Below are 288,358 nucleotides of genomic sequence, written 5' to 3'. Positions count from 1 at the left end.
GCCTGTAGTCCCAGCTACTCCGGAGGCTGAGGCAGGAGAATGGCGTAAACCCGGGAGGCGGAGCTTGCAGTGAGCTGAGATCCGGCCACTGCACTCCAGCCTGGGCGACAGAGCCAGACTCCGTCTCAAAAAAAAAAAAAAAAAAAAAAAAAAAAAAAAAAAAAAAAGAACTATACTAGTTATTTATGAATATTATTTCAAATTCTTACAATAATTCTTTTTTAGTTTTTAAGACAAGGTCTCACTTGGTTACCCAGGCTGGAGTGCTGTGGCACGATCACAGCTCACCGCAGCCTCGACCTCCCGGGCTCAAGTGATCTGCGTAGAAGGGATCATAGGTGTGTGCCACCATGCCTGGCTAATCTTTCTTTTTGTTTAGATACGGGGTCCAACTCTGTTGCCCAGGCTGGTTTTGAAATCCTGGGCTCAAGTAATCCTTCAGCCTCTACCTCCCAAAGTGCTGGAATTATAGGTATGAGACATAATAATTCTCTAAGTTGTATATTATTATCCCTATTTTGTAGATGAGGAAACTGAGGTTCAGAGGCCACAGAACACTTTGGAGTACCCAAAGCAGAGCAGGTCAGCAGGAAGACCTTTGGTTATTTATTATTATTATTTTGTTGTTGTTGTTATTGTTTTTGAGACAGAGTCTTGCTCTGTCACCCAGGCTGGAGTGTAGTGGCATGATCTTGGCTCACTGCAACCTCTGCCTCCTGGGTTAAAGTGATTCTCAGTCCTCAGTCTCCCCAGTAGCTGGGATTACAAGTGCCTGCTACCACACCCAGCTAATTTTTGTAATTTTAGTAGAGATGGGGTTTTATCATGTTGGCCAGGCTGGTTTCGAACTCTTGACCTCAAGTGATCTGCCCACTTCAGCCTCCCAAAGTGTTGGGATTACAAGTGTGAGCCATCGTGCCTGGCGCTAGTCCTTTGCTTATTAATTGAGCATGAAGCACCAATTTTAGGTGGAAAACTGTATTTTGCATTGGGGATGTTTGCCATTTATGGGGTGTTGCCAATCTCTTATGTTGGTCATTGGGAAGGGACTGCCTTCCCATGGAAGGCAGCTAATACTGTGTAGTGAAAAACTGCTTGATTAGTAGTTAGGGTGTCCTACATCTGTTAGGCTCAGCTTTTGTCCCCTCATGTGAAGGACCTTGGAAGAAGCCCTCACTCACTGTACAGTATGGCCGGGCGCGGTGGCTCACGCCTGTAATCCCAGCACTTTGGGAGGCCGAGGCGGGCGGATCACAAAGGTCAGGAGATCGAGATCATGGTGAAACCCCGTCTCTACTAAAAATAGAAAAAATTAGCCGGGCGCAGTGGCGGGCGCCTGTAGTCCCAGCTACTCGGGAGGCTGAGGCAGGAGAATGGCGTGAACCCGGGAGGCGGAGCTTGCAGTGAGCCGAGATTGCGCCACTGCACTCCAGCCTGGGCGACAGAGCGAGACTCCGTCTCAAAACAAAACAAAACAAAACAAAACAAAACAAAAAAAAAAAAAAAAAAGAAAGGATTAGGGCAAGGCTCCCCCTGGAACTGCCAGGTTGTGCCTTAGTTTCATTACTTGTAAAACAGGGATAATGGTACCTACCTTGATATATTAGTTTCCCTTGGCTGCTGAAACAAATTACCACAAACTTGCTAACTTAAACCAAAAATTTATGCTCTCAGAGTTCTGGAGGCCAGAAACCCAAAATCAGTTTCACTGGGCCCAAACCAGCATGTATTATTACACGGCTGCCCCATAGGCTGGGCGTGAATCTGTCCTTGTCTCTGTTTATTTCAGGGGTACATGTGCAGGATGTGAAGGTTTGTTACATAGGTAAACGTATGCCATGGTGGTTTGCTGCACAGATCATCCGATCACCTAAGTATTAAGCCCAGCATCTATTAGCTATTCTTGATGCTCCCCACTCCTCCACCCACTCACTCTCAGAGTGTGCTTGTCTCTTTGTTTCTGGTGGCTGCTGGCATCCTTGGGTTGTGGCTGCCACTGTGGCTACATCGTCTCTCTCTACCTCCGTTTTATGTTTTTATGAGGATACTGTGATTCCATTCAGGGTCCGTCTTCAGAATCCAGGATAATAATCTTCATCTCAAAATCCTTAATCTGCAAAGGCGCTGTTTCTATATAAAGTTACATTTAGAGGTTGCAGGGATTAGGGTCTGATACTACTGGGGGCCGTTATTCAGCCTACTACACTCAGGGTTGTTTTAAGGAGGAAGGCTGAGCACAGACCACTGATAGCAGAGAGCATTGAGCAAATAGACTAAAATGAGGTCTCTTACAATGACTCCCTTATAGGGCTGCCGTAAAGTTCAAAAGAAGCACAGGTATATCACTTATATGAGTATAGGAGAGATTAAAGAATGAAGTAAAAACTGAGGTCTGTTAACAGCCCCTCTCCCGCCGCCAGGAGTTGCACACCTTTCTCTGCAGGAAGCCTTGAACCGTCTCCTCTTGCCTTCCCACCACCTCCAGGCAAGATTTCCCACGCGGAGGCCCCGCCCCCTCCCTGACGCGCCCCTCTCTCCCCCCTGCCCTTAGCGCGCTGGAAGCATCCGGGACTTCAGGGACAGTACATTACAATGCCTGACAAATCCTGGCCAGTTCTATCAAATTATATGTCTCTTACAGGTTTTTAAGCTATCAGTCCCATGAAGATACATTTAGTCAGCGAGATAATGGCAAGATGAGTGTTTTTAGGTTAAAATAAGAGCTGGAACTGTTGGCAGCAGAATGGCGATATTCAAGACAGCTCGCACAAGAAGAGGCGGGTCCTACGCGCCTCGCTAGGGAAGCCCGGGTCAGCTCGCCGCGCAGGCGCAGTGAGTTCGACTCGCCATGCCGACTGTCAGCGTGAAGCGTGATCTGCTCTTCCAAGCCCTGGGCCGCACCTACAGTGAGTGCCGGCCCTATACATTGGGCCCTACGCCTCTTCTTGGAGGCTGGGCCTCCCTCCCAAAGGGCATTGTGGTGACATTCATGCCTTCCTGAAGGTTTTGGCCCCGGAAGGCCGGGGTTTATACTGGAGGGCCGATGATGGTGGCGGTCCGACTGGGCTGTGGTAGCCTCGGAACCGGCATCGCAGCGGTGCCACTGCTCGTGCCCGGCTCGCCGTGGCATTCATTCAGTGATCTGCCATCGAGTGCCTACAGCGTGCCTGGCACCGACATCCAAGCCAGGGGATAGTACAGGAAGGAAACCCGGGGTTGTACCCCGAGCGTAGCCAGTTCATTGCAATAAGAGCGCTGTGGGGACTCAGTTTATAAGGGGGTAGGAGGAGAGAGTTGTGCAGCGGGATGCAGAAAGGCATTCCATCTGTCTTCGTCTTATTAATGTTTCCTGAGCGCCTCTTATGTATCAGGCACTGTTCGAAGAGCTTAGGACTAGGGCTGTGCACATGACACGTCAGGTCCACGTTCTGTCTGATGGAGGCAGACAATTAACCAGCACATTAATAAAATGATTTCGGATACTGTTAAATGCCATCAAGGAAAGAAAAGGTGTTGTGCCAAGAACAACTTTAGATAGGGTGGTAACATTTGATCTGAGACCTGGATAAGGAGTATTCAGTGGGCGTAGACTTCATTCTACATTTCATCTTTTATTCAGTTCTAAAAACACAACCATTGAAAAAAGGAGGGAGATATTAAATGCAGTTATCAGTTACCTCACAGCTGTAGCAGTCGCCCACCTTTTTTTTTTTTTTTTTTTTTTTTTTTTTTGAGAAGGAGTTTCGATCTGTCGCCCAGGCTGGAGTGCAGTGGCACTATCTCGGCTGACTGCAACCTCCGCCACCCGGTTCAAGCAATTCTCTGCCTCAGCTTCCCGAGTAGCTGGGATTACAGGCGTCCGCCATCACGCCCGCTAATTTTTTTTTGTATTTTTAGAGAGACCGGGTTTCACCATCTTGGCCAGGCTAGTCTTGAACTCCTGACCTCGTGATCCGCCAGCCGCGGATTCCGAAAATGCTGAGATTACAGGCTTGAGCCACCGCGCGCGGCCCCCACCCCATAATTTTTAGCTTGTATAAAGACTGTACCAACTGGTTTGTGAGAGCTGTTTTTTTGTTTTTAGGGCTCAGTGTGATAACAAAGGCCTAACTGGTTTAATGACAGCCACCGCTTCCCAGAATAAGATATTACTGTTACTGTGAAAATAAAACTGGCTTTTAAAAATATTTCCTAACCGTGTACTTTTAGATAGTACCTATTCTCAATGTGATATTCTTCGTAAGTTCTGCCATAAGTCCCTGAAAGTAAAGGAAATACAAGGGTATTGTATTACTCTTACCCTTTGTACTTGTCTCTAATCGCCTAATCACTTTATTTTATAATGAGCTTATTTATATTTCTTACCTGACCTTCTAAACTATATTCTCACTAATGGGATGTGGTACAGGTTGCTAATTCCTGATCCAAAATGCTTGAGACCAGAAGCGTCTTGGATTTTGGATTTTGGGATATTTGCATGTACATAATGAGATATTTTGGGGGTGGGACCCAAGTCTAAACATGAAATTGATTTGTATTTCATATACACCTTATATGCATAGCCTGAAGTTAATTTTATGGAATACTTTAAATAACTTTTTTTGCATGAAACAAGGTTTTGGCTATGTTTTTGACAAGTCACATGGAGTCAGGTGTGGAATTTTCCACTTGTGGCATCCTGTCTACACTTTAAGGTTTTGGGTTTTGGAGCATGTCAGATTTCAGATTTTTGAATTAGGAATGCTCTATCTGTATACCTGAATTGCCCAAGATGGTAGGTGGCAAATATTTGTTCAAAACCTCTATAATCAGTTCCCATCCCAGTCTCCGTTTCTAGGGAGGTAAGAAATAATCCAGATTTTTTAAAATGGTGAGATTTATAACCTATTTACTGTCATCTGATGTTTCAACATACTCTGTCCCCTTCCCTTTTTTTTTTTTTATATTGTCAGTGATCAATTAAGATTGATTTTTTTTCACAAATACGTGTTTGTTAGGTACTGAATCTTTTAAGGACCAGGTACATGGCTGATGCTTGTAATCACGGCACTTTGGGAGGACGAGGTGGGCAGATTGCTTGAGCTCAGGAGTTGGAGACCAGACTGGGCAACACGGCAAAACCCTGTCTCTACAAAAAGTAGCTGGGTATGGTGGTATATACCTGTAGTCCCAGCTACTCGGGGAGGCTGTGGCCGGAGGATCACTTGAATCAAGTAGTGAGTGATCAAGCCACTGCATTCTAGCCCTGGCCACAAAGTGAGACCCTGTCTCAGAAAAAAAAAAAAAAAATTCGGTCAGAAGGATTGATGTTATTTTTTGAGATGTGCTTTCGAGAGGTCAGAAATGATACTCCTCATTAGTTTACCTTTATTGTGTTCTTTCTTGAAACTGGGTTGAGGTCACAACTGGAAAAGCATGTTCAGCAAAGCATGTGGTTTCCAAGTAGTATGGATACATCTTGTTTCTTACCTTTTTTTTTCCCCAGTCTTCCTCTTTTTTTCTTATTTTCAGATAATGTCTCATTTACACTTTTAGAATCTACATTCTCTCTCTTTAGTCCCTCCAAGTGTTGCTTTCTATTTGTAATTCCATTGTTTCTACCAGTCCCCACCTTCCTTTTTACCTCCTCTTTGCTTAGCAAGGATATTTCTCTTTCAAGCTGTTTGCCATTTTGGTTATTTTGCTCGTCTGACTCCTTTGGAGCAGTTTTGTCTCCTTAGTCTACCTTTTTACCTTTCTGTACAGATGGTTTCCTCTTGCCACTCCTTTTCTTGTTAACTGATTTATTATCATTGCTCTTCAATTATAGTCCTGTTCTGGCGTGGTGTAATAGCTGGCAGTAGTGACAGAGCCTTCTGTGTGTATCATATACACCCCTAAGGTATGGTTACTTGATGTGTCATTTTGTTAGAGGAAATTACTAATCACGATTTTATTGTTGATTTTTCTTTGTATCGAAACTCATGAAATACAGGGTTTTTTATGTAGGGTTTTATTATTCCTGAAAGGAATAAAACATAGGATAATTAGGATTCAGCATATTTTAATAGTTCTGTACCATTTAGTTATCTATTACTACGTACTAAATTATCCCAAAGTTTAGCATCTTAAAGCAGCTCTCATTTGTTACATAGTTTCTGAGGGTCAGGAATTGGGTACTGACTTAGCTGGGTGGTTTTTGCTCTGGATCTGTTACCAGATTACAGTCAAGGTATTTGCCAGATCCGTAGTCATGTCAAGGCCTGAGTCTGGAGAAACTGCTTTCAGGTTCATTCAAGTGGTTGTTGGCAAACCTCAGTTCCTTGCTGACTTTTGGCCAGAGGCTTTAGTTCCTCCCACCTTATCCTCTCCGTAGGACTACTTAGAACATGTTAGCTTGTTTGCCCCAGATGGAGAGGTCCGAGAGAGTGCTCAGGATAGACGCCTGTTTTCAATAACAACTCAGAAGTGATATACTAGCCCTTCTCATATTCTCTTGGTCACAGACCAATCCTAACACAACGTGGAAGGGTGTGAATACCAGGAGGCCGGTATTATTGGATGCCATCTTGGAGGCTGACTACCACCGTTCCCCCTCTAACCTCCACTGATTCAGGTTCCTCCCATATGAAAATATACTCACCCCCTCCCAAAGCCCTCAGAAGTGCCATCCCATTACAGCAGCAGCTCAGAATCTAGAATCTCATCATCTAAATCAGGACCATATGTGGATGTGGCGGCTTGGGTGTAGTTCCTTCAGTGTAGCTTCTTTAGTACACTCTTGGCCTGAGAGACTCGAGAGACCAGTTATCTGCCCCACATACACCTAACACACAATGGCGGGATGGGCATAGGATAACTCCTGTAGCCCTTCTTCTTCAAAGGGGCGGAAATGGGAGACACAAAGGAGTCACTGGTCCATGGCAATTCTGAAATTAAGTGGCAAATGTTGGATGTTCTTGATTAGGTCTGAAGGCCTGGGATAATTCTCCATGGCTGTCTGCCCTGCCCTCTAGGCTCTTGGTTTCCACCCCTCTGAGTGATCCCTAGAAAGCATGTGCTTCACAGCTGGTTGGTTTTCTCAGTCTACTTACTGCTAATAGAATTTTGAGAGTTCAAAGACTTCATTTTATTCTATTTCTATCCCTTTCAATTCTAGCTGGCAATGCTTCTGCATATGTATTTCTTCTAAAAACTTTGAGGGTCTTTGGTGCATGTTACTGGCTTCCATTTTATTAGTCAAAAGCCACACCACCTACACATCTCTGAAATATATTGAGTTTCAGCTGATAACAGTACTCTTAATTAAGCCCTATTATGTGATTAATTGGATTTATGAGGTACATTCTTTATACTTTTTTATAGCACCCTTTGTTGGAATGATTAGCGCCTTTGATCTTTCTGGGTCTTAAGATTTTACGGTCATACCCTTGATTTTATCTTTGGACCATATTTTCCTGGCAGTGCCTTGGATTTTGGTCTTTCCTCAATTTTAGCGTTGTTTCACATCTGGAGAAGATGAGAATTTTTAAAATCCCCAACATCCTGGCTTATTTTTGTTTAACAGCCTTTCTTTTAGCTTATCTCTTTTTTTCACATAAGCACAAGAAAAACCCAGGTGGCACTTTGCACACTGGTTGGAAATCTTCTTAGTTACATCACCCCATTGACTTTTTACAGTCCACATAACTGCAGGGAATGGTGTCGCTAAGCCTTCTGCCTCTGCTTAACCAGGATTCCTTTTCTTCCACTTTCTGATAACAGTACCTCACTTTCCTCCATATCCTCACTTGTATCCTTACCAGAGACTATGAGGCTTCTTTCTTTAGGTTTTCATTTACACTCCTCAAAACCCACCGCTTGGTTCCAAAGCCATTCTCATGCTTTTCATTTTTGTTACGGCAGTACCCCATTTCCAGGGACTAAAGTCTGTATTAGTAATCTATTGCTATATAACAAATTAATCCAAAGTATTAGTAGTCTGTTGCTGTGTAGCAAATTACCGCAGTACTTAGGAGTGTAAAACAAGCCTTTATTATTTTACGAAATTTCTGAGAGACAGGAATCAGGGAGTAGCTTAGGTAGGTGGTTTGGCTTTGGGTCTCACCATGTTGCAATCTAGCTATCAGCTGGGTTTGCTGTCATTTCAAGGCTTGACTGGGCTGGAGAATCTGCTTCCAAACTCACTCATGTGATTGCTCCAGACCTCAGTTCACACAAGAGCATGAATACAAGGAGGCTGGGATCATGGAACGGGCTGTCTTGGAGGCCGGGTACCTGTTACTACCTGCCCTAGTTAATGATAGCCCCACCCACTTTTTCCTCCAAACCAGAGATCCAGGAGTCATCCTAGACTCCTTCTACACACTCCCTATTCCTACCTCCCATCATTTGGCCATTGAGCCTTTTACATTCCACGTCCTTAATGTTTTTCATATTAATCCCTTCTTCCTCATTCTTGCTGGTGCTGCTTTAAATGAAGCCTTCACTATATCGCATCTGTACTATTGCAGTAGACTCCCTGCTCCAATCCATCCTCTTACTCTGCGAGCAGTCTTTAGAATGCAGATAATCATGATTTTGCCCAGCTGAAGAATCCCTTCAGTATAATTCTCCATTGCCTGTCTGTAAGAAAGAGGGCAAATCGTTAGTTGACCTCTTTCTCCTTGTTCTATCATATCTTCTCCTGGTATGAACTTTATGTTTCATCCACTGTTGAACTACTTAAGAGTTTCCAAATTTGCCATGCTATTTCACTCCCCATGATCTCTGCCTGATGAACTCATCCTTTCTGTGAAAGTTTAGCTGACCATAAGTGGAACTGATTACTTCTTTTGTGCCAGCCCTGTACCTTGTACTTAACATAGTCATATTTATTTACACATCTGGCTTCTTTACCAGATGAAGTAGTAGTTAAGGCAGGAATTGTGTTTTATTTATCTTTGTAACCCTGGTACCTAGTACAGTGCCTGGTATAAGGTGGGTACTCAGTACATAGATGTTAAATTGAAATTTAGTGTCTGAATCAGGAATCTTAAGACCAGTTTTCACTAGAATGCGCTGCTGATGATGTTTTGTGTTCAATTTTTGGTAATATGAGAACCCTGAAAAGCTAAACAGTAGGATATAATATTAAAATAAGGAAGAGAACTTATTTTATTTATTGCTCATAAACTATTAATTATTGTAGACTCACTATGTCTCAGGGTACTATGCCAGGTCCATTTTATGCATTATCATTTAAATCTTTCCAATAGTACCATGCCATAATGGCTGTGAAATACCATCTTATAGATGACGCAGCTGTAATGTTGACACGAGATACCAAGAAAGTTTACATAAGGTGCCAAGCTCTCAGATCTAATAAGTGGTATAGAATTCAAACTGATTGACTTGTCTTCAAAGCCGAAAGTGTCAGGCCGCCTCAGACCAGTTTACATGATAGGACTTACGTGACATTCTGTTGTGTGAGATCTGTGATTTGGAGCCTGCTTTATATCTGATCTCTACTTAACAGGGTTTTTTTTTTTTTTTTTCTATGTATATGCAAACTTCCCAGTGCAGGTAACCTAAACTACAGTTGATATTAGCATAGGTTAATCAAGCCTTTAATTGTTTTTTCTTTTTTTATCTTAAACTTTTTTGGCCCAGCCTTTTTTTTTTTTTTAATTTTTTGGTACAGAGTTTCGCTCTTGTCGCCCAGGCTGGAGTGCAATGGCATGATCTTGGCTCGCTGCAACCTCTGCCTCCCAGGTTCAAGCGATTCTCCTGCCTCAGCCTCCCAAGTAGCTGGGATTACAGGCATGTGCCACCATGCCTGACTAATTTTGTATTTTTAGTAGAGACAGGGTTTCACCATGTTGGCCAGGCTGGTTTCAAACTCCTGACCTCAGGTGATTCACCCACATCAGCCTCCCAAAGTGCTGGGATTATAGGTGTGAGCCACCGCAACTGGCCTGTTTGTTTTTAAATGATGAACATGATGCCTGATATTTAGTAGTATGGTTGGTGTAAAGCAATTAATAATAAGAAAATGCAATTTGTATGTAGTTTTCACTTATGCCGAACGAAGTAAAATTAACCATCTCCTTTTTTATTTTCCTAGCTGACGAAGAATTTGACGAACTATGTTTTGAATTTGGTCTGGAACTTGATGAAATTGTATGTATTGGATATTGTCTATTTTTCAAAGATTGTGTGCATAAGCTTATTTTTCAGGGGTGTGCTATATTTAATCTTTGTTACTGATAGACTAAGATGATAACATTTGGGGGCCGTGATTTCTGTGTTCAGAGGGCTAAGCTCCAGTTCTGTCTGTTGCTTTGACTAAAATCTCAAAAGGGGTTCATGCCTTATTCCATCTACAATCACCTTGTTATCAGACTCATGCTGTGGAAATTGAGAATGTGTTAGATAACCCAAGTATGAAAGTAAGCTCCCTTCTTTGACAAATTAATCACAGAAAGGGACCAAGAAGCAGTAGAAATGTTGCTTCAGCCAGAGTTGCCCTGCCTCCTTCTCCTCTAGCGCCTCCTCCTTCACCTCCTCTGCCCCCATTGCCTTCCTCCGTGCCTCTTCAACCAGCACTAATGCATTACTATACACTGATCTTGTAAAATGAGCTCATAGTTTTTAGGGTCTTGCTTATAAAAATGAGGAAGCATTTTCTTTGACTTTTGATTGTATAATGATTAAAATATTTTTAAAAATTAAGTCTGGGCTACACATTTTAATATTGTTAACAGTGATTATCTATTAAGGACATACTTTAATTTAAAAAATACTTTTCTGGTAGTTAGTGTTATTTTTTTCCTAAGCCTTCTATCTTCACCTATTCAGTGTTTTCATAACACTACCTTAGGTGTAAAGTTAAAAAATCTTCAGGCTAAAAAATTGTACATTGTCTTACCTTATTTTTCCTGCTGCCTTACTAATGTTACAGAAAGATCATCTTTATACTAATCAATATTTGTATACTTGAGAAATTGGCTGAGATTTCTGTAGTTTATAAGTTACTATTAGTAATTTTATTACACCTCAGAATTATGTGTGAAGTTATGTGATATCTAGGAGTGTTGGACTGGATGTTAGATCATTTGAGTTCTAGTTCTAACATTTACTAGCTGTGTAACTGTGGATAATTACTTTGCCTGTCTGGACCCTACAGTCCAGACGAGTCTCTCTGGGCCTCCTTTTCACTTGTGAAATAAGAGGTTTGGATTATATGATCTTTATGGTTTTCTTTTTTGACTCTGAAATTTATGTGGTTTTTAATTTCTGTAAGATTTTTGTCATGTAGCACTGACAAATCCAGTCTTTACATATGGTCATTTTATGAGTTGAGATGCTGAAACTGAAAGAAGATGTAAGCTTCTGTGTCTTTTTTTTTTTTGCAAAGGAGTTAGATCTTTTTTTACAGCAGTTCCTCCTTACCCACAGTTTTAGTTACCTGCAGCAAACTGTGGTTTGAAAATAGGTGAGTATAGTACAATAAGAAATTCTGAGACAGAGACTGCATTCACATAACTCTTATTATAGTATATTATTTTAATTGTTCTATTTTATTATTAGTTGTTAATCTCTTACTGTGCCTAATTTATAAATTAAACTTTCTCATAGGTATATATGTATAGGAAGAAACATGGTATATGTAACGTTTAGTCCTCTCCAAGGTTTCAGGCATCCACTGGGGAGCTTGTAACATATCCCCTGTGGATAAGGGGGTGCTGCTGAAAAATGAATGCAGATGCCTTCATTTTTCTGGTTATTGTATTATCTTCTCTGTATAGAGGTCCCTTCTGAGATCTGCCATGTCCTGGGAGGTGACGCAGCTTTCTTCACTATTTAAACAGTAATTTTATTAACCCCTTTGATTGAACGTTGTTTAAACTCGAATTCTTCCTCTCCTCTTTTTGCCTCTTCCCCTTCTTTTCTTTTCCCCCTTTTTGCTCCTTCCTCCTCCTCTTCATTCTCTTATTTTTCATTTTCCCTAATTTTAAAAATTTGCCTTCTAAGTTCGAGATGCCCAAGGTAGATGTTTTTTGTAGCCCAGCACCACCTTACACAGCCCCAGCATTGCATAGACTCCTGTGGTTCCTTGGGTGGGACTTTGGCACATAATACTCAGTGGCCAGAAGTGAATTCCTCTGTATACTGTGCAAATGTGGATATAATTCTTAATTTGGTCAAAAATTTGAACTACTTATATTGTGCCAGTGGGAGGGCATCATGTAAAACAAAAATCATTACATATTTTTATAGAAATCCATCAGTTATTTTAGCAGGTTGTTGGTGGAAATAGTAGGAATTCGGGTTAAGTGGAGTTTCCAAATAATTAAAAGGTAACATTAACAATTGGAATATAACTTTTAATCATTTCGAGTGAAAATTTCTTAAATCTATTTACAGTTCCCTGCTGTAGTAAACATAAGGAATAGAGTATAACTTCTCTGCAGTGGTTATGTTTAAGACAGTCTGTTGCTCTGCTGTAGTGTGGTGGTTGAAATATTCTAAACTCTTTACCACTGCATTCACCGTGATTCTAGTGGTGTTTCTTCCGTCATCTCCCTCTTGGTTGCCTTAATTCTGCCTCACTATCCCTTTACTGTCACTAGTTTGCTTCCCATTGCACCTATTATCCCTTTTAATTTTCACCAGCGTCCGATGGTCTCTGAGTGTTTTTTGTTTTTACACTGTCCCTCTCATTGCCATGTGGACTTGGGTGCCCAGAGGATTTCAGTTTTAGAGTCATCCTATAAGAAGGTGTGTTTCTTTTATTTAGTGAATCATCTTTCTTTTACCCCTTTGACACTTTTGTTGTTACTTTATGTACTTGGTGGTGTTTTCATTTTCTTTAGCTTGAGATGGGAAAACTTTTTCTGTAAAGGGCCAGATAGTAAATATTTTAGGCTTTGTAGGCTCTATAGTCTCTGTTTCAACTCAGCTATTGCAGTGTGTAAGTTGCAGTAGGTAATAGGTAAACGAATGGGTCTGTCTGTGTTCCAGTAAATCTTTATCAAGTATCAGGTATGATTTGGCCAGCGGGCCATTGCTTGTGGACCTTTGTTTAGATGGATTTGTGCTGTTCTGGGGAGATTGAGGATGCCAGATACCCGAACTCAGTTAAAGTTGAAGTATTTTTCTGTCTGCTACGATTATAACACTTAATATTGTCATGTTGTTTTTGTCATGGATATAAAAATCCCGTGTTCTTGTAGAAAATATGTATAATGTAGTTACTGCCTTATAGGGCTGACAACTTTTACTTTTTAAAGAGAATTTAAATTATTTAATTTTATCATTACTTTTTGGCTTGTTTTAGACATCTGAGAAGGAAATAATAAGTAAAGAACAAGGTAATGTAAAGGCAGCAGGAGCCTCTGATGTTGTTCTTTACAAAATTGACGTCCCTGCCAATAGATATGATCTCCTGTGTCTGGAAGGATTGGTTCGAGGACTTCAGGTCTTCAAAGAAAGGTAAGGAAATATGTTCCTTAAAGACTTTGCTAAGTTGGATTTTCTTTCTTTCCTTGTCATTGTCAGCAGCCATGTTTAAATTTCTAGGGAAAAGCTTGTACAGGCACGCAGCTTTAACTCTCAGCAGAGGGTCGATTTGAGGATTAGATTCATGTAGATTGTAGCCATTTGAAAATTTCCATGAAAATTTGAGTCATAGCCATTCATTTTTGGGAGCATATTTTAAAACTGGTGGTTAATGCTTTTATGGCATCTTAAAAAATTCTTTAGCAGGTGTGTGTGATTTCCCTCCATCATCTAATTGGAATGAGTAGTTTGCTAGATATGTCAAAGGTTGAGAGGAAATGGAGAGCTGGCAATACCCTTACATTATGAGTTCTAAAGAACCTCAGGAGTGAAGCCTCCTAACTGGAAAACCAAAGACCTTATGACGGCTCCGTGATCTTGAGCAAGTTAGTTGGCCGCTCTAGTTTCAATTTCCTAATCTATAATGAAGAAGATTTATAAGGCCCCTTCCAACTTTTCATTTAATAAAGATAGAGGGGCTGGACATGGTGGCTCGTGCCCGTAATCCCAGCACTTCAGGAGGCCGAGGCTGGTGGATCACTTGAGGTCAGGAGTTCAAGACCAGCCTGGCCAACATGGTGAAACCCTGTCTCTACAAAAAATAAAAAAATTAGCTGGGTATAGTGGCGTGCACCTGTAATCCCAGCTACTCAGGAGGCTGAGGCAAGAGAATTGCTTGAACCCAGGAGGTGGAGGTTGCAGTGAGTTGAGATTTGCGCCACTACACTCCAGCTTGGGCAGCAGAGGGAGACTCCATTTCAAAAAAAAAGAAGATAGAGGGTAAAGAATATATAAAGTGAAAAAAATAACAGCTATTAAAAATTAATTGTTTTTGATTACTGCTACGTTATCTGGTCATCTGCAAAAGAATAAGAGTTCTAACTGACGGGCTGGATTCTGAAATTGTGAGGATTTAGGTGAGTGATGGGTATTGGTGAAATGATGATAATTAGGCATTAGGTTAAGGATGTTTAAAATTTTGGAGTTGACCCGGTTGGTTTCCTGCAGGACAATCAGATGCTTTTATTTTAGGATCAAGGATAACTCCTAAGAGTTCATTTTCCAACCCTACCCAATGAGAATCTGTATTTTTACCAGTCACCTTGTGGTTTTTATGATCAGACAGAATTAGGAAAGCAACTTAAAATGTTTTCTACTTAAAGTGAGTCCATGGACAAGTAGCATCTGAATCACCTGAGAACTTACTAGAAATGCAGTCTTAGTTGCCACCCAACACCTATTAATCAGAATCTGTGGTTTAACAAACTTCCCAGTTAATTGTAAGCACATTGAAATTTGAGAAGCACTGCCTTAAAACAGTAGTTCCCAACTTCTCCCTATGATAAGAGTTCCCTAGAGATGCCTTCAAATTGCACCATTTACCAAATCTTTGTCTTGACTTATTTTATCATCTGGTAATAGTAGGTCCAGATGGAACCAGGGAATCTGTATTTTCCATAAGCTCTGTTTTTTCCTGGAAGCTCAGAATCTCATGGTTAGAATAACTATCATAACTTAAAGGTTATCTAATCCAGTCCCTAAGCTGATGTTGAAATGCTCCTTAAACAATTGCTCAGTTAACGGTTTGTAGCTTCTGCTGGGGTGCTAGCGATAGGAAATACATTACTGTGAAGCATCTTATGTAATTTTTGGACAACTTTAAATGTTAAAAAGTTTGTTAGTTTTTATTTTTTTAATTTTATTTTTAGTGTTCAGCCAAAATTTGACTTGCTATAACTCAACCCATTGCCCTAATTCATTTTGTATACTTCCCATATACAGCATAGAATGTAATTATTTTATATAATTAATGTCTTGATTAATTATGAGTAAATTCATTTAAATATTATTTTAGGATAAAGGCTCCAGTGTATAAACGGGTAATGCCTGATGGAAAAATCCAGAAATTGATTATCACAGAAGAGGTAATAAGGATAAATTCTTATTTTTCCTTAAAATATTTTCTTTTGTATATGTCTGTATAAGGTGGGGAGGAAAAAGAAACAAGACTTACTCTTTTTTGAGACAGGGTCTGGCTCCGTTGCCCAGGCAGGAGTGCAGTGGTGCAGTCTTGGCTCACTGCAACCTCTGCTTCCCAGGCTCAAGTGATCCTCCCACCTCAGCCTCCTGAGTAGTTGGGAGTACAGGCACACGCCACCACACCTGGCTAATTTTTTGTATTTTTTAAAAATGGGGTTTCACCATGTTGCCCAGGCTGGTCTCAAATTCCTGAGCTCAAAGGATCCTTCCTCTGCAGCCCCCTAAAGTGCTGGGATTACAGGTGTGAGCCTCTGTGCCTGGCCCAAAGCTTACCCTTCTAAAAAATGTGATTTTCTTTGATCATTTACTAAAATGAGTATATACTTAGTCACTAGCTCTTAAAAAATTTTTTTTAACCTGGGAATGAAAAAGAACAAGCCTTTGCTTTCCATAAATAGTTTTGGATAATAATATCCAATGCATGTTTAAAACACATTTGAGATATAATTGTTTAAATTGTGGAATGTTAATGAAATTTTAAAAGATTTTAAACTTTTCGGAGGGGTTGTTTTGGTAAAAATATGAATTATGAGCAAATTTTTTCTCGATTATTTAATACATTTTCAGAAATCTTAACTGAAATATAAATTCTGTGAAGGTAGTGACTTTGTCTGTAGTTTACCACTTTATTACTTGTTGACTGAATAAATTAATACATACTTGTTTGAATGAAAATGTATGCCAGTGGCAAGAGTGCAGCTGCCTTCCTATTACAAGATATTACAAAGAAAAACCTTACTGTTTGCTATCTCTAATGATATTATGAATTTCAGACAGCTAAGATACGTCCTTTTGCGGTAGCAGCAGTTCTCCGTAATATAAAGTTTACTAAAGATCGATACGATAGCTTCATTGAACTTCAGGAAAAATTACATCAGAATATTTGCAGGTTTGTGGTTGCATTTTCTTTCTTCCTTGTCTTCCCTTTTCCCTCTGCCTCCCTATGTCCTTTCCATCCTGATCTCTCACCCTCTTCTCTCTTGCCACTTCTGCTCCCTTTCTCTCTATCTCTCCTTCCTTTCTTCCTCTGCAGATTTTTCACAAAGCATTTCTAAATTAATAGTATGTGACAGATTATGAGGATTTAACTTGGCTTTACCAAATACCTGTTACTGCTTGTAAATGGCATATGCATGAAGAAACAGGAGGTATATTTTGAATATTGTATAGAGAAGAATTATCTAGTCCTAGAGACTTCCCTGCTTTTTGTTGTTGTTTTGGTTCAGATCAGCAGTGGATTATACTACTAAGTATAAACCATGGTAATGAAGTATGATATATCATTTTTAAAATGGAAATAACATTTGTGAGAATAATTATAAATTGACAGTACTTGAGTTTAAGTGACTAAATTTTACTTATTCAGTCTTTACATTACTATGCATAATTTCCTGCACAGCTCCCTTTAGGGCAATGATCTTCAAACCTATATAATTTCTGAACTCCTAAAGGTCAGTGAAGGTAACAATGGTAATCCTTGAACTCATTTAAGTATTTCAGAATCCTAATGGAAACTATACACTTACTGATGATGACAAACCTCAGACTTCAGCTAACATATTAAGCTTATTTGTGTTGGTTCTGAAATAGATCAACATAAGTTAACTGCATGTCAATACAAAGGTATGATTAATAGTTATATATGTCTCAAATAAAAATAGAAAAAGAATTTTTACTTTTTAATTTTTTTGTGTGTGAGATCTGCTGCAATTATTTGCTAATAATTGTAGTTTAGTAAACTATAGAGCCTAGGAGGGGTTTATGTGTATGGGATGGGCTAGGGACGGGATAGAGGGAGAACCATAGACATTTTCTGCTATGATGAAAAACATCTTTGTGCATGTGGTAGAAGCAACACTTTTTTTCAGATTCCAAATAACGTTTATTCCCAGTCCTTTCATATAAAAGAGTTTATATATCAGCTTGCTAATACGTCATTATTAAGCAAAACAATAATTTCAAAATTAAGAACAAAATACAAGATTTCTGACAAGTATAGGTGTAACTTAAGTGGATGAGCTAGATTATCTGCTCTGGCTCTATTATCTTTTTTATTTTAAGAAGCTATTTTAATCTAAACAGACATTTTCTTAATTTAACTTTAAGCTCTGTTTTATTTGGTATTTCTGGAAATCATGAGCTTTTTCTAAGGGGAAGAATTGAACATATCCTAATACTTTGGTGTGCCAGAGTTCTTTTCTGTCAGTAAATCCTAATTAACCTCTTTAATGAGCTTTGGAAGTTTATGTATTTCAAGGAATATATTGATATTGTCTAAGTTATTAAATTTATTGACAAAGTTGTTCATAATGTTTCCTTATTATCCTTTTAATATCTGTAGTATCTTTAGTGATGTCACCTCTTTCATTTCTCTGTCTTCTCTCTTTTTTTTCCTTTGATCAGTGTGGCTAGAGGTTTATCAGTTTTATTGATCTTTTTCTTTGTTTGTTTGTTTTGAGACAGGGTTTTGCTCTGTTGTCCAGGCTGGAGTCCAGTGGCATGATCATCTCATTGTAACCTCCAAACTCCTGTGCTCAAGTGATCCTCCTGCCTCAGCCTCCTAGGTAGCTGGAACTACAAGCATGAGCCACCACACCTGGCTAATTTTAAAATTTTTTGTAGAGATAGGGGTCTTGCTTTGTTGTCCAGGCTGGCCTTATAGGCTTTAAGTGATCCTCCTGTCTCTGCCTCCCAAAGTCCTGGGGTTACAGGCATGAACCACTCATTTTACTGATCTTTCAAAGAATGAACTTTTGGTTTCATTGATTCTTCTTTTATTTTTTCCTCTATTTTTATTGATTAAGCTTCTTTCTTAGGCTAATTAGTCCCTACTGCTGAGGCAAGACCCTTTTGCCTACTGTATCCTTTGCTACATGAGCAGTGAAGTTTTAGTCTGTGTGAACATGGAGCACTGTTTCCTCTAATTCCCTTGAGTAATTCTTTCCTGGCCTTGGGTAGTTTTCTCAGCTGTATGTTCTGATCAATACTGAGCTCACCAGTACTTGAGTGGGACCCTCTGCATATCTTCAGAGTTCTCTCTGTGTGTAGCTCTCTGCTTTTCTCTGGGACTCTGCCCACCTTGGCCTCCCCAAACTCTCAGCTATGTCTCTTGCTCTCAGAGTCTCCTGGGCTCCACTGGGCCCTCTTTCCTGCCCTGTAGTCAGGGCTCATCTCACTTGTTTACAGTGTCTCAGGATTGCTGCCCTTCATCGCCTGCTGTTAGGTGCCATAAAAACTATTGCTCCGTACATTTTGCTCCTCGGTTGTTTCAGGCAAGAGTAAATCTAGTGTGTTACTCTGTCTTGGCTTGAAGTACCTAGTGAGTCTTATACTTCAGTTATTTTACTTTTCATCTCTGCAATCTACTGCCTTTAAAAAAAAATAGTTCCTTCTTTTCTGCAGATATTTCCTCATCTATTTATTATGTGTATGTTCTTCCATAATTCTTTTTTTTTTTTTTTTTTTGAGATGGAGTCTCCCTGTGTCTCCCGGACTGCAGTGCAGTGGCCGGATCTCGGCTCACTGCAAGTTCCGCCTCCCGGGTTCACGCCATTCTCCTGCCTCAGCCTCCCGGTAGCTGGGACTACAGGCGCCCGCCACCTCGCCCGGCTAATTTTTTGTATTTTTAGTAGAGACGGGGTTTCCCCTTGTTAGCCAGGATGGTCTCGATCTCCTGACCTCGTGATCCGCCCGTCTCGGCCTCCCAAAGTGCTGGGATTACAGGCGTGGTTCTTCCATAATTCTTGAACATTTTTTAGTAGCGGCTTTAAAATCTGTGTGGCAGTATCAGAATCTGGGGCATCTTAGTGTTGCTTTCTATAGACTGGTTTTGTCTGGAGTAAGAGTCATGTGTTCCATATTTCTTCTCATGTCCATCGCCTTTTGATGCATATAGAATATCATATTAGAGAAGAGTGTTGACTTTGCTGTGTTTCTCTGAAGAGTGGTTTTTGTTCTTTCAGGCAAAGACTTGAACACTTAGCTAGATTCAGACTCGGCAGTGGTTCAGTTTTCTGCTCAGTTCTTTCAGCTTTCAGTTGCTGCTCTTTTATAGCAGGACTTTGAAATTTTTACCATTATGTTAGATACAATCTTGATTTCTGAATATTTTTGGCTTTTTCATCTCTTACTATATTTGGAGTGTTAATCTTTTTCCTGTACATATGTTGTAAACCTTTTTTGTGTTTTTTGACTTTTGATTTCTTTTGGATATGTAAGGTTTTTAATTTGGGTATAGTTATCAGTCTTTCTGTATGACTTTTAGATTTTATGACCTACTTAAGAAGCAGTGTCCTATAGTTTTAAGCATATTCTTCTATATTTTCTTATCTTTTTGTTTTGTTTTGTTTTTGAGACAGGGTCTCACCCTGTTGCCCAGGCTGGACTACAGTGGTGCAATCACAGCTCACTATAGCCTTGACCTCCCTGACTCAAGTGATTCTCCTACCTCAGCCTCCCAAGTGGCTGAGACCACAAGTGTGTGGCACCATAGCCAGCTAATTTTTATATTTTTTGTGGAGTTGGGGTCTCACCATGTTGCCCAGGCTGGTCTTGAACTCTTGGGCTCAAGCAGTCTTCCTGCCTTGGCCTCCTAAAGTGTTGAGATTTCAGGCATAAGCCACCCCACCTGGCCTCTATATTTCCTTGGAATAATTTTTATGGTGTCTTTTTTATGTGTGCCTGTATGTTTATCTTTTGCTTTTCAAAATGCTTAGGTCTTTGATTCATCTGGAATTATGTTTTTTTTGTTGCTGATTTGAAGTTGAAATTTTGGTGATGTTTTGAGGTGCTGTTTTAGGATTAAGGGACCAATATTAACATCTAAGAAAATAGACTTTCTTACCTGTGCATTTGTCAATTATTAATTTACCTACATTTATTGAACCATGTATATTTCATCCTGTGATAGTTCTAGGTTTATTATCTTCTGTAAGCATATGAGTAATTGAGTAAAGTAACACTCCCTTATTGCCTGTTAACATTTCTTTTCAACCCTGTTCATTAAAGTTCTGGTTCACCAGTCCTGCAGTCCTGGAAGTTGACCAAAATTTAATATTAAGCATTTTAAACTAATTTTAGTGCACATACATTTTAAACTAAAGTATGTTAAGAACACAAATTCTGACCAAGTTCCTCTTTTCAAATTGACTGTTAGAAAGCCAAACTTGTGACCTTTCCTGCTAAGACTTAGGCCTTTAGATTCTAATTCAGAATTAACATTTCCTGGCTCGGTTTTACATCCCTACTTCTATTTCTTTCTCTCCTATTTTGTAGCTTGCTGTAGTTTCCTAAAATTACCTTCAATCCTTTGTGGATAAACTGTAGAACAAGTCCTGAATACCTTTGGAACTTTCCTTATACATTAAAGTAAACTTGAACTGTGATTCAGAGCTCTTAAAATTAAATTTTTTCCACAACTAAAGTAATGCAGCTATGTGATAAAATTTAGGAAAACATAGAAAAGCCAAAAACTCCACAATTTGGTAGTTCATTCTAATTTATTAAAATATGTTTACTTGAATATATCAAGAAGAAATAGTTTAAAAGAGGTAAAGGAAATGCTAACTTTGAAGATATCTTAGAAACAGCATTTGGGAAAACATAATGGCAAGGAATTTTCTTCAGCTCCTGAAATCATGTGTTTCGTGTAGTTTTGTGATTTCTCAGTACTCTTAATGGTTGTGAGAATTTGTTCATTATATGCCACTAATGATGCCATGTAGTAGCAATATGCTGTTTCAGGGGAGTATCTGAAATAATTTAAAAAAATATGTAGTCTATGTTTATGTGCTTTAGAATATTCACATCTGTCTCATTCTCCTTTCCTTTCCTCCCTCCTTCTCCCTCACCCTCTCCACAATTAGGAAAAGAGCATTGGTTGCTATTGGCACCCATGATTTGGACACTTTGTCAGGCCCATTTACTTATACTGCAAAGCGTCCTTCAGATATTAAATTCAAGCCTCTAAATAAGACCAAGGAGTATACAGCCTGTGAACTGATGAACATATACAAGGTAAATATTCTTTTTGATTATGCAGCAGCTTTGCAAAAATCATGAAATTCCATCAAAGTCAAGCCTTGCAACTAGGGAAATGTAATGAATACTTTTAAAAAATTGCAGTGTCTGGGCTCCAACCTAGAGATAGTGATTCATCTGATCTAGAGTGGGACCTGAACATAGTTTTGTTTTATTTATTGTTACATTTTTAACCTCTGATATGATTTCAGTGTACTGCTAGGATTGAGAACCACTGAAGTAGACCGTACCACATTGTAATCTGCAGTTGAAACTCACGCAAGTGTAAAGAACAGTAAGACTTAGCTAGTGTTTTTTGTGGGAAATACAGTTACAAGCTGTCTATCTCCCATTATTTAGAAGTCCAGCAGTGAAAATGAATTCAGTAGTCACTTTGGATTGTATTTAACAAGTAGAAAAAATAGTTGTCATTTAGAAAAAGCAGTGTCATCCTTGCCCTGATTTGCAAGTGACTTCTTCTGATTTATCTAAATAGTTTTGTCATGGTTTATGTTTCCTTTGAAATGATTCAGGCATACTAGTGCAAATCTGTTTTCATTCTTGAGAAATGACTCAATTATGTGCATTGAATATTGGAATATTAATTTATATTAGAAAATCTTATAAATTTAGAATTTTCTTTAATTTGGGTCTGTTTTAATGTTTTTCTGACTTTTCCCCTCCTTTATTTTTTATTTTATTTTATTTTATTTTTTTTTGAGACAGAGTCTCGCTCTTGTTGCCCAGGGTGGAGTGCAATGGCGCAATCTCAGCTCACCGCAACCTCCACCTCCTGGGTTCAGGTGATTCTCCTGCCTCAGCCTTCCGAGTAGCTGGGATTACAGACATGTGCCACCATGCCCAGCTAATTTTGTATTTTTAGCAGAGATGGAGTTTCTCCATGTTGGTCAGGCTGGTCTCGAACTCCTGACCTCAGGTGATCCACCCGCCTCAGCCTCCCAAAGTGCTGGGATTACAGGCATGAGCCACCATGCCTGGCATTCCCTTTTTTAATATTAGGTCAGTATGTAAACTATAGTGATAGAAATAAAAAAAACAACAACTAATTTTATTTGACTTAATTTGTTTTCAGACTGATAATCACCTTAAACATTATTTACATATCATTGAAAACAAACCCCTGTATCCAGTTATCTATGATAGCAATGGTGTCGTCCTTTCAATGCCTCCCATCATCAATGGTGAGTTATTTTATAAGCATCACAGATCTTTGCTGTTTCTTTTTAATCTTCAACATTTCTCTAGAATTCTCAATAGACTTGGCTAAATCAAATTCAAATAACTCATAATCTGAGTATCTCAGGTCTTTTGTAGATTCTAATCATTCTTTTCATTCATTTATTCAACAACTTTTTACTGGTGATTCTTATGTAATTTATAATATGTTCATGCACTTATAAATATTTTCTGATGCTAGGCTTTGGGTTCTGTTATATTTCTCCCAAGGTTATTGATGTTTTGGTTTTAGCAGGTAATTCACTTGGTTAAACTCAAAGTCAAACTCTGTCATGTCTGTAGTTTTTTTTCTTTTGTGTGGTTTTTTTTAAATTTCGAGACAGGCTCTTGCTCTGTCACTCAGGCTGGAGTGCAGTGGTGCAGTCATGGCTCAGTGCAACCTTAAACTCCTGGGCTGAAGCGATTCTCCCACCTTGGCCTCCCAAAGCCCTGGGATTATAGATGTGAGCTGCCATGCCTGGCCTTGCCTAGTTATATAGTTAAATGAAAACTTTTAATTTAAATTTTGCCCTCTTAATTCCCTTCTGAAGGCTATTTTTATGAGACAGTTTGAATGTATTTACAAAATTTAATGATGTCTGAGACATTGATGTTTGCCTTTCTGGGGGTAAGAAGGAGGCTTAGCTGATTTGCTATGAGAAGAAGAAGCTTCTTCTCGAGATCTTGGACCCTAGCAGTTACAGCAGTTAAGAACATGGGCCCCAGAGTTAACCAGATCTAGACCCAAATCCTAGCCTTGCTGCTCGTGATCATGGTCAAATAATTTAATCTCTCTAAACTTAGTTTCTTGCCAGCAATTACATCATGGGGTTGTGGTAAAGATTAGAGGAGACAACCTGTGTTAAGTGTTTGACATAGCACCTGACACATTGTATGCATTCAGTAAAGGCCTGTTAATTTTTTTATTTTTACTCTTCAACTTGCAGTGGGAGCTTTAAATAAAAATTGTTTTTCCCTTTGCTCTTAAGGTGTTAGTTTTTTTTTTCTTGTTGTTTTTTGTTTTTTTGAGACAGAGATTTGCTCTTGTTGCCCAGGCTGGAGTGCCATTGCACCATGTCGTGCCATTGCACCATCTCAGCTCACCGCTACCTCTGCCTCCTGGGTTCAAGTGATTCTCCTGCCTCAGCCTCCCAAGTAGCTGGGATTACAGGCATGTGCCACCATGCCTGGCTAATTTTGTATTTTTAGTAGAGAAGGGGTTTCTCTGTGTTGGTCAGGCTGGTCTCGAACTCCTAACCTCAGGTGATCTGCCCAACTCAGCCTCCCAAAGTGCTGGGATTACAGGTATGAGCCACCGTCCCTGGCCAAGGTGTTAGTTTTTAATATGTTTTACATTTAAAATGTAGTTTCTGTTTTGTTGAGCTTAATAGTGCACTTCTATTTCTAAAACTAGTTATTCTGTTGTTATTGTTTTGTGTTCATTGCAGGGGATCATTCCAGAATAACAGTAAATACTAGAAATATTTTTATTGAATGCACTGGAACTGACTTTACTAAGGTAAATAAAACTTTTACTCAATTTTTGTATGATCAGATGGGATAGATTTTATTTCCGGATCAAGACTCAATGGCTAAAATTTAAAATATGTGCATTTTGTAGGTGGGAACATATTTTAGAAATTTAGACAATTAAAAAGATAGAGATATTCTACACTTTGGTTATGGTGCTTTCATTAATTTGACAGATGTTTAGTGAACACCGAATATCTTTCCAGTGCCAGGAATTTAATAATGAGTTACATGTTTCTTCACATGAAAGAACTCCTGCTGGGAGAGTTAGTCATGTACATAACTATAAAACACAACATGGAATGAGTACTGTAGGGAGATCCATATAAATTGTTTATCTAGTTGACTTAATTTGTATGTGGAGTAATTTGGTACCTTTGTGTACTTAGTAAAAGCCAAAAAAAAAAAAAAAAAAGAAAAGAAAAATGAACTGGGTTGAAGAAGCTTTATTTAGTAAATTGATAAATGGTTTATGCACACAGAATTATCTAGACTATAATTCTTCACCCACTTTTAGTCAGTTCATCTATTGGATTGGATTGCTATGAAAGCTTTTCTATGACGTATGACTTCTTTACATATGTTAAATGAGGTGGCAGTTAAAGAATTTAAGAAAGGTAACCTCAAATGGCAGGAGAAGGCTGGAGTATAGAAATAGGGCAAATAAATGGTATTCATGTACGTCTTATAGGATTAGAGACCATTGTAAGGTATTTCATTTATAACTTTTATGTACTCCTTGCCTTCAGAAATACTGTCAGGGTAATACTGCTTTAATATTAATTTTTAAAAAAAATTTAATTCATGCATTTACAGACCTTGAATGTCTTTGCTGAAGCCTGTATATATAGGAGTGAAATATATATATAAGAGTAAAGCATATATTCCAGTAAAGTCACTGTATTTTTTTTCTAAGAATTTTTTTTGAAATAGATAAATATTTAACAAATCTATATGGTCTTTACTACATGCCAATGTATTTAATCTTCATAAGAACCAGACAAGATAGGAACTTTCATTATCTCCTTAACAGGTTAGAAAAGTGGCTTGCCCAATGTCATACTGCTAGTAAGTGCTAGCCAGGATTCAAGCAGTCTGGCTTCAGAGACTTAGGAGATTGTTAAGATTTATTCCAGTAATTAGCCATTTGTCTCTGTTGAAGCCCAGTGAACCTGAGGTTGGGGGTAGTGGGGGAACGAAACGATTTGTCTCAGTCATGGATTATAACTGTCAGAGAACTGCATAAATGCAGAACACCTGAAGATAAGGCGAGGCCTACTCTTGCTTTTATTCAACTTCCTTTCTTAAAATGTATATGTAAAGGTCTGTTAGATGTTTGGGGACACAATTATATTAAATATTTATTCATTTCCATCTGAGTGAAGAGAATGTATTTATAGATTACTATAATACTTGCTTTTCTTTTCTTTGCAGGCAAAAATAGTTCTTGATATTATTGTCACCATGTTCAGTGAATACTGTGAGAATCAATTTACGTAAGTTCATCCAGCACCTTTATTGATGGCCCATTGTTCTGAAGGCAAGGCTTTGCGCTAAATATAAAGATAGGCCAGGTGCGGTGGCTCACACCTGTGATCCCAGCACTTTGGGAGGCTGAGGCGGGAGGACTGCTTGAGCCCCAGAGTAGAAGACCAGCCTGGGCAACATAGGAAGACGCCATATCTACAAAAAATTAAAAAATTGCTTGAGTTTGGTGGCTTGCTCCTGTGGTTCCAGCTATTGGGGAGACTGAGACAGCAGGATTGCTTGATTCTGGGAGGTCAAGGCTGCTGTGAGCTATGTTTGTGCCACTGCACTCGAGACTGGATCATAGAACGAGACACTGTCTTAAAAAAAAAATGAATGAATAAACAAATAAATATAAAGATTAAAAATGTGGTTCCCGTAACTAGAACATATAATCTGTTCAGGGAGATAAGACATATGCATAAATATTGGATAAAATCATAAGCGTTAAGTACTTTAAAAAGTTTCGGTGATATTCTGGCTGTTTGTAAGGGCAAGTTACTGCCAGCTGATACAATCTGAGAAGGCTTCATGGAGGCAATGAAATTTAAGCTGTGTTTGGGGATCACTGGATTTGAGAATATATAGTTGGAAGAACAGCAAAAGAACAGCTAGAGGTAGAGAGGCATATGTAAGAGCAAAGCATGTATCCCATATCGGTAAGATTACTGTATTTTTTCCAAAGCATATTTTTAGTTTAAAAAGCTATTTAACAAATCTATATGATCCTTAGTACTAGCATCGTAGTTTATTCTAGAATATTAATATAATTGAAAACATATAACTGTAGAAAGCGTGATTGAAATTATATGGGCAGTATCAGGTTTTTTTTCAATTGATTTTCATTTCAGTGATTCTGTCAGTTTTATTGTGTAACACACTGCCCTGGTAAAGCCTAGAATGTGTGTGTCAATATTGGCAAGGAGTCCCCATAGGATGCATGCTTTGCGGTACTGGGAAATAAACCCTTCAAGGAAGTGGTGCCTGAAAAGGACATTGGAGCCCTAGGAGATGAAACGGTAGAGTAATATTGTATATAGCAAGATCAATCCAAACAGTGTTGGAATGCAATAGATGGAATATGTTGAGGCTGTAGTTGTAGCCCAAATGAAAGATTTGATAACCATACACATGTCTATAATTTATGGCACATTTTTTTCTTAAGTATTTTATTTCTGACTTTTGTTTTCAGGGTCGAAGCTGCTGAGGTGGTTTTTCCTAATGGAAAATCATATACCTTTCCAGTAAGTGCTTAAGAAATGACTTCATGATTATGACAACAATACTAATAATAATGGCTATAGACCACTGATGTTCTGTCTGTCTATCCGTCACCTACCTACCCACCCGTGTGCCAGCTGCTATACTGTGTGCATTACATGGATTTAGTCCTCACAATCATCCTGTGAGGATAGGTGCTATTATTATGCTTTTTCCAGATGGAGTCCCTGAGACCTTGAGATGTTAAATACCTTGCTTATCATTTTTAAGTGGTAGAGCTAGAATCTAAATTCAGACAGTTTGACTGCAGCCGTCAACACACAACATTATACAACAACATTGTGTGGTCATAATTCCTCTGATTTATTCTCCTATTAACTAATTAACTGAGTAGTTTTTTTAAAAAATGTTTTTTTAATTGGCACATAATAATTGTACATATTTATGGGGTACAGTGTGATGTTTCAATACATGTATATAATATGTAATGATCAAATCATGGTAGTTGGTATATCCGTCATGTCAGACATTTACTGTTTTGTTGTGTTGGGAACATTCATAGTCTGCTCCTCTATATTTGAAAATATACAATAAATTTTTGTTAATTATATTATAGCATCCTACAGTGCTGTAGAACAATAGAACTTATTAAATAAGTAATTTATAGTCTCACTCCTTTTAAGATTACTCAACCCTCCGAACGTAGTCTGTTCACACTTGAATTAACAGTTGCTGAAGGCCATCACTGTAACTAATAAATAATTTCAAATGTATTATTAAGACTAATTTAGTAGTAAGCACACAGTTATTGTCAAGACATAAGATCTTGGTAAAAAATCTAAACCAGTATTATTCCTGGGGGGTTTTGTCCCCCTCACCCAAGTGACTTGACATAAAGATAACTGTTCTAAAACATAACAGTATCACAGTCACTTTGTGGTTCTCATACAGTGAGAGCATTCTTTGATGAGCTTTTTCTTCCCCTTTGAATCTTTCACTATTCCCTTGTCATTTATGAAGTAAATCACAGCCTGAAGTGGTTTCTGCTATTTAAATAGCTTTTACAGTAGATGAAATCTGCTAAGATCAAAACCTCCCCATTCCAGAAGACATTAACATTTAACATCATATTTTATTCTGAGCATTAATTATACTTCAAAATACACATATAACTGTATGAAGCATAACTGAAATCATATAGGCAATATTTTTAAAAGTTGATTCGGATTTAAGTATCTATTATAAGTTAGCTTTTGTTATTTAACAAACTACCCCCAAGACTTAGTGGCCTAAAACAACAACCATTTATTTATCTCATGATTCTCTTGGTCACTACAGTGGTTTTCCTGGTCTGAGCAAGTTTGGCTAATCTCTGCAGGGCTTACCCATATGTAGTCAGTTGACTGGTTGGCTAGCAACTGGATGATCTGGGATGGCCTCACTCATGTCTGCTTCTTGGCAGTGGGGTCAACAACTCCCGTGTCCCTCATCATACAGCAGGCTAGCTTGGGCTTTTTTACTTGGGGTTGCAGGGTTCCTAGCAGCAAGAGAGCATGCCCAGTGCCCAGGTGTTTTTCAAATATTATTCTGTTGGCCAAAGCCAGTCATGTGGCTAGATTTGATAGGTGGAGAAATAGATGCCATCTCCTGATTGGAAAATTGGCAGTATCACATTGCAAGGCCATGGATACAGAGAGGGGGGAAATTTGTGGCCATTTTTACAGTTTACGACAGTAGCAATTGGGATTAGCTGGAGATAGGTTTTTAGATGGTTTTAAAATTATGTCAGAGAGTTTCTTTTTCTTCTTCTTTTTTTTTTTTTGAGGAGTCTCGCTCTGTTGCCCAGGCTGGAGTGCAGTGGTGTGATCTCGGCTCACTGCAAGCTCCGCCTCCCAGGGTCATGCCATTCTCCTGCCTCAGCCTCCTGAGTAGCTGGGACTACAGGTGCCCGTCACCACACCCAGCTAATGTTTTTTTTGTATTTTTAGTTGAGACGAGGTTTCACCGTGTTAGTCAGGATGGTCTCGATCTCCTGACCTTGTGATCCGCCTGCCTCGGACTCCCAAAGTGCTGGGATTACAGATGTGAGCCACCACGCCCGACCTCTTTTTAATATGAAGATTTGTCAAGTGTTAATAAAAGTGATTGTATATTTTTGGGAAGAAAATGAGAAATATATTTTAATATTTGGTTCACTCTTCTCATATGGATAATCCCTTAAAGTCATATATTTGTAATATAGAGATCTTTCATAAATTTGAAATGATGGGCTTTCTGAAAAGGAGTACTACATGAGTGTTTTCGCATTTGTTCATTTATTTCCTCCTAAACTTAAATTAGAACAGCTTTTCTTAGGGAAGGATCCTCTGGGGGCAACTGATTCTCTCTCACATGAAATAGCATCTTAAACTCTTTGAAAGTTTTTTTTCTTGTGTTTTGTAATTTCATAGAAAAGTATAAAGTGTTTTTTTTTTTTTTTAAATTTTTTTTTTTTTTTTGAGACGGAGTCTCACTCTGTTGCCCAGGCTGGAGTGCAGTGGCGCGATCTCGGCTCACTGCAAGCTCTGCCCCCCAGGTTCACGCCATTCTCCTGCCTCAGCCTCCTGAGTAGCTGGGACTACAGGCGCCCGCCACCGCGCCCAGCTAATTTTTTGTATTTTTAGTAGAGACGGGGTTTCACTGTGTTAGCCAGGATAGTCTCGATCTCCTGATCTTGTGATCCGCCCGCCGCGGCCTCCCAAAGTGCTGAGATTACAGGTGTGAGCCACCGCGCCCGGCGAAAAGTATAAAGTTTAAAAGTAAGAGAACTAGAGGAGATAAGTTGTCAGTAGTCAGACAGACTAATGGTGTGTGCTTTGGAATTGGGTTGTCTTAATTTGTTTATTAATTCATTAATTTGTTCATTAGTTACTTTTTTTTTTTGTTTGAGATGGAATCTCGCTCTGTTACCCAGGCTGGGTTGCAGTGGCGCCGTCTCAGCTCACTGCAGCCTCCACCTCCTGGGTTCAAGCGATTCTCCTGCCTCAGCCTCCCGAGTAGCTGGGATTACAGGCTCGTGCACCACGCCGGCTAGTTTTTGTATTTTTATTAGAGATGGGGTTTTACTATGTTGGCCAGGCTGGTCTCGAACTCCTGACCTCAGGTGATCCACCTGCCTTGACCTCCCAAAGTGCTGAGATTACAGGCATGAGCCACCATGCCCAGCCATTTGTTACTACTTATATGCATGCATTCACTCATCAAATATATATACCAAATGCTTATTATCTGATAATCATTTTCTAAGCACTGGGCATATAGCAGCACTTGGACTTGGCAGTTTACTATTATGACCTGGAACTAGTTATTCACCTAAAATTCAAATTCCTTACCTGTCAAATGAGAATACTAATAGCATTTGTTGTGAGGATTAAGTAAGATTATCTTAAAAGTGTATCTTGTATTGTTCATCTCATAATAACTATTTAGTTCATAGTAACTATTGAGAAAAGTGACTTACTACTTTGTAATCTTCACCTTGTGCCTCCCAAACCCTGCAGTGCATTCTCATCACCTGGGGATTTTGAAAACGTGCAGATTGGGCTTCAGTAGCTCTGGTGCCACTGCCACTAGCTATCAAGACCTGCAGTCAGCCTTTCTCATGAGCACTTAGGTGTTGCTGGTGCTCTGAGGTGCTCTTAGGTCTACTCTGAGGACTGCAGTTTGTGTAGCAAGGTTCTGGACCATTGCCCTTACTTGAATCAAAACAGGTCTTTAAATTTATGACCTTTTTGCTAGTGACATGTTATACTTTTGAGAGTAATTGAGTGATAAGAAATATTCATAAGGACATTTCCAAAGGTGTTGAAAAGCCTGGGTTTTTATGTGTGTGTGTTCTCACGTCACTAATATGGTGGAGTTACATGCTGTCTGAAGAAGACTGAGTACCAAATTCATTAGATGCTCCTACCCCTATTGTCTTCTGGAGCAGATTGGTAGCCATAACATCATTGCATTTCCCCACCTGGAAATTGTAAGAAAAGAATATCTTCATCATGCTCTTAGACTTAGTATGATGAACATTGTGACATTGGAATTATTCTTTCTTGCTCATATCCATCTGCTTGCATAGGACAAGACTGAAAATCTTTAGCAGGGTTCATAAACATCTTTGGAATGATGTAGCACAGCAGTGTTTTACCGTGGGGAATGGGGACTGACTATCTGAAAGGGAAAAATGTTTGGCATTTTATATTATTTCCAGGCAGTGCAAACTGTCTAGCAAGTAGGATGTTCACGTATGAATCTAATGTAACAAATTTATACCTCATAATACTGTTTTTGAAACATCAAGTTTATTCTCAATCTGTGGCTCTAATGACAATTTCTTGGGAACGTAATTGAACTGCAATAATGACTAATTTAATGGAAAAGAGTCTAAAGCTGTATCTGATGGGAAATGATTTACTTTTTAAACTCTTTCTCTTTAAGGAATTAGCTTACCGAAAGGAGATGGTGAGAGCTGACCTCATTAACAAAAAAGTTGGAATCAGGTATGCTCTGAAAACTTCACTTAATTCAAGAACAAAGTACACATATGACTAATTTTTTTTTGCGATCCTTCAGAGTCGGTTATGGAATGATAAAACATCAGTTAACATGTCTGGTTTCTGATAGAACTCAAAAAGAAAGATTACTATTTCAGCTAGCAGCGTATTTTGAAACACAATGCAAACATTAAAAAATAATCCAATGAAGTTTATGGTTTGTTCATTCCTTTTTCAGAGAAACTCCAGAAAATCTTGCCAAACTTCTGACAAGGATGTATTTAAAATCAGAAGTCATAGGTGACGGGAATCAGATTGAGATTGAAATCCCTCCAACCAGAGCTGACATTATCCATGCATGTGATATTGTAGAAGATGCAGCTATTGCTTATGGATATAACAACATTCAGATGACTCTCCCGAAAACTTACACCATAGCTAATCAAGTAAGATTGCACCCTTAAATAAACACTCCTTATTGTTAGAAACTGATTATTGAAAGCCAGGAAGGCTTCAAGAAAACAGAACGTAGGAATCAAGCAGTATTTGGACATGCTCTGCAGTGAGAGGCATTTGCTATGGAGAGGATACAAAACAGATGCCCAAATGATTAGAGTAAGTTGAAAACCTGTGATGACTAGTTCTTTGAAGAAAGACAGGTTTCGAGTTTGGAGCCCTTGTTGAATCTCTCAGAGGTTCATTTTCTCAACTTGGGCCTGAAGGCAGAAGCTGTGTGTGGGAGAGATGGAAGTGGGGGTGGTTTGTACATCTGTGTAAAAGCAGAGGGGTAGCAGAACGGTGGGGAGGGAGGAGGTAATATTGGTAGGGAAATGGTGGCATTAGCAGTACATAAGGGTGAAAAGGTATTTAATCTTTTAAACATTTTTATGTAAAAAATTATTTAATGACATGTTCTGTATAAATCTCCCTTTTAAAAAACAAGAAATATTGAGGTGAAATCAAATGGATACTTTTTTTTTCAGTTTCCTCTTAATAAGCTCACTGAACTTCTCAGATATGACATGGCAGCTGCTGGCTTCACTGAAGTGCTTACCTTTGCCCTGGTATGTCTTACATGCTTTTTCTGCCCAGCTTATTGTTTACTTAGACTCTCTGAATTATTTATTCTATGATTCTTTATAAGAATTTATAAAATCTAGACTGTTAGAACTTCCAGATTCTGAAAGAAAACCTTTGTTACTTGAGATTATACAATTCCTGGAAAAGTAATATTGAAGCTTTTCTTTTTACAGCCACAAAAGAAAATGAAGGCCTAGAAAAAAATACCTTAAATGACAGATGACAAAGTATTTTATAGTTTGATGTGAGTGTTGAGAGTTCACAATGTATTTCATAACCAAATTGATTAAGTTAGAATATTTGGTCTTAATTTGGTTATGGCTGTGCCCACTAGATGCCGCCCTGGGTAAAGGCTTGTGGACTGTTCCACATTAAATTAATTTCTTTGTCTTTGAACATGTTCACAAACATTTGCTTTGAGTTGAAAAGCTGACATAAAAGGCCTAAATCAGGAAATGACTTTTATTACAAAATCAGAAGGAAATCTCCCTCCCCCACCAGATTGACCATATGAAAGAATAAAATGTGCATGCAATTTGTAGTTCCATTTTTCCCTCTTGCTGAGCATTTCTGCGGTGCCTACAATATAGTTCTTCAGCATTCAAGTATGTTTAATCTATGAGGGGAAAGGAAGCTACTTCTTTTTCTCCTCTGCAACTCAGCCCTAGCCCTGAAATTCTCAATCTTTTATGGTATTTAAGGGACCCTACTTCTAGTTTGCTTAATACTTTGATTTTTCTGATTCAGCAGTCATTCATTCAACATTTGTTGAGCATTTATTATATGTCAGGCACTGCACCAAAGAGGAAGCCTGAGGCTGAGAGAGGATAAGTACGTAGCACATTTTACACGGACAGCAGGAGAACTGCTATGTTCCTGGCCACTATACTTGCATGATCTCATTTTATCATGAGCAGAGTCCTGACCTTTGGCCTCCTAGAAAGTGCTTTTCCATGGTCTCATACCATGTACGCTAGGTCTGCAATGCCATGTCATTCATCTGTGTACATATATATACACATATTTGTAGTTGTGAGCATCCACGATTTCATGTAAAATGAAATACCAAAAATAACATTGAGAAATATATTTTTATTTTTTAAAACATATGAGTGTCATAGGAATACATCTTATTTTAAAGGACTCATACTTTAACCATGTAGAGTAAACCATAACAGTTCTCTTCCTCACTTCGAATCCTCTTTTCCTTCCCAGAAACAACTGCTGTTAAAACTTGGATATGCATTTTTCCCTGCCCGTTTATATTAGTGGTGCAGTTTAATTTTGTAACCTTGGAGCCTCATGTGTCTTTAGAGGAGCACAGAGGCTGAGTCTTGACTAGTGGCTTCTCTGCAGGGAATGTTTACCCTGTGCCAAGGGCTTTGTGTACATGATTCCATTTCTTCTCAGTATACTCCTGTGAAGTAGGCGTTCCTGTCTTTCACAGCAGTTAATTTAAGTAACTTGTCCTACGCCGTGGCTGTGTATCAGGGATTCCCGCCCATGCCTGTCTGCATCCAAGGCCTGTGACTGAACTGTCACACCAGGGATGTTAGAAACAGTCTGTTCAGCTGTCCAAAGTCACTTTAATATATTCATTGTTTATCACTGAGGGGAAGAGAAAGGGGTGAGCTCCTAGAGAGTTTCAGATTTGTACTAAATTTTCCTATAGGAATTTTAACATTAAAGATGTTTATGAAGATGTTTATAGGCAAGCCTAAGCATCACTGAGCAAAGATGGTCTATGTTGTTAAATCCAGTTTTGCACAAGAGTAACAGCCATTTTTTTTTCCTGAAACCTAGTCCCTGACTTTCCAAGTGTAAATAATTCACATTTCATCATAATGATTTTTGCTGTATCTGCATAGTAGTTATAATATATTCTTTTAAATTGGCTCACTTTTAAGTTGACTTATGTAGTTCAGCCTTGTTATAGCAATAATATCTATAAAAATTATGAGGTTCATTTACTTGTTGTATTTTTCTACCACATTAAAAAAATAAACACATAAATATTAACATTAAAAAAGTTCCTGGCAGGCATGTAATCCCGTGCACTTTGGGAGGCCTAGTCGGGCGGATCACTTGAGGCTACGAGTTCGAGACCAGCCTGGCCAACTTGGCAAAACCCCGTCTCTACTAAAAGTACAAAAATTAGTCAGGCGTGGTCGTGCACACCTGTAATCCCGGCTACTCGGGAGATAGGCAGGAGAATCGCTTGAATCTGCCTGGGAGATGGAGGTTGCAGCGAACCGAGATTGCACCACTGAACTCCAGTGTGGGCGACAGAGTGAGACTGTCTCAAACAAAAAAAAAGTTTCTTACTGTGTACTAACTACTGCCACTTCAGGGTAGCTTAATTTAAATTGCCTCTTGTCACTATCCCTTATTATCCATTGCCGTGATAAAATACAAGGTCACTCAGATACACAGCTGCATTGCCATGTGTCTGTGGAGTGTTTTTTTCTTTTACACAGAGAGAACTAGTTTCATTTGAGAGTAGATTGCTTCATGTCAATTGCATTTCCTAATTAATCAATCAAATTATACCTAAATGTTGGTATAAAACTTCTTTATGCTGTGGGGAAAACGCTTATCCCCAGTGTGCCTGCCACCATTCTCCACCTCAGCAGCCATAGCAGATCAGGGAGCTGTTTTCTGCTATGCCTGGATGTGGCTTCAGGATCTTTCTCGAGAAAGCATGGCAAGAATCACTAGAACTGACATTGACATGAAATGAATTCTTCTTACCATTTCAGTTGGTGTGTGCCATTTTGTTTTAATAAGTGAAATGCATGCCAACTAGCCTTTGAAAACTAGTTGTAGAACAGTATAATGAACAATATTGCCTAACATTGGAAAATAGTACAATAATCTGATGGTATGTCAGTTTTTGTGTTACGTTTTAAATGCTCTTTCAAAAAGCTAGCATTAATATACATGATAATAATTTATCCTTGGTAATGATTTGTCAGTTATCATCATTGTTGATATTTTTTGAGCGCTTACTCTGTGCCAGGCACCATACTTGCATTATCTCATTATATCATTTATTATTAGACTTGATGTATCTAATCGTCAGTGAGTTTTTAATTTCATAACTTCTGCCTACAATGCTGGTTTCTGAGGGTGGCAAGCATCTTTCTCTTTGATCACTGGGTACTCAGCAGTTTATTTGTTGTAAGAGTTTCAGGCATGTGCACAGAAGTTAAGTGATACAATAAAAGAGCACTGGGCAGAGTTCCAGTCACTTGAATTCTGTTCTCAGTCCTACTGTTCTGCCACAAGTCAGTGTGGATTTAGCAAGGGTTACAATGGTAGTCAAAATGGAAAGTCATGAAATACCAAGGAGGGAGAGAAAGTTTCTGACTAGAGTCATTAGGAATATTATTACGGAAGAGAGGTCATTTAAGTCTGCCTTAGGGAATAGCAGCAAGTGGGGCTGGGATGGCATTTCAGGTAAGGTAGGGAAACATAAGGTTTAGGGAATGGCTAGGGCATCATGGGAGATTAGATTGGAAAGATAAATGGGAAACTAGTTTAGGAAGGGCCTGAGTACAGTTTATACCATCTCCACGTGAAAAATTTACTTTAGCTCTGTATGATGCCTAGGACTCATTGTGAAAGAAGTATTAATGTTAAATTCCATCTACTGCGGGCCTGAGATTGATGTGTATTTATTCTTAGCTTATTCTTTTTTATTTGTTTATTATTTTTTTTATTACATTTACTCCAGCTGACACCAGGCCTATTCTTAACTTGCTGATATATGTAGAGAATATACATTGTTCTTAGAAGTTGACTTACAGCATTACTTTTTATTTTAAACTTAAGTAATTGCTTTTCCATATTATTCTGTTTTGTATGTACTTCACAGTGCTCCCAAGAAGATATAGCTGATAAACTCGGTCTGGATATCTCTGCAACAAAGGCGGTCCACATAAGTAATCCTAAAACAGCTGAATTTCAGGTAAGAATTTTAAGTAGGTGAGAATTCAGGTAAAAACCGAGAGGTAGTACATGAATTAGGAAAAATCTCTTCAGTTATTATACCTGAGATGGTGAAATCTTAGAGCTTTTTTATAGTATCTTCTTGGGTAAGTTTATAGTTGGTTATTACGTGCTATGCTGCCAAAAATTCTTAACACTTTGAAAAATAATATTTTCTTGATTAGCTTCATACTGGGTTCTTACTTGCTTTGTATTATCTGGCCCAGTCTCTCTTGTCTGAACTTTCCATTTCATAATTAATTTTTTAACACTATTTTCTGATTTCATCCTTTTTTTTTTTTTTAATTTTTATTTTTTGAGACAGAGTCTTGCTCTGTTTCTCAGGCTGGAATACAGTGGCATGATCTCGGCTCACTGCAACCTCTGCCTCCCAGGTTAAAGCGATTCTCCTGCCTCAACCTCCCAAGTAGTTGGGATTATAGGTGTGCGCCACGATGCTTGGCTAATTTTTGTATTTTTAGTAGAGAGGGGGTTTCACCATGTTGGTGAGGCTGGTCCTGAACTCCTGACCTCAGGTGATCCACAAAGTGACCTTGGCCTCCCAAAGTGCTGGGATTACAGGCATGAGCCCCTGCACCTAGCCAGATTTCATCTCTTTTCCGTTCATTTGTAATAAAAGAACAAAACCTGTTCCCAGTTCCTCCGTATGTCATTCACTTTGAAATTGCCCATTATATCAGTTCTTGACTGTGCTGCTTATTTCTTTTATTGTAATTGTCTAAGTTTATTGGCAGTTTCATTTAGAGTTTAGGAATATTTAAATAAGAATGATACTACCTTAATATTAAGTATTAAGTGATTTGTGTTATAGATTAGGATATTAACTATAAAGGGAGGGCATTTAAAAATTATAGCATCTTTGCTTATTAATAACTTTAAATAGTTCTATCTCTTTTATACTAATAAGCTCTTGTTCTGTTTCTCTTGCATGTACAAATCTGTGTGTTTTTTAACCCAGATTTTAGAGAAAATCATGTCTTCTTCTAGAATCAAGGGGAATCTTAGAACTGGAAGGCTATATTTTAAAGAAGGTTAATGCTGTTATAAATAATATCTGAATTCTGATTTGAAATCGTTTCTTTGGATTTTGGTTTTTACTTATACAAAAATAAGGGGTGGGTTAGTTCTAAAAACAATTCTAAAAGTTCTGAAAGTGTTTAAATCTAAATTTAAAAATTCTAAATTGTATCTATAGAACCACCTACTAATGTTGTAGATTACAGCTAGACTAATTAAAGAGCTAATTAGTAATATATATCAAGTATATGAATTCTTTATATCTAGGGTCAGAACTTTGAAGAATCCTTATACTAATTTTGGAAGGATTATAATAATGAATTGTTATATTTTGTTTTCTGAGGTCTAGTTTCCTATTGCTTTTAAAATTTGCCCATAGTGTTCTTTTTAATAAGAGGTATTCAAATTCATTTGCATAGAATGATTTTTCAGTAAATATTAATGGATTTTTGTTTATTCCAAATGTACCTTTTTCTCCCAGTTTTACTTAGATTACTTTTTAAAAAAACTTTATTTTATTTTTATTTGTTTTTTTGAGATAGAGCTTCACTGTCTTGCCCAGGCTGAAGTGCTGTGGCCTGGTCTTGGCTCACTGCAGCCTCTGCCTCCTGGGTTCAAGCGATTCTTGTGCCCCAGCCTCCCGAGTAGCTGGGATTATAGGCGTGTGCTACCATACCTTGCTAATTTTTGTACTTTAATAGAGATGGGGTTTTACCATGTTGGCCAGGCTGGTCTCGAACTCCCAGCCTCAAGCGATCTACTCCCCATGGCCTCCCAGAGTGCTGGGATGACATGTGTGAGCCACCTCGCTTGGCCTTTTTTTCAACTTTTATTTTAGATTCAGTTAGTATATGTGTAAGTCTGTTACAAAGGTATATTACATGATGTTGAGGTTTGGAGTGTGATTGAACCCGTCACCCAGTAGTGAGCATAGTACCCAAAAGGTAGTTTTTCAGCTCTTGCCCCCCACCTCCCTCTTTGCCTTATATTCCCCTACTGAAGCTTGATAGATTTCTTAAGATGTGGTAACTGTTATGTTCTTCAGGATTTACATCCTGCCTTATCTATTTTATATAAGTGGAAGGAAAATCATCAGAAATGCATTAAATGTCACTATAAATAGCTGTGGCTTAGCACACTTAGGAATCAATCTTTCTGCGTAAAGTACCTTAAAGATGAAAGAGAGTGCCTGTCTTTTGACCTAACAGATTCTATATTTTACCTTGCTTTACCAATAGGTGAGTCCTACTACTACTAATTTGGCTAAGAGGTTTATATTTATTTATGATTAGGTTAAATGTAAAATTCTTCATGGGCCTATAACTCAGTTTCTTGTCTAAATCCATTCTTTCTCCTGCATAATTCTTAACTTTGGGCTCTTTTCTGATAGTAAATATGTTAGAGAATGGACAAGATAAAAATGCAACTTGGCTAAAATATGTAAAATTTTATTATAGTGACAATAAACAAACTTACAGAATATTACCGCACCCCTTCCAAATTAACAGTAATATTCCTTAATCACCTCACATATCCAGTCATTGTTTCAGTTTTCCCAATTGTCAATTTTTTTTTTTTTTTTTTTGAGATAGAGTCTCACTCTGTTGCCAGGCTGGAGTGCAGTGGCGCAATCTTGACTTGCTGCAACCTCCGCCTCCTGGGTTCAAACGATTCTCCTGCCTCAGCTTCCCGAGTAGCTGGGACTACAGGCATGGGCCACCACCCCCAGCTAATTTTTGTGTTTTTAGTAGAGACAGGGTTTCACCATGTTGGACAGGATGGTCTCGATCTCCTGACCTCGTGATCCGCCCATCTCAGCTTCCTATCAATTTTTTTTTTAACAGTTTGAGTTGGTATTCAAATGTGGTTCATACATTGACATTGATTTATATGCTTTTCATGTCTCTGTTAATCTACAAGTTGTGCCTCTCATCCTTCCATCTTTCTTTTCCTTTCAGTTTGTTTATTGAAGAAACTGAGTCATTTGTCCTACAGAATTATTACATTTAGGATTTTGCTGAATATGTTCTAATGGCTCCCTAAGTTTCCAGTAAATTGGTAGTTGGATATAGAAGCTTGATCAGATTCAGGTGTAATTTTTTGTATTTCTGTAGGTTTTTAAATATGCAAATAAGGCATATCTATAAAATACACTGTGAAATTAAGAAAAGTTTTCTATATCGGTAGTTTGTTTATTGTATTTCAATAAGTTAAATTTCCTTTTAACTTTTAATATTGTAGTTTCGTTTCTGTGAATGGTTTGGGCACTTGCCCTCCAATGGGGAAAACGAACAATATTTAAGAAGCACCACGTTGAAGGCGAATAGCAGCTTGTTGGTATAGTGAGTGTGATGGGAAAGACGTTCTCTTTTTCCTTCAAAACACAGTCTAGCAATTCCATTTAGGGTCTTATGGTTACTTGTGCAGGATCTAAGAAGGTCTATGTTTTAGCTTGGGTGTTCAGGGCAAACCTCTGTAGGAGAGAACATTTGAGCAGACCCTTGAAGGAAGGAAGGAAGCCACATGTGAACCTAAAGGAAGAATGTATGAGCAGAGTAAGCGTGGAGGCCTCAGGATGGAAATCTATCTACTTGCTGACCAGTGTGGCCTCCAGTATGGCTGGAGTGCAGTAAGCCTGTGGGAGCAGCAGGACTTGAGGGTAGAGAGGGAGGCAGGGCACATCACACGGCCCCAGGTAGGCCATGAATTTTATTCAAAATTTAATGGAAACTTCTTGGAGATTTTTGACCAGGGGAGTTGCATGATCTGATTTCTGTCTTAAAGGACCGCTCTGTATGGAGAATAGGCCACAAGGTGGCAGGAGTGGAAGCACAGAAGAACGTTATGCAATCGTCTAGGGAAAAGATAATAGTGCTTGGTGTATGACTGCAGAGCCCAGACTCTCACAATAATGTTATACCACTGCTTATAAAACCCTTCTGGTAACATGTGTTGGAAGCTAATATATTCCGTATAGCTCACAGGGAGAAATTTATTTTGCAGACAAAGCAGGAAAGTTTTGCTTTTTTCAGATGTACCAGGGTATGCATTTCTTAGGAACAGTAGGAATGAAATGACTGTACATACTTTCACATTTGCTTTAGTTAATGAAGAGTTGAGAACTGTAGTTACAGCCTATCCATAGCAGCTGTATATATTTTTAGCACCTACGTATTTGTGTTCTGTTTTCCTCACTGTGGTGGTGTTTTAATTGCATTTACATTTTTCCTGGTCCTAATTTTGAGTAATTCATATTTAATCTATTTATGGTTGTATTTATTTATTTGTTTAGAGACAGGGTCTCTGTTGCCTAGGCTGGAGTGCAGTGGTATGATTATAGTTTATTGTAACCTTGAACTCCTGGGCTCAGGCAATTCTCCACCTCAGCCTCCTGAGTAGCTGAAACTGAAGGCATGTATCCATACCCAGCTAATTGTTAAATTTGTGGAGGTGGTGTTTTGCTATGTTGCCCATGCTGGTCTCAAACTGCTAGCCTCAAGTGTTCCTCCTACCTTGGCCTCCCAAAGCTTTAGGATTACAGGCATGAGCCACGGTGCCTGACCTATATTTAATCTACTTAAACATTTGTATTTCTTTTAGTCTATTTCAATTACTTTGTGAAATGAGGGAGGATATGAAAACTTGCATACATGCATTTGAAATCTTGAAAGCAAACTTTAGTTTTTGAGATGATAATCAATTAGCTGGGTGCAGTGATATGTACCTGTAGTTCCAGCTACTTGGGAGGCTGAGGCAGGAGGCATTTGCCTCCTGCTATAGCGGTTTGAGGCATTTGAGGCTGCAGTGAGCTATGATTGTGCCCACTGCACTCCACCCTGTGTGAAAGAGTGAGACTGTGTCTCTAAAAAAAGGAAAAATGAAATCATGAATGATAATGAATAAAATAATCATGCCTTAGATATGAGCAAACATATTTAGGTTATATTTGTTTCTCATTTATTTTTTAATCACAACTATGATTTTTTATTTTGTAAATTTGGAAGCCGGAATGTTTTCAGTTCTTTTCAGTTCAATTGCAGTGTCCTGGAGTTGAAAATTGAAAGTGACTTCGATATTTTAGGGCAATGCATTTTCCAGAAGTGTCTTCCTATGAAGCCATAGTCTTTCTGCCATAGTCTTTGTCTTTCACCAAGTTTGTTTGTTTGGGTCGTATTTGGTCAGTGCAATTTCATGTCTTTTCCTGTAGGTGGCACGCACTACCCTTCTTCCTGGCCTCCTGAAGACCATAGCAGCAAATCGTAAGATGCCCCTTCCTCTGAAACTGTTTGAAATCTCCGACATTGTAATAAAAGATTCTAATACAGGTAAGAATAAGTCACCTTTGATTTGATTTGTGTATTTAAAGCATTTTTTTCATTATGAAAACCTTAACTATACATAAAAGCAGAAAAAGTAGTATAATTAGCCCCTATGTGCCCAGCCCCCATCTTCAACAGTTACCAACACATGGACAGGCTTCTTTCGTCTATACCACTATCAACTTCCCATATTATTTTAATATGAATCATAGACATTGTATCATTTCATCAGCAAACACTTTAGTAGTATTTTGTGTTTTTTTTGGAGACAGTTTCACTCTGTCACCCAGGCTGGAGTGCAATGGCCTGATATTGGCTCACTGCAACCTCTGCCTCCTGGGTTCAAGTGATTCTTGTTCCTCAGCCTCCTGAGTAGCTGGGATTAAAGGTGTGTGCCACCACACCTAGCTAATTTTTGTGTTTTTAGTAGAGCTGGTGTTTCACCATGTTAGCCAGGCTGGTCTCAAACTTCTGACCTCAGGTGATCTATCTGCCTTGGCCTCCCAAAGTGCTGGGATTACAGGCGTGAGCCACCGGCACCCAACTACTTTAATATGTATTTCTAAAAGATAAGCACTACCACTTTAGTTTTGTTTTATAAATTTAATTTTTATGATTAATTTATTTGAATCAGAATTTAAGGTCCAGCTATTTGGTTGCTATCTCTCTCATTTCTTTTAATGGAAAGCATTTTTCAACAAAGAATTTAATAATTAAGAAGATTTCTATTAAAACCTCAACTTGACAAGCACTGTGGAACATTTTCTTATATGACATGATTTGTGTGCATATTGTCTTAACATACTTGATATCATGTCATTCTACTTTAGCAGTGACTGTCCACTGTTACCATTGTACCAGTGACCGCGAATGTGTTTGACCAGTTTTTGTTCCTTTTGAGTAAGCCTTGGACTTGTTAGTACAGTGGGTTGCTTGGTCCACACTTGGAATGTGGTGGTTGTTTAATGAGTATATATTTAGTAAGCACCTCCACTTGATTGCCAAGGAATTCAGTCTCTGATACAAATCTGACTGTTCGAAGCTGTATGTGCATTGGTCCCTTGGTGAGCAGTACCTGAAGTGACTCAATTGCTGTGTTTCCTTGGTTTCCGGATTTAACAGATCAATTCCTAGCAGTGTTTATGCAGCGATGCTTACTCTAGACTCTACAGAATTCAGAGTGTGTTCTTTTGAATCAGTTGACAAAAGCAGAGACCTTATTCTCAATTTCTCCTGAAGAGGATAAACCTATTATTCTTAACTTTACAAAGTAGTCACAACTATTGACTGTAAATTGACCTATCTTAGGAATTATAGAAGTATGACCAGAGCTAGTACTGTCCATGGCAAACTCTCCAGCCAAGGCTGGATTCCATCTGTTCCCCAATATTGTCCCATTTAATGGATTGGAAAATTAAGACAGAAAGTGGTAATTTGCCCAGGGCTGCATAAAATATTGAACTTGGAGCTGGAGCCATAGTATAGGTCTCCGTCACACATCCTTAGAGAATGAAAGTTCATGTTTAATATCACTATGTAGCATTTTCTTTAGGTGATAAATTTACTATAGTAAAAATCAGAAAACATTTTTAGTGCCAGCTACAAATAGTTTTGAGTGTTCTTGTACCTTAAATCCTCCAGTGGTAGAGATAACTGAGAATTTGATATAATTCCATTGTCAAATTTTTCTGTTAGCCTTGAGTTGTTTCCATTCATCTTATTTATTTGCATTTTACATTGTTTTGATCGTTGATGATCTGTTCGTGTTTAGAAATATATGGTTACATGTATAAATCAGGATTAGGTTAATTACATGGGTTTCCTCAAAAGTGTTGTAATACTGTTTCAGCAGTAGGCCTCTTCCCTGATCGGTAGGGCTCCCTGAGGGCTGTGCACGGTTCTGTGGGGCTGGGCATGCTCACAACCGGGCGGAGGGTGCGAGTGAGGAAACTGGGGTTGTTGCAGGGATGAGGCACTTGACAGTATTTTAGTCCTGGGTAGTGGTGCCTTTGCTATTTTTGTTTTAATTTGTGTTTGTTGGAAAGGCCCAGGTATACACTGTACCCTGCTTCTCTTTCTGGCCCCAAGGCCTATGCTTAGGATGACTTCCTATTGAGAGAACTGTTCTTAGGTGCTAGTGCTATAGGCCATCTTCTAACAGATCACCTAGGTGGCCAGGCGTGTTGGCTCATGCCTCTAATCCCAGTGCTTTGGGAGGCCAAGGTGGGAGGATCTTTTGAGCCCAGAAGGTTGAGGCTACAGTAAGCTATGTTTACACCAACTGTACTCCAGCCTGGGCAACAGAGTAAGACCCTGTCTCCCCCGCCTTGCCCCCCGCTCAAAAAAAATGAAAGAAAGAAAGAAGAAATGACTTAGAAAATCATCCCAGAAACTCAATTCATATAACTTTTAGATTTGCGTTTCTGTGATACTTTGTTTCGTTGGGAAGGATAGTTCCTATTTCTATAGGAAACCTCTTTTATATCTGTCTTTTGTTATAATTACTCTGCTCTATTTTCTCCATTGATTCATTTCTGATATTATTTTTGCCTGTTGTCTTGTACCATTCTGCTTTATTCTTTTTTTAAAAAAAGTTTTCCATCATCAATGGTATTTGAGAAATGAAGGGAGGTAAATGTGCTTGGTAAGTCTACCATCTTGAAAACATAGGTTTGCTTTAGTTTATTTGGAGTATGTTTTCTGTTTAGGTAGGCCTGGAATTTATTTCATAACAAAATGAGCTTTTCTGATGGAGTATTCTACATATGTACATGTGGATTCCCTACTTGTCATCTGGTGTACATAGAGGACAACAGGGGAGGCAGCAAAGCACCGTGGTTCCATAGAGAGACTGTGCAGCCAGAGTGCTTGGCTTTGAGTCATGGTTCTGCCTTTACCAGCTGCTTAACTTTGGGCAATTTGTTTGTTCTCTCTGTGGCTCAGCTTCCTCATCTGTACAGTGGGAATAATGATAGCACTTATTTCATTGATATGTTATAAGGATTAAATGAAATTACAGTTTGAAAAGTTCTAGCCACGTAATAAGCACTGTTGGTGTTTGCTCTTGTTGTTAAGATGTTTACAATTCCTAAGCTCAGATAACGTAGCATCCTGGTTTATGGGAATTTTTTACTGGAATGACTTGAAAGCCTTAGCTGTCCATTAAAGGGCTAATGTCACCTTGCTGAGGCACTCAGGGCCAATTCTTATCCTCACTTTTGACTTAATTGGTTCTGTTATGCCTTTTTTTTTTTCTTTAGAATAAGAAAACTGAAACAGACGAACCTGGGAATTTATTTATGGAAATAGGAACGTTGTTTTTTGAGTAATTGGTCACCTACTTTTTTTGAGTGAATTAACGTGTTTTTACTGTTTCTCAAACCAGTAACCATTTTTCTCTATTGGATTCACATTAGCAATTTCCTTCTAAAAAATGAAACTTTTTTGAAGACAAAAGTCTAAACCATAGTTTTCCAGTTAATGTGAAAATTCCTCAGATTTTCATTGGTGGGAGCAGTACCCAAACTACTGGTTCAAAAGAGTGGTGATAGAGTGGCAAGAATGAGCAAGGCAGTTTCATTCAGCACAGCACATTGGTAGAAAAGATTTGTAAGTTATTTTTCGTTGCTAGAGACTGCTTTAGAATATCAGAGAAAGAGTTGCCAGTCTTAAGGGAGATAAACCTGTGAGCAGATTCTTACAGATAATGCCCAGAGAGAATGTACCAGTTGCCCTTTGGTAGCTCAGAAGGGAGCAACAGTTGCCATTAATTTGTTTTCTAATACTAAGGAAAAACCCAACATTCCCAACCTTGTATCAGTTTGGGGTGGGCAAGCATGTTTTCCAAAACAAAAATAGAATCCATATTGGATTTCGATATGCCTCCCACACATTTTGTGTGACTAGTATTCCTGTAAGAGTAGATGAAAGACTGCTAGCCCAATTTTCGTGCTTGACCTTGTTGGACAGTTTCTTATTCTAATGTAGACTTTTTTGACTGACCATCTGTGTTGTGTGAGGCCGTCAGGCTGCCAGTTTAGAGACTGTGTCAGGCATACTTTTCGAGCATTAAGACTTCCACTCTAAATCAGACACATTCAGGTTCTTTGAGGCTGAGCCAACCACTGCATTTATTGAGACTCTAGATATGAAGTTGCTGCAACATTTTAAAAAATTAGTCATGACTCAAGGGACTCAGCCGATTTATGCCTTTTGTTGGGCAGAATGGTGTATGGCTTTGGAGTGAGAAGTTGAATGCAGACTGCTGTGGGGTGAATGTTTCAGTTGATAACAAGGAAGTCAGCAGACGCAGCACTGAAGCTGCCATATCAGGCTGCTGTGTGAGCTATTGATTGGTGATTGGTTTCAGTCCTTAACATTTTTATTTTTTCTGTTAAATGTCAGGAACAACTGAACTATAAACAAAATAGTTAAAAAAAAAAAAAAAGACTTCTCAGGAGCAAAGGACCTAATTGTGAATTTCTAATCTTTACACCCAGAAAAACAACTGTATTTTGCAAAATCCAATATTTAGGCTTTTTCTTAAACACAGATTGACTTCTGCATTGTAGTTTATTGCTTTATGGTCACTGAAGCTGCCAGTATATATACATAGAATCTCCCTGAAATGGCAAGAGAAAACATATCACTGGTTTGAGTGAGTTTAAGTGTAAAAGGAACAAGAGCCAAAGAAAGATTGGTTTGGCTCTCTAATGTAAGAGGGTGATTTAGATTTAGCAGGATACAATCATGCAATTGTCAATTTCACATATATCTGTGGAGAACCCTGAAAATCAAATTGCCATGCATTTTGGTTATAACTACTACATTTACAAAATGTTGGATTTTAATAAATATAGTAGATGGAATAGGATAGGTTAAAGCCTCTTGACCACCCATAGGGGCCAGTTAGTGTCACTTTCTTTTTTTTTTATTTTTTTATTTTTTATTTTTTATTTTTTAAAAAAATTTATTTATTATTATTATACTTTAAGTTGTAGGGTACATGTGCATAACGTGCAGGTTTGTTACATATGTATACTTGTGCCATGTTGGTGTACTGCACCCATCAACTTGTCATTTACATCAGGTATAACTCCCAATGCAATCCCTCCCCCCTGCCCCCTCCCCATGATAGGCCCCGGTGTGTGATGTTCCCCTTCCCGAGTCCAAGTAATCTCATTGTTCAGTTCCCACCTATGAGTGAGAACATGCGGTGTTTGGTTTTCTGTTCTTGTGATAGTTTGCTAAGAATGATGGTTTCCAGCTGCATCCATGTCCCTACAAAGGACACAAACTCATCCTTTTTTATGGCTGCATAGTATTCCATGGTGTATATGTGCCACATTTTCTTAATCCAATCTGTCACTGATGGATTCCAAGTCTTTGCTATTGTGAATAGTGCTGCGATAAACATACGTGTGCATGTGTCTTTATAGCAGCATAATTTATAATCCTTTGGGTATATACCCAGTAATGGGATGGCTGGGTCATATGGTACATCTAGTTCTAGGTCCTTGAGGAATCGCCATACTGTTTTCCATAATGGTTGAACTAGTTTACAATCCCACCAACAGTGTAAAAGTGTTCCTATTTCTCCACATCCTCTCCAGCACCTGTTGTTTCCTGACTTTTGAATGATCGCCATTCTAACTGGTGTGAGATGGTATCTCATTGTGGTTTTGATTTGCATTTCTCTGATGGCCAGTGATGATGAGCATTTTTTCATGTGTCTGTTGGCTGTATGAATGTCTTCTTTTGAGAAATGTCTGTTCATATCCTTTGCCCACTTTTTGATGGGGTTGTTTGTTTTTTTCTTGTAAATTTGTTTGAGTTCTTTGTAGATTCTGGATATTAGCCCTTTGTCAGATGAGTAGATTGCAAAAATTTCTCCCATTCTGTAGGTTGCCTGTTCACTCTGATGGTAGTTTCTTTTGCTGTGCAGAAGCTCTTTAGTTTGATGAGATCCCATTTGTCAATTTTGGCTTTTGCTGCTGTTGCTTTTGGTGTTTGCAGATGACATGATTGTTTATTTAGAAAACCCCATTGTCTCAGCCCAAAATCTCCTTAAGCTGATAAGCAACTTCAGCAAAGTCTCAGGATACGAAATTAATGTGCAAAAATCACAAGCATTCTTATACACCAGTAACAGACAAACAGAGCCAAATCAGGAATGAACTTCCATTCACAATTGCTTCAAAGAGAATAAAATACCTAGGAATCCAACTTACAAGGGATGTAAAGGACCTCTTCAAGGAGAACTACAAACCACTGCTCAGTGAAATAAAAGAGGACACAAACAAATGGAAGAACATACCATGCTCATGGATAGGAAGAATCAATATCGTGAAAATGGCCATACTGCCCAAGGTAATTTATAGATTCAGTGCCATTCCCATCAAGCTACCAATGAGCTTCTTCACAGAATTGGAAAAAACTGCTTTAAAGTTCATATGGAACCAAAAAAGAGCCCGCATCTCCAAGACAATCCTAAGTCAAAAGAACAAAGCTGGAGGCATCACGCTACCTGACTTCAAACTATACTACAAGGCTACAGTAACCAAAACAGCATGGTACTGGTACCAAAACAGAGATATAGACCAATGGAACAGAACAGAGTCCTCAGAAATAATACCACACATCTACAGCCATCTGATCTTTGACAAACCTGAGAGAAACAAGAAATGGGGAAAGGATTCCCTATTTAATAAATGGTGCTGGGATAATTGGCTAGCCATAAGTAGAAAGCTGAAACTGGATCTTTTCCTTACTCCTTATATGAAAATTAATTCAAGATGGATTAGAGACTTAAATGTTAGACCTAATACCATAAAAATCCTAGAGGAAAACCTAGGTAGTACCATTCAGGACATAGGCATGGGCAAAGACTTCATATCTAAAACACCAATAGTGTCACTTTCTTAATGAAGTGTGCTAAGCCTTCACTTTTTGCTCAGAGCATTCTTAACTTTCTCTAAAGCATTGCTGTAGTCCTGGTGCAAGCTACATTTCCTCTACCCCTCAAATCACTGACAAAATAGCTTTTAAAATTTCACATTGTCCCTGAAACTTTTCTAAATGAGAGAATCATCTACTACTTCTTACCCTGCTTAGTTTGGATGTAGAAATCCAGAATTTTTTTTAAAACTTTAGTCACAATGTATGTTTAAGAGTCCTGTTTTTTTCTCCTCCCTTGACCACCATGGCCATCACAGAACAAACCTAATTCACTGTTTTTTTATGATTTGGTTTGTTCTTTCAATTTGCTGTTGGTTTGTGCCATATATGTATGTTGGTGTTTGTGTATCTGTCTTATAAGTTACGAAAATATAGCGGTCAGATTTTTAAAGGTTTTTGTGTAAATCTGTGCTTAAAAATAACTCAATAAAAGCATTTTCATTGTGGGCTTGTGAAATACTTCAGTTCTGAGAAATTATCCAGTGATTCTGGAGCCCTCAAATAATGGAGGATTATCTAGCATCCACATGTGGAATGTGGTTTTCCGAAGAGAGCTTATGTCATCATTCTGGATTAATTTAATTTCACCATTTTATATTTTTCGCATGTAGAGTTTCCAATTAATAATTCAAAAAATATGGATGTAAGGAGCATTGACATTAACAATTTTTGAAGTAACATCATTTGCATACGTGATGGCATCTTAACTGTGTAAATAACATCATTTTTAATATAGAAAGTTATTTTAATAGATTTGGTTCCACATAGTTAAGATCTGCTAACATGAGTATAATGTGCCCTGTCATGCATTGAATATTGTATTTTTTTTTTAGTAGGTAAAAAATCCATTCCAGGTTTACATTAACTAAATAAAAGCCAACCCACAAGGATATAACTTTTTCCTTCATGCGTTGAGAAGGTCATAGATTTTTCCTCACATTTGTTTCTTGGCTTTTCAGCACTATTTCAAAAAGGAAAGTCTGTACTTTGGTGCCATAATATAGGAGAGCATTTTAAGGAAAATTGTTCTTAAGCTTTATTATGTTTTTTTAAAAATTGAGAATATATTTGTGATGTTTTTAAGACCTTTCATGAATGTATATTTTTAATTTAAGAGCAATTCTAATCTTTTCTTTTTTTTTTTTTTTAAATATTCAACTTCTCCTTAATCCTGCTCTTAGAATTAGTTGCCGACCCTTTTCTGTGCTTATGTCAGCATATGTTATGCTTTTATTTACAGCCATAGATCATGCATAAATACTTTTTAGTGTTTATACAAATGGGATATACTTTACCTGTCTTGTTCTGCACCTCATTTCTCCTTTGAGCACATTCTATTGACTTCATTTCTTTTTAATGGCTGGATAATCTTCCATCATATCAATGTACTATAATTTATTTACTTAGATTGTTATGAATACTTAGATTTTTAGCAAACTTTTGCTAAACTATGTTACAAGAAATGTCCTTGTACCTTTATACAAATAGGAATTTTTAGAACTAGAATTGATCATTCCATAGGTGTAAACATCTAAATGTTTGATAATTTGTTAAATTCTCTTCATAAAGGGATTTTTTACAAACTTAGCATCCTACCAAGAATGTATAAAGGTGCCTGTTTACCCACATTCAATATGACTTTTGGAGGCATTATGTCTTCATAAGATTCTTTTGTATTAGTGAATCATTTAGGCCTGCGTTGAAATTCTTCAGGCACTGTATAAAATTTGCAATATAAATTATAGTCTTGTGGGTTCCAATGTGAAATAAATTTGTTGGATGGAATAGACTTAAAAATCAAGTTGCTTTGTTTTATTTTCTTAACTTGGCCAGAGTATGAACCTCAAGCTCCATATCAGCCTCTGATTATTCTAGAAGCTGTTTTGGTCTCCCAGTAGGCTTTCTGCTAGTATCTTTCTATGGGCTTTTAGGTGAATGTGAGAATAGGAGTGGCAAGTTTCTGTGGAAGACTCTGCTCTTTTCCAGTCTGTGCCATCTATAACATAACCAAACACCTTAGTTTTTAATCATTGGTACTTTGGTGGAAGAGGATCTATACCGAACAGGAGCCTATTTGAGTTATATGTAATAGTCATTTACTAGGGGACATCATGTACCATTCCTTTTTCTTTTCTATTAAAAAATCATTTGGCGTGTTCTTTCATCTTATAGAATTGTAGCTAGCTGCCCCTCCTTTGCGCAGCTTAGATCAGTCCTCTCCAGGCAGTACTTTGAAGTCTGTGAAATACATAGATAATTTAGGCTGACATACTTGCCAGGCCCATTGAAAAAGTAGAATTGTTTGATGGCATGACACAAGCGGTCTGTTAACTGAGTTATAAAGAACTGAGGCATTTCCAACAAACCCTAGCCTTGGCATGGCTTTTAAATAGTTCTTATTTTGTGGTGTGCAGTCAGTGGACTTTCTGTGATGTAGTATAGTCTCTTAGTGCAACATACTAGGAAATGGGAATGTTACTATACCCAGCAATTTCAAGGAGGAATGGGTGGAAATGAGTTTGTGGTTATTTTCTCCTTTGATTCAGTTCAGCTACAGTAGAGGGAGTATCTTAGCAAGATATGAGGAAGTAAGTCCAGAGAGAGCAATAACCCTTAGGAAATGTAAAAAGCCAGCCAATCCATGTGGAGTTGGGAGGGGGCGCCTAAATAATGTGGTTAATCTAATTATTACGGTGGGCTTAATACAAAGCCCTAGAAGTCAGGCCTTTCTTAAAAATATTGCAAAATTAAATCTAAAAATATATAGTTCGCTATTATATGTGTGTGCTGTAAACATCCTGAAACCGTTCTTGAATGAAATACAGTATAATTTTTTTTAAGTTCTCTCTTGTTTTTGTTTTTGTTTTTGTTTTGAGGCGGGGTCTCACTTTGTCACCCAGGCATGATCATAGCTCACTGCAGTCTTGAACTCCTGTGCTCAAGGGATCCTCCACTTCAGCCTCCCAAGGAGCTGGGACTACAGGCACATGACACCACCACTGTGCCTGGCTAATCTTTAAATTTTTTTTTTTTGTTTTTTTTTTTTTAAGAGATGGAGTCTTACTTTGTTGCCCAGGCTGGTCTGAAACTCCTGGTCTCAAGTGATCCTTCTGCCTCGGCCTTCTAAAGTGCTGGGATTACAGACCTGAGCCACTGTGCCTGGCCTAAATTCTATAGTTTTTTAATTGTGATTTTATTATTCTCATCACAAGTTTACTTAATTTGTTTTTTAAAATTCTAAAGTTTTAATCCAGATGTTGCTGCTCATATCAGAAATATAAAAGTTTTACATAATTTGGAGATCAGGAAAAAATTACTTGGAATTTGGCAAAGATTATCAAAATAAAGCTTCCAGTTTATGTTGCTAAGCTGTCTCTTAATGGTGGTGTTACCGTTGGGCTATTCTCTCACAGCAAAAATGGAGTTACAGAGTTGTTTCAATACGTGCCTGTGTGTTAAAGTGAAAGCATGTGACATCCACACCAATAAATGGGTACCACATGGCAAAAATACCCAGAAGCAAGTCAGTAGTATGAAAGGGATAATTTAGTTCTGTTTCAGTTCATTTTTTCCCTTCAGAGGGGGAGAGAGAGAGAGAGAAAGAAAGAAAGAAAGGGAGAGACAGAGAGAGAGAAAGTTTGTATTCCTACAGTGGAATCAGGCTTTTCATTTTAGTTTATACATGTGGTTGGTTTAGTGAGGTTTTGTGCCTGTCTGATTTTAATGTTGACTTACAGCTTTTGGATACCAAATTTCTTTATCTTTAAAAATGGAAATGATGGAGGTGACAGTGGTATGCTACTCGCTTACCTCAGCTGGCATAGATATGGCCCACTGTCTGCTCCTGGCCTGTCCTAGCTCCTCTTTAATAGCTATTTGTGTGTGCTTATCTTCTTTTCTAGGCTTTAGGGATCTACTCAGAAAATAATTATTGAGGTCTGGCGTGGTGGCCCATGTCCATAATCTTAGCACTTTGGGAGGCTGAGGCAGGCAAATTGCCTGAGCCCAGGAGTTCGAGACCAGCCTGGGCAACATGGTAAAACCCTGTCTCTACTACTACTACTACTAATAAAAAAAATCAGTGGGCATGGTGATATGTGCTCGTACTTCCAGCTGTTTAGGAGGCTGAGTTGGGAGGATCGCCTGAGCCTGGGAAGTCAAGGCTGCAATGAGCCAAGATCATGCTGCTGCACTCCAGCCTGGGCTACTGGAGTGAGAGCCTGTCTCAAAAAAACAAAGCATTACTGAGGGTTTAGGTTGTAGATGCCTTGTACTGGCTTTGACCTTCATCATCAAAGAATATCTAGAATAGAGCGCCTTGAATATAGTGTGTATTAGGAAATGTTAAATGGCAAGGGCAGTTATTTCTTTGTATCTGTTCAATCTGAAGTTCAACTCAGAATATACTTTCCATAAGTAACAATACTGTTCATGGCTAGAAACTTCACTGACCCTTAAAAATTATTTATTTCCATTGCTTAAATGGAAGTCTTAAGTATTTTTAAAACTTTTGAAAATTAAAACATCTGTTTATCGTATAAAAAAAATTTCAGCAATGCATATCCATGACCATATTAAGTGGATATATAGCCATATATAAGTTTGCTGTTATATTGTTTGTTTTCATTTAAATCTTTTTGGGTAAACCCTATAGTGTAAAGAGCATGGGTTTTAGAGTCAGTCAATTCTGGTCAAATCCTGGTTTTGTAACTTATTAGCAATATAATTAATTGTATTAGCTCCAGCCAATTAGTTTGACTTTGGGCAAGTTACTTAATCGTTCTGAGCTTTGTTTCTCCATCTGTTTTATAGGAATAATAATATTTATCTTGCATGGTTGTCTTGAGAATTAAATAAGGTTATAGATAAATTGACAGATAGGTAATACCTAGCATGTGCCAGATAATCAATACCACAGATTAACAGTTAATGTTAGTTTTCCTTTTACTCCATTTATGTGCTTACTCTTATATTATTTTAATATTAGAGTACAGTGTCTTAAACTGTTCATGTTTTAATTGGATATCTAGAAGATAAAAGGCATTCTGTATTTTATGTCAACCATTGCTAGTAGCTTTTACCTATGGGAGTAAATCCGTGGAAGTAGTTTTGCTCAATATATGCTAACATGAAGCAGCTTTCTATTTTCAGTTTATTCCCTCAGATATTAGTTTGGTCTTTCTCTTTTTAATATGAAAAGCAGAATGAGGCCAGCATTCATTTATGTTAGAGCAGTGGTCTCCAGAATTTATTGAAGGGCCACAGTGTTACCAAGTTAAATGATGACTGCTGACTTTCAGTTTTCCTCTCTATACTAGGTACTTCTTTTTAAAAATGAGTTTTATTACAGGTTTAGATGATTATAACTATCACTACAAGGTCAAAAAGTTCCATCACCCTAGAAACCCCTTATTTTAGTCACATTGTTTTCCCCATACCTAACCCCAGACAACTTTCTGTTCTCTGTTCCCGTAGTTTAGCCTTTTCCAGAATGTCATATAAATGGACTCACACTGTCTGTAGCCTTTTGAGAGCCTTGTTTCTTTCAGCATAATGCCTTTGAGAGTCATCTAAGTTGTCAAGTCTATCTACAGTTTGTTCCTTTTTATTGCTGAGTAGTATTGTATAGATGTACCAATTTGTTTATCCATCAGTGTTCATTTGGACTGCTGGAATTCTTTTTTAAAATACTGACTTTAGCTGGGCACAGTGGCTCACACCTATAATTCCAGCACTTTGGGAGGCTAAGGCGGGAGGATCACTTGAGCCCAGAGTTTGACACCAACCTGGGCAACAGAGTGAGACTTTGTCTCTGCGAAAAATTTAAAAATTAGCTGAGTGTGGTGGCACGTGCCTATGGTCCCAGCTCCCCTGGAGGCTAAGGTGGGAGGATTGCTTGAGCCCAGGAAGTTGAGGCTGCGGTGCACTTCCATATTATTTGTGATTGTACCAGGATGAGCAACAGAACGAGACCCTATCTCAAAAAATAAAGTGAAACAAAATGAAATATTGAGTTTGTAAGTTTGTTTTAATTTTCAAAGTAGAGTTATATATACTAATCATGGAAAAATTGGGAAATAAATAAAAGTTGGAAAAAATTACCCTTACCCAAACATAACCTCTGTTAACATTTAGGTATATTTCTTTTCAGCCTTTTTCTCTGTTCATGGGGTTTTTTGGCTTGTGGCTATATTTATGTAGTTGTGATTCTGTTTTTCATCTTTTTAAAATTATTATTTTTGTAGAGGTGGGGTATTGCTGTGTTGCCCAGGTTGGTCTCAAACTCTTGCCCTGGCCTTCCAAAGTGCTGGGATTACAGGCATGAGCTGTTTTGCCTGGCCCTATTCTTCATATACTTTAAAAAATTATTATTATTGTTGTGGTAAAAAAAAAACCTATGAGAGCTACCCTCTTAGTAAACTTTTAGAGGTGCACAGTTGCAGGAGTGTTAACTATATGCACATTGTGCATATAGTGGGTCTCTAGAACTTTTCATCTTGCATGGCTAAACTTTTATACTCATTCAATGTCAATTCCCCATTCCCTTTCCCTCCAACCCCTGGCAGCTACCGTTCTACTTTCTGTTTCTCCGAGTTTCATGACTTAGATACTTCGTATTAGTGGAATCATGCAGTATTTGTCCTACTGTGAGTGGCTTATTTAATTTAGCATAATGTCCTCAAGATTCACCCATGTTGTGGCATAGCTTCATAAACTTTAGCGTTCTGCTTTCTTTTAATGCTTCGTGAAGAATGTATTCAATGTAAGTAGTTTTTAAGAGATTATGAAGCACACAGTAGTGTAACCATCAGCTGCATTAAGAATGGCACGTTGCCAGTATCCTAAGCTTCTTATATGACCCCTTCCCATCACAGATTCTTCTTTTTTAACCTAGGGTAATTGTTAGCCTAACTTTGGTCATAGTCATTCCCTTACTTGCTTCATAGTTTTCCAACCTATGTTTGTTCTTTAAACAATGTAATTTAGTTTTGCCTCTTTTTGAAACTTGTGGTCTCTTTTAAATTTTCATTTACTATTATAAGTATTTGCTGTTGCTATGTCATGATAAACCATCGTAAAGATGCTTTCTAATAGCCACTTAGTATCCTGATGAGTGATCGACTGTACTTTATGTAGCCATCCCTAATTTAGGTTGTTTATAATTTTACTATTGGAAATAATGTCGTAGTAAATGTCTTTCTACCTAAAGCCTTTTTGTATGTAGGACTATTTCCTTTGAGTAGTATTAATATTATGATTAAGAAAATATGAAGCTTTAGGGTTCTGATATATTGCTCAATTGTTTGCAAAGAATTTTACCAATTTATACCTCAGTGAAGTATTTTTTTTTTTTTTTTTTTTTTGAGACGGAGTCTCGCTCTGTCGCCCAGGCTGGAGTGCAGTGGCCGGATCTCAGCTCACTGCAAGCTCCGCCTCCCGGGTTCACGCCATTCTCCGACCTCAGCCTCCCGAGTAGCTGGGACTACAGGCGCCCGCCACCTCGCCCAGCTAGTTTTTTGTATTTCTTAATAGAGACGGGGTTTCACCGTGTTAGCCAGGATAGTCTCGATCTCCTGACCTCATGATCCGCCCGTCTCGGCCTCCCAAAGTGCTGGGATTACAGGCTTGAGCCACCGCGCCCGGCCAACTCAGTGAAGTCTTATTTTCCCTAGTCAGCATTGAGGGTTTTCACTCTTTCCCCCAAATAAAACACCTTAGGGAATTTGATAAGCTGAAAAAAGACTATTTTATCTTATTTTGCATTTCTGAGGTTAAATCCTTCTCTGAATGTGTAATATTTGGTTTTCTTTTTTGTCGACTTTTTCTCAGTTTGTATTGGGGTAAATCAGTTTCTGAAGCAATGGTTAATACAGCCTTGTGACCAGTTCCTTTATCTTCCCAGATGTAGGCGCAAAAAACTACCGGCATCTCTGCGCTGTTTATTACAACAAGAATCCTGGGTTTGAGATCATTCATGGGCTGCTGGACAGAATTATGCAGTTGCTCGATGTGCCTCCTGGTGAAGACAAGGGAGGATATGTGATCAAAGCATCGGAAGGTAAGACAGATGAGCCAAATCCAGAGTTAGTGACAGTGTCAGGAGGAGGCTACACCTTGTTTTTGATGAAGTTGGTAATTTTGATTTGGGATTTTAGAAAGAAAGGGAGATAGAGTTTTATTTCAATCAGAAAATATCCCCTTTCCCTCCAGCATTTTAAGAAAACACTTTTCAGAACTCTCATAAGTGCTGCACAGTATACTTTTGTTCCAACTGAGCTATGGCAACCCCTAGTTACTGGTACCTTTAAGCCATCAGCACCATGGTGAACCCAGAAGTTTTAACTGGAAGCTGGTAAGGCCTAAAGTGATGGTTTGCACTCAAAAGCTGCCTGTCTGGTGGCTTTAAGGCAAAAGAAACAAAAAACAAAAAACAAAAAGACCCCTCAGAAGTTATTCTGAAAGACTTCACACATGTTAATCAAGTTATAAAGTTGGTGGAGCAAGGGTGGGAATCCTGTTTAAAATCCCAAGCACTGTACAATCTTTGTTGGGGAGTTTAAGTTAGGCTAACTAAGTGGTATATATGTGCTCCTAATATTCTATTCATAGTTTCTCATTATCCAAGGAATTCTGAAATTTTTGCTTTTCATATTTCTGCAGCTTCAATCTAAATTAATTTTGTTACATGAAAGGTCCAGAAACAACTTGAGAGAAATATTTTACCACTTAATCCTACTGTTTACCTCACTGTGCTTTGTAACTCTATTTGGCATCTTAAATTTCTAACAGAGCATTTATTTTTAAAGTGTTATTTAACAGTTATTTGTAGTGAAATTTGGTGGGGTAATATTTTTGGTTTTTTCTTATATTTATTTTATTAGTCCTCAGGGATTGTTTTTGTTGGTGGGTATTTAATTTTTGTTTTGTTTTCATTTTGAGACTCCTTTGAAAATAACCCTGAAATCTATGGGGATTTTTAGGCTGAAGAAGTGTGTGGTTTTTTGTTTTTTTTTTTTTTAATAAATGAGAGATTAAATAAGCAGGAAGTTATTTTTTACCCACTTTCCATGAGAAATAATAAAATGCAGACATGTGTTATGCTTCTGGAGTTCTAGATGTTAGAACTGGATCTTGGAGTTCATCCAGCCCATGAGCCCAGTTTTATGAGTGAGGGAACTGGGGTTAGGCAAGTTAAGGAAGCTGGAGCCGGGTCATGTATGTTGACCCCACGGCTTCTGCCTCCCAGTATCCTTGCCAGTGTTGTCTGCCTTCGTAGTGCCTGTATGTACTTATTTACCAGTTTACCATCCTAGAATTTTGCTTTAAGACCAGGTCATCCAGGGTTATGGCAACCTGTAAGCTGATGTGAAGCATTTCTTTTCCTTCCATGCACGATCTTCTCAGAAATCTTACTTCTTAAACAGTTTAGCTAGACAAAAATTTGATGCAGATTGTGTCCTGAATGTGAGGTCCAATTTCTTTCATACTTGAAAGGTTGCAAAGAGCTGAAGTGGTAAATGGAAGCATAGGTTGTTGTGAATGTGATGCTTTGTGTAACCTTTAGATGGATAATATTTCTATAAACTGGTATCTTAATATTATGATTTCTCCTGCTTCGGTCAGTTCCTTAGATATTTATTTATCAGAAGAGTGTGAGTTCCCAGTTATAAGGCAGACTTCAAGAAAGACAGCGCTAAGTAGGACACAGGTGCCGCTGTCAGACAACCTGCCAGGGAAAAGAACGCCACATACCGACCCGCGAACCGAGATGTTAAAGATGTTAACATGATTGTCTTGACATTTCTGAAGAGGAAGAAAGTGCAGCTTCTTCAGGGCATCCGGAAAAACAATAGGGAGTTTCTGCAAATGAGATGGGCCTTTGGAAGAATAGGTGGAGACAGCAAAGCAAACTCATGATGGGAAACACAGGCTGTGTGTTTGGAAACACAGCAGACAGTGTAGTGTGGTTTGGCTATAGGGTGAAGAAGGAGCTTGAAACTATATTTGGAGTCTTGAATGCTAGGGAAAGACTGCAGCTAGTTAGGAGAAAAGTATTAAAGCTTCTTTTTTTAAAGCAGGTAAGTGATACTAGATCTGTACTTTAGAGGGATTAATTTAGCAGCAGTATGTAGGTTGGGTGGGATGGAGAGCAGAGGTGAAGAGAATGGTGGGAAGGGATTTTAGCACGTTGTAAAGGAGTGAGAATGAGGACTTGGCCTGAATGGTGCTCATAGCTATACCAAGGAAAAGACTGATTTATGAAACCTTAGGAATATAGAAGCCACAGTATTCATCATTTGGAAAATTTTGTGATATGTGCCACTTGGAACCTTTTGTGATACGGCTAATTTGTGTTCTTCTTTTTAAAAGTCAGGTTTTTCTAATTCTAAACTTATGATATTATAATTTGAATTCCATATAATTTAGCACCCATACAGAATATAATACTTAGTATCTAGTTTCCTAACATGTAGATGTCTGCTGTTTTTGTTTAGAATTTTTTTTTTTTTAATTAGGAAATACACATTCATAAACTGTCACTACTTCTGATGTGGTTGTAGATCTTTATGTTCAATTTTGTTAGGCCAGGTTGTTATTTTGGTTTTTGATTTAGCATGAATATTTACAGACTCAGTCTTGTGGTTCCTTTTGAATCTACATTGGCTTTCATAGTAGAACACTGTAATCTTCTGAAGTTTTTCCATGTTTGAAATGTCCAAGATTATGAACGTGAAAAGCTTTATACACATGGGCAGCCTGAATCAGTATGTATTTCAGTATATCTAGTGGGCTTTCTTTGGGAAAGGCAGATTTACTTTCACCCCCTATCACCATCATTGGCCACATTAGTCTCTTGGAGTCCTGGGCATGCACCTAGCTCTGGGTGCTTTTTTCTCAGGGTGCTTTCTGCAAGAACTATCAAGCCAGAGAGAATTGCTGTCATTACAAATAATAGTTCCTCATTTCTCATAGGGATTTCTATTCTGATTATCTAATGGCAAATATGATTATCCTTTTTTGTTTATGGTTGAAGACACCAAGGTCTAAAGAAGTGGCTTGTCAAAATAAGTCAGTAACAAAGTTGGTATTAGTTTTTCATCTAATATATATGTGTGTGTGTGTATCTATTTTATATATATGTATATATATTTATATATATTTTAAATATATAAATATAATTTAAATAGATATTTTATATATGTATATTTAAATATATATTATATATGTATATATTTATATATATTTAAATTATATATAAATATATAAAATATAATTTAAATATATATTGCATATGTATATATTTATATATATTTAAATTATATATAAATATATAAAATATAATTTAAATATATATTTTATATATACACACATACAGATATATTAGATGAAAAACTAATACCAACTTTGTTACTGACTTATTTTGACAAGCCACTTCTTTAGACCTTGGTTTCTTCAACCATAAACAAAAAAGGATAATCATATATATATTTTATATATACACACACACACATGCATACATACATACCACAACTAAGGAACAAAATTGTTTTTCAGACTCCTAAGCAAATCAGTAAACACAGGAATTTTGTTACTGGGGCATGTTTAGCTGCATCATTTCCTCCAATTTATTGTTATTTTACATACAGCTTTTTCAACTAAGAAAATGTCTTCAGAGTATTAAAAAGTAGAGTTAGAAGCAGATTAAGAACTACCGTTTCCTGCCATTCTTGATTACTGAGTTGTCTTATATTACTCTGGCATATGGTTTACTTTTTAATAATTAAAAATCCCTAGTGGCATTGCAGTTATAATTGAGCTAAGTCTGTTCTCCAGAGTCCTGCATATGTCAGTTACATCGGCACTTATACCTATTTCTTCCTGTCCTTCTAATGTATGCTACTAAGCTTTCTTTTGTGCTGCTTTGTTTGGTGGTAGGGATGAATGGAATAGAACTTGATTCACCTTTGAGAAACTTGGCCCTGTGCATTGTAAGAAATCTGGAAATTCATCTGATTGATCTTTGCATCGATCTAAGGAGTTTTGTTGACACTGGAGTGTAACCTTGCGTGTTATGCAGGGGCAGTCTTCTGCAGCATGTGGAGTATCTGCAGGAGCACGCAGAAAGCCCGTAGTTGTAGCCAGAGTGAAAAGCCATGGTCCCCTGGTCTTACATATTTCTTATTTCCTGAGCATCATTGCAGTTAACACCATAAAGTGAGATAGAATGTCAAGTTGATGACAGAATAAGGTCAATGTTGAGTGGGAAAAAAAGAAGAACCTTTAACTTTTTAGCAGACTGCACAGCATTTTAAGAGTTTCAAAAGGGTTCAACTCCAAATGTTTCAGTGGCTTTGGGTCAGATTATTATGGCACATACATATGCTGTTTCTTTCTTTCAGGCTTCTTCCCCTTCGTTTTTTTGTGGTTTGTTGCAAACTTAATTATGTATGTTAAGATGCATTTATCCTTTTCAAAAACCACTTCTGGGCAAGGAAAATTCTCAACATTTTTGTGTTTAGAAAAGTTATGTGGTTGCTGGGCAAATCAGTGGCAAAAATTATTTCTTGTAGAATGTATGGGCTTTGTGTGTGATTGGCTGCATTGTCTTGAGCCTGTGGTTTTTTTTCCCCCCTTTAGCTTGTTACCTATTTCAGTTTTGATTATTTACAGTTCTACAGAAAATCTGAATTTAACTTGTGACAAGATCCCTGTTGGAGAGACAGAAGGTTTAGAACTTTAGTTTTGACAATTCTAGTTTTCATGCTGCTCAGAATACATTTTGTGAAATGAAAAATAACCTTGTAAATAATATGCACATTTAATCCTGTACCATATGTATACACAGTAGGTAGTACCTTCTGCTACAGTAATGCCTAACGATCGTTGGCTTGACCTGGAGTTCATGACCTTTTTCCCCTTTCAGGACACCTGTGAAAGATTTCAGATGCTAAAAAATATGGGTGAAATTGTGATGTTTCCCTGGTCGTCACACTGGTTTTTAGTGTAACATGAGCTTGGAAATATATGAGAAAAATATCTATTGAATAACTTGTTGAAGTGAAAGTGTTCAATTTATGGTTTGATTTATACAAAATGTTCTGGACGTTTTGTATATAAAGGGAGATCGTTCTAGCATGCCCACATTTAGTTACCATCAAAAAAGAAATTGTGAAGACAACAGGTTGAAAAAAATTGGAAGTTTTTAAGCTTCTGACCTTTGGTTAGTCTATATGGAAACTGTTTTTATTTCTCTGGATGTCTGCTTTTTTGTGTTTGAGGCAAGCTTACAAATACTACCATTTCCCTTAGCTTCTTTGAAGGAATTAAAAGACAAGGCAGTATTAAATAAATAAGCAGTGATTCCCACACAGTTGTAATAGTGGTATAACACAGGCACTGTTTTTATAAGAGCTTCAGCAATCATCACATGAGTCACTTTAGCCCTGTCTTGTTTTTACTGCTCTTGCTTCACTCTCTTGTATGCATAAGGCAAAGTTCTCTCCACTCATGTTCATGTAACTCTTTTTGAGGGCTAGGTGTTTTGATGCTTTCCTGATACTTTAGTACTTGTAGCAAATTGGAATAAAGTCCCAAGATGAATGGCTTGGTCAGCTTGGTATACCGTCTGGTAGATATTGTAGTAACAGTGTTTCTTAACCTTTTTAAAATTAATCTCTCCCCTAAGGGCCTTTTTTAGATATTTTCTTTTTCCTTAATTGCTCCTTCATGAAATTTTAATATCACAGGTACACTATATATATACTGTATATATGTATTATTAGGTAATGTATGTATAGCTGTGCTGTATACATAAAAATAAGCGTAAAGCTTACTTTTAAAAATTTCAATATAGGGTTATCAATAACTAATCAAAATTTTTAAGTTAAATTTAAAAATGATTAACATTTCACTTTATATCTGCTGGGTAACTTTTAATGTTATTTATTTACTTACATAAACTGTAGTGTATCAAATTATATTTGCCAATGAGCAATTTATACACATGTATGGTCATAGTAATAAAAAATTATAAAAATCATTCAAAACTTATTTTAGCAAAAGTAAAACAGTTGCTGTTTTTTGAGACAGGGTCTTGCTTTGTTGCCCAGGCTAGAGTGTAGTGGCATGATCACGGCTCACTGTGATCCTCCTGCTTCAGCTTCCCAAGTAGCTGGGACTACAGGGCATGCCACCACGCTCAGCTAATTTTTTTTTTTTGTAGAGGCGGGGTTTTGCCATGTCACCTAGGCTGGTCTCGAGCTCCCGGGATCAAACAATACACATGCCTTGGCCTCCCAAAGTGTTGAGATTGTAGGTGGGAGCCACCACGCCCAGCTAAAATAATTTTTAATGAATTTAACTTTTAACTTTTCCTTAATATAAGAAAATGACTTTTTTCTAGTTGATAGTCAGATATTGTTAGCATTTTTTTTCTTTTGAGTACTTTTTGTTGTTGTCGTTGAGACAGGGTCTCACTCTGTCACCTAGACTGGAGTGCAGTGGCGCCATCACCACTTGACCTCCCAGGCTCAAGTGATCCTCTCACCTCAGCCATCAGTGTAGCCGGACTACAGGCACATGCCACCATGCCTGGTTAATTTGTTTGTTTGTTTGTGTGTTTTCTTTAGAGACAGTTTCTCTATGTTGCTTAGGCTGGTCTTGAACTCCTGGCGGCCTCAAGTGATCTTCCTGCCTTGGCCTCCCAAAGTGTTGGGGTTATAGGCATGAGCCACCACGCCCACTCTTTTGGGTACTTACCCTAACTAATGATGTGTTAAATAACCTTTTGAATTAAATAGTAAAATGCAAACTATTTTTGTTTAAGTCTCAGAGCCTAAGCTACACACAAAAGCTCTAAAGATCAGCCACAAGGCAGTCAAATGGCATCCCATTCAGTGTGACTTGGAGATCTAGCAATGGACAGATTCTTCCAATCACAGCCATCTGTTGCCATAGTTTTATAGCAGTGTTCTTGCACACATTTACTGTATCTTCCGTATCAATGTTGCTTGTGTGATACCCAAGAAAACCCAATGAGAGGAATTAAATACTGAGGAGTAAGATTTTTGTCAAGTAGGGCTCAACTTTGGAGCAACACAAACCATTTTAATATGGAAGGTTTTTTTCATACCGCCCCCCCCCCACCCCGCCCCAACCTTTTCCTTTAAGAACCAGTTTTCACCCCTGTGGAAAATGCATGCTATGACATAATGAATACTTTGGGATTACAGTAGTCTCCTCTTATCTGCAGGGTATACATTCCAAGACCCCCGATTGATGCTTGAAGCTGCAAGTAGTATTGAACACTGTATATATGATGTGTTTTTAGTCTGATAACCAAGACAGCTACTGAGTGACTAACGGGCAGGTAGTGTATACAGTGTGGACACGCCGGACGAAAGGAAGATTAATGTCCTGGGGAGGTCAGAGAGGGACAGCTCTACTCAGTTTTTCATCACACTAATCAGAACAGTGCACAAGTGAAAACTTAGGAATGGTTTATTTCCAGAATTTCCCACTTAATATTTTCAGACCTCAGTTAGCCATGGAAGGTGAAGCTGCATATAAATGGAAATTACTGCATTTACATCTGGCTGTATATACTGGGCAAAAAAAGAGGAAGATATTTTTATTTACCTCATGGTCCTCTCTTCTGCATCCGTACTAGATCTTGGCCTCCGCTATTCTGTAGTAAACGATGTTGTGGCCCAAATACAAAGAATTATAAAAGAAGTTCATTTTTAGCTTGTGATCTTTCAAGGGCCCGGGTCCTGAAAGTTCAAAGGATTTTTAGAATGATTCTGATTATTCCGTGTTTATCTTATACATATGAGACAGTTTTACTTTCCTCAGGTATCAGCAGTTTTATACATTGGCCAAAATGGGGCAGCACTTGTTTTTGGCACGTCTGTGTGCTGCAGCATGTTGGTTAAGAGTCACTGTCCTGGGAATTCCTAGAGCATGATGTATTCTGATAAGCTATCAACCCTCTAAGTGGCCAGGCCAACTTTACTCCAGAAGGATTAAGAGAATGGATGGATGGGTGGCTGGAAAGAAGGAAAACACATTGAATAAATCCCTAGGTAGGGATGGTAAATGTGGAGTGGTCTCCTGAGCACATGACCACAAAAAATAAAGGCCTTTTCCCCTGGAGCACTTACTGTGGCTTTGACAAGAGAGAGAAATAGAACTTCCATCTTGTTTAAACCATTGCCATTTGGGAGTTTCTTTCTTAAAGTTGAAACTAATCCTCACTTACAAATTATATTTTAATTGCTACTTGATGGAACCCCTTGGCAGTGTTAAGATGCCATCCAGCTCTAAACTGAATCAAGTTTCAAGCTAACTGCTAGGTTATTTTAAAATTAGTTCTTAGTGAAATTGTTCATTCTCATTCATTCCTTGCCCCCACTATACCCTTTTACTTTTGAACACATTTAGATGGCTCACTCTTGTATCTACATGTGAAGTGTTTTCCTGGACACACTTTATCTTATTGCCTTTAAGGCTATTATTGGTAACCACTGGCATTTATTTCCAGTTTGCATTTGCATTTAGAGCTAATGAAAATTATCTTAATTTTCCACGTCTCCAGAAATGTCAAAACCTGCATGTACCTCGTTGCTCCGCACTGAATAAACCACTTAGAAAAAAATTGTATGTATGCTTCCAAGTAAGATTTGAACAGAGGGTAACCTGTCTTAAAAAAAGTTGGAAGACCTACCCTTATGAGAAAATGAGGAAGTTTATGTTGCTATAACAAAGATTGATTAGGCATTTTTATTATTCTTCTCTTTCTACCTTACTTTCACTTGCTTTTCTTTTGTGTGCTGTGATTATGAGTACTAAGATTGTAGCAATACCAACTAATCATATCCCATAGAGGTGGTACATTGTGAGTGTGAAAAGTGATTGATATCTGTCTAGCTATTGATAAATCAACTAAATTTCAGGCTTTGGGTGTTCTGTAGTTCCGATTGCACAGGAACACTAGGTACTTGAAGGTTTTTGACATTTCTGGATACTGGAAAATTAAGAGTAATTATTTTTCATTAACACTGACTTAAAAAGGAATGTCTGCCAGAACATTGATGGGTTCAGCTCATATTTCTTTCTTTTTCTTCTTTCCTTCCTTCCTTCCTTCCTTCCTTCCTTCCTTCCTTCCTTCCTTCCTTCCTTCCTTCCTTCCTTCCTTCCTTCCTTCCTTTCTTTCTCTCTCTCTCTCTCTCTCCCTCCCCCTTCCCTTCCCTTCCCTTCCCTTCCCTTCCCTTCCCTTCCCTTCCCTTCCTCCTTTCCTCCTTTCCTCCTTTCCTCCTTTCCTCCTTTCCTCCTTTCTCTCCTTTCCTCCTTTCTCCTTTCCTTTCTTCTCTTTCTTTCTTTCTTTCTCTTTCTCTCTCTCTGTCTTTCTCTCTCTGTCTTTCTCTCTCTCTTTCTCTCTCTCTCTCTCTCTCTCTCTCTCTCCTCTTTCTCTCTCTCTCTCTCTCTCTCTTTCTCTCTCTCTCTCTCTCTCTCTCTCTCTTTCTCTCTTTCTCTCTCTTTCTCTCTTTCTCTCTCTCTCTCTCTCTCTCTCTTTCTCTCTTTCTCTCTCTCTTTCTCTCTTTCTCTCTTTCTCTCTCTCTCTCTCTCTCTCTCTCTCTCTTTCTCTCTCTTTCTCTCTTTCTCTCTTTCTCTCTTTCTTTCTTTCTTTCCTTTTCTTTTCTTTCTTTCTTCTTTCTTGATCTCACTCTGTTACCAAGGCTGGAGCACCCTGGCTTGATGATCATAGCTCGCTGTAGCCTCAAACTCCTGGGCAAAGGTGATCCTCTCACCTCAGCCTCCCCAGGTAGCCAGGACTATAGGCACACACTACCCACATGCAGCTAATTCTTTTATTTTTTAAGTAGATATGTCCAATATCCAAGCAAATGAGTTTATTGAGTTTATCTGTGTTCCAAAAGTCCTGTCTCCATTGATGTATTCACATTTAGTTATTTCCTTTTCTATCAAGGTGTAGGACTAGGGCAATAATTTTTTTTAAAACTTTTTTATTATAAACATTTTAAAACATACATGAAAATAAAGAGACTAACATAGTGAGTCCCGATGTCCCCGTTGTCTGCTTTCAACAATGATCAATGCAGAGTCAATTTTGTTTCATTGGTACCCTCACCCACTTTCCACACTACTAAATTATTTTGAAGCAAATCTAAGACATTACATCATTCCCAGTTGTAAATACAGCAAGATGCATCTCTATAATACAGGAACTCCTTTTTTATTTTATTTTATTTTTTATTTATTTTTATTTTTATTTTTTTATTATTATACTTTAAGTTCTAGGGTACATGTGCATAATGTACAGGTTTGTTACATATGTATACTTGTGCCATGTTGGTGTGCTGCACCCATCAACTCGTCAGCACCCATCAACTTGTCATTTACATCAGGTATAACTCCCAATGCTATCCCTCCCCGCTCCCGCCTCCCCATGATAGGCCCCGGTGTGTGATGTTCCCCTTCCCGAGTCCAAGTGATCTCATTGTTCAGTTCCCACCTATGAGTGAGAACATGCGGTGTTTGGTTTTCTGTCCTTGCGATAGCTTGCTGAGAATGATGGTTTCCAGCTGCATCCATGTCCCTACAAAGGACACAAACTCATCCTTTTTTATGGCTGCATAGTATTCCATGGTGTATATGTGCCACATTTTCTTAATCCAGTCTGTCACTGATGGATATTTGGGTTGATTCCAAGTCTTTGCTATTGTGAATAGTGCCGCAATAAACATACGTGTGCATGTGTCTTTATAGCAGCATGATTTATAATCCTTTGGGTATATATACCCAGTAATGGGATGGCTGGGTCATATGGTACTTCTAGTTCTAGATCTTTGAGGAATCGCCATACTGTTTTCCATAATGGTTGAACTAGTTTACAATCCCACCAGCAGTGTAAAAGTGTTCCTATTTCTCCACGTCCTCTCCAGCACCTGTTGTTTCCTGACTTTTTAGTGATCGCCATTCTAACTGGTGTGAGATGGTATCTCATTGTGGTTTTGATTTGCATTTCTCTGATGGACAGTGATGATGAGCATTTTTTCATGTGTCTGTTGGCTGCATAAATGTTTTCTTTTGAGAAGTGTCTGTTCATGTCCTTTGCCCACTTTTTGATGGGGTTGTTTGATTTTTTCTTGTAAATTTGTTTAAGTTCTTTGTAGATTCTGGATATTAGCCCTTTGTCAGAGGAGTAGATTGCAAAAATTTTCTCCCATTCTGTAGGTTGCCTGTTCACTCTGATGGTAGTTTCTTTTGCTGTGCAGAAACTCTTTAGTTTAATTAGATCCCATTTGTCTATTTTGGCTTTTGTTGCCATTACTTTTGGTGTTTTAGTCATGAAGTCCTTGCCCATGCCTTTGTCCTGAATGGTATTTCCTAGGTTTTCTTCTAGGGTTTTTATGGTTTTAGGTCTAACATTTAAGTCTTTAATCCATCCTGAATTACTTTTTGTACAAGGTGTAAGGAAGGGATCCAGTTTCAGCTTTCTATATATGGCTAGCCAGTTTTCCCAGCACCATTTATTAAATAGGGAATCCTTTCCCTATTTCTTGTTTTTGTCAGGTTTGTCAAAGATCAGATGGCTGTAGATGTGTGGTATTATTTCTGAGGGCTCTGTTCTGTTCCACTGGTTTATATCTCTGTTTTGGTACCAGTACCAAGCTGTTTTGGTTACTGCAGCCTTGTAGTGTAGTTTGAAGTCAGGTATCATGATGCCTCCAGTTTTGTTCTTTTTGCTTAGGATTGTCTTGGCAATGCGGGCTCTTTTTTGGTTCCATATGAACTATAAAGTAGTTTTTTCCAGTTCTTTGAAGAAAGTCATTGGTAGCTTGATGGGGATGGCATTGAATCTATAAATTACCTTGGACAGTATGGCCATTTTCACGATGTTGATTCTTCCGATCCATGAGCATGGAATGTTCTTCCATTTGTTTGTATCCTCTTTTATTTTGTTGAGCAGTGGTTTGTAGTTCTCCTTGAAGAGGTTCTTCACCTCTTGTAAGTTGGATTCCTAGGTATTTTATTCTCTTTGAAGCAAATGTGAATGGGAGTTCACTCATGATTTGGTTGTCTGTTTGTCTGTTATTGGTGTATAGGAATGCTTGTGATTTTGGCACATTGATTTTGTATCCTGAGACTTTGCTGAAGTTGCTTATCAGCTTAAGAAGATTTTGGGCTGAGACGATGGGGTTTTCTAAATATACAGTCATGTTATCTGCAAACAGGGGCAATTTGACTTCCTCTTTTCCTAATTAAATACCCTTTATTTCTTTCTCCTGCCTGATTGCCCTGGCCAGAACTTTCAACACTATGTTGAATAGGAGTGGTGAGAGAGGGCATCCCTGTCTTGTGCCGGTTTTCAGAGGGAATGCTTCCAGTTTTTGCCCATTCGGTATGATATTGGGTGTGGGTTTTTCATAAATAGCCCTTACTATTTTGAGATACGTTCCATCAATATCTAGTTTATTGAGAGTTTTTAGCATGAAGGGCTGTTGAATTTTGTCAAAGGCCTTTTCTGCATCTATTGAGATAATCATGTGGTTTTGTCTTTGCTTCTGTTTATATGATGGATTACGTTTATTGATTTGCGTATGTTGAACCAGCCTTGCATCCCAGGGATGAAGCCGACTTGATCAGTGGTAGATAAGCTTTTTGATGTGCTGCTGGATTCGGTTTGCCAGTATTTTATTGAGGATTTTTGCATTGATGTTCATCAGGGATATTGGTCTAAAATTGTCTTTTTTTGTTGTGTCTCTGCCAGGCTTTGGTATCAGGATGATGCTGGCCTCATAAAATGAGTGAGGGAGGATTCCCTCTTTTTCTATTGATTGGAATGGTTTCAGAAGGAATGGTACCAGCTCCTCTTTGTGTCTCTGGTAGAATTCGGCTGTGAATTCGTCTGGTCCTGGACTTTTTTTGGTTGGTAGGCTGTTAATTATTGCCTCAATTTCAGAGCCTGTATTGGTCTATTCAGGGATTCAACTTCTTCCTGGTTTAGTCTTGGGAGGGTGTATGTGTCCAGGAATTTATCCATTTCTTCTGGATAGAAGTGTTTATAGTAGAGGTGTTTATAGTATTCTCTGATGGTAATTTGTATTTCTGTGGGATTGGTGGTGATATCTCCTTTATCATTTTTTATTGCATCTATTTGATTCTTCTCTCTTTTTTTCTTTATTAGTCTTGCTAGCAGTTTATCAATTTTGTTGATCTTTTAAAAAAAACCAGCCCCTGGATTCATTGGTTTTTTTATTGAAAGGTTTTTTTGTGTCTCTATCTCCTTCAGTTCTGCTGTGATCTTAGTTATTTCTTGACTTCTTCTAGCTTTTGAGTTTGTTTGCTTCTCTAGTTGCTTTGTTTGCTTCTCTTCTTGCTTCTCTAGTTCTTTTAATTGTGATGTTAGGGTGTCGATTTTGGATCTTTCCTGCTTTCTCTTGTGGGCATTTAGTGCTATAAATTTCCCTCTACACACTGCTTTAAATGTGTCCCAGAGATTCTGGTATGTTGTGTCTTTATTCTCATTGGTTTCAAAGAACATCTTTATTTCTGCCTTCATTTCGTTATTTACCCAGTAGTCATTCAGGAGCAGGTTGTTCAGTTTCCATGTAGTTGTGTGGTTTTGAGTGAGTTTCTTAATCCTGAGTTCTAGTTTGATCACACTGTGATCTGAGAGACAGTTTGTTGTGATTTCTGTTCTTTTGTATTTGCTAAGGAGTGCTTTACTTCCAACTGTGTGGTCAATTTTGGAATAAGTGCGATGTGGTGCTGAGAAGAATGTATATTCTGTTGATTTGGGGTGTAGAGTTCTGTAGATGTCTATTAGGTCTGCTTGTTGCAGAGCTGAGTTCAAGTCCTGGATATCCTTGTTAACTTTCTGCCTCTTTGATCTGTCTAACGTTGACAGTGGGGTGTTAAAGTCTCCCATTATTATTGTGTGGGAGTCTAAGTCTCATTGTAGGTCTCTAAGGACTTGCTTTATGAATCTGGGTGCTTCTGTATTGGGTGCATATATATTTAGAATAGTTAGCCCTTCTTGTTGAATTGATCCCTTTACCATTGTGTAATGGCCTTCTTTGTCTCTTTTGATCTTTGTTGGCTTAAAGTCTGTTTTAACAGAGACTAGGATTGCAACCCCTGCTTTTTTTCTCCCCTTTCCATTTGCTTGGTAGATCTTCCTCCATTCCTTTATTTTGAGCCTAGGTGTGTCTCTGCTCGTGAGATGGGTCTCCTGAATACAGCACACTGATGGGTCTTGACTCTTTATCCAGTTTGCCAGTCTGTGTCTTTTAATTGGGACATTTAGCCCATTTATACTAAGGTTAATATTGTTATGTGTGACTTTGATCCTGTCATTGTGATGTTAGCTGGTTATTTTGCTCGTTAGTTGATGCATTTGCGTCCTAGCATCGATGGTCTTTACAGTTCGGCATGTTTTTGCAGTGGCTAGTACCGGTTGTTCCTTTCTATGTTTAGTGCTTCCTTCAGAAGCTCTTGTAGGGCAGGCCTGGTGGTGACAAAATCTCTCAGCATTTCCTTATCTGTAAAGGATTTTATTTCTCCTTCACTTATGAAGCTTAGTTTGGCTGGATATGAAATTCTGGGTTGAAAATTCTTTTCTTTAAGAATCTTGAATATTTTCCCCCATTCTATTCTGGCTTGTAGAGTTTCTGCCAAGAGATCAACTGTTAGTCTGATGGGCTTCCCTTTGTGGGTAACCCGACCTTTCTCTCTGGCTGCCCTTAACATTTTTTCCTTCATTTCAACTACGGTGAATCTGACAATTATGTGTCTTGGAGTTGCTCTTCTTGAGGAGTATCTTTGTGGCGTTCTCTGTATTTCCTGAATTTGAATGTCAGCCTGCCTTGCTAGATTGGGGAAGTTCTCCTGGATAATATCCTGCAGAGTGTTTTCCAGCTTGGTTCCATTCTCCCTGTCACTTTCAGGTACACCAATCAGACGTAGATTTGGTCTTTTCACATAGTCCCATATTTCTTGGAGGCTTTGTTTGTTTCTTTTTGCTCTTTTTTCTGTAAACTTCTCACTTCATTTCATTCATTTGATCTTCAGTCACTGATACCCTTTCTTCCACTTAATTGAATTGGCTACTGAAGCTTGTGCATGCGTCACGTAGTTCTCATGCCATGGTTTTCATCTCCATCAGGTCATTTAAGGTCTTCTCTATACTGTTTATTCTTGTTAGCCATTTGTCTAATCTTTTTTCAAGATTTTTAGCTTCTTTGCAATGTGTTCATTCTCCTTTAGCTCAGAGAAGTTTGTTATTCCCGATCTTCTGAAGCCTACTTCTGTCAACTTGTCAAAGTCATTCTCCATCCAGCTTCGTTCGATTGCTGGCGAGGAGCTGCATTCCTTTAGAGGAGAAGAGTCACTCTGATTTTTAGAATTTTCAGCTTTTCTGCTCGGGTTTCTCCCCATCTTTGTGGTTTTATCTACTTTTGGTCTTTGATGATGGTGACCTACAGATGGGGTTTTGGTGTGGATGTCCTTTTTGTTGATGTTGATGCTATTCCTTTCTGTTTGTTAGTTTTCATTCTAACAGTCAGGACCCTCAGCTGCAGGTCTGTTGGAGTTTGCTGGAGGTCCACTCCAGACCATGGTTGTCTGGGTATCACCAGTGGAGGCGGCAGAACAGCAAATGTTGCTGCCTGATCCTTCCTCTGGAAGCTTTGTCTCAGAGGGGCACCCTGAGACTGAGGTTTCAGTCGACCCCTACTGGGAGCTGTCTCTTGGGTTAGGTTACTCGGGGGTCTCCTGGGTTAGGTTACTTGGGGGTCAGGGACCCACTTCAGGAGGTGGGTTCTCCATTCTCAGATCTCAAACTCTGTGCTGGGAGAACCACTGCTCTCTTCAAAGCTGTCAAACAGGGATGTTTAAGTCTGCAGAAGTTTCTGCTGCCTTTTGTTCAGCTATGCCCTGTCCCCAGAGGTGGAGACTACAGAGGCAGGCAGGCCTTGTTGAGCTGCAGTGGGCTGCACCCAGTTCAAGCTTCCTGTCCACTTTGTTTACCTACTCAAGCCTCAGCAATGGCGGATGCCCCTCCCCCAGCCTCGCTGCACCATTGCAGTTTGATCTCAGACTGCCGTGCTAGCAGTGAACAAGGCTCTGTGGGCGTGGGACACTCTGAGCCAGGTGCGGGATATAATCTCCTGGTGTGCTGTTTGCTGAGACTATTGGAAAAGGACAGTATTATGGTGGGAGTGTCCTGATTTTCGAGGTACCATCTGTCACGGCTTCCCTTGGCCAGGAAAGGGAATTCCCCGACCCCTTGTGCTTCCCGGGTGAGGCAGTGCCCCGCCCTGCTTCAGCTCACACTCCATGTGCTTCATGCCACTGTCCAACAAGTCCCGGTAAGATCAACCTGGTACCTCAGTTGGAAATGCAGAAATCACTCATCTTCTGCATTGCACCACTGGGAGTTGTAGACTGGAGCTGTTTCTATTCGGCCGTCTTGGACCCCAAATTCAGGGCAATAATTTTTTAAACATTTTTGGGGGGAATTGGATGGAAACTCCCTTTAAGCATCTTCTATAACTGAAGTCCCCATTTTGTTAATTTTTTATTTTGAAATAGTAAAAATTTATTTTAAAAATGCAAGTGGTATGCAAAAATTTTTTTTTCTGAACTGTTTGAGAGCTAATTTGATATTGCATTACCCCTAAATAGTTTGGTGTGTATTTCCTATAAACAAGGACATCATTCTCTATAACCATAATAATCGTCATCAAAATCAGATGAACATTGATGTTTATGTTAAACACCATTTAATCCTTAGGCCCTATGCAAGTTTTATCAGTTGTGCTTTATAGCTGTATTAGTCCGTTCTCATGCTGCTATGAAGAAATATCCAAGACTGAGTAATTTATAAAGAAAAGAGGTTTAATTGACTCAGTTCTGCATGGCTGGGGAGGCCTCAGGAAACCAGGAAACTTACAGTCATGGTGGAAGGCACTTCTTCACAGGGCAGCAGGAGAATGAGTAAAGGGGGTGAGAGTGAGTAAAGAGGGGAAAGCCTCTTATAAAACCATCAGATCTTGTGAGAACTCCCTTACCATCACAAGGACAGCATGGGGATAACCACCTCCATGTTTCAATTGCCTCCCAGAGGGATTATGGGAACTACAGACCCTCCCATGGGGATTATGGGAACTACATTTCAAGATGAGATTTGGGTAGGGACACAGCCAAACCATATCAATAGCAAAGAGTCACTTGTTGTCTTCAGCCATCATGTCTCATTAGTCTCCTTCTGGAGACTTCTAGAATAGTCTTTTCTTGACTTTCATGACCTTGACACTTGAAGATTACAGGCCAGTTATTTTGTAGCATGTTCGTCAATTTTGGTTTGTCTGATGTTTCTTCACTTGTTAAATTCCCGTTAGGCATCTTTGGAGGAATGGTAGAGTAGTAATGCTAACTTCCCAGTGCATGCTATGAAGTGGCATACAATTTTCATTTATCCCATAACTGATAATGTTCACTGTAATCACTTAATTAAGGTTGTAGCTACCAGTCGTCTTTACTGTAAAATTATTCTTTTCTCCATTATAATTAATATCTTGTGGGGAAGAGCTTTGAAATTATGTAAATATACTGTTTCTAATCAGTTTTTCTATATACTTTAGTTATGTCAGTATGGACTCATTGTTGCTGATTTTATTCAGTGTATTTAAATCCATTACAGTCATTTATTTTGATGATTAAATTGTCCCCAATTTGACCAGCAGGAGTCCCTTGAGGCTGGCTTCAGTTTGCTTTTAACATGTTCCTATTATTCTTGAGCACTTCGTTGCTTTTGGCACAAGATATTCTAGGTCTATCTTGAACTTTCTCTTACCTCATTTCTCGAACCTGGTTTCTTTTAGTGGAAAATGGTATCTTGAAGCCAAGATCTAGGGTGTAAGGTGTGATTATTGTTATGGCAGGGGAAGGTTGCTATTGCAAGGCTTTCTCAGAGTACTGAGCCTGGGATTGTGGCGTGATGCGTGCCTGTGCGCACACACTTGCACACACATCTGCATCTATGCATCTATGTTTGTTTATGTACATATATATGTATGTACACAAACATAGATACACATGTCTATATATGATTGTAAGTCTACAGTACGTCCAATTCCAACCTAACTCTTTAGGGTTTATTCCCAGTTTTCTTCTGGTCCATATTTGTACCTCTCTTTTCCAACACTGAGACAACTAGCTCCCATTATTCTTAGTTTATTTACTTACTTGATCCATGTTCCTGCCTATAACTGAACTCTCTTGTTCCTCATCTTCTCCTCTGCATGTTTGCACCCCTCATCACTGAGCCTCTGACTCCTCCCACAGGACTGTCCCCACTCACTTGTGGATGCCCTCCCTCCCCCTTGGGCTCTGACACCCCATGCTAGATTTCTCTCCTGATCTGGGACACACAGTTTTTTACCTTCTCACCACCAGGTAGGGATTTCTGCCTCTTCAGCTCCTTTAGGGCTGAATTGTTCTGGAAGAGAAGGGGATAAAGACTTTTTGAGTCTTACAAAGCCTTTATTGATAGGGATGTTCTTGTTAAAATGAAGGGGAGAAAATGGTTGTATATGGTGGGGCTCTTTTGGAAGGGACTGGTAATGTAGGAAATATATTTGTGGGCTCACCTAATGTAGTTTCTTCCTCAGATCTAGCATATTTCTCTGTGATCTTCCTGCTGAGGGTCTTACAAGGCCAAGTAAAATGTCACAAGACCCCCTGGCCCTTCCTGTCTTGTAGGGTTTTTTGTGTCATAGTTGTACTGTCCTCTACTTCTCCCCTTCCAAGAACCAGAACCCTCATTTTCCCCCTTCTGAGTCACTATATTTCATCACTCACCTTCCAGAAGATAAAGGTTGCTAGTCACTCTCTTAATCCCTAAATACTTTTAGTTTGTGAATTGCATTCTCCAAAAAAAGGTTTCCTCTTGGAATTATTTTCCTAGGTTGATTTGAGGCATTTTTTTTTTTCCTACCAGTGGAATTTTTTTTTAAAGGCAGTAGTTGTATTATGCAGGAGAAAGTTTTTTATTGGTGGTGTACAAGATGAGATCAATATCATCTTCTATTTGTGGTTTGTTGCTAGTACCACTACCAGAAGTGCATTGTTTAACATTTTGCTATATAAGGAGCTACACAATGATTCATTTTCTTTTTACCTATGTAGTACATATATGTATTTTTTTGAGATGGAGTCTCATTATATTGCCCAGGCTAGTTTTGAACACCTGGTCTCAAGCCACAATCCTGCTTCAGCCTCCCAAAGCACTAGGATTGCAGTTGTGCAACACTATGCCTCACCTTTAGTACTACTTTTAGAAAAGGGAAATAATCCAAGAAAGACTCTATGCTTATAGAAGCCTTATTTATACTAATGAATAATAGGAAACAACTCCAGGATGAAATACTTGCAGAATAAGTTGACAAACTATGATATATAAATATAATGGAATGTGATTAAAATGTCTTTAGACACGTGAATATAAACTCAGTTGAAAAAGCAGTTCCCAAGATGGAATAGACATTAATTCATTATATATAATATATATAATATTCATTATATATATTTATTGTGTATAATATTCATGTATATAATATTTAGTTATGTGTAATGAATATGTTGTTTGTAAAACCCTAGGATGCATGCTAATCGACTGTGACAGAGTCCGTATAACACTGAGTGTTGCGGCAAGTCCTTCTGTCACTTTAATCCATGTGATTAAAGACTTAATTCCCTCACACCAGTTTTTTCATCTGTAAAATTGCAATGATGATATCTGTCCCATCGACATCCTAGAGTTGTCAGGGAAGGCAGTTGTAAGAATTTGTGAAAACATTTTGGAATGTGTAAATCTCTTCAGAGTAAACTTGAAGTAGATCTTAGGTCTATCTGTCTTCAGAAAAGCAACACTGGATGAGCTGCAGACTGGGTTTCAGGAAAAAACCTGAATTCTGATCTCAATTCTGCTGTTACCTGTTTTCTTAATCTGTCTAGTATCTATTTTTTTCATATGTTAAGTGAAGGAAATGGACAGGATTGCTTCCAAGGTCATTTCCAGTTTTAAGATTCTGCAGGAGTTTAAATTCAGAAGTAACCTCTGCCACAGGTTCTAACATTTCAGGTCTTTGCCTTTGTAGATGGTGTCCCTGTGGTACTTCTCTGCTGAAATAATTCCAGCTTTGTTTCAAGAATCTGAAATTTATTCATACAAGTATCTGTGTTATATGGGATTTTAAAAATAAATAGTTCTATTTTCCATGGAAGGCTCTAGGTTTTGTCAGTATTGTTCTGTATTAATATTACAGAGCCTACTTGGGTATGTCCTAAGGTGAGAGATGATGAACTGTCAGTCTTTCTTGTTTTCTCTTAAGTTTTGTTTGCTTATTTAATTTTAAACCACAAGTTTTCTAACATGAAATGGACAGCTTGACCAAAAGCTTAAAAACATTCTGCTCTAGGCCTTATGTGCCTGTGGGCCACACACAGAGGAGCCGATTCCACGGCCCTTCTTCACCTTTTGCTTGCTCTCCAGCCTCTACTATTGCTTGCCTAGGGCGAGCCTCCTAATCTCCTTGTGCTTCACTTTTTCCCATCTGTAACTTGTCTGTCCCACAAAGGGCTTGGCCAGGGCTGTACTGGGAATGAGTGATGAATAGAAAGTGGGCTGCCATGTTTTTGCAATTTCATTGTTCCTTCATTTTTCTTTTCTTGATTTTGAGAATCAAAATCACGCCCAGCTAATTTTTTTTTTTTTTTTTTTGTGAGACAGAGTCTCGCTCTGTCGCCCAGGCTGGAGTGCAGTGGTGCAATCTCGGCTCACTGCAAGCTCCACCTCCTGGGTTCACGCCATTCTCCTGCCTCAGCCTCCCGAGTAGCTGGGACTACAGGTGCCCACTATCACGCCCGGCTAATTTTTTTTGTATTTTTTAGTAGAGACAGGGTTTCACCCTGTTAGCCAGGATGGTCTCGATCTCCTGACCTCATGATTCGCCTGCCTCGGCCTCCCAAAGTGCTGGGATTACAGGCGTGAGCCACCACGCCCAGCCCCAGCTAATTTTTTTTTGTATTTTTAGTAGAGATGGGGTTTCAGCAGTGACAACACATCTACATGGTGTTGGCCAGGATGATCTCATCTCCTGACTTCGTGATCTTCCTGCCTCGGTCTCCCAAAGTGCTGGGATTACAGGTGTGAGCCACCGTGCCCAGCCTCGTTTTTCTTTTACATGCCCTATTTGTCACCTGAAATCTTATTCTGAAATTAAAACAGCTATCAAAATTACATGTTTAAAGTTATGTTTGCACTAAGTTAGCTAAAGTTCTCAATTGAATAAGTTAACTAATTGTGAAATTTGGATACAATTTCATACAGTCGACATTTCCATTCTTTCCTTAATTAGTCCTACCACAGTCTCTTTTTAATTATTTCACTGTACTTGTGGAGGAAGTAATAAGTTATTCCTTTTAGTTTGAGAAATAGTCCCCTTAAAGATTTTTTTGTCAGGTGAAAGACTGGATAAAGAACCATTTGTTGGGCCAAGAAAGCAGTGTTTTCTTTTATTTTTGAAGTTGTTATTCTAAATATATTCTATACATTTTGAAGAAATGTGAAAATTGTGGGGGAAAATGATATGGGTGTGAGACAAATATAGGATGATGGCATTATTTAAGAACAGAAGTTTTCAAAACAGACTGACAGTGAGGATACTTTTTAACCTAGAAGTAAAAGCCCTTTGGTTTTACACAGTTTGAGACGGATTTAAAGTTGGAATTAGCTGGGTCATCTTGAAGCTCTTCCCACATTCCTGACCTCCTTTAGGTTTTAAAATATGAGTGTGCATGTGTGCGTGAGAGACACATAGCTAAGATTAGACTTTAAAATAGATCTCAGCGTTTCCCGAGCATTTCTATGTAATCATTTCGTATTTGCCCTGCTAATTAACTAAACGTTTCATAAGAAATGTTAAAAAGTAAAAACCACAGAAATAAATGGTAAATGATAAATTCCTCTACACAAATTAAGACGGGGAAATTTTGGAGTTACGATTCCAAATATTTAGTCACAAGGAGATTGTGGTAATTGTTAAAATTAAAAGATAGTTATTTGTTGAAGACATTTCTCCATCACTTAGAGGACTAGGTAGTGTGGGTTTTGCTGATTTCTTTTGAAGCATAAGGCCCTACGGGATCCTGTCTGGATTTGTAATATTATGCCCTGCCCTGTGTTGATGGAATGTTGCTGTGTCATGGGCTCCCTGAGTTCCATGCTGTGGGGTTAAGTAGGTACCAGTTCCCTCACATCCAGTTGCCTTCACTTTAAGAGTTAATGGTGTCTGCAGGTGTGTTGGGATTAGCACTGTAAAGTTGTGTAAGGGGTTTTTCTTTCTTTTGATCTTCAGAAAGGGATGAAAGATGGCCATTAAACTCAAGGGATTAGGTCCCTTCTCTTTACAGACTTTAGCTACCATAAATATTTCACTTCAAATGCAAGGTGAAGAATTGTATACATCAGGGGAAAATGGGTGTTTTATGTTACCAGTTGGAAATTATTCAGTCTCCACCTACAAATTAAATTGTCTTTGCAGAGACATTTTCTCCCAACTGAGTGTCCTAGGATCTGAAAAAATGTTTTTGTGTTTATATCTCGATAGTGATTTTTTTCCTCCTCATATACCTAAACCTTTTTCTTTCCTTTTATAAGCTGATGTCTTACCTACATTGTACTGTTTTCTCCCTTGAGTTCTCTTCCCTTGTGTAAATCCATTGGTGCCTTCAAAATACTACTGGTTCAAAAACTTTGACAACAGCCACCCTCGGGAATGACACCATGCTCACGTGGGATGAGTGTGTGTTTTGTTTTATAGTCTCTACATGCTGTCTCTTCCTTTAAGTCAACATTGTTTAGAAAAGGAAGGTGATGTCGGTGGGCTGGCGGCAGAGTCCTACAATTCCTGTTACTGCATTCTCAGAAAACTAGTGGGAAACCAGGCGGAATTTCCTCCTCTGTAGGAAATTACGGTTCCAGTCTCATTCCACACTTTGCCACGTCACCCACCCTGTCAATTTCACCCCAGAATGGAACACTGGAGATGTTTGTTTCCCTTTTCTGGGAGGAGAAGGGCTTGGGTAGATACCAACCCCCAAATCAGCCTGTGAAATGATTAGTCCTCCCTTCACTCCATAGTACATAATTAGTCACTTAGAACATATTTACAGTATATTCAGTTGGCCCAGTGGCTTACAATATCTGTATAATTGTGTATTTTTTTATTTCATCCCTGAAGTTGGAGACTTATATGTAGTTAAAACTCATGATGATAGTTTCTGTTGTTTGCCATGACATATGTGACATATGGACATTCCTTTTCCAGTGTTCCCTGCCCCCCCTTTATATTTTGTTCTTATCTCTTTATTGCAGAAATTTTGGGTGGTTAAGTACCAGATTGCAAGCAGTACAATATGTGGGTTCGAGCCTCACATCATGTATTAGTACTGTAAAAAAAGGGAAAAATAAAATTGTATGAGTAGATGACTTTTTACAGATGGGACAAATAAAATACCAAATGAATGAGTTGAATATAGCCAGTGGCAGGGGGATTAAGATCAGGAATTAAGACTCTAATTAAGAAGGTGCTTGATAACGCCTTCTAATGTTTTTAGATTAGGGGGTCTACTCAGTTACCACCTTAAGCTTCTACTTCCGATGCTCCCTAAAATTATAGGAATGACTCTATGTGTAAAGCTTATCCAAACTTTGGGTCTATAATACTACTCTTAAAAAAAAAAAAATGAGGCAAAAAGAAACTGTGAAAAGTGTTTAGCAATGAGCAAGAGAGGGAGCTTACAAACTCTTTGATGGTCAATTAGCCAGAAAATGTGCTAAAGACTGGGTGCTGTGCTGGATTACAGGCCCAGGAATTACCCCCAAGGTCCTCAGAGTGGTCCTGCCGTTTGAGCACAGAGACAATTACAGACCTCTAGGAGATGCTACAAAGGCTTTAATTAAGGGACTTACTAACACCCCACTAAGTTTTGGAAATTTAATTCTTATTTGTGCTTACCTGATGTTTCTTTTGTCCAGACTTTCACATGTATTTCAACAGAGAACACTATTTGCCCCACATCTGTTTTATGTTGGAAGCCGTTCACTGTGACAGATAGCAGCAAAGCTGAGAGTTTAACCAGTATAAGGAAGTAGGTAGAAAAGCGGGCTTGGGAGGCTTTTTGCTGGGAGCATGTTGGGCTCACATTGAAAATTGTAGTACTACGCATCTCGAAACATCAGTAAGAGAAAACTAATGGACTTTATAGAATTTGAATTTTAGAATTCACATTTCACAAAGCAATGTGATTTTCTTTGAATTGGCAACTTCATATTTCTAGACACAGCATGCTGCTCTTTCTCTAAAAATATGTTTTTGTTTGTTGATGCTATAAGGTTACCACCCAGGTCTGATTTTTCACCAGCCTAGACTCATGTTTTGTTCCATTTAGATGTGACTGTTTTTATTTCTGGAAATACTCTGTTTTAAGGTGCATTAGTCCTAGCTAGAGTGCTATGATCACATTAATCTACCGGAGTTATTGTGAACTACCCCCTTTCTGCCAGCAGTGGAGATGCTCTCATCTTTGAACTCTAGGGCCTAATTGTTGCCCAAGTCGGCCATATCTCCCTTGTTTTCTTAGTGACGTAGTTATTCTCTCTTCTGTCCTTTGAAGCAATTCACTTCTGCCTGCAAAGTTTGGTTTGAACCTTAAAGGTTTTCAAAAGCACTAAGAAATGCTTGTGTTTTAGTAACATTATATTTTCCTTCAGTATTTCTAGTTTACATGTAATATCTCGTCAAGTGGCACATTTTTTAGATTCTCTCTGTTGTACCAATAGACTACTTGAAGGACCTTTTGTATGCATACCTCTTAATTTGTGTATGAGGAGGACAGAACCTCAACCTTGCTGAAAAGAGGAGTCGATAAGAAAATCACACGTGTTTAACCTGTGATAACAATTTTAACTTGCCATTTTATCATTTTTCACAAGGTCAGATATAAAGCGTGCAGTTTTCAGCAAAGTCGAGTTTATACCGAAATCTTATCACTGGGCTTCATTTTTACATGAGGGTTGGTAGGGAAGGATAATTTGTGTTGGATGCTAGGACAGCAGGCTTCATTTTTACGTGTGAGTTGGTAGGGGAGGATGATTAGTATTGGACAAGAGGGCAGCAGGCTCCTGTATGTGCTATCAGCTCCATTGGACCACTGTGAAGGCCTTCTGACTCCAGAGTGGTTTGAGATGCTGCAGTGGCCTGGATGGGTCTATGGGCCCAGGTGAGAGCTTTTGATGTTTATGTTATGTAGAATACTCATATACTTGGATATGTTTTAAATAAAGCATAATGTGAATTTTAGTTCTTTTTTGCTTTTCTTTGGAAAGAGGGAAAATTATATTTAGTGACAGAAATATTTTTGTCTGATCAAGTACCTAACTGGTTAATGAGCTAAAGCAAAGTTTGATCCAAACTTCTGGAGAGAGGTAGAGCTGGCAGCTGAAGAAGAATATAACTGAATTTTGCTAATAAAGTGCTGATTCAAGAAGTCGTTTTATGAAGTAAAAAATTCTAAGCTCTTATCTCTTAGGCTTTATTTTGCTAACATTGCTAGAACTAGCACATCTGGCTTAGATTCTAAAATAGTTTGGTTTTATGCTTCAGTAAAAATGAAACCAGTCAAATTGGAATTGAAGATAGATGAAAGAATTGATTTTGGTACAATGAGGATTCTTAAACACAGTAAAGTTACCAGGGAAGATCTTGAACATTGCCTTTCTGAGTGTCCCTTAAAAATAGGCTGGTGTTAAACATCAGCATCACACAATATACCCAGGTAACAAACCTGAACACGTACCCCTTGAATCTATTAATAAGATAAAAGTTGAAAAAAACCACAGCAAGCTGGTGTCTTTTTTCAGTTAGTGTGGTTGTATTCAAGTCTAGCTCTGTAAAGGGGTGCTGGGGTGCTGGGATAAATGGTCCCCAGCAGTCCTTCCAGTTCTGCAGTTCTTGATTATATTGCTTACCATTAACACCTTATGTAATCTTCACTTACATGTCATTTGAAGATTTTTCTTTTCTTTTGGGGAGTCGAGGGGTGGAGAGTTTTGTCTTTTAAGTTAGATATTTATTTTGATAGAATTAAAATGTACCATCTTTATCAGATTTAGTAATATTCATATGAAACTGAGACTCTATGTTATTAGTTGGGTTTGGTTTCTGCATTGTTTTATTTGGTTTCCCTCCCTATCCCTCACCCCAAGTGTGGATTAGTGCATAGAGCCAGATAGTTAAATGCAGTCACTGAAATTCTTGCTTTAAAAGACAGTGAGGCAGAATTGTTTAGTTTGGAGAGATGTGAAAAAGAGGCCACCTTAATATTTCACCTCTGTTGCTTTGGGTTTACTTAAGTTGACAGTTTAGAATGTTTTCCAGCTCTTTCCCCAGAAATATAAACAAAATCCTTCTCTGCTGGTCAAGAAATATATGTAATTGCCTTTGTCTCTATGGTACTAACTTGATGGTAGCGGGTTCCCCTCCCCTCCAACCTCATTCTGTATCTCTTAAGCATGCTGAGCTTGGAACCATTAGTAGAGACTCAGCAGTTTACTCTTTCATCAATAATGCACTCACTCTGAAGTGGCAGGCTGGACGCTGTGGCCCAGCTCTGCATGGGTATTTATAGTGTGTGCCAGTAAATGTTTCTGTTGAATTGGTCAGGAGCTGCAGGCCTGATCTGTTTTCAAGTTGGTGGTGAGAGCAATGAGTCGGCATATTTGTAAACCTCTGGAGAGTACAGAGCATTGATAGATTCCTGTGGCACTGGTAATTTCATGAATATGGAGTGGGCCTGTATGTTCATTTTTAGCTCTGTAAACCTCAAGAATTGTTACTGTCTTGGTAAGCTGTATCAGTGCATTGGCACTGAGGAAGGGAGAACTTTCTGCCTATCTTGAAGTAAACGAGGCATCAACCCAGACTTGTGTTGGGCTGACCTTTGCTGTGGTTTTAGAGTAGATGCTCCAAAACTGCCTAGAAAGCTGTTTTCAGACAGGAATATGGGTTGCCTTTGGTAGCATGGCCTGTCGTCAGAGGTGTGGTTCCCCCGGTAGCCGGCCTGTGATACTGTGGCTCCGGTTTCTTTATGTAATAAGGTGAGAAAGAGTGACTTTGTACAGAGCAAATGAATTCAGTGTCGATGTCTTATTCAGTGAGCGTTGCTATGGAAAAACCTGTTTGAAAACAGGTTCTTCCCATGCAAGTTCATCAGTTTTATGTTTCATTTTTTGCCTTTTGTCCTTTTTAGGACTGGTTCCAAGTGCAGGCAGAGGTCCCCTAGGACTTCTGACTGTGGGCCTTCAGCAGCCTCCATGATTTTATCATTCCTACTCGGGCCCCTGTTACCAAAATTACAGGGCCCTTATTTTCATATTTGCCCCTGATTTTTTCCTTGCAAGAGTTTCTTGATAGCAAATCCTTCTTTTAAATACTAGAAAGTATGAGGAAGCGTTCTCTTTTCATAGCCAGTGGTTTAAAGAATAGTTATTTTTAAAGTAGACTAGTGGGCTTTTAGTGTTAAATGTCTGTTGACATTTTGCCAGAAGAAACATTGATTTTTCTTTCACTTTGTCTTTTTCAGGGCCTGCTTTCTTCCCCGGGCGATGTGCAGAGATCTTTGCCAGGGGTCAAAGTGTTGGGAAACTTGGGGTCCTTCATCCTGACGTTATCACCAAGTTTGAGCTGACGATGCCCTGCTCCTCGCTAGAAATCAATATTGGACCCTTTTTGTGAAGACTGGTCTCTGTGGTGTGATTCTCTTCCCAAGTATCCTTTTCTCCTCCCCTAGTGTCCTTTAGTCTTCCTCCACAGGGAACGTCTATTTGGGCTTTAATGTTTAATAAAGTAGAAAGCACTGTCTGGCTGTGTGGGTAGAGACCACCCTTTCCCTGCATTAGACCAGCTTGTGCCATATACGAATGTGTCTGTGTGTGAAGCTGCATTGTTGGGTAAAAGCCTTGTGGAGTGCCAGAGAAATGCACTGGCAGAGTGCAGGATCTGTTCTGAAAGGCAGATGTGCTCCTTAGACATCAGTGCATCACATTGGAGCGGATTACGCCTGCATAGCAAGATCCCATTTCTTTCTTTATTGATAAAACAAGATAATTGATGAGAGTTCATGTTGCGTGACTTTGAGATAACTGAGGGGTTTAGCTTTGATTTTCTACATTTGACATGTATTCATCATTGAGAAACACTAAAATAACAATATTTTTAGAAAACGTTGAAGAATCAATTATGGTCCAACAATTATAGCTTCTGAGATCAGTTTAAAGTGAAAGAAGATTCTGTAATACAAGGATTCAAAATTTGTGAGGGTGCACAGGTATTTTTTACTGTATCTGTGATACTCTAAGATGGAGTACATGCAACGAAGATCTGTTCTGCTGTAAGAGTTAAAATGGACAAGTATTGATATCAAGGCAGTATGAACATTAAGAAACAATGAGAAGCTTATTTTTGCCATAGGCCATACGTGTTACTGTAATCAGTCAGTTATAAAATCATGGTTTTAAATACTTAATTGAGCTACTAGTTTCTCTCTTATAGGGAGATATTAGGCCTCTCTTTTTCTGAAGCTAAGCTTCAGCCAATCCTCCTTATTTTATATCCCAATTTCCTTTCTTACTTCAATCTAGAATTCTCCAGTAGGTACTATGTCTGAAAAAGAGCTGGGTCTAATGTTTGAGAGAAGTTCCCAGGTACTATTGAAGTAATAAGAAATATGATAAAATATAATACTTTACAGTCCCAGTAGAAATAGCTAACAAAGATTGGGTGCGCTGTGGCTCATGCCTGTAATCCTAGCACTTTGGGAGACTGAGGTGGGCAGATCACTTGAGGCCAATAGTTCGAGATCAGCCTGACCAACATGACAAAACGCCATTTCTACTAAAAATACAAAAATTAGCCAGGCATGGTGGTGTGGGCCTGCAGTCCCAGCTACTTGGGAGGCTGAGTCAGGAAAATCTCTTGAACCGGGAGGTAGATGTTACAGTGAGCCGAGATTGTGCCACTGCCCTCTAGCCTGGGTGACAGAGTGAGATTCTGTCTAAAAAAAAAAAAAAAGATGTAGCTAACAAAGATAGTGAAATAAGAATTATGTTTATGGATCTTTTGCTGAATCTACTAGGAGAAAACCCCACCATATTACAACCTTGAATTGGGGCAGTAGTGTCTAACTTGCAAGATTTGTGAATACACAGACTTCCATCTGACCCTTCATAGCTCTGTTGTGAGCAGATCCTTACAACATTTTCAAAATGAAATATGCCCTCTAAAAATAATGCGTGCCAAAAGGACTTGTATCCAGCATGCATAAGGATTTCTTAAAACTTAATAATAAAAATAAAACAACCGTTTTCTAAAAACGTGCAAGAGTTGAACAAACATTTCCCCAAAGAAGATATATGAATGGCCAATGAGCACTTGAAAAGATCCTCAACGTCATTAGTCATCAGGGAAATGCAAATAAAATCCACAATGATAAACTGCATACCCATTAAAATGGCTAAAATTTAAGACTCATAAATCAAATATTGCTGAGCCTGGAGCAAGTGGAACTTTTCACGCACTGCTGGTGAGTCACAATGTAAAATGTTACATTGTGACTTTAGAAAATAGCTTGGCAGTCTCTTGAAACATACACCTACCATCTAGCCATTCTATTCCTAGGTTTACCCATATGGCCAAAGATTTTTATGCAAGTGTTCACAGTGTTACTTACAGTAGTTACAAATTGCAGTATATCCATACTATGGAATACTTCTCAGCAATAAGAAGGAATGAACTACTGATCCTCAAAACAACATGAATGAATTTCAAAACAGTACACTAAGTGAAAGCAAGAGACACAAAAGACTGCTTAATTCTATTTACATAAGAGTCTAAAAAAGTCAAAAGCAGGTTTGTTGGCAGGAGCTCAGGAAAGAGAACTGACTGCAGTGGGTTAAGAGGAAACTTGTTGGGTGATGGAAATTTTATCTTAATTGAGGTGGTACATGTACTTCAGGTGTAGGTTATACCTTCGTAAAGCTGGGAGAAAAAGAATGTAATGTAACATGTAGTATTTTACTAATTTTAACTACGTAACACCAGTTGATAAATGCCTAGAGAAATAGCCTGAACTGTAGAATTGGCAGTTCTGTTCAAGATGGCTCACTGGTCCACAACTATTAATGATATATTCTCTCTTAGTTGCAGGTTCGCTCTAGTTAAAATCATGGCTTAGGGATCATCATATGATAGCCATGGTTGAAGTAGGTGGAACCATTTGTTCTGTCAGCAGCTACCCACCTGGATATTTTTAGGGGTGGCCAAAATTACTTGTAATGAAAAACCCACTAATACCTAATTGTATATAATTGTATATCCCAGCATGAAAGGGGAAAGATCAACTCCATGCATCATGTAGACGTTTCTGCCCTTGGAAGCAGGAAATGGTAGGAAGAAAAACAGCGTCGGCCTCATTGGAAGAAGTGAACCTTCAGCTCATGAGTCGAGGCTCTGCAGCCAGATCTTCTTATGCTTGTCCCTGGTGAAGCATTTGAACTGGAGCCAGGGCAGTCTGTGAGTACTGCCAGAAGCCTTTATTACAGAAGATGCACACCTTCTTAGTAAAAACTGGGAGCTGTAGTATTAAAGTGAAAATTAAATGGAATTGATTTTTGTTCTAGCTTAGAGAAAACTTAAATTCTACTACTACAGCCTGACAGTCCTGCAGTGCTCTTCTGGTTTTTGTTTGTTTGTTTTTTCAGATGGAGTCTTGCTTTGTCACCCAGGCTGGAATGCAGTGGGGCGATGTTGGCTCACTGTAGCCTCCACCTCCTGGTGGAGGTGTTCTCCTGCCTCACCTTCCCGAGTAGCTGGGACTGCAGGCGTGCACCACCATGCCTGGATGATGTTTGTGTTTTTAGTAGAGACAGGGTTTCACCATGTTGACTAGGCTGGTCTCGAACTTCTGACTTTAGGCGATCTGCCCACCGGTGCCTCCCAAAGTGCTGGGATTACAGGCGCCTGGCCTGCTCTTCTGTTTTTATTTTTGAATTGCTTTTTTTTCACCTTTTAATTTTTTTGGTTTAATAATGGTATGAGAGTAGGAATTCTCCCTGATGTGTAGGGTGAAAACAGTTGAGTTTCAGAGAGATCAGTAACTTACTTAGAAGTCACATAGCCAATAAATGAGTTTGAGACACTATATAAAGAGTGACTTGGAGTCTACAGCCCACTCACTGATTTGCATTATTTATTTATGCAAAAGTAAATAATGGGACTTTCTACACTTAATATAAAAACAATGGAAAACAAAAAGTTAAAACTTGTTAAGTCCAGTACTTTAAAAAACCTGTTCAAACTGTGGTCTTCCCGAGCTAATCTACCTTTCTTCCTTCTGATTCCCTAAAGTAACTAATCACTGTTAACAATTTAGCCTGTATTGTTTCCTTAGTTTGGACATTTTCCTTGATTTGTACAGTCAGCCACACACACCTGCTCCCATTTTTTGGGGGTTCATGCTCTACATACTGGTTTGCAACAAGTTTTGTTTTTTGTTTTATATATCTCTCATGACATTTCACTTAATATGTCCCATTTTTTCAGGTCAGTGCCTATAGACCTATCTCATTCTTTTAAATGAGGTAATATTCTATTGTACAGATGTCCATAATAGTTCAATTATTCCCCTGTTGGTAGACATTCAGTCGTTTCCAACTGTTTGAAATTATAAACACTGCTTCAACGAACCCCCCATCCTGCAAAATAGCACGGCTTAGGGCCCCAAGGAAAACCAGTCCTAATAGGTGCAAGACTGTATAAATATTTACTTTTGACAGACACATTCAGAGATGCATAGAGTTCATTAGATATTTCTTTGATGTGACGTTTGTACTTGAACAATATATTATTCCAGTACCTTACATCTTAGATGTAGGAGTCGCTAGGTCAAAGGATGTGTTTTGAATGTAAAACATGTTGAATGACTATTCTCACATTTTAAACAGGAGTAATCTACTACAAACTAGCCAGCCTAACCACTGCCCTTGCTCTCAGCAATGATGGGCTTATCAGCTTGGTGAGAGAGAACATTGCTCACAATCTTGCTTCTCAATCTTAATCTGTTTGTGCTTGATGTTTTGTGTAACATCACTAACCCTAATACTTGAGTATTGACTTTGGCCCTTCTGTCCCTTTTATCCAAAAGCAGAAAGACAGCCTTCAACGGACACCATTGCCTTAAGCAGAATATGCTATCCAACTTCTGGCTTGTAATGTTATTAGGGCCTTGAATAACTTTTATATTATTATGGACTGAATGTATCCCCACAAATTCATGTTGACCCTCTGACCTCCAGTGTGATGGTCTTTGGAGATGAGGCCTTTGGCAGGTGATTAGAGCTAGATGAGGTCATGAGAGGGGGGCCCTCATGACCAGCTCAGTGACCTGATAAGAAACATCAGAGAGCTTGCCCTGTTTCTCTGCCTACCTGGCACACACATACAGGAGAGGTGACGTGACCACACAGCAACATGGTGGCCACTAGCAAGCTTAAAGAGGGATCAGAATGAAACCTATTTTGCTGGCACCTTGATCTTGGACTTCCAGCCTCCAGAACTGTGAGAAATAAAATTCTTTTATTGAAACCACCCAACCTGTAGTCTTTTGTTGTGACAGTCCCAGCAAACTAAAACACATTATTGAAAACTTGCATTCAAAAAGTAGAGAGTGGCATGCATGATAAAATTCAAGTCAGCAGTACACCTCTGGGACAGTCTGCAACAGTTCCCTAATCTGCCTGTATCCATGAGTGCAGATAGGAGTGAAGCCTCCTGGGCTTCCAGTCTGCAGCGTCTCTGTTACATGGAAACCTGATGGGTGCCACTGTGAGTGGGGCCAATTATGCACAGTGCACACTAAACACAGATCATTTTAGCCTTCCTAGTTAGCCACTAATAAAAAGACACTGAAGTATCCTGAAGATGAAAGAGAGATTTCCACCATGCCTCAATACAAACCCCAGTCCGGGCCTCCGCGTGACAGGTGTCGTGCCTAGTGTTTTGCACAGGTCATCTCAGAGCCCTGACCAGAGCCCGTGTAGGGAACACGACCTGCTGGGATAAAAGAAGGGCTGCCAAACGACTGTGCTTGACAAATGGGCCAGGCAGCAAGAAGGGCAACGCAGACGCAAAGTGGTTTGAGTCTCCATGATGTCTACTTCATGTTCAGGTATTCTCTGCTTTGACTTTCTAGTAGGCAGAAAGGATGACTATGAATATTGTAGCTAGACTGTGAGTTGAATAAATATCTCCAACAAAGTGTCTAATTGAATTATGTTTGACCAAACCCTGTAGGTTTTTTTTCTTCCGATGTGACTAATGGAGTGTGCTGAGGATATACTCAAGGTCCACACTCAAGCTTTTCATTCTTCATCTGTAAGGTTTGGCCTTCCTTGTTTCTGTTGAAGAAAGGCAGGAAAGAGGCATGAATCTCCATGAGAAAACATTTGAAGACTGGGTATGGTGGCTCATGCCTGTAATCCCAGCACTTTGGGAGACTGAGGTAGGCGGATCTCTAAAGCCCAGGAGTTAGTGAAAAGCCTGGGCAACATAGCAAAACTCCATCTCTACCCACCCCCCTCCAAAAAAATATATATATATAACAAAAATTAGCTAGGCATGGTGGTGTGCGCCTGTAGCTGCCATGTGAGCCAGGATTGCACCACACAGCACTCCAGCCTGGGTGACACAGTGAGACCCTGTTTCAAAAAAAAAGAAAAGAAAACATTTGAGGAAGGATCCATCACGTGAAGAGTGCTGGTGAGGCTGAGAGAGAGCTGCTGCATACACCGCTGGAATCAGAGACTTGGAGACATGAAGTAAATCTGGCCTTCTAGGCGGAAAGGTGAAGATGTGGAGAAAATGTGCCTGGTTGATATCAAACCTGATAGCAAAAGAAATGTTCTGCTTTCCACATGTCACAGCTTTTTGTCAGGAATAAAATACACCTGTCCCTACAATAACCAACTGCTTAGGGCTGGCAAGAAACCAGTCGTGACACATAGAATAAACAGTCACATTTGTTGCTGGAAAGGTACTGAGAAAAAGCCGCACTGGAGATAGGTGGGATTAACTAGAGATTTTTTGGCGTGAGTCTTGGGCAGAACATTTAAACAAAGGAGCACTTGGGTGACACTGGGGCAGATGACACAAGATAGCCAGACAGAGGTGCCCCTTAAGCAAATCACGTAGGTGAGATGACTTGTGCAAAACACTAGGCACAAGGCCTGTCACGCGGAGGCCCAGACTGGAGTTTGTATTGAGGCATCGTGGAAATCTCTCTTTGATCTTCAGGATACTTCAGCGTCTTTTTATTGGTGGCCAGTTAGGAAGGCTAAAGTGATCTGTGTTTAGTGAGCACTGTGCATAATTGGCTTCACTTACGGTGGCACCCATCAGGTTTCCACGTGACAGAGACACTGCAGACTGGAAGCCCAAGAGGCTTCACTCCTATCTGCACTCATGGATACAGGTAGATTACAAGACTCTTGCAGGCATGGGCATTAAGGCAGCACCCAATTGTCACCCTGACTCACCCCCAATGATCTGAGGCCATCTTTGTGTATATTAAAGAGGAACTGACATTTGAACACCTGCATTGGGCAGAATCTGGCTTGCCATAGAGAGAGAGTGTGTTGAGGGTGTGCGTTAAAGAAGCATTACAGAGGAACTCCTAGCTACATCCTTACTTTTCTTGTTTGTTTTTGCATGCCTTATAAACAGGTGTGGAAAAAGAATTACTATTTTTGGTTTTGTATGGCTCCCTGTCTCACGTGGCTACAGTTTTAAGACTTTAACATTCTCTTCATGGCCCACATTTAACTGTGATTCTTCTTAATGTGCACTCTGTAAATATCCAAGTCTGTACTACAGGTGTGTCTCATTTTAAGAAAAAAAATGGATGCATGGTGTGCACAGAGTCACCTATTAAAGTCTTATGTTCACAGAAATGAAGAATCAAAATTTTAACTTGAATTTTAATGGCAAACCCATACGTGCAGTTAAAATTCAAGTTAAAAAAATCAAAACACAAGCAGCTTTGAGGAAAACATCTCTTGTCTCAAATGAGATAGGTGTATATTGCTGTTCCACTTGGCTCTTGGGTAGCCTCTTAGAGGATGAGGGCTTCGTTCACAATTCATTAAATAAAGATTTGGAGCATTTTGAAGTTCCCTGAAGAGCCAGGATCATGGTAAAATATTTTTAAAATGAAGTTTCACATGACGAGTTCAGGGAACTGAGCAAAGAGAAGACTGAGGAAGGGAGTGGGCATGAAGGACACAGAAGGAGGTCCCAGCTGTTGGTCATGTCCACCAAGAGAGGAACAAGAAGGATGAGAATGACGCTGTGCATGCAGAGATGGCAGAGGGGGAAGGTGCTCAGGCTGACTGGTGAGTACAGTTAACCCTTGAACAAGATGGGTTTGAACTGTACACGTTCAGTGGCATACGGATTTTCTCCTGCCTCTGCCACCCCCGACACAGAACAACCCTTCCTCTCCCCTCTCTTCCTCTTTCTTCTCCTCCTCAGCCGCCTCAACATGAAGATGATGAGGATGAAGACTTTCGTGATGATCCTCTTCCACTTAATGAAGGGTAAATGTATTTTCCTTATGATTTTCTTAACATTTTCTTTCCTCTAGTTTACTTTACTGTAAGAATACAATATGTAATGCTTATAACATATGAGATATGTGGTAATCTGCTTGTGCCATCAGAAAGGCTTCCCATTTACGGCAGACTATTAGTCGTTAAGTTTTGGGGGAGTCGTAAGTTATATGCATTTTTACTACATAGGAGGTTGGCACACCTGAGCTCCGAGTTGTTCACGGGACAACTGTATTTCAATGAGGAGTGATGAAAGGAGTCTGTGAAGTTACCTCTGGACGTCACCCCCTCTGGGATGGGCTTCTCACACTTCTCATTCATGTGGTTTGATTTCGCAGTGTCACAGCCCTGTGCTCATCCTTTATAACACCACCACCACTGTTAGTCTTACAATCACCAACATGGTTTGGTTTTTTCTTGTAAGAGCCGGAGGTGTTTGGGAAGTGCCTCAGACAAGCTGTTGTGTAGCCATGGAGTACCATCTCCTACCTACTTCCTGTCACATTCCCTGTGCAAACCCCATCTGTTCTCTAAACCTCACTCATGCAGTCTCCCCCTCCTCCCAGTTCCCATGTCATCATTTTCTCTTCCCTACAGCCTTAACCATTTGGCTCTTGAATTGTAATTCTTTGCCGCTGTGTCTTCTCTGTCCTGCGAAAACCGCACAGGATAGGATGGAGCGTTACATCTCCTACGTCCTGCTCGAAGTACAAGTAGAGTCCTAGGTCCGCCCTTGCAAATAAGGGGCAGTGTCAACTGTAAGAACCATCGCAAATAGCAAATTTGGGATGCTTAAAGGCAGAGCAGATCATTGCAGTGATAGGCTGTGAATTTGAATTATGGTTGTGTTTATTTGGTTCAGCTGATAGAGAACTCATCTCTAAAAACCTTTCACTTACCTTAACTAGCAAAACTTAAAACAATTTACCTTTCAAAACATAGTGACATTTAACTCCATATAAGGTAAAGGAGGTTCTTTAGTATCATGGAGTAGAGGAGGGGCTTTAAGGATGCCAACATGCCACTTCTTTCCTGTTACCACACCTGTGGGCCCTCCGTGGCTCGCCAACATTTGCACATGATTGGATTATGACAAAAACAGAGAATTATGTAGCCTGCCTCTTATTTTTGTCCCCTTTTCAACTCAGGTCCAATGAACTCAGAGAAAAAGGTCTACGTTAAGAAAAAAATCCAAGGAAACAGAACACTGGCTTTTAAAGCATTTAATAAGTCAAAATCAAATAAAAGTGATTTTAAAAAGAATAAATTTACATACGGTACATAAGCAAGACAGCTGAAGGTTTCTAAAATAAAAATCTGGCGCATATGGCCCGAAAACACCACGTGCTTTGATTACACTCAGGAAGCATGAGTTGCCTATTTGGGTGAGAAAATCCCATGTTACAGTGAGATCACTGGGCATGTTTTAGAGTAATTCCAGCCACTGCCATGTAAGTGTTTTTAATTCAGGGGTGCCTTCTACGTTTTCATCTTCTGAATATATTGTGACGGTGCAGGTTTGAGCAAAACTGGCATGAAATGAGAGCTGTTTTAGATGAAGATTGCAAGATGGATGGCTTGGCCCACAGTGGCAGTGGGTTGGGGTGGAATGTGGACAATTAGGATAAAGGCATGTCATTCTGTCTGACTCCTGGAGGGGCAGATAATCCTGGGGGCTTTGGTGTCACAGTTCCCAAAAGCAAGTTTGGCCAGACCGTAGGCTTACATTGTGATGAGCTTGCCTTTTAAATTAATCTTCAAGACGCCAGATCAAGAGAGGGACCGTGGACTTAGACTGAAGCCAGACCAGTAGGGGGCGCTCCTTCCCCAGAGAGAAACTCCAAATGTCTTGAAAGGCGCTGAACCATACCCTTTGAAGGGGCATGCAATGGTGCGAGAGAGAGAGAGAGAGAGAGAGAGAGAGAGAGAGAGAGAGAGAGAGAGAGAGAGAGAGGATTTAACAGAGCAAAGTGCTGTGAGAGAGAGAGAGAGAGAGAGAGAGAGAGAGAGAGAGAGAGAGGATTTAACAGAGCAAAGTGCTGTGAGAGAAATGAATGGAAGAGGGCTAGCAAGGCAAGAGTGTGAATCAGGTAATGCCTTTTTTTTCCCCGATCAATTTTTTTCTGATTCTACACCACAGAGCAGGAGTGCTCAAAAACTGAGGTTGGCATCACCAACATATACTTTTCATTCTCCAGTTGCAGTAATCAGATACTTAAAAAGTGACCAACCTATGACAAATCGTTGACTCATTCTTTAATGTGCTGTGGCTGATATAGTCAGCCTCAACCCAAATTAGGTAAGGACAGCCTTAAATATATCAGTATAGCTGATCGGCCTTCCTATTGTTGGGACTTAAAAATAGAGACAGCAGTAAAAATTATGTATATGATATGTATATCATATATATGAGATGCCAGCACCCACTGCTGTGACAATGATCACAATCCCTCTTTTTAAGAGATACACGTGGGAAAAGCTGATCCTTTTGTCAGTTGACTTCAGACAAGTCAACCCACAATTATTTTGTGTAGATATCCGGTGTTGTGAACTCTGGCTGGGCAGCCGTGCGGATGGAAATACAGAAAAGTGCCTCATCCAGCTGACAGCCACTGCTCTGCAGGGGCAGATGCAGGCTGGGAGTACCTGCAAGCTAAGGCCCTTCCCCTGAGTTGTGCTGCAAATACTGGGCAGAATTGGATGTAAAAGCAGTCAAATGGCAGGTCATCTTGATCTTTGCCTTCTAACTATAATAAATGTGAGAAGAATTTTAAGGAAAAACAGGATGTTTTGCTAAAAATTATTAAGAAATTGGAACGCTAAGTTACATACTAAAATTGGATGTAAAAGCAGTCAAATGGCAGGTCATCTTGATCTTTGCCTTCTAACTATAATAAATGTGAGAAGAATTTTAAGGAAAAACAGGATGTTTTGCTAAAAATTATTAAGAAATTGGAACGCTAAGTTACATACTAAATATCGTCACAACCATAAAGCTGTAGAACATATTTGAAATAAAGAAAAATGTGATTTTTCAGTTTGAACACGTTAAGAGCCTCTGTAACTTTTAAGGATGCTAATTTTTTCCGAGTATGCACATGGTGATGATATGTTGGGTTGGTAAAGCACTGGCTTCAGTCCTACAGGCACTACACCTCAATGGATACTTTGTTAACGATAGTTACACTAACTTTAAAAACAGTTCTTGATACCCGTTCCTTATTCTCAGGAACTGAAGAGGAGGGAACTCTAGTGTTTGCATAATCATCGCCTTCCCATGTTAAGAGGACTCACCCTAGTAGACTTAATGGGCTTTGTATTTGGTTGGCTTTTTTTCCCTAGAGACACTAAAGTTGTTCTTGCATTCATTACCCTTAAAATTGCCAAGAGATAAGAGGTGGGAAGACAAAAAGGGAGCCTGATTCTATTCAGTAGATGAGAAAATAGATTTACAGAAGATAACAGTGAAATTGGAGGAGTAATGTCAGGGAGGCCTTGTCAGGACCAGGCAATGTCAAGGAAGCCTATCCCTTCTTTGTTGCGTTCATCTGTTCTTTTACGGATCCACTTTCCTAGGCAGATGCCAGTGCCTTCCAGGTTTGTACGAAAGCAAAACACTGCTCACTGCTGACAATGGGCAGAGGGCCTGTCCCAAACCACTAGGAAGCAGGAAAGGGTGAGAATCTCAGTGAATCCCAGATGTATCCACCTGTGCTGAAGGCTAACCCCCAACCTGTTTGGTGAGGTGCGAGCAGCCAGTTTTGTTTCGTGGGTCAGAAGAGTGTGTTAATGGTACCTGGAATCCTGCAAAATCCATGGAAACAAGGAAGAGCAGATCCCTATTTCAGCATGAACACCAGGCCTCATAAGGAAAGCAGGCTTTTCCCCATGACCTCACAGCTCTGCCTCCGCCTTTCATGTCTCACAGTGAGCTTTCTTTCACAGTGGTCTTACCACCCAACCAGTATGTCTAATTTGATCATAACAAGGAGGAGGCTGGGCACAGTGGCTCATGCCTATAATCCCAGCACTTTGGGAGGCTGAGGTGGGCGGATCACTTAAGCCCAGGAGTTTGAGACATGCCTGGGCAACACAGCGAAATCGTGTCTCTACAAAAATTAGCTGGGCATGGTGGTCCATGCTTATAGTCCCAGCTACTCAGGAGGCTGAAGCAGGAGGATTGCTTGAGCCCGGGAGGCAGATTTTGCAGTGAGCTGAGATTGTGCCACTATACTACAGCCTGGAAAACAGCAAGATCCTGTCTCAAACAAAACAAAACAAAAAAACACCAAATAAACGATAAGGAAGTCACCCTGTCCGAGAAATGCACTTTTATATGGTGCCACCCCTTCTCCTGGACCAAGGTTCCTATTTTGGAAATAAGACACCGTGCTAGGCGAGGTTGCAATGGAAAAGAAAGGCTCTATCTCCAGCCTCCCAGATCACCCCATCTCTGTTGGCTCTCCTGAACCCAGTGGGGCTCCTAGCTATTCCTAAGCCAGGCTACAATTCCTGCCAGCCCATGACTAGGTCCAAAGTCCATGCAACAGAAAGAGGAGCAGGGGCTGGGGTGGGGGTGTGCCTTTAAAGATCTCGATTATGGATTTTAGCCTGGGTTCAGCTGTAGCATAACCGTTACAGACTGATGACCGCTATGAGAGTTTTTCCTTTCACATAGCAGCATCATTTATCTGGTAGTAGCAAGACAGCCGTATGACTTTTTTTTGTTTGTTTGTTAAAGAAAAATAAGTTGTCAAGATTTGCCTACCAATAACTTTCCTATGTCTTGGCTCTCATGTCCAGTGGGCTAGTTTCCAACTGTTTGAGACTCAGGGTAATCCCAGAAACCTGTGCAGCATTGGCACAAAGGTTGTAGCGCAGATGCCAACAGATGTGTAGGTAACAAACTTGTAAGGCACTTCAATCTCCAGTCTCCGCCTGGCCTCCTTGTTCCTGGTGACCACCTTGAACCATGAGTATAGCACTTGCAGCGAGAGGTTTTGTACAAGCTGACGAACCAAGAGGATCAACACAATTCCCACTGCAAATTTGGTCAGACCCAAAACGAACATGTCGGTGGTGAGCGGTGGGATGTTCTGAATGACAGGGAGAGGTTCAGCTGGCTGGGATACAAGCTGGAAGGAATGGTTGATCCAGAATCCTATGGTCACTCCAGCCCCAGCAGCCAGAATGGTGGTGGTGTCCGCCCGGGTTGGGCTGTAGTAATCAGAAACAGGGTAATTGTAACACAGGAAGAACGGCACAACTATGACACACACGGGGAAGAGGGGGCTGGCTGAGTCCAGGCGGTCAATGAAGGTCCAGGCAGGGTAGGTGAGGACGATGAGGAGTGCGGTGATCAGGACGCCACCCAGCACATCCTTTGGGAAGGAGAGAAAAGAACAGTGTGAACCATTGAGTGTTTCCTTGTATACAGGTATAATTTGAGTCAAATATGGTTAGTTTGATATTTAAAACACAATTTTTGCATTGTTTTATTTTACAGTACATGTTCAAAGAAAGTGTAAAGTTGTAAAAATTTGAAGTGAAAATGGGAAAAAATGCTCCCAGCAACCATACTACTCATGTTACGTATCTTCTTTCACCTTTTTTACCATTTGGAATAAATTCTGTATTTGTTTTCTTAATGAATAACTGTAATCTCATTGTCCTTCAAACTTATATAAATCTAGTATTGTAACACTTCTATCACAAATACTGTCACCATCTTCACGGAGGTGTCACCATCCCTTCCTGGCAGGTGGGGGTTGGGCTGCAGGCTGGCTGAAGGGGGAGGCTGGCGTCTGGGGGAGCCAAATGTACACAGCAAGCACATCATTGTTATGTAGAGGACATGTTCCTTTGGGGTGGTTTGAGGAGACATTTGGATGTGGTAGCACCAAAATTCTTCTGCATCAGCCTTGGCACTACTACCCCGCCTTCAGAGACAGGATTTCAAACAGTGTGCATACAATTTCGTTGAGCAGTTGTACCATGCTTTATTTAATTAATCCCATTCTCTAGAACACTAGCTTGCTTTCTTCCATTGCCTCCTCCCTTCCTTTCCTGCTTAAAATATCTTTAACTCCTTGATGTCCCACATGTCCCTCTTTCCTTAGTCTTCTCTTTGCACAATATAATTAATTGATTTTTAGTTTCAATACCTAGAGTTAAGCACTTTCCCTAAGTTTGCATGTTTCCATATATTCTTTTTTTCCTATATGTATAATAGAATTCTAAGGCTTGGTCTTGCTTTTTCTAATAACTTCATTATTTATTTCTCTTGTTTAGTGTCTGATACAATGACATCTGATTCGGATAAACAATGGGTGAGAATTAGATCTTAGAAATAATCACTAAGGCAACAGCAAGTTTCACAGATTAGTGGGTATCCATCCATCTATCCTTCATACAGTGGCCATGTATGAGTGCCTACTGTTTGCCAAGCACAGTGCTAGAGGATCCAGGTGAACCAAACACACACCATCCCCACCTGTCCTGGACCTCATGGTCTGGTAAAGAGACAGGGAGTTACCATTATTTCAGAGGGAAAGAGGTTGACTAGGGATCTTGATGGTCCCTGGGGGCTGGAGAGGAGAGAGTGAACACAGGCAGGAGCCACTTCACACAGGGCCCTAAAGTCCAACCCGTGCCATGAGTACTACATCCTGGGAGCAGCCTGAGGCCCTGAAGTAGCTCTCACTGGGTAGCAACATGACTGGGTTTTCACTTTAAAAAGATTGTCTGACCTCAGTGGGGAGGGTGGACAGGGTCAGGGAGGAGTCAGGGTAGATGTGGGAGAACTAAGGGTGGATGGGGAAGGAGTGAGGGTGAAGGGGGAGGAGTGAGGGTGGATGGGGAAGGAGTGAGGGGGGGAGGAGTGAGGGTGGATGGGGAAGGAGTGAGGGGGGAGGAGTGAGGGTGGATAGGGGAGGAGTAAGGGTGGATGGGGGAGGAGAGAGTGGATGGGGAGGAGTGAGGGTGGATGGGGAAGGAGTGAGGGTGGATGGGGAGGAGTGAGGGTGGATGGGGGAGGAGTGAGGGTGGATGGGGAGGAGTGAGGGTGGATGGGGGAGGAGTGAGGGTGGATGGGGAGGAGTGAGGGTGGATGGGGGAGGAGTGAGGGTGGATGGGGGAGGAGTGAGGGTGGATGGGGAGGAGTGAGGGTGGATGGGCGAGGAGTGAGGGTGATAGACGAGTGAGGGAGGGATGAGTGAGGGTGGATGAGGGAGGAGTGAGGGTGGATGAGGGATGAGTGAGGGTGGATGGGGAGGAGTGAGGGTGGATGGGCGAAGAGTGAGGGTGGATGGGGGAGGAGTGAGGGTGGATGGGGAGGAGTGAGGGTGGATGGGGAGGAGTGAGGGTGGATGGGCGAGGAGTGAGGGTGATAGACGAGTGAGGGAGGGAGGAGTGAGGGTGGATGAGGGAGGAGTGAGGGTGGATGAGGGAGGAGTGAGGGTGGATGGGGAGGAGTGAGGGTGGATGGGCGAGGAGTGAGGGTGGATGAGGGAGGGAGTGAGGGTGGATGGGGAGGAGTGAGGGTGGATGGGTGAGGAGTGAGGGTGATAGACGAGGAGTGAGGGAGGGAGGAGTGAGGGTGGATGGGGGAGGAGTGAGGGTGGATGGGGAGGAGTGAGGGTGGATGGGGAGGAGTGAGGGTGGATGGGAGGAGTGAGGGTGGATGAGGGAGGAGTGAGGGTGGATGGGGAGGAGTGAGGGTGGATGAGGGAGGAGTGAGGGTGGATGGGTGAGAAGTGAGGGTGGATGGGGAGGAGTGAGGGTGGATGGGGAGGAGTGAGGCTGGATGGGCAAGGAGTGAGGGTGATAGATGGGGAGTGAGGGAGGGAGGAGTGAGGGTGGATGAGGGAGGAGTGAGGGTGGATGGGGGAGGAGTGAGGGTGGATGGTGAGGAGTGAGGGTGGATGGGGAGGAGTGAGGGTGGATGGGTGAGGAGTGAGGGTGGATGGGTGAGGAGTGAGGGTGATAGACGAGGAGTGAGGGAGGGAGGAGTGAGGGTGGATGGGTGAGGAGTGAGGGTGATAGACGAGGAGTGAGGGAGGGAGGAGTGAGGGTGGATGAGGGAGGAGTGAGGGTGGATGGGTGAGAAGTGAGGGTGGATGGGGAGGAGTGAGGGTGGATAGGGGAGGAGTGAGGCTGGATGGGCGAGGAGTGAGGGTGATAGATGGGGAGTGAGGGAGGGAGGAGTGAGGGTGGATGGGTGAGGAGTGAGGGTGGATGGGGAGGAGTGAGGGTGGATGGGGAGGAGTGAGGGTGGATGGGGGAGGAGTGAGGCTGGATGGGCAAGGAGTGAGGGTGATAGACGGGGACGAGGGAGGGAGGAGTGAGGGTGGATGGGGAGGAGTGAGGGTGGATGGAGGAGGAGTGAGGGTGGTAGGCGAGGAGTAAGGGAGGGAGGAGTGAGGGTGGTCAGGGGAGAAGTGAGGGTCTGGGGGAAGTGAGAGTGGATGGGGGAGAGTGATAGTGGATGGGAAGGAGTGAGGGTGGACGAGAGAGACTGACTGCCTCAGAGGAAGAGTTGAGTGTCCTCACCGCCTGCACCTGGCTCCAGGGCTTCACCAGTGCGCACTTCAGTTCCCCTCCACTATCGCCTCAGGCTTCACCATCTCTGCAGCCTCCCTCCCTGTGGTGTCTTTTCTTGGGTGTATGAATATGCACTGATATTGCCTTAATTTGGGGGAAAACAAATCCTTCATTTAGGCTTCCTGGTTACCAAAATTGAGCCAAACTCTTTGAGTTTTCTACACATGTTGCCTCCAGTCTCTCAACTTGATGTGCAGCTGCTTCTAAGCTCCTGCACTCAGATGATACGCCACTCTCAAAGGCCACTCACTGGACATTCATTGGCTGTTTCTTCAGCATCTAAGTCTTCCAACAGCCCCGGAATCCATGAGGTTCCGGGAAATTATGGAGTCGAAGCACATGACATAGGTAGGCCAATCAACGCACTGAATTCCTTTCATAATGAATAGTGCAGGGGTAATCTTGTGACCTTGCTACAACAATCAGGATGAACTGTAGGCCTGTTATTTGGAATTCTTGGAGACAGATGCTCTGTTTCTCTCTTGACGTTGTGCTCTGGGATTTAAACCCTTTACTTATCAGACCTTTAAAATTCAGCTTTTATTAATGTTACCCTAAAATAGCCCGAATCTTCTGTGACCTCTAAGAAGTTCTTTCTCGATTTCTTCCTTTACCTCTTCCTCTTTCCACATCCTAAACATGGGCATTTGTACAGATTCTGTCTTCAAGCCTTGCATGTTTCTCTCGAGTTCACATAGCTCCCTGGCTTCGTCTCTCCATTCCCTATCAGTGTGCCTCTCAAATCCACATCTTTGAGCCTCTCTCTCAAAATTGAGGCCCACAATTTTTAATTGAATGCTAAACATTTCCATCTGGATGTCCTGTCATCTCCCTTAAACCAAGTTTTCTAAAATAAAAATCAACAACCACCAAAAAGAAAAATGGATAAAAGAAATGAGCAGATAACAGAAAAGGAAATATAAATGTCTCTTAAATGTACGAAAATATCCCTAAGCTTACTCATAATAAAGTATGAAAATTATACTAGGGGAGAAACTAAAACTTATGTTCCCACAAATAATGGTACGTGCATGCTTATAGCAGTTTTTTTAATAATCAGCCCAAACTGGAAACAACTCCAATGCCCTGAATGGGTGAACGGGTAAATCAACTGTGATACTTCTCAGCAGTAAAAAGCAACACACTACTGATGTGTGCAACAGCTTGGATGAAACCTCCAGGAAATTATGCCGAACCGAAGAAGTCAAGCTCCAAGGGATACATACTGTGTGGTTCTATTTAGATAACATTCTCGAAAAGATAAAAACCATAGTGATGGAGAATTGATCAGCAGTTGCCTAGGGGTTTCGGGGTGGGGGGAGGTTGTGACTCCAAAGGGATGGGAGGAGGGAGGTTTGAGGATGATGCAGCTGTTCCTTATTTTAGTGGGGGTCACTCAGATCAATACATGTATTAACATTCATGGAACTTTATGCCAAACATAAAGTCAATTCTACTGTTAATTTTTAAATTAAAATTTCAAAATAGATTTCAGACACGTAAACAAAAACTAAAAAGCTAGTGGGCTCTTTTGTTGCCACTGAATGCCCACCGCTGTCTGCAAAGCAGGCTCTGGACCCCTGGCGAGGTTCCCAGTATAGCTGCTCCCTCCTCCACCTTCCCACACAAACCATGCAGAGAATGGACTCCTCGCCTGTCCCTGCTGACAGAGATGCAGAGGTTTAACATTCTGTTAATGAAACTGTAGGGGTGAACTGAGAGGGACTCTTTTTCATTAATCATATGAATGCAAAATGGTATAACATTTATGGGGAGGAGCCTGTCAATAGCTTTAAAAATTACACATTCATTTATCCTCCAGCCCAACAATCTCATTCTGGGACTTGACCTTAGAGATATAACTGCTCACGTTTCAAAGGAGATACTTACAAGGTATCTGTTGTAGTATTGTTTGTAATAGAAACACACTGGAAATAACCCAAGTTCCATCTATAGAGGACTAAATTTTACTATGATACAGCCACGCACTGGAATACTACGCCGCTGCAAAAAGAACGAGGAAGCTCTGACAAGAAATTTTAAAAAGCAAGGTGCAGAACAGTGCATACAGTATATTACCATTTCCGTTTTTAAATGCTGGGCAGGTACAGAGATACCCTTTCACCTAAATACACAGAGGTGCTACTTGGATGACTGGGGACAGTCAGGAGGAGACTTTTCACAGGATGCCCTGTGTACCTTTTGAATTTTGTATCCTGTGAATACAGTACCTCTTTTTAAAAAGTAAGATAAAATTCAGTCTCTCCTCTTCCAAACAGTATCTGCCTTTCAACTTCACATGAGTGGGATCTCAGGACCCTCACTGTGTCCTCCACACAGGATAGTGTGATAAAATCTCACTCCCGAAGCTCTGAGGGCATTTTGTTTGTGTGGTTTTAAAGGCATTAAAGGGAAGGAGGAGAGCCAGGTGAATGAGCTTCACACTGCAAACAGGTCTCTCCTCTCTTGTGGGGGACAGAAGATTCTCCCACTCAGATCGTCTCCCAGGCAGCTCCACTGGACTCAAATCTGTACCCTAATGAAGCCTGGAAGATAAAAAGTCATTTTACCTAAATTTATAACGCACAGAGCTAAATAATGCCGCTTTGAGACTTCCCTGGCAGAGGGACCTCCAAAGGGACGAATCCTTTCTTCCTCATACCCCTAGGCCACACTGCCCTGATGGTCATTTCAATGGCAAATGTTCTCAGAGTTTAGTGTGCATTGGAATCTCCTAGGAAGATGGTTAAAATGCAGATTCAGGGTACTGCCCTCTGACTGTGATCAGAAGTGTGGCCCAGGAGTCTACATTTTAACACCACAAGGTAATTCTGATGTCATGAGTCTAAACAGAAAACCTGGAAATACTAGCATAGAGGTTTACAAAGTCTTCCATGACATGGGTTTCATTAATCCTGTCATTCCAGGTTTTCTCCCACTTTCCCATTTGAACTTTCTGCCCCACTCACATAGGTCTATTTGCTTTTCCCAAATATGCCTAATACAATTTTAGGGTCAAAATTTTGCATTTGTTTTATGTACAGCACACTTTAACCACCTCCATCAAGGTCTTATTGGTGCTTCTAAGGCTAAATTTAAAAGCTACTTCCTTTCCAAAATATCTTCATGTATTAACACAGTTGGAACCAACCTTTCTCTTGCTTTCTCCCTGAACCAAATGTGAAGGCACTTGCTGAATGTAACTACAAAAGCCCTTCCTTGCATTGCCTTTTGCTGTTGCTGTGTGTTGCCTGCCTTTCCACTAAGTTGATTATAGGGTCTGATCAGCAAGGTCGGGGTCTTTGCGTTATTCCACAAAGCTCCTAGCCTAGTGCCTAACACATAGCAGACATTGAGTTACAGGAATTGGGACACTGGAATGCCTTTCTCTTTGTCTTTTTTAAATGTTTTATTTCCATAGGTTATTGGGGAACAGGTGGTGGTTGGTTACATGAGTAAGTTCTTTTTTTGTTTGTTTGAGACGGAGTTTCGCTCTTGTTGCCCAGGCTAGAGTGCAATGGTGTGATCTCAGCTCACCACAACCTCCGCCTCCCAGGTTCAAGTGATTCTCCTGCCTCAGCCTCCTGAGTAGCTGGGAGTACAGGAATGCACCACCATGCCCGGCTAATTTTGTATTTTTAGTAGAGACAGGGTTTCTCCATGTTGGTCAGGCTGGTCTCAAACTCCTGACCTCAGGTGATCCGCCCACCTCGGCCTCCCAAACGGCCAGGATTACAGATGTGAGCCACCACGCCCAGCTTGAGTAATTCTTTAGTGATGATTTGTGAGATTTTGGTGCACCTATCACCCGAGCAGTATACATTGCACCCAATTTGTAGTCTTTTATCTCTCACCCTCTTCTCATCCTTTCCCCAAGTCCCCAGAGTCCTTTGTGTCATTCAAAACCATAATGCAATACCACCTTATTCCTGCAAAAATGGCCATAATCAAAAAATTAAAAAATAATAGATGTTGGCTTGGATGCGATGAACAGGAAACACTTCTACACTGCTGGTGGGAATGTAAACTAGTACAACCACTATGGAAAACAGTGTGGAGATTCCTTAAAGAAGTAAAAGTAGAACTACCATTCGATCCCACTACTAGGTATCTACCCAGAGGAAAAGAAGTCATTATACGAAAAAGATATTTGCATACTCATATCTATAGCAGCACAATTCGCAATTGCAAAAATGTGGAACCAACCCAAATGCCCATCAGTCAACTAATGGATAAAGAAACTGTGGGATATATACAATGAAATACTACTCAGCCATAAAAACAAATGAATTAATGGCACTCACAGCACCCTGGATGACATTGGAGACTAGTATTCTACGTGAAGTAACTCAGGAATGGAAAACCAAACATTTTATGTTCTCACTCAAAAGTGGGAGGTAAACCATGAGGATCCAAAGGCATAAGAATGGAATGCCTTTCCCTTATCCCAATTATCTATAATACTTAGTACCCATTGTTTCAATATATAAATAAAAATCTGTCTTCCTTTCCTCTGTCTTCCTTTGTAATTGCTGATTTATAACCAAATTCTCAGACATCTGGTTGGAATATTTTTTATAAATGAATTCTGTTCATCTTCAATGCATCAGGAGACTAGACTATTATGGTTCATAGCCCCAGCATTTGAGGCAAAAGTAATTTTAGTCAATATGGCTGTTGGTGAGATTTTCAGCCATACAGGTGACATTGTAATAAAGACACATAGGTATTTTTGTAAGGAAAATGCTTGGACTCTAGCTAATGAGCTTTCTAATATCAGTCTCTAAATTTCTTATAATAAAAATTATTCCCAACAGTTTCTAAAAATAAAGACAATAAATACTTGAAAATTTGAAAACAACCTTTTATATTAGTTTTTTTTTAAGCTACTAAATTCAGAGAAACTATGAAAGCTCACAAAATATCTGTCTTTGAACTGAATCTGTTGTTTTTATTTTTTTGCATATTCAAAGTTAGGAGGTGACTTCTTTGGAGCCACACAGTGCTTGGCACAATATGTGAGGCCAGAGGGAAAACAGTTCATGGTTCTACAGGACAGCAAAGGCAAGCTATAGGGCAGATGACCATGTAACAGAGGGCAAAAAATGGGGATAATTGTCCTGAACAGGTAGATTTGAGAGATGGGGAGAAGAGGAAAGAGTGCAGATGGTTGATAGGGAACATATGAAATACATGGAAGACAGGTAAAGAGAATGGTGCAAAAGGCATGATAAGGGAAAGATACAAGAGCAAAAATGGTGAGAATAAATATTCTTTACTTTGCAAAGAACAAATGTAAATCTCCTTCCCATAGAGAAATATAACTAGACTACAAAGTATACAAAATGTACAGCATATTCAAACACCGAGACCCAGCGATTCCACTCCTAGGAACTGATTCTAAGAAAATAACCAGAGACGATAATAAGGCTGCTCATGAAGTTTACATACAGGGATGATTCTTGTTGGGTTATTTCAGCTCATGCCATTTAAATCCAAAAAGTAACACATGCTGCATTACAGAAACATCAGAAACAAGCAAAAATGCATAAAGTATGGAACATGCATCATAAAAAGAAAGAATCTAGAACGATAAATCAAGCATATTATGCTGCTTACACCAAAAATGAGATAAAAACCATGTTGTGCTGTTTTCTTATTTAATAATATAGCAGGAACATTTTCCATTTGAAAAGACAAATTTCTGCAACCTCATTTTCTATAGTTTCAAAGTAACCATAAGTGAGGTGTTTTAAACAGAATACAAGCTTTACAGAAAGGATGATCCTAATTTTATATAAGTATATACTTGTAAGCATGGATAAAATGTCAGAAGGAAATAAAAATGTTAAGAGTCATTTCTTCTCTGTGTTGTGACATTACAGATGACTATTATCTTCTCTACACTCCAGGATCTTCCAGATTTTCTAGTCAATACTTGTTACTTTTATTATAATACAATGAAATCAAGGAGAAAAAAATCAGAATGTGAAAATCAGAATGTTTCAAAACAGACTAAAGTAGAAATGATTGTTTATAATTTTCATATCATGCCAAAAAAATGAAATACCCCTAAGGATCTATATAATAATCAACATACCATTCCTCTGTGATCCATGTAACTTTTAAAATAAAGGCATACAGGCCAAGCATGGTGGCTCACGCCTGTAATTCCAGCATTTTGGAAGGCCAAGGCGGGCGGATCACAAGGTCAGGAGTTAGGGACCAGTCTGACCAATATGGTGAAACCCGGTCTCCATTAAAAAATACAAAAAGTTAGCCGGACGTGGTGGTGTGTGCCTTTAGTCCCAGATACTCAGGAAGCTGAGGCAGGGGAATCGCTTCAACTTGGGAGGCAGAGGTTACAATAAGCTGAGATTGCGCCACTGTACTCCAGACTGGGCGACACAGTGAGACCCCGTCTCAAAAAACAAAAACAAAAACAAAAACATACAAGATGTGTTTCCAGCCTTACCCTATGGATCGCATTGTCTGAAATACAGTCAACCTTTAATTCAGTTTACCATCCAAGGTTTATATGTATAAGCCTTTTAAATTATTTGGAAAAAAAAGAATCGTTACACAAAACTAACATTTTCCAACATTCAAATGCAAAAAGTTCTAAATCCCTTTGATTTTTTAACCTATTCTCATTTTCTGTTATAAAACTTGATATTTAGGTAAAAGCTTGAGCTTTATTATATCTCATTACAGGAAACGATAATAGAGGCAGACAAGCTCCAGTGTGTAGAAAAGAATGCTAATAGAGCTACCCCAAGCATCAGAACAAATTTTAAAAGTAAATGCTTATATAAACCCATAAAATAGAGTGTTTTCATTCTTATCCAAACCGAAACACTCCTTTTTTTGGTAGACATCTCTGGGTATCTCAACAGCAGACCCTAAACATGAAAACTCCCAGCATTTACTAATTCTGACCCTACATCACATTCCCATATGCAGTTTACTGCGACAAATTCCCATTCTATCTCCAAACATCTTCCCTGAAGAATGCTATTGAACAGGCCAACACAACACAAGGTTAGCTAGTGAGAAAGAAGGGGAGAGAACAAACCCATTCAGTCAATTGTTAGGAAAGAATGCATTCAGATCTTGAAACTATTTATGCCGAGAACTCTATGATTCTGGCATCTTCCCCTCTGCCAGGTCCCCTGCTGAGAATGTGAAGGGCCTTCTCTGCCCTTGGCTGCCTTCACAGAGCGAGCTGAAGCCGGGAGCAGAGTAAAAGCCAAGACCCACTTCTTTGCAGATGCTGCGAATGCTTTGAATGCAAGCAGACACTGACATTAAAACAAACGGAAACAAACCAAACTTTTAGTCATAGGTCGGTCAATGTTTCCTAGTTAACAGAATATTTATTCTTTTCTATGCTAGCTCCAAATGAATTCAATTTCTGAGAATAATGCAGATGAGATTCAATAGCAGCCAAATCACAAGGAGGAGGCAACATTATTCATGAATATGAATATAAATGATTACAGAGGGAAACCTACATGTAATTAGCATATGTATGGAGAGAAAAGTGAATGCATAAGTTCAAAAATATTAATTTCCTATTGAAAGCACATCAATGTCCGTAGGGATCAGTCAAAAGCAGGAAGCTGATTTACCTGCCACATGGTATGAGCAAAAGCAGTAGAATCGCCTGATATGAATGGGTCTTTGAGTGGGCACTCTGTCACTGAAAGCATGTCCTTTCCATGCCATGATGGTCCTCTGAGCCGCCTTAGGTATCCTAGCATTATTACAAGTCTCGAACTAAAAATCACTAGGTATGGAAAGAGAAGGCTTTGAAAAAGACTGAAAACTGACTGAGGCTCAGGATTAACTACATGAGGTAGAAAGAAGTATGTCAATTTGCACCTTCTGTAATTTTAGAATACATGTCCACTTGGAAAGTGAATATATTTAAACCTTCAGTTGAAATATGAAGTTTAACAGAAGATGGTTTTCTATAAGTGTGTTAAGAAAAATTATACAAAACATGGACAGAAGGTAAAACCTGATTTCTATGTCATATGGGGGCAAAGGCCACTCCAGGATTATAAAAGGGAAAGTACTTTGTTCAACTTATTGTTTACTATTGATTAATGACCTCAGACTTAGCGAAATGACAGTTCAGCTGGTAGATTTTTGTCTGGCTGAAATGCAAATAATTTCAGTTTGGTGGAAATGAAACCTACAAAGGTTACAGTTCGTTGCCCTGTAGGACAGTAACCCTGTAGGACATATAACTAGTTTTGTATATAACCCAGAAATCTCTGTGTAATATTTCTTTATTAGATTGTCTATACATATTTACTAGTTCCTTCATTAAATCTTACTGGTACTTTCATTAATTAATGAATTTAATAAAATCTTTGACACATATTCATTTCATTTTTGGAAGGGAGTTATTATTTTACCATTTAAAAATTATACCTTAGCAAGTACATAATTATTTCAATGTTTATTTATATGACTAAATATTTATAAAGAAAATTATGTTAGATGATTGAATATGGATATTGTATGTAAAAACAATCATAATTTACTTTTGCTTTCCTCTGTACGTTCTCTTTAAATGGTACTGGTTTGCTAAAAGGTAAGTAAGGCAGGTATTCTGTTTCTCGATGTGATAATATAATAGTATAACAGTATAATTTGTATACTTTGTATAATATCAGTGTTAACTGGAAATGTATTTGAGTATACTATATATTTCTAAACTTTATTTCATATCAAGCATGATTTAGGATATAATCACTTGCTTGTCTTGACTTCACAGAATCTAACACGTCCAAACAGAGGTCTTCATGAAACAGACGAAATTTCCCCACCTATAATTCACATGAATATGAACCATTCTACTTATAATGAATCACAGGATTTGGCAGGTCAATAGGATTGTGACATTAGATCAAGCCCCTAGGCAGGTTATAACATCATATTTGACAACTGCTAAGCAGCTTGCGAGAATGACAAGCCTAGGGAAGGGCAATCTGCTAGAAGACACAAAGGCATTGTCAAACATTCAAGCGATGTTGCTCAAATCTGGGTGGGCAGAGGGGCCCCTGAGCAGTAAGAGAACAGAAAAGAGTTATGTTGGATGCAATATAATTGTTAAGCAGGCCCATGCAGGTGGAAATTTAATTGACATTGTCACCATATTTGCTGGGATGTGTATCAAGAATGTTTCAGTGCTTTTCAAACTATATATTGCATTCAGATCTCCCGGGAAGTTTGTTAAAATGCAGGTCTAATTCAGTAGGTCTGGGAGGGGCCTGAGAGTCTGCATTTCTGACAAACTCCCAGGTGACACTGAGGTTGCTGGTCAGAGGATTCACCTCATTAAATCACAAAGGTCAATGTGAACTCTTCATGCTAAAGGGGGCACATCAGAGCTTCTGGCATGCTCTTTTTTTTTTTCTTTTTTTTTGCAACATGTGTAAAAGAATAAAAACATCTGAATTATATTAGAGCTCTTACAGTCTTTGAAAGTCCTAGAGTGATATTCCGATATACATAAGCGCAAATAGGCACAAGAGAAAAATCTGGAAATTCTTTGTAGACCTGGAGACATGGGTGCTCTCATACAGAGGAAAGTAAATCTATCCCAGCCCTTTGTCACTGACCTTGGGACATGTTGCTTGAGCTGTTGAGTCCTGGTCCTGTGCAAAAGCAAAGCTCCCTGGGGAAATACTTTATATCCCTTCCACATACTAGGAACTAGAGATTACTGGAGATTTTTTAAATGTTAGTTGTTTTTTGCAGATTGTTCCAGTGAAGTCAAATATGGCCATGTTCTCTTTTTGATGAGGCTGGACAATCTCACTTACAGAGATTGTGACATCCTTGTTATTAAGTATGTTTCAAGTGAGCAGAAGGTTACACCGTTTAATTTTATTACAATGGGGAAGTGCCATCCAAGATGTAATGAAGTACAAGGTTGTGGTGCTTGGGTGACCCTTTGCTTTCAGAAATGTGGTGAGTACTCAGTATTATGGTGTGGAAATCCAACTATGCCATAGGCTTATGCACATGAATTAATCTTATGCAGGTGTCAGGGCTTTAAGAAATCAAATAAAGCATAGCACTTACTGGAAACCCTGTATGCATTTAAACATATGATACATGACATGTTTATTTCCTTTCCCAAGTGGGCATGTTTTAAGGAACATTCCCACAGACATACGTAAACACAGACCTCAGCAGTGTTTTGAGATTAAAATGATGTTCCAGACCTTTAGCTAATTTTCAGAGCATAACTGCAAGCCAGCTACTTTGTTCTTCAACATCCGCTGTATCCAATCAGTGTTCATCAATTCACCAACAGGACAGATTTTGGTAACAGACCAGTTCTTAGGCAGTTTTATGGCTGTGATGGATAAACAATCCACTTGCCCTTTTGTGATGGGCTGGAATCTGCTATTTCTCTTGACAGGCTACTTGGCCGGGCTCAGTTCTAAACGCTTTTAAGGTGGAATTTCTCATTTGGAAACCGCCACCACAGAGAAAGGAAGGATAGATATTAATTCTTTTGAGAACACAGTTCCCTTTTTCAATTGTATTTGGGAGGTAGGGTTGTAATGATTAAGAGAAATCTTGCAAATCAATGGTTTGAGAGTTTTAAAATTGATATTTTTTTTTTTTTTTTTTTTTTTTTTTGAGGCGGAGTTTCGCTCTGTCGCCCAGGCTGGAGTGCAGTGGCCGGATCTCAGCTCACTGCAAGCTCCGCCTCCCGGGTTCACGCCATTCTCCTGCCTCAGCCTCCCGAGTAGCTGGGACTACAGGCGCCCGCCACCTCGCCCGGCTAGATTTTTGTATTTTTTAGTAGAGACGGGGTTTCACCGGGTTAGCCAGGATGGTCTTGATCTCCTGACCTCGTGATCCGCCCGTCTCGGCCTCCCAAAGTGCTGGGATTACAGGCTTGAGCCACCGCGCCCGGCCTAAAATTGATTCTTAAACAACAACAGACAAAAGACATAAGCGCTTTGAAGGCCAGGTGTGTTAGCTCACACCTGTAATCCCAGCACTTTGGGAGGCCGAGGCGGGCAGATCACTTCAGGCCAGGAGTTCGAGACCAGCATGGCCAACATGGTGAAACCCCTTCTCTATGAAAAATACAAAAATTAGCCGGGTGTGGTGGCACATGTCTGTAATCCCAACTACTTGGGAGGCTGAGGCAGGAGAACCACTTGAACCTGGGAGAAGGAGGTTGCAGTGAGCCAAGATTGTGCCACTGCACTCCAGCCTGGGCAACAGAATGAGACCCTGTTTCAAAAAAAAAAAAAAGGAAAAAGAACATGAAAAACATAAGCTCTTTGAAACCCATGTACTTGTTTGTCAAAGTTCACATTAAGCATTGTTCTATTTTAAAAAAAGAAAGAAAAGACAAAGAGCAAAGAAAGAAATCATAATAAATGCAAGTACCAGTGGAAAAAGTAGAGCTATTTTTCATCACAATAAAGTCTTAAAATCTTTCCTCTCTTCCAGGAAATCCTCATGTAAATAATAATAGAGCTTAAATAATTACTTGTTCAGTCATTCAATTGCTATTATGTGCTTTTATTTTTCATTAGCTATTACTTACTAAGAAATATACTTAGGAGGAGAATAAGAATACTCTCTGTCCATTAAATAAAAATAGCTTTATTATTTTATAATAACAAGTTAGACCCTCTATTAAAAATGCATTTCAGAGCCCCGTGTCCATAACTAATGCTCATACATGCTCACAATTTTACAACAGTGGCACCCTACTGTACAAGCTGTTCTGTAACTTGTAATAATATGTCACAGGCACCTTTCCAAAATAACAGAGCTATATTATAGTCGACCCTCCATATCCATGGGTTCTGCATCTGGATTCAACCAATCTTGGATCAAAAATATTTGAAAGAAAAAATGGATGGTGGTATCTGCACAGAAACATGTACAGACTATTTTCTTGTCATGATTTCCTAAACGATAAAGCATAACAACTATTTACACTGAATTTACATATTAGAAACTGTAAATAATCTAGAGTTGATTTAAAATGTATAGGAGGATAGGCATTGATTATATGCAAATACTATGACATTTTACATAAGGGAACTGAACATCTGTGGATTTTCATAACCATGGAGAGTTCTGGAACCAGTCTCCCACCTATACCAAGGGAAAACTATATTTTAAGGCCTTTATAATATTCCACTCTTTGGACATACCATGCTTTATTTAACGAGATCAGATTGATAGATATTAAATATATTTTCATTGCTTGCAATTAAATGCATTCATGAACATGTTAGTAATTCAAAGCATGTGTTCTGAAGTCAGCCTGCTTAACTTAAAATCTCAGTTCAGCCTTTTAACAGTTACATGACCTTGGTCAGTATACTTAACTTCTCTATGTCTCATCTGTAAAAATGGGATAATAATAGTGCCTCCTTAGTTTTCTGCTGACTACCCTATGAGGTAGTTAATATATGTAAAGCACTTAGAATGGCACTTAGCAGATCAAATGCTTAGAGATACATCTAATATATGATCTGCAAGACCTCTATACAGAAAATGACAGCATTAATAAGATAAATTACAGACCTAAATAGAGGCATGTACCGTGCCCACGTATTGGAATAGTCAATATTAAAAGATACCAGCTCTCTCACATTAATCTATAGATTTAACTTAATCCCAATACAAAGTCCAGCATTGGAGAAAATGAAAAGCTGATTCCAAAATTTATATGAGAATACAAGAATACTGAAGATAATTTTGAAGAACAAAGTTGGGAGACTGTCACTACCTGATATCAAGACTTATAACAAAACTTCAGTAAATAATGACAGTGGCACTGGCATGAGGATAGACAAACAGACTGATGGGAAGAGTACTGAGTACAGTCCATGATCTTGTCTTCAGTGGTTTCAGTTACCCATGATTAACTGTAGTCCAAAAATAGGTGAATACAGTACAGTAAGATATTTTGAGAGAGAGACCACATTCGCATAACTTTTATTACAGCATGTCGTTATAATTGTTCTATGTTATTATTGGTGGTTGCTGTTAATCTCTTACTGGCCCTAATTTATAAATTAAGCTTTATCACAGGTGCACATGTATAGGAATTAACATAGTATTTATAGGGTTTGGTACTACCTGCAGTTTCAGACATCCTTTGAGGGTCTTGGAATGCATACAATGAGGATAACAGGGAATGACAGTATGTATAGAGTACAGTCACTTGACTTTTGACAAAGCCGATGTTTCTGTAAAAGGATAACGGGTAACCCTTTCAATAAATGGTGCTGAGTAAATTGGGTATTCATGTAGAACTAAAAAGAATCACAGATCAATTCAATGTAGATTATAGATACAAATAAGAAAAATAATAAAACCCACAAATATAATAACAGAGTATCTTTATGACCTTTTAGTAGTCAAAAAATATCTTACACAGGACACAAAAGTTGTAACCATAAGGTAAATACCGATGAACTGGACTACATTAAAATGAAGAACTTCTGTTCACCACAAGATGCCAATAGGGTGAAAAAGCAAGCTACGGAGTAGGAAAAGCTCCAGCCTAGGCGACATAGCGAGACCTCATCTCTGAGTAATAACAAAAATTAGCCAGGCATGGTGGCAAATGCCTGTGGTCCCAGCTACTCAGGACCCTGAGGTGGGAGGATTGCTTGAACCTGGGAGGTCAAGGCTGCAGTGAGCCTGCATGACAGAGTGAGATCTTGTCTCAAAAGAAAAAGAAAAAGAAGTTTGGAATACATGTATCTGACCAACAACTCACCAATAAATCAGTAAGTGAAAGATAAGCAATCCAATTAAAGAAAAGGGAAAAGACAAATCATCACCCCACAAAGAAGGGTGCCTAAATGGCCAATGAAACAAACAAAATGAAGCTAAATGTCATTACTGGGAGAAATTGAAACCACATGAGATACAAAGATGCACTCACCAGAATGGGGAAAATAAGAGGATATTCGCAAGTGCAAATAAGGATGTGGAGAACTGGAAATCTTAGACACTACTGGTGAGAATGCCAGTTGTTCTAATTCTTTGGAAAACACAATGGAACATACTAACGCTGAACATATGCATGCGTCAGGACCCAGTAATTTTACTTCTACATTCATACTCCAGAGGAAAATGTACATATTTCTTCTAAAAGGCATATAAAAGAAAGTTTGGGGTAGCGTCATTTATAGTAGCCTCAAAATGGAAACAATCCAAATATGCATCAATATCGGAAGGGATGAAGTGTGGTACGGTTATGAATTAGATGCTACACAACAACAAAAGTTAATGAATGAGAGCTACATACAGCCACATGGCGAATTTCACAAATAGAACAGGGAATAAAAGAAACCTGATACAGAAGAAAGCATACTGTATGATTACATTTATATGAAGTCCAACTAATCTATGGTGTCAGAGATTTGGGGAGCAGGTACCTTTGGGGAGATGCACAGTAGAGGGTATGAGAGAACTTGTTAGGTACCAATAATGCTGTATTTCCTAACATGGGTGGTGGTTACTTAGGTGTGTGTTTACTTTATTGGAAATTAACTGAGCTGCACATTTACAATTTATTTACTTTTCTCTATGCACACCACAGGTTAACAAAAATTCATAAAGTTTTAAATTGTTTTTCTTGCCCAGGCACAGTGGCTCACTCCTGTAATCCCAGCACTTTGGGAGGCTGAGGCGGGCAGATCACTTGAGGTCAGGAGTTCAAGACCAGCCTGGCCACCAGTCTCTACTAAAAATACAAAAATTAGCTGGGCGTGATGGTGCATGCCTGTAATCCTAGCTACTCGGGAGGCTGAGGCATGAGAATCACTTGCACCCAGGAGGCAGAGGTTGCAGTGAGCTGAGATAGCGCCATTGCACTCCAGCTTGGGTGACAGAGTGAGACTCCATCTCAAAAATAAATAAATAAATAAATACATACAATATTTTCCTTATTTTGAACCAAAAAAGTGGGGACTGCACATCTCTTGTCCTATACAAATAAGGCTCTAAAAGTCTATTCTTAATCTCTAGGCACTACTTACATACCTATATCCAGATAAAGACCTAGGTACCAGGCCTCTATGAAATTCTAAATTCCATTAGGAACTGTAGAACTTTCTTTTCCTTCCCTGGTTATATCATCCTTCCATTTATTAAATGAAGTGTGCAAAGCATAAAGCAGCATGTCTTGAGATACTCTTGCCAGCTGTCTTCCCTCTGTCCTAAGAACTGGTGCCTCAAACAGCCCCAAAGCCTCATGCCGGTGACACACCACTTCATGGTCGTTTCTTACACAGCTCTGCACTTGCCACAGTTAACTCAGAGTTTTGGAAACACAAAAGTGGACATCCATGCTTGGATGGTATTTGCTCTTCCAAGACACTCTATTACATTTTTTACAAGTCAAAGTTTATAAGCTGGCCAGATGTGGTGACTCACGCCTGTAATCCCAGCACTTTGGGAGGCTGAGGCGGGCGGATCACAAGATCAGGAGTTCGAGACCAGCCTGGCCAACATAGTGAAACCCCGTCTCTACTAGAAATACAAATAATTAGCTGGGCGTGATGGTGGGCACTGTAGTCCCAGCTACTTGGGAGGCTGAGGCAGGAGGATCGCTTGAACCCAGGAGGCGGAGGTTACAGTGAGCCGAGATCATGCCACTGCGCTCCAGCCTGGATGACAGAGCAAGACTCTGTCTCAAAAAAAAAAAAAAAAAAAAAAAAAAGGTTTATAAGCTAAACAAAATTATGTTGAAAAAATAATAAATGTATGATCTGGCCTGGGCTCCCAAGTTAAATTCAGACAAATGGATGAATCTTGTCAAATCTGACTCAATAAAGTACAGAAAAATAAGGGAGAAAAAATAGATTTATCGACAGATGACAGATAATAACCACTGCAATCCACTCGACATTTACTGTGCACCACTGCCAGGTGTTCTGCTGGGAACTGTGTGCTGGGGGAGAATGTATACAAAGGTGAATAAAAGAAGATTCTTATCTTCAAAGGACTCGCAACCTACTGTGATGAACAGACATGAATATAACCAGCCATATGCTTATACAACAGCTTGCTCTGATTGTTAATAAACTGATATTTATGCAATATAGGTTCAGCATCCCAAATTTGAAAATTCAAAATTTGAAATGCCCAAAATCCAACACGTTTTGAATACTGACATGACATCACATGAAAAAATTCTATACCTGACTTCATGTGATGAGTTGCACATGTGATTAAAAATATTGCATAAAATTACCTTTAGGTTATATGTATAAGGTGTATATGAAACATAAATGAATTTCATATTTAGACTTGGGTTCCATCCCCCAGATATCTCAGTTGGTACATGCCAATATTCAAAAATCTGAAAAAACCCCAAATCGAAAACACTCCTAGTTTCAAGCATTTCAGATAAGGGATACTCAACCTATATGACCTAAGAGATTTTGGAATGAAAATCTCTTAAATGTCATTTTATCTGCTGAACTAGAAACATTTGTGTTTAACATTAAAATAACCAAACATCAGGAAATTCACATTCTTGTCTTTTCTGTTGGTAAACTGTAATTTTTTCCTAGGAAGCCCACTCCTAGGAAATTATCCTAAGCATGGTTTCCCATAGTAAGCTGAGAAGAAACTAGATGACACCGGAAAAAGGGGTCCCAAAGCGAAATGGATGTGATCAACTGGCACCCTGTTAGGTATCCATTCCTACCTCCTAGCTGAACTGAAGATGTTGGAAAGATAAAAATGGCTCTCTTGGAAATTAGGTTCTACCAGTTTGATGCCTTCTTGCAGAATCTAGAAGGTAGTACAGAGGTGGAAGCCATCTTCCTCCTGCTGTTTCTGTGATCTGGCAAAGCCTCAGAAACGTGAGCTCCAACAGCAGGACTAAGGATTCCAGTGTCTAGTCACTGCTCTCCGTTTTCTAGAGGCAACCAAGGCAGCTACAGCGGCTGAGTTCAGCCTAGTTTCTGGCCATCTGGTTGGTGAGCGCTGAGAAGTGGGAGGCAGAAGACGGAGATCTGGTAGTGGTGCCGGACACTGAGCATAGCAATGATCTTTGTGCTCCCCAAGCTCCTCCAACGCTTTGTAAGCACCACATTCCCTGTATAAAATTCCATTTTGCTTAAAATACCTAGAATAGATTCTATTTTCTCCTCTAATAAACAGCATTTAACAATGCTAAACCAGTTTCTTTGATGTGAACGTATTTAGGAACTTTTATAATTATTTTGGAGCTTCAAGATTTAATGGCTGCCCTGATGGGTTTTGCACTCACATGGGGCCAGCCTGTGGCCCCTTTCTTTTGGTCAATTTCTCCCTTTTTGAATGGAAGTATTTACCCAATCCCATTGTTTCTTGGAAGTAACTAACTTGTTTTTTACTTTACAGGCTCCTAGATGGAAGGGACTTGCCTTATCTTAGATGGGACTTGGGACTCTGAACTTGTGAGTTAATGCTGGAATAAGTTAAGACTTTGGGGGACTGTTGGGAAGTCATGATTATATTTTGAAATGTGAGAGGGACATGAGATTTGGGAGTGACCAAGGGCAGAATGATATGATTTGGATCTGTGTTTCTGCCCAAATCTCATGTTAAATTGTAATCCCCAGTACTGGAGGTGGGACCTGGTAGGAGGTAACTGGATCATGGGGGTGGATCCTTCATGAATGGTTTAGCACCATCCCCTTGGTGCTGTTCTAGTGGTAGGAGTTCTCACGAGATCTGATCATTTAAAAGTGTGTGACCCCTCCCCACTCTCTTCCTTAGTCCTGCTCTGGCCATGTAAGACGTGCCTGCTTTCCCCTCCTCTCCCACCATGACTGTAAGTTTCCTGAGGCCTCCCTGGAAGCAGAAGCCACTATGCTTCCTGTACAACCTGCAGAACTGTGAGGCAATTAAGCCTCTTTTCTTTATGAATTAAAACAAGGAAACTTTATATACAATTGCATTGAGGAGGGGCAGAGGACTTGGCATAAACTGCTTAAGGAATCCCTTTTTTCCTCATCAGAGAATCTCCCGGGACTGCTGCTTTATGGAACACTGTATAAAATGCAACAGAGAGGATCACCTTGGTTTTTTTCACTCAATGATATAACAGATTTCTATGTAGCACAAATTTTAAATTAGAGTCTCTTTAGAGTTTTTTTTAAATTTCTCTACAAGAGATCTCTCTCTCTTCCTCTCCCTTTCTCTCATATGTAGGAGTGCAATTTAATTTTTAAATTTACATACACTAAAAGTTACTCTTTTTGGTTTACAATTCAATGAGTTTCAACAAATGCTCAGAGTCAGGTCAAAACTACAGCAATCAGTTGCATAATACCCCCCAAAACTCCTTCATGTAGGAGGAAGGACCAAGCCCTCCTACCACCCCAATTCCTGGCAACCCCTGGTCTCCCCATCACTATGGCTTTGCCTTTCCCAGAGGTCACAGAAAGTAAATAGTATTTAGCCATTTGAGTTGGCTTCTTCATTTAGAATAATTCATAGGGGAACCATCAACATGTTGCATGCAACAGTTCAGTCTTTATGACTGCTGAGTAGTAGCTATTGAATGGATGTACCATAGTTTGTTTATCCTTTTACCAGTAGAAGGACATCAGGTTGTTTCTAGGTTTTAGAGAATAGGAATAAAGCTGCTACATCAACAAAAATTACATAATATTAGATAGCTGAATATCATTCCATATCTTGATATACCATTCATTTAATTGGATAAATCCTTACTGTTGTACGTTAGATCGTTTGCAATGTTGTACTATTTTAAATAACACTGTAACTTCATTTAAGTGTCTGTATGTATTTGTTCCATTATTCTTTAGGACAAGTTCTTAGAAAAAGTCCTGGGTCAAGAGGTATGCATGACACATTTTACTACTTTTGATACATATTGCATTTAAATGTCCCTTAATGACAATCTCCCTTTACTCACAGGCCCTCATCAACCTTGACTGTTATTCTTTTTTTTAAAAACCAATCTCACAGGCAAAAATTTAAAAATGGTATCTCACTTTTATTTGTATTTATTTTTTTCCTTCATATCTCTATACATACATATGGAATTGTTTCCTTATATTTATTGGGCATTTTTATTTCTTCTTTTAGGAATTATCTGTTCTTATCCATTGTTATGCTGGACTTTTGTTTACTGATTCACTGTATTAATCCTTTGTCTATCACCTGTTACGTTTATGGTTTTCAAGATGACTTTCAATTTTTTTATAGGCAGAGATTTCTTTAAAAATTATGTAGTCAACTCTTCTACTCTTTTCTTTTGTGGATTACACATTTAATATCATGCTTAGAAAGGGCTTTTTCTATTTTACATTTATATACATAGTCACTCATATTTCCTAATTTTTCCAAATCGTTTTGGAAACAGCATGAAGAAGACAGGAGGCTTCCTGGCTGAGGCACACAGTTCCCTGACACATTGGATTTGTTTCTGCCTTCATGGCTTTGAGCTGCTGTGCTGTCATTAAATACTTAAGATTCTTCTTTTCTAAGGAGTTCATTTGCCTTTTGAAGAAGGTGAATTCTTTATTGAACTAGGTTGACATTTTATCTTATAACTTGATTTAGAAATAAGGCTTTATTCTCAGGTTTCAGTGGTTAGCTAAGGAATTATAGTAAATCATTTCATTTCTCTTTCTGTTTATTCCACTATTGGGACAGACTAACAATAACTTAGAGGCTTACAAATAAAAATAAAGTGCAAGCACATGCCAATATTTTCCTAAACGTCGTAACAATGATCTTGCTGGCAGAAATTTGCATTTATATTTTCCCAAGGGGCCAAAGAAACAATTTTTTGTTCTATTTTATTTTTTATTTTTATTTTCTTTGGAGACAGAGTCTCTCTCTATTCCCTAGGCAGGAGTGCAGTGGCGCGATCTCGGCTCACTGCAACCTCTGCCTCCTGGGTTCAAGCAATTCTCATGCCTCATCCTCCGAGTAGCTGGGACTACAGGCACCTGCTACCATGCCTGGCTAATTTTTGCATTTTTAGTAGAGACAGGGTTTTACCATGTTGGTCAGGCTGGTCTCAAACTCCTGACCTCAGGTGATTTTGGGAGGTCTTGGCCTCCCAAAGTGTTGGGATTACAGGCGTGAGCCACTGTGCCTGGCTGAAACAATTTTTTAAAACAATGATGTAAACATCCTTCCTTGGCCTTTCAGCTAAAATAGAGTATATTACCTATTCTTATCATTTAATTACAAAGTGATGCAAATAAATGGGAAGTTCAGATTCGTTTTACAAAAGGTGACTTCACAAATTTTGAAGACAGTGCTTTTTGCATTAAGAGAGGCATACAATTACAAGGTATGGAAAAACTTCACCCTTCAATGAAAGTACCTGTAACACACTATATAATCCCAAAGGCAAGTACCTAATAAAAGAAAGAAGCAAATGGAGCCTGGCTCCTATGGAAGATTTCATCAACCCCTTAGTCTTAAGTAGAAACTGGAATACAACGTGCAGTAGTGTTGGCTCTCAAATCCGTGCTGCCCCTAAATGTGGCCACTTTTTATTTATTTGGGAAAAGTGGATGAATTCTCAGTACCACTCAGACTTTAAGCCTTTATCGAGCTCCCAGCTGAGCATGCTAGGATTTAAATGGCACTTCTGGCTCCTCTGAGATAAACCAGCCACTTCCCAATGGAACATCCCTGAAGCCAGAGTCCTAGCCCATTCAGCTGCCTGGCCATTAGCTACAGGGAGGTCCCCACTTCCCCTCCCAGTCAGGCTAATTGTCGGTTAATTGTAGGCTCCTCCAGGTCTGACCACACACCATGCTGAAGCAGCCTCTGAGGTGCCAGGCTGCAGAGTGTCAGGGGCCAACTGGTTTCTCCACTGCGGCAGAAAGGATGCGAGTGGCTTCTGGTCTGAGGCAGATGGACCCAGTGTCTGCTCCAGCCCTTTCGACTGTGGCTCTCTGCCATGCAGGGGCCTCTGACACCTCCACATTACTCTGGTGCCTGACCAACTTCTATCTTTGTCCATCTCCTGTGTTCAGCACTCAGGGGTCATCCAGCTCCCATCCTAGACTTCTAGCCCTTCCAGCAGCTAATAGCTGATTCATCCCATACTTGTAAAAGAGATGAAAACGGTACCCCCACTTTCGTTTCTGGTTTTTTTTTTTTTTTTTTTTTTGAGACAGAGTCTCACTCTGACTCCCAAAATGCTGGGCCACTGTGCCCAAAGGCTTGAGCCACTGCGTCCCACTGTAGGTTGTTGAACAGTGTTGGGAAAGAAGATTTAAAAAAGTAATTAGCGAACTGGGCTCGGTGGCTCACCCCTATAATCCCAGCACTTTGGGAGTCGAAGGCGGGCGGATCACGAGGTTAGGAGTTCAAGACCAGCCTGACCAACATGGTGAAACCCCGTCTCTACTAAAAATACAAAAATTAGCCAGGCATGGTGGCCGGTGCCTGTAATTCCAGCTACTAGGGAGGCTGAGGCAGGAGAATCGCTTGAGCCCAGGAGGCAGAGGTTGCAGTGAGCTGAGATCGCACCACTGCACTCCAGCCTGGGTGACAGGGTGAGACTCTGTCTAAAAAAAAAAAAAAAAGTAATTTGCGGTCTGAGTCTCCGCCCCCAAGACCCGCGGCCGCAAGCTCCGGAGTGCGGCTTCCCCAGCCGGCGGACTGCGCGATGGGCTGCGGGAACTCCCGGGCAGAGGCCCTGCAGGAGCAGCCAAAGATGTAACAGAAGAATCCATAACAGAAGATGACAAGAGGAGAAACTATGGAGGAGTATATGTTGGCCTGCCATCTGAAGCTGTCAATATGGTGTCCAGTCAAACAAAGATGGTTCGGAAAAATTAGAAGAAAATAACACCATGACTCAAGAATCAAGAGCATGCTCATTAATTTGGAAGGAATTGGCTCCGTGGGACATTGTAGTGTGCACAGACATTTCCAAGGAAATTCTAAACAGTCACCCTTTCCTCTTGCATTTCCCCAAATCTTAAGCATATACATAAAACCCTGGGTACATATTGTTGTGGTAATAGAAGGGAATTGGTTAAACAGTACACTTTATGGAACTTTCTGTGGCCCCCTACGAAAGACAAGTTAACAAACTGTCATGGAGGCTGCTGTTGCCTAGCCAGGGCGGCATTTTGACATTTCCACCGTGGCCATTCAACACATTTCATGGAGGGCATGTCTTTTCACTGATGCTTTTTGATAGTTTTTATATAACAAAATCCTTATTCTATTTATAACTTAAGATGATAAGGCACTATAAATGAATGACCTAAAATAATATATTTGTCTGTTATCTTTCGCTATTTCTACTTCACTTTAATTTTTAGCTGTAAAATTGGTAAATGGATTCTTACAACTCTCTCTGTTTTTTACTGTTTGGTTTTCAAATTTCATTTAAGTGTCAGAATTTCCTTTTTAGGAACAATGTATATTTCATTGCAATATTTAAAAATAAACTCAAATTTGCATGCCATATGCACACTCACACAAAAAAAGTAATTTGCCTACGTTTGTTGTTAGTAATACATACAAAAGCTCTTGCTGGAAATTGTGCTAAGGCCTAATTTTGATTCAACTAATACAGACACATAAAATGCCTTCAATTTCCCTTTACATCATCCCAACAATGGGTATCTGAACTTCTCCTTTGGTGGTTAAATAATAATGATTTATTTTGTCTTTTAAAAAAATTAAAACAAAGAGGGAGTGAATGTTTTACCATGAGTATTTATTACTTTTGAAACTAGAAATAATTCTCTATTTTTACAAAAGGGTAAACATACTTCTCTCCAGGGTAAAGAGAAAACAATGGGCATAATAGCATAGTGACTGATGCTCAGAAACATAACTAAATTATCATTTTATCTCAGTAACTCATCCAACAGGGTGTAACAGAAAGTAAGGCTTGGTAGGGTGTAATTTGTATTGCAATCGGCTTTTTTCCCCATGTTAAGTAAGGCAGTTTGAAGTAAGTTTTTTTAAACAACATGAAAAAATACAACAAAAATGCTCTAGTCCAAGGCAAGAACACAGTTTTATATGGTCTGCAGATAATTTAGTATTTGAGAAGCCTTTTCAACATTCTCTGACTCCAATGAAAACTAAAGCAAAACTTGGGAGGAAAAAAATAAATGAATAAGCAAATAAAACAGTATCTGTATAATTATCCACAGATCAAACAATTCAGGGACAATAAAATAGAGCAACATTTCAGCTAGGTCAGGTGCAAAATAATGGAACAACTATTCACTGTTTATTCATATTTCACACATTCACTAACAACAAAATTCTGGCTAGTTTTACTGTTAATATATTTGGGATGATTGCTTTATTAGTCAAAGGACTTAAAATCCATTTTGTGTAAGCTGAATAGTTAGGGCATCATAGATATAGGATAATCAGCCTTCTTGGTTTGCTCTAGCCCTCCTTCCTCCACAAACACACTATTAGGTCCACATTTTGAGCCTTTGAAAGAGTAGAAAAAATGCCATGCTATAGATGCAGAGAGGATATCATGGGACTTTGTCTGCCCTGCTTCTGATGCCAGGAGGCACTTTATTTTAGAGAACTGAGCCTCCTGTATGCCAATCCCGACCCTAACCTTTGCTGCCAATCAGAGCCACTGCTCGCACAGGTTGGCTCCAGACCTGGCTGATTCCATCACAGTTCTCAGCACTCCTGAGATAGCATTTGATGCAGCCACAGACTTGTTATCCAGGTGCGGCCAATGCGAGATCTTCCCTAAAACTCTCCTCCCTGAAGGCCTTTAAGGAGTGAAAAGAAAAGAAAAAACAACAACAACAACAACAACAACAACAACAAAAATGAAGCCCAGAACTCCAATCTCAGGGAAGATGGCAGCCCCAGAGTATGAATCCACCATGCAGAGATGAGCTTGGGGAAGAGTGGTGAGGGAAGCTTCTGATGAAGGTCAAGGCCTGGGGACCCACTCTCCCAATGCCAGCTGCATCTCCTGACCTCCTTACACTATGGTTATAAACATCAATACATTTCCCTGTAAGCTTAAACTAGTTTGAGTTGGTGTCTGTTATTTTCATTCAAGGATTCCTGACTAATGCATCTGGTAACCAGTTGATTTGGGGCATACTCAATTGTGGTGAACTTACTGGGCTCTTTCCAGTCTCTATTCTCAGGACACTGCCTTCACATCCTACAGGGGTGGTTCCCAGGTTGCACTTCTGCTCTGTGACCTGTCCCCCTGCCAAGGCTCACTGGTCCAAGGGTAGTGCTGGGTGCAACCGAAGTCTCACCTCCATATGTTAGAGTTTTCATCTGAGGGAAGAGTTGTTGGGAGCTGGGATAAATGAATGGTGGCACTCCAAAAGGAAGGTGATGGCACTCCTCAGAGCCACTCTGCTTCTGGTCCCTCCTGAGGCTTGCTTTTTTGACAGCTTCCTGAGCTCCATGAGCTACCCCAGTCCTTCCAAGACATTCTATCTTCCCTCCTTTCCCTCTTTCTCTCTCTCTTTTCCTTCAGCTGGATGCAATTGGTTTATTCTTCAAACCAAGAGAACATGAAATTATACACCAAAAAAACTGTTCTTGTAAATTATCACTTCATGTAGAATGCCTTTCACCATGGGAAAATGTAAGACCTCAGTAAAAACTGGCTTCAGCATTAAGGAACCGTGTTTTACCTTGAGTGGTGAGCCCAGAGGTAGGGTGGCCCCAGGGGTGGTACAGTCACTCCGTGATGTCATTGGGGCCCTCATGTTTTATTTCCATGCTTTGGCATGGACAGTAATGATTTCCCTCAAAGGCCAATTCCCCAAACATTCCCAAATGGCTGCTGCTCACAAATGGGGTGGTGTCATTACTCACGTCCAGCAAGAGATAGAGAAACCTCTCCTCCATGCATGGAATAGCATAATCAGATTTGGAAATAATTTCCTAGCAGTGGTGTAAGAACAGCTGTGAGGCATATTTAAGAGCCAGAACGGATTCAGCTTGGTGACTACCTGACTGATGGAGGTGTGGGAAGGGAGGAGCTAGGGTGTTGCCCATGTTTCTTGTTTGGGCATCTTGGTAGACAGGGACGCCCTCCCTGGGGTGGGGCCAGATCTGGTTTGGTGAGGATGATGACACAGCTGTGCAGGTTTAATGCCTCCCCATGCTTCACTTGGGCCTGCCCAGGAGACTAGCTGGAGCCTGTCATCAAAGCCTTGACAGGGGCACCAAACCACATCTGACAAGAAGTGACTTCTTAAGAGGTGGGATAAGCAAATTATTTCTCTCCCTGAATTGTTCTCCTGCTTATGCAGAGAGAGCCATTTCTTTCTTTTCTTTTCTTTTCTTTTTCTTTTTCCTTCTTTTTTTTTTTTTTTTTTTTTTTTTTTTTTGAGACAGAGTTTCACTCTTGTTGCCCAGGCTGGAGTGCAATGGCGTGATCTCACCTCACTGCAAACCCCACCTCCCAGGTTCAAGCAATTCTCCTGCCTCAGCCTCCCAAGTAGCTGGGATTATAGGCATGTGCCACCATGTCTGGCTAATTTTTTGTAGTTTTAGTAGAGATGGGGTTTCTCCATGTTGGTCAGGCTGGTCTCGAACTCCCGACCTCAGGTGATCCACCTGCCTTGGCCTCCCGAAGTGCTGAGATTACAGGCATGGGCCACCGCGCCCAGCCTAGACAGAGCCATTTCTATGAAGTAGGCAGCCACCTGAATGATGTACTTAAATGCCCTAAGCATCAAAGCTGTGTGCGATCAGAGTGGTTCATATGGACGCGGGGTGCCTAAAGATTATCTCTCTATACCTTCCAACCCAGTTTTGTTCAGGGGCATGCCCGTATCTAGCATGAAAGACAGATCATTAGTCCAATCAATGACTCTCAACCCCGGTGGCACATTAAAATCAACCAGGGAGTTTAAAAAAACACCAAAGCCCAGGACCCACCTCCATATATCTATTAATATGTCTACACGCACACATAACATAAAATTCACCACCTTAACCATTTTAAAGTATCCAGTGGTATTAACAGGATTTATGTTGTTGTGTAACCATCATCATCATCCAATTTCAAAATGCCTTTCATCTTACTAAACTGAAACTCTATATACAATAAATAATAACTCCCCATTCCTCCCTGTCTCCCCAACAGCCGCTGGCAACCACCATTCTACTTTTGGTCTCTATGAATTAGATTACTCTAGGTACCTGATGTAAGTGGAATCATATAAGATTTCCTTTTCCGACTGGCTTATCTCACTTAATATAATGTCTTCGAGGCTCATCCATGTTGTAGCAGGTGTCAGAATCCCCCTCCCTTTTAAGACTGAATAATACTCCGTCATATGTGGACAGGCACACCTCATTTTACTGTGCTTCCCTTGACTGCACTTTGCAGATACTGTGTTTTTTAGAAATTGAAGTTTTGTGGTACTACCGTATCCAGCAAGTCTACCAGTGCCACTTTTCCAACAACCTGAGCTCATTTTGCGTCTCTGTGTTCTCTCGCTTTCCTCTGGCCTCCCTATGCTCTGAGACACAACAATATGAAATTAGGCCAATTAATAACCCTAATAACCTCTCAGTGTTCAAATGGAAGAAGAGTCACATGTCTCTCACTTTATTTATTTATTATTTATTTTAGAGACTGGATCTCATTCTGTCACCCAGGCTGGAGTGCAGTCGTACAAGCAGAGCTCACTACAGCCTCCAACTCCTGGGCTCAAGCAAACCTCTCTCCTCAGATTCTCAAAGCACTGGGATTCCAGGTGAGCCACTGCACCTGGCTGTCATCTCTTACTTTAAATCAAAAGCTAGAAATGATTAAGCTTAGTGAGGAAGGCATTTCAAAAACTGAGATAGGCCAAAAGCTAAGCCTCTTGTGCCAAACAGCCATATTGAGAATGGAATGGAAAAGTTCTTGAAGGCAATTAACAGTGCTACTCCAATGAATACATGAATGATAAGAAAATTAAACAGCCTTATTATAGAGAAAGTTTGAGTGGCCTGGTTAGAAGATCAAACCAGTCACAACATTCCCTTAAGCCAAAGTCTAATCCAGAGAAAAACCTTAACTCTCTTTAGCTCTATGATGACCAAGAGGTGAGGAAGCTGCAGAAAAGAAGTTTGACACTAGCAGAATTTGGTTCATGAGGTTTGAGGAAAGAAGCCGTGTTCAAAACGTAAATGTGCAAGGTGAAGAAGCAAGTTCTGATAGAGAAGCTATAGCTAGTTATCCAGAAGACCTAGCTAAGGTCATTGATGAAGGTGGCTATGTTAAACAACAGCTTTTCCATGTAGATAAAACAGCATCACATTGGAAGAAGATGCCATCTAGGACTTGCACAGCTAGACAGAAGTCAATGTCTGGCTTCAACACTTCAAAGGACGGGCTAATGCTCTTGTTAGGGGTTAATGCAGCTGGTGACTTTAAGGTGAAACGAATGGCCATTTACCATTCTGAAAATTCTAGGGCCCTTAAGAATTATGCTAAATCTACTCTGCCTGTGCTCTAGAAATGAAATAACAAAGTCTGGGTGACAGCACATCTGTTCGCAGCACAATTTAGTGAATATTTTAAGCCCATTGCTTTGACCTACTGCTCAGAGCAAAAGATTCCTTTCAAAATATTATTGCTAATGGACAATACACCTTGTCACCCAAGATGGCGACGTACAAGATGTACAAGATTCATGTTGTTTTCATGCCTGCTAAACACAACATCCACTCCACAGCCCAGGGATCAAGGAGTCATTGCTACTTTCAATTCTTACTTTTTAAGAAACACATTTTGTAAGGCTGTAGCTACTATAGATTGTGATTCCTCTGATAGATCTGGACAAAGTAAATTGAAAACCTTCTGGAAAGGATTCACCATTCTAGATGCCATTAAGAACATTTGTGATTCATGTTCATGGGAGGAGGTCAAGCTATCAACATTAACAGGAGTTTGGGAGATATTGATTCCAACACTTATGGATAACGTTGAGGGGGTTATGACTTCAGCAGAGGAAGTAACTGCAGATATGATTAAAATAGCAAGAGGCCGGGCACACTGGCTCATGCCTGTAAAAACAGCACTCTGGGAGACCAGGGTGGATGGATCAGTTTATGTCAGGAGTTCAAGACCCGCCTGGCCAACATGGTGAAACCCTGCTTCTACTAAAAATACAAAAATTAGCTGGGTATGGCAGTGCATGCCTGTAGTCCCAGCTACTTGGGAGGCTGAGGCAAGACAATGGCTTGAATCTGGGAGGTGGAAGTTGCAGTGAGTAGAGATTATGTCATTGCACTCCAGCCTGGGTGACAGAGTGAGACTCTGTCTCAAAAAAATAAAAAAATAAAAAAAATAAAATAAAATAGCAAGAGAACTAGAATTAGAAGTGGAGCCTTAAGATGTGACTGAATTGCTGCAATCTCATGATAAAACTTGAATGGATGAAGAGTTGCTTTTTATGGAAAAACAAAGAAAGTAATCTTTTCAGATGGACTCTACTTCAGGTGAAGATGCTGTGAACATTGTTAAAATGACAAGAAAGGACAGAATATTACATAAACGTAGTGGATACAGCAATTGCAGGGTTTGAGAGGATTGACTCTAATTTTGAAAGTTCTACTCCGGTTAAAAGGCTATCAAATATCATCACATGGTTTGGCGTATGTAAAGGGGAGAAAAATAAACAAAAAACAGCATTGGCGTTCTACAGAGAAATCTTTCCTAAAAGGAAGAGTCCACTGATGCGACAAACTTCATTGTTGTCTGTTTTAAGAAACAGGGCACGGTGGCTGACACCTGTAATCCCAGCACTTTGGGAGGCTGAGGTGGTATGATTGCTTGAGCCCAGGAATTTGAGACAAGCCTGGGCAATATAGTGAGACACCGTATCTACTAAAAATACAAAAATTAGCTAGATGTGGTGGCGCATGCCTGTAGTCCCAGCTACTCAGGAGGCTGAGGTATGAGAATTGCTTGAATCTGGAAGGCAGACATTGCAGTGAGCCAAGATCTCACCACTGCACTCCAGCCTGGGTGACAGACTGAGATGTTTCAAAAACAAAAACAAAAACAAAAACAAAACAAAACTTGCTACAGCCACTCCACCCTTGAGTAATCACCACCCTAATCAGTTAGCAGCCATCAACACCGAGCCAGACCCTCCACCAGCAAAAACATTATGACTCACAGAAGGCCCAGATAATTGTTAGCATTTTTAGCAAGAAATTATTTCTAAATTAAGATATTATGTGTACACTGCTTTTTTTAGACATAATGCAATTGCACACTTACAGACAACAGAATAGTGTAAACATTTTTATATGCACTGAGAGACAAAAAAAATTGTGTGACTTGCTTGTGATATTCACTTGATTGTGATGGTTTGGAACTGAACCCGCAATGACTCTGAGTTAGGCCTGGATGTCACACTATGCTTATCCATTCTGTCAGCGAACACTTGGGCTCATCTTTAGGCTATTATGAATAAGGCTTCTCTGAACATGGGGGTGCAAATATCTTCAGAGAGATTTTTTAAGAAGCTTCCTGTGGGGTTTGAATATGTAGCTAGGGTTGACAGCCATTATAAAAGACATTCCCTAGAGATTGTGAGGGGCCCAGGGAAGGGGCAGGCTACCATAGTTGGCTCAACCCGCTATTCCATCCTAACTATATCATCATGTCAGGTAATCAGCAGTGTAGACATCTGTCTCCTTGAGTAGACTTGGACACCTGAGGGGCGGGGTAGGTTTCTTTACCACAAGAGCTCCCAGATCTAGTTCCAAGCCCAGGGGCCTGTAGGAGCTGATTAAGTTGCTGCTGAATAAAGACTACTAATCCATAATTCTACCTTATCCTACTACTAAAACCAACTGTTCCCTTCTACTAGAAATTACTCATCATTGCACCTTAGGCCATTCTCTGGTCCTGTAGCCTGACTGGTACCTGGGCCTGAGCCTGAGTCAGGGTCTAAGATCTTTATGAAATAAAATTATGAGCATGAAAGAAGCCCTGGGTCCTCACAGAACAGATGGGGTTGGGGACAATGGTTGCTGCGGCTTCTTGCTCCAGCTTCTTCTGGGACAAATGCTCCCAAAAGGAGGGTGGTACCCATTCCTTGCATCTGGATGAGAGGCCTAATCTATCTTCACCTAAATATCTGCTTACTGTCCCTACAATTTACTTTAAAAAGAAAAGGCTGTAGCTGTGTTTCTATTGAGGTGGATTTTGTGGCTCCACATGCTCGTGCTTACTTTCATTTTAACTTTAACCCAAATTCTCAAGATCATTCTTTTTAAAATTTTACTTTAAGTCCTGAGATACATGTACAGAATGTACAGGTTTGTTACGCAGGTATACGTGTGCCATGGTGGTTTGCTGCACCTACTGACCATCCTCTAAGTTCCCTCCCTTCACCCCCCACCTCCCAACAGGCCCTGGTATGTGTTGTTCCCCTCCCTGTGTCCATGTGTTCTCATTGTTCAACTCCTATTTATGAGTGAGAATGGGCGGTGTTAGGTTTTCTGTTCCTGTGTTAGTTTGCTGAGGATGATGGCTTCCAGCTTCATCCAAGTCTCTGCAAAGGACATGATCTCATTCCTTTTCATGACTGCATAGTATTCCATGATGTATATGTACCACATTTTCTTTATCCAGTCTATCAATACCAAGATCATTTTTTATTAAAGCCTACAGAAATCAAACAGTAGCCCCAGATAAAAAGAGATGCCAGAGAACCCAAGAGTTCTTCATTCCATATTGATGTCCATGAACATATTTGGAGAGAACCTCTTTGTAACACGAAGCAGCAGTGTAGCAAATTAAGAATGCCCTCCTCCCTTCCTTCCCTCCATCTTAGAAGCCACCAGTGTGGTGTGATGTGGGATGGGGACAGCAAGGATGTGTCTTGGAAGGTAAAATTACAGGACTGGCCCTTCATTGCTCCTTTCTTATTTCCAAGATCTGAGGTCCACCTTCACCCAGACAGCACCCAGGTCAGGGCTAGGCTGAGGTGAAGCTGGTGAGGCATAGCATGCAAATACAAGGTCAGATCTTGTCTTCACTTAAAATTTGACTATTTAGCTCATCATGGGGTTTTGTGGCATGAATTTTGATTTTTTAAAAAACTGCATTCAAATTATTTATCTTGATTCCTGAGATTTTTAGCACGCCTTAAACTTGGAGACTTGCCTGCCTCTTCTGAGGCCTGGCCTTGAGTCGGTTACTATCAGCACCTTCTTTTGCATTTTAAGAGGAAAGCATAATGTTGCTCTCTGATAGATCCTTGGGAAGCCGTAAACCCCCTTCTCTGAGTTACTTCGGCCTCTGTTCCTTTTGACAAACGATCTCCCCAATCTGTTCACTTTGTGGCTTCTGCCCTTCTGCCCCCTCCCTTCCATGTTTCCCATAAAAAACCCACACCAGGGACCAGGGAGAGAAGCAAGAAGGCCCGTGTGGGGCGTGGGCCTTTCCCTCCCAGGTTTTTTGCTAACTTAACTTTAGAGCTTCAGAATTGAGATAAACACATAATGAGCAAGCGCCCATTTCTTTTTAAAGAAATCTTTCTTGTACCCATTACGATGATAAATAGCGCCCCTGTGGTCAACCGTGGCCAGCCTTACGCTCTGGAACTTCAAGGCAGTCGTAGGAAATTGAATTCTCAAGGACTTTTACTGTGCCAATCATGGCGGCCCTGGACAATATTTCTAATATGGTAAAAGGGTGGATGGACTTTTAGATGCAGATGGGACTCTGTGTTCCCACCACTGCCTCCAGCCTAAAACAGCATGGAAGGATCAAAGCCATGATTCCGGGCTCCTCTGACCTGATGGGACCCTTACCTTGCAAGGGCACTGGAGACCCCTGATTTCAGGCCCCTCTCTGTGAAGACCTAAGTGGGGAACTGCGACTACTCACTTGTGCCTGTGAGCCTGGGGGCTTTTCCTGTACTGCTTGCTGCATCCTCAGTAAACCGATGTGAATATAAATGACCCGAGTCTCCAACGCTGTTCTAGCCCATTTTCAAAACCTTGAGGGTTCAGCGTGGCTCAGCCTCATTGATATTACCTTCATGTTTCATTACTATTATCGTACATGCACCCGAACATAATAATTACTTAATGCATTGGCACGATGAGAAATATAATTACATATGCAAATAATTTTATAAATAAGTAGTATGAGAAACATATTGACACAGTGAGCACAATACCATTCAAACAATCGCCACAAGACCTGACCACAAAGTCTTACCAGGACCGTATGCATCCCAGTGTAGAGCCTGCTGAGACACACCAAGGTAGAAAACACCACGGCCATCACCAGTCCCAACACAAATGGATACTGTGGGGTAAGGAGAAAAAAACAAGGGAATTAGATCACACTCAGACATATGATTTCATGTCATAGGTGGGAATAGGGTTCATTAATGCAAGAATTGCTAGTCCGAATCTTGCATTCCCCAGACCAGCAATCTGATTATCTAAAAACATTTTCTAAACAGGGAGACAAAAGAAAGAGAAGGGGAAGATACCGAGGTATACAGTTCCGGGAGGAAGTTTCCAACATATAAGCATGCACGTGAGATGTAGTAGGACTTGGCTTTCAGACTCATGACCACAACTACAGTGCTGGCAGTTTTAGTGAAATGAATAACTTTGATTTCTACCTATTCTTAAATCAGAGCGACAAGAAACAAACAATTTGACCAAGAAGCAAGGTAGATAGATAGCCAGGGCTATAATCTGAAAATCCCAACAAGCGACTTCTCCTCCTCTGTGGAAGACGCAGGGGCAATGGGCCCAAAGTAAGAATCAGCATATTTGCGTCCAGATGTCAAAAGCACTTGTGCAGATTCTACTGACTCTCAACATTTGCTGCTGAGTAATACTAGCAGCTGGAGGAATCTGGCTAATGCTGAATCATATAAGGAACACACAGATAGTTTGCTTATAAACTAGACATAGGCATGTAATCCACCTGCTTCAAGCACTAGTGTCTGTGGTATTCCGTAGTAAGAAGATCAAAGACAATAGAGCACTGTCTGTATTAGGCAAAGCACTTTATCCCATCTCCCTTAGTCTTCACATAACCCTATGAAGTAGGCTCTGTTATTAGCCCCATTTTACAAATGAGGGAGCCCTTAACCATGATAATAAATGACATCGTTAATAAACTTTATCACAAAGGCACTTTCCCCTCAATGCTCCCATTTGACTCTCACAACAGGAGCTTGGGGTTCAGAGAAGTGAAATGATCTGCCTGAAGTCACACAGCCAGTAAGTGAGAGTCAGAACTGAAGGCCATGCCTTCTGAGTCCAACCCTAGTGTGTTCTTTCCCATGTAACACGTGAGTACCATAACACCTGGTTGTCATGTCTGTTCTTGAGTTTTATCATTAACTAAGTCTCTGATTTTAATTTAAAAGTGTTAAGAATTAATGAGTTAATATCTTTGGAAATTAGGGTGTGGGAAGTAGCCTCAACACACATTTAAAAAATTTTATTTCAATAGTTTTTGGGTTACTCAACACACATAAACCAATATATATGTAAATAAATATATATAAATAAACCAATACATATAAAATATATAAATAAACCAATATTTAGAGCTGTTTATGAGCAAACAACTCAGCTAGCTAAATACATTCACCATTAAAAATCAAATAGGAAAGAAATTCACAACATGACTCCGACCTTATGAAAACTGCTACATCATGTAAGTTGACAAGAATTTTTTAAGGAAGACTGGGCAGCTCTGCAATGGATGTGTCTGTGGTGATGGTGGCGGTTTTGCTGCTGTGAGCCTCCACCTGCTGCTTTTCTCTTAAGTGACATTAGCATGTTCATAGACTTCTCTGGGCACCAAGAGCAACCCAATGGGAGCTGGTGCTTGGCCCACTATGTCCTTCTAGGGCAGCTGACATTGGGTACAACATGGCTCAGCAGCCTGCACTAAGTTAATTCAGACAGTGCCGAGGGCTCAGACGTTGTTTGACCTTGGCATGACATTTAAGTAACTTATGACAAAAGCTGATATCTAGTCAAATATATTCCTTGTAACTGTCCCTTTCTTATGTAAGAGAGGTGTAAACCCAGATGACCAGGTAGAAGGCTACAGCAGTAGAGCTGGGACCCCACAATAGTCCTGGTCTTTCCAGCTACATGAAGCTTGACTTCCTGCTTCTGCATAACCTGGAGTGTGGAACATCCCTGGTCTTCTGGGGTAAAGGGACAGGGCAAAACAATACTGCCATTTATCTATAAGACTGCTAGATTTAACGGAATCTAAAATTTCCAGTGGGGCTGGGTGCAGTGGCTCATGCCTGTAATCCCAGTGCTTTGGGAAGCCCAGGCAGGCAGATTGCTTGAGGCCAGGAGTTCAAGACCAGCCTGGGAAACACAGCGAGACCCCTTCACTATAAAAAATTTTAAAAAATTAGCTGGGTGTAGTGGTGCATAGCTGTGGTCTCAGCTACTTGAGAAGCTGAGATGGGAGGATTGCTTGAGCCCAGAAGGTCAACACTGCAGTGAGCGCTGATGGTACCACTGTACTCCAGCCCTAGCAACAAAGACCCTGTGTCAAAAACAAACAAATAAACAAACAAACAAACAAACAAAACTTCCAAAGGGTAAAAGATAACACTTATAAAACTAAACAGAGGATTAGAGCCATAGGTCTCAAATAGGAAAAATAACTTCATTGCTGTAATAGTATAACCTTTTAAGTCTTACTATAATTGGCATTTAAGCAGATATTAAGTAAAATTCTTCTATTTTCAGCATTTATTAATCCTCTGCCATTTAGAACATTCTAGAAAACTTTGAGCCATCGTTTCTAGTGGCTGAGCCTTAACCAGGGCAGAGACATCCTTAGAGGCTAATTTGAGTCACAGACTCTTTGCTGCCCCAGGCCCCAGGGAGTCTGGCAGAGGGATTTGGTGGAATCATCTCAGCCCTGGAGAATCATTTACTAGGACATAAACTCCTCTTGCAAACAGAGGATGAGAACACTAATTCAAGCACTGTCTCGTCAGGCAGCCCAGGGCGATAATACATGCTGGTCTCCGGGGATGGTCCATATTATGCTAGTTGTCCTGGTGTCATTATTAACGGTGCTGATGTTCACACTCAGGCATAACCTGATTTAGATGCTAAATTATACGGTCACTTTATTTATGATGCAATTGTCATCTGCTTAATAGGTTTCAGTTTCTCTTAATCTTTATTTCATAAACCTTAAGGTCCCTCAAAGCAGCTTTAAGAGAAAATTCAGAAGTGCAGCCTCTATTTGCTGCCACAGTAGATGGGTAGGAAGAAGAACGAGGCCACCTTACCTGGTATCTGTCCATAGTAGAGATAAGGAGGGTGAAGGCGATGGCGGTGGCCGCCATGGCGTGGGTGGACGGCATTCCATATTCAGCAATCAGTCTCTTTTCCAGTTTCACAACTGGAGGGGAGGAGGGACGGGGCCACTTCAAGATATCCTTGGCCACTTGGCCAATATACATCACCAACTGTAAAATCAAAAGACCGAGGTAAGTCTAATCAAATAAGGAAAATGAATGCATTTCCAAGTGTCATGTATATATTTTGGGGTTCTCAGGTTGTTGGTTGACGGCTCCTTTCTCTCTGACCAGCTACTTGTTGGCAAAGTCTTGTAGGATATTTCAATTGGTAAAAAGAGAACAGGCTTTCTGGACTTCATAGGACCACTGAGCAACTAAGATATGACATTAATGCATATATTATTTATTTTAACCATATATTTAACAAACACTTATGTAGCTTACATAAGTGCTGGGCACCATTCTAGGAGCTTTGCCGATTTTTACTCAATCCAGTGACACCTGGAGAATGCAGACCAATTTTACAGATGAGTACACCATTGCGCACTCATCCACAGGCACACAGTCAGCAAGTGGCAAAACTGGGATTAGAATCTAGAAAGTCTGACTTCAAAGTCTGTGCTCAAACTATCATATGATGCTACCTCCAAAACAGGATGGTCCTGCGCTAAAGATAACCTAATACTCAAACTAGGAAGTACTTGTTTTCAAATTTTAACACAAAAGCGACTTTTCTTACTGGAACAGCTAGTAAGATACTTTTTGAATGCCGCTGTTGTATGTAGGCAACATACTGGATTTACTGTAACTTCTTTAATAACCAGGAGCATCATTCAAATAAATGGCATTGGTATTTTCAGTCTTTAAATAAAGACTGAGGTTGGGTGCGTGGCTAATGCCTGTAATCCCAACACTTTGGGAGGCTAAGGCGGGAGGACGGCTTGAGCCCAGGAGTTCAAGGTAAGCCTGGGCAAGATGGTGAGACCTTGTCTCTACAAAAAATTTAAAAATTTGTCAGGTGTGCATGGAATACTATGCAGCCATAAAAAAGGATGAGTTCATGTCCTTTGTAGGGACATGGATGAAGCTGGAAACCATCATTCTCAGCAGACTATCACAAGGTCAAAAAACCAAACACTGCATGTTCTCACTCATAGGTGGGAACTGAACAATGAGAACACTTGGACACAGGGTGGGGAACATCACACACTGGGGCCTATTGTGGGGAGGGGGAAAGGGAGAGGGATCGCATTAGGAGATATACCTAATGTAAACGACGAGTTGATGGGTGCAGCACACCAACATGGCACATGTATACATATGTAACAAACCTGCATGTTGTGCGCATGTACCCTAGAACTTAAAGTATAATAATAAAAAAAAATGTTAAACAAAAAATTGTCAGGTGTGATGGTGTATGTCTGTGGAATCAGCTACTCGAGAGGCTGAGGTGGGAGGATTGCTTGAGACCAGGAAGTCGAGGCTGCAGTTCCAGATTGGGGCCACTGCACTGCAGCCTGGGCAACAGAGCAAGACCCTGTCTCAAAAAAAAGGGCTCGATATGGAGGGTTTTTTTGTTGTTGCTTTTTTGTTTTGTTTTTATGGAGTCTCACTCTGTTGCCCAGGCTGGAATATACACTGTACCTGGCACACTGCAACCTCCGCCTCTTGGGTTCAAGCGATTCTCTTGCCTCAGACTCCTGACTAGCTGGGATTACAGATGTCTGCCACCATGCCCGGCTAATTTTTGTATTTTTGTAGAGACAGGGTTTCACCATGTTGGTCAAGCTGGTCTTGAACTCCTGACCTCAGGTGATCTGCCTGCCTCAGCCTCCCAAAGTGCTGGGATTACAGACATGAGCTGCCATGCCTGGCCTAATATGGAGATTTTTAAAATGATTTTTTCATGAGGTCATTAATGAAGAAATATTCTCCCTCCTTTTTTTAAAGCAGAAGATAGAAATGAGAATTTGATGTACATGAACAGTTCTCAAAAGAAGACATGCAAGTGTTCATATCTACTGAAAAAAGACACGGAAAAATGCTCAGCATCACTAATCGTCAGAGAAATACAAGTCAAAAACCACAATGAGATACCACCTCACACCAGTCAGAATCGCTATTATTAAAAAGTCAAAAAACAAAAGATGCTGGTGAGGCTGTGGGGAAAGGAAATGCTTACACACTGCTGGTGGGAATGTAAATTAGTTCAGTCACTGTGGAAAGTAGTTTGGAGATTTCTCAAAGAACTTAAATCAGAGCTACTGTTCGACTCAGTAATCCCATTACTGAGTACATACCCAAAGGAAAATAGATCATCATACCAAAAAGACACATATGCTCATCTGTTCATTGCAGCAGTATTCACGACAGCAAAGACATAGAATCCACCTAGGTGCCTATCAATAGTGGACTGGATAAAGAAAATGTGGTACATGTACACTATGGAATACTACACAGCCATAAAAAAGAACAAAATCATGTCCTTGCAACAACATGGATGGAGCTGGAAGTCAAAATACTAAGCAAATTATTTCAGGAACAGAAAACCAAATACCACATGTTCTCACTTATAACTATGAGCTAAATATTGAGTGCACAACGACATAAACATGGGAACAACAGACACTGTGGACCACTAGAGGGGGAGGGAGTAGGTTGAAAAACTATTGTTTATTATGCTCACTCCCTGGGTGCACTATACGCCTGTGACAAACCTGCACATGTATTCCCCATTTCTAAAATAAAAGTTGATTTAAAAAAAAAAAGAATTGGATGTCCATACCCTTTAAAAGTGAATAGGATTATTAACCACAGACTTGTTTATTTTGTCAAGGAGTGAATAGGATTATTAACAACAGACTAATTTACCTTGTCAAAGAAATTTACAGGACAACTTCATAATCTAATATGTAAGAGCAACGTATTTACTTAAGTACCTGCCTTTGCAACTTAAAGCATTGTCTGAGAACTGGCTGTACCAGTCCCACCCAGGAGCTGCTTTAACATGCATCATCTCAGGACCCTCCTTAGAATCTCTCTTTTCACAAGATTGCCAGGTGATTGGTGTGCACAGGGGAATTTAAGAAGCACTGCGCTATACAGTCCTTTTGTACAAATCACTTTGTTGTGGGCTTTAATCATAAAACGTATCTTACCAGGACTGTGTTGATCTTACCAGGGTTTTATTTAGCTCGTGATGGATGGCATTACCTTGCTTGGAACAAATCCCACTATGAAGAGCTATTTCAAAATAATGTTGATTAGTCAACTGGATTCCTGTAGGAGTTCCCACATTCTAGTGCTTTCTTTTAACTCCTTGAGTTGCCGGTTAATTTCATGCGTAATTCCAGCAAACCCAGTCACCAACCCCCCTGCCCCCCAACAGAAGGTCTTGCATATGTGTTTGTGCTTCACTGCCACTTTGCTCTGGGCTAGAAACCAAGAACCACTCCCTGTGCACAGCAGGCCAAATCCACAGGCTATAAAGCCTCAGCAACAATTACTCTGAATTCCATAGCTGCAATTTCCAATCGGACTTTGAAACTTAACTTCTTTACCATCCACTTAACCACCAGGAACCACTCTTCCTGGAAATCAGCTCACTCTTTTTATGTTTCTGCCTCCCTCCTGTGAACCTGTAAAAACCACATCTAACTGACCATTATCTGGGGAGTTGAAAATCTGGCAGGTATTACCGACTACTGGGAATTTCTCAGAAGCAGCTTGAAATATACTTCTCAGTCCTACTTCTTCCTCACCCACCAACATAAACAAAATATTATAGGCATAACTACTAATCCCAGTTCCCTCAAAAATACTTAACATTTTCACACCCTAACATAGAGGATAAGGGTAAAAAAATACTTAAAATCCTCAGAAACAGGAAACCTTGAAATCATAAAAATAATGATTGGGTGACTCTCCTTCAGATAAAGTTTAATTTCTTTGAGGTTCATGAGTTCCTTTGTCTTCATTTATATTTCACCTTCTACGTTTGAATGTTTTGTGGAATTAGGAAAATTATTCATTTTATTTAAAAATACTACAGCTGCATATTATGTCTCATTAATAAGTTTCAAATAACACTGACTGCGATCACAGCTCTCTTTAAACAAGAGAAAATAGTTAGAGTTACATTTTTCAAGTTACAGAGGAAAAGAATCACTCTCAGAAGGTTGTATCCTGTCTCTGGCATTGCTGTTTGTGACAATGATGCTATCATGAGCCAAGCCTTGTATTCGGTCCCAATCCTTGAGTAGGGGAAACAGTAACACAGTAAGAAGATTTCAGAGGATAATGTGAAAAGGCTTTGAAAAACAATCCACAGAATTCTATGAGTAGGGGTGTGTGTGTGTGTGTGTGTGTGTGTATATATATACATATACATATATATATAGAGAGAGAGAGAGAGAGTTGGGGGGAGAGAGAGAGAGAACTTTGGTTCAACTGGATGGCCAGGGAACCTGGGGCTGGCTAAAGTGATATAGGAGAGTTCCCTGACCCCCGTCACAGGATGTGCGACAGGTGTGTGGCTCGTCTGTTTGGCTGCAGCTGCTGCTCAAACCCCTTATGGAAGGAGAAGCACGCAGACGAGCAGGGTGCAGGGAGCCCAGGCAAGTGCTCTTGGGGCTCTGGCCCCAGGTTAGGAGTCTAGGGATGTGTGTCTGCAACTCTCAAAGCCCCAGTGGGCATGCTACAGTGCTCTCTTAGCTCTGCTGTCACTGACAGCTTAAGTGTTAACAAGCTCAGTGCCATCTTGGTACCCGGGTTCTTGTCCAGCGTGCAGGAAGGATCAGGTCACACATGGACTTGATGGATGGTGAATACAGGGGTTTTACTGAGTGGTGGAGGTGGCTCTCAGTGGAATGGATAGCGAGTTGGAAGGGGGATGGAGTGGGAAAATGATCTTCCCCTGGAGTTTGGTTATCCAGCAGCTGATCTCCTCTCCGGCTGTCCCCAGCTGAACTCCTCTCGACGTTCAGACATTTTTTCTCTTCTCTCCTTCTCTGCTGTGCCATTCTACTGCTCTTCTATTTGTCTGCCTGTGGAGTCTGGGATTTGGGGTTTATATGGGTACAGGATAGGGGGTGTGAAAACAGGAATGCCTGTTCCTATTTAGGGCAATGGGCTTCCAGGCTGGAGGGTAGGGTCTTTGCCAGGGGACCACCCTCTTCTACCCAGTATTTCCCTGTCTCCTGTCTGTATCAAAAGGAAGATGGTTTAACTAAAGGATGGGTAAAGAAGCATCCAGGATACTGGATAATATGTAGTGGGAACTACTAGGAGGTTAGAACCACTAGAGTTTAAACTGTGAGGCACACTGCTACACATCCACTAGAAGGGCTAAGTTTCCCATTTTCTAAATGAAAATAAAATAGTGCTCATCTCCTAGATTTGTTAGGAGAATGAAATGAGAAAACATACACAAAACACTTAGTATAGTGCCTGGCACATAGAAAGTGACCAACATACATTACTGTAATAGTCAGCAATTATATTTTTATCCAACAAATATTTATTGGGGACCTACTGCTATGGTCTAAATGTGTTCCCCAAAATTCACAAGACTGACACATCAAGAGTTGGTGAGGACCTGGAGCAGCTGAACCTGTCGTACGCCTCTGGAGGAAACACAAAATGGTACCACCACTTTGGAAAATAGTTTGGTAGTTTCTTAAAAAGTCTACTTATATACTTCTATGATAAGTTTCTTAACATATATAAGTTTCTTAACATATACTTATCATATGATCCAGCCATCCCACTCTTACATATTTGCCCAGGAAAAACAAAAGCAATATGACCAGATACTCATATATGAATGTTCACAACAGCTTTTTTTTTGGTTATAGCCCCAATCTGGAAACAATCCAATTACCATTAACAGGTAAGTAGACAAATTGTGGTATAATCACACAACTGAATACTACTCAGCAACAAAAAGAATAAACTATGGACATATGTTTACAACATGGATGAATCTCAAAATAATTATGCTGATTGTAGAAGACAGACCAAGACAAATGACAAAGTAAACAGTACACACTACAGGATTTGTTTACATCAAATTCTTGAAAATGTAAAGTACTTTATAATGACAGAAAGCAAGTAAGTGGTTGCTAGGGAAGGGAAAATAAATTACAAATAGGCATAAGAAAACTTTCGGAGGTGATGAATATCATTGTGATTGTGGTAATGATTTCAGGGATAGGTACCTATGTTAAAATGTGTCAACTTGTATATATTTTTACTTTTTTTGAGACAGAGTCTCACTCTGTTGCCTGGGCTAGAATGCAGTGGCACAATCTTGGCTCACTGCAAATTCCACCTCCCAGGTTCAAGTGATTCTTGTGCCTCAGCCTCCCAAATAGCTGGGACTACAGTCATGCACCACCACACCTGGATACTTTTTGTATTTTTAGTAGAGATGGGGTTTTGCCATGTTGGCCAGGCTGGCCAGGCTGACCTTGAACTCCTGACCTCAGGTGATCCACCTGCTTTGGCCTCCCAAAGTGCAGGGATTACAGGCATGAGCCACCATGTCCAGCCCTCAACTTGTATATTTTAAACATGTGTGAACCCTGTGACTACACTAAAAGTTATTGAATTACATGCTTTAAATGGGTGAATTGTGTAGTACACGAATTATACCTCGATAAAACTGTTAAATATGTGCAGTTTACTGTATACCAAGCATGTCTTAAAAACTGGTTCAGGCTGGGTGTGGTGGCTCATGCCTGTAATCCCAGCACTTCGGGAGGCCAAGGCAGGTGGACCATCTGAGGTCAGTAGTTTGAGACCAGCCTGACCAATATGGTGAAACCCTGTCTCTACTAAAAATACAAAAATTAGCTGGGTGTGGTGGCAGGCACCTGTAGTCCCAGTTATTCAGGAGGCTGAGGCAGCAGAATCACTTGAACCCAGGAGGCAGAGGTTGCAATGGGCCAAGATCATGCCACTGCACTCTAGCCTGGGCAACAGAGCAAGACTCCATCTCAAAAACAGAAGAAGAAGAAAAAAAAAGTGGTTCACATTTTTCTGAAATGTGAGAAGCAGATGTTTGGGGAGAACCTGATGATGAGGCACTATGTTATAGAATGGACCTTTGGCCTTCTGGGAGATCCTGGGCAGAGGCCTGGCCTGACCTAATCTGCATGTCTGATGGTACCCTTTGATACCAAGAGTAGAGTGGGGATGAGGACATCAGGACTTGAAGGAAGGACATCAGTTAAGAGAATATTGCAAAATCCACATGAGAGATACAGTATGATATAAGTCAGCAGTAGGGCAGAAGAGAGATTTGAAGAATGTGTTTTTTTTTTTTTTTTAATGAAAGAATGGCTGATCGGGTTGATGAATGAATGGAGAATGACAAATAGGGAGAAATTACATATGGAAGAGAGGAGAAAGAAATCAATGGAATATGGACTCAGAGGTGATCAGGCACGTAGAAGTGGTTTTGAAGTTGAGAAAGGCTCAGCCCCTGGTCCTCAGCAGGGATGGACGCTCTCCTGGGGGAGATTCTGGTCAGTGCAGTGATTGTAGTCACTATTGGCATTTAGAGAGAGGAGGCCAGGGATGCAACATGCCTTTCAATGCACAGGACAGTGCCACTCTATGAAAACTGTTTTTTTGTGTCTAACATGACTCTTGAGTGTTCTGCCAGACATTCATGTAGGTGAAAAACCCATCTGTGATCCTCGGAGTTGAGAGCCTAACTCTCTTTTACAAGTAAACACCAAATATTTTCTTGCAGGTTGTGAACACACACTGAAGTTTCCAAGGCCATAACTACTGTGCAGACTGAGAGCAAATTGAACTTTGGTTTATTTGGAACTTTATCAAGAACTAGCCAGGTGTAGTGAGTGGCTCATGCCTGTAATCCTAGCACTTTGGGAGGCCTAGGCAGGAGGATTACTCGAGGGCAGGAATTTGAGACCAGCCTGGGCTACGTAGTGAAGCTCCAACTCTATTTTATTTTAAAATTAAAAAATTTTTTTTAAAAAGAACTGTTCATCCTTTGGAGAAATCAGGTTATCATCAAGGGAAATGCTGATTATTGTATTTGAGACTTCATCACTGCATATCTGTGTCCCAGCTACCATCATTGGCACATTCATGGTGATACTGCTTCATAAATAGTAGAGCACATTCAGGGATCCTACTATCCTGTGAAATAAATAGCCTAGTGCAGAAATGTTACAACATATACTTATTTTAAAAGTTATTTTTATTATAAGGCATGCTATTTAAAAAAGTATATGTGTAAGTAGGTCATATTACCTATGAATTTTAAGAAAGTAAAAGGAATATTACAATATATTTAGAATACAACAAGAGGTGCTATTATGCTAATTTTAGTGAGGCAGACACAGAAGATCACACACTTCATGATTCCATTTATATAAAATGTCCAGAATAAGCAATTCCATGGAGATGGAAAATTGACTAGAGGATACGTAGGGCTTAGAGGCCAGAAATCTGAAATCAAAGGGTCCACTGGGCCACACTCATTCGAGAAGTTTTAGGGGAGGGTCCTTTCTTTGCCTCTTCCAGTTTCTGGTAGTTGTAGGTGCTCTTTGACCTGTGGCCACATCACTCTGATCTCCACCTCTGAGGTCACATTGCTTCCTCCTCTTCTATCTCTTCTTCTGCCTGTCTCATCTCTCCCTCTGCTTTTTTCTTATAAGGGTACTTCTCATTGCATTGGTCTACCCAGATAATCTAGGATGATCTCTCCATCTCAACATCCTAAATTTAATTACATCTACAAAGACCATTTTTCCCAAAACAACAATGTTCACAGATTCTAGGGATTCGAATGTGAGGATACCGTTTTAGAGGCCACTACTTAACCAACTACAGTAAATATTTAGTCAGTGAACCATATGGACCAGGTACTGTCCTGGTTTGGGGGAATACCACTCAGAATAAGATAGACAAAAATCATTGTTCCCACACAGCATAAAAAATGAAACATTAGCAAAAAGTCTGCTTAGCTCCTTTGCATGTTATTTGTGAGTAAAATGGCATCATCATGCTTTAAGAAAAAAGGGGTACTGGGTCTGGAAGAATTGAATAGTTTTGTCTAAAATTTAAAAACATTACTACAAATGTTCAACATCTCATGACATTAGGGAATTCCAACTTAAAACGACAATGAAATACAACTACACACCTATTAGAATGGCTAAGTCCAAAACACTGACAATACCAAATGCTGACAAGGATGTGGAGCAATAGGAACTCTCATTCATTGCTCCTGGGAATGCAAAATGGTACAGCCACTTTGGAAGATAGTTTGGCAGTTTCTTATAAAACTAAACATACTCTTACCATATGACTTAGATCTCACACTCTTTGGTGTTCATCCGAGTGAACTGAAAACTTACCTCCACAAAAAACCTGTGCAAGGATGCTTATAGCAGCTTTATTTTTAATTGCCAAAACTTGGAAGCAATCAAGATGTCCTTCAGTAGGTAAATGAATAAATAAACTGTGGTTCTTCCAGACAATGGAATATTAGCACTAAAAAATGAGCCATCAAGCCATGACAAGATATGGAGGAGCCTAAATGCGTATCACTAAGTGAAAGAAGCTTGTCTGCAAAGGGAACATACTGTATGATTCCAACTATATGACATTCTAGAAAAGGCAAAACCATGAAGACAGTAAAAAAGATCAGTGACTTCCAGGGACTGAGGAGAGGGAGGGGTGAACAGGCAGAGCACAGAGAAATTTTAGACAGTGAAACTATTCTGTATGATACTATAAGGGTAGATACCTGTCATTCTACACTTGTCAAAACCCATAAACATACAGCACCAAGAATGAACCCTAATGTACACTGTAGGCTTTGAGAAATAATGATATGTCAATGTAGGGCCATGGATTGTAACAAACATATCACTGTGGTGGGGAATTTTTTGGTAGTGGGAGAGGTTGTGTGTATGTGGTGTGGGGAGAAGTTATATGAGAACTCTATACTTTCCACTTAACTTTGCTGTGAACCTAAAACTTCTCTTAAAAAAAAAAAGTTGGCCAGGCGCGGTGGCTCAAGCCTGTAATCCCAGCACTTTGGGAGGCTGAGATGGGCGGATCGCGAGGTCAGGAGATCGAGACCATCCTGGTTAACATGCTGAAACCCCATCTCTACTAAAAATACGAAAAACTAGCCGGGTGTGGTGGCGGGCGCCTGTGGTCCCAGCTACTCGGGAGGCTGAAGCAGGAGAATGGCATAAACCTGGGAGGTGGAGCTTGCAGTGAGCCGAGATCCCGCCACTGCACTCCAGCCTGGGCGACAGAGCGAGACTCCGTCTCAAAAAAAAAAAAAAAAAAAAAAAAAGTTTATTTTAAAAAGTCACTGTGGCGGGCCAGGCATGGTGGCTCACCCCTATAATCCTAGTACTTTGGGAGGCCAAGGAAGGTGGATCACTTGACCCAGGAATTTGAGACCAGCCTGAGTAACATGGTGAAATCCTGTCTCTACAAAACATGCAAAAATTTGCCGAGTGTGGTGGGGAACACCTGTAGTCCAGCCACTCGGCAGGCTGAGGTGGGAGAATCACCTGAGCCAGGGAAGTCAAGACTGCAGTGAGCCATGATGCACTCCAGCCTGGGTGACAGAGCAAGACCCTGTCTCAAAAGAATAAAAATGACTGTGGCAGCAGAAAACTATTTCTTCATTTAATTATCAGTTAAAGAGTATAATGATTAACTCAATGTGTGGCTTGCCCTAAGTGGAGGGCTTTTCTCCATATTGTTGAAGGGGCCAATTTCCTAAAAGGACCCAATTAAGTTCCATCATCTATCGTACTTCTTTGGGCTGAGGCCCCAAAGGCCTGTGCATGAAAGCAAAAACCCGTAAGGAGGCAACACGGGAAGTAATTATAGATCATTAACACCTTAGCAAACTGGCTGGGGGCCCCCACATGGTGTTGAGGGATGGCATGGAAGTCCCATAGGTTTTCACAAAGGGGAATTAGCCTATTTTCTTACTTCTGCTCTGAATGCAGGATAAATGTAATATACAGGTAGAAAGAAAATCTGGTTCTCTGAACAGTCTACCATTCATCCCAGGCAGACAAAAGGTTTTCCAGGGAACCAGTGCAGTCAATATGAACTTGTCCTTACAGTGTGGAAAACCTTCCAGCATGGGGTCTGTTCTGGATGGCTGCGCTCATATGGGGAAGGCAGAGAAAACAGCACTTTTTCTCTTACTGTAGTGGTCCTTTCTGGTTATTATAATAAAAAATGACAGTGTACCATGTCTAACATATTTCCAATTAGCCAGACTTTATTCTTTACACTAGCATAAATAACACCTAAATAGTTTTGAAAACAAAATATTTTGAAATAACGTTATTACTAGTAAACCAGCCATGGGATTTTTTTTTTTTTTTTTTTTTTTTTTTGAGATGGAATCTCACTCTGTCGCCCAGGCTAGAATGCAGTGGCGTGATCTCGGCTCACTGCAAGCTCCACCTCCCAGGTTCACACCATTCTCCTGCCTCAACCTCCCCAGTAGCTGGGACTACAGGCGCCCACCACCACACCCGGCTAATTTTCTGTATTTTTAGTAGAGATGGGGTTTCACCATGTTAGCCAGGATAGTCTTGATCTCCTGACCTGGTGATCTGCCCACCTCAGCTTCCCAAAGTGCTGGGATTACAGGCGTGAGCCACCGCACCTAGCCCCACAGGATTTTAAAAAGCCAAGTCACATTTTCATTTTTGGCCCACATTAATATAAGATGCTTCTCTTTCTAGCTTCTTCTAAATGTCTGCCTTCAAACTTTTCTCTCTGTTAACATCTTCCATTCCCTGAAGGAAAACAGGACATGATGAACTGTTTTACACTACGTTTACATTTTTGTATACACTACAGAGCTGCCCCTGTTTGTCTTCATCCCTGCAAAATACCCTCATTTCAAAAGAGTGAAGCCTCCACGTGATCATAATAAAAGCTAAGTCCTCTGCAGGATGAACAGAGCACCAAGAGGCTCTTTTCAAATTACACCCACCATATATTAAAAAAATAGAAAAATCCCCATATCTTTTTTCCTTCCCTTGGCTACACTCACAGCTCCCTCCACCACGGAGAAATAGCCCAAGTGGTGGACTGTCAACTAACCAGAGTGTATGATTATTCCTCATGTCTCATGGGGTAGAAACACTGCAAACTGCTGGGATTTACAGTCTATCTATGGGTTTGTTTCCAAAAGGTCAGGAACTGGTTATGTCATTGACTGTTGGAGGCAAGAGAACAATGAGTTATAACCCAAAGACCACAGCCTCTCTATCAGTACATACCTATCCGGTTTCCTAATTTATCCAAATGCATCTCATTCCCTTTTTTTCTCAGTTTACCAGTGAGGTGACTTGGATAAACAGACAGCAGACTCTCATCCATTCCACTCCTAGGTGTATCCCTGAGAGAATGGAAAGCACCTGTCCTCACTGGAACTTGTATGTAAATGTTGTTAGCATTTGTTAGCCTCATTCTTCTCAGTTTCCAAAAAGTTTAAACAACCCAAACGTCCATCGACTGATAGGCAGATAAACAAACTGTGTTGTATCTTTACAATGGAATATTATTTGGCCATAAAAAGAAAGTACTGGTGCATGCTACCACGTGGGTAAGCCTTCAACATAGTAATGCTGAGTGAAAGAAGTCAAACATGAAGGACACACATTGTATGATTCCATTTATATGAAATGTTCAGAAGAGGCAAATCCACAGAGATAGAAAGTAAATTAGCTATTGCCTAGGGTAGTGTGTGCTAATGGATATGGGGTTCCTTTTAGGGGGGTGAAAATGTTCTGAAGTTATATATTGGTGATGGTTACACAACTTTGTGAATATGCTGAATTGTATACTTAAAAAGGGTGACTATTATAATATGTGGGTTATATCTCAAGTTTAAAAAGAAAGAGAAGCCAGACATCAAGATAAGTCCTGGTATGCCTCTTCTATGTGTTCTTGAAGTCTCTTGTTCCAAAATGTTATTGCAATGCCTTCACATATTGATTTCAGAATGGAAGATGAAGCAAGCTATTGGAACTATCAATAGTCTCGTCTTCAAAAATCCAGTTCAATTCTGCCCATCCACAGGGCACTGAAGTGAGTACATACCAGAGAACTGCTGAAAATCCACTACTCAAAACCATAAGTACACAGGATTCATTTTCAGAACAATTTTTAGCTTTAGAGGCTTTCTTTAAAAGCTACATTTATTAATGCCTAAAATGTTGCTCTTATCAAAATTAGTATATCATTATATGTGATAACAATTATACTGATTTTTTTTGTTAATACATAATAGTTATACATATTTTGGGAGTACTCGTGATATTTTGACACATGCATACAATGTGTAATGATCAAACCAGGACAACTGGGACACTGGTCACCCCAAACATTCACTCCTTCTTTATGCTGGGTCATCATGGAAGCCTTTCAAATCAACACTCTTACAAAAAAGAGATTGCACTAGATTGTGTTTTTGTTTATTCAATGTTCAGTCTTTTTTTTTTCTTCCTTGTAATACAAAGTGCTCTGTGGTCTCCTATTTAGCATCTGGGAGTGAATTAAAAGCAATTCTTGGTGATGGTTATTTGGAAACATTCTAAAGGCTACTGTTTAGCATCCAGTGTGAGAAGCTATTTCCAACTGGTGAACAGCCACTCATACTTCTGGCATTATTTTTATTTTTTAAATTCTGAGCTTTTTTGCTGGGTGTGATGTGTGTGTGTAACACTGGAAGAAGCAATTTTAATTTCAAATTAGTACAGTGTTACTCATGTCTAAACCACCAAAACAAAGCAAGCACCAGGAATCATAGAAGATAATCAGAAAACTGATATTTATATATTTCAAGTTTTATAAAAATAGAGATAAAATAACTAAAGCACAAACAGTAGATGAGAAAAATTAAGTTACAACCTTTTCTTATTCTTTCCAATGTTCTCTTCTTTTAAGCTCAGCTCTGCTTTTGAAATTTTTGATGACAAATACAAAAGATATAAAGATTGTTAAATCACAGATGTATGTATAGGCCTACGAAAGCCACTTCCCACCTCTCCAGCCCACCTTTCATTATAAGAAAGGAGTTGGGTTAAATAATAACTAACTTTTGTGCAATGATTGTGTTTAGCGTGTACTTTCACAGACATTATCTATTTTTATGTCAACATCATCCCTATTTTACAGATGAGGAAACTGATGCATAGACAAGGTGAGTACCTTGTCAACAATAATGATGCCAGTGTAGAGAAGCTGGACTTGAATTTGGTTTTCTGATTCCAAATTTTATCACTGTTTCACCACACCATGCCGTCTAGCATCTCATAAACTCACTACCGAATCTAAGTCAATTGAGGGCATATGTATAATACCTGAAAATAGATATCTATGCTTTAAAAATCCAAATTCTATGATCTTAATCCTTTAGATCCATCCAGAGCTCAATAGAGGATGCTGAGTGTCCTTGGGGCTGAGAGATTAAGATGTCACATCTGATGAGAAAATTGCTTATCCCTACCATCCCACCAATGAATAGTCCAGAAAGCTAGGATCAGTGTCCTTGACTTGCCATTAGACGGACATCATATCCAAATGACTCCCACTGAGTGAACGGGTGTCTTCAGTCCTAGGAAATGTACAGCACACTCAAACATGAAAATCATGCATAAGCTCACCCTCCTTCAAACAAATGAACAGTCAATCAACCAACAGCCAAAGTCTGGGAGCAACTCTAAATGTTCATGACAGGACACTGGTTAAATAAGTTATGTAACTGTTAAAAAAAAATATGAGATATACTGTTAAATGAGAAAGCAAGAAGCTGAAGAGTATATTTTGCTTCCATTTATATTTTGAAAAGGTATTTACATACTAATGCATGTAGGTACATGGGAAACTGGATGGTAGATTCACTAAGGGATTAGAACTGAGGTCTGGAGTGGGCAGGAGACATGCTTTGCAAACAGACTTTGTGTGATGTTTCAATTTTTCATGCAAAAACAAATAACAAAAATTTACTTCTGATAGCAACAGAAGCATTGCTAAGAAAACTCTTTTCTACCAGATTCCTCCCTCACATTGCTATGAATTTTAATTGTCAATCCTACTGACCATGAAAAGACTAAGCAATACTATTAAAAGATCAAAACCTTGATCTTTACAAACGCCTGATGGCAACAATGCAATATATGTTAGTCATACGCCACATCCAACTTTCTCATCTGATTAAAACCACAAACGATTCCTGTCTCTAAGTGTGATACTACAAATCTTAAAGATAGTCTCAGAATATGCAATCCGGAGAGAATTTCCTCTTCAGTTTTGACCGACTGATTACTAACAAAGACTCTTTCTTCTTTTACTTGCATCCAAAACAGTAAAACCTGCAACAGGACTTTTTCATAGGTTATAAACTCTAACGAACTCAGGAAAATCAAACCAAGCCATTTGCGCTAACAGCTGAATTCTACACCCATCACCTTCACTAAATCACAAAGCATTATCATTCCTCTTTATTAATGACTAGTTCTTTAAACTTTTCAAGATGGAGTCAGAATAGTTTAAGTGGAATATGACTGCACCTACACTGGGACACTTTCTGTGGGTCTCCTACCAAGCTAGGATTGGAGGTTTTCTCTGTGCTCCCAGCTCACTCTGCCCAAGTGTTTTTCAAACACAGTCATTCACAAACCACCTTCCAGATTCTGCCATACTCATGGACCACCCATGTTATTATTTCTTTAACACTGGTCTTATTTCCTTTTAGTGAAACACTAGTGAAATAATGATCTGATCGTTAGTTATGTTTTGTAACATACAATTGACCTTTGTGCAACTTGGACGTTGGGAGTGCCAATGCCCTGTGCAGTTGAAATCCATGCATAACTTTTGACTTCTCCAAAACTTAATGACTAATAGCATTCTGTTGACTGGAAGCCTTACCAGTAACATAAAACAACTGATGAACACATATTTTGTTTGTTATATGTATTACATACTGTATTCTTGCAATAAAGTAAGCTAAGCCAAAAAAGTTATTAAGAAATCATAAAAAAGAGAAAATACACTTCCAGTACTGTGTTGTATTTGTCAATGCATCATCTGTTTACAAGATGAATCATCTGTATGAAATGGTGGAAATCGCAGAGGTAGCTTTCAACCTATGGTACATATTAAGCAGTTCAACTTTTTCTTGTAATTTCACAGCTTAATTTCATAGCTTTTCTCTGCTTCTTGGCAGCACTTCCAGCATCACTAGTGGCACTCTGAATGGGTCCCATGATGTTATTCAAAGTTTACGGTGTTGCACTAAACATGATGAAAGACACATGAGAACCGTAAGAGATCACGTTTTACTGTGATGTAATTTACTGGAGAGACAACTGTTCACGTGGATATGATTAGCGTTACTCAGTGTTTTAAGTGGACACTCACAACACTTGTGCTCACCACAATAACAACAAGAGGTAGTTATGAAATTATCACAGTAGGCCAGGTGCAGTGGCTCACGCCTGTAATCCCAGCACTTTGGGAGGCAGAGGCAGGTGGATCACGAGGTCAGGAAATCGAGACCATCCTGGCTAACACGGTGAAACCCCGTCTCTATTAAAAATGCCAAAAATTAGCCGGGTGTGGCAGCGGGTGCCTGTAGTCCCAGCTACTCAGGAGGCTGAGGCAGAGAATGGCGTGAACCCGGGAGGCGGAGCTTGCAGTGACCCGAGATCACGCCACTGCACTCCAGCCTGGGCGATGAGCAAGACTCCATCTCAAAAAAAAAAGAAATTATCACAGTAGTGTAGTATGCGGTACAATTAATTTACGCCATTATAATTTAATACTGCATCTTTACATGTGTTTAATTTCCCTAAACTGTGACTAGTGTCGTGTATAGTTTTATGTGTTTATGTGCATAAGTTTTGGTAAATTTTAACTACTTTTTTTTTTTGACACAGAGTTTCACTCAGCAGCCCAGGCTAGAGTGCAGTGGTGTAGTTCACTGCAGCCTCGACCTCCAGGGCTCAGATGATTCTCCTTCCTCAGCCTCCCAAGTAGCTGAGACTACAGGTACCTGCTGTCAAACCCAGCTAATTTTTGTATTTTTTTATAGAGATGGGGTTTTGCCATGTTTCCCAGGCTGGTCTTGAACTTCTGAGCTCAAGCAATCTACCCTCCTCAGCTTCCCAAAGTGCTGGGATTACAGGTGTGAGCCACCAGGCCCAGCCGAATTTTTATTTTGACTTTTCATAATAGATTAATGTATATTTTATGGTAGTAAATGATAACACAGATAGTATTGACATATGTTTTATGCATTTGTGACATACCTAACATTTTCTTAACTTTTCCAATATTGCTAGGCTACACTTTTCATCTGCAAGTTTTTCCAAATTGTTGCAAATTTACAGAAAAGTTTTCAATATATTTATTTTTTAAAATTCATGTATAAGTGGACCCACTTGATTTAACCCATGTTGTTTAAAGATCAACTGCATATTCAATCCAATATGTACATATTTAAACGAAACCAAAACAAGCTCCTCTCACATACTGGGCACTTTGGGAATCATAGTTGTTCTTTTATAATTATAGAGTTACATATATCTACTCACCTTCATATGATTATCTATAGTTTAGATGATAGTTGTTTAATCTCCCAGCTCTTGCAATAAGCCGAGGTCCTAAATGAATGAGTGAGTGAATGCATGCATGTGTGGGTGCCTGTAAGCAAGCAGTAAATATGAATATCTCTCACTATCCAAATTTTTGCTTTCTGGAATCTGAAGATGAATATATTCAGATAAACTTTTGTATAAATTATTTGCTATCAAAACTCATGTTACCTGCTATCTGAAATTCAGGAACCAAATGGCTTTGAACAACTTGTAAGCCTTGCTATGCAACCTTGCTTGCTTCCTGGACTTGGCCTAAAATGTATTACTTTCATTTTCATGTTTAAAACCCATGCAGCTCTCTCAGCTCCTCTCCACTAAATAGAAGCCTCGCCTTTTTGTGCAGTGCCAGCCTTCCCACTCTGTCATGAGGTAAAAGTTGGATTAAATGGGTTTGTCTGTATTGAGTGTCTAGTTACCAGACTGCTTCCAAAGTGGATACTGTGCCCATCAGTGACTCCTTTCTTGAACTCAATAAAAGGGACTACATATCCAGAAATGATTCTACCCATGGCAAGTTCTATGGCACCATCAAGGCTGAGAACAGTAAGTGCAGTCAATTGAAATCCTACTTTCATTTTCCAAGTTGGAGATTCCCCCAACATCGAATGGGGTGACATGATGTTGAATACATCACAGAGCCCACTGCACTCTTTACCATCTTAGACAAGGCTAGCATTCACTCGAAAGGTGGAGGCAAAGGGTCATTATTCCTACTGCCTCTGCCAATGCTGCTATGCTCAGAATGGGAGAGAACTGTGAAGATGACAACTCCTTCAAAACTGTCAGCAGTGTCACCTGCATACCAAGTGCCTAACTCTCCTGGCAGAAGTCATCGATGATAACTCTTGTAACGTGGAGGAACAGGAATCTCAGACCACATTCCATGCCATCACTGCTCCCCACAGATCATGATTACTCCTCCAGCAAGCTATAGTGTCATGTCAGTGGTCATTATCCCCCAATCCCTGGCCCTGCCAAAACTGTGTAAGATAATCCCTGAGTTGAATGGAGAGTTCACTGATTTGGCTTTCCAAGTCACACCCCTGGGGTGGAAAGCGTGTTGAGAATGTGCTTTGCTATCTGGAGAAAGGTGCCAAATATAATGACATCAAGGAGGCAATGAAGCAAGCATCAAGGGCCCCTGGAAGAGCATCCTGGGCTACATTGAGGACCGGTTGGTTGCCTTTGTGACAACCACTATCCCACTTTTGATCTGGGGTGGGTATTGCTCTCGATGATCACTTAATCAAGCTGACTTTTTGGTATGACCATAAATCTGGCCATAGCAACTGACTGGGGGGATCTATCTTATGGTCTGCATGGCCTTGAAGGTGTAAGAGTCCGGGAGCACTCACCCCAGCAAAAGTATGAGAGGGAGAGTGAGGCTCTCGGTCACTGAGGAATCCTTGCCCCAGTTCCACCCCAACACATTGAGAACCTTCCTTTCTCTCTATATGGGTCCCATCCAAGACCCATGAAGAAGGAAGGACCTGAGAGTCTTCCCTTGTTGAGTACCATTGGTGCCATCAATAAAATTTCTACTGTGCACAGTACAGGTGCAGGTAAGAAAATGAAACACATGGAGACACATGAAATAGACATTATAATCATTGGCATTATAATCCCACACACTACACTGAAAAAAAAGCATGATGGCCTGTAATTTATACATTGATTCAAAGCAATTATTACCAGGAACTTGACACCTTTGTCATTTCACCATGGGAACAGCCCTGTAAGTGGGTCTCACATGTCTCTTAAAGGTAGATTTGAATACTAAAGGAAAGTGAACCTATATAAATAAATCTATGCTCTCAACACTTTAAAATAAGAATTCACCATGCTCTTTTCCCTTTATTTTAGCCTATTAAGGCTTTATGTGTTATATGTTTGAAATATGTTAGCCTATTAAGGCTTTATATATTATATGTTGGAAATATTTCATAACATATTTAATAAAATTTAAATTCATCATCATTTTAATATATAGTTTTAGCTACAACTGAAGGACTTTCTGATCATCCCTTGTCCTTAGCAACAGTGCCCTTGGTTTTTACCCTTTTTGGTTCTATTATTTGGTTGTTTTTCCTGAATGGACTACATAATCTAAACAGAGCTCTTTTTACCGGGAACATACAGTTTCAGTATTTCCTTAGGCCTCCCAAAGCTGAATGTTCCATAGTAGGTGATTAGAGTAAAAGGATAGTCTAGGTGATGTCCTTAGAATAGGTAACTTTTCTTCAATTAGAAATAAACCAGTCATATATTACTTAACAATTAGCTTTAAACAAAGACCTAGAATACTTTAAGTTCTTATTTCTTCCTATTCATATTGTAAAAGGCAATGCAACTCTCTCATTGAAGCAGTGTTAAAGGGTAGAATTTCATACACAGTGTAAATGTTCTCTCAGGAATGGTGCCATTTCCAGTACAAACCATTCCTGATGTTGGCCTCCAGGATGAGCTGCCGTTTCCCCCAGCACTGTTGACTTTAGCAATAGCAAGTTAGAGCTTCTCAGCATGGTGTATTGATAATAAGCAGCTGCTGCCTTTATCTAAACCATCACTTATATGTGTACCTGCTCAGGAGCCATTTAGATGTTAGAAATCAACATTGTGAACAGTAGCCTATCTATAGCTCATATTATAAAGAAATATAGGTTGAGCATCCCTAATCTGAAAATCCATAATCCAAAATCCAATATCTTTTGAGTGTTGACATGACACTTAACGGAAATACTCATGGGACTTCTTCACATTTTAGATTTTCAGATTAGGAATGCTAAATGCAAATATCCTGAAATCTGAAAAACTCTGAAATCCAAAAAAAATTTGAAAGCCAAAACACTTCTGGTCCCAAACATTTTGAATAAGGGATACTCAATTTGTATGGAGTATGCCTGGCAGTAATTCAAGGACAGCAATAATCTTTACCTTCAAAGGATCCTGGCTATCTTCAAATTACTCCAGAAAGTCACTCTGATTTTTCTCTCCATAGATGTAACAAGAAGGGATGTGGTTAGGTTAAATCTAAATTATAAACTTATATAATTTTCTCAAGACATTGTAATGTATAGATCCTGATTCCTGATGGTTTAAAAAAGTTTAATTGGGCAAATTTCCCAATTCACTTAGGCCAATTTCCTTACTTCACACATATTTTACAAAACCAATTCAATCACTTGTATTCTGTGAGTGTGCCTAACAAATGGCAAAATTTGTGAGGGTGGCATAAGGAACATCTGTCCAGACTTTTCTTAAAGCTCTGGTCATTCTAGTGGTACCCAGGTAAACTTGTGTTTCACCATAAAGATTGAGAAAGTATTTGTCTTAAAAACGCTAATCATAAAAACAAATATTTTTACCTGTCTCTTCCTACCGCCACCATCATCAAAAACCCAAACCCTTAACAAAACAAAACAACTCTGTAGACTGTTTGGATTTTTCTAATATGTTTCACAATTGGTGGGGGACAAGTTTAGTTGAAAAAAGCATAGATATTAAAAGTGAGACTCAGGCTCGGTATATCCTGGAGTAGAGATCTAGCTTCAGAGAGTATCTATTCTTGACTCACCCTGAGACAAGAGAAACGTGAATGCACCTCACTCGCCCGTCCTTCTATGGCAGTGTCTGTTTATGAGGAAGTCTCCTGATGAGGTGAGGTCAGGTCTGCCATTTTGCTGACCAAGAGTCTGATTTTAGGCTCAACATCATTAACATCAAACACCTAATTTTTCAGGCAACTGCCCACTCTCCTTACACATTTGGTCAGAGTCGGGTCATTTCAGGTTAAGCTCCTGTAAAAAGATGGCTGTTCAGGTTTGAGAACCTCCCTTTGTAGTGAGCTGTTAGAGCTGGGTCTAACATAATCTAAACAGAGATCTTTTTACCAGGAAAATACAGTTTCAGTATTTCCTTAGGCTTCCCACTGAGGGTCACCTCAGTGGGTCTGTCACAGGTTTTTGTTCTTAATAGAATTCAGAAAAGATCTAAGTGGTGATCACTCAAAAGAAACAAGAAAGATTTATTTCTGAAGAGATTAAAGACTCCAAGGAGCCAGGCTGCAGCAACCTCATCTGTCTAGGTTTGGAATGACAGTCACTGGTCTCCTCTCCCATGAACAGTTAGCTGGACTGCAGGAAGGAAACCTGGATTTATGAGGCAGGCTCAAGTGACTCCTGCTCAAGCCCTAACGCACTTGTGCACTTGTCCTAAGGGTCCTTGGTTGAGAAACCCCAAGGATCACAGGTTTTCTGTTTGTCTGAATTTGGTTCTCTTTACAAAAGACCAACTCTCCCCATTTTTCTTATGGAGGCAGATAAATTAACGTTGAACCAAATGGTGATAAGAACAGCAGATGATTGTCCCCAAACCCTCAGGTCTGAGCTCTTTGTCTCCAAAGGCTGTCTCCAAAGGTTCTATTTCCTCATGCGAGAACAACTGCACACATGTAGGGGGAAGCACCATTTCATGGTGAGATGCTTTGCTACGAGGCAGTCCATGAGCAAACTGAATTACCAGTTAAGATGCTTGGAAGGAAATGGAGAGCTGAGGAAATGCATGAGCATAAAAACTCAATATGAAGGCTAACAAAGTTATGGGAGCCGTAATCACAGGATGCAGGGAAGAAAATTCACTTAAAGCAGACGATGCCAGTTTTCAGTGAGGGTGCCCTGGATATGTGTCTGCTAATCTAGGGGAACAGACAAATGGACTCTTCCATTTCTTCACACAACATATGTTTCCATTCTCAGTTTGACATCACAGGCTATTGCTATCCACACTGGAAAAGCCAATTTCATACTCTTTCCAAACAACTGCCAACACGGCGACCATTAGCAGGTGGCTTCCAACAATGTGTGGCAAACTAGGTCCAAAGTCTAGAGAACCGAGTGCATTATCTTCTTAAACATCCTCAAACTGGCTGTGTCTCTAACAACACCCCCACTTACTCCTCATTGCTCCCTCCCTTTTTTCTGGTTATTGCTTCTCCTCCTTCAAAACTGAAAACGGAGACATCCAGCTGGAAGTCAAAATCAAGACCGTCGTGACTGAACTGCTTCCCTCCGTGCTTCCAGCCCCCACTCACCCCTCCATCCCGGTGATGCACCATCACCACCACTGAGAACCACAGTCTCACATCTCACTGTGTCATAATACTGGTTCCAACTTTAAGATGTAACCTCTCTCCTAGGAAATTTCTCAGCCTTCTTCCTTATGTGACAGAGTATCCGAGCCCTGAAGCTCAGGTGGTGGCTTTCATACCTCTGGGATGAACACCACTCAGTCAGACTCACTGAAAGAACAATTCTTTTGACCTTAATGCATAATTCTTCCGCTGGTAACGTCCTTCTGCCAATCAAAGGGTTCAGCTGTACTTCTAGTCAGGCCCAAGTGAGAACTTAACGTCGTAAGTTCCAGTCCAGAACACTGGCAACTGGACTCTTTGGGCCCTTCTGCCTGGGGACCTCTGGTCTAGTCAGTTCCATGGAAGGCCTCATTTAGGGTAATCATGAAGACATTAACATTTAGAGCTCAACCACAAACAGGCAACTCACCATCTCCTTAATGGAAAGGTGCTAAAAACTCACATGACACTGAATTGGAAAAGCTTCCAGCCCATCATCTATGGACATTGTTTCCTTTTCATTTTGTTTGCAATGATGTCTTTCCTAAAGACTGTCTTTCCTCCAATGCCCCAACTTGTGTTTCCCCCAATGCGCCCTCTTTTCTGCTTCCTCCTCCTCTTTGGCAATAGGCTTCATTATAAGGTTTCTCCCAGGTAGGAAAGAATACGCTCTTGTGCCCTGGGGTTAGATGACTCTCCTCCGGAAGAGCCAGTCTTTGAGTAGGAGGGGAGAAGAATCCTGGAGTCCTCTGCCTGACGCCAGTTCACTGCAGGGAGCAGGGCAGCAGGCTGGCCGAGCACAGGAAAAGTGTAGGAGAGAAAGCAGGGAGCCATTGATTTTCCAGTTGGCCAGTGAGTGATTAACTCTGCTCCATTAGGAGGGGCGGTTGATCACACCAACACCTCTCAAACCTTCATGCAACCTCCCCATGACCCTTTTTAATGAGAAAGGCTTGGCTGGAGCCTGTCAGAATCTGCCTTCAGGGCGAACAGGCACATCCCTCCTCCGTGCAATGTCCACTTTCCGCTGTAAGGCTGAGGTTCAGCAATGCTGACAATGGAAGTCTCTTTACAGAACCCGTGTTTGATGAAATGTCTTACCAGATTTGAATTAGAGCACATGTTTTGTTTTAAAGATGAAAAGACCAATTCAAAGATGACTTTGTACTTTTTAAAATTTAGCTATCTTCTCAGAAGGAGTGCTTGCTGGAGTATTTAGACTTCTGAGAAACACTGGTTTCCATATGAACACAGAAATCAACCGGAAAGGATGATGATATATTTCGAACATTCTAGACTCACCATAAACAATTTAAATAGGAGTTATAAGTAAATTTTAAGTAAAGTCAGTCCTGTACCCATCTCCTCTGAAAGGCCTTCTCTGACCACCTTACTTAATGCAGCATGCCTCTTGTCACTCTCTCCTCATACCCTATTTCTGTTTTTCTTCATACAACTTTATACCTTGCCTGCATTTAGACTACATATTTTTATTTTATCAACCTCATCTTCACCCTGAGTGGATGCTCTGCCTTCGTGTGGCCCAGAGTCTGGAATAGTATCTGTCTAAGTACTCAAAATTTTTTTGTTGAAAAAAAAATTCATTCTTTTTTTAATGAATGAATGAATGATGCCTGTTGAGATTCAGTGATCCTTTAGTAATTAATGTTTTCTTTGGGCCGGGAGACCATATTGGCTTCTCCAAATGTCCCAGATATATTGGCTGCCATTAAAAAATATGGAATGCTCCATGAATTGACATGTCATCCTTGCCAAGGAGCCCTGGTAATCTCTGTATCATTCCAATTTTTAGTATATGTGCTGCTGAAATGAGCATAGTAATTAATGTTAATAGCATCATAGTATACAGAGTTGAGAGGCCCTCATCCAACCTCTGCTTATTACATATGAGAGAACCCAAGTCTCAATCAGTGAAGTGACAATCCATGATCTCAGGGTGAGCTGACGGTTGAGGCAACGCTGAACTCAGGTCTCCCAAAGGGGCTATACTCTCTGCAATTGCAAAAGGTGACTGAGAAGGGGTCCTATGTGAAGCAACCCAGGAGCCTGTGTTCTCCTGGTAGCTTCTAGAAGAAAGTCATTTCTACCTTTGCTGAGTCATATTACCTTCTCTTACTCCTCTATAGGATAAGCTTTCTCCTGCTTTGAGATTTTCTTGGCCTGGGACTCTCTGCCCCAGGGCCCCATGAGCCTGGCTCCTCATCCGTCAAGACTTAAGTTCAAGGAAACTGGCACAAAGTGCCCTTCCCCAACCACTTTCTCTAAAGTAGGTTTCTGCTCTTCTCTGATCATGTCCTAAACAGTAATTGTACATTATTTAATTCCTGTATTGATTACTTGTTACTGTCTGTTTTGCCTACATGTGAACCCCAGAGCAGGATGGAGTCTGTCTTGTACATTGCTTAATCTATACCACTTGGCATAATATTTAGCGCATAGTAGGCCCTTGCCAAGTGTTTGTTAAATGAATGAACAAATGACTAAATACATTTAAAGGTTGTTGCTCACCAATTATAAGGTTAAGAAAGAGATTTCCCAGGTGCAGTGGCTCACGCCTGTAATCCCAGTGCTTTGGGAGGCCAAGGTGGGTAGATCACTAGAAGTCAGGAGTTCGAGACCAACCTGGCCAACATGGTGAAACCCTGTCTCTACTAAAAATACAAAAATGAGCTGGACTTGGTGACATACACCCATAGTCCCAGCTACTCAGGAGGTTGAGGCAGAAGAATCAGACAATCACCTGACCCCAGGAGGTGGAGCTTGCAGTGAGACAAATTATTGCACCATCGCACTCCAGCCTGGGTGACAGAGCAAGACTCCATATCAAAAAAAAAAAAAAAAAAAAAAAAAAAAAAAAAAAAAAAAAAGAGCGAGAGAGAGAAGAGATCTGATGCTCTTTTGAAAAAGCAAATAAAAGTTGGTTTCTGGTTGAAAGACTCCTGAGCAGTTCAGGAATGTGCAGAATTTCTATTTTCATCCTGCAAACACCTTGAGAGAACCTTGGCCAAATTTGTTTTCCAACTTTCCATCAGGGCTAATGGGGAGCCATTCCATTAAGACGGAAACAATTCCATTTTAAAAACACCTCTAGGATGCTACTGTAGTACTGTACAGATGTTCTCCATGTATCTTTACCATCTGGAACTGCAATGACCTCTATACAGGGGTGCTTCTGTAGGGGACGTTTCTTAAATCACCTTTGTAGAAATAGCCTTTATTTATGTTACCCAATATTTATTCATTGAATTGCTGCCAGATGCTGGGTTCAAGAAGCAAGAAGAAACCAACTGGGAGGGAATACAGATACAGGAGGCAGACTGGCTTTTCTAGAGATGATACCTGCACTGAGACTTAGCAGGAGTAAAGCGGGTGGCAGGCAGGAATGGTGAGAGCATGAAAGGCAGAGGAACACCAGGAAAGGAGCACAAAGTAGAATACGTACCTGTTGGATATGTAAGGGATGGTGGGGGGTCTCACCAGAGACAAGAACAGACAGGGAAAAGGGCTAGAGGTGGAAATTGAGGCAGAAGTCCGACTGTGAGAGGCCTTGTAGGTAAGTTTAAGGTGCTTAGACATTACATGTTTTTAAAGTTCACATTTGCATTTGAGATAGATCACTAGATGCTGTGGGGAGGATGGATTTGAGGATATAAGAATAGCTCCAGGGAGATTGACGAGAACCTCTACTGCGATCGTGCAAAATAAAGATGGTGCAGGCCTAAACGGAGGGAATGTTTCCAGAAATGTTCGGAATACAAAATTACCAGTGTCCGGATGAGGTAAACCTTTATTAAATGAATAAATGCAACAACCCTGGCTCCCTGGAGAATAAGACTCTTCTTACTACTTTGGAAAGTGTCTCAATCTGAGAAGTGAAGTCCTCATGGACGGAAACTGTTTTACATCTTTGTTTCACGTTGCCCTGTGTTAAGAGACATCTCCGCAGGCAGGCACAGGTACTGTAGGGTGGAACTCTTCTTTATTTATTATCTTTATCAAATAAAAAGCAAATCTGGATTTAGGTAAGGAGAGACGTCGTTCGAAAGGATTCTTGCATGAAGGGAGTGGGGGCACTATATGACACGGAGACCAAGAGATCTGCAAGTGTTTCGAGTGTAAAGGAGGAACAGGCTTTTCTATTACTTAGAGAAGAATGAACAAGGCTCAGGAGAACTGGATGTGGTGAAGTGAAATGGAAGGTGAGGGTGGGTCAGGATAGTAAAACCATGTGTATCCTGACATCAGCCTATTCTCAGAAGGGGCTGTGTGGTGAGGGTGGGTCAAAGTTCAGGGGTCTACAGATGGCGAGAAACTTAGTTTGGTCAAGTCAAGGTGGCAGGTATTTTGTCCAGACCGAGGCGGGGACAGAGTTCAGCTAATCATTTTGAGCCAAAGAATGGGAATTTGGAATCCGTGTCTGGCCTTGTCACTAATAAACAAGGGAGGCATCTGTGGGTCTTATCTAAGCCACAGGGAGAAGGGGGGTTCCTTGTAGTAAATCCTTTCCTGGAACACAAAAAAGGGTGGGAGGATTATCTTCATGGTTTCTGTTTTCTAGCAGCATAGAGAGCTCAAGTATAATTCAACAAGGCCATTTTTCTTCCTCTCATTTTTAAGCCAGGAGATCTTGAGGATATTTTCTAACCAGTTTTTCCTTTGCAGGAGAAAATTTGAATATAAAAGGACCTTGGTGCAAATAGATTTTTTTTTTAAATTTTTATTTTTTTGAGACAGAGCCTTGCTCTGTTTTCCAGGCTGGAGTACAGTGGCATGAAAATGGCTCACTGCAGCTTCAACCTTCTGCGCTCAGGTGATCCTCCCACCTCAGCCCCTGAGTAGCTGGGCCCACAGGCACATGCCACCACGCCTGACTAATTTTTTAATTCTTTGTTGAGATAGGGACTCACTTTGTTGCCCAGGCTGGTCTCAAACTCCTGGTCTCAAGTAATCCTCCCAACTCAGTCTCTCAAGGTCCTGGGATTACAGGAATGAGCCACTATGCCTGGTGAGGTGCAAATAATTTAAAGTAAGCTCTGACACTCTGACATTAGCAAACTCCTTCAGGTTTTCAAACCATCAGCAAAATTTTTTTTTTTTTTTTGAGACAGAGTCTCACTCTGTCGCCTAGGCTGGAGTGCAGTGGCATGATCTCTGCTCACTGCTACCTCCGCCTCCTGGGTTCAATCCATTCTCCTGCCTCAGCAACTCTTATGTTTAAAGGGAAAGTTAAAGAAAAGCCTCTAGGAACTTTCTGAGAGACTGATGCTAGCCAAGGCCAGGACTTCTAGCACAGATGAAAACACAAACTTCTTTTTAAAATGAAAAGGGGGAAAAAAGAGAGATACAGTCTTTGGCAAATGTTTAAATCCTGCTCTCATTGGCCCCATATATCTTACAGTGACTAGTTATACAATTGTTTTGGAGGTAAATTTATGCTCTCGGTTAAATCCCCTTACAGAAAGCCTCACGCCAAGATTTTGGACATGTATGTGACTGTGGACCACAGTCACCACTTGGTGACAGTCATGGAATTGCACACGCAGGGCCGAACTGGCGCCCTTGGCACATCTCATATGAACACGTAGTTATTCAGTGAAGACACAAGTGCAAGTTGGGCAGCCGTGGGCTGGCAAGGTGACTTGGGAGACCACCGCTGCCTCCTCCCAGCATTTCCCTGACTAGTCAGTCTCATTACCCATTTCTCTGAAATTTCATAAGGAGTACATTTGCTCATTTGTGAACATTCTCTGTATCTCTACCGCCTCCAGTCCAGCCTTTTGGGCCCTTTCCAAAACTCTTCATTTCCTCCTGTCAAAAGACAAAATTACCACAAATTTAGCTTAAAGATTTTTTTAAAAATCTTTTTTCTTCCCAGTGCTCAGTGCAGCTGGGATCCTTTGAAAATCTTAATTGGCTTCATTTGCGATTCTAGAATTGGGCAACACTTCATTCCATGAAATAGAAGGAGTGTCCCAATGGGTTCAGCAGAGGAGGCTGGTTTTACAGACAGGGAAGGGCTGAGGAAAGCCAAAACAGGGAACAAAAAGCAGTTTGGTAGTTTTGAAGTTACTTTCCTTGAAAAGTGGGAATAGGGAAATAGAACAATAGAAAAATAACTGATTAGTTGACATCAGGTTGCTTTTTTATAAGGATTAAAACAGAGGGAAATTAATTATCTTGCCCATTGAGACTGGCCTTTATGGCTATTCTCTCTCTCATCCTCCTGATTTCTCAGAAGGTCAGATCAACAGATGAGCCTCGATTTGGTGATGTGGAACTTTAGCATGAGTGACTCCATTTTGGTTTGGTCTGTTGGGCCAAACCAATAGCCTCCTATAAATGTTATGTAACACTTCAAAGAGATCATTTATTTTAGACCTAACAGTACCATGAAGTAAAAAGAGGGCTGGCTTGAGAATGAGCTCTCATGTTATTAATGTCTCACCGTCAGTTTCATCATACATAAATGTAGATATTAATGCTTTACAAAATTAATGTTAGACTTAGTTAAGAATACATTTGGGCTGAGTGCAGTGGCTCATGGCTATAATCTCAGCACTTTGGGAGGCCAAGGCGGGAGGACTGCTGTAGCCTGAGTGAGAGACCAGCCTTGGCAACAAAGTGAGACCTTGTGATATGGTTTGACCCCTTTGTCCTCATTCAAATCTCATCTTGGATGGTAATTCCTGTAATTCACACATGTGGAAGGTGGACCCAGGTGGGAAGTAATTGGATCACGGGGGCAGTTTCCCCCATGCCGTTCTCATGATAGTGAGTTCTAATGAGATCCGATGGTTTTATAAGGCAGTTTTCCCTGCTCTTGCTTCCTCTCTTTCACCTGCCACCATGTAAGGCATGCCTCTTCCCTTCCCACCATGACTGTGAGTTTCCTGGGGCCTTCCCAGCCATGCAGAACTGTGGGTCAATTGAACCTCCTTTGTTTATAAATTACCCAGTCTTGGGTAGTATCTTCATAGCAGTGTGAAAATGGACTAATACAGTAAATTGGTACCAAAGTAGTGAGGCACTGCTACAAAGATACTTGGAAATGTGGAAGAGACTTTGGAACTGGATAATGGGCAATGGTTGGAACTTTTTGGAGGGCTCAGAAGATGACAGGTAGATGAAGGAAAATTTGGAACTTCCTAAAGAGTTGGTTCCTATGGAGATGAGGAATATCCTGGTAACTGGAGCAAAGGTCACTCTTGCTATGCTTTAAACAAAGAGACTGGTGGCATTTTGCCCCTGCCCAAGAGATCTGTGGAACTTTGAACATGAGAGAGATTATCTGAAATTGGAACTTACGTTTAAAAGGGAAGCAGAGCATAAAAGTTTGGAAAATTTGTAGCCTGATGATGCCATAGGAAAGGAAAACCCATTTTCTGGGGAAAATTCAAGCTGGCTACAGAAATTTGCATAAGTAACAAGAAGTCAAATTCTGATTGCCAAGACAACAGGGAAAATGTCTCTAGGGCATGTCAGAGATCTGGGCCACCCATCACAGGTCCAGAGGCCTAGGAGGAAAAAATGGTTTAGTGGGCAGGATCCAGGGCCTCCCTGCTCTATGCAACCTCAGGACTTGGTGCCCTGTGTCCCAGCTGCTTCAGCTCCAGCTGTGGCTAAAGGGGGCCAAGGTACAGTTCAGGCCATAGCTTCAGAGGGTGCAAACCCCAAGCCTTGGTGGCTTCCACGTGGTGCTGGGCCCGTGGGTACACAGAAGTCAAGAACTGCGGTTTGGGAACAGCCATTTAGATTTTAGAGGATGTATGGAACCGCCTGGATGTCCAGGCAGAAATTTGCTGCAGGGGTGGAGACCTCATGGAGAACCTCTGTTAGGGCCATGGGGAAAAGAAATGTGGGGCTGGAGCCTTCACACAGAGTCCCCACTGGGGCACTGCCTAATGAGTCTAGGAGAAGAGGGCTACTGTCCTCCAGGCCCCAGAATGGTAGATCCACTGACAGCTTGCATTGTGTGTCTGAAAAAGCCACAGGCACTCAATGCCAGCACATGAAGGAGCTGCCCAAGGCTGTGGGAGTGCACTCTTACAATGTGAGAAATGGAGTCAAAGGAGATCATTTTGAAGCTTTTAAGATTTAATGATTGCCCTGCTGAATTTTAGACTTGCATGGGGTCTGTAGCCTTTGTTTTGGCCAATTTCTCCCATTTGGAATGAATGTATTTACCCAATGCCTGTATCCCCATTGTATCTTGGAAGGAAGTAACTTGTTTTTGATTTTACTGGTTGATAGGTGGAAGGGACTTGCCTTGTCTCAGATGAGACTTTGGACTGTGGATTTTTTTTATTAATACTGAAATGAGTTAAGACTTTGGGGGACTGTTGGGAAGGCATGATTGTGTGTTGAAATGGGAGGATGTGAGATTTGGGAGGGGCTGGGGCAGAATAATATGGTTTAGCTCTGTGTCCCCACTCAACTCTCATCTCAAATGGTAACCCCCACAATCTGCACCTGTCGAGGGAAGGACCAGGTGGGAGGTGATTGGATCATGGGGGAGGTTCCCCCCTTGCTGTTTTTGTGATAGTGAGTTCTCATGATATCTGATGGTTTTATACGGCAGTTTCCTCTGCTCTTGCTCACTCTCTCTTGCCTGCTACCATGTAAGATGTGCATACTTCCCCTTCTGCCATGATTATGAGCTTTGCCTCCCCAGTCATGCAGAACTGTGGGTCAATTGAATGTCCTTTGTTTATAAATTACCCAGCCTCAGGTAGTATCTTTATAGTAGTGTGAAAATGAACCCTGTCTTTACAAAAAAATTAAAAACTTAGCCAGGCATGGTGGTGCCTATCTGTAGTCCCGGCTGCTCAGGAAGCTGAGGCAGGGGGATTTCTTGAGTTCAGGAGTTTGAGGCTGCAGTGAGCTATGATCGCAGCACTGCACACGAGCCTGTGTGACAGAGTGAGACTCCATCTCAAAAAAAAAAAAAAAAAAAAATGCATTTGGAAGTGCTATGCCATCTTAAACATTATTTTTAGAAATAATAACTGACTCATGGTTTCTAGGGGTGAAGAGCTGGCATGAGACAATTATTACTGGAGTACAATCATATCATCTTACTGGGCAAGCACATTAAAATCTTCTTTTACATGTTTTACAGACTTAGTGGTACACCCAGACACAGTTTAGGAAGCAAGTGTTGCTATAGATAACTAATGAATTATGCTCGGGGTTACAGGACCCCCAAACCAAAAAACTACAAGTGGAGACGTAGGCTTGATGAATCTATAAGAATAAAAGACTCAGAAGCTGTTTTATGAGATGCCTTTAAAAAGGTTACTATGGCTCATGCCTGTCTTCCCACTCATATCAATCTCTACTGTTCAAATGCACATAACTGCTGGGTGAAGTGGCTCATCCCTGTAATCCCAGGACTTTGGGAGGCCAAGATGAAAGGATTGCTTAAGCCCAGGAGTTAGAGACCAGCCTGGGTAACATAGTGAGACCTTGCCTTAAAAAAAGCAAACAAAAAAAATATTAGCCAGGTGTGTTGGCTGGTGCCTGTGGTCCCAGCTACTTGGTAGACTGAGGTTGGAGGATTACTTAACTCCAGAAGTCTAGGCTTGAGTGAGCTGTGATTGTACCACCACACTCTAGCCTGGGCAACAGACCAAGACTCTGTCTCAAAAAGAACTCAAAACAATAAATGTATATAATCTTGGAATTTTTGGTTGCAAAGGCTGGTAAATGTCCAAGTGACTCCATAAGAGTATTAGTCATTGCCTGGGTTTTGATTTGAGTGCCTGTTCCCCTTAGCTTTTAGGATGATCTCACTTGGAAAACCCCTGTTCCACTTACCAAGTATATATCCTGAACCAGGGTCCATCCCATGCACGGTTCTTTATATTTTAATCTTAAAGGTGACATACTAAAAAGGTTCTAGGTGGTTTTGTATCTCCTGTATAAAAATTTATAAAAATATGTTTCTCATGAATGTAGAAACTTACTCAAAATTAACATCCGCAAGGGCTAGATATAGATGAACACACCCTTAAATGCATCCTTTTAGATAGCCGAAATGTTTTAAACAAAGGCACCTGGTTTTCTGCAATTCAGGCTTTCACAGAGTTTTATTTTTTATTTTATTTATTTTTTTTTGAGACAGACTTTCGCTCTTGTTGCCCAGGCTGGAGTGCAATGGCATGATCTCGGCTCACCGCAACCTTCGCCTCCCAGGTTCAAGTGATTCTCCTGCCTCAGCCTTCTGAGTAGCTGGGATTACAGGCATGTGCCACCATGCCCAGGTAATTTTGTATTTTTAGTAGAGATAGGGTTTGTCCAGGTTGGTCAGGCTGGTCTTGAACTCCTGACCTCAGATGATCCACCTGCTTCGGCCTCCCAAAGTGCTGGGATTACAAGTGTGAGCCACCACACCCAGCCCACAGAGTTTTAATAATTTCATCCTTTTGGTGTTAAAGACATGCCCTTTTGATTGCCCTATAGGACAAATAGTCAACCATCCTTTGTAGATTAGAAGACTTTTTTTTTTTTTTTAAAAAAAAAGCTCAGTCTCTAACATACATTCTAAAAGCTTTCCATGGTATAAATTTAGGTTTAAATTTCTAATTTCAGCCTCCAAAAAGACAAAGGCCTGAAGCAACCTTTAGCTTGTTTAAAATGCTTACCCAAGTCAATGAGCCCTGATCTTTTTTTTTTTCTTAATACATTCTAATTAACAGCCAACATATAGTCCTTGCTGGCTACAGAAGAAATGGAGACTTTTAGTCCATCACCTTGTGTCTATTCCTTCACGCTAAATATTTTTTTCCAGTTATGTAGACAAACATTGAAAATTGTTCAACTTCTATTTATTTTGCAGAATTTGTTTAAGAAACCCTTGAGGGCTGGCTTGGATGGGCTCATCCTGCTGGCAGTAGTGCTACAGGTGTGCAATTACTTGTAGAATTTGTAGTAAATGCAAGGTTTAATGTTCTCCTTTGTCTAGATCCTCAATTATGGCCTAATAAAATAAATCAGCTCTCTTATTTTACTCATTTAGCCTTTGTTTGTTTCACCAGTGTTAATTTAAAAGGAAGCCAGCTTACTGCTGCTCACAACTTGCTAATTTCCAAGTTACAGTTTTTTTGGAAAACCTTCAGAATGTTGTTCCCCAACCCCCCCGAGTCAAATTGCTGTGTATTCAAAAAGCATTTTCAAATTGAACAAAACATTTTCCCCCTCTCTGATTTCAGTGTCTGTGAATGCCAGAAGAAATTTAATTTTAAAAGGAACAAAAACCTAACATCTGTTTCTAGTTAAATCTGAGTATATGCAATGCAAACAATGAATTTATATGTGTGTCTATGTTCGTACACACACACACACACACACACACACACACACACACCCCCCGAAGCTAAGAGTAAGACTTGTATGTTTGATGTTCTTTATGCCTTTTTGCCTGGACTAAGGGAGCCCTGAACTCACATGGAATTCCATATCCTTTTGGCTTGTATTTGTAAGGCCACATGATTCCTAGTGACTCAAACTTAGGATAGGTTCAACCAGTATCTCCATAAGCAGCAGCCCCCAGCCTATTTAGCACTAGGGACCAGTTTTGTGGAAGACAATTTTTCTGCAGATAGGGGCTGGGGGAAGATGCTTTTAGGATAAAACTGTTCCACCTCAGATCATCAGACATCAGTTAGAGTCTCATAAGGAGTGCACAGCCTTGATCCCTTGCATGCACAGTTCACAATAGGGTCCGTGCTCCTATGAGAATCTAATACCACTGCTGATTTGACAGGAGATGGAGCTCAGGCAGTAATGCTCGCTCACCCGCTGCTCACCTCCTGCTGTGTGACCCGGTTCCTAACAGGCTACAGTACCAGTCCATGACCCAGGTTAGGGGACCCCTGTCCCTAAGGACCCCTCTCACAGAGGATCATTAACAATTGTGTCCTCTCCCTATCATGGGGGACCACAAGAAAATTGGTAGAAAACAAGCCTGTCAGTTGTGTGGAGGTCACCTAGGAGAGATTTTACAGGGTGCAAGGTAAACGCAACTGATAGCAATAATTTAAGCACACATTTAGAATGACCCTGTAAGGCAGATGCACCTGAATGCGTGTTCTGAGCTAGGGAATTCAGGAGTGGCCAATGTGCAGATTAGTTTATTCTCTATGATAAACATCTGAGCCGCACTCCTGTCCTGTGGAGTATGGGTTGTACAGGGGATTGAGGCCCTGAGTAGTGTTAAATGAAGGTTGTCAAGCGGAGCTCTTCTTTATTGGTGGGAGGGAGGTGGGTGTTAAGTGAAATGCTGTATAAACTGTATGCTATTTGCAAGTGGTTACAGATTTTCTGTCCAGCCCACCACCACTGGGTTGTGCGGTTATGTTGTCCAGCCTGCCACCACTGGACTGGAGGAAGAGGAATATGTTGCCAGCGCACTGCTGCTGGACTGTCTCTCCTGGGCAAGCCCCTAATAAAATCCCATGTCTTGTTTGCTCACTCCAGGTTTCTTCTTTGGTCTCTTGAACCTGGTGTCTTCTCTATGGAGGTTAACAGGGGTCTGGCACAACATACGGCAGATGCATGGTTAAAGCCATGGCATATGATGAAAAAGACTAACTATCCTGCAAGATGCATCACCACCAGTATTTTTATCATCATCATCATAAAACCTTCCAAATGAGAGGGTCCCTGTGATCATTTTGTTCAACTTCACGTTTCACAGATGGTTGAACTGAGGCTCAGGGAAATGTCAATTTCTTAGTTATTAGTAAAGGCTGAACTACAATTCATTGCACACTTGTAACATTCAGTGGGCTCTCAGCGCATCCCAACCTGGCTATGTCCTCCCAGTGGAGTTCTCATTCTACCTTACTAGAAAAACATAGGTTAGGTAAAATAAATAGAGGCTGAGCAATTTTCACTTGGATTATAAACCAGGTCTCCTAATTCTTTAGAGGATCAAACCATCCTTAGATTCAATTATTCCTTTTAGGTGAAAAGACTCGTGAGTCTTCTCCAATGTTCACCCCATTTCTCACACATTCATCATGAGCTCTAAGTCATTTCTAATCTTACATCAAACCACTTATCCTAAGCACGATCTAAACTGTATGCTGCGATCAAACACAACAAAGGACAGACAGACAGATGGAAGGAAAAGGTGAATTACTCTCAAATCAACAAATAGTAGGATTTAAGAAAAACATTTTTAATTTTTAAAAATTTAAAATGTTTAATGTGGCTTACTACTTGCAAAATGAAAAATGAAATTTATTGGAACATGTTTAATACAGACAAAAAAAAGCCTTAATATATACCATAATTAAGGGAAAAGGTTAGAGCACAGAAGTTCATGGCCAGGATTCTGGAATCAGATAGTTACTGGTTCGAATCCAGGATCTACACCTCTGGCCATGTCAGCTTGGCTGCCTTCTCACATTGTTTCCTCACCTTAAAATGAGAGTCATAATAGTAGTGCCTACACTTCACTAAAGAATATTTATAAAGGCCACAGCCCCGCATCTAGCACATAGTCGTGACTTGTAAATGATGGCCCTTGCCACACAGAGAGTGAATATCTTGAAAGCTGGCAAATAGTCCATACTCATTGAAGGAATAGCCAAACTATGGCCACACAGACACATGTGGCTCATGTTTACAAATTCTATAATGTTATTTATTAATAAGCAGTCATATTATGGCTCTTTGCAAATTATTTATTCAAGACCCTTTATTCCACCTCACGGAGGATGGAATAATAACAATAATGATAACGAAGATGAAAATAATAATAAAAACAAAGGTAGGCAAGCAAGGAGACCACTGGGGCCAGGGCCTCAGGTACCAGGAGATGGTCAGGAACGCTGGGGGAGGGCAGATGTCCAGAGAGAGGGGCTGGCACCCACGGAATCAAATTCAGAAAGCCTCAGTTTCCCAGAGGTAGCCTCCTCTGGCTAAGGCCCAGCTTCCGCATAGCAAACACAGCACCTCCCTGCCACCGTACAACCCATCGAGGCCACTACACCAAAAGAGCCTGAGAGGCATCTGTGGCAGCCAAACCCACAAGAGAGGAATGGAGGTCAAGGCCATTTCCCTGAGGCTGGGCCCTCTAACTAGCAAGGGCTCCCTGGGAAGCCCCACCCTGTGCTGGTGAAAGGAGAGGGAACAGAAGCGGTAACAGCAGTTAAGTTAAAGATTGCATTTGTTTTGCAGTTCTCAAGCTTTCAGAAAAATCCCAGAGGCCAAAATAAACTGTAGCCTCTTCAGCTGTGAACAGATAGAGCACTTAACCAAGGAAAGCTTCTCCTTCCCCTTCCCAGCATGGGGAACACTTCTTAATCCTCAAATGTGACAGGAGAGCTGGTGAGGAGTTGGAGGTTCCTTATCACTTACACGGGAGCTGGACAGGCATGGGGTGTGGGGAAGAGGAAGGCAGGCAGAGGCAAGGAGCCTGGGAAATTGGTGTGGGGGGAGGAATTGACAAGAAAAATACCCAGTCCCCTTAGGTCAAATCCCTAGCTCCCAACAGGGACAAAGGGCCTGCTCTTTCCCTCACTCCTTCTTTTCCACTTGGCTGCTTTGCAGAATAGGATAAGGAAGTAGAACATGAGCCCAGGAATGACAAGCCCACAGGATCTGCAGGCAGCCCTCTGCAGGCCTCCAGCTCTGAAACAAAAGTACCAAAGTCCTTCTCCGCCCTGCTAGGTCCCTGTGATGCTCTGGCCTTTTGAGTACGTGTGAAAAATCTGGGACACACAGTCTGACAAATGCAGGGGAGGGAAGGGGATGCACCAGGACCAAGGCACAGAAAACTGGAAGGAAAATATCTAGAAAATCTGACATATGGCTGCTGTAGATACAGGCACTTGCAAATGAGACTGTGATGCTAAACAGAACCTTTCCAACCAAATAGGCAAAGCACATTTCTGAATAACTGGACTGGGGAGAAGAGTAAAGTTTCGCCATCTAAGGCAACATGGCACGGTGCAAAAGAACGGATGGGGTTTAGAGACAGCGCCAAGAATGAACACTACCTATTCTATTTACTGGTTATGTCCCTTAGAGCAAGCCACTTCATCTCTTTGGACTTCAGTTGTACTCATCTGTAACACGAGGTTCTCGTGTGTAAAGTACTCGTACATGTAGCAGAGGGGCAGTAAACATGAGAACCATATCCATTCAAGATGGCAGCTTTGCAAATGGAATTGACTGGTTTAAAAAAGAGAGAAAATTAAGATTTTGTTTGAAAGTTTTATCTGAAAGGCCTCCATCGTGTACAAATTGGTTCATTATCTTTCCTCTTGTTTTACAAATGAGTAGGAGAGAACCTGGAACAAAATGTAGTCTGGAATGGTGCCTTTGTAAAGAAGTCTCTGTAGGGACCAATTTGCCTGCAGGCAGTGGAGGAGGAATCAGGTTTAGCCACAGCAAGAGAGAAACGAGTTCCTTACCCTCTGCCTTATCAGGATGCTCCTTGGTTTGGCGTCCACATGTAACTTGGCAATGACTATTTGTTTTTTCTCGGTAAGACATTAACAGCTAGCATAAGACCAAAAGGAGGGAAGAAGGATTAACTCCACAATAAATAAGTGTTTAGTTCTTTGCATCATTTTAGCAGATCCAACTCAATTTCATCTTTAAACATTTCCTGCCTCCAGGATCCTGATGATCCAAACAATTTTCTACCTGACAAAGCTTTCAAGCCATCACCCATCCACATGATACAGTAAATGAAGCATCAGAAATGGTACCGGGGGCGAGGGGAACAATGGGCTCTATCTGGGACAGCAACAATTCTACTCCACCAACGGCACGGCAGCCTTAGCGGCTGTGGGGAAGGGGCAGCAGGAAGGAAGGAGAGAGGGAGGGAATAATGTGGGCATATTTTCCAGTCATCATCATAAAAAAGAGAATCATTTTTCTGGTAATGATGGTTGATAATTAGAGAGATCTAAATTTATTTGCTCACCACAAGTGCAGTTTTAAGGGCTTTTTCTTTTTTTTTAAATCTACACTAAAACCAAAACTTTTCCTTATTGTGTTTCAAAACCAAACCAATGCAGTTTTTATAATAAACCCCCTAGAGGCATTTACTTAATATTTAACTAAGGCTAAATTACAGATTCCACTTCAGAGGGACTAGGCAGAATCTCTGACGCCTAATTCTACTCCACTCAATACAAGTTAGTGAGGGTGACAATCTGGCCATTGTTGAATACTTTTAAAGACTCATTAATCTCAAGCAAGAACCAACTTAACAAGCAGGGCAATCTTTTGAAGTGAAGGGGTAGTGATTTAAACTGAGGATTAAGAGATAATCACATTTAAAGTCATCTTTTGGCACTAAGATTGACCCCAGTCTAGGGATTGTGAATTATAGGGATGGGACAGGCTTTTTTCCTCTTGTCTTTAACCAGGTGACAGACTCCCTTATGAGACAGCCAGATGGCAGCCTGCCCACATCCCAAAGCACACTAGTCCATTTTGACACACTATCACAAAACGTTTACTCCTTAACCAATTTATGACTGTTGCATAAAATAATACCCTAAACTCTATAGCAATTAAATGCTATCTAAATAGTATGTCCAATTTAAATGTAAATTTTCAGTGTAGTTTTTACTGTATCAGCTAGCTAGCTGCTAATCATCAGAATGTGTAAGATAGGGAAAAACCACCATTTTAAACTTGAGCTCTTTAACATAATTTGTCTTAGAAGGATAGGAACAGAAGAACCTGCTAAGAGGAATCTTCGACTTTTAAGGCTTCCTTACCATCAGGACTTTGGCTCTACAAAAAAATGGAAATTTATATTTGCCAAGTAATTACGCATTTGTCCTTTAAAGCATTTCTTCAGTCGTGCTGAATACAAAACAGCAAGCAAGCTAACAATTATTTAGCAGTGGATTGGATATCCTTTTCAAGCATACTGTCTCATACTGAGGCGATTCAGAACACAAGACAAAGTAAGTAAAGTCACATTAGCATTCAGTTTGCACAAGGATGAAATACCTTCTATTCTACTTTTTTAAAGGTTGTTCCACCCAGCTTTCCTTCTTTTCCGTTTTCCTCTATACCGTGGATGAACTGCTTTAAGTGTCACATAGCAAACATATAATGAAGAATCATAACATCACAAGCCTCCAAGGATCCTCTAGCTGGGTCCTTTCACTTTGAAGCTAGGAAATCTGCAGGGCAGAATCTCCAAGTTCTTGAACAAGGTTTCACTACTAGGATTGCAGTCCAGGTCTCCTGATGTTCCAGAACCTGGCCCATGGCTCTGCGGCCCTAGTTAATTGTCCATCCGCGCCCAATTCAGCTGTTTGGACCAAGTACAGCCAATCTATGCATTGGTCAGAGATGGATGGATTTTTGCTACCAGGCTACACCAGGGGCTGTGTCTGGCTATCTTGAAAATCTGAACTGAAAGACAGTTGAGGGGCCAATGGTGGCCTATGCCTATAATTCCAGCACTTTGGGAGGCCAAGGTGGAAGGATTGCTTGAGGTCAAGAGTTCGAGACCAGTCTAGTCAACATAGTGAGACCCCAACTAAGCCAGGGTGCTGCTACATGCCTGTAGCTCCAGCTACTTGGGAGGCTGAGGTGGGAGGATCACTTGAGCCAAGGAGTTTGAGGCTGCAGTGAGCTACGATTGTGCCACTATACTCAAGTCTGGGTACAAGAGGAAGACCCTGTCTCCAATCAATCGATCAATCAATCAAATAAAAGTCAGTTGAGAAAGTTAGCAGCCAACAGCAGGAGATAAAGAAAAAGATATTAGGAAAATCACAGTTGAATTATAGCAGACAACCAAACTGTTCACTAGCATTTGTTCCTGTGAGCTTCTGGTTCTTAGATTTTCCATCACCTTACAACAAATTCCTACTTTCCTGAGCTAGTTTGAGTGGGTCTCTGTTTCTGGAAGCTAAGAAACATTACTTATGTTACATCAGCCTGGTGCTCCTTTCACGGTATTGTAGGACCAGAACCTTCTGACCAAGCCTCAAAGCTGCTGGTGAAGTAGAAGCAGCTCCACCCTCTTCTCACACAGATACTCCTTGCTTCCAATCTGGGAGATGATCAAAAGCCAATAATTATTAGAAGAGAGATTAACCCTGTCCGGAAACTGTTAGGGACAATCAGAGCTTCAACATAATCAAAAAAGCCATAGTAACAGTTCGGTTACGATAACACTTACTTAAAAATAACCGTGCTATGTTAGAATGGTGGGAAATATGTCTTTTGATGTTAGGTGAAAAAATAAATCTTACAAATGGGGGAAAAAAAGCAAGAAGAAACTCAAAAACAAATTTTAACTTTGTTGGAGTTCAGGCAGTGTGTACCAGGTTTTCTAAGGTCTGGTCACCCCCCGAGTAAGTTCTTTTATGCCAGGGAAACTACATGCCAGAAACATTAAGTGCCCGAGGACAGGAGTCCCAAATTAAATGGCCTTTAAAGGACCAGGGAGGTCATAAAGGGTAAGACAATAGGGAGTGGTGAGGTCTGTGACTAAAGTGAGCACTCAGTATAAAAGCATTCAAATTCCATTTTAAAGGATTTTCCTAGGTCACTATGGATGATACCATAGAATTAAATACCACTTCTCAAAGTCTTGAACAGAATTCTAAACATCTTACATATAAAGATACACTGCCTCTGAGACACAGAAAATTCAGTATCATTCTATGTTAACAACTGGTGGAAATCAATAAAAAAATGAAAGCCCCTTTAAAAAAAAAATACAAGGCAGACTGACAATTCATACAAGTTAATACAAATGATTAATAAAAGTATGAAAAATGTTTTCATCTTCACTAATTATATATGAACTGGAAGTTAACTGAGATACCATTTTTCTTTCTTTTTTTCTTCAATTTTTATTTTAAGGTCAGGGTACACGTGCAGGACGTGCAGGTTTGTTACATAGGTAGACATGTGCCATTGTGGTTTGTTGCACAGATCATCCCATCACCTAGGTATTAAGCCCCATATCCATTAGCTATTCTTCCTGATGCTCTCCCTCCTCCCAACCCCCCAACAGGTGCCCAGTGTGTGTTGTTCCCCCTCATATGTCCATGTGTTTTCATCAATCAGTTGCACTTATAAGTGAGAACATGCGGTTTGGTTTTCTGTTCCTGTGATTGTTTGCTGAGGATAATGGTTTCCAACTCCATCCATGTCCTGGCAAAGGACATGATCTCATTTCTTTTTGTGGCTGCATATGTACCACATTTTCTTTATCTATTCTATTATTGATGGGCATTTAGGTTAATTCCATGACTTTGCTATCGTGAATAGTGCTGCAATGAATATATGCATGGAAATGCCATTTTTCTTTGGTTAAATTAGCAATGATTTAAAAATAAGAACACAGAAAGTTCAGGAAAAGGAGTCAGAATGAGTACTCTCACACAGACGATAAGCGGGTACTGACAGCAGATACTTCTGAGAAAATAATTGAGCAACATGTATCACTAGCCTTGGCAATTCTATCAATTTCATGAGTCAGGAAAAGGTTTGCTCTCTTAGAAATAGGCTTATGATTTCCTAGTGGATAGCGTAACTTCATTTTGGTTGGTCAAGACAAAGCTCAAATATGAATCTGCAGCTCACCTTTGAACCAGCATGCCACATTTCACTTTAGACTGGGCTTTCATCTTCTTTTGTATCTGTGCTCCCCTTACTTTCAATTTTTATCTGTTTATCTCGTTTTTTTCTACCTCTCATTATGAATGCCATGAAATATCCGTGGAAAGAAACATCTGTGTAAAATATCATAAGAACAGAGAAAGTGAGGCTTCTAAACTCCCAGGATCAGTTGTGGTATCAATGTTTGCATTGCTATTTCACAAAATGAGGAATTTAGCAAAAAAGTGAGATTTTGCTTCATGTTACAAAACTAACCACCACCCAAGTTCAATGAAGTTGCCTCCAACCTTTTAAAGATACAGAAATATAACTTTAAAGCTTTTATTTTTTGTTAGATCTGTCACCATGCCAGAATGAAAGTGAAGAGATTAGATAATCACGCCATGGGGCAGTGACTCATCTTCTGAAACATCATCCTCAATATCTCTTTATAAGCATCCTAATAAGAAAATCCATTTGCTATCTTTTTTGGCCAAATGTCTAAAATTCTTTTGAGCCCAAAGATAGGTTAAAAACCTTGATACAGGACAAAGGAGAGAAATAGTGAATTGATTGATGTGTTTCAGCTAATTTAACCAAAGCTTATCCCATACTGTGGGGTTTGTTGAGGTTTGTTAACCCATTTATGCTGGAGGTTGCAAATTTTTGTGTCTGAAAAATCAGACCTTGGCGATGACCTTGAGCGGTAGGATATAAATAACTCCCACAAGCTTCACGTTCCAATAAAGGAACACTAGTCATAAATGGGTTAAGAAGGGTAGATAAGAAACAGTTAAGTAGAGTACAGGGTTAATAAATGCCATAAGGACAGAAATGCAACACAAACCAAAACAAATATGCAATAGAAGAAAACTATGGACAAATCATTTTAATGCTTGAAGTCCCCGTTTTAGCATCTTTAAAAAAATATTGTGCTCCTTATGCCACTTAGCTGTGTTCTTCTAAGAAACAACCATGGCAGCTTCCCCTGGTAGACAAGGTCTGGGCGCAGGATCAAATCCACCTTGCCACTTAATCCAGTGTGATCTTGGGCAAGTTATTTAACCTTTCTATATTTCAGTTTCAGGGTCTGTAAAGTGGGTTGGTGATAACTATTTCTCAGGATTGCTGGTAGGATTAAGTGAAGTAAAATATGTAAAGCACTCTGACAGTGAATGGCATATATACTAAATGCTCAATATAGGGTATGGCTTATCAATATTTGAAATATTACTATTCCAATTTAGAAAATGATACTGCCCATTGTTATGAAGCTCAAATAAGATAATGAACATAGATGCCTATAAAAGCAACAGAAGATGTACAATACAGGTGAAGACTAATTATAATTGTGAGGAGAGAGAACTTGATACAAGCATAAATTCTGCTGAGCTACTTCAGACAGTGTGAGTTACCCTTAATGTAACAAAAGATCTTTAAAAGCAATAAAACCTGTAGGGGCTTCATCCAGTGACAATTCCCAAATTAATATAAAATGTGCCAAGCTTCGGCAATCCTGAACAAAGCTGCCTTCCAATGAGTTTTGGGTGAGATAAGATGTTCAATACAAGACTTCCAGCTCTGTCCCTTATGTAATTAACAGTTCTTAATCCCTACCCCTTTGAAGAAGCGGCCACTAATATAGGGATATCCTTTACTGAAGAAAGACTGCCTCAGCAGGAAGTTGATTGCCCTGGCTGGCCCAAGTACCAGAACCTAACCCTAATCCACCCCAGGCTCCCAACCTCGCCCCCACTTAAGGGACTTGCCCTTCCTTTCATCTACCTTCAACTCTGGAGCCAAACCAAGTATCTCTCATTATTGTCTCTGTAGCCCATCAGAGAGCACCCCTAATCCTAGCACGCCTACATACACACACACACACACAAATACATGCACACACACGCAGATGCACACACGCAAGCACACCTGCACCTCCCTCTCCCCCTCCCTCCCTTCCTCTCTTCCTCTCTTCCCTTGGAATGACCTCCACTCTCATCCCAGGCACTGGCAGGAATGCACACACTACCTCAGCTTCTCACACTGCTTCTCACACTACATTAGGCTTCTCACACTGCCTTACAATGACCACACAGAGTAACTACAGAACTCTCAGCACAGGGGGACTGGTGAACCAGGCCACGCACCCATTTTAAAAAGTCAAGAAACAGGTGGCCAAACCTCAGGACAAACTGCAGATTCAGAGGTTATTTCTTCCTTTCTCGGGCAAAGATTTTATTTGCCTCACTCTATGACAAAAGCTTGTCATTTTGCCTCAAACAGGCACTCTGACACTTTGAAATGAGGAATACAAAGCACAAAATAACCACCAATAATGGCAACCAGAGTCCCCTAACCACAGCCTTCTATGGAGTCTAGAGGTCTTCCCAGCTCTCAGGGAAAGTTTTCCGCCCTCAGTGGGGGAGATAATCGGCCATGAGCGGATCAAACACATTATAAGGTATTCCTGCGTAATGTACTTCTCATCATCTGCCCCACTCAACCATTATTAAGGTTTTGGGATTTAGAACACACACACACACACACATATACACACCTGTATACATACACTCACACATATACACACCTATAAACACACACATATACACACATATATACATACATTCACACATATATACATACCTACACACAAATATACACACCTATACACACACATATACACATCTATAAACACACATATACACACCTATATACATGCATGCACATAAACACACATATATACACACACATACACACCTATACACACATACACACCTATACACACATACACACCTATATACATATATATACACATATATACACACCTATATACATACACATAAACACACATATATACACATACCTATATACACACATGTACATACCTATACACACATACACCTATAAACATAAACATATATATGCACCTATGCACACACACATATACACACATACACATATACACACCTATATACACACATACACATATACACACACCTATATACACACACAGATATACACACATCTATATACACACATACACATATATACACACCTATATATGTATGTACACACATATACACACCTATATACACACACACACACACACACTTATACCTTATACACGCACACACATGCACACACACACACATCTTAGAAAATAAATGGCAGTGGGAAAGATACTCAAGCCCATGGGTTTTCCACGGGTTTTCAGATCTTAAGAACAGAAGGACCACTCCCATTCTCTCTCTCCTGCCCCCATCCTGCCTGCTCCGTGGACACAGAAGTGGCCTCAGAAACGGGAGGGACAACTGGACTAACGTTCTCTTTATGATCTGCAAGATGCCTATGCTTTTGCAGACTCTCACATTACACTTTTAGACAGAAGCTAGATTTCAAAAGAGGGCTATGGGGAGACAGGGATGGGGAGTCCCACGTGGAGCCAGGGGCAGTTGCTCCGTAGTCCCTCTGTCACCACGTGGCGAAGGGTTTGTGTGGATACTGCGCCCTTGCCACCCCTCACCCTGACCCAGGACATTGTTGCTTTATTTCTGTCCCCTGCCCCTGAGAACATTCAAATTTATGAGCCCTGATGAACTCCACTCTACTTGTTCCACAAATGAGAAAACATAAAGCCCACCATAGGAAAGTCACTTGCTGAAATCTTCTCTTTTATACCCAACCAAGTGCTTCGGAACCTCTATTTCTAGTGCAGAATCTTGAGTCGGGGAAACAGTCTTGTCTGGAAGTTCCCTCCACCAGCTAAACAACCTTCGACCTTAGTATTGGTTGATCTTCAAGACTCCTTCACCTTCATGCACTAGTCACTATGCGTTATCATGCTCAAATAGCGACCTGCAGAGTCCTCCACATGCCACGCCTAGAGCTCTGTGTACACTCTAGATATTCCCACGATGATTCCGGGAAGGCACATTATTCACACAATTTTACAAATGAGGAAGGTAAGGCTCAGAGCAAGGGCACACAGATGGGGCCTGGACTGTACTTGAGCTCAGGTCTCTCTGATACCAAACCTACATATCTTGCATATCTTGCATATGCCTTGCCGCCTTCCAAATGTCTACCATCTCCTTCAATGAGACACAAAATCAGAACTCATCTGGCCCTGAACAAAATTAAATGCTAGGGTTACCAGTGAAACAGCAGAAAAAGGCTCTGCCTGTCTACCTGGGATTGTCACATGGTTTCTGTGTATTTGCAGCTGCTCCTGCTGCACTAGACGTTCCCTCAAGGAAGGTGCTTTGCCTTATGTGTTTTGGCCTCTCCTATGTGTATGGTCACTTAATACTGCTTGGAGGTATTGCTCAACAGCTTCTGATTTTAGTTTCTGATCAAATTTTACTAAAATAGGCCTCTTGTGAGGATGCATTTCATACCCCTCTGTGGGTCCTTAGAAAGGTCCTTTCTTCTCTGGTCATCACTTACGCCCTCTCCTACTTTGATCTACCCTTGGGAAAGTATATCTCAAGGTACACAAAATCACAGGTTTGGTTTTTGCAGATAAAACATGTTGTTTTCAGAACAGTAAGAGATAAGCCTGGCCAAGATGGCAAAACCCCGTCTCTACTAAAAATACAAAAATAACCGGGCGTGGTGGTGCACGTCTGTAGTCCCAGCTACTCGGGAGGCTGAGGCAGAAGAATCGCTTGAACCTGGGGGGCACCTGACCTCAGGTGATCCGCCCACCCGGCCTTTAGTTTAGGTTAACTTTGAAGCAAGGATGATAATAGTTCCTCCCTAAAACTGGTCCTCTCCCTGCTGGGGGATGAAAACCGCCTTTGTAAGACTAAGGAAAGGCCACAAGATTAGAATTTTGGAAAAGGCCTGAATTCTGCGAAGAGGTAGGCACAAAGGACAACCAGCCACTGTCCCCCAGCTTGCCTTGCTACAATTCCCTTACTGCTCAGGGAACACAAGTTGTGTTCCGAATTTTTCCAAAGTAAATTAGGCGACAAATCCAACTCTAAGTGGTAAAACAAAACAAAACAAAACAAACAAACAAAAAACATATTTGCAAAGTACTTGAATATCAAAGGAAGCAGTCATTAAGCATCAGTTAATGAGTAGTGGTAATACTTACAACCCATATGATGATCAACCTTCTGGATAAATAAGGGTCAATATTCCAGTGAGTGAATGGAAGAAACGTGATGTAGAACACTTCTTGGCCCAAAGCAGCTGAAATTTGGAATAGGTAATAGTAGAAATAATTCTTCACGACGTACTTCTGTACATAAGCCTAAAAGACAAAAGTTAGAGGACTCTGTGAGTTCATGCAGTATGTCAAGTTTTAAACATCTCTGTCCAAAACTCACAGGTCTCAATTGCCAAGACGCTGCCTCCTCTCCCGTTATGTTATTAAGGTATCGTTACTGTCACTGAACACTTTTTCAACCTCAGTTTATTCAAACAAACACAGAGGCTGTGATATTTTTGTAAAATCAAATAAGTTATATCCAAGACAGAAGTACCAGGAGAAGACACACCAAAAAAAAGCCAAAAACTTTTTCTTGTATATGCAGAAAGCTAGAAACGTGGAGAAAGTCAACTCTGTTAGGACATTATATGGGTCTCTGCAATAGGGAGAGTAATGCTTCCCTCAAAGATTTCGATGTCCTAAATCCTAGAACTGAATATATTACCTTACAGGGCAAAAGAGACTTCAAATATGCAATTAGTGATCTTTCTATTTTCAAATTTGCATTGATACATAATGATTGTACACATTATGAGGCACATGTAATATTTTCATCCATACATACAACACATAGTGATCAGTCAGGGTACTTCAGATGTCTGTCACCTCAAACACTTATCATTTCTTTGTGCTGGGAACATTTCAGATATTTTCTAGCTATTCTGAAATACACAATAACTTCTCTTTTTTTTTGTTTTTTGAGACAGAGTTTCGCTCTTGTTGCCTAGGGAGTGCAATGGCATGATCCCAGCTCACCACAACCTCTGCCTCCCGGGTTTAAGTGATTCTCCTGCCTCAGCCTACCGAGTAACTGGGATTACAGGCATGTGCCACCACACCCAGCTAATGTTGTATTTTTTTTTTTTTTTTTTTTGAGACGGAGTCTCGCTCTGTCGCCCAGGCTAGAGTGCAGTGGCCGGATCTCAGCTCACTGCAAGCTTCGCCTCCCGGGTTTACGCCATTCTCCTGCCTCAGCCTCCCGAGTAGCTGCGACTACAGGCGCCCGCCACCTCGCCCAGCTAGTTTTTTTTTTGTATTTTTTAGTAGAGACGGGGTTTCACTGTGTTAGCCAGGATGGTCTCGATCTCCTGACCTCGTGATCCGCCCGTCTCGGCCTCCCAAAGTACTGGGATTACAGGCTTGAGCCACCGCGCCCGGCCTAATGTTGTATTTTTAGTAGACATGGGGTTTCTCCATGTTGGTCAGGCTGGTCTTGAACTCCCGACCTCAGGTGATCCACCCACCTCAGCCTCCCAAAGTGCTGGGATTACAGATGTAAGCCACCACGCCCGGCCCGACAATAACTTATTCTTAACTGTAGTCACCCTACTGTGCTGTCGAACACTATAACTTATATCTTCTAATTGTGTATTTGTATGCATTAAACAATCTCTCTTTATCCCCTCTCCTTCCCAGCCTCAAATTAATAATCTTGAGGTGGGGAGATTAGTCTAGATTTTCTGGGTGGGCTCAACCTAATCACAAGGATTTTTTTTTTTTTTTTTTTTTTTTAGAAATGGAAGGAGGAGGCAGAATGGTCAAGGTCAGAGAACCATTTGAAGATGCTAAGCTGCTGGCTTTGATGATGGAGAGAGTAGCCATGAGTCAAGGAATCTGGATAGCAGCCTCTAGGAGCTGGAAGAAAGCAAGGAGTCAGATTCTTCCCTCCAGCCTCCAGAAGAAATACCACGCAGCTGACACCTTCATTTTGGCTAAATAAGATCCACTTTGGACTTCTGACCTATAAGAGAATAAATCTGAAACTGCTTTTGCAAAGATTATGAAAGAGAAGAAGTCTAGCCTGGCTGACTCTATCTTGCTTCTAGCCTCACAGGCTGGCTGTAATTGCTCACTCCTAGGCATAGGCCAGGCTACCCATGGGAGGAATTTAGGTTAGTTTAATTTTGTTTATTTTTTATTTTTTGTTTGTTTCTTTTTTTGAGACAGAGTCTCGCTTTGCACCTTGGAGTGCAATGACACTATCTTGGCTCACCGCAACCTCTGCCTTCCAGGTTCAAGTGACTCTCCTGCCTCAGTCTCTGAAGTAACTGAGACTACAGAAGTGCACCACCACACCCGGCTTATTTCTGTATTTTTAGAGAGATGCGGTCTCACGAAGTTGTCCAGGCTTATCTCCAACTCCTGACCTCAGGTAATCTGCCTGCCTTGGCCTTTAGTTTAGGTTAACTTTGAAGCAAGGATGATAACAGTCCCTCCATAAAACTGGTCTGCTCCCTGTTGGGGGATGAAAACCACCTTTGTAAGACTAATGAAAGGCCACAATATTAGAATTTTGGGAGAGGCCTGAATTCTGCTAAGACATAGGCATAGTTAAAGGACAACCAGCCATTGTCCCCCAGCTTATGTTTCTACAATTCCTTTATTGCCCAGGAGTCATGTGACCAGAGGTCACAAGGTTTGTAACTTCCCCAATTGCTCCTGTATCGTCATCATCGTCATATAACATCAGTATCGCAGAACCTAAGATTTGTCTTTTGAGATGTTTTCCAGACTTTTGCATTCTGGTGACCAACTGACTCTACCTGGACCCATGATGACTCATGACTCCACTGGTCCTGTGGCCCCCACCCAGAGGCTGATGGGAGTAATAAACTCTCGTCTGCCACTTGGCTAGCTGGCCCTGCGTTAATTAAATTCTTTCTCAACTGCAATACAACTGTCTCAGTGAATTGGTTTTATTTGTGCAGCAAGAAGAACCCATTGGGAGATTACAAATTTGCATTTTAAGCCACTAAGTTTGTGGTAATTTGTCACAGCAGCAATAGATAACTAATACAAAGATGTTAGAAAAATCACTTGCCTCTGAACTTTATAAATTCACCTTTTAAACGGGTCTAATGAAGTTAACCCATCATAATGATGGTTTGAGAAACACTTAGTAGAAAGTACACACGAGACCTGTTAAAATGCATTCTCAGTTTTCAACATCCTTTTCTTCCTGCTTATCCTGGTAGTGGGCAGAAAAGAAAGACTTAGGGAGTTAAAACAGAAAATCAGCAATCTAGTAAAAAATATGGTAAACACCTTTACATTATGGTATGTTAACAACTTAAAAAACAAAACGTAGTCACCCTGTTACATGAAACTAAAAAGTAGAATTTTAATGCTACTTAAGGTAGTCATAAACTTTATAAAATAAAATCAAAGCAAAATGCCAACACTAAAACAGGAGAGAAAAAGAGGCATCACTGTTACAGGGAGATTTTTCTCAAGACTCTTGGAGATCTGGATTTTTGTTTTGTTTTACTCTACACAAAGTCCGAGGTTCTTGAATCCCAGGGGATTTCAGAGAACAAGTTATGTTTGTTTATGTATTTATTCTGTAAATATTCATTCTGTGCCTATGATGTCCAGCACCTGTGCTAAGTGCTAAGCATATTTGGAAGAGCCAGGTGTGATGTCTGTTTCAACAAGCTCTTATGGGAGAAGGGGGGAAGAGTACAATTTGGAGAAATAAATTTTTAAAGGATCATTGTTGTATTTAAGGCCTTAAAAAAGGCTGAGAGTACTTTTATACTTGAGAAGTAAAAAAAAAAAAAAAAAAAAAAATGACCTTGGAAACTGCAAGAACATAACTGTACTTGACACTATTGGCTATCAAGTATGCATTCCTCTTTTACCTCCCTAAGAGGTTCGCAGTTTTGTTCCAGCATCTCTACCTCCCCCACACAGCCCTGAGGGAAAGCTGACACTGCTCTCTGGGAATGGATCTAGATTCATCCAAAGGAGTCATGAAAAGCATAAGAATTCAGTCTCAAGCCGAGCAGTGCACAGGACTACCGGGAGACAGTTACTGGTCAGGGGTAAGTACGTGTAATCTAAAAAGGGGTCTCCCATCAGGGATAAACTTTACTTCCAAGTGAATTCGAATGAAAGAGAATGGTAATACATCCATCCTAAACAGGAATGCCAATAATGCACAAATGAATTAGATAAGGAAGTGTATAGTTTCACCTCTCTGCTAAGATATCATGGTTGCATTTGCAAAACAAGGACAAGGGTCTGAGACAAATAAGTGACAAAAGCCTCTCTCTAGAGTGGAATCATGAACTGCCTGAGGTAAGGACTAATCTCTGCAGGTTCTGTGTACAAATATACAATCCAATAGGCCTGACCTTAAGGCACACCCTATAAAGAGCTCCTCTTTAGCCCACCAGCTACCAGATACACCTGGTAATCTTTCCAGCTTTGAATCTTTACAAGGATAAATTTTGCCAGACTGTAACAAACCCCTCGCTGGTATCATTTCATGACACCCAAGTGTTATATGACATGATAAGTACTCAGCAACAATCATTTCCCTACTCTAGAGATCCACCGGAGACCACGTTCAATATCTTAATCCTAGTAAACAATTGAAAAGACCACCAAAAATGACAGCAAACTGCTTTAGCGCTACATATCACTAACTAACATCTTTAGATAGGCTTTTTTACAATCTCTCAGGAATTTGTTTTTTGAGGAAAAAGCTAACTATTCTCTAACTCTTCTCAGGAACAGAATAACCAAAGGTGAAGTTTAAAATATCAGCATATATAGATGACACCTCAAGGATTTCTTAGATAACTTCTCTGTATACATGATTGAATAGCTTGAGAGCCAATACTTCCCTTTAAATTCTTGGGGGCTTATAAAACAATGGTCAGGCCTCTGAGCCCAAGCCAAGCCATCGCATCCCCTGTGACTTGCACATATATATACACGCCCAGATGGCCTGAAGTAACTGAAGAATCACAAAAGAAGTGAAAATGCCCTGCCCCGCCTTAACCGATGACATTCCACCACAAAAGAAGTGAAAATGGCCGGTCCTTGCCTTAAGCGATGACATTATCTTGTGAAATTCCTCTTCCTGGGTCATCCTGGCTCAAAAAGCTCCCCCACTGAGCACCTTGTGACCCCCACCCCTGCCCACCAGAGAACAAACCCCCTTTGACTATAATTTTCCTTTACCTACCCAAATCCTATAAAACGGCCCTACCCTTATCTCCCTTCGCTGACTCCCTTTTCGGACTGGACTTAGCCCGCCTGCACCCAGGTGATTAAAAGCTTTATTGCTCACACAAAGCCTGTTTGGTGGTCTCTTCACATGGACATGCATGACAACAACATGTACTTGTCTTTTTAATTTTATTTTTAAATGTTTCTTTAGATTCTGGGATACATGTGCAGAATGTGCAGGTTTGTTACATAAGTATGCATGTGCCATGGTGGTTTGCTGCACCTATCAACCCATCATCTAGGTTTTGTTTTTTTTTGTTGTTTTTTTTTTTTGTTTTGAGATGGAGTCTTGCTCTGTCGCCCAGGCTGGAGTGCTGGAGTGCAGTGGCGTGATCTCGGCTCACTGCAAGCTCCGCCTCCCGGGTTCACGCCATTCTCCTGCCTCAGCCTCCGGAGTAGCTGGGACTACTGCTACGCCTGGCTAATTTTTTGTATGTTTTAGTAGAGACAGGGTTTCACCATTATCTAGGTTTTAAGCTCCGCATGCATTAGCTATTTGCCCTGATACTCTCCCTCCCCTTGTCCCCCACACCCTGACAGGCCCCGGTGTGTGATGTTCCCCTTCCTGTGTCCATGTATTTTCATTGTTCAACTCCCCCTTATGAGTGAGAACATGTGGTGTTTGGTTTTCTGTTTCTGTGTTAGTTTGCTGAGAATGATGGCTTCCAGCTTCATCTATGTCGCTGCAAAGAACATGAACTCATTCTTTTTTAAGGCTGCATGGTATTCCATGGTATATATGTACCACATTTTCTTTATCTAGTCAGTCATTGATGGGAATTTGGGTTTGTTCCAAGTCTTTGCTATTGTAAATAATGCTGCACTAAAACATAAAACAACACATATTTGTCTTTTTTAGAAGAAGAGTTTCCTTTGTAGTAAATCTCATTGTGTGTGACTTCAATACATCTTTGGAAATAGTAGGAATTTCAGTTCCAGTGTGTGTTGGTCTCACTGGGAACAATTAGAGAAGGAAGAAATGGTGGTTAGAAATGGTAGGTAAAATAGAATGCTAGAGAAGAGAGGAGCAAAAGCTGAGAGCAATGAAACCAAGTTCCAGAATAGTACCTGTAGTCCCAGCCACTCTGGAGGCTGAGGCAGAGAATTGAAACCTGGAGAGGCGGAGGTTGCAGTGAGGTGAGATTGCACCACTGCAGCCTGGGCAACAGAGCGAGACTCTATCTCAAAAAAAAAAAAAAAAAAAAAAAAGAAAGAAAGAAAGAGAGAAAATGCTTCTTAGCATGCATCTCATCTGTCACACAGCAAATGAAGACGTGTCTGACAAACAAGAAATGATAAAATGAAAATTACCCACATACCCATTATTACTAGCTGCAAAATGTCACTGATACTCCTCATGAGTGGTTCTTATTTATTGGTTTACTTTTCTGAAAGCTTTTTTTTTTAAAAAAAGGGTTTTCCTAGGGCTCCTTATTATCTCAGGCTCCCAACCCCATATTCCCTTTTAGGTCGTAAATTCTTTAAATGCACATTCTTCTAAAATGGGATTTTTCAGCCATTTCACCTTGTTGCAGAAGAGCTACTCTATCTTGCTGATATTGGAGTATTCAGCGTCGTGTGCAAGGCTACCTTCAATGTATAAATAAACCAGGGAAGAAGGGGAGGCATGCAGATTGACTGCATGGTGGAAGAAAAAGAACACTGAGAATGTATGACTTACTGACTAAGCTCTGCCAATGAACACCTGAACAGCGCTTTGCTTTCCAAACACACACAAAGGAGTCCTAAATGCAAATGAAATATACCCAGGTCAGTGCCACTGGATATAATAAGGGCTGATCCAGACAGCAGCGGAGCGAATGCCCAGCAGACTTGGCAGCCAGCCCAGCTTTAGAGCTTTCAAAGGAGGTAACAAGAAATAGCTTTCAGTCAAAACAACGTGTGACCTTGGGGGAGTCAATTTGCCTTTCTGAGCCTCAACAGCCTCAACTGCAAAGAATGCAAATCCTTCTAATGGAGAAGGATTAGCTCAGTTGCTTTTTAATGTACAATTTTTTTTTTTTTTTTACAAGGAAGGAAAGGCTCATTAAATAAAATGTTACCCTAGGGCCTACTATATAAAATAAGATAAGGTTTAAAGTATTATACTAATTGGCTGAAAGTGAAGAATGGTCCACCAAACTTCTATCTGAGGCCAGCTCCACCTCACCCCACGACAACCCCATGCTCCAGTCCTTCTCTGGAGGGGCATCCTCTCAGAGCAGAGCAGTTCAGTAACCAGTCTGAAAATCACTGATCTCAACCTCTTCCAGACCCCAGATATCACCTTCCTGTAATTAACTTTTGGTCTCGAGTACACAGGCTATAGCTATTCTGACCTTGAGGTCTTTAAAGAATTTGATCAACTGTAGACCAATGTCATTGCAAGGTCATATTACTTCCTCTTTTTCCTTTTTTCAGATTAGAGCTGTAAATATACATTTTCTTCCAAAGGTCACGTCTAAGATACTCCACCACTTCAACAGAGCCAGGAGGTCACATCTGGGCGGGGCGGGGGATGGTAATCTGCAACTCTAAGCCATCCAGTTTAATTGGAAGCGGCAGAAAGAGCTTGTTCTCCGGGGCTGAGAGAGATAAAATCTACACAGGGTACAACTCAGTCTTATTTTAAATAATGTTAAGATCCAAAACTCTTTTACAGAACACACCAAGAAGCAGCCTTCCCTCCACAGTGGCTTTGCTTTTGGAGTTTTGCAGACTGACTAGAAGGAAGCAAATGAAATGAATATGGAGTGAGCTGACCTGGCCAGCAGGGAAGAGGGAAGGCCTAGGGGAGAGGGAAACAGATGCCGGAGGCGAAGTGTCTCAGATTGAACTCAGGCTGCCTACGCTTCCTACCTGGATAATTTCACATAAATGACTTAATCTCCCTGAGCTTCAGCTTCCTCACCTGCAAATGGGAATAATAATAGTCCATAGCACACAGAGACTTTGGGAGGATGAAACAAGATCGTGTTGATGATGTGCGCAGGGTACTCAAATCAGAGCAGGCAAAGAAATGTCTCAATAGGACATGGCTGCTGCTGCTGCTGCTGATGGATGGTGGAGACAGTAGCAGTGAGGATTCTAGAAAGCACTTCCCAATTGTAATATGCATCCGAATGACCTTGGCATCTTGTTAATGAGCAGATTTTGATGTAACTGACCTGGGGCAGGGGTGAGACTTCTCAGGAGCGCAGGTGATGCTGATGTTGCCCTGTTGCTGGCTCATGGACCTCACTGTGAGCAGCTTTAGGATCAAGAACACCTCAGTGAAGGGTTTTTCAACACAAAAGTAAGGCTCTCAGATTTAATCCTCAGGATTAGAGGATGTCTCAACTGGCATTAAGAGAGTAAGTAACATGATCCAGGTGATAGATTAAAATGCCGGTGACAAACCAGAGGGGAACAGTGAGCAGATTCCATGGAGGATCCTGCAACAGTCCACACACAGGAACTGAGTCCAGACAAGCACCTCAACACTAGAAAGTACCAAAGGCAAAGCACGGGTAAGACATGCCCCCCGAGACAGCAGCCTGATCAAATGACGGATTGATGATGCCGAAAGAAATACGCTACCGCGCTTCTTGCCTTGATTTGAGAGGGGTTTACATAAATACTGGAACAACAAATTAGAAATTAGTTAAGAAGGAGTAACGAAGTTTGAAAGCCTTTCCTAACTTCTCAGAGCATCACAATACCAAAAAGACCAAACCATGTTTTCCTAAGAAGGACTTTTGCACTATTGTCAGAATCCTGGCTTAGAAACAGGTTTCTCAGGCCTTTGCAGGGAACATCTGCCATTATATTTTCTGAAAATAAAAACTAAAAGGGGAGAAGCTCATTAAGATCAATGGTTTCTGAAAATTCTAAACTTTTTTTTTTTTTTTAACCCAACCTGGCTAGGAAATTGTCATTTTTAGCTACATCTGGAATAACCTACATTTGACCTAAATAGACCTACACACTCATTCTCATCAGCTTCTGAGGGTTGTCACATGTCACATGCTTGTCTGAGATCATTCTCAAGGTAGGCCTGAACATCTTTGGGTGCTTGGGATTGTGGATGGTGACAGGAATCAGTCTATGGTCTGTGAATTGATAGCCATTTATGAAGACCAGGGCTTCCTCCAAAAAATTCCTTCCAAGGTTGGAGTGATGTCCCCGAAGGGAGATTAAGGACTAGAACTCTACATTGTCTTGTTCGCTGATTTTTTTTTTTTTTTGAGACGGATTCTCGCTGTGATGCCCAGGCTGGAGTGCAATGGTGCAAACTTAGCTCACTGCAACTTCTGCTTCCCAGGTTTAAGTGATTCTCCTGCCTTAGCCTCCTCCCCAGTAACCGGAACTACAAGATGCACCACCACGCCTGGATAAGTTTTTGTATTTTCAGTAGAGAGAGGGTTTCACCATATTGGCCAGGCTGGTCTCAAACTCCTGACCTCAAGTGATCCGCTCGCCTCGGCCTCCCAAAGTGCTGTGATTATAGGGGCGATACACTGCTCCCAGCCTTTGTTAGCTGATTCTTATACTCAGTGTACTTTCAGCCAGAATTTCAAATCTGTAGCCTAGAGACAAGCAAAGGCAAATCTTGAGAAATTTGGTGCTTCTTTTAACAGAACCTATCCCTTAAAGTTTTTATTCCACTGCCCCTTTCTGAAAGACTGGGCTTTGGCAGCATGCCATCACATACCACAGAGATGGAATCGCTGAAAAATAAACACTCCCTCCAAGTTAGTAGAAGACACCAACTAGCATGTTAACACACCAGGTACACACTAAGCAATGCCCAACATTTAAAAAAAAATTGAAGGCCAGGCGCAGTGGCTCACATCTGTAATCCCAGCACTTTGGGAGGCCGTGGCAGGGAGATCATGAGGTCAGGAGATCGAGACCATCCTGGCTAACACGGTGAAATGCTGTCTCTACTAAAAATACAAAAAATTAGCCAAGTGTGGTGGCATACACCTGTAGTCCCAGCTACTTGGGAAGCTGAGGCAAGAGAATCGCTTGAACCTGGGAGGTGGAGGTTGCAGTGAGCCGAGATTGCACCACTGTACTCCAGCCTGGGTGACAGAGCGAGACTCCATCTAAAAAAAATTTAAAGAGTTGTAAACAGCAAAGTTTTTCCAAACAGGGGTCATGTCTACATAGAACATTCATTCACTGTGTATGCTTCAGTGATGTAAGGTTGACAATAAACAAGACTATTTTTAACTATTATTTTTAAGTAGAGGCACAGTCTCACTATGTTGCTCAGGCTGGTCTTGAACTCCTGGCTTCAAGCAATCCTCCTCCTTTGGCCTCCCAAAGTGCTGGGATTTCAGGCATAAGCTACCACACCCAGCTAGCAAGACTACTTCATTTAGCAATAAGTGCTATGATGAAATTAAAGCAGGATAATGGGCTACAAAGTGATCTACGTGTGTCTGGGGATGCTCGCCACAGAGGAGCCGTTTGAGCTAGGCCCTGGATAAGGAGAGGCGTTGGTTCTTTGGGGGTCTGCAGGTCAGAGAGAGAACCCTTAGTGAAAGGCCCCGAGCAGGAGGCAGCTCTGCTTGCTGGGACACGTGTGAAAGAGACAGAGAGGAGATGATGTCAACAGCAGACGTGAAACCCAGCCCAGACTTGGGACTGAGGCTGGAAGGAGCAGAAAGCCACAGGAGGGTTTTAAATGGGAGCACAGCTGGATTTACTCTGGTAAGACTAAAACAAATTTCGGCTCTGAAACAATGGGATGAAGCTCTGCTTTACTTCTTTTGTTTTTTGATTTCTTAAACTTGGTGAGAAAATATCATTAATTCCCAGTTCTGAACTTAAAAGCCACTGGGGTGAAATGGCATCATTTCTACCATGAGGGAGACCTGTGGTGCCCTGAATTCACAAATCTATTTGCTAACCTGGCCCTGTCACTTTTAATTACTCGCATTTTTTTTTTTAAAGAGAATCAAGGCTTTCCAACCTATAAAGAAAATTAAATGATGATTACTCAGGAAGCCTAAGAAAGATGGACAGTGTCCCTTGAAGGAGAAAACAGAAGGAACAAAAATGCACAAGGGTTTCTTCTTTCATCTTCAAATGCAGATAGAATTACAAGTTGGGTGATCTAGCTGATGTCTAAGCAGCACTCAGGTGATTAAAATTTCAGGATGGTGAGACTGCACGTCAATAAAATGTAAGGACAACTTCTTGGAGTCAGAGAGCTTGATAGGGAACTGCACACTCATCACTGTCACCCGCATACTGGGCGTTCGTCGGGATCCCTCTGCTGTGTCCAACGATAAGAGGGTGGGCTGAGGGGACTGAGGCCAATGTGGCTTTCATTTTACAGTGGAATTTCAGTTGTAGTCTTTTACACAATTTGAACTGTTTTCCTCTTGATAATCTATCATATTTCAGCTCATCCTCTGAACATCTAATATCTTTTCTTCCTTTTCCTCAAGGTGAACCAGGACTACAAATTAAGAAATTCTTGAAATTGTGAGACAGTGACCCATGGTGGCAACAATGCTCTTCTTGACTCTAGAAAAGGGTCTTGTAACTAGAAAAAACACTGCCTCATCATCACTTAAAACCCTGTGCCTGGGCTGGGTGCAGTAGCTCACACCTGTAATTCCAGCTCTTTGGGAGGATGAGGTAGGAGGATCGCTTCAGGCCAGGAGTTTGAGAACAGCCTGGGAAACATAGTGAGACCTGTCTCTACAAAAAAATTAAAAAATTAGCCAGGTACGGTGGCACACACCTGTGGTCCCAGCTATTTGGGAGGTTGAGGCGAGAGAATTGTTTGAGCCTGGGTGGTGGAGGCTGCAGTGAGCCATGACCGTACCACTGCACTCCAGCATGGGCAAGAGAGTGAGACCCTGTCTCAAGAAAGCAAAAAACAAAAGACCTCTGTACTTGAAGGACACAGCATTTGCTTAGGAACCAAATCTGGGCATAGCATAAGGAGAGGGTTAGAAGCGAGCCTTTATCTGGATAGGACAGCAATGTGCAGTCATCATTTCAGAGACCAGGGATGTGAGCTTCTGCTAGAGAATTTCTTCCACAGACAATAAGAGGAACTGGCATCGATACAAAGAACAGAAATAACCACTGCCGTTTTGAAAGAGGGTGGGAGAGCCAGCCGCCCTTTAAATAATCAAAATGTCTTAAGAACTTAACTGTTTTTCAAAACATCTTGGATCCGCTAAAACCTGAAACACATTGAACCGAACATTTTTCCATTTAATTGTTAAGTCCTTGTATGTGCGGGGGGCATTCGGCAGGCAGATGTTTCTGATTCATTTACATTAACTTATCAAGATGATGTTTGGAAGAGCTGTATGATGTTCGAGAAGGAGTGTTATAAACTTCAGTTTACTTATTTCCATCCAGGCACTTCCCCTCACCCCAACACACACGTACAGGATTCAGAACTTGGGAGGGTTGATTCGGTCTATCCTAACCTGGCAGCGTGTCCTCACCCATCCCTACCTCCCTTCAAAACACATTTTCTGAAGCATTAAAACACATGGCCAAAATGTAAGGAAGTTATTCAGGCACATGCAAAGTTTTTTCTTTGATAATCTTTTATGTACCAAGATTTTAAAAGCAAATAGGTAAATCACAAAAAACACAAAACTGAAGTCTGACAAATTTATCACCGAAGTCAAGGTGGTTTTATCCAAGGGCTTTCCCGCTTCCCTCTTTATTTATTTGGGCTAAATGGGCACGAAATGTTTAGCTTGGAATTTTCCTTCAAGACAGTCATATTAGTAGGTGCATGCGTACATGGAGAAGGAGGCTGAAGCAAAACGGTATCTTCATGCTACCCCTCCATTTCTTTCTTTCGTTTTTTTTTTTTTTTTAAATAGAGACAGGGTCTCATTCTGTAGCCCAGACTGGGCTGAATTCTCAAGAGACCCTTCTGTGGCACCATGACCGACTATATCTTTTTTTTTTTGAGATGGAGTCTCGCTCTGTCACCCAGGCTGAAGTGCAGTGGCCAGATCTCAGCTCACTGCAAGCTCCGCCTCCTGGGTTTACGCCATTCTCCTGCCTCAGTCTCCTGAGTAGCTGGGACTACAGGCGCCTGCCACCTCGCCCAGCTAGTTTTTTGTATTTTTTAGTAGAGACGGGATTTCACCGTGTTAGCCAGGATGGTCTCGATCTCCTGACCTCGTGATCCGCCTGTCTCGGCCTCCAAAAGTGCTGGGATTACAGGCTTGAGCCACCGCGCCCGGCCTGTATCTTTTTTTAATATTTTTTAGAGACAGGGCCTTACTATGTTCTTGAACTCCTGGCCTCAAGCAATCCTCCTGCCTCCCAAAATGCTGGGATTACAGGCTGCTATGCTCAGTCTCTTCCCCATTTCTTGAATCCAGCCCTTTGCTTTTCAGAGCTCTAAAGGAATCCAAGATGGTAAAGACAGGGCTTGGGAAGGATTTTCCTTTCTTGATGCATCCCAGTCCCTGGGGTGACTGCAGACATGTGGTAGTGGATATCCGTGATTAGGCAGGGATGGAACAGACTAAGTGGGGACAGAATGGAAGGGGGAGGACATTTTGCCGAGAGAGTCTCGCCGTCTCCTCACACCTCCTAAAGTCTTGTCTACACCAGGAATTCTTGAGAAGTTTCATCAATTTCCGTCACATTTTCAAACTGTAGTTCCCCAATGGGAGGCTGTCACTGAGGAAGTTTAGAGCCATTCGTCACAATAATAAACTCAGGAAAAGCTTTGAAGTTGGGTGCACACACATGAAAGAACATTAAGAAGAAAACCCTGCTGGGTGGGAACAATGGTCCTTCCCACCCAGACTGCCTCCAACCCTGCTTGCTTTGTGCTCTGAGAATTTTTTTTGTTTCTTTTTCTGATTATCTGATTATCAGATTATCAATTTTTTTTTCTGATTAACCTGTTTTACTTGAGAACATCATAGAAGTTCAAAAACTATATAAAAATAAAATCAAAACTGCCATTGTTCCACCCCTCAGATAATCCTCTGGAACACTCCCTGTGGTCTCTTTACTATGCATAATTGTGAGTGCAAGTGGTGGTATGTATCTTAATGAAATTGTGATTGTCATTAAGATGGAAAATCTTAAATTTTAAAGCATTATTACATTGTGAGCGTTTCTCTAGGTCCCTAAATATTATTTCAGACCATTCTTTTGACTGAGCTTAGCTTTTCACCTGTTTAGATCCAGTTTTGCTGCGTTTCACTTCCTCATCCACCCATTCTCACAGGAGATCCAGCAGCTGACCCCGACAGCAAACAAGCCCATCGGATGACCAGTGTTGACGTGAGCATGAATCTTGTCACCCAAGAGTCTTCTAACTCCCTGCTTACTCCCTGCTCATTTCTGCTCTAACATGAGTCTTGTCACCCAAGAGCCTTTCTAGTTCCCTACTCACTTCTGCTGGGTGCATGGAGACCCCATCCCCACGGACCTCTCTTTACCCTGCTCATTCCTTAACCTGACCAAATAAGCATCTGTGTTGACCATGTTCCCTGCCACCACCTGCTTGAATTTCTTGGGCTTACGATGTTTGCTTATGTTGTTTTCCTGAGGACCCAAGATCTCCCTGCTATGTTTTGTAAAAGCTTCAAGCATACCCTTCAAGGCCTCTCAAGGGCCACAGCTCAGAGATACACTGCTGAAGAAATAAAGAATGACTTGGGGACAGGCATGACTCATGACGGTCACTGTGTTGAGGCAGAGGGACCATCCCCTAACCCATCTCACACAGGTAAAGCCAAGTCCTGTATAATTTGGAAGTCACAGGGGTTTTACACAAGCTGGAGACTTCCTTTGTTGGCTCCAGCCAGCTCTGGTTGAGATAAATGAATATGAACAGAACCTGAGAGCAGGTCCGCAACCCCTGGGCCATGGACTGGTCCCATTAGGAACCAGCAGGAGATGAGCAGAGGACAAGCGAGCATTACCACTTGTGCTCCACCTCCTGTCAGATCAGTGGCCCCATTAGATTCTCATAGGAGCACGAACCCTATTGTGAACTGCACATGCGAGGGATCTAGGTTGTGCACTTCTTATGAGAATCTAATGCCTGATGATCTGTCACTGTCTCCCATCACCTTTAGATGGGACTATCCAGTTGTAGGAAAACAAGCTCAGGGCTCCCACTGATTCTACGTTACGCTGAGTTATATAATTATTTCAATATATTAATATATTACAATGTAATAATAATAGAAATAAAGTGCACAATAAAGGCAACGTGCTTGAATCATCCTAAAACCATCCCCCCACCTGCCCAGTCCATGGAAAAACTGTCTTCCATGAAACTGGTCTCTGATGCCAAAAAGGCTGGGTACTGCTGCATAAGAGGGTCTGGGTGTCATCACCAGCCTTGGGACCAACACTGGACCTGCCAGGTAACTCTGGGGAAGTCTGAACTTATAACTTCACCTTGCAGTGGGTACAACACCAGCTTCTTTACTAGGGCATTTGGAAGAGGAAATGGAGTTGCTTATGTAAATCACATGCTACCCCATCAGGCACACAGCATGTGTTCAATAAATGGCCATTGTATTTGCATTATTTCTATTAACAATGTAAATCACAAGACAATGTCAAAAGAAAGTCCAGTTGGAGTAGAACACAGAGGAGAGAAAGATGGTAAAAAGATTCCACAAACAGCCAAATGTGGTGGCTCATGCCTATAATCTCAGCACTTTGGAAGGCGGGAGAAGTGCTTGAGCCCGGGGGTTCAATGCTGCAGTGAGCTGTTACCATGCCACTGCACTCCAGCTTGGGCAACAGAGTGAGATCCCATCTCTAAATTAATTAACTAATTTAAAGAGTTTTTTTTTAAAGCATCATGAAGGAAGAGGAAAGGAATTCACCCTGGAAGGAAGACTGAAATTTTAACAGAGAAGGGAAAGAGGGACATTCTGGCACAAAGGAACAGCAAGAGGAGAGGCATGGAAGCTGCGAGGCACTGTGTTCCTGAAACAGTACATGGTCTACGACAGAGTAGCTGGGGTGTGAGGGATTTATAAAGGGAGTTGTAGGCAGCAGAGCTAGAAGTGGAGGCCAAAGCCAGGGAGGAGAGCCCTGGAGGTCGTAATAAGGAGACTGGGTTTACCACTTAGGTAATAGGGAGCCTTTGAAAGTGCTAGAGCCAAGAGGTGCCATGATCAGAAATGTGCTGCTATAAACGTCACCACTGGATTCATATTCTTGTCTTTTCTAAGTAATTTTGCATTGTTTTCAGATTCAAATGTATCTTAAGAAAAAGTTGGCCAGGTGCAGTGGCTCACGCCTGTAATCCCAGTACTTTGGGAGGCTAAGGCAGGTGGATAACCTGAGGTCAGGAGTTCAAGATCAGCCTGGCCAACATGGTAAAAACCCCATCTCTACTAAAAAAAAAAAAAAAAAAAAAAAAAAAAAAAAAAAAAAAAAAAATTAGCTGGGTGTGGTGGTGGGTACCTGTAATCCCAGCTACTTGGGAGGCTGAGACAGAAGAATCGCTTGAATCTGGGAGGCAGAGGTTGCAGTGAGCCAAGATCACGCCACTGCACTCCAGTCTGGGCAACAGAGTGAGACTCTATCTCAAAAAAAAAAAAAAAAAAGGGCAGTCATAGACATGTTGTCACAAAGTTCAACCGCTTATGTCGTGTTCTCAGGGGTTTTATACACAACACAGCCTCTGCCATCCACAGCCCAGCAGCCCCACTGGAGCCTCTCCGTGCTCCCACCTCACATCTAATATAACAGCTGGGCACTCAAGGAGTCTCATGGGTCATCCTGGAAGATGAATAAAGCTTGGTTTCTGTGTTTGGCCTTAGCGCTGCCATGTGGGATCTGATGATACAGTTAGTTAGCAAGAAACCACAGGAACGAAAGCAATGTGATAGAACCCAGAGAAAGTGAGTCCTTCTGTGGATGGCAACTGAATGCCACAGGTTGTGCAATGCCCACCCCGAGCAAACCTGGAGGCCCTGGGTTTTGACTGAGCCCCATCACCGAGGGTCGCGCGCTTCAGATTCCTGCCCTGTAAACAGGGACTCTGGTTCCTATGCCCAAGGAGACAGAGCTTGTCAAAAATACCAAAGTGTGGGAAATGCGGTTCTCATTTCTTTTCACAAGAACACAGTTTCCAGAAAGTGCTGTGTGACCAGAACCAATGACCCTGATGCATCAGCGATGGTCAGAGGAACATAGTTTCGCATCCTTGATAAAGAAGGGAACCAAAGTTGAACAACCTGCAGTATCTCAGCTTTATAAGGAGGACGGTGAATCAGGAAGAGCATGGAGTTGAAGGCCAGAAGGGAGAAAATAAATGTACAAAGTCCTCACAGCCCTCATTTCAGAATGGTAGACAGAGGTCCATGTTCACGGAGCCTCTGCCCACTGCCCGTCTCTGTCTGTCTCTCTCTCTGTCTCTCTCTCAGACACACACACACACGCCCATACGTGCACACACACATGCATGCAGGCACACCACTCCCCCATGCTTTCTATGCTATCATGGGACCCTGCCATACTAAACCAGTTCATTGTCTGAAATGGAGGCTGCTTTGGTTAAAACAATGACTTCAGCACCATGTGTCCTTGTTCTTTAAAATGTGGCTTCCATGCTGGGTGTGGTGGCTCATGCTTATAACCTCAGCACTTTGGGAGGCCGAGGCAGGCAGATCATTTGAGCTCAGGAGTTTGAGACCAGCCTGGCCAACATGGTAAAACCCTGTTGTCCCTACAAAAAATACAAAAATGAGTCGGGTATGGTGGCATGTGCCTGTAGTCTTAGCTGCTTGGGAGGTTGGGGTGGGAGAATCGCTTGAGCCTGGGATGTGGAGGCTGCAGTGAGCCAAGATTATGCCACTGCACTCCAGCCTGGGAGTCAGAGTGAGACCCTGTTTCAAAAAAAAAAAGAAAGAAAGAAAAAGTGTGTCCTCTAGACAAGCAGCATGGGGACTCCTTGAGAGGAATTCAGAATTTCAGGCCCTACCCCAGACCAGCAGAATCAGTGGGAATTTTAACCAGATTCGCAGAGTGATTCTCTCGCACATTGAAGTTTGAGAAGCACTAACCTACATCTATAGAGAAAACAAAATATCTGGATGTATTGAGATTTTGCTATTCTATCTGGGCCTACTTAATGTGTACACATATATAGGGAAACCACTTTAAAAGTACGAAAGCCCTCAGTGAGGAAGAGGCAAACTAGAGAGACAAAGTCGATCAGTGCTTGCCCTGGGCTGGGGGTGAGGTGAGGAAAACAGGAATGCTTGCTAATGAGAATGGGTTTCTTTTTGGGGTGATGAAAATGTTCTAAAATTGATTGTGGTGAAGGTCACAATATACTAAATTGCGAATATACTAAAAACATAGGTAAATTGTATGGTATGTGAACTGTATTTCAATAAAGCTTGAAAAAATTTAAAAGCACTCAGAAGCCCTAGAAATAGCAAACTGAAAACTTCTGACTGTAAAAGAGACCAACTGTAGAGCCAGATCTTAAGGATGCATTAAAGGCCATCTCATCTTTTCATAACTTCATACATAATAAATATCAATAACTTATTTTTCTCTAAAACAATATAGGACATTTTAGCCCTCTAATAAGTGACTCCTCTGCTGTCCTGGATTGGTGAAATTTTATCAGGGGAATGTTAGGGAGCAGAGTTTCTTTCAACAGAGGCACTGGGCCAGGCACGGTGGCTCACACCTGTAATCCCAGCACTTTGGGAGGACGCGGCAGCAGGATCGCTTAGAGCCCAGAAGTTTGAGACCAGCCTGGTCAACACAGTGACTCCCCATCTCTACAAAAAAAAAAAAAAAAAAAAAAAAAAAAAAAAAAATGTCGGGTATGGTGTCACTTGCCTGTAGTTCCAGCTAATTGGGAGGCTAAGGTGGGAGGATCACTTAAGTGGGAGGTCGAGGCTGTAGTGAGCCATGATCTCTCCACTGCACTCCAGGCTGAGTCACACAGCAAGACTCCGCTGCAAACAAAAACAAAACAAAAGACACAAAGAGGCACTCAATGGTCACTGGCTCCTAGAACCAGGTAACTAGGGTTTGTATCCTGGACTTTCTGATTTAGGACCCCTGCTCTGACCCTCCTCTAGCCATGTCCTTTCCTGTGAAGCAAGAAAAGACTCTCAATTCTCTAGACCATTCATGGGCAATCCCAGCATTTCCTACCCAAATGCCTGAACGTGCATCCCAGGCCTGCACAGGTCTCCGCCCCAGGTCTGTCCTCCCTGGGGTGGAGGACAGCACAGATGTGCACTACCCTAGACTGGAGGCCTGGCCGAGGATGGCTGTTCATGCAGGAACACAGACCCAGACAGAGTCCTTCTGTAGTCCTAGACAGTAGACAGGCTGCCTCCCTCACTTTGCTATTTATTTATTTCTTTTTAATGTTTAAAATCTCTAGGCCAAGAATTCTAAATCTGAATCTAACTTTTCAGGCCACATGAAGACACAGACGGGAAGACAGGAGGCCAAAACATTATATTTAATGGTTTGTTAGTTTAACAAATAACTTTTAAATATTTATGGAATCTCAATCTACATTTGTGTGTTTACCTTAAAAGCTTGCAACTTTAGAGGTCATGTGATTGATTTTTTCCTTCTACATCTGTCAGGTAATAAGGGAGTATTTCTGGTCTTCTCTGGAACATGCCGTATTTTATAGGCAAATATTAATGCATAGGCCTTATGCATTAAAGGCCATCTCATCTTTTCATAACATCATACACAATAAATACCAAGAATTTATTTTGGCTCCAAAACAATATAGGAAGTTTTAAGACAAGAAACATCTTAAATTTGTTTACTTTCATGTATGCCTCATATTTGCAAAACATGGTAGTTAAAAAAATAATAAAACAGGAAATGAACAATAAAAAACCACTGAATATTTTACAACGTTAATAAAGTTTAAGGCTCCTCCTGGGCTATTTTTCTCCTTATGAAGGATGGAAAAGCAAATCCTCTAGACAAAAATGCAAGGCTCTGGAGAATTTTTTTTTCTTTTTTTTTTTAAATAACTGAAACAGCTTAAATGGAACTTGGGGAGGGTAGGGCTTAATGAGTTTAACCATGAGAGTTTAGAGTCTTTCATGGTGCTTCGACGCTTCTTAACAAATAGTTCAGGGACATAATCCTAGAAAGGGTGATTTTGTTACTGCTGTCACATGTAACCCATAAGTGCAGAAGGAGAGATAACCTTACTTTATTGCCCTCTTAAAATATTCTGCTTTGGGAATTATTTTTATTCGTTGTGAGTTGTGAAGCTGGGGCTGAGGTCACCACTTGCTTTTGCCTTCCATGAGCATATGGATGTCACCCATGTGTTGACAACCGGGTTAACTCCCACTCAGATCCTATTCTACCTCAGAAGATGCTCAGAATCTGCCATCCATCCTTTATTTTTATTTTTATTATTTTTTATTTTTTTTGAGACAGAGTCTCACTCTGTCGCCCAGGCTGGAGTGCAGTGGTGTGATCTCGGCTCACTGCAACCTCCACCTCCCAGGCTCACGCCATTCTCCTGCCTCAGCCTCCCGAGCAGTTGGGACGCCAGGTGCCCGCCACCACGCCCGGCTAATTTTTTTGTATTTTTAGTAGAGACGGGGTTTCACCATGTTCGCCAGGATGGTCTCGATCTCCTGACCTTGTGATCCTCCCGCCTCGACCTCCCAAAGTGCTGGGATTACAGGCGTGAGCCACCGTGCCCGGCCGCCATCCATCCTTTGTGCCTCTTGTCATCTAGATTTCTTGTGGGAACTCTCCAGCTTTTTCTTTGTACTGAGGATTAGGTATAAATACCATAAATATGCTTCAACATTTCAATGATTTTAGACACTGGGGAGGTAGGAGAGTTGGGGAAAACGACCTCAGATAAGACTATGAATTTGTAAGTTGCCATAAAGCTGTGCTATTCAATATGGCATCCATATGTGGCTATTTAAATTTAGTGCAATAAAAGATCCAGTCCCTCAATAGTACCAGTTGCATTTCAAGTGCTCAATAGCCACGTGAGGCTGGTGGCTCCCAATAAGGACAGTGCAATACAGAATATATCCATCATCACACAAAATTTCCATTAGATGTGTAGACTGGGAGAGTCTGAGTGTTTTCTTCATCATCCCAGTCAAGCTTTCTTTTACTTACTCTAGGATCAGTGCTATGATTTCCTATACCATCACATTTTTTGCAAATTAAAGCAATTTATTATTAAATTCTGAAAGCAGATAATAGTGATAGTTGCACAGCTTTGTGAATGTACTAAAAATCTCTGAGTTGTGTATCTTTATTTATTTATGTATTTATGTATGTATGTATGTATGTAAGTATGTATGTATGTATGTATTTATTTTAGAGACAGGGTCTTGCTCTATTGCCCAGACTGGAGTGTAGTGGCACCATCATAGCTCACCATAGCCTCCAACTCCTGGGCTCAAGCAATCCTCCCACCTTAGCCTCCCAAGTTGCTAGGACTATAGACACATGTCACCACGCCCAGGGAATATTTTTTAATTTTTAAAAACTTTTGTAGAAACAGGGTCTCGCTCTGTTGCCCAGACTGGAGCACAGTGGTTCAATCATAACTCACTGAAGCATCAAACTCCTGGGCTTCCAGAGCGTTGGGATTACAGGCATGAACAACTGCGCCTAGCCGAGCTGTATATTTTAAAAGAGTAAACTTCATGGTATATAAGTTATATCCCAAGTTAAGAAAATAAAGCCTAATTAGTCAAATATCAAGTAATAATTTTATAACCACCTTGTCAGGTATCGTACAGAGCAGCCCAAATGGTCTTATTCAAATGAAAATCAAGAACCAATTCATTTCTGAAAACAATCTCCATCCTCCAATGGCTCCCAGTCATGCTCAGAATAAAGTCCCAATGCACAGCCATGGTCAAGGACTGAGATCTGACCTCTGCTCCTCTCTCCTGCCTGCCTGCTTCTCCTTTTTTATGTTGCAGCCACTCTGGCCCTTGCTTACTGCCTCTTACTCGAGCCTATCTTGCACATTCCAGCCTCCCAAGCTTTGTCCTAAGCATGCTCTCCTCCTGGTTGACTCCTCACATCTCTGAGATCCTATCTCCCCCACATGTCTCCGTTCAGAGATGCCCTCTCTGGTCCTTACCTCCCTGACTCCACGTCATGACCCTGTTCTATCTTCTTCACAACTTGTAGCCCATCTGAAATTCTCTTACACTTTTTTTTTTAAAGAGATTGGAGTGGTGGGGGTCTCACTATGTTGTCCAGGCTGGTCTTGAACTCTTGGGGTCAAGCAATCCTCCCGCCTCCACCTGCCGAGTAGCTGGGATTACAGGTGTAGGCCACCATGCCCAGCCTAATTCTCTTACTCTTGTACCTGTTAGTATCTTTCATCTAATCTAGACTTCAAGCTCCTTGAAGGCAAGGACCCTGAGGACCTTGTTCCTGCAGAATTCCTGTCATCAGCACAATGGCTGTTGTTCTGTCCACCGCGCAGTAAGCGTTCAACAAATGCTTGTTGTCTGAAGAGACAGAGAAATAAAAGCGGAGCCTGCCATTAGCACACACTCTGGTTAGAAAGTAGCCATATACGGGTTCTTCATGACACCCAAGGAAAATACACATACCTGGACTCCACTCCTAGAGCCTGATTTACTAGAGCTGGAGTGAGGTCCAAATTGGCCTGTTTTTTAATAGCTCCACTGTTTGGTCCAATTGCCTCATTTTCGGAGGAGGGGATGAGATTCACACGTGCCTGAGTTTTCAGCTAGTCAAGCAGAAGGCTGCTTGTCAAGTCTAAGAAGCTCAGCTATCCAGGCACGAGTCTATGTGTGTTTCTGGTCCCCCATTACACTGTATCTGCGAAATCCCTGTGGTTCACACTAAGGAAAATCGATTTTGACCCATAGATCTGAAAGGGGCTTTCATAACAGATCACTTCAGAATTTATCACAAGATAGAGTCAAGTTATTCCCAAACTTACTCCTTCTTCACCCAAGCTCTCCTATTATGATATTGAGGTTTTCACCTTGGCAGAGAGCTATAAGCACATTTTACCTTGGATGCTTTTCTCCAAAGTCCAATCCAGACAGAAGATATAACACTGAACATCAGCAATGGGAACAGCATCTCTCAAGAGCCCCACTGAGTCATATTTTCCGTTATCTTTTTGAGAAAGATAAAAACCACCAGGTTCTCCTCTCTTTATCTTCAGATGCTGGCAGGTTAGAGAGAAAATTTTCTGATTTGTATTCGCAAAAAAAATCATGAAGTAAACATGCTTCAGTTTTTGAAGGATTCCAAAGGACCTCCTTGCTAGAGAGGAAAATTAAATGGTAATTGTTAACAAAAGAAAAAGATTACAAAATGCATCTACACTTTTCAAAATAAACCATGTGTTCTCTAGCACACTTATCAAAAGAGGCAGGTCAGCACCATGGTTAAGAACCTGGGTTTCCGGGAGGCGGAGCTTGCAGTGAGCTGAGATCTGGCCACTGCACTCCAGCCCGGGCGACAGAGGGAGACTCTGTCTCAAAAATAAATAAATAAATAAATAAATAAATAAATAATAAATAAAATTAAAAAAGAAAAGAACCTGGGTTTCAATCCTTGCTTTACCATTCACTAGCTGTGTGGCCCTGGACAAGTGAGTTAATCTCGCTGTGCCTCAATTTCCTCAACTATAGAACGTAAAATACAGTTGACCCTTGAACAATGCACGGGTTAGGGGTGCTGACCCCTGTGCAGTGAAAAATCTGCATACAACTTTTGGCTCCCTAAAAGCTTTACTACTAATAGCCCACTGTTAACTGGAAGCATTACTTACAACATAAACAGTCAATCAACACATATTTTATATGTTCTATGCATTATATACTGTCTTCTTATAATAAAGTAAGCTAGAGAAAAGAAAATGTTATTAAGAAAATCATAAGGAAAATATATTTAATATTGATTAGGTGAAAGTAGATCATCACATTTTTTTCCTTGTCTTCATGTTGAGTAGGCTGAGGAGAAGGAGGAAGAGGAGGAGTTGGTTTTGCTGTCTCAGGGGTGGCAGAGGTGGAGAAAATCTGTTATTGACATTTTGCTGGACTGAGCTGGTTGCCTCCTGTTGTTGTGGAGCTGATTTACTTCATCCCAACTTCTTGATACTTTCACTTCTGGAGGTCATATTTCTCTAAGACCTTCCAGAAAAAAGTCTGAATGCTGCCTTAGCCATTTTTTCCAGTCCAGCTCTTAAATTTTTTCCTTCTCTTCCCCAGTAATAACGTGAGTATGGATCCAGCTTGTCCCCAAAGCCTGCCTTGCTTCGAAGCATCTGATTGTAAAGAATCTTCACTTATGCCTGTGATTTGTGGGCCTGAAGAAAACTATCCATCCTTGCAAATGTCTCCTGCTGAGATGCCTCACAAGGAGACCATCTCTCCTCTTCCTTCCTCCATGGATCTGCTTATTCAGGAGAGCTCTGATTCTCCCACCAGTCCCAAAGGCAAACAACCACTGCTGCAGAGAATAGTGCCCCAAAAAAGGAGGACAAGGTCCCAGTCAAGAAACAGAAGACCAGAACTTTGTTCTCTTCCACCCAGCTGTTTGTACCCATTGATAGATTTCAGAGACAGAAATACCTCAGCCTTCAGCAGATGCAAGAACTTTCCAACATCCTGAACCTGAGCTATAAACAGGTGAAGACCTGGTTTCAGAACCAGAGAATGAAATCTAAGAGGTGGCAGAAAAACAACTGGCCACAGAATAGCAATGGTGTGTGTGACTCAGGCCTCAGCACCTACCTACCCCAGCCTCTACTCTTCCTACCGCCGGGAATGCCTGGTGAACACGACTGGGAATCTTCCAGTCTGGAACAACCAGATCTGGAGCAATTCAAGCTGGAACAATCAGAGCCTGAACATCCAGTCCTGGGGCAACCACTCCTGGAACACTCAGACCTGGTGCACCCAGTTCTAGAACAATCAGGCTTGCAACAGTCCCTTCTATAACTGTGGAGAGGAATCTCTGCGGTCCTGCATGCAGTTCCAGTCAAATTCTCATGCCAGTTTGCCCTGGAAACTGCTTGGGAAAGCCATAATGTAATAAAGCAGACAACTAGGTATTTTAGTACTCTATAAACCATGGATTTATTCCTAAACTACTCCACGAACATGCAACCTGAAGATGTGTGAAGGTGAGCGAAATTGATATTACTCAATTTGACTCTGGGCACTGACTGAATCCTTCCTCTCCCCTCCTCGCCTCCCTCATAGGATTTTTCTTTTTTGGAAACCACATGTTCTGGTTTCCATTATGCCTATCCAGTCAATTTGATGGAGGGTGGGGTATGGCTGGAGCCTAATCAGAGAGGTTTCTTTCTTTTTTCCTGTTGGATCTTCCTGGAGGAAAGACATTTTAATAACCTTGGCTGCTAAGGACAACATGATAGAAGCTGTCTCTGGCTATAGATAAGTAGATCTAATACCAGTTTGGATATCTTTAGGGTTTAGAATCTAACCTCAAGAATAAGAAATAAAAGTACAAATTTATGTGAAAAAAAAAGAAAATCTGTTATTAGTGATCCCACACAGTTCAGATCCATGTCGCTCAAGGGTCAACTGTACTTATTTTACAGAGCTGTGAAAATTAAATGCATCGATACATGAGAAGCATTTAGACAGTGCCTGACATACAGAAAGTGCTGAGTAAATAAAAGTTCTTGATGATAATAATAATGATGATGACTCCACCCATCAGCATTAAACAATTGCTAGGCAATGAGTTTCCATGTATCTCTGCTACCAGGCTCAGTAAACATGAAAAAATATTTTTAAATTTATAGATCTTTTCCCTTCTCTTCCTTCCTTTGATTAAGAGTTTGACATTTATCTTTCTTTACTTTTAGTCCCCTTGCATTGCCATCAATCTACAAACCGAGGCACAAAGCTGTGGGGAGCCTGTGGTCAGTGGGAAAGTCTAGCAAGCGTCGGATACAAGGAAGGTTAGCTGTGTGTTGCCTCACAACACAGCCCAGGGCTCAGCACATCAGTCCTTCAGACATCTGCTCTGCAGTTTCTCAGTCAGCCACACAGAGCGTGTAGGGTTTAGGTGCTTTGGGCACATAAAAATAATTCTGTACACACTTATGAGACCAGACAAAGAGGCAGCTGGAGCGTCTCATGTGTGGTCACATACTTTCTAAATGATCAATATGACTTTCAAAGTATTCGCCATCAGTGGGGTGAGAAGTAGATTATATCCACCTGCCCTTTTTTAGGTCACATGAAGAAACTAAGCTAATCATTTTACAGAGCACTTTTTTTCCCTTCAAAATATATCTCCAGATGATTGATTTCATAGGAACTTTGAAAACTGTTTCTGCAAAGTTTGGTTTTAGTGGGGAGTTTTGTTTGGTTAAGTCTCTGATTATAGTTTTTTTTCCTCTCTTTTTGTATGGTTTTTATTCATTTGCTACTTTTCATTAAAAGCAAATAAATGGGGGAAGGGAATGTTGGAATTCCAGTTAATTAAGACAATAAAAATGCATTATCCATTTGGTCAAAATAAATTTTCTATATTATGAAGGAAATTCACAAAGAGGTTGCTGTTTATAAATCAATATGAAGTAAATATTAAATAGTTGAAAAAGAAGAAAATAAAAAGAAACCCATTACCCTATTCATCCAGAGAGCTCTTGGAACTAAAGAAATGCTTTCACCAGAGTTTGAGTTCTAGGATGCATGGGAAAGCCAGTGAGAACAGTGAGACTCTCTTCCTGTCTTTCTCTCAAACATGACAAAGGCTTGGTACCAACCCCCTTTTCAAACCTCAGGATTTGGTCTGGGAGTGGCAGGGAAGATGTGGCATCTGAGGTAGAACCTCCCCTCCAGGTTCCCATTAGGTCGTCTGTCAGCTGTGTCTCCCTCAATGCACTTTTTTGTTCAAGAGAATGCACCATCAGTAAGCAATCCGATTCACACCTGAATCACCGCAGTTGTGGATCCTGGAAGAAACTGATCTTACTGCTTTTGGAGGTGGAGTGTGTCTACCTGCCTGAGGATAACAACTGTTTCACCCTCAGCTATGTCCAGCTGATTTCTGCAATGATATCGATAGAAACTAACGATACCTGTAGAAAATGATAGCCTATAACTAATTGATGGAAAGACAAAAGAAGAGAAAGATGATTATGTGGAAAATTTCCACAAATGGCTATGCTGCTGCTAAAAGGAACTTCAACAATGTTAAAGCCATTAGTCCCGGGAAGGGCAGACTCTTTAAGCTGCTTGGTGCAAATGAGAAGATGGATGTTATTCGGGCAATGGCTGATGTCACCTCCATCTGCCAGGCACGGTCTGCTAGTAAATAATGTGGGGTGCCAGAACAGTAAGTGAGTGCTTTCTTCGTCTCAGAGGAGGCAGAACTGCTTGACGCTGCAGGACAGAACACAGTCTGTATTTCAGATTCTAGTTTCACTTAAGTGGATGATTCCTTTTAGATTGAAGCACATGAAATTGACAATATTTGATTATTGTTGATGCATAAAAATGTCAATTTCTTATGGTTCAGCTCATAAATGTAAATATATAAGTTTTCCATTTTAAAAGACAAATTCTGCCACCTCAAACCCGTGTCTGAACTTGGAGAGATGCTCATTCCCCTACTTGCTAGAAGGGCCAACAGACCAAGGTGACCTCACAGATCAGAGGTCACAAACAAGCACCGTGCACATGGAATTATGACCCACAGATCTGTGTTCGCCTTGGTACACACATAACTGGCTCTGAAAACGTTAGTTGCCAGAATTTTAAAACTCCCCAGATTTCATACCGCTCTTGAAAATCAGCTTGGCAACAGTGTGCATTCCCACAGGCCTTGCGATAAGAATTGGCTAACACTGTGAAACCCCGTCTCTACCAAACATACAAAAAATTAGCTGGGCATGGTGGCGGGTGCCTATAGTCCCAACTACTTGGGAGGCTGAGGCAGGAGAATCACTTGAACTCAGGAGGCGGAGGTTGCAGTGAGTTGAGATTGCACCACTGCACTCCAGCCTGGGTGACAGAGCGAGACTTCATCTCGAAAAAAAGAATTGGCTGACCAGAGTAAAGCCTGTGTCCTTAGGATGGGGCATGTGTTCTCCAAGTTCATCAAACTTGTAAACCTGACCATTTTTGTTTTTCACCTGGCCCAGGTGGTCTTTTCAGTCCTAGGTTAACTAAATGAATTTGTGTTTGTGTGTCCTCACCCAAAATGCCGAAGCCTGCAATCAAAATGTCAAAAAGTGGATGATGTTCTGACCAGTTAACTGTTTCCCTTCTCCACGTAGCAGCCCCACCCCCAATGTCTTAGAGAAGGTTCATTTGGTTACAAAGACCAGATGGGTAGAAAGGGAGAGAGACAAGAGAGAACGCACAGTGGGAAGGCAGCATCTGTAGTAACCTCGCAAACAAGAACATGTTTTCGGAATCTCCACAGACGGGAATTCTACAGCCTCTCTCTGTAATCCAGTCCTAATGTTGAGCAACCTTCACGGTCAGGAAATTCTGCCATAAATAACCCAAATCCTTCATGCAGCTTAAACCCATTTCCTCTTACTTGCTGCTCACTGGAGATGGGGAACAGCTGGTCACCGTTCTCTGTACCAAGTCCTTTGTCAACTGGATGATTGGATTCTGGCTCTGGACTGCTGTCATAATTAGGAGCCTGACCGGTTCCATATTGTGCTGTCTGCAAAAGCATGTAAAATGGGAAGATAAAATTTTGAGCATGCTGTGCTTCAGAAATATGCCATCGGGGGAACACAGTGCCTTATCATGTCGCCAGGCTGTTCACAATTTATAAACTTGTGAATGTGAGATTTCTGCATGGAAAAACGTGTCTTTCTGAGGCTAGCTCTACAATGTGAGCATAACAGAAAATAATGCAGAGAGTTTCTAAACGCTACCAACAAAAATAACACAGTGTTTATTAAGCATTTCCTGTGCTCCCATTATCTGCCTTATCTCACATGCTCTTCACTACAACACAGTAGAAACTTTGCAGGTGGGGAAACTCAGTCCCATAGAGGTTACCTTGCCCATGTTTATGCACCAACGAGTGGGAGAGTAAGTGTGCAAACCCAATCAGTCAGACTCCAGAGCCTGTGCTCTTTTCAACCATCCCTCCAGCTTGCACACAAAGCAGGTGCTGGTATGTCCCACATGGCTCATGGCATGGTGGGGTACAGTCCTTTTGTCTGAACAACAACACTTCGCCAGCAGAGACCAAGAAGTCATGGTAAAAATCATGCATTGAGTGTTCCTGATGTAGAGCAAAGATAAAACTCCAAAGAGCTTTATGGTACATAAAGCTTGAATTCTTCTCACCGAGTCCCATGAGAGACTCCAGCTCTCCACTTAGATGCAGACACTAAATGTTTCCCCAGTTCCCAGCTGCATGATGTCTTCCCAAGCATGTGCTTCGGAGTCCAACCTAGATCATAAGCAAGGTTCTGCCGAATACCACCCGGTCACCTGGGATTCTGGCTGGCCTGCCTCAGTGTCCTTAGCAATAAAATGGTGACAACAGAAATTGCTTCGTGGTGTCAGAAATACACATCTCTTGCTCTCTCTATCCTCTTGTTTAACTAAGTTTTCTTGCTGTGCTTATTTCTACTGACATTATTTGTTACGTGCCCCTCTGGTTATTTTTTTTACCTCCTTCAGTAACCTGTGAGCTCAGCATTGAAGAGGCTTTGCCTGTTTTACTCACCACTGTATTCCCAGTGCCTAACTCAGTGGCTGGCACATAGTAAACATTCAATAAATATGTGTAGAATGACTAGGTTCTCATTTAGGAAAATTACATGAATTAAATGAAACCATCTATGTATAATGTAGTAAAGCACAGTTCTTCTCACTTCTCATAGGGTTTTCTCTTTCAAATGGAATAATCTGTTATTTAACTTTTGTGCGTCTGATTAATCAACCTCTGTTCCCTCTACGGTTCTGCAACCGTCACTCTAATCTCTTTTATCGTGGATCCTTGGCCCAGATATCGGGGGTTCTTTACTGCCTACAACAAAACCTCCTGAATGCCCAGTAACTCAATTTCTCAAAGCATAGCACACAGACACTATGAATTGCTTACCGGACACTACCCACTTTCTTGTGACTTGTTAGCAGAACTCAGACTCAGGCCAAACCTCAGGCAAAATAGCTCGAGTCAGTCTGGCAATTCAACTTCCTCCTTTCCCAACATCCTTTGCAATTAGGGGTGGCCATGACACTCAGTCCTGTCAGGGAGAAGTAGGGAGGTGCGTGGGTCAGGGGCAAGATCTCCTGGATATGCTTTTGTTTTCTTTAGAAAAAGGATACAGGCAGCCATCCCTACTCCACCTTGCTCCTAGCTGGAACATGGTTCTGATGTCAGAAGCAACAGCAGCTATCTTAGCACATGAGGCAACAAGCCAACAGGCCAAACATGGAGGAACATAAAGAAAGAGGCAGCTTGAGTCTCTGATGATATTGTGGAGCAACTGAACAAATGTCAGCATCCACCAGCCTCTAACCTCTTGTTCTATGAGAAAAAAATAAAAATTTCAAGCAACTATTAACAGGGATTATGACACCTATAGCAGCAAAAATTTCTTTACTACTGAGTTTATAGACTTCCTTTACGACTTAATCCTTCTTTTTTCCATATTTTCTCATTTATTTCAATAACATCACCATCATGCCCCAAATCCTTCAGGCTCCAAATGTTGAGTTATCATTGGATACGAAGGACAAAGAAGGCATCCATCTCTGAGTCCTGTCAGTCTGTTCAAAATGGCTCAATCAAATGAATAAGGATATCTACATTAAATATTTATTCCAGTGTTTACATCAGCCAAAAATGGAAAAGATCTTAATTGGCTGGCAGAGATAAATCATGATGAATAATGAACAGCAAATGAAATAATGATTAAAGTTTTGTACATGAATGTTTATTAATGTGGAACGAAGCTAAAGATGGACTTATACATTAGAAAATTAAGCTGGAAAATCATATTTTTATTAAAGATGGATACAACCTATGCATAGAAAACATCATCTAGAAAGCTATTTCCCAGGATAGCAACAAGTAACCCTCCGGGTTCTGGGTACTCGGATTGACTGTTACATTTAAAACTTCCGACTATTTATGGTTCCTACATTAAAAACATACTGCTAGTGCAATAAGAAAAAAAGGTTTTCTTGGGTTCTTTGTTTGTTTTGTGTTTGTTGTCTCTGACTCATCCCTGTCTCTCCACTCTCCTGCCATTACCAGCATCCAAGAAATCCAAGGTGACTGAAGTCATCACCTTCCAATGACTCCTCCACCTCTTATTTCTCACTATTTCAACCTATACCATACTCAGCTCCCTCATCACTAACACTCTTCAGGCTACTCCCCGATTTAAAATTAACAATGACTGGTTTCTCTGGCTATAAGCCCCCAGAGTGTTCACCTAGCATTCAAGGGCACATTGAGTAGACCCGTGACTTTATATCCACTCGTTCCTCTGCTCTTGTCAGTCCCCAAATGTTCCTGCCACATGGCACATTTAATCCCACCTCTGGTTCTTTGCTCTGTAGTTCTGCCCTTCTGGAATGTTCTCTCCAACTCTTCTGACAGTCCGAACCCTTTACATTCTGCAAAGCCCACTATAGCCTTTCTCATCAGCCTAGGCCAAGCAGGAAGCTCCTGGGCTGGTACCCGGATGATGAGGCAGGCAGTAGATCCATCTAAGCCTGGCATTGGGAGGATTCAGAGGAGAGGACATCTAAGGCTTCTGGGTCTGCAGAGCAGGCACAGAATAAGAAGACTTCACACCTAATTGCCGGTCATCAGGCTTTTCCACACATCCTCCCATCGAGAACCACAGCTCTGTATAGTCTAATCATTCCAAAGTGATTCTGAGCCTCTCCTCTGGGGACTGCCGCCTACATCAGGGAGCATTAGACAGGGGCATCCTAGTCCTAAGGGTAGCATAGTCCTTCTCCCTCAGGAACCCTGGCTATTCTCCTTCTTTCTGGAATTTTCTAGGTCAGAGGTAGTGAATTCAAATGCCTATGTGGGTCAAGCAAGTGGTATGAGTCAGCAAAGCAATGGCAGGTGTGGGACAAGAGAGAGTCCTGGGAACTGAGGGAGTTGCTATGGTGCAAGGAAGCAACTGGAACTGGAAAGCAACCTCTTATGATTACGCAGGAATGCAAGCCAGTGCTGCTACAGCTCCCACTTTCTCAAAGAACAGAAGGCAGAAAGTTTAGAAAGGCTCCACTAGTAAAGCCACGTGTGAACGAAGTATGTCTGTGGTCAGTGTTTGGTCCAACAAGTCCTGGTTTGTGACCCCCAGCTCTGAGGTTCAAGGAGCTCCAAGTTCAGCAAGGCCAGGTTTCAGCAGCAGCAGCAGCAGCAGCAGCAATTAGTTACTATCTTCACCTTACATGGGATGATCGTTACCCATAGCGGCTCCACAGAGGTGGCCTTATTCTCGTAACTTTGCCAAGAGTCAAGGACCTCTAAAGGATCTTCTCTTCCTGGTCCCTGGACAGTTAACTGTCTCCTGGGTTGGGGTCTGGCCAGGGACTAATTGGAGTCTGGATGCCTGCATGCTCAAAGGTTTATCTTATTACTCATGCTCACAATTTATTTTCCCATCTTAAAATTCTCTTAGCTTACAATATTCTAGTGTTATGCATGAATCTATACTTCGTATACTCTAATAAAAAAATCTCCAAGGACTTTTTCCCCCAAAGCTGAAATGTATTCTTTTCTAAAGCCGAGATCTTCTGCTGTACCTAGTTCTATGCTTGATAAGTTTCAAATCCTCTTAACATTTCTATTAGGAGTCTTGGAGGCAACTGCACTCAAAATTGTTGGTTCGGTGTTTTCTCATGGGGAATCAAGGACTCTGAGAAAAAGAGATCTTGTTCACATGAACTTTAAGAAAGAATTTGTCCTTTTCCCTCATATGTCCTGCTCACCTGTTTACCTGTCTTCACTAATGCACTGAGAGCTCTTCAAGAGCAGGGACCAGCAGGTGTATCCACCCCAGAGGGATCACAGGCAAATCTAGGGTCTGGCACATTGTATCTGCTTGATAGATACTGGCTGAATATTAATTATTTTTTCTCAGAATAAGAAACTCTCTAAAATGTTTCACAACTCAATAAGTGTAGATGAAAAGAAGCAGAACCTGGAAAAGCATTTTTGTGGCAAATGATTGGGTGTCACAGACCACCAGAAAGAAGGACTGCCAAACTCCTACCACGCAAATCCTGGAAAACAATATGGCTGAATGCTTCCCTACGCTGCAATGCAACAATTTAAAGCACATGATTAGCTCCACCTAGAGTCTACCCTTATGAAGTGGCATAAGAAAGTAGATCTGCACCATCTGTATGGTCCCAAGGTCCCTCATCTCCCATTACCCATGCCCTACAACAAGAGAGGAATTTCTTCTTGGAAAAGACCTTGTTGGATTAAAATAATAGAAGTGGCATTAGTAGTAGTAGCAGCAACAGCAGCGTTGGTGATGGTGGGATGGTAGAGATGATAGTAAAAATAACACTTGAAGGCTGACTTGACACCAAATACCATGTGTTCAGCACTTTCGCAGATGATCTTATTTGCATCTCAGAACTCTAGGAGGTATATGTGATTATTTCCTCCCATTTCACAGATAAGGAAACCAAGGCGGTAGAGGTTACAGTAGAGGTTACATGACATGTCTTAGATGTATAAGAAGCCAAGCACCCTCTTAGCCTATACACTGCCTCCCCTGCAAAATACAGCACAGACACGGAACACACAGACCTCTGTGAGGGGCCGTGTGAGGCCATGAAGGGCTCACTATAGCCAAGATCCCTGTAGCACACAACCTAAGTCAACAGCACCAAAACCAATGCTGAAAAAAACAAACAAGTGGAAAACAAACAACAACACAGACCTGCAAAGAAAATACCAAGGAGAAGAAATGGCAGGGAAGAGCAACAGGAAAGAAAATTATCAACATTCCTTTTCTCTATGGTAGCCCCTCATAAATCCATTTCTTAGAAAGAAAAATAAGCTAAAGAAACCTAATACTGCATGTTCTCACTTATATGTGGGAGCTAAACATTGGGTACACACAGACCCAAGGATGGGAATGATAGACACTGGGGATTTCAAAATGCGGAGGGAAGGAGAGGGACAAGGGTTGAAAAACGACTCATCATGTACTGTGGTCACCACTTGGGTGATGTGACCGTTAGACACCCAGACCTCAGCATCAAGCAATATACCCATATAACAAATTGGCGTATGTACTCCATGAATCTAAATTAAATTTTTAAAAATAAGTAAAATAAGACTGAAATTTAAAAAAATATGATTCATGGGGCAAAGCCAAGAATCGTTTCACTCCATGATGCAGCACTTCTGCTTCACCAGACAATTGCCATTCTGGCAATGTTTCCAATTTTAAGATTGTGACAATTTTTTTTAGAGGAGGAAACATTAAAAATATCATTTTCAAGTGTGGGTATTTTATAAAGGTCACTACAAGCAAATGTGACAATTACTTTGGAGGCATTCCTTACTATCATGTCATGATTCAATATTTCATCGTTCTGATTTCAGGTTTGTTCAGCGAGGCTCCACTCTGACTGATCTATTGACTCCTGCTGAGCTTGTGGTCTGAATCTTAATACTGAGGGCTATAAAACTGTCTGCTCTGAGGAAGGGTAAATTTAGGGGTCCCGTGAGACAGATCTTTCCAATGTTACACCATTATATTAGAGTGGATTCAAAAACCATTAGATACTTCAGAGTTCAAATACTAGTACAGAAACATGTTGCAAAAAGAAACTTACATTTTGGTTTCTTAAAAAACATTTTAGATTCTTAGCCAAGAGAAACTCATTTAGTAATCACCTAGGGGACTGGGTATTTTATATGTTCAAGGATATTTGCATAATTAATCAAATTTTATGATACTGGTATCTAACATTCACGGACATGAAGATGAATTACACAATTAAATTGTTCAATGTTTTTCTGTACTTACGAAAAACATCACCCAACAAAGCCAAGAAGGGGAGAAGATAAAAAGGTACTTTTAAAACACACTAGTATAAAAAGTCTATCAGATAATATTTTTATGTCTGCTATAAGTACTAAGTATTGTTATTTAATCCTACTTTAAAAATCCCTTTACTTCAACCACTGTCACCTGATGAAGAGAAACCAAGATCTAACACAAAGCATGCCCAAGACATTGCCTGCAAGTGAGTAAATAGCTAAAACAAGGACCTACAGCAATTAAAAAGCAACTTTTAAAGAAACAACAGAAGACACATGCCAAAAATATACCAAAGGGAAGAGGAGATACAACATTCAACATCTGCTTCTCTTAAGATGTTCCTGACTTCTTTAAGAATATATTTTTTTGCCCAAGAAAAGATCTTTTTAAGGCTGAAATCTTTCAGTGCAATTAGAAATTTCCATTAGTGCAAAAGAACATTATATATTTTAAGTTCTTAGCATTTCACGTGGTTGCTTGGACAGAATAGGAAAAGATACACTGTAATTCCATGTGGTGTCTTTATGCAGAGACATAGGGGCACCGTTTTGTTTTATTTAAGAAATCTACTGGAGTACTTCACATAGTTTAATAAATATTTCTTCAAGGTAAGGATCATAATCAATACAGTCAATATTTGGCACTTTATTACAAAAGATGTCAATGTTAATTTTTTAAGGTTCTCATATGGATCAATGGTAATAATCTTGGTAACTAATATTCCTCAAAAGTACAAAATGTCCTCAGAATCTTTTTATAAAATGAAAATAATTTAACTCTTTCTAAACATAAAATTCCTACCTTCATATTGTAAACAATGCAGAGTATACAGAAAATTACAAGTAAGAAAATAAAAACGACATTTAAACCCTCTGTGCCTAAGAACCACCACTGGAAACATTTGGTTCATCACTCCAGATCCTTTTGAAAAAATATATTCAAATATATGCTCTACAGTTTTAAAATGTGTACATTTAAACTTTATATTATAAACTCTACTTTTTAATCTGCTTTTTCTGGTTGAACAATAGATCATGAATGTGTTTCCATGTCTAGAAGTATATGGAATTTTAATTACTTTTATAACATCCTTTGGATATTGTGATTAAATTTTTCCCTTTGAAGAACACAGTTGAACAAACCTTTTACAATTGGATATTTGACAAATATTTTCTGATGATGAAAACTACTTGTGGGAGAAGAACATAAATCTAACTATTAAACAAATGTGATGGTTCTACCACATGAGGAATGGCTATTGTTGACCTTGAGTCCAGGGAAATAAGCTACTGAACCATGAGTCAGCTTCCCTGCCAAAGCCCCAGGCCTCACCATTGAGAATACAGTTTAAATACAGAGGAATCTACTTTTTATGTACATCAGAAGAGAATTAACTATTTTAAAACTTTTCATTTAAAATTAGACAGCTACTCTCAGTGAAATTACACATGGACAAAGTAACCCTCAAAAATGATCTCTTACGCTGAATACACTTTCCTGGTTTTATTTTCTTTTAGTTCACACTATACCAGCTAGAGCCGTGCAGCAGGCACAAAACGTGTGAAAAAGTAGAAGGGAGTGTAGATCTCAGATGGCTCTTTTAAGATGTTCTATGGTTAAAGGAAGCAGAGAGTATCAGATTCCAGGGCTGCTAGGCTGAAAGCTGATGTTCTGCGGTGGGTGAAGAAGGGGATTAATGACTTGAAGAATGTTTGTAGACTGAAGAGGAAAAAAAGACAACTGGAAGAGAGACTGAAGTCATCGTAATGTGCAAATTTGATCTACTTGCAAACCAATTTAAAGTAGCTTAACAAAATGTTAAAAACCAGTATTTTAAAACACAAAAAATGGCCGGGCACAGTGGCTCACGCCTGTAATCCCAGCACTTTGGGAAGCCAAGGTGGGCAGATCACAAGGTCAGGAGTTGGAGACCAGCCTGACCAATATGGTGAAACCCCATCTCTACTAAAAATACAAAAATTAGCTGGGCGTGTTGGTGGGCACCTGGAGTCCCAGCTACTCAAGAGGCTGAGGCAGGAGAATTGCTTGAACCAAGGAGGCAGAGGTTGCAGTGAGCTGAGGTCGCACCCTACACTCCGGCCTGGGTGACAGAGCGAGACTCCATCTCAAACAAAAACACACAAAACATGAGGCTATAAAACAAGTCTGTCAAAATAAAATTAAGGACAAATGTGCTTTTCTGACACTCACACACTTCTCTGTGTTTTCCTTGGCACATAGAAGCAGTCAGTTAGCAGAAGGTTGACAGCCAAGCCCTGAAGCTCTGGAAACAACAGCACGGCAGGCTCAGAAGCCACCTTCTCCCGAATGCTATTCTACATTTCCTTGTGCAGAAAGTACAAATAATGCCTGTAGCAAAAGTTGTGAGAAAAATGGCAGAACCATTTTTTATAAGGCAGTATTGATTTTTTAAACTTTCTTTTGAAATAATTATAGATTCACAAGCAGTTGCAAAGGTAGTAGAGCTGTGCAAGCTGCTCTGCCACTTGGCCCATATGACCCAGCAGATCCAATGGTGCTTGAGGTGTCAGTGGCAGATGCTGTTTGGAGCCTTTGGTAGGACCCTATAGGTGAATCACAGTGGGAGTCTCCAGGATTTTGGAGCAAGGCCCTACCATCTTCTGCAGATAACTACTCTCCTTTTGAGAGACAGCTCTTGGCCTGTTACTAGGCTTTGGTGGAAACTGAAGATTTGACTATGGGTTATCAAGTCACCATGCAACCTGAACTACCTATCATGAACTGGGTGCTTTCTGACCCATCTAGCCATAAAGTGGGTCATGAACAGCAGCATTCCATCATCAAATGGAAGTGATCGGGCTAGAGCAGGTCCCGAAGGCACAAGTAAGTTACATGAGGAAATGACTTAAATGACCTTGGTCTCCACTCCTGCCACCTGCCTTCTCTCCCCCAGCCTGCACTGAAGGCCTCATGGAGAGTTCGCTATGATCAGTTGACAGAGGAAGAGAAGACTAGGGCCTGGTTCACAGATGGTTCTGCACTATAGGCAGGCACTGCCTGAAAGTGGGCAGCTGTAGCACTACAGCCTCTTTCTAGGACATCCCTGAAGCACAGCGGTGAAGGGAAATCTTCCCAGTGGTGAGAACATCGAGAAGTGCATCAGTTGTGTTCTTTGCATGGAAGGAGAAGTGGCCAGATGTGCAATTGTGTAGTGACTCATGGGCTGTAGCCAATGGTTTGACTGGATGGTCATGGACTTGGACGAAGCATGATTGGAAAATTGGTAACAAAGATATTTGGGGAAGAGGTATGTGGAAGGACCTCTCTGAGTGGTCAAAAATTGTGAAGATATTTGTATCCCATGTGACTGCTCACCAATGGGTGACCTCAGCAGAGGAAGATTTTAATAATCAAATGGATGGGATGACCCATTCTGTGGACACCACTCAGCCTCCTTCCCCAGCCACCCCTGTCGTCACCCAATGGGCCCATGAAAAAAGTGGCCGTGGTGTAAGGGATGGAGGTTATGCATGGGCTTAGCAACATGGACTTCCACCCATCAAGACTGACCTGGCTATGGCCACTGCTGAGTGCCCAATTTGGCAGCAGCAGAGACCAACACTGAGCCCTCGATATGACACCATTCCTTGGGTGATCAACCAGCTACCTGGTGGCAGGTTGATTGTATTGGACCTCTTCTATCATGGAAAGGGCAGAGGTTTGTCCTCACTGGAATAGACATTTACTCCGGATATCGGTTTGCCTCTCCTGCACACAATGCTTCTGCCAAGTCTATCATCCATGGACTCATGGAATGCCTTATCTACCATCATGGTATTCCACACAGCATTGCCTCTGACCAAGGCACTCACTTTACGCTTAAAGAAGTGTGGCAGTGGGCTCATGCTCATGGAATTCACTGGTTGTACCATGTTCCCCATCATCCTGAAGCACCTGGATTGATAGAATGGTGGTATGGCCTTTTGAAGTCACAATTACAATGCTAACGAGGTGACAGTACTTTGCAGGGTGGGGGCAAAGTTCTCCAGAAGATTGTGTATGCTCTGAATCAGTGTCTAATATATGGTACTGTTTCTCCCATAGTCAAGATTCATGGGTCCAGGAATTAAGGGGTAGAAGTGGAAGTAGCACAACTCGCCATCACCCCTACTGATCCATTAGCAAAATTTTTGCTTCCTGTTCCTGTGACGTTATGTTCTGTTGGCCTAGAAGTCTTAGTTCCAGAGCGGGGAATGCTGCTACCAGGTGGCACCACGACAATTCCATTAAACTGGAAGTTAAGATTGCCACCTGGACACTTTGGGCTCCTCCTACCTTTAAGTCAACAGGCTAAGAAAGGACTTACAGTGCTGCCTGGGGTGACTGACCAGGACTATGAAGATGATACTTCACTACAGAGTTAAGGAAGAGGATGCATAGCATACAGAAGACCCATTAGGGTATCTCTTAGTATTACCATGCCCTGTGATTAAGGTCAATGGGAAACTACAACAGCCCAATCCAGGCAAGACCCCTCAGGAATGAAGGTTTGGATCACTCCACAAGGAATAAAACCACGACCTGCTGAAGTGCTTGCTGAAGGCAAAGGGAATACAGAATGGGTAGTAGAAGGTAGTCATCAATACCAGCTACGACCACGTGACCAGCTACAGAACCCAGGACTGTAATTGTCATGAGTATTTCCTTATTCTTTTGTTAAAAACATGTTCATGCATGTATACACTTGTACTAATATCTTCACTTTATTTCCTTCCTCCTTTATCATGTGACATAAGATTTATTGACTTCACATCAGCATTTAAGTATTGTTAACTTTATGTAATAGTACTTGCATTGGGGCTTGGTGAGTTTCCTGTTGTATGAAGGATAGTTGTATTATGTTAGACATAATTATAACCTTATTGTTTTCTGTACATGAAGATTACATATGATCTCAGGAGATGTGCATGGGTTCAAGTTGACAAAGGGTGGACTGGTGATGGTTAATACTGAGTGTCAACTTGATTGGATTGAAGGATACAAAGTATTGATCCTGGGTTTGTCTGCGAGGATGTTGCCAAAGGAGATTAACATTTGAGTCAGTGGTGTGGGAAAGGCAGACCCACTCTTAATCTGAGGGGGCATAGTCTAATCAGCTGCCACCTCAGCTACAGTATAAGCAGGCAGAAAAATGTAAAAAGAGAGACTGACCTAGCCTCCCAGGCTACATCTTCTCCTGTGCTGGATGCTTTTGCCCTTGAACATTGGACTCCAAGTTCTTCAGTTTTGGAATTCAGACTGTCTCTCCTTGCTCCTCAGCCTGCAGAAGGCCTTTTGTGGGACCTCATGATTGTGTGAGTTACTACTAAATAAACTCCCCATTGCTCTCTCTCTATATATATCTATATATGTCTATATCTATATATATCCATTATATATATCTCCATTCCATTAAGTCTGTCCCTCTAGAGAACCCTGACTAATACACAAACCAACTTCTAACAGAGGCTCCTTCCATTTGTCAAGCTTTAAACAAAATACTTGATGTTCTATTTCACAGTCACCCTTTAGTTATCTGTCACCCAAGCCCTTTCTCCACCAATTAAGGCCTGATCTTTTCTAGCTGCCGACACATTACCCCAGGAGCCTGTGCATTCATCACCATACCTCTTTCTCCTACCCACAGGAATCTTTGCTTTGATGGGCAGTTTTTCATAAAATTTTATGGAAACAAAATTTTCGCCATTTGGACAAATCAAAACATACCCTGAGATGACAGAAAGGGCATTTCTTATGAAGGCATTTACAAAATCAATGGTATTAACAAAGTAACAATGAATCAGGTGTTTTGTTTTTTCCTTAAACAATAGAGGTCTAGCACTGCCGATGAGCATTTGGGGGAGGAGAGAATAATATTTAAAATGGTTGAGGGAAACCACTGCCCCCTTTCCCAAGACTCCCAAGCTTTGCCCTCAAGATCTCAGGTGACTGGCGCCTTCCCTTTTCATCTGCTCTGGCTCAAGCCTCAGGGACTTTTTGTTGTGACTGAAGTAAGATTGAGGGGACAAAAAACATGAGTCACACACCTACACACTGAGACATCACGCTGTGCCCTATAAACATATACACTTATTATGTGTCAATTATAAAATTAAAAATTACTTAATCAAAAATACACATCACAGTCTGGCCTTGATTTTTCAATATTTCACTTTCTCAGTATATGGAATGTATCTCACCAGGCAAGAAGAATAAGAAAGACCTGCGATGCCCTACATTTTAGTATTTTCATAGATTCCTAATATAGACAGGAACACTCTCGATGCGTTGCCTGGAAACCGTGACAGTGTTTTCTCACAAGAAAATCTCCTGCTAGATAAAATACAATAATGCTTTTGTGCAGGACATAATTCTTATCGGGACCACAGAGGACTTAATCATTAACAGAAACTGTAACAAGAGGAAGTGAAAGTGCTTTTTGAGAAATGCAAATGTCTTGACATCTTAATTAGAAGTCAAAAAAGTTAAAATCACACCAGACCCGCTGTCCACAGTCTTCCTAAAACATAGTAATTGAAATACATTTTTAAACTTGTCAGGTGTTTCACCATCGACTAACTTTTTAGCAATACCTCCCTTCATGACATCCATCAGAGGAAAGCAAAGCAATTAAAAAGTTATTCATTAATCAAAACCCTCTATCAGTTTCGTTTATGAAAAGGAAGAAGCCAACACGGGGAAAAAAGAAAACCATCAAGCTACAAGAAGACACAGCCAGGCCAAGTGCCCAGGGATAAGTTACCTCTGTTGTGAGAGGAAAGGGCAGGTGATCAAATTTCTTCCAAGTCAGAAAAAGGTGAGTTTAGCACACCCTTCAAGCTTCCATTCACCAGGTAGGATTAAGTACCTGGCTGTTCCAGGCATGTCAGGCCCTGAGGGTACACAGGTGAGCGGAGGGATCTAACTTCCTCTCCCTATTGTCCTTCCTCACCAGCCACCATTCCCAACTACAGTGAGAGAAATAATGACCTACTTGAAATTATGTGCAAATCCCTCAAAGTAGTAGGCATCAGCACTGGGAGATCCCCATAGGCTCCCTCCACTGAGAGGGGTTTATAATATAATTCCTCAAGAACGAAGAAGACTGCAGCAGCCACATAGCCAGCTTCTTTCCTAATGTCCTCTCTGAGCCATTCTATCCTGAAATACAACAGTTCCTCTAGCTTCTTACGCTCAGTGGAGTCTGCCATACTCAAGTCTTAGCTTCTCTTCCACTCAGAAATTTTTCTTCTGCTTTGCTTTGCCCCTCCCCTCCCTCCCCTCCCTTCCACTCCCCTCCCTCCCCTCCCTCTCTCCCTCTCTCCCTCTCTCTTTCTCTCTTTCTTTATTTCTTTCCTTTTCAGAGTCTCGCTCTTGTTGCCTAGGCTGGAGTGCAAAGGCACGATTTTGGTTCACCACAAACTCCACTCCCCGGGTTCAAGCAATTCTCCTGTCTCAGCCTCCCAAGTTGCTGGGATTACAGGCATGTGCCACCATGCCTGGCTAATTTTGTATTTTTAGTAGAGACAGGGTTTCTCCATGTTGGTCAGGCTGGCCTCAAACTCCTTACATCAGGTGATCTACCCGCCTCAGCCTCCCAAAGTGTTGGGATTACAGTTGTGAGCCACCATGTCCGGCCTATCTTTTCCACAGACTTTTCATTCCCTCCTCCACCTCTGGCTTCTGAGTTCCTATTGTTTCCTGGGTCTTGGGGCTTCCGTTTCTTTACAACCTCCTTCTTTTATCTGAGGTTTATCAGAACTCCACCATTCATGTCTGGGTCTTGCATTCAGACTTGCTGAGGCAGCAATTCGATTGAGTCTGTTAGTTACTACACAATATGTATGATCTTAATTGGATGATGTCCCCATGCCAAGCCATGTCATAAAATGCTGACCAGCCTATAGAAGGCTGCCTTTCACTCCAGGGCTGAGCCCTGGCTCAATCAGCTTGTAATCATAATGATGGGATCCTATGATTCAAAACATGGCAACCTCTGTCTTAAGAAACCATTTGTACTTTTTCCTCCTAAAGCATCTGTGGGTGACAGTGACAATAGAAGTATCATGGAGAACCCAAAACAGATATTAGGGTTTGATTTCATGTGAGTCCTACATTTGTTGCTGCTTGAATCTAACATCACTATTTCTTAAAAGGCTTCACCACTGGGCTCCCTCCATACTCCACAGGCACCCCCATCAATCCTGCACAGAGACACCCTGAGATCCCTTCTTAACACAGTGCTCTGAGTTGCCAATTCTGATTTGGCACACAGGATGAAATTGACTGCTATCTTCTTGTCTATAGGATAAAGTCCAAATTCTGCAGTAAGCCACATTAAGGCTTCAGCCTAAAACTCTGGCTGCAGTCCAGAACTGCAGCTGTATTATCACAGCAATTTCTTCACGCAACCTGCGCTGGGTGGGTTCCATTTCTCCTCTCCGGTCCACTCTCTGCCTTTCTACAGGGGGCTGACCTTGATGGACTGCTTCAACCAGCTCCCAAGCTCCCTGACTATGGGCTAAATTTGGTTAAAGGTGGGGCACTGGTAGGATATGAGAAAGAGGGCATATGGAGAATGAGCTTGAGATCTGATCCCCACCCCGCCAGCCTCTTCCTGCCTGGCTGTGGCTGCCTTTCTTTGCTAAGGGCCTCAGCTCTGGTCAGGGAATTCCCTCTGCCGTCTAAGCTCTCAGTAGGTCTGGGGTTACCTGAACCCTACTCCCTGTTCTTGCTTTTTTAGGCTGAAGTTGCTTGCTCCAAGATGCTTCATCCTCCCATGTTGGTTTTCTTCCAACCCTGCCCACATCTTTGTAAATAGTCTTTCAATTACCCCCACCTTGTACAATTTTTAAATAGACTTGGGGCGGGGGCGGGGGGACAAGGTCTCTCTCTGCCACCTAGACTGGAGTGCAGTGGCATGATCTTGGCTCACTGCAATCTCTACCTCCCGGGTTCAAGCAATTCTAATGCCTCAGCTTCCCAAGTAGCTGGTACATCAGATGTGTGCCACCACACCTGGCTAATTCTCATATTTTTTTGGTAGAGACAGGGTTTTACCATGTTGGCCAGGCTGGTCTTAAACTCCTGACCTCAAGTGATCTGCCTGCCTTGGCCTCCCGAAGTGCTGTGATTACAGCTCCTGACCTCAAGAGAGCCACCATGCCTGGCCTAAATAGACTATTTCTTTTAAAGAAAAATTTTAAATTTATAAAAAGATTGAAAAGACAATACACAATTCCCATATACTCCCAGCCTTCCTTATACTCTGTAGCCAGTTACCCCTATGATTGCCATCTTACGTTGGTATGATACATTTGTTACAATATCGATACATTATTATTAACTAAAGTCCATACTTTACACAGGCTTCCTTATTTTTTACCTAATGTTTTTCCTTTTCTGTTCCATGACCTCATCCAGGATACTACATAACATTTAGTCACGCCTCCTGAGACTCCTCTTGAGTTGTGACAGGTTCTCAGAATTTCCTTGTTTCTGATGACCTTGACAGTTTTGAAGAGTACTGGTCAGATATTTTGCAGAATGTCCCTCGACATGTAACAAGAACACAAAATTTTAATATGCATCAAGATAACGTGATGTCAACATGACTTACCACTGGTGATGTTGACCTTGATCATCTGGCCAAGGGAGAGTCTGTCAAGTTTCCATACTGCAAAATTACTTTTATCCCCCTTCTCTTTCCATATGCCATATTCTTTGAAAGGAAGTCACTATGTACAGCCCATGTTAGGGACCCTGGGTGTGGTGTCTCACGCCTGTAATCCCAGCACTTTGGGAGGCCGAGGCGGGCAGATCATGAGCTCAGGAGATCGAGACCATCCTGGCTAACACGGTGAAAACCTGTCTCTACTAAAAATATAAAAAATTAGCCAGGTGTGGTGGCGGGCGCCTGTAGTCCCAGTTACTTGGGAGGCTGAGGCAGGAGAATGGCGTGAACCTGGGAGGCTGAGCTTGCAGTGAGCCGAGATTGCGCCACTGCACTCCAGCCTGGGAGATGGTGAGACTCTGTCTCAAAAAAAAAAAAAAGAAAAGAAAAAAAGAAAATTAAAGTAAAATATACATAAAATGTACCATTTTAATTATTTTTAAGGGTTTCAATTACCCTTTTTAAGTAGGCCAACTATTTCCTGCTGACACTCTGATGATACCCAGGCTGAACTTGTCATTATTCACCAAAAACGACGTGTGTCTTTATGTTCTAGCACACAAGAATCCAGGTACAGAAAGAGCTTCTCCCATTTTTGCCTGTTTGATTCCTACCCACTGTTTAAGCCCCAACTCAAGACTTCATGGGCTCCCCTGGGAAGGTGAGTTACTCCTGCTATTGTCTCCCTGTCCTTGTATTCATCCTTCTATTCTAGTATTTTTGTTTTTTTGCACTGCACCCTTTTATTTGGGCTTTCACAGGGAAGAAACTAAATTGTATTTATCTTTATGTCTGTAAGTCTGAGGACTGTCCCAGAAACAGGGTATTGATCAATAGATGTTGATTGGAAATGAAGAAAGCAAAGGTGAGATAGAAGCCAAAGTGGTTTATTTTCTCCAAAGATTAAAGAGAGTATTAATACCTAACACTGACCAGGCGCGGTGGCTCACGCCTGTAATCCCAGCACTTTGGGAGGCCGAGGCTAGTGGATCATAAGGTCAGGAGATCGAGACCATCCTGGCTAACACGGTGAAACCCCATCTCTACTAAAAAATACACAAAATTAGCCAGGCATAGTGGTGGGTGACTGTAGTCCCAGCTACTTGGGAGGCTGAGGCAGGAGAATGGTGTGAATCCTGGAGGCACAGCTTGCAGTGAGCCGAGATCACGCCACTGCACTCCAGACTGGGAGAGAGAGCTAGATTTCATCTCAAAAAAAAAAAAACCCAAAAACCTAACATTGGTGAGTGTGTGAGAAAACCTCCCTTGTAGTGGTTTGCCCTAGTAGACCCTTCCTGTGGGCCAATTTGGTAATAGCTATGAAGAGCAATAATATATGCATTTTTTCACTCAGTAATTTCAAGTCTCGACATTTTATTTAGAAGATAATCAAAGACAGGAGGAGAGATACTTGTATAAAGATGTTATCATTTTTAATGCAAAAACTGGAAACAACCCAAAGGCACAGTGCCTAGCTGACTAAATCACAGTATAGTCATCCTGTGGAGGAACATGCAACATTAAAAATTGGGCTGAACATTTACTAAGTGATTAGCAATGGGCGGTGATATAATGGGCATGAATTTAACTTTCTCTTTGTGTGCTTCCAAGTTTTCTCCTGTGAACAATGATATCTGTAACTAGAAAAAAAGATCAAATATATACTTTCAAAATATCTCATTTTGTCGTTTCACACGTAAGCATCCAATAAAGGATAATAAAAACTTGCAGTCTGATCTGTTGGCCAGTTTAGTTATGATGAAGCCAAAATGTCACAGCTGCCATGACCACTGCCTGCAGCCATCACTACTCTCCTACTGAATATACAAAGAGTGGTGGGTCCTAGGAGAAGAGAACTCAGAGCTTCCCAACTTTGTTGGCCAGCGTCTCTGGACCCCTCTTCTAACCCGGATCTTGGACATTGGTTTATGTTTGTTTTGTTTTGAAAGCTTCTCTAACTGTACACTATCCTCGAGACTATACTGTACAGCCATGGTTAGAAAACCATGATTCTTGGCTGGGCGCGATGGCTCACGCCTGTAATCCCAACACTTTGGGAGGCAGAGATGGGCAGATCACCTAAGGTCAGGAGTTCATGACCAGCCTGGCAAACATGGCAAAATCCCATCTCTACTAAAACTATAAAAATTAGCTGGACATGGAGGCTCATGCCTGTAATCCCAGCTACTTGGGAGGCTGAGGCAGGAGAATCGTTTGAATCTGAGAGGCAGAGGTTGCACTGAACTGAGATGGAGCCACCACACTCCAGCCTGGGTGACAGGGTAAGACTCTGTCTCAAAAAAAAGAAAAAGAAAAAAAACCCAGAAAACCATGTTTGTTTGTTTGTTTGTTTTCCACTCTGCTCATTCTGCAGATGAGACAAACGAGATTCAGAGAAGTCCAAAATGACATAAAGGTAAAACTAGATCCTGATCTCTTGGTTTCCTAGTGTTTGTATTTTAGCACACCAATGAAATCAAGGGTGGAATTTCATAGATTAACAGATTTAGAAGGCCTCAAATGTTTCAAGAGGAAAACTTGAAATGTTTCAAGAGTCTAAGATTTCTGGAAACAACTTATCTTTGAACCTCTCCCTAAGTCAATGTGAGAACTATGTCTGAGCAGTTATCAAAAAGTACTGGACACAGGGATATTAGAAAAGATGATCCTTAGTCTAATGTAATGCTGAGGAAGGCACTGCAGAGTCTAACTAAATACAACCGTATTGAGTAAGCAAAAATGTTAGAAATCATAATACCATTATATCCGAGGCTGGCTTTACCCCAGGACAAATAAATGAAATTCTCATCACACCTTTACCTTCTTGGACCAGTCCTAGGATCCTGCGTTTTGCTCAGGGCAGTGCCTCCCAAAGCAATAACCAAAAATGGCTTCCTACAGTTACTCTTGCAAGTCAGATACCCTTGCAAACTGAAAGCAATACCACCTCTTTTCACACAATCTCCACCCTGTCCCAGCCGGTCCCAACAGGACACACCTCAGTGAATCAGATACAGCGACGCCCTGGAATTTTCCCTGGAATCTGCACAGAGGAAAGCAGTTTAGACTTGGGAGTCAAAAGATCTGACTTCCCCTGACTGTGCGGATATCCTGGAAGTCCTCACCAAATCACTTAACCCTTCAGGACTCAGACTTTCTGTGAAATTCATGACTACTGGGCAGTCTCTTAAGGCTCTGTCCAATTTATTCAATGACAGGCTTGTACAAGCCAAGCCCACTCCTGGTTTGTAAAAGATGCAGTTAATCTTTAAGCTAGCGGCGTGTGGTGTAATGAGAACTTGTAGAGGAAACTTTCAGTCACTTGAAAACAGGAAACACTTGTCCTGTTTTCAAAATTAAAACAAATATAGAAAATGTAAAAGGTGGGACGGTAAATTAGATTCATTAAGATCTAAAGTCACTCAAATGAAGAAGAAAACTTCTCTATTGTTTGCAGAGTCTTAAATCAATGTTCTTGTGCTACCTGCTAGGCTATGTGGAAAAATCACTTGATTTTCAATATTGACTCATTTTTTAAAAAAGAAAAACAAAACATCGCCAGTCACAGTGACTGACATCTATCATTCCAGCACTCTGCAAGGCTGAGGCAGAAGGATCACTTGAGGCCAAGAGTTTAAGACTAGTCTTGGCAACATAGTGAGACCCTGTCTCTACAAACAAACAAACAAACCAGATGATGGTATGCATCCGTAGTCTTAGCTACCCAGGAGGCTGAGGCAGCAGAACTACAGGAGTCCAGGAGGTGGAGGATACAGTGACTTATGATTGCGCCACTGCACTCCACCCTGGGTGATACAGCAAGACCCTGTCTCTTAAAAAAAAAAAGTTTAAAACTATAATTTTATATTGCAATCTACACGCATGTATTCATAAAAGTGAGTAGCTCCTCCTATATGCCAGGCTATGGGAAGAAAATAAGGACCATAACAGACAAGTTTCCTGCATTCTTAGAGCTTATCCTCTGGAGGGGCTGGGAATTATCAGATATCCCCACAAAGGCACATTTAGACAATGTGATAAATGCTGTAATGAAGAAACGCAGAAAGCAAAGAGAAACTATAGCAGGGGGAGCTAGGCTGGAAGGTCAGAGAGGGCACCCATGGAGGAACTGACCTTTGGAAATAGAAAGATGGGTGGGGAGGATATTTAGAGAAAGGATGGCAGCTCAGGCAGGCCAAGGCCTGTACAAAGGCCTGCAGAGAGGGCAGCACACCTTTCACAACTGTCCCCTTAAAGTCCTATAAATTACTTGAGTGCAGGTATGACATCATTTCTGAAGGGGAGACTCTATGTGCGTGTGTAAAGGATTAATCTTCCTAAGTCATTTGAAACCAACCCACCTGTAACAACATTTATTAACCTTTCATTTATCAAGCACTCTCTAGTTTATGATTCCCCCATTATATACCAACACAATGATTTCTTATCTTGGGCATTTGGCTTTCTTGCTTTTACATGATCTGTGAGCAGAAGTCCTGTGTTGGCTGGGTGGGTATGGGGAAACCCTCACCATTTCGCTCACTGAAGACCCCAGGATTGTCAAGCAGTAAGAAGATAATGCCGTGTAAGAAATCTAGTTATCTTGCTTTTAAAGGTCAAGAGGATCCAACTCTGGAGTTTAAAGTTAAGTTACCAGGGGTGATGCTTAAAACAGTTTGAAAAGCACTGGTGGAACAGTTCAGTCTTTTTCAGCTTCCTGAATTAGAGCAACAGGGTAGAAGCTTGTGAAGACAGCAATAGAAAGCAACTCACGTGTCTACCTGTGGGTGTAAACGGTGTGTGCACTGAAAATGTCACGGCACATTTCAGCCATGGGACTGTTTTTTTGTTTGTTTTGGTCTTTTGTTTTTGTTTTTTTGAAAAAGAGTCACGCTCTGTCGCCTTGGCTGGAGTGCAGTGGTGCAATCTTGACTCACTCAACCTCTGCCTCAAGCTATTCTCCTGCCTCAGCCTCCTGAGTAGCTGGGACTACAGGTTGTGCCACCATGCCCAGCTGATTTCTTATCCCCCCTACTCTGCCCCCTTTTTAAGACAAGGCAAGAGAAAAGAGGGGGTTCTCACACTCATCTATAAGTTACCAGAATGTCACGTGGGATAAAGAAGGGACAATAAAGAGGAAAAAATACAGAGGGGGATTTCTTTGGAGTGGCACACACAACCTCCCAAACAATTCTATAATCCAATGCCTATCATATTCCCTTCCACACAGAAGCCAGGTTCTTCATAATTCCTCAGTTACTACATCTAGAAATTCACACGTAAATAAAGGCCACCTTTCTTTCACCAAAACCTTCTAGGAAGAACAAAATGTGGCTGTGTACAAGGAATTCGAATTATTAATACGTTTGCTTCTGTTCTCCTGCGCCACACTTTTGACTTTGCCGAGGGAGAGGGCAGGTGCAGCCAGGGCTCCTGGTAGACATGCGTCCCCAGAAGCCAAGTGCAGCCCGTCTGGTCCCTCCTGCCTGGAGTCCCTGTGCACTGCGACGACGACGCACGCTGGTTCCCCCCAAGCCGCAGTGGGTTGTATAACCACGCTCTGAACGCCTAGCGGGGAGTGTGGCGAGCTTCCCTCCCAGAAGCATCTGTTAGAAGTCATTGGTGTAGGTCCACAAAAGACCCACCAGGCAGGAGGGACCCCCAGACTCTAAGGGAGGATAAGCGGGAGGTACTGTTAAGACATCATCGCCGGGGGTAGTCCAGGGAGGTTGTAAATCTCTCTAGGAGCTGTGTGAGTCCCAAGTTCTGTCCCCAGAGCTGGCGGTGCAGCGCGGTGAGGAGCGTGCCGAGCCCGGCTGCACCCTCATTTGTGTGGATCAGGGAAGGGGGATGGGCGGAAATGCAAGAATACAGGGGGGAGTCTAAGAACGTCTCCCCGGGGAAGTGTCAAGGGCATCCCCGCTCCTCTGTTCCATTATGTAACTCTTACATATTTGCTGGCATCTACGTGAATTTAACTACTTTTCAAAGTGGGAAGTCTCTAAATGGACTGCATTGAAAGCGTCTGGGGATATCTCAATAGACCCGGTTGCCCCTGGCAGCGTTGGAGGGTGGCATCCTGGTTACTGGAAGGCCAGGCCTCCCCGTCCGCTCGCAGCGTCGGGAGCCAGGTCGCTGCCGCGGACTGCGCCCTCTCGACCTGGCCGGCCCCGCGTGGCTGAGTCTCCGGGACCCGCACGTCCGCAGCCGCCCCTTCCCCGTCCCCGGCGAACACCTGCCCGCGGTTACCTCCGGCGCCGCGGCTCTGCGCAGCCCGTTGGCCGGGGCCCCGCCGCCCGTGCAGTTGACAGCGGGGAGATGCTCGACCCCGAGGACCCGCGCCGCGCGCTCCATGGGGTCCGCGCCGTTCTCCCGGGGGCCTTCATCCGGAGCAGGGAAGAGCCCGCAGCGGCGCTGGAAGCGGGCGACGAGCTGGGAATCCTGCAGGCTCCGCAGCAGCTCGGCCATGGTGAGCCCGGGGCCGCGCTCCGCCGCCGCCGCCACTCCGGCCGGTGCCCTCCGCTGGCACCGCCACTCCCGCCTCTCCCCCGCCGGTCCCGCACTCCGGGCGGAGGCCGGGCGGGCGGGCGGAGCCCGGGGCCCAGCCAACAGGTGCGCCGCCCGGGTCCTAGCGCCCGCCCAGGTGTCCGCCTCCACCTTGCGCAAGGCGCGTGCCTCTTTCGCTCAGTCCCGGAGGGCTTGGGCGGCCCTGGGCGGCCACTGGGCCAGGACCGCTTGTAACCAGGCGGAGGAGTGCCGAGGGCCGAACTTCGCCTCTCTTCTCCCTGCGCCCCAACCCCCGCTTTTTCTCCCCCCGGCAAACGTGACACTAATGGGAGCGGCCAAGCGCGCGTGCACCTGCGCGAGCCCATCCTTTCGGGCTCAGGTTGATCCCATAGTGACCTTCCTTGCAACTCTGAACCCATGGTGAAGTCGGATTTCCTCGAACGCCAGCTCCCGACAGCCAGCCACGTACTCCCACCTTCCTGCAAGACTAGTTCCCAGTAAATACAGCGAGTCCCCTAGGGAAAATTCCCAGGTTCTTTCCAAACTGCGTGATGCAATGTCTCCCCAGAGGTCCGAACACCCTTGAGCTTGCTCAAGTACCCAGGAGGATCAAAGTGGGCCCTGAGTCATCTTCTGCGTCGCTGCCCCTGCCCTTCTGATTTGGCAACTGGGGAACACTTTCAGGTGGGTTGGGAGGAAACTCCCTTCTGGATTTTCCGCATTGAGAACAAAGATGCTTACCGCTCTCTCCTACTTCTTTGTTTCCGCTCTGCTTAAGCAATGACACTGGGAGGACCGCACCAGACCCCTTAGGGAGTTTAAACGAGAAGAGAGCAAATACTGGAGGGCTGGGGACAGGATTAGGTATCTCACTGCACCTGCACCTGCTTTAGAGCGCTCAGCAGAAGACAGCAAAGGAAACATCCTGCAGGCCGGGGTTGGTTTTCCCTCCTCCCTCCTACATTTCCCTCCTGGGCTCAGAGATTTCTTGGGAGGCAACAGTCAAATTAGGCCCAGGTGATCGGTCTGCAATAAAAGTGCAATTCAATCCTGTCTTTCCTTTGCCGCAGAAATCTGCATGTTTCCTGACTGTCCGTGCAAAAACCATTGGTTGCACACATGATTAATGAACACCTGTCACTGCCTTATTTATTTATTCAGTTGTCCTTTTATGTCTGAATGTCTTTGGGATCTGACTTTCCAGGATGATGTGGTCCCCTTCATGATCTAGTTTCTACTTTTCTTGCTTCTCAGTCCTGTCTGGAGAACAAAGTCAAGGGGACTGAGAGAATGCTGAAGCTCCTAAGGGAAACCATTTTCCTGTTACAGAAGACATGCAGAGTTATTGTCACGCCTGGTGGGATCACACACAGAAATGTCCAGCCCAGGAGGTGGAAGTATCTCTCCACAGTGCTGCTGGCTGTCATTTACAGGTGTGAGGCAAAACCCCGTGGTTGGGTTTTAGAAGCTGGAGCTGTGATCGTTGGGGCCCTGTTCTGCTTATGTGTTAAAGAATTATGTTTTCCTGTGAAGACACTGGCATTGTGTGTCTCCCAAATTTAGTGCTTCGATTTCTCTTTCTGCCAATTAGGAAAAAGAGGCAAAGCAAAACATGGCACACATAGCATTAATTGTCAAAGAATTATAGTTGTAGACAGAGCATTTTATCTCCATGGAGGATCAGTTACTGATTCCAGCTTCTAGTGCCTCACCAAGTCACCTGATGTAAGTCACTGTATGTCTCAGTTTATCCCTGTAATGAAATGAAAATCCTCACTTCTTGTCTTTCTTGTAAGGCTCTTGTAAAAATAATCTTGAGACAAGCTCTGTAAGGCCTAGTGAGATCATGATAACAAGGTGTATTGTGCTGGAGCCATTCATTCTAGGAAGGAATCATCAGGAGAACTTGGCTCTGAACATCTTGAGTGGGACCGAAGAGCCTCCTGGGCAGTGGTAAAGTACATTTCCCCGGAGCCTTTTTTTTTTCCGTAAGGCCCAGTCTGATATTTTGAACATGAATTTCTCAACCTACCTAACAAATATCAACATCTTTGAGAAGTGGTAGGACTGAAAGACTGCTGTAATGGTGCAGAGATGTTAAATAGTAGCTTGCAGTAATGCAAAAAAAATTTTCTTGATGCCAGAGAAATACCCTGTAGTTCTTTCATTGTCGAACACTAGTTATACCTGTGGGAAATACATTTCGCATCCCGCTCCTACAACCTTTTTTTTTTTGCCAGGGCAGATATCCAGTTATTTGTACTTTGCTCAATTGTATATATATAACAATTACAAAATGACACATTTAAAAGGAGTTGATGATGGATATATTAATATTAGTTCAGATAAAGGTTAAGCTACTGTAACAAAGAGATCCCAAAATACAGTGGCTTAAGGAATACAGACATGCATTTCTCTTTCATAGAATGGTTCTAAGGCAAGCAGTTGAGGTTAGTGGGAAACTCTGCTCCATGGCGCTACTCCGTGACTGTGGTTTCTTTTCATCTTATTGCTCCCCCATGCCCTGAAACTGAGCCTTAGGTCGTCGTCCTCTTTTGTGTGGTTGAATCTATGTTAGGGCACATCTGAACTTCAGCTCCTGAAAGGGTGAAAAAAGAGAGTGTTCTGAGCAGCAATGTCTTATTAAGCAAGTGAGGCAGAAGTTCACGCCTCACTTTCCCTGATATTCTATCAGTGAGAAACAACTGGAAATGTTATCTCTCGCAGGGCAGCCTTACATCCAGCTGAAGCTATATTCCTGTGGAAGAAATGGAGGACACAATTCTTTTGTGGACAACCGGCAGTCTCCACCAGTGTTAGGAAACTAATATTGGTTAAAATGTTGTACAGTGAAAATCCATGTTATAATTCAACCATAATCTACACACTTTATCTAGGCAGCTTGTCATTCACTTGGTATGTTATAAATACTTATGTGCAGATACAATTTTTTAAAGAAGCCACACTAAAAATAAGTCATTCCACTTTCTAGAAAAGGCAAAATAGAGACAAGAGAACCCACCAGTGGTTAGAAGAGCTGTATACAAAAAGGAAGAATGAGGGAATTTCAGAGACAATGGAACTGTTCCATGTTATGGTTGTGGTGGTAGATGTATAACTCTAAGCGTTTGTCAAAACCCATAGAACTGTATGTAACAAAGAGAATTTTATTCTATGTAAATAAATACGTGAATAAAATATAAATAAAAATGTATAGAGATAAAAACAAAAATGCAACTGATAGGATATGAAATGAATGAAATAAAATTAACTATGCAAATGAAAAAAAATAAAAATAAAAATAAAAATAAAAAGTTATTCCAAAAGACAATTTCCCAGGCATGGTGGCACATGCCTGTAATCCCAGCACATTGGGAGGCTGAGGTGGGAGGATTGCTTGAGGCCAGGAATTCAAGACCAGCTTGGGCAACACAGGGAGACCCCATCGCTACAAAAAATTTTAAAAAGTTAGCCAGCCATGGTAGCGTGAACTTGTAGTCCTAGCTACTCAGGAAGCTGAGGCAGAAGGATTGCTTGAGACCAGGAGGTTGAGGCTGCAGTGAGCCATGACCACACCACTGCACTCCAGCCTGGATAACAGAGTGAGATCTTATCTCAAAAAAAAGAAAAAAAAAAAAAAAAGAAAGAAAAAATGGGGGCAGGGACAACGGGTAACCTTTAACAAATTAAAGTAATTTTTCAAGTGTTGTTAAAATACCTTCACTTTAAATGAAAAATTTTGGTATTAATTACATTATTCATTTTTAAGTTCTGATTTAGAGTTATTTCTCTGCAGAGCAGGTTACTTCCAAATTACAACTAGACTGTTCAGTTTTCAATTGGGCAATGTTTCCTGGATCAAGACAAGTATACAGAATTTGGGTTCTGTATCGATTATCTATTGCTGCATAACAAATTATCACACAAAAATAGTAGCTTAAAACAACAACATTTAACATCTCAAAGTTTTTGCAGAGCAGGAATCCAAGTGTATTTTAGCTGGGTCCCCTGGCTCTGGCTTTCTCACAAGGTCACAGCCAAGGTGCTGGTTGAGAGGCTACATCATCTCAAGACTCAACTGGAAGTGGATTTGTTTCCAGGATCACTCAGATGATGGTTGGCAGATTTCAATTAGCTGCAGACTGTTGGCCAGAGGCCATTCCCTCTTTGTCAACACATGGGCCATTTCATAGAATAGCTCATTATACAGCCCTTTACTTCACCAAAACAAGCAAATGAGGAAATCAAGACATACAGAGAGAGTCTGAACAGGATAAAATAGAAGTCTCTTATAGCCCAATCTTGGAGGTAACATTCCAATAGTTTTATCCTGTTCTACTTCATAGAAGCAAGTCCCTAGATCTAGCCCACAATGAAGGATGACAGAGGGAGTGAGACAAGAATAGGAGTACTAAGAGGTAGGGATTGTTGGGAGCCTTTTCAGAAGCTGCATACTAAAAGTTCTTCATGTTTACATTAATTCTCTAATTTCATAGCCACAATATCAATATTCATTGTCCCTAAGAAATATAATGTATAGTCTTGGCCTCAAGGAGCTTCCATCTGTTGCATACACATAAGATATATACACAGAGAAAAACACATGCAATAATATAAAAACAATACTAAAAGGAAAAAAATGGAGCACCAGATGACAATTTCTAGTAAAAAAAACTACATTTATCACATCTGTAATTCTCAAATCTGGAATCAGAATTATCTCAAAAATCTGCCAAGATTACAGACCTCTTAAAAGAAAGTATAAATTCTTAAATTAGAAAAGAGAAAAACAATGAAACTAATAAGTGCAAAATAGAGTTATTGGAAAAAATGCAACAAAATAGACAAACCATTAGCTAATATAATAAAGGAAGAACAAGAGGAAAAACAAAAGCACAAAATTTTAAATACTGAAGGAAAAATAATCATTAAAAGCAGAGAAAAAAAATTAAAAGCCTGAGAGCCTACTTTGTACACCTCTACGAAAATAAGTTTAAATAATAGATGAAATGGATGTTTTTTAAGGAAAACACAACTTACTAAAATTGATCCCAGGAAAGAAAGTCTAACCAGACTAATTATCATAAAACAGCTAGAGAAAGGGGGTTAAAATACTCCTCTATGAAAAGCACCAGGCCTAGCTGGCTTCACAAAAACATTCTATCCACCATTTAAAAAATGGGTAATCACAATGCTAATTAATTGCTATTAATTAGCAATGCTATTCCAGATCATAGATGAAGACATTTTTCAAATTTTCTTTTATGAAGCAATATATTCATCTTGAAACCTGAAATAGTCTCAAAAGAAAATGACAGAATACTATCACTTGTGAAAATCATTCAAAAATCTTAAAATATCAGGAGTCAGACTTCAGCGGCTCATTAAAAAATACTTTTTAATTAAAAGAGTGAGATTTATTCTAGTAATGCAAGTAGGCTAAATATTACAAATCCATCGATATTGTCTATCATATTCATAAAACTAAAGAGAAAAATCATATGATCTGTTATGGACTGAGTTGTGTTCCCCGCCCTAAAAAAAGATATGTTGAAATCCTAATTCCTAATATTTCAGGATGTCATCTTATTTTGAGAGAGGGTCACCACAAATATAATTAGTCAATAAGAGGTCATACTGTACAGGTTGAGTATCGTAAATCTGAAAATCCAAAATTCAAAAATGGTCCAAAATTAACACTGTTTGAGCACTGACATGACACTCCAAAGAAATACTCAGTGGAGCATTTCAGATTTTGGATTTTCAGATTAGGGATGCTGAACTGGTCAATGAAATGCAAATATTCTAAAATCTGAAAAAATATGAAGACTGAAACATTTGTGGCCCCAAGCATTTTGGATAAGGCATACTCAACTTGTAACGGAGTGGACCCCCGATCCATTATGACTCAGGTGCTACTCACTTAGACGACCATATGAGGACAGAGACACACAGGGAGACCACCATGTGATGATGAAGGCGGAGACTGGAGTTTTACAGCTGCGAACCAAGAGATGTCAGGGATTGCCAGCAAATCACCAGAAGCCAGAAGAGGCTAGGAAAGATTTCCTTACAGGTTTCAGAGGGAGCATGGCCCTTGATGTCTGGTCTCCAAAACTGTGAAACAATAAATTGCTATTGTTTTAAGCTACCCAGTTTGTGGTACTTTGTCACAGCACCCCTAGGACACTAATACATTGTCTTTTTGATAGATGTAGAAAAACCATTTGATAATATTTTACACTCACTCTTGTCAAGGCTCCTCAATAAAATAAAAGTGTTTAATGTGTCTGGGGTCAGTGACACATAATTTTGGTTGGATGGAGAGTTTCTGTATTTGAGTAATAGAATATAATGTGGGAGGGATAAATTGGTCTTCCCAGTAGTAAGTCCTGAATGTCGGGTTATGAGTTTTATAGTATATGTTTGAGGCAATGAGAAATCTTTGAAAGGCAGACCGGGTGCGATGGCTTACATCTGTAATCCCAGCACTTTGGAAGGCTGAGGCAGGTAGATCATTTGAAGTCAGGAGTTCAAGACTGGCCTGGCTAACATGGTGAAATGCCGTCTCTACTAAAAATACAAAAATTAGCTGGGCATGGTGGTAGGTGCCTGCAATCCCAGCTATTTGAAAGGCTGAGGCAGGAAAATTGCTTGAATCTGAGAGGCGGAGATTGCAGTGAGTAGAAATCGTGCCATCGCACTCCAGCCTGGGTGACAGAGCGAGACTCTGTCTCAAAAAACAAACAAACAAACAAACAAAAACTTTGGAAAGCAAATAAAGGACATGAGAAAAGCAATGTTTCCAGAAAATTAATTGGGAAGTTTACTATTTAGTAAATGGTGTTTGGAAGCAGGGAAATGCTGGAGATATGGAAATCCATTATAGGCCCCCATAATTCAAATTTAATAGGACTTTTTCAGATGGAAGAAATTTCACTCAATTGCATATTAAAGCAAACGTGAATCTATTGACTTTTCCTTTCTTTTTTCCCACACAAATGATAGCATTTGTTACATGCTGTTCTCTGTCTTGCTTTGCCTATTATGGTATACTTAGAGATTATTCCATGTCGTTATTAAAAGACCTCGTTCATTCATTTTTTTAACTGCAGCACATTCTATGTGTTGTAGTTTATTTTACCAGTCCTCTAGTAATGAACACTTTGGGTTGTTTCCAAACAGTGACACTACAAACAGTGCTGCAATAAATAACCATTGTTCCCACCTGAGATCCATACAATAGACTCCTGGCAATGGAATTGCTGGATCAAAAGCCCTGTGCATTTGTAATTATTAGATATGGCTTAATGGACCTCTAGAGAGTGATGTACCAACTTCCTCTTCAGTCAATAAAATTGCCTATTCCTCTACATTGTTGGCTACAGAGGATTACCAAACTTTTTAATTTTTGTCAATCTGATAGGCTAAATATGGCATCTCCTGGTAGTTTTACTTTGCATGTCTCTTATTATCAGTGAGACTGGCCATCTCTTTTCATGGAGTTGGAGAGAAATGTCCAGGTCTATTCCTGTCTCCAGATGACAGATCTGGGTAAGAACGTTGACTTATCCCAGTCAGCTGCAGGGAAAATATTAGCTCCCTAATCTCCCAGCTTGAAAGAGATGTTCACCCTATTAAAGTCAGGAAGCTCCAGTTCAGTGTTTACCAAGGTGCCAGAGTTGGTGCTCATCCTAGAGTATCTTTGGGAGCCACAGGACTACTTTCGGAATTGAGAGAGGGACCAAACCTGGTCTGTAAAATCTGCTCCAACCCAGGACTAAGTGGGTGGCTCTGATAGCAAGGCTGTAGAGAAGCCTCCTGCAGGAAAAGTAGTTATGGGGTGACTGCTTGCCTCATTCACAACTAGAAGTTAGGTTATTGCAGCAAAGGCTTAATTATTAATACAGATTATGTTAACTTTCATTGTCTAATTAAGTTTTATGATTTTCTTGGACTATAGTTACAAATTATCATATACCGAGTGGCTTAAAACAACAGAAATGTATTAACAGAACCCTCAAACTTCTGGAGGCCAGAAGTCCAAAATCCAGGTGTTGGCAGAGTTGCTGCATGCCTGTCTCCTAGCTTCTGGCAGTTGCGAGCAAGCCTTGGCATTCTGTGGCCTGTGGCAGTACCACTCTGGTATCTTCTTCTGTCATCATATGGCATTCTCCCTGTGTGGCTCTCCGTGTCCAGCATTCCTTCTTCTTCTAAAGGCACTCATCATTGGATTAGGGTCTACTCAAATCAGTTTGATCTTGTGAACCCCCAAAACTTGAGACAGGTATCAGTTCAGAAAGTTTATTTTGCCAAGGTTGAGGACACATGCTACAACCTCAGGAGGTCCTGATGACATGGGCCCAAGGTGGTCAGGGCAGTTTGGTTTTATACATTTTAGGGAGACATGAGATATCAATCAACATGTAAGAGGAACATTAGTTTGGTTTGGAAAGGTGAAGCAACTTGAAGTGGGGAGGGTGCTTCCAGGTCATAGGTAGATAAGAGACAAATGGTTACATTATTTTGAGTTTCTGATTAGCTTCTCCAAGGGAGGCAATCGGATATGCATTTATCTCAGTCAGCAGAGGGATGACTGTGAATAGGATGGGATGAATAGAGGGATGACTGTGAATAGGATAGTTTTATATGCGACCTCTAAACCTCTGCTTAGGTTTGCCCTAAGCAGCTCCCAGCTTGACTCCTCCCTTTAGCTGAGTGATTTTGGGGCCCCAATATATTTTCCTGTCATATTTCCCCAATTTTTCTTTTTAAAAGTCTTTTGGAGAAAGCATTTTAGAAGAAAATGAGTCTCTGGTCTCAGGTTTTGTCTGATCTCTCATGGCTAGGATGGTTTATTCCTAGAGGGTAGGTCCCAAGTTATTAGGAAAGCTAATTTTAAGAAGGTTGTGAAGTCTCCTGTCCTGTGAAGAGAAAGCAGGGGGAGAAAGGGAGAAAAACAAAAACAAACAAAAGAACAATCCTGGAAAATCAATATAGGCTACCTTACTCTGAAGTCCATACATCAGCAGGCAGGTATGAAAGTGGCTTATATGTGTAAAGAGGCTGTTACTTTCTTCTGAAGTTGAAGTTGTCTAGCTTGAAATTGTAGGGCTTTATAAAAACACAGTTTAGTTTTCAGTGACTCCAAATTAGGAAAAACAAGAAAAAAGAAGAAGTAAAAAAATTAGAAACATTATTTTGAAGACTTGTAGCCAAGAAAAATTAAAATTCAGTCCAAACTGTAGAAAATAATAAAAATTGAAAAACATTAGGAAAGACTGGAATCTAATAACAGGTGTACTATAGTTTCTGAAACATAATTTTTCTCTCTCCAGTTTCTCATTGTTACTAAAGACAAATCATGGTAGGGCTGGTTTGCTTTATTATACTTGGCCTAGTTATTTGTATACAGTGCAGCAAGAATAAGTACTTTTTACATAAGCTTTTAAATTGGCTTTGATGGGACTTTGTTCCATAGAAGGAATCTCAGATAAGACTTTTTTAAAGCCAAGCCCAGCCATGGATTGTAACATCAAATACTTATTAGTTGGGTGATCCTCTCCTCTTGAGGTTCCAAGATAAAACTTGGGGCTCCTAAGCCTGTCAGAAAGTGACATTCTTTACTTACCACAGGTCACAGGTCAGGAACCCTGTACAGGGACTGTGTAGACAAGTATGAGGTCAGTTTTCCCAAGGCACTTTTATTGGCTCCATAAGTCAAGTTTGACTCGTTAAAGGAAAACACACTGTTCCAGTTGAAGTGTTGGTAAATTAACCAGTTGCTCCAATTGTATCCTATTATAAATGAAAACAGATTCTTACTGCACTTATGCAAATAACTGTATTGCCATAAGTTAAGAATAGTTTCCAAACTATTCTTTGAAAACTATTCTTTCCAAACTATTTGGAAACTCACAAATAGTTTCTGAATTCTGGAGAAATCAGGTAGAAAGAAAGCAAATATGATCCAAATTTTGTTCATAGGAGTACACTTTACTCAATTGTTAAAAGCTTTAATGTAAATAGTTTAAAACTTTTCTTGACCCTGAAAAACAAAACAAAGCATCAGCAACTTTTAAGCAAAAAATTTAAAATATTACTTCTCTTTGATATTCATGAACATTTCAGATCTCCATGAGCCCTGAAAGTTTTTTCTCTATTCTAATATCACAGTCTCCAAAGTTATCAGTAATCTGCATTCAAGAGTACCCATTAGAGTTTTATAGCTGATTATAAAACCACCTTTTGACAAAAACAAAAGAACAATTGTCCATGGATAACAAAAAGTTTTAGGGCGGCCATAGTCAAAGACACAATTGACAAGGGAATTTGTTACCTCTGTGGCACACAATAATTTAATATAACAATTATAATTATTACTGATAATGTACATTAAGTCATATCAGAATTATAGGAGTTTTCCATAATTTTGGAACAAATACCAATGACATATTTATACAAGTACAGCCCAAAGAAAACCAAACACCATTTTATATTTGACAATGTTTCCTGTATAATTTCATACCAAATAAGCCAAATATGTCATTTTTGGACTATAAGGAACATCATATCCTAAAGAATTAATAGGTCAGAAAAATACATAATTTATACTTTGGAAAGTTTGTCAAGTATCAAAGGTTTAAAACCCTTGATATCACAAAATAGCATCACAGGTCATTGTACATTTCATTTAACCAAAGTGATAACTCAAGAATTCTGAAAAAAGGTGAAAACCTTCATTCTTTGAGAGAGGAGACTTAATTTTCCAAACAATAAGCTCTAATAAAAACCAGCATGAAGCCAATTAAATTTGTTTTTCAAAATTATATAAGCAATCTATAACATTTTAATTTTGACCATAAGATATAACTTCCATAAGCCTTTTATAACTTTTATAACCTTTATTAAGGAGTCGGTTAACACTTCAAGAAAACTTTGTTACTCTGACACAGGGGCCCAGATGCTGGGTGTGCCTTTGACATTGATGATCAATTTATAGAGAAACTGAACTTATTTTATCTCTCAAAATTGGCCCTTACAATCTCACATGCCCACCTCTTCCATGATAGTCCGTGGGCCTTGAGGAGTTGAATAGCTTTAATTTCTGGCCCTGTGTCTCAGGAATGCAGTTTACTTTGATTGGCATTTTCCACAGGGTCTGAAGGTGGGGCTTTAATTGTTGTCAGTGTTTAAAATTTAGCAGGACTTGGTGTCCTTTTTAGGCCCAGGAGTCAAAGCCCTGTAAGTCAATGTCACCAGCACTTTGAAAGGGCATAGAGAGAGATATGCAGATATAATAACCTTAATAAAAATTTACTCTCAGTTTTTTTCCTGAGCAAACCAAAACTTAATAATATGACAACTTGATTAGATAAAAGTGTTTTAAAAATAAATCCTCTTGTGACTTACATAGACTGTTCATGACATGCTTGGACTTTCTGGTTTGTCTTGAGCGTCCCTCTTTCTTAAACAACCAGTCATTTTACTTTGGGACTAAATTTGCCATACAAGAGTCTTTCTCATATGAAATTATTTGTCTTTAAGCTTTCCTACCAAAAAAAAAAAAAACTTCTTTATTCTTGTAACTTTCTTTACATCTCTCCTATTTCCTGGTTCCTTTTGCCTTGTTTTATATGTGACCTCTAAATAAGCTTTGAATGAGACAAAAATTGTTTACCATTTTTAAAAGGACATACTTTTTTAAAAGAATGTTTTCCTACAAATGTATTTTTATTGAAAAATACCCAAATAATGAAATATCTATTATTTAATTTAACTTTAAATTCTAAATTATGATGAGTTTGTCTATAAGTATTTATCCCATTACATTTATCTAATTATTTTACTTTATTTATTAGGCAATCAGATATGCATTTGTCTCAGTGAGCAGAGGGGTGACTTTGAATACAATGGGAGGCAGGTTTGCCCTAAGTAGTTCCCATCTTGACTCTTCTCTTTAGCATAGTGATTTTGGGGGCCCCAAGATATCTTCCCTTCACAACATATTTTAACGTGATCACATTCACAAAAGCTCTGTTTCCAAATATGGTCACATTCACAGGTTCTGGGTAAACATAAATTTGGGAGGGATCACTACTCAACCCAGAACATGTACTTCTTCTGTGCCAGGTGTATGCTCAGTACCTTGTACCATAACTTAAGTAATCATGGTTTACTCTTCTAGCAGCCCTGTGAGAAAGCCACTCATCAGGCATTTGACAATATGTGTGCATACCAGAGTCAGGCACTGTTTCAGGCTTGGGGACACATTAGTTAAAAGAACAGAGTCCTGGGATTATGTAGTTTATATTTTAGAAGAGGAGGCAGCTATTAGCAATTCAAATAAATATATACTTTTAGGGAGTGACAGGTGCTGTGGAGAGGAGCAAGGTGGGTGAGATGGGGCAAACACATTTTTAGGTAAGATGGTTACCTCAGAGGATGTGATATTTATGCAAAGTCCTGAAAAAAATGAAGGAGCCCACGCTGTCAAGACCAGGTGAAAGAGCATTCCAGACAGAGGGAACCACCATTCTTAAGAACTTGAGGCAGGCACAAGCTCTGCATACTGGAGCAACCACTGGGAAGCCTGGCTGGAGAGGCTTGAGTGCCATGGTTGACCCTGGGAGAGGTGTACAGAGGCCGAATCAAGTAGGGTTATAGAGGCTGTAATTAAGACTCATACTCTCACTTTACAGGTGAGGAAACTGAGGCTCAGAGATAGAAAACTTGGCCAATGCCACACAGCTGATAAGTGGTTACAAGGACAATTGAACCCAAATCTGTTTGACTCCAAAACCAGTGATCATTATTACTAAACTACTCTCTATTCCTTGGATTTATCTTTACTTTTCACTTTTATATTGAAAAGTATTCTTCATGAGTAATAAGTGCTAAATAAATACTTAGTTGCTCTGGCTAAGAGTAAGACCTCATATCTTTTAGAGCTCTTGGTGTTCATGATTCATTTTCAAATTATTACATTTAAATTCTACAACAACCCTGGTGGGAAAGTGGTTTTAATCTCTATTTTATGGAAGAGAAAACTGAGGCTTGGTGATGTGGGGTGATTTCTCCCCAAGCTACAAAATGTATCTAATACATTTTGCAGGGCCCACCATCTACCATCTCATAATGCTTTATGAGAGAACTTCCTTCCTCTTCTACCCATAATCTACCCCTGCCAGGAGGAAGGAATGGGGAGAGGAGATTGGCTACCATGTTTGAGCCAGATGACCCAGGCCCTGGCCAGAGCTAATTGGCCTTGGGCTGGACACCTGGCCAAATTTGGGCTCATCACATGCTCCCTCTTTGGGAATTTGGATTCAGAGATCCCAGTCAGTATCTACTGCACTAAAGAGAAGAGAATTAAAAAACTGGAGACCACACTGTGGAGCAGATAACTCTGTCATGTGGAAATGAGAGAAAAATAAAGCAGCCGTACAGATAAGTCAAAGGTGAGCAATCAACCCCTGAAACGCAGCTCTCTGGTGCCTGGTTCCAGCCACTGTAAGGTTTTTCCTGCTTTTGGGTAACTCACAGAACCCAAAATTCGCCTATTAGACCTGTCTGGGTAGGTAAATATTAGACCCTTGGAGACCTGAATGAGAGCAAGGTTCATATACAGCTTTAGTTTCCAAAGCATTTTCATACATTTACCCTCTTATGTGTACAAATCTTTACACCAACCTCATGAGGTAGGTGGGACTGATACTCCCCACCCACAATTGAGCTTCAGACTCGCCTTTCCAACTAAAGGGAGAACCAGTATTCACACTTACACCTTCTGGCTGCAGATACTGATCTTTAGACCCAAAACCCAATGTGCTTTCTAGACATGCATGTTGTTCACTAAATCATATTGTATTCAGAGGCTGAATGTTTAATTCATCATCTGTATCACAAGTTTCTTTCACCTGAAATGTAGGTGCTATGAAAGCAGGATGATAACTCTAACCTGAAGCCCCAGAACCCAGGCAAAATCCAGCCGATGGAGACTGGGAGTTTTTAAGCAGGTACACAGACCAGACCAGATCTGGCTTATTGTAGTGACTCTACTGATAGTTCTCACTCTTGAGCTGAAGAGGTGTCCAGGATTGAATCAAGCTTTTCTAAGATGATGAGAGTTGCCATGGAAAGGGAGAAAAACCCTCCACTGTCACCCGTAGCTCTCCAGGCAACTCACTTGTTAACAAATTCCTTATTTCTGTTATTTGTTGCTTGAAGAGGGCTAGACAGCCAGAAACTGGCAGAAATGGAAAGAGAGGCTCTAGGACTGAAACCTCAGCTGCTTCCTACCTTCACTTCACAGTCACTAGATCACCAAAGCCCCACCCACCTCTCTGTGGAGTTCGCTTGCTGCTGCCATGGAAACTACCACTTTCTATCCATGTCAGGGCCTTGGAATGTTGTAGAGGGCTGCAGGATCTGGGGCTCCTAAGAGATTCTGGAACTCAGTGATCTACTGATACTATTTCACCTCGTGTATACGTCATATTGCCTCCTGGACTTTGCTGGAAATCTAGCCACTTTATTTGGGCAATGCATCTTGAAAGCCAAGCAAACGTTTGACACACAACCCTTTCAAAATTTGCAAACTCCTGTATATGAATTTGGTAACTGACAGTATTTTTTTTTTAAAAAAACCACTAATGCATATCTTTGCATCTGTGCAAATGTGTAAATACTTGAGGATTAATAGCTTTTTCAGATTAGGGGCCTATCATTTGTTAATAAATTGGTCAAAGCCTCAGCTCCATGGAGTATCCAGGTCGTTGGAATTTTGAAATATAAAGCATGGCACTCATCTTCTGTTGTTGAGGGTGAACTCCTTTCCTCTCTTTAATGAAAAATGTCTTTTTTTTCTATTTGGACATGTTCAATAAATCATCAAACCTAACTTCTCCTTTTTAAAACTCTCAGACTGGGAGAAATTTCAGCTTAAAACCTCACTTTAACCAAAAACACTTAAATAGGCAACAAAAACAGAAATAAACCAGTGAGACTACATCAAACTAAAAAGTTGCTGCACAGCAAAACAATCAAAAGTGAAAAGGTTGAGCTAGGCATGGGGGTTCACGCCTGTGGGCCCAGCTACTTGGAAGGCTGAGGCAGGAGGATTACTTGAAGCCCAGGAGTTCGAGTCCAGCCTGGGCAAATAGACCCTGTTTCTCAAAAAAAAAAAAAAGAAAAAAAAAAAAAAGGACAAGTGGGAGGTCAATGTAGAACATGTGGATACTAGGAGGGGAATGATAGGCACTGGGGCCTACTTGACGGTGGAGGATAAAAGGAGGGAGAGAATCAGAAAAGAAAATACCTATTGGGTACTATGCTTATTACCCAGGTGATGAAATTATCCAAATCCCCATGACTTGCAATTTACCTATATAACAAAACTGCACCTGCACCCCTGAAACTAAAAGTTAAAAGAAAAGAAGAACTCAAATAATATGACATTTCTCCAAAAAGGCATGTTTTCCCTTCAGTTCCAAAAGGCATATCATTGAGATTGCCAAATATAGAAAGTGTGGCCCATTCGTTAAATCTTTAGTATGAATAAATGTGAATCTGATATGTTTTAAATCTCAAAACAAATACATAAAATTTTTTTTTTTTTAAAGAAATCACTGTAGGATCCTTCCCAATAGTCAGCTTCCTGTACATTTTTATAACATAATTCAACTTGCAAATCCTGTTAACAGTACTTTCCAAGACCGTGTTTATTATATAGATATGGGTACAGCTGTAACACTTAGTTATCAAAAAATTTTAAAGCCTCTTGTAGCTCTGGATAAGCTTCCAAATCTAAGTGAATCACTTTTAGTTGTACTTTATACACTTTCAACTTCCTAAAACCTAAAAGTTGATTGGAAAACTTCACAGATAGTTACACTCAAAACACATTGTATAACAAACAAAGTAAGTCCCAGAATAATGCAGCACATACATAGCATATTGCTATTTATGTCTAAAATATTAAAATACACATTTTTGTGTGTGTGTATATGTGTGTGTGTGCGCACATGCAAAAGAATAGAGAAAGATCTAGAGGAAAAATATTCATTGGCTGACACTAGCTACTTGTGGGAAGAGGTATGGAACAGGAGCCAAGGGAGGCTTTTAATTTTGACTCTACGTGGCATTTGTTTGAATTTTTCACATGCATGTATCACTTTAGTGATTTAAAAGATTTGTTGTTCTTTTAAAACTGTCCTAACTGGTCAGGCTTGGTTAGTGAGAGAAGCAGGTTTCTAAGATGCTTACACAAAAGAGATTGTAATTATACTGAGAGATTACAATCATTTAAAGGTGGCTATGAGCCACCAGGTATCTCAAGCACATCTTTCTTACAAAGTTAACAATATCTCTGTCAAACTCGCCTGATAAACAACAGAATTATTTTCATTTGTTTTTGTTTCCAACCAAGTGATCTACTAAGTCATCTTGTGGTGAGAAGGGCCCAGGGTAGGGAGGGGAGCAGTGTCAGATGCTGGACACGTGCTATAACCCCTCTGGGTCTCAGGGTTCTTCAACATCCACGGGTAGGTTAATCAAGGTCTATCCTCTAAAACGCCTGTCTGCAGTGGGCAGATGATCAATCTTGTAAGTGGCCTGTGCACATAGGCCTGCAGTGCCTACTCTGTACAAAGGCCCCAACCATCATGCCTGCCAATATAGATTCTCAGAACCAAAATGACCTGCAGGCTACACCATGGCTTTGGTTGAGACATCAGCATTAATTCAGCAGAGTCTGTGGACAAATGTGAGAACTATCAATACACAGGAGCCAACATCTAAAGAAGAGGCTGGTCCACACTGTCATCTTAAAAATGGAATTAATTGCCAACCTTTAAAAATCTGAAGATTTCATAGGTGGGAAGATAAATTAGTACAGAAATTATGGAAAATTGTATGGAGGTTCCTCAAAAAAACGAAACTAGAACAACCGTATATGATCCAGCAATTCCATGAAAAGGTATATACCAAAATATCCAAAGGAAATGAAATTGATGTATCAAAGAGATATCTGCACTTCCATGTTCATTGCAGCATTATTCACAACTGCCAAGGTATGGAATCAACCCAAGTCTGTATTATGTATGAATGGGTAAAAAATGTGGTATATAACACAAACTGAGGTATGTCAGCCAGTCTTAAGAAGAAAATTCTGTCATTTGTGACAGCATAAATGAATCTAGAGGACATTAAGTGAAATAAGCCAGACACAGAAAGACAAATACTGTATGATCTCATTTATATGTGGAATCTGAAAAAACTGAACTCACAGAGGCAGAGTAAAATGGTGGTTACTAGGGCCTTAGGGGGTTGGGAGGGGTGTTGGTCAAAAGATACAGAATTTCAGCTAGACAGAAGGAATGTGGTCAAGAGATCTATTGTACATCAGGGTGACTGCAGTTAATAAGAAAGCAGGTTTTAAGTGTTCTTACCACACAGAAATTAGAATGTGAGGTAATACGCATGTTCATTTGCTTGATTTAGTCATTCCACAACATAAACACATTTCAAAAGATCCTGCTGTATGCCCTAAGTATATAGAATTTTTGTCAATTTGAAGAAAACAAAGAAGTAGAAAATAAAATATCAGACGATTTTATGTAAAATATAGATCTCTATCTTTATCTTAAAAAGCTGGAAGATCTGACATGCCTGGGCCAACATTCACTGTGAAGAATCTCTCAAGCTGATCATCTGCTGCTGTCTTTGGGCAAGGAATTACTGTGGGATTTTGCACAGTTCTCACCACTTCATACTATTTTATACCTTGCCCCATCACTCATTTTATTGCCAGCTTGCCCCCAGAAGTATTTGCATTTTCAACCACTACATTTAAAACAAGAAAGTCCAGTTAACAATGTTGTTCATTTGGAGGATGTATTAGTCCATTTTCCCACGGCCAATAAAGATGTACCAGAAACTAGGTAATTTATAAACAAAAAGAGGTTTAATGGACTTACAGTTCCACATGGCTGGGGAGGCTTCATAATCATGGTGGAAGGTGAAAGGCATATCTTACACGGTGGCAGACAAAAGAGAATGAGAACCAAGTGAAAGGGATTTCACCTTATAAAACCATCAGATCTCGTGAGACTTATTCACTACCATGAGAACAGTATGGGGGAACCACTCCCATGACTCAGTTATCTCCCACCAGGTCTGTCTCACAACATGTGGGAATTATGGGAGCTACAATTCAAGATTTGGGTGGGGACATAGCCAAAGTACATCAGAAAAGTATCAACATTCAATCCAAAAAGAAATCAACGGTCCTCCACCTAGAATCTAGAATGCAGTGGAAGAGATTGCAGAGTCATCTGTATCATCTAATTTAGTCATATATTTGGTCTCCAAATCTTCTTGCCTTTCTTAGTATAGTTAGTGTCTGTTAGCAAATAATCCTGTATCTGAATTTCCTTATGTGTGTTTAAATTTTACCTATCTTGACATTTGCAGCAGTTTCTCTCAAGGGGAGTCAGTATGTTTACTGGAAACTTTAATAAGGTATGTTGTCTTACTTAAATAACAAAATACTTATCTACTCAGAAGAATAATTAACAGAATACTACTTTGTAATTTTGTGCATCGTGCTTTCTCATTGCTAATAACAGCCTTCTTTTTATTGTTAATAATGCCCTTTCTATTACTAATCATGCTGCGAGGTAAAATTAGCTGGTTGAGTGGGTTTGAGTCAGGTGCACTCGGATTCAAACCCAGGTCTCCCAGTCCTTGGGCATTTCCCTTTCATTCTCTGTGCCCCAGTTTAACTATCTATACAATTACGATACTTTTCTTGAAGGGTCATTTTAGAAAGTTAATAGGATGCTTCTTTCTTCCTTACTTTAACTGTAATACGAATTTCTCCAGATCTCCAAACTTTTTCCTATCTGCACCATTGTAGAGATGGTTTCCCCTGCATCATCAGGCTAATTCATAGTTGTAGCCACTCTATTAGATGAAATTAACAGGTTTGTTTGTATGCCATAAAACCCTCCTTATTGCCAACCTCTGTGGTCAGCATGCAATGAAGGAGAGCCTTCATGATGAACAGTGATGTGGTAGCAGAAGACCAACAGGACAATCAGACACACGCTGATTTCTTTTTTTTTTGAGACGGAGTCTTGCTCTGTCACCCAGGCTGGAGTGCAGTGGCACCACCTGGGCTCACTGCAAGCTCCACCTCCCAAGTTCATGCCATTCTCCTGCCTCAGCCTTCCGAGTAACTGGTACTACAGGTGCCCAATATCACGCCTGGCTAATTTTTTGTATTTTTAGTAGAGATGGGGTTTCACCACGTTAACCAGCATGGTCTCGATCTCCTCATCTTGTGATCCGCCCACCTCAGCCTCCCAGAGTGCTGGGATTACAGGCGTGAGCCACCGTGCCCGACCCACACTCTGATTTCTAATTTGCATATGTTACCTACACATTCTAAGGGCTTGAATACTTAGAGCTTTTACAATGTGTTTTATTGTTGACATTATGCTGCATTAAAATACCAGTATATTGCCTGGTTAATAAACACTTATGGAGCTTTATACATCCACAGTCTCATCATGAACTGAGTTTATTAACTGCGATAAACACCATTTGTCTATATGTAGTAATTGGTATGTGGGTTTGTTGACCATACACCATATACTCCCCATGCTGGAGAGTTCTTTTAGTTGTTTTGCTGATTGCGTTGACAGAAGTGAGCTATTTATTAATTTCCTAAGAACCAGGAGCTTGTCCCACATTTTAGTGAATGCAAAATCTTCTCCCTGGTCTGGCTTAGATTATCCATTTCTTTTTTTATATTTGGTTAACCTTCACTTTGGTGTCAGGGAAATGGTATAGCTGAATCTGTTCAAGTGTCACTGACATACACAGAAACAGTGAACATCTCCCAGTCCAAAGGCCTGAGAACCCAGAAGGCTGATGGTGCCTTATGGACTTCCAGGAGAATGTGGCTTTGCTACTGAATCACAGTGCTGGGTTCTGGGTATCACTTCACAGAGTCAACAGGCAGGAGTCCCCACACCACCTGCTGTTGCCATCATAGCTAAAATGTGTGCCTTTGCTGTGCCTGATGAAGGAATAAATCTTGTTGATGTTGTTGTTACTCAGGTCAATGAGATTTCATCCTATCAATTTGTTTTTATTTTACTATATATATATATATTTAAAACTAGTCAAGTGTGGTAGTGAGAAGAAGGGAAAGAGTAGAACAAGGAGTTAAATCTGTAACTGGCTATGAACAATCAGTTGCCTTAACTCACTACCTTCGGACCCCAGGCTTTGTTTGTTGTTGTTTTTTTTTTTTTTTAAGACTAGTCAAGTGCAGTAGCGAGAAGAGGGGAAAGAGCAGAATAAAAATGTTTTATTCACTGATGTTTTATTTATGATTCTTCCAGCGTCTTCCAATTATTACAGGGGCTGGAGGCCTAAAAACTACATTTCTCAAACTCTCTCTTATTGGCAGAGTTCCAGTTTAGATTCCTCCCTGGAAGATGCTGGGGTGATATTTGAAGGGGAGAGAAAAACAGAAGCTGTTTTGCTCCCGTAGCATGGGCAGCCTCACGTGAGAACCTCAGCAGATGACAAACATAGGACTTGGCCATCAGCTTCTGGGTGCCTTTCTGTGGAAAAGCCACTTCCTGTGAATCACCGCAGGATCTTGTGATTCCTTTATTTTCTGATTACCTAAATGTCAGCAGTGGATTCCCTAATTAACATTCCCCCCAGTCTTTCCAATGGGTAATGAGCTTCTAATCCCTGTACTAAACCTCTTGCTACTTCAAATACCTAGAGTAGTGTATTAGTCAAGTTTCTCCAGAGAAACAGAACCAATAGGTTGTGGAGATTTATTATAAGGAACTGGTTCATGCAATTGTGGAAGCTGGCAAGTCCCAAGCTCTGCAGGGTGAGTTGGTAAACCAGAGACCCAGGAGAGTCAATGGTGTGGAACCAGTCCAAGTCCAAGGGCCCAAGGATCAGGAGAGCCAATGATGCAGTTCCAGTCCGAAGGCCAGTGTACTTGAGGCCCAGGAAGAGGTGATGTTTCAGTTTGAGTCCAAAGACAGGAAAAAGCTGATGTTCCAGTTTAAAGGCAATTAGGCAGAAAAAATTCTCTTACTTGGGGGAGAGTTAGCCCTTTTGTTCTATTTAGGCCTTCAACTTATTGGATGAGGTCTGCCCAACTTAGGGAGTACAATCGATTTATTCAGTCTACCTGTTTAAATGTTAATCTCATCCCCCCTCAAAAAAAAAAAAAAAAAAAAACCCACACAGAAACACCCAGAATAATGTGGGTTTTTTTTTTGGTTTTTGGTTTTTGTTTTTAACAATTTTAATTAGTTTTAGAAATAGGTTCTCACTATGTTGCTCAGGGTGGAGTACAGAGGCCATTCACAGGCACTACCATAGTGCACCATAGTGTACCACAGCCTCAAACTCCTGGGCTTAAGCGATCCTCCTGCCTCAGCCTCCCAGGTAGCTGCGACTGCCATTTTGTGCCACTGCGCCTGGCCCAGAATAATGTTTCACTGAATATTTGGGCACCTGATGGCCCAGTCAAGTTGACATATAAAATTTACCATCACAAGTAGCTTCTGATTTGTGCCACCCATGTTTGATACATCCCTCATGTGACATACACAAAAATGGTTGTCTTACATAGAATCATTTTTTTTCCTCTTTACCCCAGGGTAATCAAATTTTATTCCTGAAAAGTTTTTACAATTGGCCTCATGTAGGGAAATGCAGGTGGGCAGGAAATAGTAAGTAGTAGTGAAAAGTGCACCTTGTCCCTCTAAAGGACCATATGACTCATTAAAAACCATTATTCATACTCATCTCTCCTTTTCTTCACTGTTGTTTTTAACTCAGTAAGAGGTGAGTGTCTGTGCAGTGATCTAAATGGCAGACCTTACAACCCAAGAAAACGTCTGCCACACCAGTGGTCAGGTGGAGGCAGGGTCTATGGAGTTGTAGAGTCACGTTCTAAGCACCCATTTTGATATGGTTTGGCTGTGTCCCTACCCAAATCTTACCTTGAATTGTATCTCCCATAATTCCCACTTGTTGTGGGACAGAACTTGTGGGAGATAATTGAATCATGGGGTGGTTTCCCCCATACTGTTCTAGTGGTAGTGAATAAGTCTCACAAGGTCTGATGATTTTATAAGGGGAAACCCCTTTTGCTTGACTCTTATTCTCTCTTGTCTGCCACCATGTAAAATGTGCCTTTACCTTTTGCCATGACTGTGAATCTTCCCTGCCACATGAGTCCATTAAATCTCTTTTTCTTTATAAATTACCTAGTCTCAGGCATGTCTTTATCAGCAGTGTGAAAATGGGCTAATATACCTTTCTTCTTTTATTCATTTTTCCAAGATCACTTGTTTTGGAGAAGTCAAAGGTAAAGCATATATACTCCCTGTACACCAATCACAAGGTGACACACTTAGGGGCACATTCTTTTATATTTTTTTAAATCTTAAAGTATGTCTTGAAAACAGTAATTCCCACCATATATCCCAGGACATTTCCAAACAGCTCCATTGGCCAGAGTGCCCCAAGGAGTCTGCCACTGTACTCCTAATCCCAGAGTGGGGGATAATTCTCACACAGAAGGAAGTGTCTTCATTCTGGACAAGACTTTGCCTAACATACGTCAGTCACAGTCTTCTAGAGAATTACTGAAGTCTACCAAACTATATAAATTTATTCCTAAGAATTTGAGGAGGCATGAATACTTGTCCCATCCCAGTGCAGACATTGTCTGTTAACTTCTTAGGATTGCAGTGGTTGCATACTTATGTATGTGGTTGACTCTCCAACAACACAGGAGTAAGGGGTGATGACCCCCACATAGTCAAAAATCCACATATAACTTTTAACTCCATTAAACTTAACTACTAATAGCCTACTGTTGACTGGAAGCCTTATAAATAACATAACAGTCGATTCACACATATTTTTATGTTACATGTATTATATACTGTATTCTTACAATAATGTAAGCTAGAGAAAAGAAACTATCAAGAAAATGATAATTAAGAGAAAGAGAAAATATATTAACTAGTCATTAAGTGGAAGCGGGTCAGTCATTATAAAGGTCTACGTCCTTGTTGTCTTCACATTGAGTAGACTAAGCAGGAAGAAAAAGAAGAGCAGTGGGTCTTGCTTCTTGAAGTGGAAGAGGCAGAAGAAAATCCACATATAAGTGGACCCATGCAGTTCAAACCTGTTTGTTCAAGGGTCAACTGTATACACACATACACACACACACATGAATTGGGAGGGGTTAAATAAGATGATCTCTAGGATCTCCTCTAGCTCTAATTAATGTCTGACTTTACTATACATAAAGTTGGAAGTTATTCGGGCTACTGAAGCCCTAGTATCATCCAGTGAACATGGTTGGTGAACAAAATAATTTGTTCTGCCCTAGAACCTTGTTGTCAGACCCTGATGGAGCCATCTTGTTATTGTGTCTTCCCCTAGTCTCTGGGATAACTTCTTCCCTTTACATCACTCCCTGACTTTGACCCACACCATTTTCTGTTTCTCTTTTTCTTTGTGCAATGCATTCTGTCTTCTGTCTGTTGTATTCTTCCCTGAGCTCATTGGTCAGGGTTTTGCCTGCCACCAATAGGCCTTCAGATCCTACTTCCGCCGTTATGCTTTCTTTGGTCTCCCAGTTATAATTAATTTCTCCCTCCTTTGTCCCTCCATCATACCATCTTAGATCAGTCTGGCTGTTGTAGTCATTACCATATCTACCTATATACTCCCACAGACTACTCCTGGATGACAAGAACTATGTTGATTCCCTTTTCAACTTTCTACCCTTAAAGCATTAAAGCAGTGCTTTTTATTTAGCTGGTGCTGAACAATTCAGCATTGAATTGAATCGTGTTTTCCCTTTTTTTTTTTTTTTTCCCTTTATCTTCTCTAACAGGGATTCAGGATTCCATGGAGTGGTTTTCATAGATCCTAGAATTAAAATGGCCTTTAAACAAGACTAGGAGAATGTCTTAACAGACCAGAGCAAGATTACTAAATGTGCAGAGACAGTCTCACATCCTGAAGGATGCTGGAAACCAACTGGGGAGGAGAATAAACCAGACCATTCAACTAGACATCCCTTCAGAACAGATTCCTTTGATCCTGCCTTCCTCACTTTGTGCAAAAATTTACTCAGGAGTCCAGCACATAATGTTGGCTTTCTCAATAATTTTATAGGTGATTATTAGGTAAGGGAGTTAGATGGGAATTTTCCCCAATAGCTGCTTAAAGAAGACAATGTCTTTTTTTGTCCTAAGGTACAAAATTTTTTAAAAAATGGCTAGGCTACTTATGAGTTGATAGTAGTTAATAACGGCTTAAAGTTATATGTTATAGCAAGTGACATAGCCGTTCCAAATCTCAGTTTTCTCATCTGTCAAACAGTGTAATAGTAACTTTTCCTAACTTTTCAGTTGCTGTGATTATTAGAGATAATATTTATAAAATGCCTGCATAGACTAGTACCTGGCCCACAGTAAACTCTTAGTAAATGGTGGCCATGGACAGGCTTTATGAGAATGAGATTAAAATAACAACTCAGGGTCAGGTGTGGTGGCTCACGCCTGTAGTCCCAGCACTTTGGGAGGCTGAGGCGGGTGGATCATGAGGTCAGGAGATTGAGACCATCCTGGCTAACACAGTGAAACCCCATCTCTACTAAAAATACAACAACAACAACAACAAAATTAGCTGGTGTGGTGGCAGGTGCCTGTAGTCCCAGCTACTCGGGAGTCTGAGGCAGGAGAATCGCCTGAACCCGGAAGGTGGAGGTTGCAGTGAGTTGAGATCACACTGCTGCACTCCAGCCTGGGCAACAGAGAGAGACTCTATCTCAAAAAATAAAAAATAAAAAATAAAAAATAAACCAAAAACCAAAAAACAAAAATCATTAAAATTAAAATTTTTAAAAATCAACTCAGTTTGTTCTAGTAAATAGTTTGAATATTCTTCTAATTAGTAAGCTAAATTATGAAGTACAGTTCTGATAACACTTTTCTAAGTATTAATTTACAGAAAATACTGTTATTCAACACTAGCATAATCACAAAATTACAGATACTGATTTAAAAAATGAAGTAAAACTAGTTATCAACTTAAGAACTAGGTTTTCATGTACTAATTTAATATTTTAAAGAAATATTTATTTTAGAAATGAGTGTCTCTATGTTGCCCAGGCTGGACTCAAACTCCTGGACCCCAGCAATCCTCCTGCCTCAGCCTCCCAAGTAGCTGGAACTACAGGAGTGCACAACCCACCTGGTTTAAGTGGGATATTTTTAACAAAATAATTACATGCTTGGTTTATATGACACCATTAAAATGGATTCTGATTCATTTTTTTCTCAAACAGTTCAGATCTGAATATGTTAATCACAAAATTAAAAAAAAAGTTTTATTGTGCCAACTTGAATTAGATTAATAAAGATTATATAAGCAAAGCATTTACCTCAGGTATATTGTTTGGCAAAACTTGTGCTGCTCCAGGAAAGAATAGCTCCTCCTCTAAAAATTATTGTAAGGAGAAAAATGCATCTAATATCAGGATCAGAGCTCATACGGCAGCTGGTCAACTAATGGATCCTGTAATTGGCAAAGAGATGGGCTTCTGCAGATAAAGGAAGCAGCGTAATCATGTTGCTAAAAATATACATGAGTGTTTGGCTCTTAAGATAACAAATGGGCTGACATAGGACCATATGCATGAAGCTAAAAATACCTTGCAAAATAGCTGCAATGAGGTGCCCTGGGACACAGTTGTAATAATAAATGTCTGTATATTGACTGTCAGACCTCTATTTGGCAAAACTAAAATATCTTGTACTGCTTTTCTACTTACTGGGAACATTGGAAAAAAGAACACAAAATTGTCAATGTGGCAGTGAAAGAAAACGCTCATGGAAATGTGAGATCTGATAATCAGATAATGCAAATGATACTGTATACATAGCAGCAATTTCTATCGTCAGAATAGTTCACTATAACAGGGACCATTTGTTTTAAGACAGTAAGAGCTAATTCACCTGACTGTGTTCTGTGACTTAGGCTCACTAGATACTCAATTTTGAGTCATGATATCTTAGTAGCTGTATTACTTGGGATAAGACTCCACATCATTGTTCTGAGGCTTAACTGTCTCATCTATAAAATGGGGTTAATAAAACCATTGGATACTGTGGAAATAGAATAATATAACAAAACAGAATGTCTGGCAGAAACAAAGCTTGTCTTTTTGTGTCCTGAATGTAGATGGAGTTAAACAAATAAAGAATTCATCCAAATAGTTGCTGAATGGTGGAAACATTATATTTTCTTTATTCTGAAATTAAATGGTTAATTATTCAGGGATAAGAAAAATCTTTTTATAACCAATCAGATGCCTTGGACTTTGTAACCTTGGTGATATTCTAAAGTGCTGTTGAGATTGCCGCTGCTGCTCTAATGAATCAAGTGTTTTGGTGGAACTGGGGTATCCAGGGTCCTACAGCAACAGAAGTGCTTTCCAGAGTAGTGGACATAATGGGCCCCTTCCTGAGCAACAAATCCTCCACTCATCTTTCCTAATCAGACCCTCAGTTTCCTAGCCACGTGATCCTGCTGTGTCTCCTGATTGGCCTCCAATAGTTGCATAATTCTACCTCTGTTGCCACAGAGATCAGTGCACTATGTAACCCAGGCCCAACCAATCAACAAGCAGCATTTTCCCAGCTTCAGTCATTCATTTTGGAATGGGCATGTGATCCCAGTGATTCAATCAGAGTGAAGCTTAATCCTTTTGTTTGGTGGTCAAGGTATGAAAATAGCTTTCTGCCCTGTGTATGAATAACACAGTACATATCATCAATACACAAAAGCCAGTTACAGTTTCACAAACTTGCAACATTCAGAAAACTTATTTTAAACATATATATGTGTGTGCATATGCAAATGCAGTCAAAAATATTTTCTCCTAGCTATGTAGGAGAAAAGTCAAACAAAATATGTGCATGACCTTTAATGAGAAATGTGAAAACTTCATTGAAAGATATTAAAGAAGTCATAAATGAAGAAATATGTCATATGGATAAGTATGAAAACTCAGTGTTAAAAAATGTCACTTCTAACTTGTTCTATACTATCAATTCATTTGCTGTGAAAATTCTAATAGGTTGTTTCAAGGGACTTAATAGGTTGTATACTCCAAAAGCAGATGTTGAGATGGAGTTTGGGATGCTAGATATTTACTAGTATATTAGTCAGTTCTCACATTGCTATAAAGAAATACCTGAGACTGGGTAATTTATAAAGAAAAGAGATTTAATTGGCTGACGGTTCCATAGGCTGTACAGGAAGCCTGATGCTGGCATCTTCTTGGCTTCGGACAAGGTGTCAGGAAACTTACCACTATCATGGCAGAAATGGGGGCAGGCACATCTTACCTGGCAGGAGTAGGAGCAAGAGAGAGTGAGGGAGGAGTTGCCACACACTTTGAACCAGCTCTCAAGAGAACTCACTCACTATCACAACACAGTACCAAGGGGAAAATCCACCCCCATGATCCAACCTCCTCCCGCTAGGCCCCACCTACAACACTGGGGATTACAATTTGACATGAGATTTGAGTAGGGACACAGATCCAAACCATATCAACTAGGAAGATGTGAAAGGAACAGGGGGGAAGCAGGATTGGACAGAGGAAGATGTTAAACTCTGATGCAAACGTGATGCGTCTCAACCAACCCTAACCCTGTGGTGCACTCTGAGACAAGTACTGCCCTTCAGAGCGTCCTGCTTCAGGCCAAAATGTTCCTCATCCCACTTAATCAGCAGATACAGGCTGCCCGTGGAAAGGCCGAGTCTCTGTGTAGGTAGTTCTCTGAAGCTGAGGCTAATCTTAAAGAAAGTGATATTTGGGGGCTGTCTGCTGACTGGACTCCTTTCAGCCTGTCAGCAAATTCTTCCTTGAAGGAAGTCTGTGCAGGGCAAATCTATGTCTGTCACACAAGCTGATTCTAAAACTGATAGGAAAAAAAAGCCAAGAATAGCTAAGATATTACTCCTAAAGACAAAGGAGGAAGAGGAGAGACAGGAGGAATGATGGTGAGGGGAAGGAATAAAGGGATTTGTCCTATCAGAAACAAAACGTATTTTTATTTACCTACATATTTATTATTTTCTGTGTTTTTCATTCCTTTGTGAAGATTCAGCTTTCCTCCTGGTAGGATTTCCCTTAAGCCTGAAAAGCTTACAATGTGGGCCTTTTGAGATAAATTGTCTCAGCTTTCATTTACATTAAAAGGCCTTTATTTTGCTTTCGTATTGCAATGTATTTTAGCTGGATATAGAATTCTGAGTTGATGCCAGGCGTCGTGGCTTATGCCTGTAATCCCAGCACTTTGGGAGGCCGAGGCGGAAGGATCACAAGGTCAGGAGATCAAGACCATCCTGGCCAACGTGGTGAAACCCCATCTCTACTAAAAATACAAAAATTAGCTGGGCATGGTGGCGTGTGCCTATAGTCCCAGCTACTCGGAAGGCTGAGGCAGGAGAATCACTTGAACCCCGGAAGCGGAGATTGCAGTGAGCCGAGATCATGCCACTTCACTTCAACCTAGATGACAGAACTAGACTCTGTTTAAAAAAAAAAAATCTGAGTTGACAGGGATTTTTTTTTTTTTTTTTTTTTTTTTTGAGACGGAGTCTGGCTCTGTCACCCAGGCTGGAGTGCAGCGTCGCAATCTGGGCTCACTGCAAGCTCCACCTCCCAGGTTCACGCCATTCTCCTGCCTCAACCTCCCAAGTAGCTGGGACTACAGGTGCCTGCCACCACGCCCAGCTAATTTTTTGTATTTTTAGTAGAGAGGGGTTTCACCATGTTAGCCAGGATGGTCTCGATCTCCTGACCTCGTAATACGCCCATCTCGGCCTCCCAAAGTGCTGGGATTATGGGCGTGAGCCACCGCGCCTGGCCAACAGGGATTTTTCCTTATAATATTTTTAAGATGTCATGTTCTTATGCTTAGGCCTCCATTTTTTTCTGATGAGAAGCCTGCAGTCATTCTTACGTTTATTTCCCTGATTGTAAAACCTTTTTGCTTTGGCTACTTTTAAGACTCAGGAATTTGACTAAGATATATCTAGGTGTGATTTTCTTTGGACTTGCCTGCTTGGCTTTTACTGAGCTTTCGGGTATCTTTCATCAAATTGGCAAAAGTTCTGGTCATTATTTGAATCATCTTATTCTGGGACTATATTTCTATATATTTTAGAATGCTTAAAATTTGCCACAAGTTACTAGGATGCTTTTCTTTTTCTTTTTTCCAGCTTTTTTCCCCCTATCTTTTATCTTCAGCTTCTTAGATAGTATTATGGGCTAAATTGTGCCCCTACCTCAAAATCGTATTTTGAATTCCCAACCCTTAGTACCTCAGTATGTAATCAAGTTTTGAGATAAGGTCTTAAAGACGGGACTGAGTTAAAATGAAAATATGACAGTTGAGAAGCCTATAATTAAAATAAAATAAAATAAAATATAAATCATATTTATAAATAAAAATAATTTTATTTTATAAATAAAATAAAATAAAATAAAATGAGAATATCAGTTATCCAATCTGCCTGATGTCCCTGTAAGAAGAGAATGGAGACCAAGGATATATGTGCACAGCAGACACCCATGTGAAAAGGTAGCAAGAGGGTGGTCATCTGCAGTTAGAGGCCTTAGAGAAAACTAACCCTGCTGACACCTTGATCTTGGACTTCCAACTTCAGAATTGTCAAAATAAATTTGTCTCATTTAAACCACCCAGTCTGTGGTACTTTGCTATGTTTTACTAGCAGACTAATACAGATAGGTTCTATTGTTTTTCATTCAAGTGCATTGATCTTTTCCTCTGCAATTTTCAATCTGCTGTTAATTCCATCTATTATTTCCTGAAATTATAACTTTCATTTCAAATGTGGTATTATTAATTTTTAGAATCCCCTTTACTACATTAATACTCCCCATTTTTATTTCTCATTACATGCATCTTTTCTTTTACATCCATGAATATATTTATAATAGCTATTTTTAAGTCCTTGTCCATTAAATTCAACATCTGGTCATTGCCATTGAGGATGCAAAGATGGGAGAACTTTGCTAACTTTTTCTTTCCTGGTTATGGCACATTTTCCTGCTTCTTTGCATATCAAATATTTTTTTCATTGCGTTCTGGCCATTTTTTTCTTTAGAGATGAAGTCTCACTCTGTCACTGAGGCTGGAGTGCAGTAGCACAATCAAAGCTCACTGCAGCCTTGAACTTTCAGGTTCAAGTGATCCTCCCGCCTCAGCCTCCTGAGTAGCTAGGACTACAGTGTGAGCCACCACACCTAGCTTATATGCTGGTCATTGTTAATACACATTGAATATCCCTTATCTGAAATGCTTAGACCAGAAGTATTTTGGATTTGGGTTTTTTTTCTTTTTTTTATAGATTTTGGAATATTTTCATATATATAATCAGGTATCTTGGGGGTGGGACCCAAGTCTAAACACACTATTTATTTATGTTTCCTATACAGCTTATACATGTAGACTGAAAGCAGTTTCACAGTATTTTAAATAATTTTGTGCATGAAACAAAGTTTTTGTATATTGAGCCACCAGGAAGCAAAGCTGTCACTCTCTTAGCCACCCATGTGGACAATCCAGTTGTTTGGCATCACGATCATGGTTCTAAGTTGACATGCTACTCATAAGCAATCATTTTCTGAAGCTTATTCACACATAAATACTTAACAGTAAAAAATATGATATGCCATTAATCCAATGAAGAAATAATGTGTGCGGAATAACTAAGCAGCACAGTAGCATCACCAGAATACCTGTCTCAGCTGTTAGACAACTGCAACAACAGTGATAGGTTTCAACCTCCACCTGATGCTTTTCTTTGACTAAAAAGGTTACTAGACAGTGTGTTTCTTTTTCTTTTCTTCTTCCTCGTCTTTTTTTGTTTGGTAAGAAGAAACATCAAAAGTAATTGAGGGACCAGGAAATAGTTCCTCTAGGAATGAAGAGGCATTCTGCAGGATTGTTTTTAAAAATGTTTTCTCCAGAATAATCTGCCTCATTAACAATGAGTTTTTTCTCAGACGTCTTTTTTGATTTTATAAACTGACATGGTTTCTTGCCTTGTTATAAACATACACTGCTGTAGTCCTTCAAAAAGCCCAGCACACATTTTCACCATGTTGTCAACAGATACTTTTTCTGCAGTATTAACACCGTCTTCATCGTCACTATTATCATCATCTTGATTCGGAACTGTTTTGGCTTATTTCACCACTGGTCATTGAATAAACAACTGGAGCCTTGTTATCGATGTTAAAAACTTTTTCAATATCACCTTCTTCCTGCTTATTGATGGATTTTAAGGATACGTTTCTTGTATATGTCAGAAGGTCTGATGTCCCTGGCGATCCATGCCTACTGTTAGCATAATACAGGACTGCTAAGAAATTCACTCCTTGAGAACAGCAAAGCTTTTGCCTATCACAGCAAATTCACACTCACACACACCTGCTATGTTACTACATCCCAGCATAGTTATTCTGTCTTTGCATCCTTAATTCCTGTAGGGGCTTTCTCATCAGCTGTAGTCAGTGTCTTTCTGGAGCAATAAGGCCAAAAGTGATGATTCGTCAGTATTGTAGACTTGTTCTGGCATCAGATTTTCATCAGCAATGACCTTCATGAACTCATCAGTGAATTTCTCTGCTGCTTTGTGATCAGCAGATGCTTAATCACCAGCAGTCTTTCAAATTTAAAGCAGTGGTTCAAATTTTCACAGGTTGTGTTCATTGTTAACCCCAAAGGATATATCCACCTCTCTTTTGGGTATCATTCTGGGACCACCAGTGAGCAATGTAGGTTTTGACCCCAGAGACTCTGAAGTGAGTCCAAAGAAAACATTCATGAAATTAATGCCAAGGTCACAGTACACCTGGGGGTGAAAATGTACTCCTCCTTCCACTTACTGTCACAAGTTACATCTAGTCACTTGGTCCAATAGAGCTCGTCAGAAATTACACAATGAGATCAAGTGATTATATTAAGATTTTCCAACAATAAAATACAAAAAAAGGCATTCCGATAAAAGAAACTATAAAGAAACACATAGAAAAGTTTGTTACAAAAGTGTGGATGATAGTTGCAGATCTGTAAAGTGTTAATGGTGGGGGATATCCAGGTTCTTGGCATCTTGAACAAAGAATTAGACACAACGCACAAACAAAGTAAGAAAGGAATGAAGGGATTTATTGAAAATGAAGTACACTCCATAGTGTGGGAGCGGGCCGAGCGTAGGGGCTCAAAGGCCCTGTTAACAGAGTTTTTGTGAGTTTAAATACCCTCTACTTGGGGTACGCCCTATGTAAATGAAGGGGATGAAGTAAAGTTACAGTCATTTACTCGATGTATGCCCTATGGAGAGGATATTTCCTGTTACACCTGAAGTGTCAATGGGCCTTATGTTCCCTGCCCCCAGACCCTATTTTCCTGCCTCAAAAGGAAAGGTCATAGAGGGAACTTCTCAGGTACTGCCAGTACCATTCCCAAACTGGGTGGTCTTCATGTGGATGTTTGCTTTGATAGTACTCTTTAAAATGCACATAGATCCAGGTGCAGTGGCCCACCTCTGTAATCCCAGCACTTTGGGAGGCCGAGGTAGGCAGATCACTTGAGTCCAGGAATTCAAGACCCACCTGGGCAACATGGTCAAACCCCATCCCTACAAAAAATACAAAAATTAGCTGGATGTGACGCCACGTGCCTGTGGCCCAGCTGCTCAGGAGGCTGAGGTGGGAAGATTGCCTGAGCCTGGGAGGCAAAGGTTGCAGTGAGCCCAGATCATGCCACTGCATTCCAGCCTGGGCAATAAACCTAGACCTGCCTCAAAATAAAATAAAATAATTAAAACACAATAAATAAAAAATAAAATGCACATATATATTTAATACACTTTCTGTATGTATAATAATTTTAATGATAATACATTTCTTTTAGAAAAATAAACTTCATTAATGAAATGCCAACAATAAGATGTGCTAAGAAAAATTAATGTGTCTTTCTCAAACTTCTGCAATCAGTCTGTTGAATATTTACAGTTCCTGTCAATTTTCAGTTCATCGTGATAGTTCTTTACTGGTTTTGTGATTAGCATACAATTAAGTGGCATGTATTCATTGTGACACAGACAGACCTACCTTTTCAATACATGATCAAGATCTTCATTATTAGCTTCATATAGCATTTTCCCATTTTTCACTTTCATTAATATCTGTTCATCACTTTTAGCATAGAACTGCTACAGTTTATCCTTCTGTTTCTTCAGGTCATGTATGCTGGTAATTCTACTACCATACTCTTCTGTAAGATGTTTTACACTTAAACCACTGACTAGTTTCTCCAACAACTGGACTTTCTGTGCTATGGATAAGCATAAATGCTTCCTCTTTTCATCATCACTGTTACTTATAAGGATATCTGCAAGATTTTTTGACATTTGCAACAATATCTATACTGCAGTGCAGAGAATAAGCAAGAAAACACAGTGACTAATGCAAGTAGGTCTTGGCCCCATGTGGGGCATCATGGGAACATGGATCCAGCCTGTACATACACGTGTCATTTCATTACCCATTGTGGGCATGCTTGCAGGGAGAATCTGGGTGTGTGCCGAAAAGATGTATTACAGCTGAAGGGGGCTGGGAGGGTCATTTTCCCTTGGGGATGCTGAAGAAACTGTGTGCTGTGTGTCTTCATTTGACTGTGATCCATCACATAAGGTCAGGTGTGGAATTTTTCACTTGTGGAATCATGTTGGTGCTCAAAAAGTTTCCAATTTTGGAGCATTTTGGTTTTTGGAGTTTCAGATTTGGGATGCTCAATCTGTACTAAGTTGTTAGGACTTTGGATTTTGTTGTCTCCCTTCAAGAATGTTGAGCCTCGTTCTTGTAGGGAGTTAATTTGCTGTAAGATCAGCTTCATAAGCCCTCACTTTAAGGCTAAGGTAGCCTTACTCATAAGAATAGTCCTCCAGAATCTCAACTCATTGCCACAATGTTCGAATTGATCTCTCCACACTAACTGGCTAGAACTTTAGTGATCTCAGCTCTGTGGAACCTTCAGAGATTGAGCTTAGTGTTCAACCAAACAGAAGCCTTTCTCTATTATCTCCCTTCTTTCCAATACCTACGTCACAACTTCCAGTTGCCTCAGCAGCCCCCAAATCTGATCTTTGTTCCTCCATCCAGTAAGAGCACAGCTTTTTTTGAAGCTCCATTTCTCAATGCCTTGGCTTAAATACCTGCAGGCAGAAAGAGAGCTGGATGTGGTGCTCCTCTTCTGTGTCCTACTTTTAAGGATCACAGTCCTGTGCTATTGTCTCATGTCTTTTGTCTTGTTTTATAGATGTTCACAGTGTTAGAAGTCAAAACTTATTTCAAAGCCAGAATCATTAAGTCTATTGGTTTTGGCTCAGGAAGAGAAAAAGTGACTAATGAAACTGAACATAGAGCCCAGAAAGGGATGCACACACATAGGTAAACTTCAAATGTGACAAGACAGCATTGCAGATCATTGGGAAAAGCATGGGAGATTCAACATGGGTGCTGGCCTCTAATTATCCATATGGAGAAAACTAAATCTGAACTCATACCTCACACCACTCACAAAAATAAATTTCAGGTGGATCATGATTTGCATATGAAATGTCAAGCTTAAAAATGTTTAGAAAGCAATGTAAGAAAATATATTTTCAGGATAGGATTTTTAAACATAAGGCAAAACTGCTAATTATGAAAGGAAATATTGATACATTTGAGTCTATTAAAATTAAGAACTTACGCACTGCAGAAGACATCAAAAGAAAATGAAAGGAGAAGCCCAAAGCTGGGAGAAGATATTTACAAGCTATATAACTAACAACATATTATTTGCAAGTCAATAAGAAAAAGACAAACCATCTAGCAGAAAATGGATAAAAGACATAAACCACATAATTAGAGCAACTTTAATGATGGAAAGATGGTAAACACTGTTAGTAATCAGAGAAATGCAAAATAAGACTCTAATGAGACATTATTTTATGCCTATAAGATGGTAAAAATTAAGAGGTATGAAAATCCCACAGGCTGGTGATTAGATAGAGCCATGAGAGCACTTCAGCATTGCTGATATGAATGGAAATTCGTATCACTTGGGAGAACAACTTCACATTATCTTTAAAATAGAACTCTTACACATGTGCACTAAGAGGCACATACAAATATGTGCATAATAGCATGGTTCATAATTATAACAGAAAAAGAAAGTATTGCAAACATCCATCTGTAGTAGAATGGATGAATTGTGATATGGTCCCAGAATAGAATATATTTCAGCAGTGAAAATAAATGAACTATAAGTTCACGTAACCATATGGATAAATATTAGAAACAAGATTGCTTGAGTTCAGTTTGAGACCAGCCTGGACAACATAGTGAGATCCTGTTTCTATCTAAAAAAATTCTTCAAAAATAAATAAATACATAAAGTAATTTGCAGAAAACAACTTACAATACTATAATTTTCAAAAACAAGAACCTGCAATGTCTTGAGTAGTGATACATATAAAATAGAAATATAAATATTTATAATATTTATATTTATATTTATAAAACATAATATAAACATGTTATATATAACATAAATATTAATATTATATTATATAAATATAAGTATTATATCATATAGAATATATAATTAATATATTATTATATATAACTGTTATTTTATTATGCTAATATAATATATTAATATATAATAATATGGTCATATATAATAATGTAAAATATACCCTAATATATATTATTAATACATTATTATATCAATATAATATAATATATTATATATATATGAATCAAGATATCACCCACACCTTTGAGGGTGTGGGTGATAGGATCAGAGGAAGCACACAGAATGAGATTGGTAATGTTCTAGTTTATTAATTGGTGGTGAGTTTATCTATCTAGCAGATATTATTTGATATCAGATATTACATGTCTAAACATTAAAATTATTAAATATGTGAAAACAACTTTAAAAACAGAATGAAAATATTTGGGTCCTTTAGTTAAAATAATGTAAAGCGAGTTCATAGAATATTATAATTTGAAGCATTGGTTTGAGGACTATATTAATTTTCTGTTGGTGACGTAACAAAGCATCATAAACTTAGTGGCTTAAATCATTATCCTACAGCTCCAGACATTAGAAGTCCAAGATGGGTATTATGGGGGCTAAATCAAGGTATTGTCAGAGCTGAGTTCCTTCTGGGCATTCTAGGGGTGAACCCATTCCTAGCTTTTTCCAGCTGCTAGAGGCTGCCTGCATTCTTCTCCGCTTCACTCGTCACATCTCCTTCCCTCACTCTGATCCTCCTGCCTCACTCTTATAAGGACCTTTGCAATGACACTGAGCCCTCTTGGATAACCTAAGATAATCACCCCATCTCAGGATCTTTGACTTGATGACACCTGCAAAGCCCTTTTTGCCACAGAAGATGATGTATTCACAGCTTCTGCAGACTAGGATGTGGACATCTTAGAGAGCCACTATTCTGTCTACTTTAGTACTTTTGAAGTTGCTGAGAAAAAGCTGGGAAATTCTGAGTTAAGACACTTAATATACCTTATTTATGAAAGAAGAGGAAGGAAGGAAGGAAGGAAGGAAGGAAGGAAGGAAGGAAGGAAGGAAGGAAGGAAGGAAGGAAGGAAAGGCAGACAGACGACTTAGCAGCTATTGACAGAAGCTTAACTTCCACAGCCAAAGTCATCCTGAGAGTGAAGCTGGAGGAGGACACAGTTTTAAGAATCAAATATTAGCAGGGCCAAAGACCTAATGATGTCCACATGAACCTCTGAGTTAAAGTAAATCTAAGACGTGATTATCTCTGGACTTACACAGTTAACCCTCGAACAGCACAGGAGTTAGAGGTGCTGACCCCTTGCACAGTCAAAAATCCCTGTATAATTTTTGACTCCCCTGAAACTTTACTAATAGCCTATTTTGCCTGGAAACCTTACCAATAATACAAACTGTTAACTAATACATATTTTGCATGCTATATGTATTATATACTATATCATACAATAAAGTAAACTAGAGAAAAATGTTATTAAAAAATCATAAGAGAAAATATATGTACTCTTCATTAAGTGGAAGAGGATCATTTTAGAGTTCTTCATCCTCATTGTCTTCACATTGAGTAGGCTAAGGAGGAGGAGAAGGAGGAGGAGGAAAGGTCGGTCTTGCTGTCTCAGGGTGGCAGAGGCAAAAGAGAATCCACTTATAAATGGACGTATGTAGTTCAAGGATCACCTGTATTTTCCTTTTAGTTACATTTCTTTTATAAAATTCACCCCCAATTTACCCAACAAACTTTCAATTTCTTTGCAGAGATATTGCCTTGGTGAACCTACTTTAATCTTGGAGGGGCAGCAACTTGCGTTAGGCAACTCCATGGTTGATTAGACTTTGGGGACTGATTCACAGTAACCAGTAACTGGGGTGCTAGTTGCCTATACAATATCTCTCCTAATTTTTCCCTTAGTAATTAGGGCCTGTTTTATTCAAGGTAGCAATGTGCTCAGTTGATAATTACCTTTTTTGGTCTTTCTCTCAGATATATGTGGGCATTGTCAAAGTTCTGGCCAATGGGGAGTATTACATTATTATTCCTGCTTCCTGGAATACAGAGTTGAGTGCTGGAGCTTCAACAGCAATCTTGCATCAAGAAGCGACTATGAAGACAGAAATTAATCACTAGGTGGTGGGTGCTATAGACTGAATGTTTGTGTCTCTCTTCCCCCCACAAATTCATATGTTGAAATCCTAATTCTCACTGTGATGGTATTTGGAGGTGGGACCTTTGGGAGGTGATGCGGTCATAAGGATGGAACTCTCATGAATGGGATTAGTGCTTTTATAAAAGAAACCCTAGAGAGCTATCTTGCCCTTTCCTGTCACATGAGGACACAGCTAGAAGACAGCCATGTATGAACCAGAAAGCAGGTCTTCACCAGACACTAAATCTGCGGATGCCTAGATCTTGGATGCCTCAGTGTCTAGAACAATGAGAAATAAATGTTTGTTGGTTAATTCACCTAATATATACTATTTTTATTATATCAGCTGAAACAGACTAATACCATGGAACAGATGGAAATAACCTAGGTCTCCATGACTTTGTGAACCAACACCAATCCTGATCCACTTACTTGTGATCTTCTTTTGCAGGTAAGCATAAACTCTCTGCATGTAAGCCACTCTTATTTTTGGATTCTCTTTATATACAGCTAAATGTATCCTTAACTCTTAGACTAAAATAATAATGTATATAAACAGGAATAGAAAATTATTCATTTATAATAAAAACATAATTATGAATTCCATGTACATAAAAAAGAATCACAAATTATTCATTTACAGAGAAAAGGTAACCCTAAATCCCATGGGGCCAGACTATTTAATTGAGTCAATATATTCTCTCCTCTGGAAATCTATTTGGAAAGCAGAGAAAGGAAGGCAAGGGGGTCTAGCAGATCAGATTTTAGGGCCAGCTTCATCAAGTCAGAGACCTTGAGGACTCACTATCTACGTGGAGATAGATGGGCACCAGGGGCTGCATCTCTAGCTCTATGATCAGAGGATTTTCCTCCAGACAATAGTGGGTGAACATGGTTCAACCTTGCTTCTTCAACCACCAACATGTATTCCTTGCTCTGAATCTACAGTCCTTAGATGGGTCATCACCATCACTATGGTTCTAGTCAGACCTGTTACTACTGTTACTAACTTTAGACTGATCTTTTACATAATTTGTTGAGAATTTAGAACACATGCAGAAACAGACAGCCTAGTGTAATGCATCTCCCATGTACCCCTCATCCCACCCCAGCAATCACCTTCCCATAGCTAATCCTGCCCTATCATACCCCCGTCTGTTTCCCTCCATCCCAGATTATTTTGAAGCACATCCCAGACGTCATATAATTTCACCTGAAAACATTTCAGAATGTATCTTCAAAAGATATAAGTCAGGCTGAGTGTGGTGGTTTACACCTGTATCTCAGCACTTTGGAAGGTCAAGGAGGGAGGATTGCTTAAGTCCAGGAGTTCAAGACCAGCTTGGGCAGCATAGTGAGACTCTGTCTCTAGAAAAAATAAAAAATTTAGCCGGGAATGGTGGCGCATACTTATAGTCTTGGCTACCCTGGAGGCTGAGGTGAGAGGATCCTTTGAGCCTGGGAGGTGGAGGTTGCAGTGAGCCAAGATCACTCCACTGCACTCCAGCCTGGACAACAGAGCAAGACTATGGCTCAAAACAAAAAACAAAAAACAAAAAAAAAAAGAATATCTTTGGCTGCAAAAATACAGAAAAACAACCTAATACTGTGTTTGTTGTCTCTCAACACCAGATGTGGGTATATTGTTGCAGAAACTGGTTCAGCAGCAAAATGATCTCAAGGCTCTGAGCTGGTTGGGGCTGCAGTGAGCTATGAACTCATTGCTGCAATCCACCTGGGCAACGGAGAGAGACCATGCCAAAACAAACAAACAAAAAAAAGTAAAAGAAAAAATAAAGGTCTGAGAAATCATAATCTATTAGCATACCCTCCATTTCTGAGAGTTAGTTAAAGGTCACTCTCCTAGTAGAGAGACATTATATTCAACCAGACATAACCCTAACTTGTATACCAAAATGCCAATGTCTATAAAAATACCTAAAGCATTCATTTACAATAAAAAAAATAATTATAAATCCCATAGGAGCAGAAACCCAAGAGACACTTCCAGTCCCCTCAATCCTTGCCTGCCTTCTGCCAAAGATGCTTACTTTCCCAGCTTCCCATGAAGCCCAGGTGGTCATGTGTCCCAATCCTGACCAATGGGATGTAAGAGGAAGTCTGCTCAGGTTCTCCTGGAAAAAATGTTGCTTCCTTATAAAAGGAGAAATGGTGAGGGGCCTGCTTCTCCTTAGCTGCATTGAATGCAGTTTAAGAGCATGCTACTATGAGGGGATGATCAAGACAATTACAGAGAACAGATAAACAAAATGTAGTATATCCATATAATGGAATATTATACCACAATTAAAAGATGAAACAAAAATGATTCATGTACAACATGGGTGAACCTTGAAAACATTACACTAAGTGAAAGAAGCGAGACAACAAACCCCACATGTTAGATGACTTCATTTATATGAAGTGTCCAGAATAGGCAAATCTATAGAGGTAGAGAGTAGATCAGTGGTTTTCTAGGGCTAGGAAAGGAGAAGGGGCTTGGGAATGACCATTAATGGGTATGGGATTTCTTTGAGGGATGATGAAAATGTTCTAAAATTAGACTTTGGTAATGATTGCTTCACTGTGTAAATATACTGTAAACTAACAAACCATATACTTGAAACAGGTAAACTTCATGATATGTAAACTATATTTTAATAAACTTGATTTCTTAAAAAAATAATCACAGACACACCAGCTCAGAGCCTTGAGATCATTTTGCTGCTGAACCAGTTTCTGCAACAATATACCCACATCTGGTGTTGAGGGACAACACACACAGTATTAGGTTGTTTTTCTGTATTTTTGCAGCCAAAGGTATTCTTTTTTTTTGGTTTGTTTTTTGAGCCATAGTCTTGCTCTGTTGCCCAGGCTGGAGTGCAGTGGAGTGATCTTGGCTCACTGCAACCTCCACCTCCCAGGTTCAAGTGATTCTCCTGCCCCAGCCTCCCAAGTAGCTGCAACTACAGGCACATGCCACCATGCCTGGCTAGTTTTTGTGTTTTTGGTAGAGATGGGGTTTCACCATATTGGTCAGGCTGGTCTCAAACTCCTGACCTCAGGTGATCCCCTCACCTTGGCCTCCCATAGTGCTGGTATTACAGGCATGAGCTACCGTGCCCAGCAGGTACTCTTAACATCTTATTTTGCCATTCAGCTAGTATTTATTTGATGCATGCTATATGGCAGGTATTAGAGAAACAAAAGGGCCAACATTCATTGTATTCATATTATATACCAGGTGATTTATATACTTTTAATTATCAAAGCCTCACAGCAGCCCTGGTAAGAACCATCCTCTGCCTTCAAGGCATTTACATTCATGGACCACCTGCCTCTTAACCCTTACATGGTACTGTTTAAAAATGTAAATTCTCCTTGGGAGGCTGAGGCAGGCGGATCACAAGGTCAGGAAATCGAGACCGTCCTGGCTAACACGGTGAATCCCCGTCTCTACTAAAAATATAAAAAATTAGCCGGGCGTGGTGGCGGGCGTCTGTAGTCCCAGCTACGCAGGAGGCTGAGGCAGGAGAATGGTGTGAACCCAGGAGGCAGAGCTTGCCGGGAGCCGAGATCGCACCACTGCACTCCAGCCTGGGTGACAGCAAGACTCCATCTCAAAAAAAAATGTAAATTCTTGGCTTCACCTTGGATTTACTAAATCAGGTTCACTGTGAATAAATCATTGGCTAGTAATCTACACAGGTGGCCCGTAAACATGCCTGAGTCTTATGAAGCTTTCAACATAAACCTGAAATAAACAAATACAAATAGAACTTCTGACAGCAGAGCCAAAACATCACAAGGACAGTGTGGTAGGAAAGGCAGGAAGTTAAGAAATGTACATAAGGCCCCCCGTCCTCAAGAAGGTGTGATATAAGGCAGAATTTTAAGCTAGCCCCAGGATTCCCAGGCATGGTGGACCCCACACCTTCTCCCAATCGCTCAATGGAATGCTACTCTGGTACCGCTGTGAAGGAATTTTGCAGATGTGATTAAGGTTCTAAGTCAGTTGACCTTGAAATCGGGAGCATATTCTGGTGGGTCTGACCTAATCGTATGAACCCTTTACATCAGAATCGAGGGACAGGGAAAGTCAGTGATTTGAAGCATGAAAGGTATGTGATGTGTGAAGCATTCTTTGCTGGCTTGGAGATGAAAGGGGTAAGGAATATTGATCATCTTTGGGAATTAAAGGAACCCCTGCTTATGACTAATGATAATATGGGGACCTCACAACAAAGTGAGACCCCATCTCAACAATAAGTCAAAAAATTAACTGGACTTGTGCCTGTGGGCCCACCTTTTGCCTTTCTTTATTGTGATTGCAAAATGGCAGCTGCCCCTCTGGGCTTCCCATGCATTCTAGTCAGGAAGAAAGGGGCGGACAAAGGGTTTGGCCAGCTGAGGCTGATCTTTTGTATTGAGAAAGCAAAAGATCGTCTAGAAGTCCTGCTCAGAAGACTCACTTACATCTCAATGGCCAGAACTGGATTACGGGGCCACCCTTGGATCAATATTGGCCAAAGAGGATGAGATTGCTATGACTGGTTTGGACTAATCACAGTTCATCACCTCGGGTTGGGGTGAAGATCCTAGTCACCAATTGAACAAATCCAGGTCTTCCTCACAGGAGTGGTAGAGGCAAGAATGGATATTGGCTAGATAGCAGATAGTGTCTTCATGGTTGAAAAGGACGTTTCATCATCAATCCAACAAATATTTGTTGAGCACATTGTATTAGGGCATGGCTTAAGGTTTGCAAAGGGGTGTGTGTGTGTGTGTGTTGGAAAGGGAGAAAGGACACAGGCATGAAAACAATAATTATGAATGACTATGGCTTTAATTGCAAAACAACAATTTTCTCCTTTTATATTGACCATAATATAGTCCCTACCATAGATACATTAGGTGAATCACAAACAGCAATAACTTGCCCTAAGAAAGCATATATTGATTGGTGTTGTTGAAAGAGAGAACATGTTTTAATTGGTAAGGATTATATTCAGAGTAAATTTCTAAGAACCATTGAATTAAGTATTGATCCATATCTTGAACTAAATCTGGGCAAGAAATATAGTTATCATTTAAAATGCAAAAGTGGTGCAAATATAGATGTGATAGTCTCCAAATGAAGTGATGCAATCTGTCTCTATTTTATGGGAATGGCAACACTGTATTTCAGTATAATTTATACAAGATTCTCAGGTGCTCCACCCATTTTAATCCACAGTTAAGTGGTTTGGATGCATACATATTTGAAAATATATATTTAGCGTTTGGTTCACCAACTTCATCTTTGTAAAATGTCTCGATGAAAACAACTATTTTTTCCAAATTCTAATTTGATGATATGGAATATGACTTGAGCTTATTCACACTACAGAAATTAACTCAGTAGTTAATTGCTCTAATGTAAACTTGCCTTTAAGCATGATAGCGAGTTTCACACTAGCATAATTAGCCAGAAGTTTGCTACCATGCGAAACAGATGCCAATAGGAACAGCTTGCGACTGATAACATAAAGAGGTTTACAGTGTTTATTTTAAGGTGTAAAGCTTAGGAAATGCTAAGAGACTTTTGTTCAGGTCCTATTCAAATATAGGCATATTCCAACATAGAAGATAATAAATATGACCATATCTTCTCTAGTGAAAGGTACTGAATTGGGCGATGAGTTATGTGGACTCTGACACCAGCCATGTTCCTAACTAGGATACATGGCTTAGAGTAGGGCCCCAGATAAGTTTTCCTGTGGCTTTTCAAGCCCCTATGGTTACTAGATATGTGGTGTAGTAAGAATGTTTTTCTACTCAGTGCTTTAAAAAAATTTTTTTCTTAATAGAACTCCTTATTAAAATAGCTGAATGTAATCATTGGGTGGTGCTGTGTAGGTCTTAGTGATTTCCACCTGAGCTATTTACCTTCTCTCCACTGCGTTAAACCCTCCTTCACTCTCTAGGAAAAATCCTGACCCCCAGGAGAGGGATCAGCATCAGTATTGACTCAGTTTTGCTGCTGACACTTGAGGTTGTTGTTCCCTGCATTTGCTCTCAGACACAAGACTGCAGTGAGCGTTCAGCCGTGTTCATTTTGGTGCAGGCTTCTGTTAATGTCTCCGGATAAGCTCCTGGGAAAATGCTTGTTGTGTCAAAGGGTTGTACATTTTTAATCTTGAAAGATATTCAAAAATTGTCTTGCAGAGAAATGTCACCAATTTAAAGGCCCTCTAAGAAGATATGAAATTAGTTTACTACATGCTCAATGATATTAAACATTATTAACATTGTCAATATTTTCCTATCTAGTAGGTGAAAAATGCATCTTTCATCTTAATGTGCATTTTTATAATTCTGAAGGTTTATTGACTTTTTGTTTCTCTTTTGCTATGAACTCCACAATTATTTTCTCATTTTCTTGTTTTCTCCCTCCATTAAAAAATTTTGTTTATGGGTTCTTTGTATTGTCACAAAGAGACAAAAATTTTTGTCCATAATATGTGTGGCAATGTTTTCCAGTTTCCTTTTTTTTTTTTTTTTTGAGACGGAGTCTGGCTGGAGTGCAGTGGCACGATCTCGGCTCACTGCAAGCTCCGCCTCCCGGGTTCAAGCCATTCTCCTGCCTCAGCCTCCTGACTGGCTGGGACTACAGGCTCCCGCCACCACGCCCGGCTAATTTTTTTTGTATTTTTTGTAAAGACGGGGTTTCACCGTGGTCTCGATCTCCTGACCTTGTGATCCGCCCGCCTCGGCCTCCCAAAGTGCTGGGATTAGAGGTATGAGCCACCGCGCCCGCCCCCTTTCTTTTTTTTTTTTTTAAGTTGATGATGTCGTTTTTGCTAGGCAGAGTTTTAAAATTTTATAGTCAGTCATATTTAGCACTTTTTTTCCTCTGCGGAATTTGGATTTTGTAATACGCTTTTAAAGGTCTTTTATATGCCCATATTATTTTGAATAATCGACTCACATTTTCTTCCAACACCTTTATAATTTCAATTTTTAAGTTTAATGTTGATCTGAAATTTGCTTTGGTGTGGGGGGTGAGGTAGGAATTTAGCGCCTTCTATCCAATTTGGACTCATCTACCATCTATTTGTTATCACCTGTCAAGAGTGGGGTGCTTGTTATACGTTAACTACTGAAGGCAGAAACTAGGACTACTATAATTCTATTAAATGTGTTGAATCTCCACCTTAGCCATTTCCTTTTCCTCCTCCCCTTCCTTCATCTCTTCTGCATTCCCTTCCTTCTCCCTTTATCTCTCTAACTCTCATCTGCTCTGGCATGCTTTCCCTTCCAGCCCTCCCTCTCACATCTTCCTCATCTCATCAGTGAGAACAGATTTGCTTTTATGCTGCTAATCAATGATTCTGTAACTGGAGAGAGATTGAAGGAAACACTTCATCTCTGAAAGACTATTAGATCTGGGAGAGGGAGGATCATATGTAGATTAAAAACAAAGTAAAGCTCTCACCACTTCATTTAATTTGCCTCAGTCAAAAACAAAGACGGGATAAGAGCTTTATGTATATAAAAGGGCAGATGAATTTCAGAAGATACAGAAACACTGCTTTAAGTAATACCTACATCACGACATCTACCTGCTTACTTAATCAAGTGTCAACTGCATTCACATGGTTTCAGGGAAGAGCTAGTTTTTATATTCTCTTCCATTTCTGCAATATCTCCCTTTTTCTACCAGCTTTTGTCTTTCTGCCTTTAGGTTTTGAAATTTTTCCTTCTCTTGGGGAAATAAGACAAACCAAAACGAAGTCTTTTTTTTTCTAACCCTGCTGCCTCTCTGGATATCTTCCCAGTTTCTCCCACTGTCTACCTAATTTCTTAAGTCAATGTTCACCTTTATTACTGCCTTTTTGACTCAACCCATTCTCTCCTTAACACCCTGTAATCTGACCTCAGTGTACACTGCTGTATTGATGTGTTTTTTTCTTTTTTGTAAGCATTCTCCATTACCTCTTTATTGTTTCTAATATTGTACTTCATTATCTCTTTTTAAAGATTCACTTTCTTTTTTTGCTTTCTGAAGTCCAAGTGGTTCTTTAAAATTTTTTAAATTTGTGTGCGTACATAATAGGGATACATATTTATGGGCTACGTGAGATATTTTGATACAGGTATGCAATACATAATAATCTCATCGGGGTAAACGGGATATCCATCACCTCAGCATTTATCCTTTGTGTTACAAACAATTCAGTTATACTCTTCCAGTTATTAAAAAATGTACAATTAAATTGTTATTGACTATAGTCACCCTGTTATGCTAGCAAATAGGAGGTCTTATTCACTCTTTCTATTTTTCTTTGTACCCATTACTATCTCCATTTCTCCCTGAACCCCACACTACCCTTCGCAGCCTCTGGTAATCATCCTTCTATTCTCTACCTCCATGAGTTCAATTATTTTAATTTTTAGCTTCCACAAATAAGTGAAAATATAAATAACTAAGAATATGCAAAATTTGTATTTTTGTACCTGGCTCGTTTCGCTTAACATAATGACCTCCAGTTCCATCCATGTTGTTGCAAGTGACGGGATCTTATTCTTTTTTATAACTGAATAGTACTCCACTGTGTATATGTTCTTCATCCGTCAGTCTATTGATGGACAGTTAGGTTGCTCCCAAATCTTGCCTTGTTGACACTGCTGCAATAAATATGGGAATGCAGATATCTCTTCGATATTCCTTTCTTTTGGGCATATACCTAGGAGTGGGATTGTTGGATCACATGGTAGCTCTAGTTTTTCAAGGAACTTCCAAATTGTTCTCCACAGTGATTGTACTAATTTACATTCCCACCAGCCGTGTCTGAGGGTTCTCTTTTCTTCATATCCTTGCCAGCATTTGTTATTGCCTAACTTTTGGATAAAAGTCATTTTAACTGGGGTGAGATGATATCTTATTGTAGTTTTGATTTGCATTCTTCTGATGATCAGTGATGTTGAGCACCTTGTCATATGCCTGTTTGCCATTTGTATGTCTTCCTTTGAGAAATGTCTATTCAAATCTTTTGCCCATTTTTCAGTTGGGTTATTAGCTTTTTCCCCATAGAACTGTTTGAGTTCCTTATGTATTTTGGTTATTAATCCCTTGTCAGACAGGTAGTTTGCAAATATTTTCTCCCATTCTGTGGTTTGTATCTTCACTTTATTGGTAGTTTCCTTTGCTGTACAGAAGTTTTTGAGCTTGATGTGATCCCATTTCTCCATGTTTGCTTTGGTCATCTGTACTTGTAGGGCATATCTTAGATTTAAAGACTTTAATCCATTTTTATTTAATTTTTGCATATGGTGAAAGATAAGAGGTCTGGTTTCATTCTTCTGTATATGGATCCAGTTTTCCCAGCACCATTTATTGAAGAGACTCTTCTTTTCCCAATGTATGTCCTTGACACCTTTGTCAAGAATGAGCTCACCATGGATGTGTAGATTTATCTCTAGCTTCTCTATTCTATGCCACTGATATATGTGTCTGTTTTTATGCCAGTACCATGCCATTTTGGTTACTATAGCTCTGCAGTATAATTTAAAGTTAGGTAATGTGATTCCTCCAGCTTTGTTCTTTTTGCTTAGATAGCTTGGCAATTCTAGGTCTTTTATAGTCCCATGTAGATTTTAGGATTGTTTTTTCTATTTCCTTGAGATTTGTCATTGGTGTTTTGATAGAGATTGCATTTTATTTGTAGATTGCTTTGAGTAGTATGGACATTTTAACAATATTGATTCTTCCAATACATGAACATGGTATATCTTTCCATTTTTTCGTATCCTCTTCAACTTCTTGCATCAGTGTTTTATAGTTTTCAGTGTAGAGATCTTTCACTTCTTGGTTAAGTTAATTCCTAGGTATTTTATTTTATTTGTAGCTATTGTAAATTAAATTACCTTCTTGATTTATTTGGGTTTTTTTTATTGTTCACTGTTGGCATACAGAAATGCTACTGATTTTTATATGTTGATTTTGTATCCTTCAAAGTTACTGAATTTGTTAATCAGTTCTAATAGTTTTTTGGTGGAGTTTTCAGGTTTTCCAAGTATAAGATGAGATCATCTGCAAACAAGGATAATTTGATTTCTTCCTTTTCAATTTGGATGCCCTTTCTTTCTCTTGTCTGGTTGCTCTAGCTAGGACTTATGGCACTATGTTAAATAACAGTGGTGAAAGTGAGCATCCTTGTCATGTTCCTGATCTCATAAGAAAGGCTTTCAGTCTTTCTCTATTTAGTATGATACTAGCTTTGTATATGGCATTCATTATATTGAGGTATATTTCTTCCACATCATTTTTGACAGTTTTTATCATGAAGGGATGTTGAATTTTTTCAAATGCCTTTCCAGCACCAATTCCTATGATTATATGGTTTTTGTCCTTTATTCTGTTGATATCAGGTATCATACTGATGGATTTGCATGTATAGAAACATCCCTTCATACCTGGGATAAATACCACTTGTTCATGATGAATTATCTTTTTAATGTGTTGTTGAATTCAGTTTGCTAGATTTGGATGAGAAGTTTTGCATCAATGTTCATCAGTAATAATGGCTTATAGTTTTCTTTTTTGATTTTTTTTTTTTTTTTGTGGTTTTTGTATGAGAGTAATACTGATCTCATAGGATTAGTTTGGAAGTTTTTCCTCCTCCTGTATATTTTTAAAATAGTTAGAATAGAATTGGTATTAGTTCTTTAAATGTTTGGTAAAATTCAGTAGTAAAATCATCAGGTCATGGAATTTTCTTTGCTGGAGTACTTTATGTTATGTCTTCAGTCTCATTATTTGTTATTAGTCTGTTCAGGTTTTGGATTTCTTCATGGTATGATATTGGTAGGTTGTATGTGTCTAGGACTTTATCCATTTCTTCTAGGTCTCATAGTAGCCTCTAATGATGCTTTGAATTTCTGTGGTATTGATTGTAATATCTCCTTTTCATTCCCTAATTTTATTTATTGGAGGTTTCTCTTTTTTTTCTTAGTCTGGCTAAAGGTTTGTCAATTTTGTTTATCTTATCAAAAAAAAAAAAACAACTTTTCATTGATCTTTTGTGGTGTTGCTTTTTGTTTCAATTTCACTTATTTTTGCTGCAATCTTTATCATTTCTTTTCTTCTACTAATTTTGGGTTTGGTTTGCCCTTGCTTTTCTAGTTTTTTAAGATGCATTGTTAGGTTGTTTATTTAATTGAAGTTTTTTTACATCTTCGATGTAGGTACTTATTGGTATAAACTTTCCTATTAGTCCTGCTTTTGCTGTATCCCATGGGTTTTGGCATGTTGTTTGTATTTTTATTTATTACAATTTTTTAAAAATTTTATTAATTTCTTCATTAACCCATGGTCACTCAGGAACATATTGTTTAACTTCCACATGTTTGTATAGTTTTCAAAATTCCTCTTGTTATTGATTTCTAGTTTTATTCCATTGTGGTCAGAGAAGATACTTGATATAATTTCCATTTTTTTAATTTTTTAAGACTTGTTTGCTGGCCTAACATATGGTCTGTCCTTGAGAATGATCCATGTGCTGAGGAGAACAATGTGTATTCTGCAGCCACTGGATACAATGCTCTGTAAATATTAGGTCCATTTGGTCTATAGTTTAGATTAAGACCATGTTTTTTTGTTGACATTCTGTCTGGATGATCTGTCCCATGCTGAAAGTAGAGTATTGAAGCCTCCAGCTATTATTGTATTGGGGTCTATCTCTCTCTTTGGTTCTAATAACACATGCTTTATATATCTGGCTCCTTTAGTGTTGGTGCATATATATTTACAATAATTATATCCTCTTGTTGAATTGACCCCTTTATCATTATATAATGACTTAGTCTCTTCTTACAGTTTTTGTCTTGCAATTTATTTTGTATTACATAAAAATAGCTTCTCTTGCTCTTTTTGGTTTTCATTGGCATAGAATATCTTTTTCCATCCCTTTGTTTTCAGTCTGTGTGTGTGTCTTCATAAATGATGTGTGTTTCTTGTAGGCAATAGATTATTAGATCTTTTTTTGTTTTGTTTTGTTTTGTTTTGTTTTGTTTTGTTTTTATCCTTTCAGCTTTTCTATGTCTTTTGACTGGAGAGTTTAGTCCTTTACATTCAATGTTATTATGATGACATTAATTATTAAGGACTTACTGCTGTCATTTTATTTGTTTCTGGTTGTTTTGCACTCTTCTCTTCCTTTTTTCCTTCCTTTCTGTCTTCATTTTAGTGAAGGTGATTTTCTCTGACAGTAGGATTTAATTTCTTGCTTTTTATTTTTTGTGTATCCACTGTATGTTTTTTGACTTGAAGTTACCATGAGGCTTGCGAATACTATCTTATAACCCATTATTTTTAGCTGATAACAACTTAACACTGTTTGCATTTACAAGCAAACAAGCAAAAAGAAAATTAATAAAAACTCTACACTTTAACTTTATCCCCTGGCTTTTTAACTTTTTGTTGTTTCTATTTATATTTTATTGTACTGTCCATGTTTTGAAAAATTGTTGTAGTTATTTTTTGATTGGTTCATCTTTTAGCCTTTCTACTTAAGTTAAGAGTAGTTAACACATCACAATTAGAGTGTTATAATATTCTGGGTTTTTCCCCTAGAAGAAAATCTAGGCAATATCATTCAGGACATAGGCATGGGCAAGGACTTCATGACTAAAACACCAAAAGCAATGGCAACAAAAGCCAAACTGACAAATAGGATCTAATTAAACTGAAGAGCTTCTGCACAGCAAAAGAAACTATCATTGGAGTGAACAGGCAACCTACAGAATGGGAGAAAATTTTTGCAGTCTATCCATCTGACAAAGGGCTAATATCCAGAATCTACAAGGAACTTAAACAAATTTACAAGAAAAAAATAAGCAACACCATCAAAAAGTGGGCGAAGAATATGAACAGACATTTCTCAAAAGAAGACATTTATGTGGCCAACAAACATATGAAAAAAAACTCATCATCACTGGTCAGAGAAATGCAAATCAAAAATTAAAAAGTCAGGAAACAACAGATGCTGGATAAGATGTGGAGAAATAGGAACACTTTTACACTGTTGGTGGGAGTGTAAATTAGTTCAACTATTGTGGAAGACAGTGTGGCGATTCCTCAAGGATCTATAACCAGAAATACCATTTGACCCAGCAATCCCATTACTGGGTATATACCCAAAGGATTATAAATCATGCTACTATAAAGACACATGCACACGTATGTTTATTGCGGCACTATTCACAACAGCAAAGGCTTGGAACCAACCCAAATGTCCATCAATGATAGACTGGATTCAGAAAATGTGGCACATATACACCATGGAATACTATGCCATAAAAAAGGATGAGTTCATGTCCTTTGTAGGGACACGGATGAAGCTGGAAACCATCATTCTCAGCAAACTAACACAGGAACAGAAAACCAAACACTACATGTTCTCACTCATAGGTGGGAATTGAACAATGACATCACTTGGACACAGGGAGTGAAACATTACATACCAGGGCCAGTCATGGGGTGGGGGGCTGGGGGAGCGATAGTATTAGGAAAAATACCTAATGTAAATGATGAGCTGATGGTGCAGCACACCAACATGGCACATGTATACCTATGTATCAAACCTGCACGTTGTGCACGTGTACCCTAGAACTTAAAGTATTTTTTAAAAAAAAGAAAGAAAGAAAAAGAGCACTGTGGATCTCTTCTCTCCTAAAAGAGCCTGTCTCTTTCTGGCATTTGGTGCTTTTAGGTTCTTTGCAACCTCTACTCTCTCTTAAGTTTTAAAAAATATGATTTTGTACCTTTTCTAGCTTGATTTGGTTATTAGGATGACAATTATGGTCTATTGTGCCTTTGTTTGCCCTAATAGAAAGTGAACATTGAACTGGAATTATCATTGAGGCTCCTTTCTCTTCCTCTCTGGCCCTCAATAGTCTAACAATTTTTCTCTTTAGCATGAGTCTTATGACTCTTGGAATGAGTCCTCATTATATCAGAGTAAGGATTAGAGTATTAACTTGGCTGGTAGTCTATCTCTAGTCAATCTCTCCCTCCTTCAATCCCTCTATCAAGTAATCTAATCCCTCCATGATTTGGGTTTCTCAACTGCATCACATCTAAATGAGCCAGTCTATAGGCTAGCCCCACCTCTTTTATATCATCTTTTTTTTTGAATAATGCCCTAATTTTATTCCAGTGATATTGAATGGTTCATATATATTTGGGAGGGTGGAAGAACCAGGTTGATGTTACATAGCCAAGAAAATGTTCCAAATCCCACTGTAGTGATCTGGTGGAAATACTGTGATTGCCATCACCAGACTCTGGACAACGCCTCTTGGGCCTCCAATATCAACTCTGAAAACAAATGTTGCTGCTGCAAACTCACTATGGCTGCCCTCAGTGCCTCCTACTGCCACAACTGAGTCTGCATAGTATTCATTTATTCATGCAATAAATATTTACTGATTGCCTACCATATGACAGGCCCTCTTCTAGGGGCAGTGGAAACATGAATAAATAACCAAGACTTCTGCCTTCATAGAGTATGTATTCTACCCAAGCAACCAATTTATCCAGTTTGTCTGGGACTTTCCCAGTTTTAGAACCAAAAGGCTTGCATCCTGTGAAACCCCTAAATTAAATGGAAATTTGGAAGAAGAGTATTCCAGGTAAAAGAAACAACAATGAACTTGAGGTGAGTGAGGCCCTGTTATTAGGGGAACAGCAAGGACCACAGTGTGGCTATCATGAATTGAGAGAGATTTAGGCAGGTTAATAA

At 40.4% G+C, this 288,358-nt stretch overlaps 2 protein-coding genes, 1 non-coding gene and 2 pseudogenes across 3 annotated transcripts; 3 read left to right on the top strand and 2 right to left on the bottom strand.

The window, feature by feature from the left end:
* The first annotated feature begins 2,791 nt into the window (after positions 1–2,791).
* Positions 2,792–85,078, top strand: FARSB (phenylalanyl-tRNA synthetase subunit beta). Its single transcript, XM_007966441.3, has 17 exons — positions 2,792–2,906; positions 10,085–10,140; positions 13,301–13,455; positions 15,377–15,446; positions 16,335–16,450; positions 21,426–21,576; positions 22,673–22,781; positions 24,264–24,334; positions 25,780–25,841; positions 27,065–27,116; positions 31,564–31,625; positions 31,858–32,065; positions 32,603–32,683; positions 36,577–36,669; positions 41,935–42,052; positions 56,907–57,062; positions 84,737–85,078. Exons 1-17 carry the CDS (start codon positions 2,849–2,851, stop codon positions 84,886–84,888), a joined length of 1,770 nt encoding a protein of 589 aa, XP_007964632.1. The 5' UTR covers positions 2,792–2,848; the 3' UTR covers positions 84,889–85,078.
* A 12,303-nt stretch (positions 85,079–97,381) lies between these two features.
* Positions 97,382–238,854, bottom strand: SGPP2 (sphingosine-1-phosphate phosphatase 2). The gene is made up of 5 exons (XM_007966440.3): positions 235,397–238,854; positions 184,296–184,454; positions 136,733–136,912; positions 133,648–133,737; positions 97,382–98,194 (listed from the first exon to the last, which is right to left on the bottom strand). Exons 1-5 carry the CDS (start codon positions 235,613–235,615, stop codon positions 97,643–97,645), a joined length of 1,200 nt encoding a protein of 399 aa, XP_007964631.2. The 5' UTR covers positions 235,616–238,854; the 3' UTR covers positions 97,382–97,642.
* On the top strand, positions 123,097–123,906 carry LOC103217937 (overexpressed in colon carcinoma 1 protein pseudogene; annotated as a pseudogene).
* LOC119625456 (U6 spliceosomal RNA) lies at positions 161,304–161,408 on the bottom strand. The gene has a single exon (XR_005241653.1). It is a non-coding gene; the product is annotated as a U6 spliceosomal RNA (small nuclear RNA).
* Positions 208,434–209,715, top strand: LOC140712686 (homeobox protein NANOG pseudogene; annotated as a pseudogene).
* Positions 238,855–288,358: the final 49,504 nt, after the last annotated feature.

This window comes from Chlorocebus sabaeus, chromosome 10 (genome assembly GCF_047675955.1).
Source record: "Chlorocebus sabaeus isolate Y175 chromosome 10, mChlSab1.0.hap1, whole genome shotgun sequence".
NCBI lineage: Eukaryota > Metazoa > Chordata > Mammalia > Primates > Cercopithecidae > Chlorocebus > Chlorocebus sabaeus.
The sequence above is the reverse complement of the archived record's forward strand: the minus strand, read 5'-3'. Positions and strand labels throughout refer to the sequence as shown.

What these genes read in the sequence shown, in the direction of transcription:
- FARSB (XM_007966441.3), top strand. Translation starts at nt 2,849, where the DNA reads ATGCCGACTGTCAGCGTGAAGCGTGATCTGCTCTTCCAAGCCCTGGGC. An exon ending in GAAAATCATATACCTTTCCA is followed by an intron (nt 27,117 to 31,563) that starts GTAAGTGCTTAA and finishes TTTCTCTTTAAG; the next exon opens with GAATTAGCTTACCGAAAGGA. An exon ending in AAGTGCTTACCTTTGCCCTG is followed by an intron (nt 32,684 to 36,576) that starts GTATGTCTTACA and finishes TGTACTTCACAG; the next exon opens with TGCTCCCAAGAAGATATAGC.
- SGPP2 (XM_007966440.3), bottom strand. Translation starts at nt 235,615, where the DNA reads ATGGCCGAGCTGCTGCGGAGCCTGCAGGATTCCCAGCTCGTCGCCCGC. An exon ending in GGTTGATCATCATATGGGTT is followed by an intron (nt 136,913 to 184,295) that starts GTAAGTATTACC and finishes TTGATTTTACAG; the next exon opens with TTGGTGATGTATATTGGCCA. An exon ending in CTACTATGGACAGATACCAG is followed by an intron (nt 133,738 to 136,732) that starts GTAAGGTGGCCT and finishes CTTACCCCACAG; the next exon opens with TATCCATTTGTGTTGGGACT.